The 288,358-nt window shown below is 36.4% G+C and overlaps 2 protein-coding genes across 2 annotated transcripts; one reads left to right on the plus strand and one right to left on the minus strand.

Annotated features, from left to right (window-relative positions):
- Nucleotides 1-41,480: 41,480 nt before the first annotated feature.
- On the minus strand, nucleotides 41,481-233,243 carry SEMA3C (semaphorin 3C). Its single transcript, XM_036761052.1, has 17 exons — nucleotides 233,105-233,243; nucleotides 146,228-146,388; nucleotides 143,694-143,756; nucleotides 130,062-130,181; nucleotides 123,502-123,592; nucleotides 116,690-116,809; nucleotides 111,537-111,679; nucleotides 109,719-109,833; nucleotides 108,112-108,181; nucleotides 104,621-104,765; nucleotides 88,757-88,979; nucleotides 68,565-68,653; nucleotides 65,182-65,223; nucleotides 61,680-61,837; nucleotides 52,637-52,704; nucleotides 51,600-51,730; nucleotides 41,481-44,330 (listed from the first exon to the last, which is right to left on the minus strand). Exons 1-17 carry the CDS (start codon nucleotides 233,205-233,207, stop codon nucleotides 43,911-43,913), a joined length of 2,262 nt encoding a protein of 753 aa, XP_036616947.1. The 5' UTR covers nucleotides 233,208-233,243; the 3' UTR covers nucleotides 41,481-43,910.
- LOC118851562 (ADP-ribosylation factor-like protein 6) lies at nucleotides 184,210-184,779 on the plus strand. Its single transcript, XM_036761051.1, has one exon. It carries the CDS (start codon nucleotides 184,210-184,212, stop codon nucleotides 184,777-184,779), a length of 570 nt encoding a protein of 189 aa, XP_036616946.1.
- Nucleotides 233,244-288,358: the final 55,115 nt, after the last annotated feature.

Consider the following 288,358-nt stretch of genomic DNA (forward strand, 5'->3'; position numbering starts at 1 on the left):
TATGTATAAGTATGTGTATATATATATATGTATATATACATATGTGTGTATATATGTATATATACATATATATGTGTATATATACATATGTGTGTATATATGTATATATACATATATACATATACATATAACTGGTGTTGTGGGAGTAGAGGAAGGAGGACAGAGTCTTAAGAATTACTGTGCCTCTATTTCCCCATCTATAAAGTAGGGCTAATACTACTGTTCACAGTACTGTTTTAGTTTATGAATTACATTCACTGGGAAGAGTATTTGCAAATTAGAGTAAAAGTTAAAGTAAAAGTTAACAATTTTAGGATTCTCTCTGTCTTAGCACATCTGCTAGTCTCAAAATTTCAACTACCTGCCAACAGCCAAAATTAAAGTGAAAATTAGCAAATAAAAGTAAGGTGGGAGGGATCCATCTAAGTTCATCCACAAAGATGTCATATAATTCAATGAATCAATGATGTCTTTTTGACTGTCGGGACTGGTTTTCCGATGGGCAGCTATGTAGGCAGAAGAGTAGATAAAATGCTGGACTTGGAGTCAAGAAAACTAAAATTTAAGTCTTGCCTCAGACATTTGTCTACGTGACCTGGCCAAGTTACTTAACATTGCAGTCTCAGTTTCCTTGTCAGTAAAATAGAAACTAAGTCTAAATTGTTACAAGGATCAGATGAGATAGCCCAGGTAAAGTACTTTACAAGATTTAAATATTATTTCATGGGACATTTGGTTATCACTAAAATGATAACCAAAGTAGTTAGTGTAGGACTAATGATAAATATTTGCAAAAAAAATACCATCCTGAAAATAATTATAGCATTCATTCCAAAATCAGTTACTAAGGACGAAATAGTAGAGAAATTCTCTGAAGAACTTGATAAGAACCTGCACGTAAAATCAACATAGATTCTAATACTTGGTGACTTCAATGAAAAGGTGGGGAAAGAGGAGGATGGAAAGAAATATATGACAAAGTATAGTGAAGGAGAAATCAATGAAAAAGACTTGGAGATTGTACAGAAGAATCACAGTATATCATGAATATTTCCTTCAACAAAAGAAGTGATAGGCACTGTACATGGTGAACAAACAACATCACAAAGAATGAAATTGATAATATTTTAGCATATAAGTCTCCTTGTCTCAAGTCCACCTTCCTGTCAACTGTCAGAGTGATCATGCTAAAACATTGGCCTGACCATGTCACCTCCTTATTCAATAAACTCCAGTGGCTTTTTGTTAACCTCCAGGATCAAATAAAAAATCCCCTGGGTTCTAAAGCCCCTCATAACCTTGCCCCCTACTTTGTCAGCCTTTCTTACTCCCTTCTACATATTCTACAATTGCAGGAAACTAGAATCCTTGCTGTTCCTAGCAGTGAACACAATTTCCCAGCTCCATGTATTTTCACTGGGCTCTCTTCCATACCTGGAGTGCTATTCCTGTTTATCTCCTGGTTTCTTTCAGGCAGCAGCTAAAATTCTACCATCTGCAAAAAGCCTTTTCTGGTCCCCCTTAATTAATTAGTCCCCCTTAATTATTAGTTTTCAATCAATCTTGTATATATAGTTGCTGGCATGTTTTCTTCCCCCATCAGTTGTAAGTTCTTTGAGGGCTGGAACTGTTTTGCCCAAGGCATTCAAATATGAAAATAGAAAGAAGACTATAAAGAAGAGAAAAATGGCAAAAAAAATAGAAAAAGAATTACAACAAAACATTTCCTCTATCAGTGATTTTAGAACCATCATACTTTGACCCCAACTTCACAGTCTCTGAGATTTCTCTGTTTCTCTAAAGAAATAGAAATGGCACCAAATGGAATCATGACAAGAAATGAAGCCAGATTTGACCAAGAATATTTGGAGAAGAGACATAGTGAAGACAATACAATTGTTAGGATATTGAAGGACAGATTTACAAGGTACCTAAAGGAAAGCTAGATAAAAGTTACCAAAGGCATGAAATACATCTCAGATCATATTGATTAATAAAAAAGATGACAGAAAATATACTTATATTTCCATTCTCCCAACTATGCAAAATTTTTATGAAAATCGTCCAAGCATGAATTTAGTTCATCCATGATGAAAATACTGAAAGGGAAAAATCAGGCTTTTATAAATTATATTCAACAACGGAGTGTACCTTTTTCTTTTTAATCCCACAACTGGCTGAAAGATATTGAGAATTTAAGATTATATTGTGCTTATCATTAGTTGATTATGAGAAAGTGTTCCACTCCCTAAAACAGAATGAATGGAACCTTAACATTTACAACAGGTTGTCTCCACCCATTATATCAAGATCATTCAATATTCCTTGGAAGATGTAACAGAAATAACTCTGGTCAATTATCCTCTTGTAATAAGTGAGTTACAAAACAGAAAGATGTATATTCTCCAAAAGAAGTTTTGAATCTGACGGTGATGGTCTACACAGTCTAAGTTGAGGAGGTAATCCCTTTGCATGGTCAGGTCCTATTTGTGGATGACATTCCATTGATTATATTAAGTCCCAAGACTCCTGGAAGATATCTGTAATCACTCAAAGGAGTTTGGCTTGTCAATCCACATAAGAAAATACAAAAGGGATGAAGACTATCTATTGCTTAGATTTCAACATGTATGGGAAAGGACAACAGTTTGTCTGACAGCATGTAAATCTGGGACAAACAATTCAGATAAACAATGGCTTGGGTCAAAGGAGTGGGAGAGTGGAACATAGGGCTTTTGTGACCTCAAGCTTCCCATAACGGCAGTCTCATTTTTTTCAGTACAAGTATTTAACCAATATTTCCGGCTGTAAGACATGGAACACAATGGGTTCCAAAGAACTAAAGATAAGTACCACACAGACCAATGGGATAGCTTATGGTGGCTGTGAGTAGGCTGCAACAGATACCCAATGAAAAATTTCAAAGAATGCAAGTAAAAGATGCCATCAAAGAACTGTATAACAAAAAGAGAAGAAAGGTTGGTCCTGTGGTGGAAGTGAAGGATGCCCTAAGGGTAGTCAGAGTATTTCACTACTATCCTTTCAGAAGAAGGCCAGGGAAACCTCCATTACAGTGGATGATGTCCTCTATTAAACTTTTGGAAGGACAAGATTAAAAGCTGAACAGGATTGGCAGGAATAGATGGATTGCATTCTACATCACTGAAGAGAACTCTCGAATCAATGAGATTACAGATCTGTTTGAGTATTACATATAGCATGCTGTGCTAACCAAAACTTTGTTACCATAACTTGCCTAATTCTCTCCTCTTGGCTTTTCAAGATATACCATCATATTCTCTGAAAGGAAAAAAAATATTTATGCAAAGAAATAGATAAACTACTCTCTTCTCATACACTCTTGGGGGAGGCGGGGCATGGAAGAGGAATTCTAGCAGGGAATCAGATGGGCTAATAGGATGTAGAGTTGAAGAAGGTGTTAGAGGTTACCCAGACAAATCCTTGCTAGAAGGAGGAGGAAGAATTGTCTATAATATTTCCGACAAGTGGCCATTTGACTGTGATTTGAAAATCTCTGGGGAAGAGATATTGTCCATGGGGCATTTCAATCCACTTTTGGAGAGCTCTAGTTGCCAGGAAATTTGTCCACATATTGACTAAAAGCTGCCTTTGCAAATTGAATCCTTTTCTCCCAGTTAAGCACAATCATCCGTCAGTACCTTCACCCTACTCCCCCTGGCCCCAGCTCAAGACAAAGAGAACAAGTACTATCCCTTTTCGTTACAATAACCCATCAAATATCTTTGGATTTATAAATATAAGAGTGTATATAAGTATAAGGGACAAATATTTCCCTCTGTAGAATAAAATGGAATAATGGATCAAGGACCAGTTCTGGACTCGAGAACATTTAGGTTCAAATGCTGTACCTGGCACAGATTATTATGTAACTATGAGCAAGTGTCTTAATTGCCCAATACTCTTAGGCAGCTCTAAAGTTTTAGCCAAATACCCATGCTCTGTGACATACACTCATATCAAATTAGTCACATCTTTTTTTTGGTCTTTTGTCACCTGATCTTCAATATCCTTCTTTGTAATGTCCTAGAATTTTTGCTATACACTTGAACTTTTGCATTCTCTTTCACGATAGTTTTTACTCTCCTTTGCTATTTTGATTTCTTTTTTGGTGACTTCTCATATAGCTAATGATCATGGTTGTAACACATTTTTGTAATTCTAACATAACATTTCCAATACCATAATTTTGTGGACATAATAGAAATTCTGCAAGTTAGAAGACTGTGGAGGATGAGAGAGCACACTTAGGATTGCAGCATGCTTCTTAATTTAGCCTAGCCTTCATACCTTATCCCTATAACTAATGTAAACATTTTGTGATTTTTGTGGTAGGTTGACAGATGTGAGATTGAAACAGTACTTTGATGGGAAATAAAGTATCCCTGACTGTTTTAGGTGTCCGTGACATTACTATAAAGTCAAACTCAAGACAAACACCTTAGTGATTATGTAAAGACGAAGTTTACTTTGCATAATCAAATTCATGTTCTGTCATGTGACATGGGGAAGAGAGAAACCGCAAATTGCTATGTGAGTTATTATTCAAAAAGCTTATGAAAGTCTATTTAGAAAACTTCTGGGAGCCAGGATGGAGGAGTAAGCAGTAAATCACAGTAACTCTCCCATATTCATCTCCAAGCAACCATAAAATAATGCCCCCAAACAAATCCTGAAACAGCTTAAGCAGAAAAAGGAGGGGGTGAAATGATCTTTTAGAGTAAGAAACTTGTAAGATTGTCAAGAAGGTCCATCTCACTCAGGTAAAAGGGGAGCACATTCCAGGACAGGAAGCATCCCAACAATCCAGCAGCAAGTCCCATTTCAGCAAACCAGCAGGAGATCCTGAGCCCCAGGATGGTGGCAACATCAGGACTGCCCACCTGCTTTAGCATAACCAGGGGAACCACCAGCCTCCAGCTCCAAGAACCACCACGTGCTTCAGCATTGCCCCAGGGAAACAGGCAGTCTCCAGTCCACAGACCTCCACTTGCTTCAGTATAGCCCCAGGGAAATGCAGAAATACCTGACTGAACCTCAGCACATGCTAGATACCACCACTAGAACCCCAGCTCAACACCAGATAAGCTGCCAAACGCCTGTGGTTGCAGTGCCAGCTACCCCCCCCCAACCCTTCAGCACAGTACCAGCCACAAGGGTCCCCCTGGGGCTTCAGAGCAAAATTAGCACAGCACCAGGTAAACAGCCAGGGCCTGCAGTCACTGGCACAAGAAGCCTCAGACAGTGCCACTTCCAACCATGGGTGCTAAGTTCAAATTTAAAAGGAAGGAAAAAAGCCCTCCCCCCACCAAAAAAAGAGAAGAAGATAAGCAAAATAATAATAATAATAATAAGCATAATAACTTTCTATGGTCAAATAAATCCAACCAAAAATGAAACAAAAAGGAAACTAAGGAGGTAAATAGAATATTAGAAAAGTTAGATACGACAGACCATTGGCATGATTTAGACATAAAGAGTGACACCATACAGGAATTAGAAGAGCAAAGAATAGTTTACCTGTCATATCTATGGAGACCAAGCAAGAGATAGAGAGCTTTAGAAAATGTAAAATAGATCATTTTTATTATGTTAAATTAAAAGGCTTTTGTACAAACAAAATCAATACCACCAAGATTAGAAAGAAAGCAGAAAGCTGGGAAACAATCTTAGAGCAAGTGTCTCTGATAAAGGCCTCATTTATCAAATATATAGAGAACTGAGTCCAATTTACAGAAATATGAGCCATTCCTCAGTTGATAAATGGGCAAAGGATATGAACAGGCAGTTTTCAGATGAAAAAATCAAAGCTATCTATAGATATGTGAAGAAGTGCTCTAAATCATTTTTGATTAGAGAATTACAAATTAAAACAACTCTCAGGTACCACCTCACACTTATCAGATTGGCTAATGTGATAAAAAAGGAAATGATAAATGTTGGAGAGGATGTGGGAAAATTGGGACACTAATACACTGTTGCTAAAGTTGTGAACTAATCCAACTGTTCTGGAGAGCAATTTGGAATTATGCCCAAAGAGCAACCACACTGTGCATACCCTTTGATCCAGAAATATCACTGCTAGGTTTATATCCCAAAGAGATCATAAAAAAGGGAAAAGGACCTACATGAACAAAAATATTTATAGCAGCCCTATTTGTGGTGGCAAAACATTGGAAACTGAAAGGATGCCCATCAATTGGGGAATGATTGAATGAGCCATAGTATATGAATGGAATGGAATACTATTGTGCAATAAGAAATGATGAACAGGCAGATTTCAAAAAACCTGGAAAGACTTGTACAAACTGATACAAAGTGAAATAAGCAGAACCAGGAAAACATTGTACACAGTAACAGCAACATTGTGTGATGATCAGCTACAAATGATTCAGCTCTTCTCAGTAGCACAACGATCCAAAATGAAGACTCATAAAGGAAAATGCTATCCATACCCAGATAAAGAAGTGACGGACTCTGAATGCCAATTGAAGCATTTTTTTTCACTACTTTATTCTTTCTAATGTGTGGTTTTTTTTGATCTGTTTCTTCTTTCTCAACTGTGATTAATATGGAAATATTTTTACATGACAACACATGTATAAACTATATCAAACTGCCTAACATTTTCAGAAGAGGGGATAGGAGAGAGGGAGGGAGAAAAATTGGAATTCAAAATCTTGAAAAAATGAATGCTAAAAATTTTCTCAACATGTAACTAGGGGAAAAATACAATATTATTTTAAAAGAAGTCTATTGAATTAGATTTGATTGCTATTAACTCTATGAAGTGTAGTTTTGAAGTTTGACCCATACTAGGTCTGTATCCCAAAGAGATAAAATAAAAGGGAAAAGTACCTATTTGCACAAAAATATTTATAGCAGCTCTTTTTGTGGTGGCAAAGAATTGGAAATTGAGGGGATGCCTATCATTTGGGGAATGGCTGAACAAGTTGTGGTATATGATTGTGATGGAACGCTGTTGTGCTACAAGAAATGACAAATGGGATAGTTTCAGAAAAACATGGGAAAACGTACATAAATTGATACAAAGTAAAATGAACAGAACCAGAAAAACGTTGTCCATAATAACAGCAATATTGTAAGGAATGATCAATGTGACTTAGCTACTCTGATGAATACAATGATTCAAGATAATTCCAAAGGACCCGTGATGAAAAATGCTATCCACCTCAGAGAGAATGAATGAAGATTCAAGCATACATTAAAAAATATTTCTTCTTGGTTTTTTATTTGTCTGTGTTCTCTTTTGTAACATGGCTAATGTGGAAATATGTTTCGCATAACTTCAGGTGTATGATCATATCAAATTGCTTGCCTTCTTAAGGACAGATGGGAGAGAGGGGGAGCATTCGGAATTCAAAAATTTTTTAGAAGTTAAATTTTTTTACATGTAATTGGAAAATATTTAATAAAATAAATAAAAATATATTTTAAAAATGTAAATAAGGCCATATAAATCAAAACATCACTAAAAACAGCCCAAATGGAGAAACTTATTCCTGAATCGATCACTTAACATTCACCATATACTAACCATGAGTCTTGCTAACTGCATGGTTGCAAAGGGAGCTCATGACAATACCTTAGGCTGGTTGTAGGAAGTGTCGTTTCTAGAATATTGAGTCAGGGGGAAAGACAGAGACAAGTCCTGGATGTGAAAGATCTTGCAAGTATCACTACCCCTGCACCACCATCTAAGACAAGCAAAGTAGGATTTTTTTTTTTTGCTGTTTTTCTGTTTGTGTTGTTCAGTTTCCCAGCCTCAGTCTCACATTCTTCTGTGCTGAGCCAATCAGACACGCATGTGGGCTCCAGCCAATCAGAGACTTACATGTGGGCTCTAGACAATCAAATACTGACTAGAACTGTACATAGCCCAAAGTGTGAGAAAACAGACATTGAGAGATTCTCCAGTGTTGAGAAGAAGAGAATGAAGAGAAGAGACAAAGAAGGAAAATGAGCTTTCAGCTGGGAGAAGACCTCTAAGAGCTGGAGAGGAGACCTCTGATGGCAGAGACTTGCTGAAGGAGCCTCTGAACTTTGAAGGTGAGTGGAGCTGTAGGGAAGAGACTTTCTCATGGAGAGGAGGCTTAGCTTGAACTCCTTTGGAGAGCTGTTAAAGCGAACTGAACTGTTAACATAAAGAATCTAGACTTTGGAGGTAAATCAAGTTGGTGGTGTTGGTGGTGTGTGTTGCTGCCCCGTTAAGCTTCATTTCCCCAGAAACTGAAGCTGCAGGCAGGAACCCCTGTAGGCTGCCATCAGGCAGGAGCTTGGAGTGGAGCAGTCCCCATGGGCTGAGACCTGGAGGAGGAGCTGAGAGCTGCCTATATGTGAATCCAGGCAAGGGTCAGGAGTGTTCAGCCCATAGAGGAAGAGCCATGGGACTTGGAAGTCAATCTTGAGTCAAGATGAAAGAGGACTTTACTTGGATGCTTGGTAATGATTAAGGAGATTATTCTTACTGTGACTTAGGGATGGGTGGTGTGGTATTTTTCTTCTACCCCTTAAGGATGTGTTGTGCTAGGGAAGACCCTTGCTTGGGACCCCCTGATTTTGGGGATGCAATGATCAATGATATATGCTGTGTAGTGTGGTGTTCTTACTGTGAGCTAGGGGTGGACTGTGTGGTATTTTTCTGCTATCTCTTAAGGATATGTTGTGCTAGAGAAGGCCCTGGCCTGGGACCCCTCACTGTGTATACAAGTATTTTGGGGAATGCTAGTGAATGCAATGATATATGTGTATCAGTAAGGCAAGATTCATGACCTTGAGGATGACCATGAACATGACTGAATGGTTCAGAATCACGAAGTATGAAAAACTCTCTATGTAGAAGGCAGAGGAAGCATAACATTTATTTAGACTCCAAAGGATAAAATCCCAAGACTAATAACTCCAATTCAACGTAGCAGTAACTATATTCCAAAACCAGTAAGCCCACCTCAATGTAGCAACAAGGAAATTATAAAACAGTATTATAGCAAGGAACCAAGTCATCCTGTAACTTTCTCCCCTGCTAGGGCCTTCCTGTAAACAATCACTCATGAATCCTAACTCTCCCCTCAGCACTCTCTTCTGCAGCTCTGTCAACACTGGCTCTCTCAATATCTGCCCTTCAGGACCTTCTTGATGTCTGCTGCCTCGGTGTCTTCTTCTCAGTTCTGCTGCTCTCAGTTCTGTCCCTCTTCAATTCTGGTTCTCTCACACACTGGGCTCTCTTTATATACAGTCCTAGCCAGGGTCTGATTGGCTAGAACTCAGGTCTCTGATTGGCTGAATTCATGATTGACTAGAACTCAATGCACGTACCATCGGCTCTGGTCTTAGCAACTTCCCTTAGGGCCCTGAGGGCTTCATGCCCAAATTGGCTTAGTACCTGGTAAATAGAGGCTTTAGGTCTACTTACAAACAAAGATATAATCAAGCCTCCCCACCTAGCCCCACCTGAGGCCTATTGAATGGGTGGGAAAGATCTTTGATCACATTAATACTGCAATATGCTATGTGTCATATGACATACTAAGTGATATGATATATATATATATGAATATATATATATATGATAATATATTTTGCTTGAGGATGTTACTATGAATGTTATGCTTTGGTTTATTGAACAATGCTTTAGTTTATTGCTAAATAGAGAGTTCTTTATACTTTGCAATTAGACCCTTGAAATTATTCACAGCAGCAGTCCTCAGATGTGCTGCTGTGATTGCCATAACACACCATCCCTTCCAACATGTTATGTGAGAGCCCCAGACATGAGAGACTCACATACCAAGTATTAGGGATTCAAAGGAGGGGGAGATTGCTATGGTTTTGAGAGCTAAACTATGCCTCAGTATAAACTATGATACTATCGAGTTTTATATATAGGCAAGACAGATGGGTTCAGAACATCAATGGAACTGGAGAACAAAAGAGGAAGGAAGTGAGGTTAAAAAAAGTAACAGAAGGAGGAGAAATGTACATGGTAGTTGGGGCTAGGATACCATTAGCATATGATTCAGGAATCATAAGATACTGGGATCAGAAATCTAGAATTAGAAAGTTCATAGGCTGTCTAATCCATCTCCCTGATTTTGCAAGGGGAAACTGATACCCAGATAGGTTAAGTGACTTGCTTATGGTAACACTATTAATAAGTAACAGAGGCAGTATTTAAACCAAGGTCTGCTCATGCTGCAGCTAATACTATTCCCACTATCCTATGTTCATGGCTCTAAGATGATTTGTAGACTGGGAGTCAGGAGATGGACGTTCCACTTGCAAATTCTTCCATTATTATATTGTGTGACCCTGGACAACTACTTAGTCTCTGAATTTTAGGTTCTTCATCTATTAAATGAAGGCTTAGGCTTCATGATTTCAAAGGTCTTTCTAGTTTAGAATTCTATAATTCTGTGAAGTGCTATGCATTAAACCAGGTGGCCAATAGAGCGAGGCATGCTGAGAATTCAAAATAATATTTTTACGTTCTAGACACATACTCAACAGGCCGTTGTGGATTTTGAGGAGGGCCTTGAAATGTACTTATAGAAAATACTAAAAGTGAGCTATGGTTTGGACTTTATTTAAATGTTCTTCCTTTATGGGCTTTTCCCCTCCCTAAAAAGATTAAAACAAAACCATCTGGGAAATGTTCCCTAAAGTGTTCGGGCTGCTCTGTTGGTATGTCTTGGAGAGCTTCCTCACTTTATCAGTTGGTAGCTGTGTGCCCAGAAGAGTAGATCTCCATCTAGCTTTCACTGGCCAACACTAGAGTCTTAAATCATACTTCACCTTGGTGTACTTGTTGGGAGGAATCCCTCTATAATTCCTCTGTGTTAGCTGAAAAGCAGTATGAGTCAATGTTTAGCCAACCGCAAAATACACCAGCTTTTAGCATCTGGAGGGAAGCTAAGCCAAGATAAATTGTAGGCTGCATATATTATTTAGTCCTAATGTGGTCATCTGATTCCTGAGAAATGACCATACTTTGGATATGTAGGACAAACTTTTAACCTCACAAATGACAATTTAGCAAACACCAGCTGCATAGCTCTTTGGCCAAGGGAACTATAATGACTTAAATAAAATAAATTGTGTTTACAGCTGCATTAACACTTTGAAGCACCAATTTTTCTCTATTTGTAAGGGAGGAAAGAAATAAGAAAAAGTTATAGGATTTGGGCCTTCATTGGGAAACTTGGACCATCCCAGTGAAAGATTGTTATAAAAATCAGTTCTTCTCCTTATAATGTTCAACCAGCCCTTAGTATGGAATATCAGCTCTGCCCAGTGACTTTTCCAAGACAAGGAATCTGTGCAGTTGAATTGAAATATAGTGACCCTGGGTACTTTTGCCTACTTATTGATTAAGCCTGCAGATTCAGTTACAGAAAATAACAATTTGTGGTCTTTTCCCTAATTACTTAATGAAGTCCCTGTGGGTCACAGACATTTCCACACTAAAATGGATGGTGTAAAAATGTACATAATGAGCCAGGCAAAGGCAATTTCTATAAAAGGTGCTTTGCCTGAGTGGAAGTTGTTTTTTTATTTAGGTAAGGAGCTAATTTAAATGTGAATGGTGCATTATCTTAAAAGCTATTTTAAGGATGATTTTTAACTGTCATGGATCAAAGGGTAAACTGAACTTCTTAAAGTGATAATTGAACAGAAGGGGATTTACTTGTCCTTAGAGTGATTTCCCTTTTACATTGAGATCAAGAGATAGATGCCTAGAAGATACTTGAACCCAGAGGACAAGTTAATAAGCAGAGAGCCCTGTAAGGTAACAAAGACTTATTATCTTGCTTCACACATCAATGAGAGATATGTCTGTTTCCCTTGGTGTCTAAGAACATGGCTATAAATATTATATTCTGCCAGAAAAGTTCACAGTTATCTGTTTACTACTCCCTTCCTCTCAAGAGAATTCTATTTTTTGTGCAATAAGAAATGACAAGCAGGATGATTTCAAAAAAACCTGGAAAGCCTTACACGAACTGATGCATAGTGAAGTGAACAGAACCAGAAGGACTTTGTACACAGTAACATCAATACTGTTCCATGAAGAACTGTGAATGACTTAATTACTCTCAGCAATACAATGATCCAAGACAATCCCAAAGGACTAATGATGAAGCATACTAGCTGCTTCCAGAGGAAGAACTGATATTGATTGAGTAGAGACTGAAGCATGCTATTCTTCACTTTTTCTTTCATCTTTTATTCGAGTTGTCTTGTACAAAATGACTAACATGAAAATGTTTTACATAATTGCACATGTATAATCTATATCTGATTGCTTACCATCTCAAGGAGGGGAAGCGGAAGAAGAGAGGGAGAGATAGAATTTGGAACTCAAAACTTTAAATAAAAATGTTTAAAAATTGGAAAAAAAGACAATTCTATTTTTAATGATTCCAGAATCACAAGACCAAGAAAACAATGTATATTTACAGAACATGCATTCAGAACTTTATACTTCTAGCACATTTATAATACAACAGCAATGACAAAAACTAAAGTATAACAGAAAGTACGGGAACTTGGCACATTGTCGATTCTCATTCACTGAAGAGAGCCATCAAATGGGTAATACAAAGCAATAATGCTCTGTTGTCTCCAGCACTGTAATCTTAATTACTTGAATAACCTTTGGGCCTTGGTATATGCCCTACCACTAGATCCTTAGGACTTCTGGGCCTTTCTAGTTGCCCTCCTACTGGACTTTCTTTTATGGGTTGCCTCCTCCAAGAGGAGTGTAAAATCCTTGAAAGAAGAGGTCTAACTTTTTTTCTATTTCTACTCCAGGGCTGGGCAGCTAGGTAACACAGTAGGTAGAGTGCTGGTGCTGGAATTAGGAAGATTCATCTTCATGAGTTCAAATCTGACCTCCGACACTTATGAGTTGTGTGACTCAGGGCAAGTTACTGACCCTTGTTTGCCTCAGTTCTTCCTCTATAAAATGAGCTGGAGACGGAAATGGCAAGCCACTCCAGTATCTTTGCCAAGAAAATTCCCAAAATGGGGTCACAAAGAGTTCGACAGGAATGAAATGCTTCAACAATTCTAAGACTTGGTACAGTGTTTTATTCATTTATTCATGCAGTTACATGGGAATGCATTGCCCTAGCCATAAATTTCATTTTCTGTCACTGACCAATTGTGTGATCCAGGGTAACAAATTTCATTTCGCCTAGCCTTAGTTTTCTCATATGTAAAATAAGGATAAGAATAACTATGATGTGCTCCTTCCAGAGTTATTATGGGCATTAAATTAAATAATATACATGAAAATGCTTTGAAACTGAAAGATACTACATAAAAGTAATACAGTAAAACAAAACGTTGGGCTTGGAGTCCAGGTAAGTTGGCTTTAAATCCTACCTGTCACTTAATTATGTGGCTTGGACAAGTCACTTAAGCTCTGAATTTAATTTTCTTCTTCTTTCTAATGGAAATTATAACTATGGTACAATCTACTTTCTTGGGTAGCTATGAGGATTAAAAGACATAATGTATATAAAACATAATATGATATAAATTTTAATTATGAACATTAGCATTTATCTTCATCATGGCCTATGGGAAACATATCTTTCATTTTTTTTCTCTCTGATTCTACTCATCTCTGTTCTCAAAGGCCTCTGAGAAATCTTGTTTCTTTTGAGTTTAAGGAGAAAGCTGTTACATAAAGTTGTTGTTCTTGCTGGTCAGTCATTTCAGTCATTCCTGACCCTTCGTGACCCCATTTTTGTGGGTTTTCTTGGAAAAGATACTAGCGTGGTTTACCATTTCCTTTTCCAGTGAACCTAGTCAATCCATTTTGTCAAGCAATCAGAGGTTAGGTGATTTTCCCAGGGTCACATAGCTAGGAAGTGTTTGTGGATGGATTTGAACTCAGGTCTATCCTAATTCCAGGCCCAGCACTTTATCCACTGAACTACCATTTGCCTTTATTACATAAAGAAAGTAACCTCAAAATCACAGAATTTTAGTTAGGAGGAACCTCAGAAATCACCTAGACCAACCTATTCATTCAGTCTCTTCTTGAAGATCTCTAACAACCAGTGAGCCTCTTCCTCTGGAGGCAGCCCAATCCATTTATGAATATCTCTGATTTTTGAGTTCACCTTTATATCAAGCCCAAATTTTCCTCATTGTGACTTCTACCTTATGTTCCTACTTCTTTCCTGTGAGGCTAAACATAAAGATTTGAATTCCCCTTCCATATGGTAGTTCTTCAGTTACTAGCTAGCATGGTAGTTCTTTGGATCAAGCCTAAATATATCCCTGTACAACTTCTAGCATTGCTTCTGACTCCTCCCCCTGAATGCAAATAGAAAGAGTTAAATGTGTATTCAACATGGTAGACTCAATTGTTAGAACACAGTTGTCTTGGTTTCCTGACTCTTTTTTTTTCTCTAGGTTAAAGATCTTCAGTTTCTTGAACTCATTTTCATCTTTATTTAAAAATATAAAACCCTTCTTAACTCATGGGCCATACAAAAACAGGTGAGGGGATGAATTTAGTGCACAGGCCACAGCCAACTCCTGGGCTGAGCCTAGTAAGATGACATATAGTAGGGATAAAAGTAAAATCTTATACTTGGGTTCAAAATTTTAACTTCATACATAAAAGGTGGGGAGGCATAAATAGAAAGAAGTTTGTCAGAAAATATTTGGGAGTTTTATTGGACTGCAGGTTTAATATGTGTTAGCAGTATGATGTGCTATTCAGAAAACCCAATATGATTCTGGGTTTCATCGATGTGTTGCTTCCAAGAACAAAAAAGTAACAACATTTCTTTACTGTGCTCTTATCAGAAAAAAATCTGCAATAGTGAATTAAGTTCTGACCACTTCATTTTAGGAAGGTCATTAATAGCAGGAGAGCATTGCTATTTATACTGTATATAATTTGCTTCATATTTATTTCTTTACATGTTGTCTCCCCAATTAGATTTTAAGCTCCTTGAGAGCAGGGATTGGCTATTGTTTCTTTTTTTTATTCCCAGCTCCTAGCATGGTGCTTGACACCTAGTTGGTGCTTAATAAATGTTTATTAATTGATTGATTAGTATTCTTTCCATTGTTTAAAATATCACCTTACATTGTGCCACCAGAAAGGTAAAGCATTGTGAATCTCTGTCATAGGAAATAATTAACAGAGGAAAGACTATAATTAAGAGGATTTGGAGAAGGCTTTCAGTTGCTTCAGTCAAACAGACCTGTGAAAGACCTTAGCTTGAAAAGGCCAAGATCTCCTGGTATCTGGGGCTATCTTCAGTCATCTTGATCTTTATCTTGCCACTGGACCCAGATGGCTCTGGAGGAGAGAGTGAGGCTGGTCACTTCGCACAGCCCTCCCTCACTTAAATCCAACTCACTTGCAAGTCATGACTTCACCTTCCTGATGTCATAGTCGTCTTCCAGAAGGAAGGATGAACAAGGAACAAACAGGAAAAGATGAGATTGTTACTTAAAGGAAGGCAGGGAGGTCAGTAGATGGGGAAGAGGAGGGAGAACATTCTAGCATGGGGGATGTCATATAAAATACCCACGGGAAAGAAATGATGTGTCCATATCACATTTGAAATCAGAATACCTGATTTCAAAATTCAAGCGTTGTGTGTGATCTGGGGCAAGTCACTTCACTCCTTAACACCTCAACTTTCAAATCTGTAAAACAGAAGAGAGTTAGACAACGTGGTGGCTAAGGCAACTTTCAATTTTAAATCATGTGATTCTACAAATCCATCCTAACACTTTTTTTTTTTTTAGATTTGCAAGGTGTTCCTGGAAACCCTCTTTTATAACAATGGACAGAGTTGCAGGACAATGGATAGGGAAGAAAAGGAAATTGACTGAATAGATTATTGAAAGTTGTGTTTACATTCTTTTAGGCTCATTACCTGATCCCTATCAGGTGCTCTCCTTTCTGCCTCCTGCCCTTGGACCAGTCCTTCCCTTATTTGATAGATCACAGGGTCATTAGATGAATTAAACTGTAATTAAAATTCCTTCTATGAATATGACTGGATAGTTATCCAAGAGCTCATTTTGATGTAAATACAAAAACAAAATCAGATTATCTTTTTTGCCAGAATATGTTATAGTTGGTTTTGTATCCATATGTATAAGCTGCTTTCGAGTTTTCAATCTTACATAGAAACTAGCTTAGAAAGGAGGACCTCAGGCTGACCAGCACACCTGTTCCCACTCAACTAGGCTGTTTGGTTAATTTTAACAGAGATGTTTCTCTCCTATTTCATCTGTCTCATGAATGTGAGGATCACTGAAAAATAATATTTCTTTGGAATTAAACTTGGACAATTCTCAGTGAGATATAGGCAGACCTTTCCTACTGCAAGCAAAAAAAAATGCTGCTGAAACTTCATCTTCAACAATACTGACAGACAAGTTCCTCATCTTTGACCTCACCACCATCTGTCATCTTGGTTTCCACCTATATGAACTATACTGAATGGGCTTGAAACTGTCCAAGGTCACATGGCAGGCAATCAGTACCGATGGGGGTCATTGTAAAGACCTAAATTGCTTCCCAGTGGTGGTGCTGACAGACACTGTTAATGAGTACTCGCTCTTTCATCAGACTTGATGGTGACCTTTGACAACATTGTTCTTTCAGCCAGCTAAAATATGTCTAGTTTTTCTTCAATGTGGAGTTTAGGGGGCATCTGATACTGAAATGCAGGGTTAGAGGGAATTTGAATACAAAGACTAAAGATGCATTTGCTTAAGAAAAGAGGTGATCAAATGGATACTACCTGTCATTACTTATTCGTTAGTTAAAAAAAAACAAACAAACAAAAAAAAACTTCCAATTGCTTCAAAACCTTACGGACTTTTCTTAAAGAGATTCCAAAACCACTAATATCCCACTCCCTCCTACTCTCCTAACAGCATTATCTCCAGTAATAATTCCCACAGTTATGTTGGTGAAAATGAGATAGTTTGGCAAGGAGTCCAGATGTAAGCAATTATAGTAGAGCTTCCGTTAAACTAGAGATAATTTGATGGCTTTAACCAGAAATTACACTTTTCTTTATCCCCTCTGGGCTTTGGCCATTACGACACTATGCTTATTAATGAGCCTCTTGCATGACCCTGGACTTTGGAGAGTGGAACACGCAAAAGTGGCTTTTCTCACGAAGATGTAAATTTCAACCTGATCACTGCTACTATCCTCCAATTCTGTCACATAAGGTATTAAGGTATTTCCTTTCAATCGAGTCTTCTAAATCGCCACCTGGACATTTCTCTTTTCCTTTACCTGCTCTCTGTGCTTAGTCATCTAAATCATAATATATACCATCCATTATATAGCATAGTACAACATAATAATATGTAGTAAATAATACAAGAAGTCTCCCCAGGTGTTTTGGGGAATCCGCGCTGTAACAGGTGGAAGTACTGAAGAGAAATTGGCATGGACTTTTGCAAGGAAGTTGCTGGCAAGAAGCGAGAGTTAGAAATTGGGGTTGGGGGAGAGAATGTGGATAATTGAACTTATTTTAAGCCAGAGTAAGGGCATAAGGCATTTTTACTTCAGCATTTTCTGACTCAGGATGTGCTTGGATTCATGGAATAAGCAGCATTCATGATCTATTTCCCAAGAGGGGAGAGTCGCAGGAGGCATTGTCTTTCAGCAGCATATCACTTAGGTGGTGCCTGTACTCCAGTACCAAGATTCTTTGCCTTCCAAGGACTGAGATTTCATCATTCTTCTGATGAGCAAGTATGTTACACCCCTTTGCCAATCCCTTAATTAGTTTGCAAGACTAAGAAGCCGGGAGGAGGAACGAAGAAGGGCTTGTGCACCCTTCTTGCTGGCTCCCAAATTACAATGCTTGGTTCATAAGCCAGTATTAATATATAGAAATAGATATATTTGCCAACTTTGATTCCTAGTGGTGATAGGATGGGAAATGGTAAATATTCTCAGCTGATTTAATTAATTTTTAATTATCTAATTCTGTTTCAAGTAAATGTCATATACAATGTTATATGTTGAATTTTGGTCTTGTTGGGGAAAAATCCAGTCGAAATGAGGTTTTGGGAACACGCATAATGCAAACTGTTTGATTTAGGATAGCAATTGATCCCCAATCACACCTCTTGGATTACAAATAAGTCCATGAGCATAAGCTGATTTTATTTTGCTTTTTTAAATCATATTCCTTTTTTTGTCTCTGTTCTCAGTCTACTAATAGTCCTGAGAAATTGTGAGTCACATTGCCTAGTGTGTCATTTGTCTCTTTGTGGCTGCCAGAAATGCTTTCTCTTTGATCCGGAAGCTGAGTTAAACCTTAAGTATATCTTTGCTGGTATTATGTATAGTCTATCAATTTTTACTCTTTTCCTCCAATAATCCCAGTAAGTTTTATTTTATGATTTCCTGAACTATGGCACATAGAGGTTTTGTGTCATTTTTTTTTTCTGAGAAGTCAAAGATTCTTAAATTATCTTTTTGAGTCTTCACTTCGAAATCACTTGGTTGTTTTGTTCTGTTTTATTTTTTATAATGAAGCAATTAGTAGTTTCTAAAATAATGTTGCTATCTTTTAATGTCGTTATAAGTCTTGTTTTATAAAAGTTTTTCAACTTTTAGTTGTTGTAGAATTATTCATTTTTCCTGAGGATTTCTCAACATTATTTTACCCTATAGTATTTTGTTGTTTTAGGAATTTTTTTTTCTTACTCATTTCATCAATCTCTGTTGATTTTCAGTAGAATTTCCTTTTTATGATATCTTTCTTTTCCCAGTTTATTTTCTTCTATTCTTTTCCTTTTATTTCAGATACTTCTAGCTGTTTGAGCTAATAAGGAGGAACCTTAAAAACAAACTCCCACTTCGCTATTTTTTTAAAGTCCTTTAAAAATATATGGCGAACTGGTTCCCCATGGTGAATCTAAGAATGCCCTGTCTGCCTACTATGTTTTTCTTAGGCAGATTTGTACTTCCTTTCTTGGATCACCTTCCCATTTTGCTATTGGTATTCCATTTACATGCACCCATGTCAAGAGTAGTTTGTTACAACTATAAAGCAACTACATTGGTGCCAAGATTACTTTTGTTCCCCTTGGGCATTATTCAGGAAGTTTAAACTTACTATCATCATGCACACTATTTTTCAAGCTCCATCATAGTTTTTTGAATTCATCTTTATTGACTTTTCCTCCTATAAATCTTCTGATTGTACCTCTTTTAAAAGTTGATTTTTATTTATCTTTTCTTAAAAATTTAGATCACTTATATTTTCCCTTCTCCCTTCCCGTCTATTTTTAGAGTCATCTCTTATAACATAGAAGAAAAAAAGTGTCATAAAAAATGAACCCACATATTAAAAAGTATTTTATATCAATTTTCCACATCTGTAGACTTCAGGCTCTATGAAGAAGAATGGAGGAGGTGATTTTTTCCCTTATTTTTTTCTTTGTGGATAGACTAGCTCATTATGATTTCATAACACTCCATTTTAACTCTATTTCTATCATTCTTTCAGTTTACATTGTAGTAGATATTGCGTATATTGTTTTCATTGTTCTGCTTACTTCACATTACAAAAGTTCATATGATTTTCAGTGCTACTTAGTATTCATTATATTAACAATTTTTATGGTGCATTAATATTGTTTTATATTCATGTACCAAACTATGTTTAGTTTGTTTCCTAATTGATGGACATCTGTTTTCTTCCTTGGAGAGGAAGGCAGGAATATAGTCAGTTTAGTTTTGGATATGTTGATACTGAGATATCTCCAGATATCTTATAGAATTTAGATAGATACCTAAAGATACCTAAAGATCTCTAGAATTTAGGAAACAAGATGATATAATGATCAAAAGCCTATAAGTCATAATTGAATCAATAGAAGCTGATGATAATTTAGATGGAGAAAGGAAGAGAACCTAGAACAGAGTCTTGGGGGACACTGTTAGACAGTATTATTTTTTTTTTGCTAAGTTAAATATTTTTTATTTGCATTACACAACAAAAAGAATAAATTAAAATATTGTGAAAATCAACACAATAAATGATGTTGATAATTCTAGATAATATAAAAGTAAGGAAAGCAGATGGTAAAGCTCAGAGATGATTATTGTTCTTCCAGAGTAACAACAAAAAATAATTTGAAAAATATATTGTAGAAAAACATGTAAGAAAAAAATCCAGAAGTACTGAAAACAAGGGAATGAGGAAATCAGGAGAATCAACAGCATGCCAACAGAAATGAAAGTAGAGTTTAGAAGATTCAGACATCCTGTCATCAGACTCCAAAATTTTTCTCATAAATAGGATTGATTATGAAGAGATGCATCACATTACAAAGGACATGAAAATCAATAAATCTTGTAAGATGTCTCAATCAGGACAAGACGTGATGGGAGCTAGAATACATTATGTTAAAAATTAAAGGAAATAGTACTTAATCCCAAAATTATCTGTTTTACAATGTTGAACATAACTTTGAAGGCACAATATGATTTTTTTGGATCTTCAATATGCAAAACAATCTGCAAGTAGAAATTTATTAAAACAAATCAACTTTTGGGTAATAATTGATTATCTGCAATAAGCAACAAAGCTCTTTTTTTCCTAATGTATCATTTTGATAGGGGGACACTAAGGACCTAACAGCTAGAAATTCATTATCAAATTAAACAGTCCCCGGAAAGGAGATAACAGCAAGAATAACAAAAACAACACGCACAAGACCTTGAGGAAAGAGAAATTATATTACTTTAGTTGTGGGAATTTTAGATAAAAAGCCAGCAGTGGATAGATAAGATGGTCAAAAGGAAAGGATGGAACCTGAAATTTCAAAAAGACCCTCTTATCTGGATGTAAGGGACTGGTGTTGAGCATCCTATGTCAATTACAGCAGAACCAGTGGAAATATCCTTAGCATTTGTAGATGTACTTTTGAGTAAAGATGATGATGATAAAAACAAATAATATAAAAAGATATAGTTGAGTGGAAGTCAAAGTTGACAGTTATTACTCTGAATGATAATTTACTAAATCTTCCTATAACAATGAATTGTTCTTAATTACTTCTGATTAAGAACATGCCCTAACAAAACACTAGATACAGGAAGAACACCTAAGATAGAAGGACAAACTGATGTTTAGAATGAGAAGTTGGAATAAAATCTTCTAGAAAAATTAGAGGTTTCAATTGTGGTTTCAGACATATCTGAATTCAAAGTAGAGAGCATTACAATAGATAAGAGGAGAAACTATGTTGTTCTTAAATCCCCCATAATTTCATAGAAAATGAAACAATATCAGTATGCACTGAATAGCATGGAAATCAAAGCCATAAAAAAACTGAGTTGAAATGTAAAGGAAATGTAGACAAAAAGATAATGGTTGCAGGAGACTTTTTAAAAAAAATCTAATAACAGAAGATAAACAAGTCATTTGGAAAGATAAACTAGATAGAACCAAATTCAATAGAACACTGGAAAACTACAATTTACATACAGAAAAATAAATTAAGTTTTAGAAAATCTATTTTTAATGTAGACATAGACGGCATTTTTACATAAATGATTATATTATATGGCATATAGAACTTGTATAAAAATGTAAAAAGAAAGAAGTCAAATATTTTCTTTACAGAACATTATGCATTAATAAAAGTCATCAGAAAGGGAATTGTGAGAAAAACCATGATCTACATGGAGGCTAAGAATAATTTATTAAATAATGCTTAATTCAGATAAACAATAGATACAAGAAAAAAACATCACATTAAAGATAATGACAATAATAACAAAACTTTTCAAAATTTGAGGAATATAGATACTACAAATATAGATAAGGCAAATGTTCATCTCTGAACAGTTATATTACAAATACAAAAAAAATTGACATAGAAAAAGAAAATTAACAAATCCAAAGGAAACTCAAAAGAAAAAAAAAACGATGATGAAGAGGAAAGTAAGCAGAAATGAAAAAAAAATCAAATAATCACTGAAAAGATTTGCTGTAATATCAGTAAAGCTCGTTAATGAATCATTAAGTCATTTAATTTTTGAGGGAATGAAATATGAGAAAGAAATCATAATAGAGAAGAGATAATGAAAGGCATTAAAACCTATTTTACCACACTGATAGGGAATTAAAAAATGAAAACAAATTAAGTGGATGAATGTCTACTAAAATACACTATCTAAATTGAAAAAAAAAACCAGGATACAGAGAACCCAAATAAGCAGTCAGGGATGATTAGTATAAAGAACAGAATGATGAATATCTTCAGATATTTGTAGGATTGTCATGTGGAATATGGGTTAGCAATCTGTGTCTCCAGAGGACAGAACTTGGAACAAGAGTTGGGAAGTTAAACTTGATAAAGTTAGTCTCAATGTTAGGGGAAAACTTCCACTAACTAGAGCTAACCTAATGTAGAAGGGTCTGCTGTGAGAGGTAATATATTTCTCCTTAATGTTCATCTTCAAGAAGAGGCTGGATGTATATATCCTGTATTTTCTAAAGCAGATTCTTTTTCATCTTCAGGATTTGAAGATTCTTTTTAATCTACAAGATCCTGTGGTTCTCTCTCCTGTTTTGACAATCTTTGGAAAATTATGCTGATTCCTGGGGTCTACATTAAAAAAAAAAACCTTTCAGAAGGTCTGGGAAGAAGCCAGTCGTTATGGTAAGTAGATTGAATATTATGTCATCACATCAATGATGGAGCTCAGAATTGATCCATGACTACTCATCCCATATGACTCTTTGCCATGTCAAACCATAAAATTTGCTGCAGGCTTGTTAGAAATCATCCTCACTTTCTCTGCATAGCATGAGGGCAGCAATTGAGAATTTTGTCTGTTCGTCTATCACCCTTTACCCCTTGCAGGAAATTCTCACTGGCCCTGGGATCAAAGATGACCTTTGGGATCAAGTGATGATATCAATGCCTTATTTAATGATTGTATTTCTTATGAGGTGGGCTGTAATGTATGTTGAACTCTTATAGTTCAAAGAGTATCTTGACTTACTATCTGTGTGACCCTGAGAAAGTCACTTAACCTCTTAGCCTTAGTTTTCCTGTCTGTAAATGCAGATAATAATAGCACTAGTCTTAGAGTTGTAAAGATTGAGACAGATACAAAGAGAATTTAAAGAGGACTCAGCTTGCTAGGTGAGCCCCTTGTGGTAAACTTATAGAACATGGAAGAGAATCTATAGGATAAATACTCATGGATAGGTTGTGGTCTGCATTGTGGGAAGTCATACCCAAAATCATTGAGGTCACAGTTCTCTATTAGTAGCAGAAGTATTTCTAAGGACATTGGGCTTGTTTTTTATTTATTTAAACATTTTTTGATACTTTCTTTTTCTTACAACACCATAGTATCCCATGTATCTCTCCCCTACCCTTCCAAAAAAGTCATCACATATGACAAATAGCATTTTTTAAAGAGGAAAGAAAAAAATCACCATTGATCAGCATTTTGAAAAGTCTGAAAACATGTGCAATGTGTAACAACTGTGGATGTCCCACCTCCACAAAGGGGTAGGTTGGGGTGCCTTTTTACATATATTCATTTGAGTTTTGTTTGACCTTTATAATTTTGTTATTTTTTGAATCTTTGGTGTGTCAATATTTCCATTTCAAGTCTTGTAGTTACTGTGTTTATTGTTTTCTGGGTTCTGCTGTTTCATTCTACACCAGCCCATAGAGATCTTTCCATGCTTTTCTGTATTCACCACATTGATTTCTTATAGCACAGTAATATTTGTTTAGTGCACAATTTATTTAGTCATTCTCCAATTGATGGTCATCCACTTTGTATCTAATTCTTAGCCATCACAAAAAATGCTGCTATAAATATTTCAGCGTATACAAGGACTTTCTTTTGATGGTTTCGTTGGGGCATAGGCCCAGTAATGGAGTGTCTGGTTCAAAGAGTATGCAGAGACATTTGAGTCATTATATTAACTTTCCAAAATACACCATTTCACAGTTACAACAACAACATGTTATTGTTTCTTTACTTCCACAACCCATCCAACATTGACTTTTTTATTTTTTGTCATTTTTTCCAGTTTGTAGGGAATGAGATATGAAACCTCAGGGTTTTTGATCTTTCTCTTATTATTTCTAATTTAGAGTATTTTTCATGTGGTTGCAAATAATTTTCAGTTCATTTGAGAATTGTTTCCTCATATCCCTTGACCATTTATTTATTTGTAGAATGGCAGCCATGCCACAAATAGATAAATGATCAAAGAATATGAACAAATAGTTTTAAAATGAACTTCAAATTATTATGTAAAGTGACTTATTTAATTCATTATATTCACATTATTAAATTCAAATTATTAGAAGTAAAATTGTAAAATGAGAAAAAGCTTGTATCAAACTACATGTGTATGGCATTTGTATGTGAACATACATATATGTCACAGGTATACATTTGTGTGTGTTTATATGTATGTGTGCACATTTATAAATCTTGGAAACAAAGCTTTTATGAAATTTGATATAAATATTTTTTCCCATTTGACCATTTACTACTTACTCTAGATCCATTAATTTTTTTCAGTGTAAATGTTTTTTTCAGTTTCATGTAATCAGTTATCTATTTTTATCTTTTGGAATGGCCTCTTATTTTAATAGTTTGATCTGTAATATTAAGGTCATTTACCCTTTTAAAATATATATTGTGGGATTTGGTATAAGATATTAGCCTAATTAGCTCTAAGCCTAATTTCTGCCAGACTGTTACCCGTTTTCCCATCTGTTTTTATCAAATAGGACATTTTTACCGAGAAAATTTGTTTTCCACTTCATTAAATACTGGATTACTGAGTTGTGTTGTTTTGGAATCTCCCATAGCTAGTCTATTCCAATGATCTATCCCTCTATTTTTAAACCAATAGCAGACTGTTTTGAGTACTCCTCCTTTATAATATAGTTTGAGGTCTAAAAGTTTTATTCATCCTTCTTTGTAAATTTTAATTATTTCCCTTGATATTCTAAATCTTTCATTTTTCCAAATGTTTTTAAATTATTTTTACCAAGTTCCATAAAGTATCCTTATTAATTTGTGTAGCATTGGATGTATAAATCCATTTTGGTAGCATTATCATTTTTATTGGCATGGCTTAGTTATGAGAATTAAATATTCCTTCAAACATTTAAGTTGTTCTTTATTTAAAAAGCACTTTGTAATTTAATTCTATACAAGTCTTTCATGTGTTTTGGGAGATATTTTCATGTATTTTGTATTAATTTTTTGTACTTTGTATTTGTATGTATTTTGTCTTTATTTGGATTGAGAATTATATCTCAATTGTTTTTGTGTTTTTATTATTATATAAAATGTTCTTGAGTCTTGAGGATTTACTTTGTAGGATACAAATTTGCTGAAGGTGTTGTCTCAATGTTTTTGCATTTTCCCTGGGATCTTCCAAGTAAACCATCACATCATTCACAAAGATATAGTTTTACCTGTATTGAGCCTCTTATGATTACACTTTCATGTTTTCCTTTTTATACTTCTCTTGACTGTTGTACTTGAGTGTCAAATTTTCTATTAAGCTGTGGTCTTTTTGTCAGGAGTGCTTGGAAGTCTTGAATTTCATTAAAAATGTGTTTTTCCTCTGGGAGGATTATACTCAGTTTTGCTGGGTAAGTTATTCATGGTTGTAATCCTAGCTCCTTTGTTTTCTAAAATGTACTCTAAGGCTTCTGACCCTTTAATGTGGAAGCTGCTAATTTTTTTTGGGATCCTGACTCTGGATCCATGATATTTGAATTTTTTCTTTGTGGCTGCTTGCAATATTTGACCTGGGAGCTCTGGAATTTGTACATAATATTCCTGAGAGTTTTCATTTGGGGATCTCTTTCAGGAAAAGTCAGGTAGATTCTTTCAATTTCTATTTTACCTTTTAGATCTAAGATATTGGGGTAGTTTTCCTTTGTAATTTCTTGAAATATTATGTCTATGCTATTTCTTTGGTCATGGCTTCCAGGTAGTACAATAATTCTTAAATTATCTCACCTTGGTTTATTTTCTAGGTCAATTGTTTTTCTGATGAGATATTTCGTATTTTCTTTGACTTTTTGGTTCTTTTGACTATGTTTTATTGTTTATTGATGCCTCATGGAGTTATTAGCTTCCACTTGCCCAATTCTAATTTAAAAAATAAGTTTTTTGTTATATTTTGAATTTTAAGTTCTCTCTCTCCCCCTCAAAGTTCTGCACTAGAGAATGCCAACATTTAACACAGGGGTGTGTGTGTGTGTGCACGCGCAAGCGTGTATGTGTGCACGTACATATAATATGTGAATCTGAACAATACATACTTTCATATCAATTCTTTCTTTGGAGAAGGAGACAGTCTTTCTTCATAGGTCCTTTGTAGTTGTTTGCATATTCATATTATTCAAAGTTGTTTTAATTTGCATTTCTGGAATCAATAATGGTTTAGAGCGTTTTTTTTTTCATGTGGCTATATGTACCTTTGATTTCTCCTTCTAAAAACTGCCTGTTCATATCCTTTGATCATTTATTAATTGGAAAATGACTCTTATTCTTATAAATTTGACTCAGTTCTATATTTATTTGAGATATGAGACTGTAATGGGAAAAACTGTCTACAAATATTTTCCCCAATTTTCTGCTTTTTTTTCTAATCTTGACTACATTGGTTTTATTATACACAAACTTTAATGTAATCAAAATGATCAGTTTTATATCTCATGATGCTCTATCTCTTGTTTATTTATAATTCTCCTATCCATACATCTGATAGGTAATATGTTCCAAATTCTCCTAATTTACCTCTGATATCTCACATTATGTCCTGGTCCTGTATTCATTTCAACCTCATCTTGGTAAATGGCATAAGATATGGGTAATTTCTGCTAGACTGCTTTTATAATGGTAATCAGGGAAAGACTTTTTTTTTTTATTGCTGTTCTTCTCTTTTGCAATGGTTAGGCTATCAAGTGCCTTTAATGAGTCTCCCCTTTGTTTGAACTGGGCAGGTAAAGTGGACCCTTTTATGTTTTGGAGTGTTTCTCAGCACTAAGGCAATCAGGAGTCATTAATTTGAAACAACGTATAGAATGTGGTACTAGTGGTTGAGGAACTTTTCCACTCTCTGGAAGGTGAGCCCCGAGCCCTCAGGGTCCTGAACAGCATATATGTACTGGAAGATTAGCTTTCGATTTTTGAGGGCAGACTCATTGAAAGAGTGTGGGTGAGGAGACTCTGGGCAAGACATTGAAACCCCCTGGTTTAAAAAACCCAGATGTTGGTGCTTCTCTTTTTGGTAACTATGTATGTGATTTGATCAGACAAGGTCTGTCTGTTGATCTGTTAGTAATTTCTTTTTGTATTTGCCTGAAATTCAGAGGACTGATCTTTCCCCCTGAACTAAGTGAATGGTATATGTATGTTTAATTAAAGTAAGATTGTTAACCCCTTAAACTTGCTTTCCCTGCACTGACAGACCTTCTGTGTGCTCTTCTTGTTCTTACAAAGCCACAGTAGCTGCTAGCAACATTGTTGTTATAGTCTTCCAGTTTTTTTCATAAAACCAACCCCAAGTTTTCTTTATTAATTCAATGGTTTTCTGGCTTTCAATTTTATTAATTTCACCTTTAATTTTCAGGAGTTCTAATTTGCTATTTAGTTGGGGATTATTAATTTGTTCTCTCTCTATTTTTTTCTAATTGAAAAACCAATTCATTGATCTGCTCTTTCACTATTTTATTGCTGCAAGCATTTAGAGAGAAAAGTTTTCCCTGATTACTGCCTTTGCTGCATCCCACAAGTTTTGATATGTTATCTCATTATTAGCATTCTCTTAAATAAAATTATTTATTATTTCTATGATTTGTTTTTTAACCTTTTCATTCTTCAAGATTTGTTTAATCTCCAATTAATTTTTATCTCTATTTCCATGGTCTTTTATGATATGAAATTTTTATTGCATTATGATCTTGAAAGGATGCATTTAATATTTCTGCTTTTCTGCATTTAACTATAAAGTATTATACATAGTCAACTTCTGTAACAATGCCATGTACTGCTGAGGAAAAGGTATATTCCTTTCTATTACCATTCAAATCTTTCCAGATGTCTATCATATCTAGTTCATCTAAGATTCTATTAACATACTTGATTTCTTTATTTTTTTTTGGTAGATTTATCTCATTCTGAGAGGGGAAGGTTGAAATCCCCCACTATTATAATTTTGATATCCATTTCTATAATTCATTTACATTTTCCTTTAAAAATTTGGATGCTATAGCATTTGGTGCATTATGTTTAGTATTGATATTACTTTATTATCTATAGTACCTTTTAATATAATGTAGTTTCCCTGCTTATCTCTTTCAATTAGGAATGTTTTTGTTTTGTCTGAGATCACGATTGCTACTCCGGCTTTTTTTTTTTTTTTTCAGTATCAGCTGAAGCATAAGTTTCACTCCAGCCCTTTATTTTTATTGGGTGTTTCTCTAATTTCTTATGTGTTTCTTGTAAACAACATATTGTTGGGTTCTGGTTTTTTATTCATTCTGCTGTTTCTGTTTTATGGGTAAGTTTATCCCTTTCACATTCAAAGTTTTAACCATTAATCAGTTGTATATTTCCCTCCATCCTATTTTCTTCACTGTTTATTTCTCTTCCCAACCCTCCCCCTTCTCTCTCTCTCTCTCTCTCTCTCTCATTTACTTCTGACCACTGCCTCCCTAATCAGCACACCTATCTAAGAGTCCCTCCCTTATCTTATTCTCTTTCCCTCCTAATTCTCTTTAAGTTAAGATGATTTTTATACTGTACTAGATGCATATGTTATTCCTCTTTAATCCAGTTCCAATGAGAATAAGATTCTCCCTCTACCTGCCTTCTACCCCAACTCCCCTACATTTTAAGAGTTCTTCTATCCATGCCTCTTTTGCATGAAATAATTTTCTCCATTTTACCTCTCCCTACCCAGTTTTATTTTTTTAGGATCATCCTATCATAATCAACTTGGCCTCAAGCCTACTATCTATGATAATACTCTTTCAAACTACTCTAATAATAACAAAATTCTTAAGAGTTACAAATATTATTTTTCCAAATGAGAAGCAAAAAGTTTAACTTAATTAAATCCCTCATAGTCTTTCATATTTACCTTCTTATGTTTCTTCTGATTCTTCTAAGTCAAATTTTTGGTTGAGTTCTGGTCTTTTCCTAAAGAATATCTGAAAGTCCTTTAGTTCATTAAATATCTTTTTTTTTTCCTTTGCAATATTACACCCTGCTTTGCTGGATAGCTTTTTTTTTTTTTTTTTTGGCTTCAGACTCAGTTCATTTGCTCTTTGGAAGATCATATCCCATTCCCTTCAGTCTTTTAATGTAAAAGCTATTAAATCTTGTGTTCTCCTGAATGTAGCTCCACATCATTTCAATTGTTTCTTTCTACTGGCTTGTAATATTTTCTCCTTGATTTGGGAGCTTTGAAATTTAATTATAATGTTCCCGTGAGTTTTTATTTTGGGATCTCTTTCAGGCAATGACCAGTGGATGTTTTAATTTCTATTTTACCTTTTAGTTCTATAAATTCAGGGTATTTTTCTTAATTATTTCTTGAAGTATAATGTCAAGACTGTTTTTTTGTAACTTTCAAATCGTCTAACAATTTTTATATTATCTCTCCTAGATCTTTTTTTCTAGTAAGTTGTTTTTACAATGAGATACTTCATGTTCTCTTCTATTTTTTTCATGCTTTTGATTTTGTTTAATTATTTCTTGATGTCTTATGAAGAGGTTAGCTTCTCTTTGCCCAATTCTAATTTTTAAGGAGTTATTCTCTTCAGTAAGTTCTTGGGTCCCCTTTTCCAATTGGTTGATTTTCTTTTCATAAGTTTCTTGGTTTTCTTGCATTATTCTTTTTTTCTTTTCTCAATTTTCCTCAATCTCTCTTATTTTTTTAAAGTCCTTTTTAAGCTATTCTAAGAATTCTTTTTGTGGTTGAGACCATTTAAAATTTTTCCTTGAAGCTTTATAAGTAGCTGTTTTGACTTCACTGTCTTCTGATTTTGAACTTTGACCTTCTCTGTCACCACAGTAGCTCTCTATGGTTGGATTCTTTCTCTATTGTTTACTCATTTTTTTTTAAACAGCTTATTTCTTGCCTGTCAATCTTATGTCAGGGCTGGGCTCCTAGGATGTGTGGGATAATGTCTCACGCTTCAGTTTTTTTGTGCTGTTGTTTTCTGAGCTCAACATAGGATGTCTTTGATTTTTTGTTTCTTCCAGTGTCCTATGATTCAAGGTCAAGTTTGTTCACTGTTCGTCCAGCTCATGCCTTGGTCTATGAGTGACCTTGAGTACTCCTTTTCACTCCTGACCTCAACCAAGGCTCACAGCACCACTGCCACCACAAATGCTCTTCCTTCCTGTGGTCTCTCAGGTGACTCATGCTTCAGCTCACTCCTCTGCCCTGAAACTGAAACCAAGGACTCTACTCTCCTGCCCCTCCACAACTGCACTCACAGGCATGTACATGTTCCTCCTTGTTGTCAGCCACAGCCTGGGATAATGTCTTGTCAATGCACCTGTGCCTCATATCCAGTGCAAGTGGAGGGCTTGCCCTTGTAGTCTTCCCCTGATCAGCTGTGTGACCCCCACACTGTACCTGGCATGAAAATTCCTAAAGCTGAGGCTGTCTCCAGACACAGCTGTCCCCAGGGAATGCTGTTTGTTGACTCGGAGGTATTTGCTCTCTGCTCATGCCAGACCACCTGCCCTCACATTTTTCTTCACTTCCTCCTAAGTTGTCTTGGGCTAGAAGACTCCTTTACTCTGACTTTTAATTATTTCTGCCACTTTAAAAATGACTTTGAGGCATTATTTTAAGTTATTGAGTGGGAGTAGGGGGGACCTTGGGGTAGCCAGGTAATTTCCTGCTTTATTCCCTCATCTTCCCATAATTCCATCTCCTAATTCTAATTTTTAAGTAATTGTTTTCTTCAGTGAGATTTTTGTACCTCCTTCTCCATTTGTCCACTTCTGCTTTTTAAAGAGTTCTTTTCTTCAGAGAATTTTTTTTGCCTCCTTTACCATTAGACCAATTCTGCATTTTTTTTTAAAGGTATATTTCCTTCAGTATTTTTTGTGCCTCTTTTAGCAAGCTGTTAATTCTCTAGTCATAATTTGATTTCATCACTCATTTATTTGCCCAAAATTTCCTCTACCATTGTTTTCTATTTCTTTGGTAATTCTTGTTGGGCTAGTGTTCATTTTGCCATTTTCTTTGTGACTTTACTTGTAGCTGTTTTCACTTTATTGTCTTATTCAGAATTTGTGTCTTGATCTTCCTTGCCACCATAGTAGCTTCTTATGGTCAAGTTTTTTTGCTTGTTTTGTTTTTTGTTGTTGTTTGATTATTTTTTCAACCTATTTCTTGATTTTGAACTTTTTGTTAAAGTCTAACTCTGATCACCTGGGTCAGGGAGGCACTGTCCCAAACTTGAGGCATTTAAGCGTTGCTATTTTCAAAGCTAGTTCTGAGAGTCTGCAAGTTTTAGGTGCTTCCAAGGTTGTGTGATCCAGGGTGAAGTGTGGTCACTGCTCTCCTGGTCTGTGCTCTAGTCTTTACCGAGAAAAGATCCTTGCTCCCTGATGTCACAAACTGTAGCCCTCCTCTTGTCCAGGGCTTCTGCTTCCTCATGACCAACAACAAGTAATCCCTTCCACCCTAGAACTGTGACCCAGAACTGCATGTGGGCCATAGGTTTGCCAATCAGTGCTATCTGCCTGTGTTGTCGGCAAAGTGTCCCCATTATTTCTTTTTGAGCAGTTGCCTTACGCTCTTAGTATCCCTTGACTGAGAAGTCCCAAAGCTGCTGCTGCAACTTTGTAGCCACCTCCTAGGCCCACTGATTTGGTGCTACCATGTGCACTCTTGGCCAACACCCACTCTGGTGTCACAGATATTTTCTACTGCCCTTTTAAGTTTTCTTAGTCTGCAAAAGATATTTCACCCTGACTTTTGTCATTTCTGTTGCTCCAAAATTTAATTTGAGTCATTATTTTCAAGTTTTTTGGAGGGGAATATTGGGAGAGTTCATTTGGGTTGCTGTCTCTACCATCTTGACTCTGCCTCTCTAGTCCTCTATTTTGTTGCTCACATGACTTTGAAGTCTTCCCTTCTTTTTTTTTCCCCTTGGAATAACCTGTTATATTCACCTAATTGTCAACTTTTCCTGCTAATATAGTTTCCAGGACCAGGATGTAAAAGGGATCATTGCTTAGATAAAATTGTATAGTAAGCGAAGTTTGTTTTCATGGTCTCAGGTCCTCTTCCCAGGGCCTTTTTCCACCCTAGTGGATCTTGACATCTCACTCTCCCCACCACCTTCAGGTTCTCAGTGCTGTTTTTACTTCAACTCTACTTCCTTTAGAAAAAATTGCTTTCTAGGAAAGGTCACTTGTCAGGCATTTATATGTAAATGTGAATTTGATTCCATAACTAGCTTTTCAAAGAGTATTTCCATTTTAAATGTTTGAAATAAAAGGCTTGATTTCCTATTAAGTTAATTCCACCAATGAGAGACTAGGTAAAAAAAAAGTATTTGGAAGACTTTTACTACATATGGACAACTGGCTATTTTACCCACAAGTAAAACAAGTCAACCATCTTATTTTTTTTCCCCACAAATAAGTCCTTTACTCAATCTTGAGTTAAATTTCTCATTTCCCTCTACATACTTCTTTGGGAGAAGGCAGAAATTCAAAAAACAACCTGCCCAGTTTTTTTTTTTTCATTCAAGGTTCATCTTCTCCATGATGTGGCCTTGATTAAAAGGAATCACATTTATCCAAACAAATACATAAGAAGAGAAGCTAACCAATATATACTTTTCCAGAGCAATAGCAGTTACAGCACACCTGGGAAATCTAGAAATTTCAATTATCTCCTTCTAAAGGGATATTTTTGACCTTCCAATGAGTCAAAAATAGAGTCCAGGAAAACTTTGGAATATCTAAAAACAAGAGCATGGAAAAGCTTTTTCACAATTTAGAAGATAATGAAATCAGAGAATTTCAGATTTGGAAGGGATTGCTGGCCATCTAGTCTAACCCGTACCTGAAAAGGAATTCCATTTTCCATATCTCAACAAGTTGTCACCAAGCATTTTCTTGAAGACTTCCAGGCAAAGGGAATGTATAATCTTGCAAGGGAGGCCATTCCATTCCGGGTTAAGACTAGTTATTAGGATTTTTTTTTCCTTTCATCAAGACTAAATTTTCCTCTTTTAAACTTTCATCTATTGCTACTAGCACTGTTCTTTGTGACTGAGTGGAACTCTCATTAAAATGACAGCCTTTGATTTACTTGAAAATAATTGTTATGCCCCTATATTTCTCTATTTTACATCTGGCTTAAACATTCTTAATTCCTTCAATCTATCTTCACATAGCAATCTAAAGATCCATCTCAAACACCTCAGCAAACATTTATTAAAGTCCTGCTCTGTGACAGACACTGTCCTGGGCACCAGAAAGACAAAATATGATATAATCTTTACCCCCTAGAAGTTTTCATTGTATTGGGGAAAAGAACATATATACACCAACCAAACTACCAATAAATGCTAAGTAATTGGGAGGAGGAGAATATGGATACATGGGGTATCAGGAAAGATATGTATGATGGGGCACTTGAGGTAAAACTTAAAATTAGCTAAGGATTTCCAGAGGCTCAAATGAGGAAGGAGGGCATTCAGGCATTCGGAATAACTTATAAAAATGCACAGAGATGGGAAAAGTAATGTCTGCCTAGAGAGCAGCAAATAGGCCAATTTGGCTGAAATGTAGTATATGAGGTGGAGTAATATATAACCACACCAGAAATATAGGCTTTGAAATGCCAAGACAGAATGCCATGATGGTAGGCAAGAATCTTCCATAAGTATAGGTCAGAGGTGATGAGGGTGGCAACCAGGGTAATTGTGGAATGGATAGGAGACATGTTAGAGAGGTAGAATCTTTCTTACTTTTCCTGTCTTCTAATCTTTACCCCTCTCTTGTGGCCTCCTTGTGATTCCTTGCAGGCAATGTTTCTATGGTTTCCTTCTGACTCAACCCAAATCCTACAATCTGAAAAAGGAATTTCCCAGTCCCTTGAGCTGCAAGTGTCTTTCCCTTTCAGACTGCCTTCCATCTACTCTGTATGTCTTATTTGTCCCTAATTATTGACATAATGTTTTCTCTATTAGAATGCATGTTCCTTGAGGGCAGAAACTGAGGTTTTTCCCTTTCTTTGTATTTCCATTGCTCAGTTTGTTGTAAAATGAAATTATTCAACATGGAGATCATGCTAGTTACTATTGCTCAAGTAATCATAGGCTGGCTCTTTTGATAGTTATATTTACACATACATATATCATATATGTAAATAAGAATGTGCAATACATACACATACCCATGTTATCATTGTTCTTCATATATATTATTTTGGATGGCAACTTTGTTATTTTAAATATGCATGGGGATATAGCTATAAATATGCATAGACATACATTTATATATAGGTGTATGTATATATTTATGGACATATCTATATCTAATCTCTGTACAAAGGGCAGCTAGGTGGTGCAGTGGATAGAGTGCTAGACTTGGAGTCAGAAGGACCTGAGTTCAAATTCAGCCTCAGACACTTACTAGCTGTGTGGCCCTGGGCAAGTCATTTAAACTTCTCTCTGAGTTTCCTCAACTATGAAATGGGAATACTGGAGAAGAGAATGGCAAACCACTCTAGTATCTCGTCCAAGAAAACCCCATAAAACTGGGATCCTGGGATCGTGAAGAGCTGGACATGATTAAATGACTTAACGACAATGGCAACGATGTCTGCACATTGTGTGTGTGTGTGTGTGTGTGTGTGTGTGTGTGTGTACACACATACGAAAAATAAAGGAAAACATCTTAAAGAATAAACTTCATCTATTATGCAAAAATTTCCCTAGAAGAAAAAGTACAATATAGGAAAACAATTCAAAAAGTGTAATCCACTCTTTATGTTAAATACCATTCAGCCATGACAACACAATAGGCCTGAGAAAGGTGCTATACAAGCTTTGTGGAAACAACATCCTATGGGGTGAATAGGTAAATATATTGGAGACAGTGGGGAAGAAAGATGACATTTTTTTCATATGGGGACCAAATCTCCTAACTACAATTACCTGTGCATTGCTATCTGAAAACCAAATTTAACATAACTATGAAGCTAAAGAACTTATGAAATACGGCATAGCTAATTTAGAAGACAAAAATAGACTGATTAATTATGTATATACAAGGCAGGTTTATATATGAGTAACACGCATGTACATACATGAATATATATAATGTAAATGTGATGTTGGGCACATTTAATTCATATAAAATATGAATTTTGTCCTCATTTAAAAAAAAAGAATAGGGAAGCTTTTAAAGAAAGAGTTGTAAACAATTTATTTTTTTCTCAAGGCTCTTCCATAACCTGGACCATGACTAGGGATGAGTGCTATAATTTGTTTTCATTATTGAATAACACTTTCAAAAGTCTCCTTGTTCCATAGTGATGTTCTCAACAATGATGATTATGGTTGGATAGAGATGATTTCCTTAAGGATTTTGTACAGATCATGGAGGTTAGTTGTTATTAGTGTAGTTAGTTAGAATATCTAATCAAAATAAGAAACTGTCACAAGGAACTACTACCTCCTCTTCTCCTATTCCTTCAAGCAATAGCTTATAAGGTAAGCTCCTCCCTATGCAAATCAGCCCCGATTCTTTTTTTCCATCCTTAGCCTTGAAAATTCCTGTTGATTATTTCACATTTTTCCTGTATATAGCTTGTTTGTACATAGCTGTGTTTGTGTTGTCACCCCCATTAGACTGCGAACTACTCCAGGTCATGGACTATCTTATCACTTTCTTTGTATCCCCAGAACTTAGCATGGTGGTTGGCACATAGGTGCATTGTTAATGTGTATTTACTGACTGTCTGTGAAAGCTAATAATGTTCTGCCAATACCCCAAGGGCACTACTCTTCTATTGACTGACCTTTTTTTCCTAAGGGGGTCTGAATTTTCTCCGATTCCATTCAAGTGATCAGGTCTTTAATAGTTCATTTGAGGGCAACAGTTTTTTGACATTTATCCTAGCAACCAGAACAGCTACTTATGTTTCTCTTCATATTGTAACAACAATGTTACTAGCAGCCACTGTGGCTGTGTAAGACCAATAACACCAGTACACAGAAGGGCTGCTAACAGGTCCTTTGATCTGCTTTTCTAAGGAAAGCAACTTTAAAGGGTTAACAATCTCACTTTAATTAAACATACATGTAACATTCACTTGGTTCAGGGGGACAAGATCAGCCCCCTGTACTTCAGGGCAAATGGAAACAGAAATTACAAACAGATCAACAGACCTTGTCTAATCAATGTATCACATACATAGTTACCAAAAAGAGAACCACCAACATCTGGGTTTTCAAAGCCGAGGAGGGGGGGAGGTGTGTGTGTGGGGGGGTGCTCTGCTTCAACAGCTTGCCCAGAGTCTCATATCCCACACTCTTTCAATGAGTGTGCCCCTAAAAGTCAAATGCTAACCTACCAGTACATATATGCTGTTCTGGACCTTGAGGACTGGGGCCAACTTAGCATTTAGAGTGTGAGAAAGTTAGTACTTCAATCACTAGCACCGGGGTGTGGAAAAGTTCTTCAATCACTAGTACCACATCATATACATTGTTTCCAATCAATTATTCCAGATTGCCTTAGTGCTGAGAAACACTCCAAAAAAAAAATGTTCCACTTTACCTGTCCCACTCAAACAAAAGCCAGTGCCTTAGTACTCAAAAGGAGAACAGCAAAAAAGTCCTTCTCTGATTACCATTACACACATCAGTATCAGAATGCCTGAAGTTCAGCATAGTTCACATTTTGTGTAGAAACACTTGGAAATTAGTGCTACTATTTATGGAATTTTCTCCTCGCAATTGGCCCATTTACATTCTTTTTTTTTTTAATTTAAAAAATTTTGTTTTATTTTTCAATCAACAAGCATTTATTTTTTCTCCTTCCAACCACCATCGTAAATTTTTAAAAGCCCACACAAAATCCTTGTATCAAATATGTGTGTGTGAGTGTGTGTATAATTAAAACAAATTCCTACATTGTCCAAGTCCAAAAATATATCTCATTCTATTTCTTAAAGCACTTTTCTCTAAGTCAAGAGTTAGAAAAAGCATGGATCCCCATTAGTACTCTTGTGACATTTGAAAAGTTTCAAGAGACATAATTTCTGGGTAATCATTTTATGAATAATACCAGTGTGTTTATTAATAAAAGGATGATCCTTTGGCTGTCTCTCTCTTAGACCAATGATAATCGTGGCTTATATGCTCTTTCAGAAGAGGAGTGTTCCTGAGGATAGCAATCAACTCTGATTGTTTAGCAATTAATGAGATGTAGACTTTACAAAGAGAAGTGAGCCCTCTCCATTAAGAGTGACATCATGCCACTCCTATATCCAGACAACCCCCAGCCTTGGGCAATCTCTAGACAAAGGTATCTATCTCCACCCAAGTTTGGTTGAATGGAATTCACTGCTTAAGTCAGGTAAGGTTGGGTGGAGTCAGAAATCTGAAGATTAGCTCAACCTTCAGAGATTGAGGCCTTGAAATGAGGATAATAGAAAAAGGGGGAAATAGTTGGTTATTAATAATCATTTCTCTCCCTCTGGTCATTAACATCTTAAGACATTTAACATTGTTGATCCTTACAATATTATTTTGTCACATAAATTTTTCCCTTGGCTGTGCAAACCCAATTTTGCATAATCTCATACAGGTCTTCCCAAATTTCACAAACCTCTCCAATTTTTTTTGTTTATTATCAACCATTAATATTCCATTATTAGATTCATACACCATAACTACTTTTAAAGAATTGTTCCAAATTGCTTTCCAGAATGGATGTAATAATTCAGTTTTATCAGCAATGCAATAGTGTACCTCTTTTCCCACAGTACCTCCAACGTTTGTCTTTTTTCTTTTTCGTCATGTTTCCTTGTGGATAGCTGTAAGGTGGAACACCAAAGTTGTCTATTTTGTGTGTATTTAATTGTTGACTTAGAACCCTCTTCTATGTGGCTGTTGATAGTTTAGAGATCTTTCTTTCGGAACTACCTGTTCATATTCTTTGACCATTTATCCATTAGCAATGGGTCTTATTCTTACAAATTTGAATAAATTCCTTATATATCTTTGGAATAATAATTTTTGTCAAAGACATTTACTTCAAAATTGTTTTTGCCAATTAACTGTCTACTTCTAATTTTAGCAGAACTCATTTTGTTTGTAGAAAAAAAAACTTTTCAATTTTGTGTAATTAAAATTTTCCATTTTATCCCTGTGGTCCTCTCTATCATCTTTGAACATGAATTTTTCTCTTATTCTTAGATCTGAAATGAAAATTCTTTCTTGTTCATCTAATATGAGTTTTCAATTGTATAACTAGGTTATGTGTCCATTTTTTAAGTCATCTAGATATAGGGTGTTCTAAACTTAAGCCAGAATGCTTTTCAGGGCTCACTGGTATTTTTGTCTAATACTGAGTCATTACACCAGAAACTGGGTATTTATATCAAGCAACAGACTATTATGTTTATTTGCCTTAGTATATTATGCACCTAATCTCTTCCACTGATTAACCTCTATTTTTCAACCAGTGCCAAATCATTTTTAATGATTACTGCATGGTAATACAACTTGAAGTCTGGTATTAATAGACCTCCTTCCTTGGTTCTTGACTTCTTCTTCCTCCATATGAATTTCATTATTACTTTTTCTAGTCTGTAAAATAATCCTTTGGTAGTTTGAATGATATGGCACTGAAAAAGCATTAATTTAGATGGTAGCATCATTTTTATTATATTGGTTCTACCCCTCCAGGAAAAGTTAAGAGTCCTCAAATTATTTGTCCTCTTTTCTTTCTATAAAGTGTTTTATAATTATATTCATATAATTCCTATGTGTATCTTGATAAAACTCCCAAGTCTTTCAAACATTCTCTAGTTACTTTAAATGGTATTTCTCTATTTCTTCCTGTTGGGTTTTGTTGCTAACGTAGAGAAAGTCTGATGCTTTATGTGGGTTTGTTTTATATCCTGTGACTTTGGTGAAGTTACCAATTGTTTATTTTAGTGTTTTATTTGACCCTCTAGGGGTTCTTTTAATAAACCATCATATTATCTGCCAAAGCAGTGATTTTGCTTATACTTTATGCTTATTCCTTCAATTTCTTTTTCTTATCATTGCTGTAGCTAGCAGTTCTGTAACTACATAGAATAATAATGGTTATAACAGATATCCTTGCTTTACTCCTGATCTTACTGTAAAAGTCTTTAGTTTGTTCCAGTACGTATAATGATGACACTTGGTTTTATTGTTTACTTTACTCAGAAAAGGTCGACTTATTCTTACGTTGTATGGTGATTTAAAAAAAAAAAACTGGATGGTGTATTACATCAAAAACTTTTTCTGCATCTATTCATCTATTTTGTCCAAACTGTGTTGTCCTTTGAATGCTTCACTCATAAATATTTTGGAATCATTTTCTTCTTCTGGGTTTTTCTCCTTATCATTGGAGGGTTTTATTTGTTTTTTTGTGTTTTTATTTGTTTTTAATTCATTATTCCAGTCGAACTCCTGAATTGGGGCCTTGTGTTAGGACCAGTCTTTGCAAACTTTTGAGGGGAATGTTGGGGCCTTTGGGGGTCATGTTTTGTATCATCTGGAGTCCTAACATTAATTTGCCTGAATATTGAGTACTGATATAAGATTTTAGATGCTGGCTTAGTTCAGGGACCTGCAAATTTTCAGGGAAATTTCTTCCTCTCTTTCAAAAACTGTGTTGAAAGCTTCAAAGTAAAAAAGGAAAGTTCTTTGAAATAAGAACTGTAACTTAACCTATACTTTTGCACTCTATTTCCCACCCCCTTATCTCTCCTCCATTAACAAATGTACAAAATCCAATACAGATGGGGTTTCATAGTGTATTTTGGTTCATGAAAGAGGATTCAATAAAATTGGACATGATATTTTTGAAAACATCTAAATATATGAGAAGTATGAAAATAATTCTACTTTAAGCTAGATTTTAGACTTACCACAATCTCTTCAAATATTTATTTTATAAAATCATAGTAAGTTTTTTGTCCCACTCACTAAATTCATACTTGGATACTTCATTATTGTATAGGAGCTTTCATGCTTATGTAGATCCTACCCAGGCAGAAATTCTGTGAGAATAAGGTAAGCAACAAAATCAACATAAATCTTCAGTTGATGATTTTTTTGTTTGTTGGCTTTTGCCACAGTTGCTTATGAAGCCATCTAATAAGGCATAAAAGGAGATGCGATCTGTATGTAAAGACAGCACATGCATGGAATTGTAGGTCTTGAAAGAATTTCTCATTGAGTTTCATGCAACTGTCAATATTAAATATATGAAAAGTAATGAATAAAAGGAAACAGATTTCTGCAGATGTTGAAATATTTGTAGAAAACATTAATAATGGCATAGAACAGTATGTTGGAGTATGGCCTACGTCAAGTACTTTGAAGCAGAAACTTGCACTTATTTACCTTATCACTTTCACTGAATTGCTGGAGAACAGAGGACCAAATATTGAAGTGAGAGTAATCAACTTTTTCATCTGTTTACCATAGTAAATAATAATAATTAATAATAAATATTTATATAGTGGTTATGGTTTGAAAAACATGTAGATTTTCTTATTTCTGCCTCACAATAGCCTTGTGAGGTCGGTGTGTCAATCAGGAACAGTATTTAAGACAGAATTTGAACCTAGATCAACTTGAAATCTAGAAATATATCTACATCACACTGCATCTGGAAAGCCTTTTAAGTGACATGGACCTAGAAATAGTAATCCCATTAGCCAGCTATTTTTGATAGGGATAAGAATGAGGACCTATTATTTCATCAGTATAAGAAACTCTCAGATAAGAAAACTCCTATCAAGGTAGATAAGTACCTTTCCTGGAAATTACAATCTTAGCTGCCTAGAGCACTGAGAAGTTATGTGACTTGCCCAGGGTTACATAGTCAAAAGTAGGTCTCCATTCCATATTTTCTTGCCTTCAAGGTTGGCTTGCTATACACTAGGCCACTGGTACCAGATCTAAGCCCAAAATGTCTCCCCCTTTATCTGAGTTGCCCTGACAGAACTAGCTAAGATGTCAAAATCATTCAACAGAGAATGTTATTTTAAAATCAGTTACTTTCTGCCATATAAATAGAAGATTCACAACATCCTAAAGGGAAAAAGTAAAAGAACGTCTGTGATTTGAACACACTTTATTTAACCAGGCAAATATTTTAGGTATTCATTTAAATATTACTATGCTAGCTACACATAATTGTTTCTTATTGAAGATATAGTCAACATTCACCGTAATAACAGTTTCATCATGCTAAAGACTATACACACACTTGCACTTTGAAGAATGTTTTTCTAGGACACTTTATCTACAGTACCAATGATCGTGAAGGACATATTATTACATCAGCAAACTGTACAAATGACACATAAAAATAAAGGGAGCTACCAACATACAATTTACATTAAAGAGATTCTTTGGGGAAGGGAATACATAATCTTTACATTTGGCAGAGTTAATAAGATTTCCTTAAAAAAGTAATAAAATTATATACATTTTAATAATGTCCCAAAGAGAAGGTATTAAATAGCACAAATAACATTACAAAACTAAACATCCATATTGCCTACCAGGTTATGTCTATGTGATGTGAGTGAAATTGTGTACATTACTCTGAACATTTACCACAAAGCAATTGTATTTTCAATTCTGTACAGAGAGCTTGAACATTGCATGGACATTTTTATTATCTATAGAAACTGATGCACATTTCTCGTACTCCTACAGAGGAGAAAATAATAATTCAACATTTAAATCTTCTTAAACAGTCAAAATATCTATAGTTGAAGCAGCTTTGGAGACCATTTTGGAACAACATGAAATTTGTATTAAGTCTTAAAAAAACAAATTTCATATCCTAATTACTAGTGTTCTATGTTCCATGAGTACCTGCTATTTTCAGGCCCAACTGAGACCACCTTATTAATATATCATAATTTATGACTATTTAAATAATAAAGCATATGCTTGCATCCTGAACAACGATCAGATTCATTTTGGAAATGAATATGATCTTTGAACAGCTGTAACTGGCAGCGCTTAGATTGGGCCATTGGACCTTTCTCTATTGACTGTCACTCTTATTAATAGGTTTAGTGTCCTAGACATTAGATGAGGTCTATGGTGAGGCCATTATTTCCATTTGAAAAAAAAAAAATGGAAGGAAAGAGGGGAAATAAACAGGAAAAACTCAAGAGCTTTCAAAATGTTTATAGAGACAAAATTTTCATTTTAGTCTTTTCTCCCTAATTACTATTCTGAGTGGGACCTTAAACATTAAGCTATTCCAAAAAGTGCTACTAACATAAATCTGGAAGCTTAAGAATTTTTTTTCAACATTATATAGCTACTGGATAGCTATTTCTAAAACCAGTGTATCTAATGTACTAACAGCTCAGACCTTTAGAAATAATTAGATTAAGTATAAATAGTACCATGGATAAAGACTGAACTTTTAAAATGTCTGAAAGTCTTAAAAAGCAGTTCTTATCAAGGATGAAGATGCTTTTATTTATATTTCCACATAATTGTTTGGCAGAAGCATTTCAGTTTTTTTTTCATTTCTCCTCAAAATGCATACTTTGGCACCTTAAAAATGACTTCTGAAATCAACTTTGCCACTTAGAGCAGCATCGGCCAATCACAAAGAATAATATTGAGAGGAGATGTGCAACATTATCCTCTTTGAGGAAAATGTCTATTGTCTGGGACAAACAAAAGAGCAACTCAAAAATCAGTTGGGAAGTTGGAAAATTAGATGGGAAGAAGGATGCCACCTTCACCTCCCCTGTCCCGTTCTACCTCTTTACAATTCCTTTGGACAGCTCCCATCACAGAGCTTTATGATGTTGAAGATGCTTTGAAGGTACTTTGGTGCAAGCATGTATATCATAAGGAATAAATGTTCAAAGATTCATATAAGCAATCTTAACATTCAGTTTTTGGAATCTTTTTAAAAAATAATTAGTGTTTTGCTTTAAGTACATAAATATTTTTCTTTATGTACTCTTCATTTACTTATGCAACTTTCAATGTATCTTTCATCAACTTAAAAAAATCTACTGTACATTTGTCAGTTTCTTTGCTCCATGTACTTAGTGACTTTTCAACATAAGTGAAAGTTGTAAACCTGGTATTTGTTTTCATAATAAAGCCATAAAACAATTAGCAAATTATAATCATACTGCAGGGAAAAAAAGTCAGAACACTGTGTCCCTGATTTGAACTGAACAGTATCCTGGTTATAGTTCTGTAGGTAGCAACATTGGTTTTGGAAGGGAAGGTAAATAAAGATATAAATTAAACTCTGGGTTAAGTTAAAAATTTATATGCACCATGAGGACTGTGACATGCCTAGTGCTAGTCAGAATTTTACAAAGAAAATGCATGCTTAAGTTCATTTACAATGCATTTTTCATTTTGGGGTAAAAGCTTTTCTCGGGTATTCTGACAGATTCTTTGCTCAAAGTATGCTCTGGGAAGACAGAGAAGAACCAACATACTGGGAGCATAAAGAAATAAAAATCAATTGTACCAACAAGGGGGAAAAATTATGATCCAGGTAACTGATTCCTCCTGTTCCTACTTTTGCGGCTATTGATGAGAGCCTTTAATTTGCCATAGTCCCCTCTCATCTTTTGCGATTCATCTACCTGTGGAGAGGCACTCTGCTGTCGGGTGTCTTTGCAATATTGATTAATCATTTGCATTTCTGAGTGGCTGAATGCCCCCACAAAGTCTTTTGGGTGGAACTGCAATGCCCGAACAGAGCTGGCCCAGGTCCAGGGAGACCACTTGTCAGTTACAAAGGCTACCATCTCTGAATCCAAGACCTTAAAGTTTATCTTGGCTATCGTTTGCTTGAAGCTGTTTTCTGTTGCGATGCAGTGGTAGAGTCCTTGGTCAGAATCTTGGACAGCACGAATTAGGAGTCCTTGTTCAGTGGCAATGATTCTTTCGTTAAGTTTGACCTAGAAAGCAACACATTTAAAGAAAGTTCTCAAAGACTGAGATACAAGATACACAGGCAATGGGGTGTAGAAATCTATCTTGCCCCACAAGAAAGGAAGGGAAAGGGGGATGATGGGAGGGGAATGGGGTGACAGAAGCGAGGGCTGACTGGGGAACAGGGCAACTAGAATATATGCCATCTTGGAGTGGGGGGGAGGGTAGAAATGGGGAGAAAATTTGTAATTCAAACTCTTGTGAAAATCAGTGCTGAAAACTAAATATATTAAATTAAATTAAAAATAAATTAAAAAAAGACTGAGATACAGTGCATTCAGCAGACAGGGTTTGTTCTGCTAATTTTTCATTCCTTGGTTGAATAATGCTAATCTAGGGAAATTTCATAGCCAAAGAAGCAAAATCATCATTATCTGTGTTATCTTTTTTCTAGTTCACTAGCCTAATGCACAAGAGTATGAGTCCCGTAAGAGGATAGTTAACATATTATAGGTCAGCTATTTTGAAACTGCTGTTTGTAACATAAGAAGGGCCACTAAATAAAGCGTGGATGAAACAGAACAACTCCAAGACCATTACTGCAGAAATAATTAAAACACTTTTTTTGATAAATCAGTACATTTTTAGGGTAGAAATAATAAACAGCACTGATTTTCTGTGGCACTAGAATCAGATGTATTTTGCCTGAATTCCATTCAGTTCAAGGAGTTCTAACTTCTTCTTTCACCCATTTTTTAAAAAGACAGACTCTTTAATAATGTGACACATTACTAGACTATGTTCTATTTTCAGTTAGTGCAATACAATAGACAAATATTCAAAAGGCTGAGGACAGCAGCAATAATAAATTGTATTTCACTCACAAATATGACAATAATCCAGTGAATGAGAAAGATTTGCCAATGTGGGAGAAATTTTGAAATTTTAATTCTAGTTACACCTAAAAATAAATAGCTAAACATAAATGGAAATTTAATTTTCTGGAAATCATTACATATGTGTGTTGAGGGGGTTACTTCCACTATGAAAGGCAAAATTCTAAACACTTATTAAGTTATCCTGCACTTACCATTTACCTATCATTAACAAATTACATATAATAAGTATTGCCTATTTGTCATCTATCTGTGGATCTATTGATCTATCCATCTATATGTCTAATCCCTTGGAGCGAATGTGGACATATGACCATGCTGCTCTATGCATACCTCGCACCAGACTTGTGATTTCAGTGGTATAAAGCCAAGTCTTCAAATATCTTTGATTGTCCTTACTAAAGAAGTTTAAATATATATCCTCAAAGTGCATGTATTTACAACGGTAACTATGTAGTGGCTGCTGTGGCTATCCAGGTACAGCTTAAGTTATAACTAACCCAAGGCTCTTCACCTGGCTCAGTTGTTGTGTTTGTCCTTCATTTTCGAAGAGGACCATGGCATCAGAGAAATGATGACACGATTTGCAATTGACTTTGATTTGAGTGAGGGAGGGCTGTGCAAGGTCACCAGCCTCACTTTCTCCTCTAGAGCCACCTGGATCCAGTGACCAGATATTCATCAGGATGACTGGAGATGGCCAAGGATGCAATGGGAGACCCTGGCCCTGTTAGGCTAAGGTCTTTTCAGGTACTCCCTTAGACTTAGGCAATGCCCATTCAGTGAACCGGCCTCTTTAAGAAGTGAGGCAAGGGATGCGCCCTTTAATTAGAAAAAGAAAAATAATCGAGCTGAGAGGAGGAGACCCTCAGGGTTGTGGTTCCAATGAGAAACAGTTACCACTGGACATTCATTCCAAGCCAGGAGAGACTAAAATACATTCATTAAGTGCAGCTTGGGCAGGGACCTATTGTTGTCCAATCTGTGAGCTTCAAAATGAAATGGGTTCAAGGTTTTGTGAAAGGGAGATGGGGAGAGAGGGATCTAGCCAGTAAACTCCAATTAAGTGGGCAGCTTCTGGCCATCAAAATTTACCTTCCTTTGGAGAGGAGGAGAGGGGGAGGGAGATGGAGAGGACTCAAATCAAACTCAACTGCAAGTCATGCCATCATTTCTCTGATGCCATGCTCTTCTTCAAAAATGAAGGACAAACACAACCTGTGAGTAGACCAAGTGCCTGAATGGGAACACAGGTAACTCAGCTCTCCCTCTCCCCCTCTTTCTCCTCTACAAAGGGAGGTGGATTTTGTCAGCCAGAAGCAGCCCACTTAACTTGGGGTTTACTGGTTAGATTTCTCTCTCTCTTTCTTCTTTCACAAAACCTTAAACCCAGTTCACTCTGGAGCTTATAGATTAGACCACAACAGGTCCCTGCACAAGCTCCACTTAATGGCTGTATTTTGGGCCCTCCTGACTTAGAGTTGTGTGAGGTAAATAAAATGTGAAGACTTCACAGGGAAGATATGTATAAATGTATATCTATACTAAAAAATATTTAAAAATCAAGAAATAGGGAAATAAGGAAGTGGAAAAATTCTGAGGCATGAGAGTCTGATGGCTCAGCCTCGGGGAAAGTTTACCCTGAAACTTGTTGTTCTTTCTTTTGGTTCTGGTTTAAAGATTTGCTCAGTAAGAATAGGGTCACTGTGGCCTGCTTTCCTTTACTCTAAAAGTACTGTAAAAGAATGGAGAGGGTCTCCCCCTCCCCTTATCCTATTCTCCTGCTTTAGATTTATAGATGTCACCTCAGTTGTAATCATTAACTAAGGGAATGGGAATTGGAGTTTCTGTGCCTCGATTTCCCGGTTCTTTGTCTAGCTTTTGTGCTCAGATTGTAAGCCTGCCTCCCAGCCAATGGTGAGAAGGGTCAGAGGTGGAGGGGAATTCTCTTGTGTTAGGTATAATTATTGGTGCTTTGCCTCTTGTACTTTGCCTCCTTTGCTGGTTATGCTCTGTCCTAGCAGAGGATGCTCTATTCTTGAGAATGGAATAAAATTTATTTCTGTTCCCACCCTGAGATGGCTCCTTATTATAAATTAACTTTTAATTGGTGAGGGTCTTTCATCCCACGTAGAGTGAATGTCTATAGTAACTGTTTCTCTTCAGAACAGCAACTCTGAGGGTCTTCCGCCTCCCAGCTTTATTTTTTTTTTCTAATTAAAGGGGCCATCCCTTGACTCACTTCTTAAAGAGGCCTATTCACTGAATGGACATTGCCTCACTCTAAGTGAGAACCGGAAAATCCCTGAGCCTACAAGGGCTCAGGTCTCCCATTGCATCCTAGGCCATCTCCAGTCATTTTGATGAATATCTGGTCACTGGATCTAGATGGCTCTGGAGGAGAAAGTGAGGCTGGTGACCTTGCACAGCCCTCCCTCACATCAAAGTCAATTGCAAGTCATGTCATCATTTTCCTGACACCATGGTCCTCTTCAAAAATGAAGGAGAAACAACCTGTGAGTAGACCAAGCTGCCTGAATCCAGGCCCAGCTAGTTGTGTAATTCACACTCAGCCTCTCCCCTCTCCTGGCCCAGAAATAGGATAATGGGAGATTTCATAGCACAGGGAGTAGGGGAGAGTATTGAGAGATAAGATTAGGTAGTATTGTGTCAGAGCTAGTCCCACTATTGTCTTTCTGATGAAAGAGTGGGATGTCTTCCATATTCTCATCCTCTGATTTGTTGAAAACGCTTTCTTTGGGGTCAGGCCATTGGGAGTCAAGCCCTAAGGAGGTCCCTTACCTCAGTTTTGAGGATGCTGATATAGGGAACTCCCTGTGAGGAACAGCTGCCAATGCGAATCAGCAATTTATAGACTTAAGAGTTACCTGGGACATGGAGAGGACACTTGGCAAAAAGCCATATGGCCATTACGTGTCAGAGGCAGAGCTTGAAGCTAGATCTCCTTGACTCCTAGGGCTAACTCTCACACTTGAAAATGTAAAGGTGATTTTAGTTTTACTTTGCACAATGATTCTTAATATTCATTTAAGGAAAAAGTGAATGAGTTCTCATGTGGCTGGATTACTCAAGGGCTTCTTCCAAGTTCACACCATGCCCCAGGAAATACATTATTGGGAAAACCTCATTGCCTTGTAAGACATCATAAGCTTGATGTTCTACCTCATCACTACCTGATTAATAGGTGGAGTCATGAACTCCAAAACCTCCATTTGAGGAGGGAATTCACCTCACATGTGTCATTTCTAACCTGGCTACACCACTCTGTGGCTTCTCTACCACATCTTTGCCTCAGGTACTTTACCTCTATCTTCCTTTTACGTATTGTCTTCCTCCATTACACTGTAAGATCAATGAAGGTGGGGACTATCTCTTTTTATTTGTATCTCCACTTACACAGTATCAGGAACATAGTAGGTGTTTTATAAATGTTTATTGACTATTGAATGACAGAATCCAATCAATAAAATGTCATCTCCTTGAGGGCAGAGACCCTTCTTATTGTTTTTATTTTCATTTTTTGGTCTTTATATTCCTAGAGCTCATGCAGTGTGCACATAGCAGGCTAGTAAATGCTTATAAATAAATGCAAATCATCGGTTTCAGATAGTGTACTGATTATAGTCAGTAGTGTCTTAGAATTTCTCTCTGTAGAAGCATCTCCAATGAGGGTAAGAGGATACTTTTCTGAAGAAATGTGCAAAAAGTTAGGCAATAAAAAGGAAAAGGTAAGACTGATAAAAGCAGGGGTTAGAAGTAGATGGAAATAAGAGTGAGATGTTTGGTGAAGGTAAATTTTATTTGAGAAGTCAGTAAGGAGCTACTCCCAATTGAAATGACCTTGTGATAGAATAAGTAAGAGAAAGGAAGTTTGTAGAGTGTGGTCTTGGAATGAACTAAGAGGGAACATTGATTGATAGGATTTGCTCTGAGACAGACATAGTACTCAAAATATTTCAGATAAGGACTTTTTTTGGCTAATGGGTATAGGGAGGGACAGAGAATGAGTAGCCTTCCCTCTACTTAACTCCCCTCTCCACACACACCCCAAAGTGTTTTACAACCTTATGTCTCTGGGGGCTTGCTCTGGGTCATAGTATGGTTAAGGTAAAATACATGGGTAAGGGAAAGATTGTAAAGAATTTGAAGTGGGTGAATGTGAAATTAATGAGAGACTGGAGTCCAAGAAACATTTAAATCCTCTTTTAGTCAGTCTCAAAAGCAATTAGGAAGCACAGTAATAAAAGACTCATTCTTTCAGGTAAAATACAGTTTAACATAGATTCAGAAGTTTATATGTTTAAAACATCACACATTAGAAATTAATTGTTCCTCCAAAGAGGATGTGAGGAACTGATGGGAGTTTCTGAATAAAACTTAGTAGCTCAGGGTGAGGACAGGTGAATGTTTTCAGTCTTACTACATTGTGATGAAATGCAAATAGTATTCTGATCTTCAATGTATAAAGCAAATGATTTTAACTATAATCCTTTAAACTGAATCCCTATAGTCTTACATTAAAGTACTGGGGGCCTCCAGGAGTAGAATACTGCTTACATGATCAGATGATATATGGGTATCTATATGGTCCTTTATGTTTTTTCCTTTGTTGTAACGGATGGCTCTTGGTGGGGATTATTGAGATCTGACTGTGGCATTAAAAGGGGTAGGAAAGACGGCAACAATTAAACTTTTTTTTTTAAATCATCGTGGAGAGGAAAACAATAGAGCCTCACTAAATGAAATAAGCAGAAATATTAAGGCACTACATGCTCCTGTAGTATTTCTAAAGCAGAGAAATCAAGAACATTAGGGCACAGATTAAATTTATGATATACCCTCCTTGGAATTTTAATTCAGTTGTCTGCAGCAAGAAATCAATCCTGAACATTTTAAAAACATTCATCATAAATCATAGAAAATTCTATATTGAGTATCCATTTACTGTTGTATACATAATCTGTTACTAAAGAAGAAAGAATGTATTTATTTTTTTTTACTGAGTGTCTGACTTTGTGTAATCATGTTTATCTGAAGCAACCTTTCTCTCTTACTCAGAAATTCTTCAAATATTATAGCCAGCAAGTTACTGAATTCTCTAAGTTCTACGGAGCAGGGGCACATTAGTGTGCCCAAAGTCTGGGCTCCATGGGCCGCAAATAGTATGGAACTTGGAACCACATGTGAATGCAGGAGTCCCTGGAATCTCCCATACTCTGCCACAATTCCTTAAGGCAAAGAGCAATTCTGTGCAATGAACAAAAACAAATCCATAAAAAATTGGGAACCACTGACTAAGATAGTTTGTGATAGGGGGCGGTAAGGACTGCCTATCATGTTGCAAGCTAAATACAAACTCCAAGAAAATTCACCAAATAGGTAAAACAAAATTGGAGAAGGTGCAGAAAGATTCTTGGACAGCATGGCAAAATGTGGGCTAACATTTCATACTTGCCATGTAGATAATCAAAAGAAAACAGAAAGAACAGCCTTCTCCTCTTACACCACTTAATTGGAGACATTTTTCTCAATTGCAGTGAATCCTAGTTAACTTAAAAGGTGGCAAAAAAAATCCCAAAACCACAATAAATCCAATAGCTAAAATCTTCCCCCCGGATCTGTGAGACTTAGACATTTTTACAAGTAATAAGTATATTTCCAACTACATAAAGGATTAATTATAATTATTTTTTTCATTTTTTCAGGACAATCTGATATCAATATTTTAGAATTCATTATTTACATTATAATGCCCACTGCTTTTTTTTTTTTTAACCATTTTTCTCTTACATCACTGGTTTCTGAAACAGCTCTTTCCGGACTTCAGCTTTTTTCTTTTTTATGGGAGTGAATAAAGGCAATGTTTCCATAAGCCAATCACTCTAACCTCAAGCTGAAACTTGGGAGCTATGGACAGGATAGCAGTGGAGACTGAGGATATGACAGCAATAAAATGTTGTTTTGCCAAAAATGTCATAGCTCACACTAATTTCTTACTGGTAAATTCAAACATTAAAAGTGGTCAAGTCCCCTTTACCTTCCCCACCATATCAGAGTATGAGAATTTAGCCTCTGTACTTGCACATATCCTATTTTTTTTTTCATATACAGCCTCACATCAATGCCACACTCTGATGGCCAAAGCTCTTGTTCCAGTAATGTCATGATGGAGGGGAGCAGTTGGAGAGATTATCTAATTACTCTATCAGCTTTTAGGGCATCTGATTTTAAAGAACTTGGCACCTGTCATGCTGAAGGTATAAAAGGATGTACACACGCTGTACTTAGCTGGTTTGATTTGAAGGCACGCTGACCCACTGGGTGATTTAAGGCTCTTTCACTAGCATTGATTGATTGCTGCTGAACTGCATCACTCACCTCTTTCCTTCTGTCTTTGTCTTTCTGTAACAGCCATTTGATAGATGCCTGTGGAGACTTGGGAGTGCACTCAAGGAAAGTGGTGTTATTTTTTACTCCATACTGAATAATCTCAGCTGCATTTCTATATGCTGTGAAGCAAAAGAATGTAGGTATTTAGAACCTCTTTTTTCCTGTGTCCTACATTTCAAAAAGCAAGTTTATTCTTAAAATTAAGATCCATTACAGAACCCCTTCTTTCATAAAAGTAGCTGACCAAGTAATTTCACACATGCAAGGCCATTAACATTAATATCTTTTTTTTGTCCTTGGTTACAATGGGAAAATTACCCACAGGTCCTGAAAATGTTATTTTGGGGAAGATTCTAACAAGGTACATATTCAGTATTTCATTAATTAACTTCTTTTCTAAGTGTCATATTGGGGGCACTAGTCTTGAGGTGCCATTTATTTTTAAATGGCAATTTTGACGTGTGAACATTCAAATGAATGCTCTGAATTACTATGATTAACAAGACAATTTATTTGGTTTCCATCACGTTAGTGACATGACCAGATCACAAAAGGATTAGATATTTTAAAAAATCAAGATGCCACATTTAAAAAGTTGTTTTAAAATTCCAGTAGAGAAAAAACGGCATTCAAGCTAAAAGAGAAAGAAACTGACTTGATCAGCTATTATGCTAGTCCAGATTTATTCATTAAAAAAGAAGCCAAATTTTAGTCGTAGAAGGGAATACAAAGACAAGCTTTATTGAATAAGGGGTCAAATTCCATGAAGAACAAAGACCATAGGGGGAGAAATAGCCGCAGTGCTGCATTAACATAAATTAATTGAACAATAGTAATGTTATGATAATATTACACACATATATTTTCTAGTAAAGTACTTGAAATGACACTTTAAAAGACTCTTGCTTGAAAATGACTTATTTGCATTTTATGACATGCTATCATAAAACCACATGATAACAGCTGATAGTGAAAGGTAAGTTATCTTCTCTTTACACAAAATGAACGTTTTTCAGTTAACATACCTTTTAGATTGAATCCTCTACACTGAGTCATAGGATTCCCATGTCTCACATCTTGTCTGCGACTCCGCCTGAGGGTTTAGAAATATTTAAAAGAACGATTAATACTAACATTGCCCATAGTTTTCAGTTTTATTTCAAGTGGTACCACTATCATTTGGTTACATAGCACTGTGTAAAGTAAGGGAAAGAATAACGTAGTTAAAGTCAGATTATCTGACAGATTTGGCCACATATCGGCTGTATGAAGGATGAAGATACCTTAAACTTTCTGAACCTCATTTTTCTTATCTGAGAAATGGAGCCAGAGCAGTCAGAAGTGTGGTCATGACAATCATATGATAAATGTGCTTGAGCACTTGGCAAAGCATCGTGTAAATTCTGTTGTAATTATTGTTAACAATTTTAAAAATGGCAGTAACATTCTATGAAGCATGAGCTGAATGGGACCTTAAGAGATTCCATACAAACTGCTTTTTTACTAAAACTATCCCATTAAATTGAAAACGTATCTTACATCCACTATAATAATAATTAAATTAAAGCAACAATAATTTAACAAAAATGAAAATAACTAAAGTTTATAAAGTACTTATTATGTGCCAGGCAGTATAATTCAATTGCACAAACATTTGTTAAGAATGTATTATATGTATGGAATTGTGGTAAGGGGAAGATCTTATACTTAAAAACAGAGATACCTAAACCCTCTATAATTTATTTAATTTTTAAAAATAGTACTCAGTCTTTCTTATGTATTGCCTAAAATGTTGTATTTCAGCTTCAACAAATGCATCTTTATTTTGCTCCTAGACTTAGTGAAAATAACCCATCTTCCTAAGTCCCACCAAGTATAAACTCTATTTATGGGCACTGAACCCAGTAAACTCAATCCCTATCATGCCATAGACATAACAGAGTGGGGCACCTAGGGGAAAATAACCAGTTGTGTCACTGATATATCGTAAGACAGAGTACAGATTCCTTGAGGACAGGGATCATTTTATTTTTGTCTTTGTATCTCTAGGGCCTAATATAGTGCTTGGCACATAGTAGGCTCTTACTAAATGCTTGTTTATTGATAGCTTATTTTATTATCAGTTTCCCAAAATGATTCATCCAAAATTGTCAAGTCCCGTGAATTCAAAATATATATATTTACCTTCCTCCATTCTAAATCTTATCATAAGAAGGCTCATTTAATATAACACTGTCATATAATTTCTAAATTTGGGTTGTAAAGCAATCATCTTTCTGAATAAAATTCTATAAACTAGATATTGAAAACTGCATTTAAATACAAAGATAAATATTAAATAATAGAACAAACTGGGGATTGGCTTATAGCTATTTTCAAACTAATTTAATTTATGTATTACCCACAATATTTTACTATTTGCATGGCAGAGTTTATCTTGCTCTGATTACCAGAATGTTAAGCTCAATAAACATCTCAACTGGATCTGTGATTTCATTGTTTGAGCATTCTCTTCAGTAATGCAAATTACAACCCATTCATGCCTGTCCATCTTACGCTACTTTTGGCCATGTTCTACCATAAAATTACCACAGGGCCTAATAGGCTGGGGATCTTCCTTATATTTCTCTGACATTTCAAATTTTTAGTAGATAAATGGAGCTGTCTGCCTTTTGTCCTTTGTCCTCGCCATGTGGTCTACCCATCATTTTTGTTCGGAAATTTCTCTAATATCTTTAATTCCTGTTCTTTGAATGAATAAACAAATAAATGAAAAGGCATTTGTTCTGTACTTACTATGCACTAGTCACTATGCTAAGAAATTTCTTCGTTACATGATCTAATGCACATCAAACCCACCATATGCCTCTTCATTGTTCTCAGTTTGAAATTCATTTTCAATTCTTCAGAGATTATCATGTTCCTTGTCTCGCAGCCATACAAAACACTGGTAGAATACTGATATTAAAAATATGGACCTTTGTTTCTGGGAGAAGTTTGTGGTCATTAAAAAAGAATCTTTGTAATTTCCTGAAGGCAATCCAGCCTACTCTCCTCTTCCTCTTATTTCTGAGCACTATTCATTGTCCGTTGGCATTAGTTATACATTTTATGCTTTGCCTGATGGTTAAGATCCATGGGTTATTAAACATGGTTATTTCTGTTTTCCATTTTTAAAAAATTCAAATAATTTTGATGTAGAGTTAGGAGGTATATATTAGAGGCCTCAAGGCAGCATTTTACTCTATTGCATAAGCATAGTGGTATAGTATATTCTCTAGATATTTTAGTCAAAGATACTTCTTCTCTCCTACTCACTAATCACTCAGGCAACTTTCTTTACTATCCCTCCTCTTTCACCTCCATCTTTCATGAAGGTAGGACCCTTCTTCTTGTAAAGGGCAACCTTTCTACATGGACCCAACTCCCCTCCCTCCCTGTCTTCTCCAGTAGATTGCCATCTTCTATCAATTGCAACATCTCTCTAAATTTTCCATTCTTACTCTTCTGGTTATTTCTCTGTTACCTACAAGATCCTATGTTGTTCTTAATGTTAAAAAATACTCTCACTTGAGCTTACCTTCCCTCTGAACCTCTCTTCTAATACTAAATACTAAAAGCTCAAGAAAGCTGTTTACATTAGACCAGGGGTGGGGAACCTGGGTTCTCAAGGCCACATGTAGCCCCATAGGTCCTCAAGTACAGCCCTTTGACTGAATCCAAACTTCACAGAACAAATCCAACTAGACGCTCTCCCTCGTCTCCTCTCACTTGCTTCTAAACACTACATTCTGGCTTCCAAATTCACATCTGATGGAAACCGCTCTCATAACAGTTATGTAATATCTATTAATTGTTAAATTTCAGTCCTCATTTTCTTAACTTCTGCAGTTTTTGAAACTGTCGATCAACTTACTTTGAACGCTTTCTTTTCTCTCTCTGACACTGCTCACTCGGTTCTCTCCCGATTTTTTGGACTGCTGCTTCTGTCTCATTTTTTGGATCTTCCTCCTGGTCATACCCTAACCATGAGTGTTCCCCAAAGTGCTGCCCTTTGTGCTCCTCTCTTCTTCCCTGATGTTCTCATCAACTCATGTGCATTTGATTTTAATTTCTATGCTATTTCCACATCTATCTAACTGTAACCTCTCTTTTAAAATCCAGTCCCAACAGCCTTTTGGACCATTTTAAACTCAACATGTTCAGAACATGTTTTCTTTTTCCCCCCAGAGCCTATTAAGGGCTTTCCTATTACAGTTGAGGAAATCACCATTTCCCTGTCACCTAAGCTCACAAAACTTAAATGTAACTCTTTACTTCTCTCTCATACTTGCTATCCATATACATTCTCTTGTGAAAGTTGAAATGACTAATTTGACAGCATCTTGTAAGTCCCCCTCTCTTCACTCACACAGCCAACACCTAGGTATAGGCCCTTACTACCTCATGCTTTTCTCTTGAAATATCTTTCCAATTGGTTTCTCTCTCAAGTTTCACCCTATTCCATCCTTCACTCAGCTGACAAAGTAATTTTCCTGATACTCGGATCTGACCATGTCCCCTAACTATTCAATAAAATCTAGGGCTCCCTATTGGTAATGGGCATTAACATAATTTCTCAAACAATTAGATTAGCCAGAAGCAGTCTGGGTATTGTATATGTACAGACCTTTTCTTAAAGAGGCATTAAAAAAGTAGATTGTCAACTGAATAGACATTAGTAGAAATATAATGCTACATGTAGGATTCTGCATTTCCCCCATAATGACCCTGTGAGGAAGGTAATACAAGTATTACTATTATTATTATTATGATTACTAATTTTACAGATGAAGAAATTAAGGCTCAACTGTAATCATTGTTTAGTTACTTTTCAGTTGTGTCCAACTCTTAATGATCCCATTTGGAGTTTTCTTGGCAAAGATACTAGAGTGGTTTGCCATTTCCTTCTCCAGCTTATTTTACAGATGGGGAAATAGAGGCAAACAGGGTTAAGTGACTTGCCCAGGGTCACACAGCCATCTCTTTTTCCAGCTCATTTTATAGATAGGGAAACTGAGGCAAACAAGGTTAAATGACTTGACTGGGTCACCCAACTAGTGTCTGAGGCCAGATTTGAACTCACAAAAAGCACTCTATCCACTACACCACCAAGCTGCCCCTGGTGCAGTCAGTAGGACTGTGATCACACAGTAAACACCACAGCCTGTATTTAAACCCCAGTCTTCTGAATTCAGGTCTAATCTTTTTTCCTCTCTACAATGTTGCTTTTAATAGAAAAGCAATAGAGCTAGCACTGATAGAAACTCCCTGCGGGCAGGACCTGTTTCGCTTGCATCTCTGCATTACCAGTGCCTAGCACAACGCTAAACTCAGAGTAAGCAATCAATTTACTCACTAGTTAAGTAACTACTTATCAATTGATGGCTGTCCTTGGTATTAATAATAAAAATATTAATGCACTAGATAGGAGAGTTCATAGCTTTATTCACTAGTAGTCCATCCTTTGGACAAAGAAGCTAACAATGAAATTCTATCTGGGAACTTTATTTCAACCCCTTCCCATTTGCCATACTTCTCTATTTGCTTGAGACAGAAAAAAAAATCAAAATAAAAACTCCTTTCTCTTCCACCAGGACTTTGTTCTTGATCTTCTTTTCTAGGTGCAATGGCTAGAGCACTGGCCCTGGACTCAGGAAGACTTGAGTTCAAATCTGACCTCATACATTTACTAGGTATGTGACCCTGGGCAAGTCACTTAACCTCTATTTGCCTCAGTTTCCTCACATGGGAAATTGAGATATCAATGACATCTACCTCTCAGGTTTGTTGTGAGGAACAAATTAGAAAAGATTTGTTAAAGTACTTAGTACAGTGCCTGCACATAGTACAAAATAAATGTTAGCTATCATCATCACCATCATTATTATTATTATAATACTAATGATATTGATATAATTTAATTATGTGTAATCAATTCTCCCTAAGTGAATTATCTATGGGCCTATCCCCATTGAATTAGAGAGAAGTTAACTTACCATATGGGAAATTAAAAATATTGTTAATAGTTCTTCAGATTTTTAACTCTTCAAGTCTATATTTGCTTTATATAAATGTTTAGAGAACACTCAAAGGTGCTAGCAAAGATGGAATCTGTGTGAATTTAATGATCATTTGTTTGCATCAAAGTTTCTGCCAAATGATGTTAAAATGAAAACACTGTTTAACAAACCAATTATGCTTTGTTTCTAACTGAGCATTCATTACCTTTTTTGCTTCATCCTAATTAGGCCAACTTGAATCTAAAAGTGGAGGTCATATCAGGAGAGTGTTGCTCTCTCATCAGAAGAGAACAGGTAATTTAATTGACTTTTTAATATATCGAGATGGATGTGAGTAGGATAAAATTTATGTTAGAGAAAAACATGGAATCCATGGATAAGTCTGTGTTTTAGGAAAGAAAGGTAGAGATAAGAGGCCACCTGGGCAAACAAAAGCAAATTCACATTCCAAGATAAATTTCTAAACCCACAAAAGGAAAAATCTCAAACATGAAAAGACAGTCTGAATGTAACATAAAACTTTACTTCAAAAATAAACTCTGAGTTTGGAAAATAAACCACTTGCTGTTCACAGCAAAAGTCTTAAAACAAGAGAGGATTGGGAGGGAGAGGAAGGAGGGAAGATCATACAAGCACGTATCACTCATCTATAAGACAAGGACAATAATTAAATGTGTAACTGTGAAAAGATTAGCCTTTGGCTCCCACAATGGAGATAATTTCATGCCTAGAAAATATTTTTCTTGTGTCTTAAGCTGCTTCAGTATTGATTCCAGGTAATAGATTAAAGATTTATATTGAACATATTTGAGATTGTTCAGCCTTTCCAGCACAAATATTAGTGCAGTGATAGTTTAAATACTAACATCACCCTATTTATATTTGAAGAAGCAGGTGGTTGGCATTTGACTATTCAGGTTTGGTTGAAAATACTGACAAGTACTCCTGATCATTTGATTTGAGAGTGGATGCACTCTGTTTTCTTTGTTCCCAATACCTCAACTTGGGCCACCAAAGATGAACACTCTCATGATGAAATGGTTGGAGTATCTCCCATCAGATCAGGCAGTCCTAACACAGAATTTACCTCAAATGAACCTATGGGGAAAATAGATCTCCCACTTGGTTACGCAATGCAGAAGATGATAAACCTCTTATATGTAGGAAAATTAGTCTCTCTCTAACAAGAAGACATTTTAAGTCATAGTTCCTTCATGGGCATGAGGTCATCTGGGTAAATCTAAGATGTTCAAGAAAAAAGGTTTCAGTGAGGCAGAAATTCACTGTATATAACTAGTTTGGGATTTTTTTCTGCTTTCACTTGTCCTGTTTGAGTCTTCCCTGTGTTCCACATCAATTCGCTGATCAGAGTTTGTTTGTCTAGTCCTGCTCTGCTCCTATAACATGCATGATTGTTTGTAGTCATAGTGACATCAGTATTTCTGACCCTGGAATCCACCTAGCTCTGTTCCAAGTGGGTGGGAGCCAGACAGCAAAGAGCTAAGGAGGCATTAGAGACCTAGGCAGTATACATGTGGATAAATGCAAGGGAGAATCTGAAAATATATTTGGAAGAAGGAATGATTAATAGGAAAAATTCTTAGGGGTATCAGTAAGAAATGGAGTTGAAGATCCAGGTAGAAGTGTTAACTTTGCTAAGGAATTCTGACCTAGTCTTTTGGGACAGGATGAAGATTTTAAAAAATTTTAAAAAGTGGAAATGCAGTGTTGAGAGAGATCAGACCATGTTGATGTCCATGAAATAGGAGACTAGATGCTGTGCTATGAGTGTGTGGGGGGGGTTAGGGCTGGGGATTGAGGGAAGATTGTTGAAGCAGTAAAAGCTGAGATAAAGATTAAATGTGTTGAACACAGGGGATGTTTTGCAGCAGGGAGGTGGCAGCTAAGGTCATGCTGTACATATTTTGTGTTTTAAATTAGGATTTCATGATATTCTCTCCAAAACTCAGCAGTCTGAGAGAAGCTACCAAATTTCTGCCACAAAAGGATATTGGGCTCTAAGTAATCTGAGGAGAAAAACTACAACCATAACAATACTTTGAGAATGTACTTGTATTTAATTCAATTTAGCAAATATTTATAAAATGTCTCCTTAGGTTGAGAGCACTGTTGGGCACTGAATGAGATGTCAAGCTTTAAACCAAGGCCCTGATGAAATTTGTCATGCAGAGTAGGGTTGGAGAGGGTAGTATTTAAGACACACAAATATATGGTAACCATACAAGGAAAGAAAGAAGAGAGAAAGTTATGTGAGGCCTGAAGGGAAAAGGTCATTATCAATTTGTAACACTACCTAGAGGCTATGGCAAAAGAATGACTAGACATTCAACAGTATCAAAGATTCTTAGAAGCTGAAAGGTTTTTTTTTTCTTGACCAATTCATACAATACCAAAAATTTCTTCCACAATATAGTTGATGAATGATTTTCTATCCTCTGCTTAAAGATGATAACCAAAGTAACTCATATTTTATTTTGAGCTAATTATGTCAATCTTAAATACACTATAATGCGACTTCTCACAAAGTTTCTAGCCCTGCTTTCTGGAGCCAAGCAGAACAGGCATAATTAATCTCTGCTATAATACAGTCCTTGAAATACCAACAGTGGCTGAGCCATAAGATTTGGTAATTTGTTTAGTATTTGAGAACTTAGTTTATCCAGGCTGGGTGAACTGAATTTATCAAGGGCAACTAACTATTTCTCCACTTATCTTTTTTTTTCTCTTCTTCCCAAACCAAAGAGTAAAGACAAGCAGTAGAAAATAGCAGAGTTTAGAGGTTGGGAAGATATTCCAAATGTAGGGCATAACATGAGAAAAGTCTATGAGAATGAGAAATAGGGGAATGCAGAGGAGGAAGAGAGTAGTTCTATTTGTTGGAACATAGAATGCATGGAGAGGAATGTTATCAGAAAACAGAAAAAAAAATAGGATGATGCCTGATTGTATAAGTCCTCAAATGCAGTCTAGAGAGAAATTTGAACTTTACTATTGAGCCCATCTAGCAAAAAAACCCAAAAAAACAAAATAAAAACTCTCTAGACATTGCCACATAGCTATTCACAAATATATACCATTATATTTTTAAAAAGAAAAGAACCTGACCATCCCCCCAAAAAATCCACCCCCAAAATCAAAAATACTTTTGCCTTTATCATCTGTAACAGAATTGCATATATACATGAGATTATTAAGGCTATCAAACTGTGGATGCATGCTTTTACAGATAAGAAAACAGAGATACAACCTTAGACAATCGATTTCCTTGCAACAGGTATTAGCTTTCCCTAAAAAGTAACAAAAATATCTTTGTTCCTTCATTGGCCTCTGTTTCCCTTGATGAAGCTTCGGGGTCACTTAAGGGAATAAAAAAGTCCCACTTATGTGGAGCTGGGGCCCCTCTGATTTGGCGGATTTCTGACGATCACCTGAGCCATCATACTTTATCCTGCTGACCATATGTGTATTTCCATATGGAGACAAGTAGGGTCTGTGTCAAGAGAAGCTCAATGCCCATATCCTTGTTGTATATGTTCCCGGTGTTAGGACAAAGCAAACCTCCTTTCATTAACTCTTCAGTGACTTGCAGGTAAGTGCCTTGTTTTGTCCCCAAAACAGACCTGAACTAACTGGGTGTTGGCATTAGTTGCACTTCTAACACCAAGAGAGCTGAGGTAGTAGGCCCAAGGCCATACAATTATTAAGTAATAGAGGCAAGATCTGAACTCAAGTCTTCTGATTCTAGATCCAATAGACTTTCCATTACACCATGCAAGAAATGGTCTTCCCCCATGTTAGCATATTTTTATAACAAATGTACTTGTTTACTCTATTTGTCTATAGTAATATATTCATATATCATATTTTCCTCATTGATGGTAAGCTCCTCGAGGGCAGAGACTACATCAAAGCTGGACTTTGTATCTCCCTCAATATCTAGAATAAGATGTGTGAACTGTGTTGAGTTGAAACAATAAGAACTCACCTCTTCCCTGTTGGATAGAATCTGGAGCAAGAACTACCATCCCAGGCACAATAAGGATCTCTTGCCAGGCAGCAGTCAGCACAAGCTGTCCCATAGATGTGACAGCGATGTAGAGACACTTGGGAAACCCCTTCGTTGGAGCTTACGTATAGCTGTTGCTATTAAAGGAAAGATGATGATTCATTTTAGGTGGGGAACATAAAGGAAGACTTTGAGCAGGAATATTCTATACTCTATGCTCATTAACCTTTGGATTCATTTTGGAACTAAAACCAGGCATCCTACCAAAGAGTATACAGCCAAAATAAAGAATTTTCCTAGGTTAATATTCCTCTAACATTGCCACTCTCCTATTAAAAATGCTCAAAGTCCCACATAGAACATTTTCTAAGACATTAAATTTTATCATTCTCTGCTTCAGGTTAGAATTAATATATTAAAATGTTTAATATTGAGTAATTTCTTCGAACTCTGTTCTTTACCAAAGCACAAGCTGACTTCCTTCCTCCTGCTTTAAATTTAGCAGTAAGTCACCTGAACCTGAAGAAATGCAGTGGGAGGTAGGATTGGCAATATTTTTTACTATAAAGAAGTATTTAGTATAAGAAGAAAAAGAAATATAGTTATTGTTGCATATTTAATAGGTAAACTGTTTACAGAAAACACTTTAAAATTTTAAAGGTGAACAAAAATTGATTCTAGACATACTACAGATCAACCATTGCTCTCCTCCCTTCCTCCCCACCCCAGACTTGTACATCTACTGAGCCACCCAACTGCCTCCTAGGCAAACAGAGGTTAATTAATTCGCCCAAGATCATAGAGTCTGAGGCTGGATTAATAAAATTACCATACATCAAACATTTTACTGCTCAGAAAACAGCTTGCAGAGAACTCTTCTCAGGGGAACACAGTCTCTGGGACAGCAAGAGTATGTCACAGCTCTTACCTTCCTTATGAAGTGGCAGAATATATTAGCTTGTTAAAATATTTTAATGAAAAGTAAGTGAATTTTGGTTTGCTTCCTATCCTAAGCTGTCATTTTCCCCTTTGTTTGCTATGCATCTAATCTGCCCCTAGATTTGCAGCACAAGGTATCTTGTAGGATTCCTTCAACACTGTGTAAACCCTGTTTAAGATCGTGGGGTGTGTGTTGGAAGGGTGAGAGGGGGGAGGCAAGAAATAACTACCCAAGCAGGTTGGAAAATAAATTACAGCAAATTAGATAATTATCTATCTTGATAGTTTCAATTAAATCAATAGTTTCAATAAAACCTTGATCTTCAATTAAATCTTCAAATTTTAATAGTTTCAATTAAACATTCTGCTTACTTTCCTATCACACCCTTTGATGAAGGTGGACACTAGAAATAGATTGTAATATTTTAGAATACAAAATAACAATTGACCACAATTTTATAGTACCTTGAGGGAGGTGTTTTTAGTATCTCTGTGTTCCCTATAAACGACAGCACTGTTTCCTTGCAAATGTATACAGAACGAATGTGTCCCACAGCCAAATATCAATTTTATATTTTTTCTCCGGACCTTTCTGCTTCTACCAAGCTGAGCTGAACAAGGAGTTTCCCATTGACTTCAAAAGAACAATCTGCCTTTGGATTAGTTCCCCGGGGCACAGAAGATGACTAATGGCTTCTTGTTACTTGGGGAAAATGTTTCTCATGCACCACACAAACATTTTTACAGATGAGACCTTTACTTCTGTATATGCCATTTATTTTTCTTCATAAAAGTTAGTCAAGTGTAAAGAGTACAAGGCACACTGTGGAATTTTTCTTCATCTGTTTGGCCTGAAACCCTTAGAGAGCCCCACTAAAATTATGTAATCACAGTGGTGTTGAACAGATGAAGCCTTAATGCTACATTTCAAGAATTAATACAGCTCATGTAATTGAAGGGAAAAGGAAAAACACAAAACAAGAGTAATGTAAAACATATACAAATGGCCTCTGATAACGCAGCTTCTCTCACTGTTAGTCACTGAGGTTGTTAAGCCTAATAACAGCCCCTCCGCTGCCTCAAACCCAAATTATGCCTTTAAAAATCTAAAGAGAATACACCCTTCAAAGCTCAAAGGTAAGTTAATAATCTGCTGGCTTCTCTTGCTTCTTGGACCAGCCCTTTTAGCTCCTGAGCCTTAGGTTTAAGTAGGAAAGTGGAAGAGGAATCAGTTTTCAAAGTTATAATACAAGATGTTTTGTGACTAGGAACTCTGTCCTTGAGTAGATCCTAGTGTGCCAAGCCAGAAAGAACACTGGACACTCCCCAGTCAGAAGACAGATCTGAGTCGTGGCTGGGGAATTTCCCAGGACTCCAGGCAAATCACCACCCATTTGAGCCTCAGTTTATTTAGGTGTAAAATAGGGTAATGGTTGAACTACCTGTTTCACAGGAAATAACTTGGCCTAGGACTTTGTAACCAAGGAAACAGTAGATTAAAGTAAGCAATTATTAACAAAACTAGTGTAAAATATCAGACGGTGAATGTATCGTGGTGGTGAGGTACACCATTACTTGATAAGGAGGGAGAACTGGTATGTTCTCCAAGTGAATAATAGAATTGTGTTCTTTGTTGCACAAAGTGAATATGCCTATATTTAGAAATTCAAAACTGTAGCTATGCTAATTATGTTGATAATTTGATAAAGCTCTTTAACCAAGAATTACAAAGAAGCTATGCTGTTCTTGTTTAGTTGTTTTTCAGTCATGTCTGATTTTTTGTGACCCCCTCTGGTGTTTTCTTGGCAAAGATACTGAAATCGTTTGCCATTTCCTTCTCTAGCTCATTTTACAGATGAAGAAACTGAGACAAGCAAGGTTGAGTGACTTGACCAGGTTCACACAGTAGCTGAGGCTGGATTTGAACTCAAGAAGATGAGTTCTATCTACTACACCACCTAATTGCCCCAAGAGAAGGTATAGACCTATTGTTAATGGCAATTTTGTACATGGGAGCTCCTTAAGTCAAGTTCCTATGTCAGGGTGGTAAAGATTTTGACCTGAAACATTCATATTCAGTCTAAAATAAGATTTGGTTTGAATCATGAAGATAAATAAGAATTTTTCCTTTTCCAAATGACATGGAACATGGCTGTATTTCTTAACACTGGCATCTGAATTATGTATGTAGCCAACTTCCTAACAATTAGAACTGCCCCAAAGTAAAACCACCTTGGGACACAGCAGATTTACTGTTGCTGTAAATCTTTATACAAAGGCATCATAGCAACTTGTCAGGAATGTCTTCCAGGGAATTACTCTTCAGGTGTGGCTTAGATTAGGTATGTCTAAGAGTCTTTTTGAGATTCTTTGCTTCTGAGAACTGTTAACAGTCTAGTCTAGGATTGCTTTTCTGAGTACTATAGTACTTTAAAAATTGAATTAATAACTAAGTTATTTAAATTAATTTACATTAATTATTTATAATTAATTAATAATTAAAACTTTGTGATATAAAAAATAAATATGGGTTGGTTTTTACCTTTTTGGATGAAATTTTCATTGTTGTAATAGGAGCATTATTCTGAAAGAAAAACAGATAGTTAAATCTAAATTACTAAATTTACTAAAAATTACTAAAGTAATGATCTCATTCCCAATGATAATTTTATGTATAATGTATATATACATATGTATGTATATATGAACATTAAAGAGGCAATTCCTCTGAGAAGGGGGAGAGCAGTAGTAAGAATAATTCCATCAATTCTGCAGTGTGTAAATAAGGAGTAGCATATATCAAATCCTAACCTTTGTGCAAAAAATGGTATGTGAACTAGACAGGAAGATCTAGAAAATGTATGATCAGAAAGGTGGGTGGGCTGCTGATGTTGCAAGAATGAGAGACAGAACCTTGTTCACTATCTACTGCCTGCTATGGCTAAATAACTTTTGATAACTGTCTCGATTTACAAGGATCTCATTTTATTCCAGTCTCAACTACCAGACTAGCCTGAGTATGACCTTCCCCAAATCAAAGAAAGGGAGATGGAAAAAAATGAATAGGATAAGAGTCAAAAACTAATCTTGGGATGGTGGAGCCACTGAAGAAATTGGAGGTTTGACTTAAGCTTTCAAGAATAATTCTTGAATGGCATTCCATGGTATTTTTCCCTAAATCGAGCACTAGACATAAGAAACTATTATTTAGTATATCAAGTTCAGTTTGAAGAACAGGTTGGCCTAAAGCAAACTTCTTAATTCTCTTCTTTTGCTAAGAACAATGAACTACTATACGAAATGACTCACTTTAATGAGGTCAGAACAGGAGTCAAGTGGAAGAAACTGAGTAATGTTCTCAGATTTTAAATCTCTGTGAATGCCAGATTGATAATTGGTGAACTTGGTGAGCATCACTTACAACCCCTGAATCACTCTTGTAACCTGCTGAAGAAAGGCCCAGTAGCTTATGCCCAGCTCCCTGACAGAACAGAGGGGTAATTCTGCTGAGTTATGCTGTGCCTCCAACCCTCTGGGTGCCTGGGTGTTGTATACACCTAAAAGACATTTTTTTTCCAGTGAGATGATGTAATGGTCTGGAAAGGCCACTCCACCACTTTTTCAGCAGCTCTTAGAGATGTGCAGAAAGGTGTTGCTTGAGACAGATGTCTAAGCTGTTGGTGATAGTTCAGTAATTCTCATGTTTGAGCCAACCTTACCTAAGTAAGCCAGGCTCAGTTCCAGCTCACAGACTGGAGAGAGGGATAAAAGAAGGGTTTGTAGTCCTTTGGCCCCATGGAAACAAAGGAGGAAAACTTGACCTTTTTTAAAAAACCTTACATTTATTTTCCAGTAGTACACTAATGTGGCACTCAGCTAAGGAACATGTCAGGTCCTGTTTCCACTTAAATACATTATTTCCCTACAAGCCTGTGACATAATGTCACATACACCCAATTACTTTTACTTCACAGAAAATGCGACACAAACACTGGGCCGAAGATAGTAACTGTATTAGGTAAGTGAGCCTTCCGACTTGGGCATATCAATCAGTGGCACACACAACTGCACATTTATTCATATAACACTGCAGATTTGCTCCTATTCACTGATGTCCCCCCCATGCATTTCTTTATGTCTTTTCTAAGAGAGTTTATTCTTTCATAATGATAACACAGACATAAATCATTTAACAGCTCATAAGTACTTACCACATGATCACAACAAGCACATCTCATATTTCTTTGAAAACTCTCATCTACAATGTATGTGTTTTGGTTTGTGTCAAACCCAGTTAATTAACAATGCTGTCTGATTATCAAAAGGACACTTCAATATGAGAAAAAAAATGAAGTGCTAACATTATAACATAACCTTCTTAGGAAAAGTTCTGGACACAGACTCATATTACTTTCACCAGACAAGTTGTCACTTCAGAGTTGAATGTAAAGTGTCATTATATTTATTTATACTACATCTTGTTAAACTAGTGCAATAATTATGTTGTCTTGCCAAAAAAAGACTGAAGTGGGTAATGGAAATAGAAGTATTTATCAATCACTATTTTGGAGATTGGGCTCTAACTTAATAGATTAATCATAAACATTCCATGATATAGTTGAATCAAAGAGAAATATTAAAAAGAATATTTCCAGGAAATATCTTTTGTAGACAAACATAGGCAGATTTTCCATATTTTTTATATGATTGGATTTTGTCAATTTCTCATTTCCCTCAAAATTTAAGTTCATTGGATGTTCTAAAAATGTTGTCCTTGAGAACTTTTTCCCATCAATTCACTCTTTAGGAAAAGAATATTGACCATAGTGAAGACCACTGGATTTGGTGGCAGAAGGCTGATGGAGGAGTGCCAGCTTCACTACAAATCCCTTAAACTCTCTGATTCCTAATTTCTTAATCTGCATAGTTGAGACAATAATCCTGATCTTCCTCCTCACAGAACTGTCCTGAGTGTGGAATGAAGGAATGTGAATATATTTTGCAAACTGCAATATAAGTAAAGGTTAGACAAAATTAGTAACAATAATTTTAGTTATTCATAATATAGTACTTGAGGCAGTTCTTCAACTGTCTAACTGACAACCACAACTTAATGGTTTAAGCAGGAGATCATTACTTTTCTTCAGTCATCGGTGGGTTCTATGAACCACGGCGTGGCTTTTTATCCTCATTGTGGTATTCCTTCCTTATAGGTAAACCTGAAAGACTAAAACTCCTTCATGGTAGTGGCCACAACTTGATAATCTTTTTATCCATCCCCACACTTAACAACATACTTGTCATAAGTTTTTGAATATAAATGGGTCAATATCCTCTTCCACAGAGAAGTTCTCTGCCAATAACTATCAGTGATGCGGACATCAGTGGCTAGGTTGCAAAGAAATTAAAATCCCTTAAGAAGACACTATGTGCAGTTCTGAGAGTCAACATTTGTCTTCTTTAGCTTCAGTGATACTTGAATTGAGAGCAATAAAACCAAGTGAAAACAAAACTGTTTTTCTTATGTTTTTTGGCTAAAAATCAGAGCAGCTATCTAACAATCAGAGATACTAAAATGTTTGTGTTTCAGTGGGATATGTTGCCAATGATAAAAGTCTTTTGCTGGCAGGGCCTGAAAAATATGACTTTCTTTGATTTAAAAAAAATTGATAAAAATTTCTCAAAGCATTGTGATGGAGAAAGAAAATGTAACTGGAATGTTTAGATAATTTGAAATATGGAGAAGAGGGGAAAAGATTCCACAAGAAATCCCCAATCTATTTTTATTTTATCTAATGTTTTCTCCTTTCAAAATCATGACAACATCCATTTATTTTATCTTTTATCAAATACATTTTATCCTTTCAAAAGACTGTGAGGTTAAAGGATTCAATCCAATATGCTAGGAAAAAAAAAGAGTCAAACCTTAAAGACTTCTAGTTCTTCCAAAATGAGTTCTCCACTAGCTGTGCTGTTAGTAGGCAGAACAACAACTTTCTGTACTGTGCCACGATCTGGAACAGAAATAGAACATATGAAATGTTAGATTATTACTGTGTATTTTCCTCCAGAAAAGAAAAGCATTTGGATAAAGGAAGAGATATAGTTATTGAATTGCTACTTAAGAAAGAGTTTTGCAGGGGCAGAGCCAAGATGGTGGCAGGAAAGCAGGGACTTGCTTAAGCTCCCCTACCAAATCCCTCTAAACATCTGTAAAAAATGGCTCTGGACAAATTCTAGAGCTGTGCAACCCATGAAACAGCAGAGGGAAAGAGGTCTGCAGGAAGGATCTATCGCACAGTGCTGGGAGAGGAGTACAGCCCTGCCTGGGCCGGACAGACCAGACCTGACCTGGAGTCAGCCAGCCAGAACAGGCCTTGGGTCCATGAAACAGTGAGCTGTGGCAGTTACCAGACTTCTCAACAGACAAACGCCAAAGAGCAGGTTAGGGAGAAACTGCGGGATCAAGTTCAGAGTGGTCTGGCTGCCAGCTCTGGGGGTGGAGGAGGTCATGCAGCATGGAGGTAGCAGCAGTGGGAAGCCCCTGAGGCTACCTCTAGAGTGCCAGCATCAGTGGCTTTCCGAGTCCCTGGCTCACGGGGTGGGAGGAATCTAGCAGCAGATCAGAGTGAGAATGCCAGGAGCGCTTTGTGGGCACAAAGGCAGATTCTCTTGCTGTGCCCTGCTTGGATCTGAATTGTGGTCCTGTTTGGTAGTTCTTGGGGGAGGAGGAGCACTGCTGTGACAGAGCCTGGGGTGACAGTGGAGTAGAAGTATCTCTAAAAACAGCAGTGCTTGGACCCTAAAGCTTGGGACAAAGTACTCTCTACAAGCAGTCATACCCTGACATAAAGCTCAGGGGTCACATAGTTGGCTGGGAACATGAACAGGCAATGAAAACAAACTCAGACTCAAACTCAGACTCAGAGTCAAACTAAAACTCTAGATTCCTTTTTTGGTAACAAAGAAGATCAAATCATACAGCCAGAAGAAGTCAACAAAGTCAAAGAGCCTACAAGAGAAGCCTCCAAGAAAAACATGAACTGGTCCCAGGCCATGAAGAGCTCAAAAAGGATTTGGAAAAGCAAGTAAGAGAAGTAGAGGAAAAATTGGAAAGAGAAATGAGAGTGATGCAAGAAAACCATGAAAAACAAGTCAATGACTTACTAAAGGAGACCCAAAAAATAGTGAAGAAAATAACACCTTAAAAAATAGACTAACCCAAGTGTCAAAAGAGCTCCAAAAAGCCAATGAGGAGAAGAATGCCTTGAAAGGCAGAATTAGTCAAATGGAAAAGGAGATCCAAAAGACCACTGAAGAAAATACCACCTTAAAAATTAAATTGGTAACAAGTGGAAGCTAGTGGTTTTATGAGAAACCAAGATATTATAAAACAGAACCAAGGGAATGAAAAAATGGAAGACAATGTGAAATACCTCATTGGAAAAACCACTGACCTGGAAAATAGATCCAGGAGAGATAATTTAAAAATTATTGGACTACCTGAAAGCCATGATCAAAAAAAGTGTCTAGACATCATCTTTCAAGAAATTATCAAGGAGAACTGCCCTGATATTCTAGAACCAGAGGGTAAAATAGAAATTGAAAGAATCTACCCATGACCTCTTGAAAAACATCCCAAAAAGAAAACTCCTAGGAATATTGTCGCCAAATTCCAGAGTTTCCAGGTCAAGGAGAAAATACTGCAAGCAGCCAGAAAGAAACAATTTGAATATTGTGGAAACACAATCAGAATAACACAAGATCTAGCAGCTTCTACATTAAGGGATCAAAGGGCTTAGAATATGATATTCCAGAGGTCAAAGGAGCTAGGAATAAAACCAAGAATCACCTACCCAGAAAAACTGAGTATATATAATGCTGCAAGGCAAAATATAGACTTTCAATAAAATAGAGGACTTTCAACCTTTCTCAATGAAAAGACCAGATCTGAATAGAAAATCTGACTTTCAAATACAAGAATCAAGAGCAGCATGAAAAGGTAAACAAGAAAGAAAAAATTCATATGGGACTTACTAAAGTTGAACTGTTATGTTTACATTCCTACGTGGAAAGATGATGTATGTAATTCATGAGACCTTTCTCAGTATTAGGGGAGTTGAAGGGAATATAGACAGAAGGCATAGGATGAGTTGAATATGAAAGGATGATATCTAAAAAAATGAAATAAATTTAAGGGGTGAGAGAGGAATATATTGAGAGAGGGAGAAAGGGAGACATTGAGATATGGGGTAAATTATGTCACATAAAAGTGGCAAGAAAAAGCAGTTCTGTTGGAAGGGAAGAGGGGACAGGTGAGGGGGAATGAGCAAATCTTACTCTCATTGGATTCAACTTGAGGAGGAAATAACATACACACTCAATTGAGTATCTTACTCCACAGGAAAGTAAGGGGAAGGGAATAAAAAAGGGGGGATGATAGAAGAGAGGGCAGATAGGGGGAGGAGGTAATCAAAAGCAAACACATTTGAAAAGGGACAGGGTCAAGGGAGAAAACTGAATAAAGGGGGGACAGGAAAGGATGGAAGGAAGTATAGTTAGTCTTTCACCACATGAGCATTGTGGAAGTATTTTGCATAATGACACACGTGTGATCTATGTTGAAGTGCTTGCCTTCCTAGGGAGGGTGGGTGGGAAGGGAAGAGGGGAGAGAATTTGGAACTCAAAGTTTTAAAAGCAGATGCTTAAAAATTTTTTTAAAAAAAATTTTTGCATGCAGCTAAGAAATAAGATATATAGGGAATGGGGCATAGAAATCTATCCTGCCCTACAAGAAAATAAGAGGAAAAGGGATGGGGGGTGGGGAATGGGGTGAAAGAGGGGAAGGCTGCCTGCGGAATGAGGCAATTGGAATATATGCCAGCTTGGAATGGGGGGAGGGTAGAAATGGGGAGAAAATTTGTAATTCATAATCTTGTGGAAATCAATATTGAAAACTAAAATATTAAATAAAAATATAAACAAACAAAAAAAAGAGTTTTACACAGCATATACAATAATTTAGGTGTTTTCCTGCTCACATATAAAATCACTTCCATTTGTATTATTTCAAAAAATCCATCTGTTAATGGACAGTTCTTGTCTAGAGGGTTTTTTAAATGACATGAAAACCTTGAAGTTTTGAACAATTTTTAAAGTATGTAAATATTGGGCAGTACATAGTTATGTCTATTTGCCTTTTAAAAGCTAACAGTTTTACACAACAGAACCTAATCCTGACACAGGAAGTAACAGTGCCTGTAAATGTAACAACTTGTAAGAGAAAGAAGAGATAATATATTATCTTTCATCAATGGTATTTGTACTGCTTCTCCTTCCCCCTCAACCACCTGCGTTTTAAAGTCATATCATAGTTGTTTTCATTTTGAACTTTGAGGGTAACTGTTGTGATGACTTCACAGTTATAAAAGGTATATTTTAATGAAAGTTGCATTGTATTAGAAGTTATGAAGTCTAGAAATTGGCTCGAATAACTATATTCATAGTAACAGCATATTTATATGTATGTGACAAGAATAAAGAATAGATGAATTGTAGAAAGTCTATGTGCCCCACTGCTAGTCATTCCACATCAAAAGATCTAGAGCAGGGCTGTCTAACCTTAGGTTTTTCTTGAAACAATAGACAATATATTTTGATTTGCCATTTTAGTGAGAGCTCTGGTGTAGCTCAGCTATGTTTACTCAAGCATTTATGTAAATTTCTATGCTTGTATACAGGCTGCATAAATCGCACTGTGGGCCCCATGCAGCCTGCTGGCCACATTTTGGACAGCCCTGGTCTAGAGAAAGAGGCCCCAGCAGGTGAAAGGATCCTTAGTGAAGGATTTATTAAGGGATAAGAGTCACATAGAAAGAAGAGGATGGATGACTTCCATTGGTGAAAATGCATAGCAGTGAGATTACACATGATTGAAACATCAAAGGATCAAATGACCTATAGGTATTTTGAAATTAGAAGGAGAAAGGGTAAGAAAAGTAGATATTGTCACTACTTATCCCTCTAGGCAACTGGAGATCCCCAAGGGAAAATCACTGAATTGCTCTTTCAGTTTTCTTATCTTTAAAATAAGGAAACTGGAGTTAAGTGATGTTGAAGATTCCATCCATCTAAATTCTATGATTCTAAGTGAAGAGAAAATATATAGGAGAGAAAAGGCTGTACTGGTCTATCTCACATACAGATCTGCCCTCTCCCAACAAATACCCAACATACATACACACAGAGTATAGCAGAAAAAGCTGAGTTGTTCAGCATGTGACACAATAAAAATTGCACTAATTTTCAGATTAATTCAAAAAGTCACATGAGTGATAATGTGAATAGAGAAGAGGAGAATGACTGGATAAAAGTCAAGGCATAGTCCCTCATTTATGATAAGTTTTTATTACAATGATTCATTGGTCATATCATGAACTGAATTTTAATCAGTCAGTTTTGTATGCAATCATGCATTAGATACTTTTACATTTTAAAAATCCCCATTTTATCATAGAGTGCTCGCCCATACCTATCACAGAATATATTGGGGAAAAGTCCACATGATGGAAATACATGGGAGAGCATAACTTGGAACTTAGTGAAATGCCACAAATCTCAAATTAGTTTTTGGCTTACACTTGGATGGGTTATAAAGGCTCTGACATAAAAGATTCTCTTTCATGTTAAGAGTTTCCATCTTACATATTTAATTGACAGGCTTAAAATACTCCTTAACAAGAAAATAAATTTAGATTTTTGGATACCGAAGGCCAACAAACTACTACGTACAATAAAAATATACCTCAAGCTTGTTTACACTAAAAACCATAAGATAGAAAAAAACAAACATGTTGAAACAGGCCCCAACTGTTGAAAAGATTCAAAATGGGAGAAGTCTTTACAAGTTCTAAGCCACATTGTATAGTTTTACATCCATACCTTCAGTCACACTCAAAAGCAAATTAAGAACACAGAGCCTGAAAATTTTGCATATAAACGAGGCTGCTCTGACTCAGTTTTGAACATTCAAAGTACACTGCATCCATCGCTTCATAAAGAAAAAGTCCCCTTAACTGATTTGTCTGTGGTCCCACAGCTAGTCAGTATTCAAACCCAGAACTTGATCTTCTTTTCTTCTGGGGTAATTTGTTTTCTAATGGGGTCGTTGCTGTGGCCAATTTTTAAAGTACAAAGAAAGCCATTTTCATCTTGTAAAAGAGTATGTTCAAAACAAGGAGCTGAGTAATATGATGAATCCTTGCCTGTCCCTTACCCCCATTAATCAATCATCTGCTGAGTTCACATAAGCTTGCTGAGCTGTAGACTTTTTTTTTTTTTTTTTTTTTTTTTTTTTTTTTTTAGGGAAAACAGAGCCCAGTGAAGAAGCCTTAGCTGAAAATCATCAAAGTTTGGAGAGCTGCAGCAAGTGTGTGTGGTGGAAAGGAGTGAGGTGATGAGGTGAGGGTCATGAGTGTTTAGAAAACAGGAAGAGAGAAAGCAAGGCGATAATCCTTATTTTGGTTCATGTCATCACACAAGAATAATGAAGACAGTGCTGGGTTTATGGTTCACTGCTGCAGATTGTAATGACAGACATGGATCATTGAATAATCTATATAGCCTTGGTAATTTCTAGCAATCATGGAGAATATTTGTGACCATGAAATCAAAGCCTTGATTAAAAAAGATGCCCAGAGATGTAACTATGCCCCTGACAAAAGGAAAGCACTCTTAAATGAGGAAGTTGATTGCTTATTATCATATTCTCCAAGTATTGTCCTTTTATGACATCAGGGGACCATGGAAATCAACAGCTTCATTCAGAAGGCCCCAAACATTTGAATTTTATTAATTCCCCTAATATAGTCCTCCACAAAAAAAGAAATTTTGGGATATTTATGTGAATCAACTCTTCTAGACTAATAGAACTTAAAAAAAGGAATTTTTTTGTGAAAGGAACTTCAGAGGTCCTCTTATCAAAACCATTCCAAGAATCCATCAATAAGCATTTAGAAAAGCATTGTGCTAGACACTGGGGACAAAAAGAAAGAGAGAGAAAGAAAGAGAGAAAGAACTACTCAAAAGGAGTTTATATTCTAGAAGAAGCATGAATCCCCTCTATTGCAACCCTAGAAAATGGCCCTTTATATGCTGAATAACTTCAAGGAGATAGAACTTACTTCTTCAAAAAAAATCAATACATTTTATTTTTGGACAATATGAAAGGTTAGAAACAATTTATTTATATTAAATCAAAATCTCAGATCCTCTTGACTCCAGAGCCTATCCTCTATCCACTGCCCCACTTAGTTTTGAATAATGCCACTTTTTAAATACTTAAATAAAATACATCTTTCTTTTAAAAAAAAATTCTCAGGACTCTAAGAAACTTTTTAATATAAATAAGCATGGTGAAGGACTGTAGATTAACATTCTGCTGAAATAAGAGTGCTGCGGATAGAATTCATGACATCGTTGTAATACTGAAAAGGTTATGTAGTTTTACCTCAAGATCTGGTCGTGGCCTGGGTACTAAGGTATAGTCTGAGTTGTCAAAATGGAGACAATCTTAACTTATTAAGTCTACTGCGTTGATTCAGGTAACAAGCTGTTACATCTGCTGAACAAGTGTGGTTTACATTGGATGGAACCAATCAGTACCACTCTCCTATCTGCTGGTTAGACTCTTTAAGTGAGATTGCCTGTTTGGTTTTTTTTTTTTTTTTTGCATTTACCTCCCCAGCAGATTTCTATGAGCTATTGACAGTAGCTGTCTGGAAGATTTTTCCCCTTCCTTCCCAACACACGTTCCTCAGTGTAATCAAATAACACCAATCCCTGATCAAGCCTATGTTTTGGCAGAACCATGAGGATAGGCTACCAAAGAATGGTGTTCTCCATCCCACAAATACAGGCCTTTAAAGGTGAACTGCAGCATTCTCATGACCCCAGTATGACTACTACTAGCTTTTTCTCCATAAGCGGCAACTATAGTGAACTCCCATGGTTTTCTTTCAATTCTGGGTCTTGGGATAGGAGGCATAATCTTACTTACCTCTACCTCAATCTTTAACCCCTATCCTGGGGATGGCTTCACATTTTGGGATAGCTCTAATTCTTGGGAAGTTCTCCCTTATAAAAAACTTAAATTTCCTTTTTTGTAGATTTCGCTCATTGCTCCTAGTTCTATTCTGTACAACCAAAAAGGTCAAGTTTAATTCATTTTCCATATGGCAAACCTTCAGATATTTGACAGCATCTATTAACAATTTCTTTCTGGATTGCCTCTTAATTTCACCAGTCAAATAATCTTTCTTTGGCATGTCAAGGCCCTTCACCACCTGGCTGTTCTTTTCTAGACACTCTTCCCATTATCAATTGTGACTCCATTGTGACTCCTAGGATCATAGATCTAGAGTTCTAAAGGACTTCAGAGATTATCTAGTCCAATAGGCTCTAAACATGAAGAAATTACCTCCCAGGGAGTTTATATTTATAGTACTGGAACCTGAAAATAAAATTCCAGAGGTAAAATGACTAGGTCAGAATACTCAGGAACTATTCATTAGCTCCTTATCTCAGCAAGCACTATCTCTTAAAGCAGCCCAAGGACACATGAGCTTTATTTGGTTGCCATATCTTACTATTAATGCATATTCAGTTGACAGTCCTTTAAAACATCCTAATCTCCCTTTCCACTCACCCAAGGTGGGTTGGGTGGAATTGTAGTCTCCAACCACACCTGCAAGGCTGTACTTGTTAAGTTAATTTTTTGAACCTAAGTTTAAAACTTAAAATGCGTCCCTATTAATTTTATATTATTATATTTGGCCCCATGGTCTTTTTGGGATTCTGACTCAAGGCACCCAGTGTATTTGCTACCCCTCCCAGATTTCTGGGTAAAAGTCATCAGTTCTGACAAATCCTAAAACGTACTCTAGTATTTCTTGGAATAATGATCCAATATGCTCTATTGCTACTAGGTTCACAATTAGTATACCTCTAAGCAGGGAGCCCCAACTCCACCTCTGTTCCTGTCTTCTTCCTCAGATCCTTACTGTATTAACCCTTATGTAACAGCTTCCTTGGGTCCACTTTATCATTCTTTGAAGGACAAATAGCTTCTTTGTCACCTTCTTCCCCTTGCATAAGCCCAAGGAGGGATCTGCTTCCCAGCTTTATGATATTCTAGGCTGTTTGTTGTTGTTTTGTTTTCAATTAAAAATACTAAAGAAAAGGGATTCAACATTTTGCTCATTGTGCAGACAAGCTAGAATTTGATTACAAAGGAAAATTTAATAAGCCTAAGACTCAGCAAATCCAAACACACTGCTATGATACCACAGGCTCACCTCAGCAATTCCAGCTTCAAATCCTTCTCTTCCAGTCTATACTAGTTTACATTCCAATATGATCATTTCTTTCCATTTTCAAGAATTTGAAGTCTTCCAGCTCAATAAAACTAAAGAGCTGACTTTCCACTCACAGAAACCACCACCACAATTCACAGTAATAGACATCCTTACGGGCAGTCATATAAAGTCTAGCTGTGCTAAACAACAGACCTCAGATTCTTATCCCTAGGATATACACCACCAAAGTCAGGATTAGGAAATCTGGCAGGACATCAAGAAACAGGCCATTGTGTGAGTATCTATCCTGAACCCATCCTGTGAATAGACAAAAGCTTCCTATCTTAATACTTTCAAGCTGAAATCTCCTCTAGCTTTCCTTTAAAAGTGAAAGTTAAAATGGGGGAGGGGGAACATACAGGGATATGGAAATACTTGAGAGCATGCATATCACTTAAACCCATTTGTTGTTCAGTTGCAATTTTGTCTGATTCTTCATGACCCCCTTTTGGGGTTTTCTTGGCAAAGAACCTAGAGTGGTTTGCCATTTCCTTCTCCAGCTCATTTTACAGATGAGGAAACGGAGGCAACTAGACTTGCCCAGGGTCACAGTCTGAGAGCCTTTTAATTCAAGTCTTCCTGACCTATCCACCTATTGCCCTTAAGACTTAAGACCATTCAAATCACTAACTCGTGATTCAAACTCAGCTCTCAGGGTAAATCGCTGCCCTTCTTGCCCCTTCAGAAAGGTTCTCTGCATCATGATACCACGTCTCCCCTAATGTTAACCAATTACTGAGTATACAGTATCTACTAAAAAAAAGAAAAGTCCATTTCCAAAGGATAGACGTATATGGAAGGCACGACAATTTCAGACATAGGACATGAATTAGTACATTGGAGAATAAGGCTTAAAGTCAGTAGAGACTGAGTTCAACTCTCCACATAAATATTTACTAGCTCTTTCAAAATAGGAGAGTCATTTTATTTTTGTGATCATCGATTTTATCCTCTGTAAAATGGGCAGCATAATACCTAAGTGGATCGAGTGCCAGGCCTGAAGTGAGGTCTATTCATCTTCCTGAGTTTAAATCCAGCCCCAGACATTTATTTACTAGCTGTGTGACCCTGGACAAGTCACTTAGCCTTGTTTGCCTCAGTTTCTTCATCTGTAAGATTAACTAGAGAAGGAAAATGGCAAACCACTCCAGTATCTCCGCCAAGAAACCCCAAATGGGGTCACAGAGATCTGGAGGCAACTGAAAAATGACCAGACAACAATACTTATGTGAGATACATCTCAAGGCTGCTGTGAAGATCAAATAAAGTGAAATTATGGAGGAGATCAGATTGTCACAGAGCCTTAGAAAAAGCTGCTTTCAGTCTGGAATATCTGCTTCAAATTCTACCCCTGATACATTTTGGGTTTGTGAATTCTGGCAAGTTGCTTGATGACTTGATGCCTAAGGAATCTCTCTAAAATTAAAACCCTAATTCTACCCCATAACCCTGAAGAGCAGGTACCATTCTGCATTGATAGAAGGATTTTTCTTACCATAAGTTTCCTCTATCACAGACATGGATCAGGAACAAAAATATTAAATTCATATGAACTATTATAATAAATTAGAAAATTCTGATGAAAAGATGAAAAACTACTTTCAGAATATAAATAGTTATTGTAATTTTTCAGTGAGACATTTCTGTTTCAAATCATAAAGGTGCTAAATCTGAGTTAAAACTCAGATGGGTTCAGTCCTACATAGGGCAGTTACCTTAATACAGAGAAAACAGAATAGCTCTGTTCCCAGTGGGGAGCTTCCAATGCTACTTTCTACCCTAGCCTGACTTCTTGTGAATGTGTTTCATTGTTCACACAAGGAAATGAGTGAGAAGGTATGGATAGACCTCAGCAAAAATCCGTCACCACTACTGAGGGGAAAAAAAAACAACTCATATTTCATTTCCTACTTATAACTGATCAGTAATGTCATTTGCATATATAGGGGATTGAACTTTTAATAATACAATAGCAAATAATTCCATAGAAATATGAGACAAGTACTTTTATAACATTACAAATACTACACAGATGTGAGGTGGTGATAGTATTTTGCTTAAAATAAAATGGAAGTCTACACATGTAAAGTCATGGGCTGAAGAAATAATCGGGACAATTAAAGCAATAAAAACTGAATCTTTGCATCAATTATCTGGGATTTTTAAACAATGCTGTTTTTACTGTTTTTTTTTAACACAGTAGAATAGAAAAAGAGAATGGTATTTTATGGAGATAATTACCTTCATTTTTAAATGGGTGATTACCTCGAAAGTCTTCAGTTTACTTTGTTTAGATATGGATTCAGTGAAGTTCCAAATGATATTTAACATAAAACAAGAATGTAAATTAAATTAGGAAAATTCTGCCTTTAAAAAATTTGAAATTAAAAAGTATAATAAGAAAAAGGCTCTCTATAGTAACGGGGGCTGCTCAACTTTCTTGGAGGCATTTGTTTTAACTTTAGATTTTACTTCCCCCTTCATTAAAATCTACTGCCAGTACCATCCTTCTGCCAAGCTCTACTGGTGCTTTTTTTGTGCCACTTTTCTTTAAAAAGAAACATTCACAGTTAAAGTCCTCCCCATTCTTATGGGTATAGTAGTGATTCTTGTAATGAAGTTCTCTGTAAAACCCCACGGAAAATCTTAGTCGCCTCTGGATCCTGCTTTTGAAGATGATGAAATTCATATTCAAAAAATATTAAGTGACTACTATACAATAGGCACTGTGGTGGGTACTCAGTAAATAAGCATTTATTAAGTGTCTACTGTGTACCAGGCACCCTACTACATTCTGGGAGACAAAGAGAAAAAATGCTTCTCCTTAAAGAGCTTGTATACTACTACAATATAGGAGATACATTGTGCAAAAAGAAGTAAAAGACAAAATTGAGGAAGAAAACACTAACACCTGGGGAGATCAGGGAGAACTTCCTGGAGGAATTGGCATCTGAGCAGAGCCTTAATGGAAGATAAAGATTCTGAGAGGAGAAGATGGAAAGGGATCTCATTCCAGAAAGCCTTGTGAGAACGGAGGAAAGTGGGCTTATGAGTTTGAGGAACGCCTAGTTCTCAAGGTTGGCTGTAACACAGTGCTTGGGAAGGGAAAGAATACAAAAGGCTGTGATTTACCAAGGGATCATTGATTGGATCCTACAGTAAAAACTGGAAGGGTCTTCAGAGACTATCTAGTCCAGCTCTCTTGTTTTACAGATGATTAAACTGAGGCCCAAAGAGGTAAAGTGACTTTGCTAGGTCAAACAGGTATTACTGTAAACGGCAGAGCTAAGATTTGTACCCAGATGCCGTGACTCTAATCTGGGGGGGAGGGGGTGCTTGGGGAAGGGGTTGGAAGATTAAAAAATATTCTGAATTCAGTGAACACCAAATATAATAGGCATTCCTATAAACACAGTAGAATAGAAAAAGAGAATTGTATACGAAAGTACTGATTTCTGTTATATACAACGTACACCTAGTGATATAGTGGTCTTTTGATGTACCAATAATGAACTAGAATAATGATAGTACGGTAGTAGTAGGTATCATTTACACATGGCTCTAAGATTTATGAAATCCTTTATAGGTCATCTTTTTCGATCCTCACAAGGACCCTGGAGGTGGGCGTTATTATTAGCTCAGTTAGAGATGAAAAAGGCAGATGGGAAGCTAGGTGGCCCAGTGGCTAGAATGCTAAGCCTACAGTCAGTGAGACTCATCTTTCTGAGTTCAAATCCTGTCTCAGAGACTTACTAGCTATGCGACCCTGGGCAAGTCACTTCATCCTGATTGCCTCAGTTTCCTCATCTGTAAAATGAGCTGGAGAAAGAAATGGCAAACTACTTCAGCATCTCTGCCAAGAAAACCCCAGTTGTGGTCATGAAGAATCATCCACAACTGAAAACGACTGAACAACAACAAATCTCGTTTGGGAGTTTCAGTCACTGGCCCAGGGTCACCTAGCTAGTAAATGTCTGAGATAGGATTTGAACTCAGGTCTTCTAGTCCTCAAGAGCAGTACTCTACTGTACTACTTACCTGCCTCAAGGGACTTCAGAGACTCTCTCTCTCCCTCTCTCCCCCTCTCTGTCCCTGTCCCTCTCTCCTTCTCTCCCTCTCTAATAAATGAGGGAACCTAGGCCCAGGGAGGTTACATAATTTGCCAGAGTTCACATAGAACAGGACTGAATAGAGCTGGGTCTTAATACGGGTCAGCTGAATGTAGTCAGTGCTCTTCCTGCTGTACCATCCTGGATTAACAAACAGTAGCCTTTTCTGAGCTGACTTGCATTTGCTTAGGTTATCAAGTTATCTACAGCAGCCTCTTCTCTCTGATGAGAACCCCATGGCTCCACTGTTCATTAAGGTTATGCTATTCCTAGGCCCGCTCCTGCCAGAATGCTTCAGTCTCCTACTCAGGCAGCTATCATGTAACATAAGGACAAAGATTTTAATGCCTTAGTCAGATATGGCATCTACTTTAAAACTTCATGCTTTTCTAGGGCTTAGCAAAGGCTAGGCTTTAACATAGATTCTATACAAGTAAAGCTTGTAAGAAACATTGATCCAACAAATGCTGCCTAAGAAGCCAGGACGGAAACCGCATGAATGCTCCCCACGTTATGAATTAATAATGACACTAAATCATCCTAAATCTCTAACACCCATTCACAGGAGTCATTCAGCTTTTATCAAAAACCACATGTCATCCTGATTGATGAAGAGTGAGAAAAATATAAATATGGCTGAATGTGTCTGAACCTGACCCAGACATTTAAATATTTTTGTAACTGTAACTGCATTAAAGAAAACAGGCACTGTCTCTTGACTATGCAATGCGGTGGACTTAGAACAAATGCTTTGCGTTGCAAGCAGTAGGTGGCAATGTTAAAATAGAAATGTTAATCTCAGGAAAACCCTCGCCTGCTGTTTTATTACCTTCCATAGAGCTTAAAAGGCGCTCTCTCTCACACACACACGTATACACACACAGACACCAACAACTTAAAACACATTGGTTTGTAAAATAAAGTTGGCTCCCTCCCCTGACATACTAAATTGTGATCTACTGGTAGGCTGAAAATAGGAAAAGGGGGAAAAAACCAACAACAATGATGTTATTTCTTCCTCAGAAGAAACTACTGACAAGACACGTACCATAAAGGTGAAGCTTTTCCCAGAGACAAGAGAAATATTAAAATTTTGCGGTGGAAAATGATACTAATATATAAGTGTAAGGTATGTGTATACATGTATATGCACATATGTGTGTATGTCTTGTAATTTTCTAAAATTCTGTTGTAATTCAATTCAACAAACATCTACTAAGTGCCTATTATGGGCAAGGCACAGTACGTCCTATTTAGAATTTAAAGACAAACATTAAATAGTCCTTGCCCTCAGGAAACATGTTCTATTGGAACATTAGTCACTCGAAACAGATTTATTATAGGAACAGTAAGACGTTAATGAGACATGTGGTGTGGTAGGGTCAATAGAGAGTTGGGCTTTCAGTCTCCAAGATCTGAGTCTAAGTCCAGCTTCTGAAATTTCCTAGTCCTGGGTTTCCTAGCAAGTCACTTAACCTTTCTCAGCCTCAGTTTCCTCATTTGCAAAATGAAGATAATAATTGAAGCACTTAACAGGGTTGTTAGGAGAATGAAATGAAATGAAATATGCAAAGTGCTTTGCATACATTAAAGTACAATTTAATTATCGGTCTTTACTAGAAACAGCTATCTATCCTATCTATCTATCTTAGCTGGCTGGCTTTGATTTTGACACCTCACAAGATGGAATGAGTCTGGCCACCGAATGTGACAGGCAAAAGCCAGAGTATCTTATCTTAGATCTGCCACAGTAACTCACTAGGAAGGGCTGATGATAATTGTCACTGCGTCAAGTCTTCACCACCAAAGGATTTAAGACAACAAATCAGCAGTAATTTTCAAATCGAAAACAGTTAATATGGTATTTGCATTCTTCTCAATGGATTGACACAAAGTTCTCTCTTCAGCATCTCTTTTGACAGCTAACATCTTCATTTAATTCCCCAAGACTCGTGAAAAACACAGAGCAAGATAAAGAGAAGTTTTCTCCGTGGTGACAGCAACTTGATCATTATTATTTACGACAGCTGAAAAGCTTTGTGCCTTTGGTAAAGCCATTCATTTTTAGGTAGGCCTGTGAAGCAACTGTGAGGATGGCTGGCACCACCCAAGAAATGTTCAAACCTTTCAAGAAAAAGCACTACACATTAACTTAAAGAATAATGAACATAACAAGCTATATTTGAATTCAGCCTCCCAGTAGTAAATTGCAAAAAAAGGCCTCTTTACCCTCCATTAGGTACAAATAAATAGATCTCAAATCAACCCTCAAGCTTTGCTTGAAAGCCTCGATGTGAGATTCTTAATCTATGGTCTACGGACTCCCAAGGGGGACTGTGTTTAACTTCAGAGTTTCTACAAACTAAAATGATATTTTTTTCCTTTTATTAAACTCAAATTGGAATCCACTATTTCCTTCAATTATGACTACAGGCAACAAATGTTATTCTGAAAAGGGGCACATAGGTTTCAGCAATCTGCCAAGAGGTTCATACTTCCCCCTCCCCACAAAAAGGAGAAAGATTATTAACCCCTGCTCTGCAAAGTAGGAGGGTTTCTTGGAAAGGTTAGATGCTTATCCAGGACAAAGTTTTTGGAAGATTCATAGAATCTCCAAGATGGATGGGTTGACAATGGCAATTTTATCTCTTCCAAAGTATGAATCATCTCTACCACCTCCCTGACTAGTCCAGCTTCTACTGGAATGCCTCTAGTATTAGGCAACTCATCCATCACCGGAAACAAGCACAATTGGTCCAATTTCCTTAATGTGCATTAAGATCAGACATACATCTAAATATATCTTCTACATGAAATTATGGTATGGCCGTATGAGTCAATGTGCATAAGATCACTTGGTCAAAGAAAACCTGCTTTCCTTATTGTCATCTTTCTGAAAAGATGCTAGTTACGTAGGATTTTACACTGATGTGCATATTTTCTATTAGGTTATCACTTTGGTTGTTGTCTTCTGGAGGAATGTGTGGTTTCCTTAAGTATGTTAAGTTCAAATCATATGCTGAAATGCCATTTTTTGAAAATGACACATCTTAAAAAGACACCATCACCCTCATTTTCTTCAAGAAGTCTATGTGCATTTTCCAGCAAACTATGTGGTAAGAAAAAGCAATGAAATGGTGGAAAGCATTCTTGTAGCTGTTGTATCTTTAGTTCAACATTACAATCTGGCTACGCATATTCTCAGAAACTTTAGCCCATTTTTTCCCAGCATTTTTTGTATTATTTCTGTTCCCGAGGGCTTATATGGAAAGGGAGATTAAAACCATAGCATTGTGCAGGATTTCACAAACATACAGAAAGGGAAGGGCAAGACAATTAGCTAAATCACTGAAAAGGACTGAGAAGGCATGGCCCTGAAATGTTTCCTTCCATCTTACAGGAAAACATGATCTTGCAAAAGTGCTGTGTACATTGAAAGTACCTGAGAACACCTACTTTTAGTCAGTGTAGAATACTTATCTTCAGAGAATTTAGTTTTTAGAGAAGTGAAGCCTGGTTTTATGTATTTAATCATTTATCTTAAAAAAAAAAAGGCCTGACAGACTACAAGAAGTTAATAACTTAACAAATTCAGTCACTTAGTTACATAGACATTGATGTAGCTAATGATTTTAAAACTTACATAATGGAAGATGAAGCAAGAATTGTTTAAAAAAAAGATAACATTGAATTTGTATTCCACACCCAAAAAGACCAAAAGAAAACGACCCATATCCTAAATGTATTTGATACTTATATTTCATCACCTGTCAGTCTGCATATTCTATAAAAATAATACTTTATACTGATTCATAAATAGCCTCAGGGTATAAATGCCACTTGAATAGCATAATGAAAATTAAAAATAAAACAGAATATCCTGTGATTAGAATTTACGCATGGAAACAAAAAATGGGCATAATTTTTAATATTTTATTATGCTTAAGAAGTTCCTTCATTTCCCATAGTGACTGTAATACCTCTATGAGAAAAGAGACATGATTTTCTTTTTACACAGTCTTTGTTGAAGCCTTGCTTATTTGAATATTAATAGAATGGAGCTACTTTCAAGTATGGATTTTTTCCATTCTTTGTACTCATATCTTTAGTTCCTATGTGTTCCTACCCCAGTGTCTGGAACATGGTTGGTGCTTAAATAAATGGATTGAATTTTTGCTTCCTTAATCTCAAGCCAGGATGACATCTTCCAAGCACGTCTTTTCATCATTTTCTTATCTAGCTCTCTAGTTAAGATTATATTTATTCAATAACCCACTTAAAATCAATGAATAATGAGGCTCAGAGGGACCACAGAGATGATTCAACCCCAAATTTCATTATTTTACTAGGAAAGAAACTGAGGCCTAAAGATGTTAATTGGCAACGAGGGAGCAGTTAGGTGATACAGTGAATAAAACATCTGGCCTCGAATCAAGAAGACCTAAGTTCAAATCCAGCCTCAGACACTTCCTGGCTGTGTAACCTAGGGAAAGTTGCTTAATTCTGTTGTCTCTGGGAAACGAGCTTGAGAAGGAAATAACAAACCACTCCACTGTCTTTCCTAAGAAAACCCCAAATGGGGTCACAAAGAGTCGGGCACAACTGAAATGACTGAACAACAACAACAAAGGTATACAAACGTAGGTCATAACAGAAAGAGGATGAAAACTCAACCCGCTTCACTACCTCAAGGAAACATCCTGGAGCAAGGATTTATAGCTCATCACTTATTTAAAATAACTATGTAAAGTGTCTAGTTCTATGACTTTGTTGGTGTAGGGAACTCACAATTGAAGATGCCTCTTCTAGGGCACAATTGTTTTTGTAATTCATAATCTTAGATAGTTGCCTAGGACTTGCCACAAGGTCATAGAGCCAGAATGTGTCGGAGATGAACCATGAACCTAGATCTGTCTTTGATGTCATTTCCCTCTCCAGTATGCCACATTGCCTTAGAATCACTAGGTATGAAAATATTCAGCACCGAAATACTTTAAACCTCTCTATACTTTAAGTAGGTTTAATTCACTTTCCAGTGACTTATTTAAAATGCTATGGAATAATACCTGGAGAAGGATCCTAGGGGAATGTGTAGTATAAACTACCATTTTATGGGAAAGAATATTGAGGCTCAGTATTTAAGTCTAGGTTATAATCTATAAAGATTTCTACTGCCTTTCCCCCAATACTGCTTCTGTATTGATGGGTACCTTTGGTTCTTTCTAATTACAAAATATTTGAGTTGGAAAAAGGCTTTTCCAAATACTGCAATTTGAAAATAGGAAAACAGAAGCCCTAAGAGGGTAAGTTCCATTCCTTATGCAGATCCATAAGGTAGATCCAAGACTGGGACACCATTCTCCCAATTTCCATTCCATTCAGTTCTCTGCTGCACCACACCTGTTTCAACAACTCAATTGCTGGTGTCCAAGAATACATTTTAGACATTGTAAAGACAGAAGACTATGTTGAGAGGATGGGAAAAAGAACAAAAGAAGAATAAAAAAGAAAAACAAATAAAACCAAACAAAAAATATGATCAAGTTTTTGGAAGTTTACTGTTTGTAATGTGAATGATGAACATAGTGGAAAGATTTCTCTGGATAAAAGAAGGCTTCAGTGTTTTGGGCAGTTACATGTTTGGCAACTGTATAAACACTGCTTCCTGATCTTCTTTAGCATGCTACTTTTAATTCCTTTTTTAAAGGTAAAATCTATTGTGGAAATATATGTTTTTGCATGTTTCAATGCATCTTTGGCCTTGATGTGGTCCCTCTAATGATTTAGATTGCAGCCCCTCCCCCCCACCTTCTCATTGTATACAACTCTAGTCCATATTTTCCCATGGATAACTTTCTCCACAGAGAGTCTGCCTAACATGCTGGGGACCTTCCTCGATATTTCTTGACATGGTGTGGATACTAGAGAAGCATAAATATGGTCATCAGTTATCCTTAGTGCTATCTACATGACTGGTCTATCTCCCTTTTTTGCTCATACAAAACAAGGGAAGGTAAAATAAACCCAAAGGTGAGATCTAGGGAAAATGTTAAGAAGGAAGGAAACATTCACACTCAACTTTCTTAGACTTTATTTTAACCTCCTCACTTTTTATTAATTTAAACCCAATTAATGCTTGCCTCAGTCCATAATGATCTTTCATTCTTCTGAATTACTTTAGCTCTGTTGTCTATAGCACTCATTTGACGTTTGTTTCACCCTAATATGTTGATTTAACTTTTTTATGTTTTATGTTATCTATATAACTAGATTCCTCCCCTCCAAAAAATCCCTCTACTAAATTTCAGTGTTCCTTTTATGGACCCCACAATCCTTCCACTCACCCAGATTTGCAAGCTTTCTGTCATGCTTGGCTTTTTACTCTCATGTGTACAACCAGCTGTGAAATTGTACTTCATTGTTTCTATCTCCACACCATGTCTTACCACAATCCCTTTCTCTTCCACTTACAGAGTCACCACTCAGGATTAGACACTCATTATCATTTTCCTTGACTTCTGCAACAATCTCTTTATTGATCTTCCTGTCTTTAGTCTCTGTTCTGGATAATCTACCCTCTACAATGCTACTTGAATGATTATCCTAAAGCACAGTCTGTCCATATCACTAACTCATTAAACTCCAATGAATCCCTTATTGCCTTCAGAAACAAATATAAACTCTTCTCTTTGGCTTTTAAAATTTATGTCAACTGCTCCCAATCTGCATTTACAACCTTGTTATGCTCCAAACTCTGAGGTCCAGTATTGTTCTATTTTAGTTATTCAGTATAGCCAGAGTGGCCCCTTGCTGTCCTTCATACGTAAAATTCCATCTTAAGTCTCCATGCCTTTACATTGCCTATTCCAAGGAAGCACTTGTCTACCTTCCTTAAAAGACTCAACTCAAATGCTACCTTCTATATGAAGCCTTTGCTAACCCCTACATCTTCCCCCACCCCTCAACAGCTAAAACTTTTCCCCCCCAAAATCCTTTCTATCTATTCTGTATCAATTTTGCATTTGTAGATGGCTCAATAAATGTTGATCTTAAAAAAACACAAAAGAAACATATATTCACTAAGAATAGATCCTTATTTCAACCATCAGTGTTGATTTCCAGCAGCACTTTGCAATTTTCATAAAGTTTTGTCAAGGAAGAAGAAAAGGAAATGTAAGTTATTTGACCCAATATGACATTTGCCCCAATGTCAGAAATTATGGCTAAAACCAACAACTTATGTTTCTGTCAATAAAAATCTTCACATCTTTTTGTACAACTTTAGATAGGTAGCTTAATTAATGGGTCAGTAAGTGTGTGTGTGTGTGTGTGTGTGTGTGTGTCTGAGAGAGAGAGAGAGTGAGAGAGAGAGAGAGAGAGAGAGAGAGAGAGAGAGATATTACAGATTTTTTACTTAATTTCAGTGTCATAAAATATATCACTTATAAAAATTATGTGGTAACTTTCACAGTATGATAACCAGCATAAACCTCTATATTTCAAATATATGTTCATCTAAGACAGTTTCTTCACACCAAGTAAAAATTACACAAAAGTGACTTGCTATGTCTTTGTCTGAAGACACATGTCTTACCAGTTCCAAGAAACAAGACATGATATCTTCCGTCAGCAGCATTTACTCGATCCACAGCTATCTTCGTGTATTTGTAGTTTGTGCCAATCCTGATGATTAAAGGTCTTTTGTGGATAGGATAGATGGGATTGTACATTAAGGGGTGATTCCGAATAAAGGTTACAACATCATCTGGGAATTCCTTAGTTGTTCTCATGTTAGGGGTAAAGGCTCCTCCTGGACACTGTTAAAAATATTTATAACAGTATAGAGTAAATCTTATTGAATCAAATATCATTATTACTTTTTATTCAGCAATTGTGAAAGCTCTATTTCTTAGAATGACATATTTGTGAGTTTAACTCACTTCAAACCCACCCACTTGGCTAGTGACACTGATCACTGCAGGCCAATAATGAATTTTCATCTAGAAATAATTTACATGCTTTTTCTTGGCTTAGTAGATAACTTCAGGGATTTTCTGAAACTACTGTGGACACCATTTTTTTTTCTTTCATCCTCCTACCTTACTCCTTTTCAACAATTTATTTTTTATTCTTTGGCTTTCTACATGAATTTAAAAGAATAAAATGCGTACAAGAAACAAGCCAAAGTACATATCAAGTGTTAGCCTTAGTGATAAAAATTCACTTGGACTACAACCATAATATTCAATTATTTTGGCTCACCTAAGAAGATTTAACAGCATTTGTGTCTTTAGACCAGTATTTCATGTTCTTGATACAGAATAACCACATAAATAAACTTCAGTAATTTGAACAGACTAGCATAATGTCACTGAATACTGATTAACATAATCAGAAAATCTTATTAGCACTCATTTGGTACATATAAATATTATTCTCATTATACAGACAAGCATGAGATTAAATGATGACTGGATGAAAGATAGGTAGTTAAGCAGTCAATATAATCTAGATCTCTAGTTTGTCAGTTCATCAATTAAATCTTCATCTGGAGCTAACTTTTTAAGGGAAATATGTTATACTTGCATAAATGTGTCTCAGTTAAGACCAAATGAGGACAAAGAATTTGAGAAGAAATAATTTGAGGGTGTTTTAGCTGATGGATGAGTTCCATAGTTTTGGGAAGTATAGAATTATGGGTGTTTTCTGCCCTCATTCCTCACACAAAGTGGAAAGATGGTAACATATGTTTTTTGAATGAAAGCATGGAAAGAACAATGCATGAATGATTTAAATAGATCTGGGGCTATGTAAAAGAACACCAGTTATAGCTTTGCAAGGGTGAAAAACCCACACTTAAATATTTGTGAATGTTCCCTTTTGCAAATTCTGGATAATGCAAAACTTAAAAAATTATAGTATTTACCATGTTACAAATTTTATTCAGTGTTTTATAAGATCACAGATTTAGAGATGAAAGGAACTTTTGAAGTTCATCTAACCCCAAAACCTTCATTTTGCTCATGAGGGTCTAAGGTCCAGAGAAGTCACAAGACTTGCCCAATATAATACAGTTGCCTTGCTCTTTCCACTGTACTACACTGCTTCAGGTTCAAACTAGATTTTTTCAAGCTCTTCCAGAATAAAGACTAGTTGGTATCTTCACTCACTAAATAAAGGAACCATATGTTCTCCCTTACTCTATGTCTTTATGTCACCTACTGTCTCTCCTCTACCTCCCTCCCTCCCTCCCTCCCTCTCTCTCTCTCTCTCTCTCCCTCCCCCTACCTCTATCCCCTCCTTCTCCCTCTCTTTCTCTACCCCATTTAGTAATAAGGATTAATTTGAAAATCTAAAGTAAAGACTATTATCTTTTCAAAATCCTGGATTCCTTCAAATTTCAACTTAAGTCCCATCTACCTTCTATAAGAAACATTCTGCAGTTCTCCTTAAGCTTATGTCTTCCTTCTGAGATTATCTCCAATTATCTTATAAACCGTATGTCTGTTTTTACATAGTTGTTTGCATTTCTCTCCCCTTTTAGACCATGAACTCTGCTTTTTTTTGTATCCCCAGTGCTTAACACTATGCATGTCCTATAGCAGGCTCTTAAACATTGTTCAACTTGACGTGACTTGAAAAATGAAATTAAAAATACAAACAAAAAATGAATATATGGCCAAATACAGTACGAAGATATAAAATGATGTAACCTCAAATGGAAAAACTATATAGCTTTGTAAATTTGCAAAGTACCTACTATGTGATTTGAGTAGGATTTTTTTTTTCAATTAATTTTGCACCACTGGATTCTGACACATTGAGAAACCTGAGTGGTCGCTCTGGGGTCAGCTTCTCACACAGCATTATCTTCAATAAATTTTCTAAATCCATACAATGAAATAATTGCAATCTTTTCATAAATAATAACCATTCACATTTCTTTAACGTCATATCATCATGTGACACGGGTGGGGTATATATTGATAAATCTCCATTTATAGATGAGGAAACAGGTTTAGAAAAGTCCATGGACTTCTTTAGTGCACACCATTAATAAGATACAGAATTTGGATTCAGAGCTAAGACTTATGAGTCAGTGGGGTAATCTTTCTATCACATCATGCTACTTCTTCATTTCTACCCTTTTTTAATCTCCTGCTGGTGTAGCAAGCTCCATTACAGGGAAATTGCATCGACTGATAAAGAAAGGCAACTGCTCTGAAATTGAGAGGCTATGAGCAGAGATGTCAGTCACATATCCTGCAATACTCCTGAGGTTCCCAGAAACCAGATTAAATTATAATTGGGGAATATTTAACAACATAAATAAAATATGACAAAGCAGAGATAATGTTTGCATGTGGTTTTCTAAGTCAATATGCAGCTTGCAGGGATCCTTATGTGTGGTTTAGGGGCCTCTAGCTTCCATTTGAGTTTGCCACTACTGGTTTAAAGGGTTGTGCAGGGCAGAGAATTTCAGTAACTTGCCCAAGGTCTCAAAAGCAGTAGATGTTACATTGGAAACCTGGTTCTCTTAACTTTGATCTGACACATCCTGATGTCCAACCTTCCCTCCATTTTTGTATTATGTCTTAACATGTAAGCTTTTCTTCTTGGAGGAAGAAAACAGAATGAAGGTATATTTTCTGCACTTGAAATAAATGTATCCTTCACTTATCGCCAATAGGCATTAAAACAGTGCGTTGACAAAATACTGTTTATTAAGATAGATTGGGGGGAGTGAGAGAGCTAGGTGGCACAGTGTAGTGTGCTTGCCCTAGAGTCAGGAGGATTTGAGTTCAAATGTGGCCTCTGACACTTCCTAGCTATGTGGTTCTGGGCAAGTCATTTACCTCTGTTTGCTTCAGTTTACTCATCTGTAAAAGGAGCTGGAGAAAGAAAAGGCAAACCACTCTAGGATCTTTGCCAAGAAAATGCTAAATGGAGTCATAGAGCCATGCATGACTGAAACAACACAACAATAACAAGATAGACAGGAACTCCTTTACCTAGACTCAAGGAAGAAAAATAATATATTCTTTTACTTTGTTCCACTTGCTTCAGGCTGACTGACTTTTCTTTTCTCAGTAACAAGAAAGTTAAGGTCTGATTAAAACTTGGCCACCTGTTGCATATTTGCAAAACAGAAAAGCAATAACTTTGGAATGATGTGTGTAATATTGTAACACAATGCAAGCTATGTTATACCTTGGTGAAATGTATATTTTGAAATTATTTTTTAAAATTTAAGTTAGTAGATTAGATTCTTGGACGTTCAGGTTAGTTTCTTTGGATATCACCTACTTCATTTTTCTCATTAGAAATATTTCTAGAGAGCTTCCCCATTCCCCTTGACTGATTTCCCCCACAGAATTTTTGTACATGGGAATATTCATATTTTTTCTGAGACCTTTGAAATCTTATTTCCAAATATCTAGGGTACCTGTCAAATCATCTGGCTTTCCTTTCTTTTTCTGTTACAAATTCTAAAAGAATCACAGCTTTCTCCTATTTTATCATTTTTCCACTCTACGAAGCAATATGTTGGTAAAAATCAAATACAGAATAGGTGTTACTCACATTTTTTTAATTAAAGAGGAATTATCATTTAGGATAGATAAGACTTTATTATCTGCAGAGAAGATGTTATTTTGTAACAATACTACTATATGTCCAGGTTATTAAACTTCCCCATTACTATATTATGTCCTCATTCCTGGTTGGCAGTCTCTTCCTTGAACTCATCATCTCTTTCTTCTTTCTGTCCAAGTGGTCTATAATATGCTCCAATCACAATACTACTTCTATTTCTGACTTCACTAAATATTCTTTAGTATGATTCTACCCTCTAGGTTCTTGATCTCCTTAAGTGAATATATCTTCTTAGTACATAAAGCTACTTCTCTGCTTCCCTTTTTATCTCTTTAATTCATCTTGAAAAAAAAAGTATGCATTGCTACCAACAGTCACAGAAATGGGTCCCATCCTACTATTTCTCAGTAATACCTATGAGGTTATACTTGCTTCCTTATGTTAGCATTTTTAAATCCCCTTATTTATTAACCATACTTCTTGTATTTGTGTATTGATACCAGAGGCCATGGTTTTTAGTGTTGTCTTCTTTCTTAGATTTTGCTTTTTTGTATATATTTCTGGCCAACTCTACAGCTGTTCTTTTTCTTACACTGTACCAATATGGTAAGTGTTAATGACCTTAGTGGATTTGCATAAGCAGTCTTCTCTCTCCTTTCTGTTCAGATCGAAGTTAGTTGAATTACATTCCATGACTCTAGAAAAATATTTTTATCAGTGCTTATTGAGCATATTCTATTCATAGCCTATTCCAATATTTTAAGCCCTATTCCATAAATCCAAATCCTATCCTCAGAACCTTACCCAGTTGTTCAAACCCCAAATTTTCCTCTTTTTTTGTGAAACCCATCCTTGACTTCGATTGGCAGCAGTGATGAAAAAACCACCCATGTCTCTATGGTGTTTACTTTCTTACTCAGCATAGGTTGAATGGAAATATCAAAGAAAACAAAGACAGAGAATAAGTAATAATTTACTGTTTTGATCTTTTAGGGAGCTTTTTCAATAACTGGAGCTGGAATCCATACTGCAAAAGATTGAGAAGTCAGGGAGAGTGAGACAAAAGGTAGAGAGGGTAGTCTACTAATTTTAGAAATTATAGTACCGTGAAGTAAGTTACTTAAGTTGAAGGGAATGTTATACTTTCTGAACAGCACAAACAGGTAAAAGGATTATGTTTGGCAACTGAGAAAATAAATTATTATCTACAACTGAAATAAAGGGAAGAAATGATTAGTGCAAGAACCAGTAGGTGGAGCAGAGTTGTAGAATGAAAAGATTTCACATCAAATAACCTCCTTCTTTTCGGTAATCGGTAATTTTAGAGGTAAGGAAAGAAGTAGTAAACTGAGGGCATCAGTTTTAGAATAGCCGTTGTCTGTAATTTTATACAGTATAAGAAATGGACTTCCTTGCAGTTATGAGGAACCAGTTGAAGTTATGTAGATGTTTCTACATACCCAGTGAGCATTGTATCATTTTTCTTAGTGGCATTCAATAGCTGGGGAGTAGATTAGAGAGAAACATCTTCCAAAAGAGAGGGTAAAAATTATACATGAATTCTAAATTTATGTAATAGTAGATTATTCTATAGAAAAAGACATAATTTCATGCATTCATGTACATATTCATCTATCCAGGCTTATCCAAATGTCTAAATAAAACTACATATTCCTAAATGAGAAGATTTTTTTAAAAAAAATGGGTATATTTGTAACTATGGAGCTATAGATTTCCTTTCCCTTCCTTTCTTCCTTTTTCTTTTCTCCCATGTAAGGGGTTACAAGGAAGAAAAGGGCTTATAATATCCAGCACTATTTCCACACAGTTGGGAATTCCAAACGAACTGTTTTCGTTTTCTTGTGGATGGGGAAAATAGCTCAAGGAAGGCCATAGAAAGATCTGCTTGTTGAAGGCATGACAATGCCATACTAGCTGCCAGAAGAATGTTCTCTAGTAACCATACATTCCAACATTGACAAATGAATCATTTTTCCAAGTAATGATTAACCCACCCATTGACTCACCATATAAACTATGAAGATAAGCTTGGCACAGCATACAACAATTAACAATGGTGATGACAACAAACACAAATTGATTATTCGTCTTTTAGTGGTTGACCCTAACTAAACTTCTGAGCTTACTTGGTACCATACTACCACATTAAGTCTTTTAACTCAACAAAGAATTGCAGGGAAGCATTGAGATTCAAATCCTGTGAATATTGCCACTTCTCTCCTTAGAAGCTCTCAGAAAATAAATGGCCTTTGTTCACTAATTAGAATGAAATTGTTTTATGCATAAAGATAAGAGTTTTGCTACTAAAACACCTAAGGATTTTTGTTAAACCAGACCATTGGATGCTTGTTTTGATGGGTTCTTATCAAGGAGGAATTACCGATTATGGAATGAAAACTTTTTAAGTGAGAGCAAAAAACTGCATACTTGGAGTCAGTGCCTCTGACAAACTTTAATGGCAACCTGATCTCTCTATAGATGAAGTTCAAGTGTTGGGGTGGGGGAAGGACAGAGAAAGAGAAGGAGTGGGGGGTTGGGGAAGAAAGAGAGAGACGGAGACAAGAGACAGAGAGGATATACAGATGTATAATTTGGGATGGAATATTACTGATCCCCAAGCTTGGCACTCCATTTTTCGCCTCAGAATCTTTGCAGTTTGTGTGCTCCATGCCTCAGATATTCTCATTTCCTTCTTAGTTCTTCCTCTTGGAATTGCTAGCTTCTATTGGGGATCAATTCAGCTAAGATATCCGCAGGAGGATGACATAAGACATCAACTAATGATGTTGATGATGATAGTAATAATAATGTTAATGCATTTAAATAGCATATATTTATGTTTCATATATAATAAATAATTTATATATAATATATAATTATATTTATTTGACATATATTCTGAATGGTGTATATTTAAATTTTGCAAAGCACTTTAAATATGCAAACTCATTGGATACTCAAAACTACTTTACAAGAAGGCGCTATTATTATACTCATTTTACAAGTGAGTCAACTGAGGCTGAGAGAGGTTAATGTGACTTGCCCAGGGTCAGAAAGCCAGTAAACATTGGAGGCAGTAGTTGAACTCAGTCTTGTCCTCTGTCTCCAGCACCTTTATTTATATGAAAAGTCAAACAATAAAATATTTTATTAACTGTTCAGGACACCAGTAAAAGAATGCCACAAGGCCATATATAATTGCTAACGGACCTGAGCAAAGTTACCATAGAAGTTGAGAACAGGTAAAGGGCATAATGATTATGGAAACACAGAACTTGAGAGACTGAAAGACCCGCAACGGTTACCTAATCCAATTCCTACATGGTTCACAGAACTAGAGCTATAGCGGACTTCAGAAATCATCTGTTCCAACCCCAACATTTTACAGATGTCTTTAGTTCCAAGTGATCCATCGACATTACTTATTAAGTACCTACTAAGTGCCAGTGTGGCACTGGACCGTGAGTCAAGAGAACCCAGGTTTAAATCCTACCTCAGACATTTCATTGCTGCAGGGCCCTGGGCAAGCTCCATATGCTCTCTGTGCCTCTCAGTTTCCTCATCTGGAAATGAGGGGATTGAACTTGGTGGCCTCCTAAGGTTGCTTCCAGCTCTAAATCTATGAAACTATGGAAAACTTTATGGAAGAGGTGAGATTTGGGCTTAGTGTTCAAGGAGGAGAAGAATTTCAACAGCAAATACACACATCCACACATACATGTGCACTTACATGTGTGTGGGTACACAAAATAAATATAGAGAGATGGAAGGGAGGGAAGACAAGTATATGTGTGCATGTACATAATATGAGTAAAGAACAGTATGTATGAGAGGGAAGACAAATGTGTGTATATATATGTATGTATCTACAGAATAAATACAGAGAGATGGAAAGGAAAGAATACAAGTATGTATGTGTATAAGAGAGGGAAGACAAGTGTGTATATATGTATGTACAGAACAAATACAGAGAGATGGAAAGGAAAGAATACAAGTATATATGTATGTGTATATGTATAAGAGAGGGAAGACAGGTGTGTATATATGTTTGTATGAGAGGGAAAACAAGTATGTATATATGTATATACACAATAAATACAGAGAGAATACAAACTAAGTAGTAAAGACCAGGCAGTTTAGGACAGTGGAAACAAAAGGACACAGAAATGGCTTCTTCATGTGGCAGGATGGGGCACCTAGTGGTGCAGCGGATAGAGCACCAGGCCTGGAATCAGGAAGATCAGAGTTCAAATGTGGCCTCAAACACTTACAAGATGTGTGATCCTGGGCAAGTCACTTAACCCCTATTTGCCTCAGTTTCTCATCCATAAAATGAGGACACAGTGGAGAAGGAAATGGCAAACTATGTCAGTATCACTGAAAAGAAAAGTCCACGGAAAATTCCTATGGGGTCACATACAAGGGGCATAGACACGACTGAACAACAACAACAAGGTAGAGTATGACCTCCATCCTGAAGGGACAGGGAGATTCTATGAGGCAGAGGTGAGGAAAGAGTCCATTCTAGGCCTGCACAAAGGAGATGGACTTTCATGTGTAGGGATAGCAGAAGAAGGCCAGTTTTGATCACAGAGTATGGAAGGGGGAACAATGCACAATGAGGCTAGACAGAACTCTCAGGACCAGGTTGTGAGGTCTTAAACCTCAAGACAGCAGGTTATACTTGTTTGTGAAGGCGATAAGGATTCACAGGAGTTTACTGAGTAGAAGACTGACATAGTTTGATGTGGACTTAAGGAAAATCTCCTTGGCAGCAGCATGTAGGTTGAAATGGAGAGATCTGCAGCAAGAAGGCCAGTTGGAAGGCTGCTGGAATAATCTAGGCAAGCTGTTAGGAAAGCCTACATTAAATGCTACTTGTGAGAGTAGAGGGAAAGGTCAGATGCAAGAGGCGTGGAGAAATGGTAATATCTGGTAATGGATTAGGTATGTGGTAGTTTTAAAGCAAAGAATAGAGAATAACAATGAGGTTACAAATGTGGGAGACTGGGAGAATGGTATTGCCTCCAACAGATAAGTTTGGAAGCGGGGCAAGGTTGGGGGAAAGGAGGAGAAGATGATAAATTATTTTTTGGACATCTTGAGTTTGAGATGTTTCCTGAGCAACCAATTTGAAATGTCCATTAAGAAATCGGTAAAATGGGGTGGAATCTCAGGGGAGATAGTTGAGGTAGATTATATAGATGTGTGAGTCATCACAGAAATAATAATTAAATCCTTGGAAGCTAGTAGCATCACCAGTGAATGACTATAAAGAGGGAAGAAGACCTAGAACAAACTCTTGGGGAATGATCACAGTTGGGGTTCGGGGCAACCAGATAGTATAATGGATAGAAAAGCACTGAATTTAGAGTCAGGAAGACCTGAGGTCATATTCTGTCTGAGGAACAAGTTTTCACTTACTTCTGTCTTGCTTACCCCATCTGTAAAATGGGGATTTAAGAGCACGGAGCTCAGGGCTATTGTAAGTATCAAGTGAGATAACATGTGTAAAGGGATTAAATTGTTATGTAAATTATTATTATTATTATTATTCCTATAGATTTTAAGTTCCCCAACTTAATATTTATCAATATTCAGTAAGATTGAAGATATATCTAACTTTGCAAACTAAGTATGTCTCTTTATTATAAAATAATCAACTGCATTTTGTACAATTAACTGTGTATTTGTAATTTCCTTTATGGAATCAGGTCTTGGACCTGCTAGATGCAGAATGGCCAGAGCAGATGCTCCTGCTCCACATTTATAAATAGCCGTCAAAATGAGACGGTCTTTATTAGGTTGTGGGATAGTTTATACACATGCAGTGGGCACTGCAAGATCTCTAAACAAGCTTAACTGGAATAATGTAATATGTTAGCTTGGCCACAGAGAGAGTCTGCAGTCTTTGGCTGCCCTTTGCAGCATACCGACGGTGTCTTGTTTCTTCCACAAACTTGAATTGCTTATGGAAAAACATCATGACACAATTGGCACACTCCTTCCTACTGAAGTTGGTTGGGCTTGGTGGTTAGGACTATTTGTTAATATGGCCTATCCACCATCAAGTTAACAGACATAGCTTGAATTCAAAGTCACAGCACAGGTATAAAATTTCTGTCTGTGTCTTTTCTCTAAGTATGGAGCTACAGATTTATGGGTTTGCCCTGGCAGCTGGACTACTGTGTGGGGAAACAAAGTTTGACAGTCACACTTGATCCTTCACTAGGAGTACTTCAGAGAGGCAACATTCTTAACCCTTGAGAACAGGGAATACTGCAGGTCACTTGGCTACAGAAGCCCTGGCTGCATTAGCTGAGAGGACGAGCTTTGGAAGAAGTGTATTTCAGCCATTCTTTGCCAAGGCCAGAATACTGACTTCGTGTTGCAAGGGTCTGGGGATGGGGAGAAGGACAAAATATTCAAGCGGTTGTTCTTTTCCAAGAGAAGATCCAGAAGCTCCAGTGTGTGTGTGTGCGTGTGTGTGTGTGTGTGTGTTGTGTCTTTAAGGATCACTATTTGGCAGTTCTTGATTGAAAGGAATCGTTTATGGACCCAGTGCCAAACATAAGAAACCACATTATAAAAATATACTTTGATAGCAGACTGCTGGCTTTTCGCTGCCTGCTCAGAAGTACTTCCCAAAATCTTGGCTCATGATGCCCTGCCTTGGGAGCAGGTTTTAAATCTTCTCAGAAGAATACGAAGATTGTAAAGTATTCTGTGAAAAGTCTAAGGTACGGAATTTTCAAACTAGAAACCTTTCTTTTATTCTTGTTCTACAATCAGAGAACTATTATAATATTTTATAGCATAGTTCTTAACATTAACCTAAATTTATGTAATAATGATGTTTTGTTGAATAAATCAATGAAAGAATACATAATTCCAGCCAAAATTATCTTTGCTAACAAGAAAAGAGTGACAACGATAACTCTAGATAGCAGACCAATGGAAAATTATTTATATTTGTCTTTGGAATAGGCTTTTAAAACTAATATTTGAATTAATGAGTCTCATTTGTAAAATTAATATACAATATTTCGGGTGGAACAATGAAGCCAGACTAAGAACATCATTCCTTTTTAACATACACACAAACACACACGTACACATGCACACACATACACATATTTCCTTCCAACATTATTACTAAGACACAAGAAACCAGTCCTTTCTATGACTGATGTATTTTTCAACACTCTCACGTTATTGAAAGTGGCAATTACTGGGGCAGCTAGGTGGCGCAGTGAGTAGAGCACTGGCCCTGGAGGCAGGAGGACCCGAGTTCAAATCTGCACTCAGACACTTGACACACTTAATAGATGTGTGACCTTGGGCAAGTCACTAAACCCCAATTGCTGTCCTTCCCCTTCCAGAAAATGGCAATTTCCTATTTCAGGTGCCTCTTCTCATCTTAACAGGGAACTTAGGAATTGGAAGGGACCTTGTAAGTCAAATATTCCAATATCTCACCCTGTCTAGGAAATCCTTTCTATAGCATCAGTGGGATAAAACTTTTTCTTGAATGTGTCCAGTGATGAGAATATATGAGCTAATGAGGGAGTTTATTCCATTTATTTGGAGCTCTGACTGTTCCCTTATTCTGATGCTTTGTTACTTCTACCCATTGGTCTTAGTTTTTCTCGCTGGATACACAAATAAGTTGAATCACACAATTTGTCACAATTTGATAACCCCTTTTGCTTTTCCTATAGCAGAGCTTCATGTTAATTAACTAGGATTAATTAGACTTACCTAGTAAGGCATAGCAAGATAGTACCAAAAGAATACTGGTTTAGGAGACAGAAGGCTTGATTTTATCACCCTGGTTATCTAACATATTCCTTTAAAAATATATACCCTTTGGTCCAGGATCATAGGCTCTGGATTTAAACGATCATGTTCAAACTAGGGAGATTCTAAAAACCATATTTAACTCATTTTTCCTAGAGTCAGGGTATCCTTTGGGAACATCACATGATGCATCCCTGTGTGGATGAAAAAGGTCCTCAGCTCCTGTGCAAGCACTCAAGCTTACAGTCTATCTCAAATATATGTCAGCTTTTATTTAGCCTGCATTAAAAAATAAACATGCAAAGGACTTATTGGAGCCCCAAAATCATCATGATAACTATACTTCCCTTTTTAGCAAATTCCCCTGACAACTACCACCCAGTACCTCAGCCCAGGGATCTATATGGTCCTCTAGATTTATAGTATTGTCCCAAACAACATTGGTGCTCCTCTGAAATGGATTTTGGATGTAAACACTGTGAGATATTCAACTCTAGTACTCTTGGGGCACAAATGATTTGCAAAACTCAGAGCAAAGGAAAAGGACAAGCTACAGCTTTATTCTTTCCCCATCATGTTTCACTCCCTTGAAGATCACTACTGCAGCTCTAAGGCTCTTCTCTTCTAGAAGACTAAGTCATGGAATTTTACTTGTTATCACCAGCTATTACCATCTTTCAGGCCAAAAAGCTCTGCTTCTGCCTCTGTGAGGCTGCCATCTTTGGAGTTGAATGATTCGGCCACTCCCATTTCTGGAGCACCAATGTCCTTTGGATCACCGTATAGATGTACGAGCTTCAGTGCTCCAGAGACCTGAGCTATTTTTGTACATGTATGTGCTTAGCTCTTCCCTGATCTGGTTCTATCTGTTCTCTGCAAGATATTTTATGGGCTCCACTCCAAGGGAGCAGAACAGATAAGATCTGTAAAAACTCTGACTTAATCAATCATCCCCACATGCCATGACTCATTCATTCATCTTCAATGAGGTGTCAAAAGTTCAACAAGTTAGCATACTAAGGGTACTTCCTAAACTTCATTGGATATCACCATAAATCATCACAATGTGGTGTTAATGGACACGTTCATACCTTACAAAGGGAGAGGTCTTTAAAGGAGGAAAAAAAGCTTTCTTTCTCTTTCATTTAAGTCCTGACTGGGTCCCTGATGATATATAAAATTATCTATCCTGATTCCATTAATCCTTTCGTCCAGGGGATGGTGACAGATAACAATATAATACTTAATGATAATAATAACAAATGCATTGATAAAGCATTTTAAGGATTGTAAAATGTTTTACATACATTATCTCATTTGATGCTCACTATGCCCCTTGGAGGGAGGTGCTACAGCTATTATAATCTCCATTTTATAGATGCTGAAACTGATCCTGAAAGAGGCTAAATGATTTTTCCCAGTGTCTCAGAACTATTGAGAGGCTGAGGTGGGATATATACCCCAATCAACCAGAATCCAAGTCCAGGGCTTTGAATGGCATACCACTTCACTACTTCTATTGGGTATTCTAAATAATTATGCTCTTTCCTTGAATTTCAATAAATATTCTGATTAAATGACTTACATAGAGCATAGGGCAAGACTCTGTTAAATGTAAGTCAGTGACCATTTAACTTTGACATATAGGTTTTGCTGTTGTTATTCTTAACCAAAAGGACCTTCATTCTTTTCCAATTTTCCCTTTCACCTAGAAGTACAGATAATTCAAATATACCATCTTTCCCACAATCTTAAAACAACAATGAATTTTACTTAGAAAGAGGACAAATGACTAGAAATCAGGTGCTAAGAGTTTTCTGGGGCTAGGAAAATCATCATCTGTTGGGAAATGGCTGATAGGAACCAGTGGGTAGAATCGAAGCGTCATTAAATCTTAGGAAAGAAGCTCAATGTTCATTTGGCTAAACTTCTACCTGTCATTATTATAAATAGAATGTAGTCCCACGGGCTGAGGTAACAAAAGGGGGACAGGTGGTATTCTATATATGTAGGAATGATGTCTCTGTAATCCTGTCTACACAGTTACTTACAGATGGCAAATTACGCTTTCATATGGTGATTATTAGAAATACATGGTAGAGTTAGTGATATAAGCAAGCATACACTAGTTAAAACAGAGATGAGCACTACAGTCATAAGGCCTGTCAATGTTGAAATAGGAACATTTCTGCCCATTGTATTTACTGTGAATGGGCAGTATGACATCTATACGATACCTGGGCCCAGGCTCAAAATTATCCTTCACGGTATGCATGAGAATTCTAACAGTAAAGGTCGGGAAAGCTCTGTTTCAGATCAAGTTCAGAGTAATGCCTCTAGATTCTATCTACAGAACCTACTCATCTCCCCATCAATAAAGATGTGACCAACATCAAGATATAACATTACCCACAGGAGGAATTCTGTCTACTACATTTTCAACAAATAGTCATGTAGCCTCTGCTTAAGAGAGCAGAAAAAGACTCAATTCCCTGCCACCCCCAGAAACCTATTCACCTTTTGGACAACTCTAATTGTTAGAAATAGTTTCTTAAGATTAAACTGAGGTGTTATGTTAACTATGAACTATGTTAAGAACATATACACTTATTCTAAATCCAACATTCTAGGCTGTAAGCTTTAGATTTCTTTACATACAAAGTATTCCAAATCATAAAAAAAAATGAAAGCTATTTGAGGCACTGCATTCCTTTCCAGTATCTTGGAGAGCAATTTAGGTCTACAGTTATTTTCCTTTATTCAGTGCAAAGGACAATGAAATAGAAGTTAGGAGACCTTGATTCCAATCTGTACCCCTAACTAGCTTTGAGCCTTGGAGTCCTGGAACAAATTGGTTAATTTCTCTGCCTTAGTTTTCTAATCAATAAAATGAAGGGGAGAGGGATGGATTAGAAAATCTCTCAGATCTGAGGAAGATCTAAAATATTAATATTCTTTAATTCCTTGAAAAGTAGCAGAAAAATAAATTGAATTATAACTATCTGTCAATACCAGTAAAATAAATTCTAAAGTTTAAATGCAAATGCTTCACTCTGAATCATTTTCATTTTCCAAAAGATCTGTCTTACTTAGGTGTTTTCCATTTCTTTACAATTTCTATTACCCTATTCCATCAAGTGTAATGGGTTAAGGGGAAAAAAAAATAATTCTTTTAGGCAGTCCTATTGTACAGTATTTTCTCTTAATTCAGGACTTTCTATGCCATTTAAGCCAAGATAGGAACATTAATCAGTACTTCTAAGAGTGGCAGACTATTGGCCAAATGACTACCAAATGTAATAAATGTTACCTAAAAATAATAGGAACGTTATCATTGAAGATCTGGAAAAATTCCATTTTTAATCATGCACTTTTGCCTCTGTATCTTCAGCTGGAGAAGTTATGGCTTTTTTTATAATAGTGATATTTGATTATATAAATTGATCTTGTTTCCCAGACCCCCCCCCCAAGTAATTTCATTTAGAAACTGATTTTTCATGCTTATGACTGCTGGAGTTCTACTTGGGAGTATTATTTTAATTATTCTGACTTATATGCACTTCATTCTAGATTATAATTATAGCCAATTCCAATTTTGAATTTTCCTATAAAAAGTTACCACTTTTAAAGACATATGGCATACAATTTTGAAACTATAAGGGCATCTATAAAAGAAGAGAACTTTTTAATTTCTTTAAGTCATCTGTAAATGAGTTATTTCTTCCTTATTCCTGCACTGTTACCCTAGATAAATAAAGGGGAAACAACTGAAGTGCCTGAAACCAGGATTTGCCATGTTCATCTCACAGAGTTGTTAGGAAGATCCATTTAGGTATATGATTTTTAAAAATTTAAGTGCTAGGCAAATAATGATAATAACAAAAAGTTCAAACTTTTAAAAAGCAATTAGGTTTTATGAGCTACAACAAACTTGTGAAAGAACAAATATTTACTCCATTGTATTTAGTTATTAGTCAGGTCAAGGTACTAATTCCTTGACAAATTATGCAAAGACAATAAATATCCAAAGGTAGGTACTTACAGTGCCAGGACGGGGGTAAGGAATTCTCCCCTGGTATGGAATCAGCTGGTGGTTTGGCCCCTCTTTGTGGGCAAATGGTCCATTAAACACAGTCTGAATATCAGATAAGTGATATACACACACTGCTGAACCTTTAAATACTGAGCTGAAGAAAACAAACAAGCAAAAAGTTACCTTATAAATTGAACACATATAGGATACTAACTAATTGATATGAGCGTGGATTTCCTCAGGGAATTGAGAATGAATTCCAAGAGAATGGCCTTGAATTATTTTTTCAAGTATAAACTAGAATGGTGATTGGGTAAATCAGCCAAAACACCCCACCCCACATTATACCTTAACAAAATGAGAAAATGTGTCAAAAACCACCCAAAAGACCTTAGACTAAGTATGAAAAAAATTCCTGAATGAAGTAAAGTGACATTACACAGGCATGTGGGTTTAGATTAGACAAGAACAGTTGGTTATATCCTAGGGGTCATCTATAAAATATCAAACTAATTATGTCTGATCGATTAGAAAGAGTTGGAAAGCATTCTAGCAAAACTTCTGAGGAGAAATGGCTTGGGGTGCAGGAAGGGAGAAGACAGAGACTATCCCTGGCTATCCTTCCCAACAACACTTTGGCCTGAGTAGGTCCTTGTAGGTTTTGAAGAGTACAGAGGATTTTAGAACAGTTGGTGTACAGGGTCTTCCTCGCTGGCAAGGACAGACCGGGCATATATTTAAAACTTTCCAGTAGAAATGTTATTTCATGCCTATGGGTGATATCTTGAAGGTATCATCAAAAGGGACTTTCAGAGCTGTGACATACTTCTCTGTAGTACATGCTCTCTAAACTCGTCTGTTTACCCCAGGCTCTGTATGTATTGGTAAGAGACCATATCTCAGACTTTGGGGGCAATATTGGGACAAATTGTTCTCATTACAGTACCTTGTTAAACATCCATTTCTAAAAGCTAAAAAGAAATAAAGCACTTTTGTAAACCTTAAAGTATTTCCCCCTCCATATATGTAACATATATACGAATCAACAGAAATAGATTTGTTATTTATTTGTTATATCATATGTACATATATTATTTTATATTATATTTATTATTGTTATTATTGCAGCACTGGAAATGAATAAAAGGAAAATGTATGATTTAGATATGATTAATGTGCCTGAATCACACAACACAAAAGGGTATACACTGTGTGATTCAGACCTATATTCTTAATCTGATAGGTAAAAATGAAAGATTTTCATCTGACCTGGATTAATTGATTAATTAATCTGTGATTGTAGTAGGATCAGTAATAGGAAAACACGCTTTTTTAACTGCCTGGGAATAAACCCACTAAAGGGGATTCCCAGACTCTCCTTTTTCTCATGGACAAGTGAAACTGATGTCTGAATTCAAGAAACTCATGTTGAATTCCATGTCAATTTCAATGTAACTTTTACTGAAGCCAAGGAAACCATGGCATCAATAAGTTCAAAGTTTATCTCTGAACATCATGCACTCACGACATAGCCCAGCGGTGTCCCATCTCCAGCTATTCAGCTTCCTTTCATGTACTGTCCTCCTCCATTAGAATGTAAGCACTTGGAGGGTAGGGATTATCTTTTTCTTGTTTGTATACCCAGAACTTAGCAGTGTCAGGAACAGACTAGGAGCTTAATAAATGTTCATCAACTAACGAATATCTCCACTTACAGCCATGCTGTTAGGAGAACATTCTCAGATTTTTCATGTCATGAACATTAGTTATAATTGTATAAAATCATTTTCTTCCTGATTCCTTTATATGGTTTTCCAGTTATAGACAAAAAAGGGACATAATTGAAAAAGGCATATGAAATCAGACAATACACCTTTGTAAGTTTTATTTCAATTCTTGCCAAAAAACCATGCCCTTTAGTCACACACACAGATCAACTAAAACTAACAATTGTTTTTCATCACAAACATTTCTCTCCTGTTACATGCCTAATTTAGGGCTTAGAGGGGTAAAAATAATTGGCTTTGATATTAAAAAATCTATATAAATAGTGGGATCCCTATCTTTAATCATCTCACATATCCATCCTGGATTTTTTTAATAAAAATAAATGCCTTGGCTTTTAGAAAAACAGAAACCTGGACACATAAAATCTTTCCCTTAAATCTAAAACTGCCTTGAGGATTTGGAACTCTTTCTGTTTAGTTTGTCATGTCCTTGAAACAAATCCAGTTTCCATTGTAAGAACAATAGTCTAAAAAAGTTTTTTTTAAAGAATAAACATGTTAAATTCAAAATAAAATTTTAAAACCTTCAATTTCCCATGCTATTTGTTTTTATTATTATTACTATTAATGAGATTCATACATAGATTTGTCTGCCTGCATCTTAGGGACCATTACAGCCACATTTTTTCCACAGCTGCTACTTTAAAAATGACAGTACAATCTTAGGTAGCCTTAATAGATGTACTGGTTCTGAACAAAAGAAATAATACAATGTCCACTTGCTCAGATAATTCTGTTTGCCACATTTTAAGAGGGATATTAAAAAAAAAAACTTGAGTGCATCCAGAGGTGAAAAAAGTGTGAAGCTGAAAACTTATACAAGGAATGGTTGAAGATAATGGATGGGGAACTTGGGAAAGATAAAAGTAAGAAGAAACATTACAACATCTTCAAATACTGAAAGGATTGTCATGTGGGGAAAGGTTTAATGCTGTTTGTAGCTTCAAAGGTCAGGATTAAGACCAATGGATGTTAGAGGAAGTCATATTTTCATGCAAATATAAGGAATAAATTTTCAGTACTTAAAAGTGTATAACAACAAAATGAGCTCCCTCAAGAAGTCATTGGAACTTTTCAAGGAGAGATTGGACACCCACCTGTGAAGGATACTGTAGAAAGCACTCTTCTCTGACTCTAAGTATGTGCTAATGCATCACAAAGGTCAAATCTAAGATTCTAAAGTCCCATACATTTGTGATAATAATAAAAAACCTTTATATATTTTAATATAATCGTAAGGTTCCTAGCATAAAAACCAAGTTAGAAGGACTTGAAAATGTCTCCTGAAGTTCAGCCTAAATTATCTTGTGTATCTATCAGTACTAACAGAAAGTTTAAAGATCCAATTTTGGATCAATTTTTCAAGCAAATTGGTCATCATTTTTCCTTGACAAACTAATCAAGTGATCAATAAGTCTAGATTTTATTTCAATTGGTAGATTTTGTTATTTAATTTTTGCTCAAGCAATCACATTTTTCTTCTTTCTATCAAGACAACATTCTACCAGTATAAGAAAAGATTTTTTTTAAGCTTAGTATAGCTGAAACATATTTGCCAATCAATCTGTTGAAAGTAAATTGATATGAATAGGTATATCCCAACTGTTGAGGAAAATTTAATTACACAAAGAAGAGTCCATTCTATACTATTAACTCTATATAATTTAAGACTACTTAAGAACAGAAATTTTTTTTTAAAAAACAGATCATTACCTTGATGTTGTAAAAATACCATACACAAGTGTTGTCCGAGGATTATCTGTTTCTAGCAGAAACACATCCTCTACAAAAGAAAAAAACACAGTTATTTGAAAACTTCAAATCCAATATTACCACTATACTATAGGTACCTGTAGCATCTATTAAATGTGCAAGTTAAAAGATTCAACAACTGTTTTATAACTTTGAAATTATGCAAAAAAGGATGCAGGAAGCAAATTTTGTTATAAAGAATTATGTGCAGGACAGTGTATATTGAGAAATCCCTAGCAAAAAATTACAGGTTTTGGTGGTCACAAGAATATAACTCCCTATTTCCCAAAGGTTCAATGTATCAACATTTGCCCTTTTGACTTTTGTGACATTTTCTAGGAATGTTACCCCCTCAAAAGTTGAGGAGTGAATGTACTTTCAAAAACAGTGTGCCTAATGTCTGACCCATTTCCAGCACAAAAAGAACTACATGTTTTTGAAGAACTTCTTGTGATATCCTTTGACTAGCTCAAATTTTAGTGTTCATTGGAAACCTCCACTGGCAAGTCAAGCTTTGTTCAGACCAATAATATCACTGTTGTAGGGAACTCCCAGTGAGGAAAATCCCACTAGATGATTCAAGTTTAATGTATCTAAAATGGAATTCATCATTTTTCCACTGAACTTTGTGGAAGGTTCTCCATTGCGCCAATTATTCTCCAAATCACCCAAGCCTTGTAAATCTGAAGTAATCTTTTATTCATCAAAGAGAGCCAATCAATCACTAATTCCTATCAATTCCCTTTTGTAATACCTCTCACTTCCATCCTCTCCCTAATCTTCCCACTGCCACTCCCTTAATTTGGACTCTCATTGTCTGTTGACTCCCAACAATCTCCCCACCATTGTCTTTTCTCTTTCCAGTTCATCCCACAAAGCACAGACTGATTGGTCTTTCTGGGACAAACATAGATCCCATTCAAACTTGGAATCTCAGAATTAAAAGGGACCTCAGAGATCAGCTAGTCCAACAGATATCTGAACAGAGACTGACTGTTTGCAGGTCATCTATCTTCAGGCAGAAATAATTCATGTGTGGAATAAGTATATTTATATGTGTGTAGAAAGGCAGATAAAGACATATCTATGCATATACACAAATGCATAAATGGAGGGGGAGGGAGGGAGAGGGAGGAAAGAACAGAGGAAGGGAGGAAGGGAAGGAAGAAGGGAGAGAGAGGGAGGGTGAGGAGAGAGAAAGGGGGGGGAGAGAAGAGGGGGAGAGAGAAAAAAAGAGAGAAAATGCCATCCCTGTTCATGTTCTGCTTCAATGTACAAGCTTATATATTGCAATAATGAATACATGACTGTATTGAAAAGTACCTCATTTCTCCAAAAAAGAAATTAATTATAATGGACAGTTGACATTTCTTAGCCAGAAGCTAGAGTTTATGAACTTTTAATAAATCACACACATATAAGATGGCATTCTAAATTGGCAAATTAGTGCAATTTACTTATTAATATCAACTTTCATACAGAATAAACAAAAATTCTAATGATTGTTTTAAGTTAGGATTCTTACACACTGTCTCTTAAAACCAAATCTCAGACCCATAGCAACATACCTAGTTCATCAAAATAAGTTTCAGTGCCATCTTCATCCATCACTGAGCATACTAATCTAGCCTTTAAGAAAGTGGTCCACTTGTTAACGAGGCTACGCTGTCCACCAGTGTCATTCTGAAAAGAAGGGCATTGACAAATCAAATTTAAGTGTAACATTAAAGAATAGACACGTCATAACTGGACACCACTAATTGTGAATATCCTGTAATATTATGAGGTAATACTTAATATTTACCTTTTAAAAATTGATCCTTTTCCTGATAGATAAATGAGACAAGATTTTAGGAAGTATCTTTTAAATAAAGCAGTGCCTCATGTACCTGTCATTATTAAGGAATGTCACATTAATATAAATAATTTTCTAGGTAAAGTACATTGCCCAGTTTAATAAAACTAGCTATTTCATTTTTAAAATATTAATGGCTAATACCATTCTAAAAATCAGTTGCATGCTTCCATACAGATTGAATATTATTTAACCTTTCCTTGATGACTTGTGGCATCATTATGAGTATCGATTATTGCAATCATCCAAAATATAATGGTTCCCTTGAGGGCTACTGAACTATTTTGCACTATACATCATGGCTCCAGAGACCTATGCCTGATAGTTCTATCTCCTACTCATCATGCCCTCACTGCTTCTAATCTTTTGCTTTATACTCATGATGATCTGTGTATGGTCCAAAGGACAGTATCATGTATTTCTTCTCATGCAAATTAGAATGGATCTTATAGAATCCCTTCTCTTTACTCAGAAATCTCTTTTATTTCCCTTTGGCTTTGCCCCTTATTTCATATTATTAATTAAATTGGAGCAAAGTTTGATCTGTTAAATAAGTAGGGTATTGGTATGCCTAGGAAAACACATGGTTTTCGGATACAATAAAAAATTTAGAATACCCATTTAAATATTATGTAATGCATCTGAACAAAGCTCAAACTAGAGCAGCATGTTCAGTGGAAAGAGTACCTGAGTTTTAAATCTGATTACCCATCCTTCAAGGCCTCACTGAAACGTAAACTATTCCACAAATACATCCCTGATTTCCCAACAGCAGGTGAAATCTTACTCATATGTGAGTACTTACTTACACGGAAACTTTGTTCCTTTCAATGAACTTTCAAATACTACCTGGTGCTTAAGTTGTTTGTGCATATATCTAATCTCTATCTGGCTGTACATTCCATGGCATCAGGAACCATATTTTATTCTTTGAATTCCTCATAGCTCCTAGTCTTGAACAATGAAATCCTTATCAAATTCTATTTCTATTTGTAAATGTTCAATAAATATGTATTGAATTGAATATTAAATATAATTGTATAAATCTTTAAAAAAATCTCTAGGTCCTCTAATCATCAGTTATGTGGATGCATTTAGTTATCCTATATCAAGTTTTATATTTAAGTACAGAAATTGTTATTTCTGTCCTTTGAAAATACTCTGTGATTTTCACTTATCTAGATGAGTTTTCTTCACCATTAGTATTAACTTCTAAGACTTAACTGTATTTACTGGAATTTTTTTAAAATATACACCCATCCTAGCTACGTGTGTAGACATTTTTATGACATGGAAAAATGAATAACTCATAGAAAAGACTGATTATTTTTGGACAAACACCATTAATATTTACTCTACTTCCCCACTGAATATATACACAAGCTGTGACTAAATAAAACTTACACTTTCATTGTTTTATTTCAAATGTAGCATAATAAGCCGGGACAAGCAAACAAGTTGGAAAAGAAATATGTATTTCTTTTCACTTATCCAATTAAAATAGGTTATTTCTTTCCAAAAGTATACTCACAGGACATATTCTAGCGATCATGGAATGAATCTGCTTGGTAGTACCACTGTTGTCAGTTAGTTTTTCTTTGAAAAAAAAGTATACTTTTGCATCATTGGGATCAGTACCATCTGGGATAACATGTGCATCTACAAACATAGGTTCTAGAAAGAAAACAAATAAAGATGATAATTAAGGATATTTATATAGGTATCACTAATTCACTTGCAAATGTGTGATATATAATTCCATTTGATTAAGCATATATTAGCCTCTACTATCTTCAAGGCACTAAGCTAAATGATAGTGATACAAAGGCCAAAACAAACAGTTGAGGAAAAGGCTAGCCAGCCAATCTGACTAGAATGTAGAATGTGTTGAGGTAGAGGGGAAAAAAGAAATTTACATTACAACTTTATTATGCATATATATATATGTATACATACACATATATGTAAATATATATATACACACATATATGTAAATATATACATGTATACACACACACACACACACACACATATATATATATGTATGTATGTATGTATTTGTTTGTTTGTTTTGGGGTTTTTTTGGAGGGGGGAAGTCAGGGCAATTGGGGTTAAGTGACTTGCCCAAGTTCATATAGCTAGTAAGTATGTCAAGTATCTGAGGCTGGATTTGAACTCAGGTCCTCCTGAGTCCAGGGCCAGTGTTCTATTTGCTGTGCCACCTAGCTGCCCATATTATATATTTTAAAAGAATAATAAGTTGTACATAATAGATTTGTAGTTTCATGCACAATCATCTTTTCTTCTGCTATGTCATGGAAATGCTTTTTTTTGTTCAATAAATTAAAAAGAATTGTTTTTAAAAAGAGAGGATATGCAATGTCTGGAAAACTAATAATAATAAAATAATAAAATTCTACCTGGCATTATAGTTACTTGTACACATGCTTAATCTCTATCAGGCTGTACATTCCATAGTATCAGGGATTATATTTTATTCTTCGGATTCCCCATAGCTCCTAGGCTTGCACAATAAGATGCTTAACAACAATAATAATAGTTTTTATTTCTGCTATTTTAAGACTTTTCAAAGTACTTTACAAATAATATCTCATTTCATCCTTATAATGATTCTGATAAGTAGATGCTATTATTACCCCACTTTAGAGATGAGAAAATTGAGGCAGAGAGAAGTTAAGTGACCGACTAGAGATTGGACCCTGATTGCCCAGGATCTTAAATTCTGCTCTGAGGAGTTGCTGTTTTCTCTTAGAAATAATGAGGACTCAACTGAGGTTTAGACATGATCAGATTACTGTCTCAGATAAAATCATTCTGGCAGCCACATGAAGGATAGATTAATGAGAAAAGAGATTGGGAGACTAAATTCGAATTAGATCGCAGCCAAGTGTGTGGCTAAAAAAGGGAACGAATGTGAGAGATGTTTCGCTGGTAAAATAAATAAAACTTGGTAGATATTTGGATTATATGAGGGAGAGAGAAGAGTTAAGGAGTACTCCAGGGTTATGAAACAGAGATTACTGGGAAGATGGCAGTCCCTCAGCAGAAATAGGGAAGTCAGTCAGCAAAGTGGCAGCGAGCAAGTGCTGGACTTGGTATCAGGAAAACCTGAGTTTGAATCTGTCCTCAGACACTCACTAGCTGTATGACCCAAGTCAAGTCACTTAAGGTCCCCCCCCCCACCTCACCTTCTTCCTCTGTAAAAGAAGGATAATAATAGTACCTGCTTTGCAGGGTTATTGTGAGGAACAAAGGAGATACTATACAGAAAACACTTTGCAAACCTTAAAATGCTGTATAAATACCAGCTATCATTAAGTTTAGAGCACCATTAATCATAAATCCTGGGATAGAGGATTTAGAATTTATCACATATGATAAACATCCCAAAGATTTTTTTTTTTTACAAATGGTTGCCATATCTTCATTGGAAATGGATAATTACCTAAAATATTTAGGAAGGCCTTTATTAGAGTTTTTGTGAAAAAATCACTTAACATACCCTAAAGTTGTATATAAAGGTGAGCCATTATGGAAAAAAAAATTTTTTTTCCCTCCTTAAGAGTGGAGTACCAGAAAGAACACCGAATGCTGAGGTAGAAGGTCAGTACATGTTAATATGTTCCACTAAGGGCTGGCTTGAACAATCACTTGTTATTCAAATGTGTGTAAGTACTTCTCCAAACACCAATTTCCTTATCTATAAAATGGAAAAGACAATACTTTCCCATTTTACCTCACAGGATTTTTGTGAAGGGAGTGCTGTTGAAATTGTAAAATATAAAAATGTGTAATGCTTTAAAGCTTCATTGTCTTCAACTATTACTACTACTATCATCACTATTATTAGCATTAATGAGTTGAGAAGGAGAGAAACAATCTTATTAAAAGGATTGATTTTTGCTAAATGTTTTTCCCTAGTTATTATTTTCCATGGGAAAATAGAAATAAATGGCATTTTTTTCACATTCCACTGTGTCTGATAAAAATAGGCCAACATTTTTTCTTCCCAATAGCTCCATTGTCTGCAACAATTACAAACATGTTGTAAAGGAGAGAAACATGAAAATAATCTTACATAGCTGAGTGGAAGAAAATATTTTACTTTTACAGCAGAGATCTCAGGAACATGGGGCAGATCAAGGTTGGTTAGCAGACCTGGTTCTAGTCCTGGCTTCATCCCTAAGTAGGGACATGACATAGTTTTTGTTATTGTTTGTGTTTTTTTTATTTACAATATGGAGCCTGTGATTGTGGTATTATGGAATCTCTGAAATCTATTCCAGCTCTAAGACTTTATGTTTCCAGTATCTGTATACTTTCCCCTTACTTGGAGTGTGTGTGTATGTATGTTCGAATGTATATGTGTAAATATACACATACATACATGTAATTCTATGTGTTGCTCACTGTGTGTATGCATATACATAATACTTACAAAGTTTTGATGAGAAAAGTATGTACGTATGCTTAAATATTAGAATATAGTTGTCAAACACATAACCCACAGGCCAAATGCAGCCCACAACTCCTGAATGCGGCCTGATCTAAATAAAAATGTAATTCCAATCTGATTTTAATATATAATATTATATTATATATATTATAATGCATGTTTAATATAGAATGCATACATCTATATATGCATTCACATGCTATACATGCACATATGTGTGCATGTACATATAAATACAAAAAAAGCGTGTGGTTTTCTAAGTCAATATGTGTCCCCCTGAGATCTTTATGTATGCTTGTGTTGGTAAGCAAAATGGCCTTTGTTTCCTTTGAGTAATTCAGTGAGCCTTACTAGGTGCTAAGCCCCAGGCCCAAATCCCTAATAGGTGTGACACCTATGTGGGTGTGGATTGGCAACTAAGGTGGGGCCCAAGGTGGGGCTAACTCCAGGGAGGGCCTAGTTTACACGCCTGGGACAGCAGAGGCTTTTAGACCACGTGGGTTTAAGTCCGCCTCTCTGTGATGATTCTAGGTCACCTGGGTGAGTCGCATGTGTGACTCACCCTTGACGCTGAAAAAGATATAAAACCAGGGGTTGGCTGTCTTTTCTTTGGAGCTCTCTTACCCACAGCAGTGGTGGTGGGTGTGACTGGGCCAGCCCTTGTTCTGAGCTCCCGGCTGAACCTAGATGTTGGTAACTATGAATTGTATTGGGTCTGTCTGTTTGTAATTTGTTTAGGGGCTCTCAAGATGGTGCTGATGAGGAGACTCTGGGCAGCTGTACCTAAGGAGCCCTCCAGCTTGTAAACCCTGATGCTGAGACTTTGTTAAACTCTGGTAACTATGCATTGGGATTTGAATCAGACAAGGTCTGTCTGTTGATGTTTGTACTTTGTTTGTATTTTGTTCTGAAGTTCAGGGTGCTGTATTTTTCCTCTGAACTAAGTGAATGATATTTGTATGCTGAATTAAAGTAAGCTTGTCAACCCCTTCACCTTGCTTTCCTTAGTTAAGCATATCAAAAGAGCCTGTGCTGTTGACAGCTTTCTGGGTGCTGGCTGTGGGTGGATCTTATACCCCCACAAAAGCTGCTAGCCAGATTGTTGAAACAATGCTTTAATGGCCCCTATTTCTATTGGTGAGTTTGCCACCACTGCCTTAGCAGACCGCTTTCAGTTTTGTCCACATAGAAAAATTCAATGAAGCAGAATAAGGAGGTGAAAGTTGAAGAACCAAAAAAAAAAAATAGCTACATTAAAATACAGCATACTGAATGAAGGGGAAGAATTTCAAAGAAAAAATTATGATGCCATTTAAAGACATAGAGGGTCTCCTTATTCTCAGACCATAATCAACTTTCAGAAGTCTCAACGTCCAGATGTACTAGAAGAATAATTTCAAAAAAATAAATGCACAATCAGTGCTTTCTTGCACTGGAATATCAGTGCAATTGGACGCTTTTCTAGGGTGATTCATGATCATCTGGGCAGTGTTAAACAGTTTACCACATTGAGCGTCAGCAAGGCATTTCCCCAAGGCATAGTGACAAGGATCTCCCTGAGTTTTTTTTTCCCCTTTCCTCTTAACCAAAAGGCCAGAGAGGCAGAGTAAGATCAGATGAAGAACTCTCGTGATAAACATTTCTCTGAGACCCCAGCAGATGGATTTCTGTGAATGTATTCCTGCTCATCTCTGATAGAAGCTACAGTGAAAAAGGCATAACAACTCAGGCTTATTTTTAAGCCACCAAACCACATATAAACTAAAATGTAATCCAGTGATTCCAAGCCTTATAAGCTTCTTGTACAATTTAACTAAATATAATGAATAACTGCTTTCAAAAGAGGTTCTATTTATTGTTGACTTAGATGCCAATGTGACATAAACTGATGTGTGTATGCGTGTATATTTATAGATATATACATATATGAACATATGTAATATATATATACATGTATTCTGTGACAACTGCTTTATGATGAAGATGGTGAAATGTTACATAAATCTGGGGCTATTTAAATTATGCACTTTAGCCAAATATTTAGAATCAGCTCTGTAAGAGTCTTCATCAATCACACCAGGAGTACGTTATCTGGGACATGTTATTTTCTTGACACTTCCCCTCAGTTTCCTTTCTGAATATTTCAGAAATAACAAAGAAGGCTGGTATGTGAGAATCAAAAGCATCCATTAAAATGACTGTCTTACCACTGAGCCATTTAGAATTGTGTTGATCTGTTCTGACTGCATTCCTTTTGGTCAAACTACGAAAAATAGCAGCATCTGTACCCATGAAATCGATGTACATTCCTGAGAAGAGTTCTTCATCTATAACAGAGGGGGAAAAAGAGAAATTCTGAACACAGTCTTATTTATCTTTCAAAGCTCTGTTTTAGAGGCATAAATGAACTTACTTGTCTATTAGCATAAGGCCATATATGGTGCCTAGCACATGTATATTCTCTTGAGGTCCCATTACTCAAATTAAAAGAAATCCAAGTTAAATAAAAGTCAAGCACTGTGTTCCTGAACAAGTCTACTTCTGCCAAATAGAGACAAACAGGCAGAGGGACACATTTATACACATTTCAATGTACAGTCATGTGAGAAGGCTTCTGCTACAATTTACTACTGCTAAATCCCAAAGCACATGCTATAGATATTTTGGCAAAGGTAAATAATTCCGAATAACTAATATGCTGGATTACTGAACTCCCTCCTCCAAGTAAATTTAAACACACACACACACACACACACACACACACACACACATATTGAATCTGGAGTTCAAAAACTGAGGTTATAGTTCCATTTTGCCCCTAACCAGCAGGAAATTCACTTCTAATCTCAAGTCGAGTCTAACCTCATCTACGTAGCCTTTGACACTGTTGATTGCGCTTTCCTCCATGATATTCTCTTCTCTCTAGCTTTTGAGGATAACCCTCTCCCTTGGTTTTCCTTCTACCTATCTGACCACTCCTTCTCTGTCTCCTTTGTTAGATGCTCCTCAAGATCATGCCCTCTAAACACAGATGTCTCTCAGGATTCTGTCCTGGGTCCTCTTTTCTTCTTTTTCTATACTACTTTACTTGGTGATCCCACTCCCATGGAGTTCAGTGCCTGGTACATAATTAATGCTTGCTGACTCAATGAATGGTCTCTTTAGGCACTGATATTTCATGACTTTTATCTAAACTAAACAGATGTGTGTGTGTGTGTGTGTGTGTGTGTGAGAGAGAGAGAGAGAGAGAGAGAGAGAGAGAGAGAGAGAGAGTGAGAGAGAGAATTAGAACTTTGTAGAAGGTAAGATTTAGAAAGACTAAGTGATATGCCCAAGCTGAAGGAACAGCAAATAGAGGAAGCAGGATCAGGATCTCTGAATGCTTGTCTAGTATCCTTCTAATACCCAAGGAGGCAAACACACCTAGGCTATGACTCCTGTTACTCATCAAACTGGATAAAAATGTAGCTGAGAAATATTTAACAAAATGAATAAAATGCAATAGAATATAGATAATGCTAACATGTGCTATTCTCAGTCAAGTCCTACATGCTTCCTTGTGTATTGTTTAATGTCACCTTTTCTGTTTTGAGTTTGACACTACTGTTTCATACCATAATGTCTCTCACTGGTTCAAAAAAAAAGGAGGAAAAGGGGATTTCTTTATTTAAAATGATAAGCAAGCTTTAAAACTTTTTTATAAAAAGGTGTTACTATTTAAGACTGACAACAATGGCTTTTACAGGGTTTAAACACTTGCACTCTAAAAAGTATTCGATTTTGAATAATGACTAAATTTTCTCTAGCGCATTTAGGTTTACCAGGAACTTTTCTCACAATTCAGACTGATTTTTGAAAAATTAAACATAGAGGGAAAAGTAAAGACAAGAAAAAGAAAAGTATAGAAAGAAGGCCTTTTATCAAGGAGCAGAAGCAAGTACCTACATTTTCTATGTACTTCAACCTAGGAAATAAAGCCCATATGTTAGGAACATACATGAAAGGCACATAAATTCTTCCCTTGAGGAACAAAAAAAATTCCACAGGTTAGCTTCAATGCTACCCCCTGGGTATAAAACAGAAGCTAACAGCAATCTTTAAAAATCAAATTTAGCAAGGTTAGAGTCTGACTGAGCTGCCGCACAGCTGTGTTCTTTGACTGATGTTCCAGAGTAAATCCCCTGGCAGCCCTCAGAATGTGGTCATGTTGGCATGATCCATGTTGTCTGAGGCTCTCTAGGCTTTTCTAGTCAGTAATAAGGAAGAATGCAAGAGAGAATGGGGCTTGTGGAATGTTCCTGTTGTGTTACTTACTAGGTCATGAACTGGACCCCTACCAGTTCCTAAGCAGGTATGTCAGGCATTGTGTTGCCTTGCCTCTCCTCCTAGTAGGGGTCCAAACTATGTGGGAGTCCATTGTAAGGGGATAACCAAAATGAGGAGGAAAAAGTATTTGAACAATGTGGCTTCTTTAAAAAGGCTAGAAAAATATTTGTATAGAAACACACATACATATATGTGTGTGTTTATACGTGGTTGTTAAATTATTATCCGCTTATAATTAATTATTTCACGTTCTTGTGCTTGATTTCCTCCTAGGCATTCATTGCCTAATCCCTGCTGTCTCATACGCTAACTACCATAGCTCTTACAATTCTTATGTTTGCATCAATAAAAAAAAAATCATAAGGGAATGCAATTTTGAATCCAAATGTACACCAGCTTATTAATTAACTAGGCCTTAAACAATCCACAATATTTACTTGTGTAATCAAATATAAAATGTTTCTGTCAGCTTCACTTTCTTCCTTAAATTCACTCTAATTTGTAATAGCAAGGTTGCCAGTCCTATGGTGGCTTCTTTGCTCTAATGAAAAGCTTAACTGATGTATGTCTACCTTGATAAGAAGCATGTTTTGTAGGGGTAAAAACAAAACAAAACAAAATTTTTCTCAGCCTTTTTATGAAACTCTCATTTTTCCAAAGTTAGAAACTTTTGCTTTGAAATGTTGCTCCAAGTGCTGTGTGACTATACATTTGGAGCTTCACGATAATTGATATGTTTTTAAAGTCACTGTATTTGGCAATTTAGTGCTTAAGCAATGATTGAAAATGGCCAGAGCTCAAGGAATTGACACAGTGGAAGGGCAGATTTTGCAGCTATCTTGTGAAGTTGTCAAATATTCCATTTTTTTCTTCATAGAATAACGATGGTCCAAGGTAACGTCGAAGTCTTTCTACCCTTTCAAAGTCATAGGAATTTTCTGAGATTACCAAACTCAGTAGAGTGTGTATGTATATATACATACATATACACACATATATGTACATGTATATATACATAAATATGTATATATACATATGTGTGTGTGTATATATATATATATGTATATAGAGAAATGACAATTATATAGTCTAATTGTCACAACTGAGCATTTAAAGGAATAGTGTCCCCCAAAGAAAAATATTTGTGGATCATCAGAAGGCAAACTTTGGAAACAATGAATACATACTCCAAGTTTCTCAGTTTACTGACTTTTCAAAGAATTTCACCATTGTAACCAACTAAAATCAGCCTTAAGAATTAAGCTGTTATATAAATATAAACATTTCCACTGAAGATTAAATGTCTTTAAAAATGATGTGAAGAGACATTCTAATCAACCTTTTCTTTTCTTCTCAGTAGTGTACATCTTGTCATTTCCCATCCTAACAAATACTTCTATGGCAAGTAATAACACTGACTAAACTAATCCTTAGTGTTCTAACCCTCAAAAAGATTTTATGTACCAGCAACTGCTGCATTTATTACCAATATTTTTCAGTTATTCAGTAAAACAATGTTGTAGTACAAAAAATGTAAGGGACATACAGTATATTAAGAAAAAAAACTACTAGATGCAAGGTCAGGAGATTTGGTTTTAGACTCAGTCCTGCCACCATATAATTGTGTTACCTTGGGCAAATCAGTTAACCTATATAGGCCTTAGTTTCCTCACTTATAAATAAGGATTTGAACCATCTAATCTGTCATCAGACCTGATGAACTCTAAGGTACTATGAAGTGCTGATATTCTGTGTATGCAATGAATACCCCACAACATCAAAGCCTGAAAATCCTAAGTGAGTTATTATGTTACATTTTGGCATGCTAGTAAACTTGTGTCCTGATTTAGCCACTGCGAGCCCTGAATTCCTCTACTTGTAACCTTGATCCTATCTACTCCTGTCTCCTCTGGCAGGTTGCCTCCACAATAATCCCTTCTCTCTCTAATCTTTAATCTCCCTCAGTACATTGGTTCCTTCCATGCTACCCTCAAATATGTGTAGGTCTACCTCGTTCTTAACAAACATTTAGTTGACCCTACCATACCCCATTTGGCCCTTCACAGTCGAAGACTCATTCAACTTTTGTGATGTACTTTCAAACCTCATCATTTGACTGATACTTCTCTATACAAATTCACCAATGATCTCTTCACTGACAAACCCAATGGCCTTTATTACTTCTCTTCCTTCTTGATCTCCCTCCAGGACTTGACACTGTTGACTCCCTTCTCTCCCTGGACATTCTTCCCTCCTTGGATTTTAATGATACTGTCCTTTTCTATCTCTTCCTACCTGTTTGCTCACTCCTTCTCAGAGGATCAAGGGGATCATCACCCATATGCTAAGACCCATAACTGTGGACCTTCACAAAAACTCTCTCCTGGACACTCTTCTCCCTCTGTTCCGATGTCCTTCTTAGGTTCCATGAGTTCAGTAATCATCTCTATGCAATAATACCCACATTTCCAGCCATATTCTCTTTCCTGCTCTTCATTCCCATACCACCAGTTGCCTACTGGACACTATTTGATGTCCCTCAAATTTAACATGTCCAAAAAGTAACAACTCACTGATTTTATCCAAAAAAACCCCAAAACTGAAAACAACCATTTTCTAAATGTCCCTATTTCTATCAAAGGTATTACCATTCTTCCAATCACCCAGTTTACTACCTGAGAGTAATCTTTAACTCTTCCCGAGCTTCATCACCACCCACCTCCAATCAAGTGCCATGTGTTATCAATTCTACCTTCACAACATTTCTTGCATTTACCCCCTTCTATCAACTTAGATTATTCAAGCTCTTTTCTCCCCTCACCTGAACTATTACAATAGCCTCCAAAATGATCTCTTTGCCTCAAATCTTCACACTTTCCAATCTATGCTCCACATAGCTACCAAAGTGATATTCCCAAAACACTGGTTTGACCAGGTAACCTGCCTGCTCAGGAAGTTATAGTGGCTCTCATTTTGCCCCTTCAATGAGGTACAAACTCTTTTTTTTGACATTCAAAGCCCTTCATAATTTGTCTCCAGGCTCATTACGCACTATTGCCCTCCATACAATCTATATTCCAACCACTTGTTATTCCTCATACCCAACATTCTATCTCCCATTCCCATGACTTTGCAAAGGCTCTTACACTATGCCTTTCATATGCCTCCCTTGTCTTATAATCTCTAGGTCTCTTTAGACTCTCCTCAGTTGCCATTTCTCCTTTATATAACTTTGTATTTTTTCTTGTATATTCATATGTTGTTTCCTCCAATAGAACATAAGTTCCTTGAGGGCAGAGCTATTTTTTTTTGCCTTTGTGTCCCCAATACCCAGCATAGGCCTGGCGTATAGCAGCAGCTTCATATATGATGGATTAATTTGGTCACTCACTTTTAATATTCGAGCTTAATAATTCAACAAATATTTCTCAAATGCCTCCTATGCACCAGATATTTTGCTTGAGGCCAGACATACAAAGACAAAAAACCCAAATGGTCCCATTGCTACTTCACTATGTGATTGTCAGAAGTATACTTTGTGCTGAGTGTATCTGGCTTTAAGGAGGGTCTACATATGAGAAGAATAGGTTGTCTATTTAAATGCATTGTCACGGAAGCATCAATTGTTAGATTAGTTATTTCAGGTAGTCTTTTAGGAAAGAGATAAAAATTCTATCATTTATAATATATCAGAAAAGAGCAATGCACAAGCACAGCATACTTAATGGGCTGAAACAAGTTTTAGCCATCTCAATCTACTGCTGATAACTGGCATATTCAAGTCATTTCTGAATGGTCCAATGATATTAATGAGAAACCTTTAGAACTAAAAGGTGCAATGTCTTACTTAGTAGTTAGTGATTTGGTTTTCAGTGACATTTTCACTTGCCTATGAATATGATGTGCTGGGGAACCTAAGACTAGGCACCTGAATATATTGGAAGGGTAGCAGAGTAAGTCTACAGAAGCAGAAGTATTCCAGGCACTTCTCTTAGTTCTTTATACAGCACTTTTCAGACAATACAAAGAGAGAGATACAGCTGTCTGATTCATTTTCCTTCTGTGTCTTTAAAGAAGTACAACATTAAGAGCAACTTTCAAGAAAGTGAAATTTAAATAAAATAACTAAAAGTGAGGGAAATGGTAGACAATAGATAAAAAGCAACAACCATAGAATGCATATGTGCAAAATATTACAAGCTGTAAGAAAGGAAGTGTGATAGAGTAGATCAAATGCCACAATGGAGTCAAGAAGACCCAAATTCAGAACTTGTTTTTTTGCACAACTTTTTGTCACAAGTAAGTAAATTCATTTCTGCAGTGCAGAAAACTCTAAGAATTTTCAAAGTTATAGATGAATTCCAAGTATTCCCAGTAAAGGGAACTCTCTAATATCCTTGGCAGATTACACATTGTAAATGATATTTTGGGATGGTAAGCATTAAGCAAAGCATAGACATAATAAAGTAACAGATTTTAATCATAGGACCTTTTAGGAAAGGGGAAATTAAAATATTTCCCCAACCTCATTTCTTCTTCATTGTCAACTTCTTCCTCACATACATTTATTTTAGATTTCACATGGAGTTCCATAAGGGACTTTTATAAGAAAAGAGGATTTTCGTGTACTACATTTTAAAATTTACATTGCTTAATTCACAAACAATATTTCACATTTTGTTTTGATACTTACTGATCATAACTGACACCGTGTTTACATTGGGGTTGAAAGAACAGCGTCCTTTTCCGGATTCACATTTAGAATCAATCATGAAGACTTGTTCCTTTAATGCAGAATAAAGGCAAGATTAATACAGAGAAGCAACTTTATAAATTTAGGGGAAAGGGGAACTTTCTTTAGTGGAAAACAAGATTGTCAAAAACATTCCTTGAAGAATCTTTCCACTTGGCTACCTACATGTTCCTAGTTAATTTTCCCAACCCATTATCCTAAGAATTATTTGACCTCTAAGAAGTGTTCATCTGTGAAAGTTAAACTAATCTCAGAGGGCTTGCTCCTTATCTTAATGACATCCCACCCCCAAATCTGATGCAGGCACTAAATGATTAGGAAAGAAGAACCAGCAGAAACTATTTGAAACCCAGAGGTCATTATGAACTGCAACCACATATGTAAGGTATGGAGTCAAATTAAGAAAATTGTTTTATACAAACACAAAGTATCTTCTTTGTATTACTACTGTAGAAAACAATGTTTCTGAAAGAGGCTAAAAAAAGGAAGAAGTTTCATTTTTCCACTAAATGTTTGGCCTCAAGACATTAAAGTTCCTTGAGGACAGAAATTGTCTTGTTTTCATAGCTGTACGTTCACTGCTTAGCACACAGTACACATTTAATAAATGTTTGTGGGTTATCTTTTATCTTAATAAAATAATGAACAACAATTGTGGTTAATGTATTTCTGATATTCAAATGCCATATTAACCAAATAAAGAAATATTTCATCTCATCATCATATAGGAACATTATCTGTATAATATAGTTCATGTAACACTGAGGAGGAAATGTCATTAGTGATAAATGACCACTGTTTTGGTTTGGCTTACTTTTATAATTATGATTATCATTTTAAACCAAGCTTAAACTTCCTTGTTCATTCATCCGATGTTTTTGTCAAATTGATCTGAACTGCTGTTATATGCAGACCTGTGTGTTACTTGATGCGGAGGGAAGCAAAAAATGAACTAGACAAGGCTTCTGCTCTCCAGAATTTTAGGATGATAGCTCCAGTACTGGAAGGGACTCTTCAGAGGTTGTGAAGTACAAGCCCTTCTAGGCCTAGAGACCGGCTTAAAGTAACACAATAGATTTCAGAGATGGGATTGGAGCCCAAGTTGTCTGATTCCAAATAGAATGCTTTCCACTATAGCATACTGGAGTATATAACTTAGCTGACAAGATACGTATGTAAATAACCACACTAGAAAGCAGCAAGTGACCACAGCAATACAAAGGAGATGACAGGAAAGCTCAGAGGCCCTCCTCCATACCAACTCCCAAGTTGCTGAGACACTTGCTAGTTCTTCTCTACAGAAGGTCTCCAAGTTTGATGCTTATCTGACTTGGAGCTAATGACTTCCAATTCATTCTTTCCCATCTCAGAAAAAGAGGTCAATCAGTCACTCTATATGAATTAATTAAATGCTGACTACATGCCAAGCACTGTGCTAAATGCTGGGGATATATATATATATATAAGCTTGCTCTTTTCAAGGAACTCCTTATAATACTTCATCCTTGGGCTGAGTTATACTGGGGCTGGGATACATCCCTGTTTGCTGTCCTTTCAACTCCAATGATACCCTGCCACACAATGACCTCGATGTTTTGATAATCCTCATGGAACAACCAAAATCTTGGTCCTAGACTGGGGGTGGGGGGGTTAGGGGTGGAGAGGAGAGAAAGTAGAGTGGAGTCAGAAGCAGTGAATACTTTGCAGACATGGGTCAGAAAGGAAGCTTTAAAAAAGAGTGACTTCTGATGAAACAGAGATGAAGTGACTGGCATCTAGGAGACAGGCTACCTGCATCTGACAGCAGTGGAGGCTGAGGCTCCATAAATTAGAGTAGCTATTGTTCAATCAACAACTCAAATAACCAATCAATAACTCAAATAGCCCCCACCCTGCCACATTGCCTCTTCAAAATGTGAGTCCCTTCCCCACTCCATCCCCCAGATACAGACATGACAAGGTTACTTTTTAGGGTTTTTTAAAGAGCTAAGAAGAATTTTGTCGTATGAGTTATATTCTATTATTATGCTTAATGAAAATCTTGTTATTCAATTTCTGATGATTTTTTCTGGTCTGTGAGTAAATCCTATATACGCTGGGGGCAGGGGGGGCTCTAAGCAAGAATATATTTTCCTTCCTCTATATTGAACCAAACAATAGTAAGAGATCCTTGAGGTGAACTGGTAGACTCACATGACATTTTTGTGGAGATCCATCTAAAATGATGTTTGTTGGGTCAAGCTAAAGCTACTTGCTCTTTATACAATAATTAAGGAAATAGTGGAATAAGTGTATTTATGCTGGGGGTGCTTAGACTAGAGATGAAACTTTGGTCATTAGAGTTGAGGCAACTAAGAAACTGTCCGGCCAGCCAAGGTGTCATATGTACATATGTCACATTTGAATCATGGAATCATAGTGTAGCATGTGTTCTGAACTCACCTCCAGTAGGTGGTCAGGGTTTTCAGGAGGTGGCCACTATGTTTCCTCTGAGCACTAGGGTTAACCCTCAGGGATTGGGGGACTATATTTTTTATTCTATAGCTTAATAAGCCCCACTAGCATCATTACCTCTATGATTATTGTTTTATATTAATTAGTTGGCCAGAAATCAGTATTTACTACTGTCGTAGAGTTGGTACAAAATATCCCTTGCCAAAGTTGGTGACTCTCTATCACAAGTACAGACATAAGCTTAGACATAAGCCTAAGCTTAGAGAGCATGTACGGCAAAGGAGAATTAAATAGATCTTAGAAGACTTTTTGCTGGAGTCCTCAAGTGTTCCCCTTAAGTATAATGCAGCTTTGCTGCTAGACTCCTTGTAGAGGCTTGGATTGGCTTTTCCTCATTGTGCCCAGTCTGCCCTCAGTTCCTGATGCAAGCAATGCTGTCATCTGCTGTTCCAGGAATAACTTCTTCGATGCTGATAAAAACATAAAATTCACATTCTCCAGTCTTCTAAAATTCACAAATACCTCCTCTGGTCAAGGGATGGGAAGGGGGTCTACAGTGAACAAAGGCCATGGTGCTCTCTTAGCCCTGTACCCCTCATTAAGGATTAATTCCCAAAGGATTGGCTTGATGCTTTCAACACAATACTGTCACATCCTCAAATACCCTTGGTTCTAATACATGGTTTACTATTTCATTGATGATCCACAAGTTTCTTCAATCAATTTCAACACACCTCCCAAGCATCATGACCATGATTTATCCAGTGGCTTTCAGTACAGACTTCTGTGTGCACTGTCACATCTAGTAGCTCTTCCCAATTTCATCTTCCCAAGCGTTACTTTCATTTTTAACATGGCACAAGTAGTACTGGTTTTAATATTCCAAATGTAATCCACATTGTCACTGCTGATGAAACTAGAGCACTGTATAACATTCTTGAATCTGTTACATTTTGTATCCGCTTTGTCATCCTTCTCATTCAATCTACAAATGCTTTTGGGAAGAGGTGAGAGTTGGACTATGAATCCAGGACACAGACACTCTAGTCTTGTGTTCTCCTCAACAGCTTGTCATTTGTTTCATGCAATAATGTCATACACAAAGGAGCGTGGAAGACCATCTTCCTACTTCATGTTGTTTTACAAATGAATTTTTACTTACACTAGTGTTGTGCTTGGGTCCCATGCATTGACACTTGTTTTCTATCAATTACATTTCTATAGGAAATGGTGATGAAGTCATTGCTTTTAACCATTTCAATTTTTAATACTTGAATACTTGTTCAAACAGGCCGAGCTGGAGATATTATGATAGCACCTAATTCTCACATCTTTTATTTCTATTTTTCTCTAACTTGGCAGTCGTTTTTTTCTAAAATCCACCATTGCTCTAAGCACTCTATGACTGAGAATAGTTAATTCTATAATGCCTTCCTTTCTGTTAAAATATAGCCAACTTCTCTATTATTATAATTATCTTGTTCTCATGTTTTTCAATGTTCTTATAGAAATTATGCTCAGAGAAATCACTATCCTGCTATCATTCTTCTAAATATCTTGTTCTATGGGTTATTTCATAAGCATTTTTTGTAGTTGAATAAATTATGGATATGAACTTTTCTGTAGGATCACCAAAAGCATTTTTGATAAAATTCCAGTAGCAGACAACAGGAATCATACAGAATTCATACTGATCCCACATAACCTTGATCCCCTCTGCAAAGTCCGTAAGTTTTGAAAGCCTTTTGTTCCAAGCAGTTTAGAGTGTATTAGGATTTGTCAGGGCAACCCCTACTTAAAGTGTTATTCTTAAGTTTGGATGGCTTAATGTTATATCTCGGTGATTGTAGTCAATAGTTTGGTCTGTGATAACGGATGGACTCCAGTATAGTTTATTAAGTTCTCAGGGTTATTTTTAGGTTTGTATTTGTAGAATGAGGGTTTGTATTATATTTATGATCCAATATAGTAAAGATTCTATATCTTAATAGTTTTATTACATATTACCAGCAAACCTTACACCTGCATACTAAAAAATATCCAAACCAGTGTTTGAAATCATAAAAATAATTTAAATATACATAACTCTACATTTTTAATTTGTGAGTTCATAAAAGCTTTTTAATTGTGACTTCATCATTGTGACCCACTGAAAAAGAAGAATGCTATAACCTTGTATGCTAAGTATAAAAATACTTCATAAGAACCAATTTTTTAAAAGTTACTCGAAGCATTTTTTAGTATTTTCTTAAATTTAGAACTGAAGAGATAGAGGGCTATTGTGGCAATGGGAAAGAAAAGATTTGACTATAGTATTTAGTAAAAAAAATTCACAAATAAAAAAGCATACAATTTGGCCATATACAAATTTCATAAAAGTGGAGATTGTCACAAATTTACCTGATACACAATTATGTTACTTAAAGAAAATGATCTTATAATAATGAATGGTTGGTCCATGAACCTGACAATTCCACCGTCTTAAAAAGAAACCCTTATCTTTTGAGGAGAAAGTAAAGTATCTGATACTTAACAAATTAATTAAATTCATACTATATTTACAGTGGAGAATTTTGTGGGAATTTTTTGGATAGTACCCCAAATTTAATATTACGATATGGAATAAGAAATTTGTAAGTGGAATAACATTTTTAATTGAGATCTCTAGTTGGAGAAGGCATGATTGTCAGGGACAATCTGACTGTCATCTGACAGTTTCATACATCTGAGATCATAACTGATTTAATCAGCTGATCATTCACAAGTGCTTGTCTATATGAACAAGTTCAATTCAGGCAATCATATTCTTGCCATACATATATCTAGATTTTTATTTTAAGACTATGAGCACTTCACAAGATTTTAAGACTTTAGGCCTTAAACCAAAGTCACATATGGAAAAAGAATCATTTTTGGACAGGGAGATAGGGTTAAATATTATTACTCCAATTTTCAAATAATCTTCTTGTTATAATTATTAATGGGTATATTTTCATGTTAAAAAGAAAGTATTTGAATTCCTAAAAAATATAGAAGGAATCTAAATAAGATCTTGGTGGAAAAAGGGAGAATTTTGTTCATTATAAAACAGAATAGTTAAATGAAAATGGAAAATATTAAGAAAATCAGTGGAATTTTTTTAATCTTTTACAACCTTGCCAATGATTATATATAATCATTCAAATGATAATAGAAACTAACATCATTATATGAGAAAAAAAATCTTTAGAACAATTCTGCAAGTAATTCCTAACAGTTTGGCTGTATGACCCATATGGCCATACAATGAGTTTAGGCTTTATAACAAAAGTAAATATAGATGTTAACCAATTGGACTTAACTTATAGTATTCACAGCAATAACACACTAAATAAATTGTTTTATTAAAATTTTCACTTTTCTAATTAAGTTTTTTTATTGCATAGCCATATTCTGGATTATCATCAATAGCTTACATGAGCAAGGTTAAGTCGTTGATACATACAAAGTATATTTTGTTTAAGCATTTTAAGTATTTCAGTTCAAAAGAAACTTATTCATAATGATATACCATGTTTCATTCATTGCTATAACAAGTGATTCAAAAATGAATGAGTGGGGAAATCCATCTGAAATGAAGTCCATTTCTTGGTTAGTTATGTAACTGGTTTTTTTTTTAAAAACTGAACCTTTTTAGCATTCTTTAGGCACTTCCTAAAAATGTGAGTTAATTTTTTTACCAAATTCGGCAAAGAAATGATAACTGCTTTTAGAATATTGAGAATTTAAAGTCACCACAAAACATCTATAAACTTTGAAATGTATAAGAAAAATATATTTTCCTATTCCAAAGCAAATATGAAGTTAATAAACTATTTTATGTTTTTTATTCTTTCCTGTTCAAAAAGAACATGCATAAGATAAACACCTTTTCTTCTAGAATACAGGCAGATATGAAAGAAGAAGTACCATTCATTGAGTCAAATAAAAGAATATTTTAAATATTTGGGACTCACCTGATATAAATCATTGTAAGAAGTGAAGATCATCAAACATTATGTACTTACCTCAGATCTGCGTCCTCTGTTCAAATATGTGCATACTGGGCTAAAGGCACCGCTCCCACAGACATACAAATGAGTTCGGTTGAAAGCCTGTATCACCCGCACAAAGTTTCCACAGCCATGCTACAAGGATAAATACAGTGGTAAATATGGTTTTTTCTCTCTCTCTCTTCCCCTCTCACTCTCCCTCCCATCCTCCTTCCCCCTTCTCCCTCCTCCTCCCTCTGACTTTCTCTGAATTATGTATTATAACATCAAGATATAAACTCAAAATTTTCAAATTGCATTTAACAATGAGAAGACATCATAATCTTGTAGTAGCCCTCCCCTCCCCCAACCTATCAAAAACATAAAGCTCTATATGCTTCCTGTATTGGACTATTAAAAGTTTAGGAGTCATCATTTAGGATGGACTATTAAGAGTTCTTCTACATACAAACACCAAAGAATGGATAAAAAAACTACCCCTCAGATAAAGTATGGTATAAAGGAAAGAATACTGACTCAACTTCAAGTTATAAGACCAGTATTTCAAGTCCCACTTCTGCCACTTAGTGCCTTTGTACACTTGGATAAATCAATTTACTTCTTTGAAACTTCCTTCCTGCAGGGACAGGAAGGCCATCCAAAATACTGTCCAGAGATCCAAAGACTAGAACACCCAGCACCACTGGAGGTCCCCTTTGTTCCTTACCTTCCCCCCGACCCTGCCCCCCAATGCACTCTCCTGCAACTCAAAGTCCTTCCAGACTGCTAGACTGCTTACATTGCTTGGGTAAGATGGGATTCATAAACTGCATTCTTTCTTCTGAGATGAAGAACCACCAGGCTTAACCATCAGTCTTACTACTGCCTCCTAAGGTCTTCCTGGGCATACCATATGCCTTGCCTCTGAGCCCTAAAGATCCCTGGCACTATCATCTGACCTAATGACATAATCTAAGAAACCCAGAGCCTTATCTTCTCTGTTACCATTGATCCTTTGGAATCCCAGGGCCTTCTATTCATCCTGCAGCTGAATTTTCTTTTATGTATGAGTTCTGCGAAAGCAGGGGAAATTTCCCTTTTTCTCTTTCTATCCATAGCATTTGGCACATGTTGGCACTTAATAAATGCCATTTTTAAAGCTTAGATGAATCTTTGAGGTCACTGATGTGCATCCTGACTTCATCAGTTCAGATCATACCCTATGCATACCTCCTCACTACGTGTTATAGATATTTGTCTATATTTTTCTAAAAATACTTCCTACTTTAATAAGTGTCTGTTAAATAAATTACACAGAGGCAACATCAGGAAAAATACTCTAATAGGTTACTCTTCCATCCCATTATCCCTTCTCCACAGCTCACTCAAAGCAACCCTCTACCCCCTGCCAAATATCTACAGTATCTTCCCAAACAGACCTGCTCTGAATCTAGTACCTGTAGATACCTGCCAACTTCCCTAAGCAAACCAATTAACATAATAACAATGTTGAGATGATCGATATCTAGCAGTGGCGTGAAGTTACATATGAGATATAAATGTCTCAATCTTTTGAGCTGAGAGTCCCAAATTTTATATCTCGGATCATGAGTAGCATGATCTTCATAGCTATATTAATTTCATGATGGTCTGTGCTGATTAGTGTTTAACCATGTTTCAGCCATTTTTTGGCCATGAAAAGCCAAATTTAAGACAAAACTTAAGTTTGTTCCTGCCTTAAAACTGTCTTTTTAGAATATATTAGTAATTAAAAGTAAACTTTTAAAAAGTTTTTTCCCCATCTATCATTTCTTCTTGTTTATTCAATGATTCATTCTTGACAGTAATTAGTGATTTTTCTTTCGGCAGAGTGATCTTGTACAGATGTTTCTTTTCTAGATTTTTATTATAGAGTGATCAATCACAAACTTTGTAACCAAAGAATTAAAGCTAGTTCAACAGACAGATTGTTTTATTTATATTTTGAGACATTTACATTTATGTTCAATATTTCAAGGCACTTTATTCTGACACCTGTTTATAAAGATACCTAAAATGTGATTATATAACTGTACATAGTATTTTGTTTCTCAGGAGGAAGTATATATCCAAGCCTGGTGTGTATATAATATGTATATATTAGGAATAATTGTGAGCAGTAAGACCCAAATGTTTATTTTTTTCACCTTCGAGGTCAGTCAGTCTAGGATTCTGTATGTAATATTTTCCCATAAACCAGGAAATCAACCTACTCCTATTATGCAAGTTATATCTATTTTGCCTTAAGTCCTGTAGACAAATTAACCTTGAAAAAGGAATCACTAGTTAACCGTTCTACACCATTGGTGGTAAAAAGAAATAAATCAAAAGAATTACTTGTAATAGAAAACATGAAGGGAGGTAACTCAGGTCTCATGCCCCAGAACTACTACTCTCATATGAAAAAACTGAGAGCAAGGCTTTTTGAATAAGTGTAGAATTATGTCATGTATTTTACTAGTTTCTGACAATACTGGTATCTGATATTTGTCTACTAAATTTTTGTAAATAACTTTTCTTGCAAATATCTTATGTCAACTTGAATTTTATGAACCTCTATTATTTTCTAACACTATGTCCAGTATGCATCATATAATTTTTTTAAAAGTGTTTACATTTTAAAGCTATCATATGTGCTCCTGGACCCTTATCATTGTTTATGTTCTTCAGTGTTGTCTCAGTAATTCATTTAATTATTATTTGTTACAGAAAAAAGACTTCTTATCTACTGGGGGGCCTAGAGGAGGAAGGAAAAGCAGATAGTCTGTCAGAGAATAGTCCTCTATGCCTCTGTGTCTCTTAGGGGTGGGGAACCTGCAGCCTCAAGGCCACATGTAGCCCTCTAGGTCTCAAGTGTGGCCCTTTGACTGAGTCCAAGTTTTATAGAACAAATCCTTTTATTAAGGGGTTTTGTCTTGTGAAGTTTGGATTCGGTCAAAGGGCCACACTTGAGGACATAGAGGGCCACATGTAGCCTTGAAGCTGCAGGTTCCCCATCCCTGCAGCTTGGATACTGTCATAATACTAGAATATTTAGACAGCTCCTATAAGTCTGAATTAAAATTACCACCTTGTTTGCATTAAAAAAAAAAAAAAACTCCACACAGCAGTGGTAATAGCCTACACTGTTATTAAAAGTTCTCATATCACAAGCTGATGAAGTTTCTGAAAGTTTAGCTTTCAATCTATTTGTGGCTTCAATTATCTCCTTTATACAGATTGCTCAAGAATCCTCTCTTCCAAAAATTCCATTCTATTATTTCTGTTTTCTAGAAATCACTACACCTTGATATGATCCCAACACCAACTTCTCCGTTCTATTTACGGCACCCCTGTCCTCCCAATCACTTATGTTCAAAAAATATACTTTTGACTCTTCTGTCATTCACTATGCATTCAGTCTATGGCCATATCTTTTGGATTCTACCTCTGCAAAATCTCTCATTCTATCTCATTCAATATTGAAATCACTCATGAATTATTTTGTCTCTTTGCACTTAGATTACCAGCAAGACCTTCTCAAGGTCTGCTGTCTCCAGTCTATTCTTTCTCAAATCCATTTTTTTTTTTGCATTACTACCAATGTAACATGCTTCTAAAATGCATATGCTTTGATCATGTCAATCCTCAGTAACTGTCAATGGCTCTCTAGTACCTAATCAATAAAATGGAAACATTTAATTTTTTTGTTCAAGGCCGCCTTCAAACAGTAGAAATGCAACATGCTTTTCAAACATATTTCACACCCCTTCCCTTAGAAGGCTCTGTGTTTCAGACAAAATGGAATACCCTCCATATGTCTGTTCTTATATCCTCACACATATTGTCTTCAGGTCTTTGTTCAACCCATCCATCATGCTTCAAAATGATTCTCTCATATTTTTAAGTCTTTTCCTTCCTCCAAGGACTGAATCAGGTGCTATAATCTTCATGAAACTTTTCCTTCCCCAGGTAAAAGTGTTCTTTCCCTTCTCAAATTTATCACAATACTTTATTTAATCTTTCATAATTACAAAATCTTATAGATGCATGAGACCTTGGATATCGTTTCATCTGATCATTGGTAAACTAAGAATCCCCTTTATACCTCTGGCAATTAAGGATCATCTAGCTTTCCTTTGAAGAACTCTTTAATGAGGGCAATCCTTCCGATCTGAGGGAGTCTATTTCACTTTAACATGTTTTAACAGCTAGGAAGTTTTTCCTTGTCAAAATCCATTATTTTTTACACAATTTCTGCACACTGTTGGAAATTTAGCTCTTTTGTATTTATCTCACTTGCCTGCAATTTTCTGTAAATTGTAAACTTCTTAATAGATGAATTTGAGCCACATCTATCTTTAATTCCTCCAATACATATCTTAGTATGCACGGTAGACACCTAAAGGGTTTTTAAATTTTTATTTGAGGGCCTACTACATGCAGCTAGATGGCAGAGTGAATTGAGTACCAGGCCTGGAATCAGGAAGATTCCTCTTCCTAAGTTCAAATCTAGCCTCAGACACTTGGCTATATAACCTTGGACGAGTCACTTAACCCTGTTTGTCTCAGTTTCCTCATCTGTAAAACGAGCTGGAGAAGGAAACAGCAAACCACTCCAGTGTGGTTGCCAAGAAAACCCCAAATGGGGTCACGAAGAGTCAGACAAGACCAAAAAACAACTGAACAGCAGCTACATGCTCAGCGCTGGGTTTACCTTCCCTAAGCTATAGTAGATCAGGATGATTATCATGGGTCCCAGATTTAAAACATTGAAGCAAAGAAAATAAATCTAATCCAAATTAGAATATGAGTGAAAAAGTGACTAAGTGCTATAGACTGCACAAATTGGGTAGGTCAGAGCAAATGGCAGAGTGCTGGTGGTATCTAATTTGCCGACTATAAAGGATAAATATTATTTCAATAGGTATAAGCAGAGACTCTTGCATTCCAGACACATAAAATACTATCGAAAATCAGAGAATTGGCAAATTTTAATTAAGATCCTGCTCTATACTTTTCATGAACCATGCTAAGCATACAGGACACAAAAAAATCAAATGGTCCTTGCCCTTTCATAACTTATATTAGGATCAGAAAATGAAACATGTACACATATAAGTACATGTTGTTTAGCCATTCAGTCATGTCCTACTCTTCATGACCCCATGGACCCTACTACTGTGTTTTCTTGACAAAGATACTAACTGGGGGGGCTTGCCATTTCTACCTCTGGTAGATTAGGGCAAACAGAGGTTAAGTGACTTGCCCAGGGTCATGCAGCTAGTGAATGTCTGAGGCTGAATCTGAATCCATGTCTTCTCAAATCTAGGCCCAGCACTCTATTCACTGAGCTACCTGGCTGACGCCTAGCCACCCATCCATCTCCTACTTCTATAAGCAGATACAAATGTATAATTACAAATGTAATATGATTAATAAATAAAAAGTAGAGGAGGACAGGAGAGTAATTAGGAGCAGTGGACATAGCAGGAAATGCCTTGTGTAAAAGTTGATGTTTAAGCAGAAAAAATAAAATGCTCTATAAAGTTTAAAGGAAGAGAATGGGAACTGGACTTGCAGTTTTGTAAACAAAGGGAATTCTAATATGAGGTATACCCATCTACCAATGTAGGTCAAGACTTTCTCTTTCATTTATAGTCTCAAAGAGTTGCCTAGGACACTGAGATGATAAACAACCAGTCTAAGCTCATACTCCCTTCTCCCTGTGTGTGTCAGAGGAAGGATTAGAACCCTGGGTTTCCTGATTCTGATGTCAGACTTGTCTGCACCAACCACCCCCCGCCCCCCATCTCTCAAAAATTAAAACACTATATATTTCAGAATTTATTGCTATTATTATTATTATTAATTAGGAGCAGTACATAAGATAAAAGGATTTTGAGCTGGAAGATAACCTTAGAAATATTTTCTTTTCCAATCACTTCATTTTATAGCAGAGGAAACTGAAGATCAGAGATGACATGACCCCCCACAAACTCAGAGTCAAATGGGAGCAGAGCCAGACCTTCAGATGCCAAACTCTCTATATTACATTATGCTGTTGTATAAGATGTGTATGTGAAATAGGGAGTGCTGTTGAGAGCTTGGTTATGGCATATAATATGTGAAAGGGAATGAGGGAAGACAAGTTACTTCTTACAGCAAGCAGCAATTGGTCTCCTTATAGGTTCCAGTCATTGGAACCGAAGGAACTTACAGTACAGTGTGGTTGATAAAACATGAAAGAGTAATGAAGTACAAAATAAAGTACATAATTAAGTGCGAAGCTGTGTAGAACAGACTTTCTGTCTGGCTAAAGTATAACTTAAAGTGGTGCTTATCATAAAGGCTGACCAAAAATGTTAACATCTATTTGATCATCCCAACAGTGGGCAACAAATTGAGTTCTTTCTTCTGCTTAGAGCCAGCATATGTGCTTGCTTTATATACTGATGAATATTTCAATAAAACCTTTTACTTGAACTCCTGTGTAGCATGCTTTGTTCTTTTATTTACACTGGGCAAACATCACCTGACTAAATTTAGTGCCAACTGTCCTGATTTAATCAAATTTAACATTCTTATCAAATACACTGTATTTTCATTTTCAGTCTGTATGTGGTCCCTCAAAATTATTTTTGTGGATAAACTGTTGAAATACACTTAATTTATCAAAAATGAAAGTTTCAGTGAATGTTTCCAATAGCACTTTTTAGTTGGACTAGCACCTTGCTTATATTCAAACTGGTGCTACTGCCACAAATGATAACAAATTATAGATAAACAGTTCATCTAATTTGTCTCAAATTTAGCGCTTATACTCCCTTACTATAATTATCCTTCCCCAGTGTGCTAGTCCAAATGATTTTTCTTTTTGGAGAGGTAGGGGAGGGGTTGTTGCCTACACTTTCTTGCAATTGGTTATCTCTGCTCTAGACGTATTCTTTTCACCTGCCTATAACCATCCCATTTATGGAATCCTCCATGTTATAATATTCTATGACCCATGAACTCTGGGGCAAACTCCCGGTTGTGACATCACTAATAAAGTCAATCTTATTTGACTAGGCAAGACCCTACATTTCCTACAAAAGCCCAAACCCAGTTATGTATTCTTGAGCAGCCTCAATGAATTGGACAACTACAGAATCACGATTCCTATTTATCAGAACAAGGAAAAACATTAGTATGGCAACATCACAAATCCTAAAATCAGCCAGTGGTAGGTCTTAGCCCCTACCATAACTTGAGGGACAAGGGTTGCCCTTTTGTTGTTGGTTAGTTGTTTTCAGTTGCATTCAACTCTTTGTGTTTTCTTGGCAAAGATACTAAAGTGGTTTGCCATTTCCTTCTCCAGTTCATTTTACAGATGAGGAAACTAAGACAAACAGAATTTAGTCACTTGCCCAAGGTCACACAGGTAGCAAATGTCTGAGGCCAGATCTGAACTCGGAATGAGTTTTTCTGACTCCAGGCCTGGCACTCTATCCACTGCATCACCTATCTGCCCCTAAGCGTTACCCCTTTTACTGTTACCCATGCCTCCCACTCCATGCTTCCACGTCTCTAGTTAAACAACTTAGCCTTCTTTTTAACATGCCAAACAAAGACCTATTGCTTTTCCCTGAATAGCTAGTCTAGTCCTTTGGTGAAGCCTCCTTCAAGTCTCTGGAGAGTAGTCACTGCACTGGATTGGAATGCCAAGGTACTATTACAGAACTTTAATTTGAAAATAAGTATGTACTTAAGAAGTGTTAATTCTCTCTGAACTCTGAGCAACTAAAATTGCTCTCTGTCATTTTTATCTTAAGATTTGGAAGATTCAATTAGATTAGGCTTTTAAAGGTGACAGTATTTTGCACTGAAATGACATTTTTCATCCCATGATGTCTAAGTAGCATCCATACAATTGGAAAAGATGGGGGAGCTCACCTAGTCCAATCCATACCTGAATAGAAGTCCTGAATATCATGCTCAACAAGTGGCTGTCCTTCTTCTATAGAAAGAGTATGTTGGTAAGCAAAATGGGCTCCTCAGCACTTAGTTCAACCAAGTGCCCTTGAATAGTTTGGCTTTTGTTCCCTTTGAGTAGTTCAGTGTATTTCATTGAGCCTTAGTAGGTGCTAAGCCCCAGGCCCAAACCCCTACTAGGTGTAAAACCTTAGTGGGTGTGGATTGGCAACTAAGGTGGGGCCCAAGGTGGGGCTAACTCCAGGGAGGGCCTAGTTTACATGTCTGGGACAGCAGAGGCTTTTAGACCACGTGGGTTTAAGTCCGCCTCTCTGTGATGATTCTAGGTCACCTGGGTGAGTTGCATGTGTGACTCACCCCTGGCCCTGAAAAAGATATAAAACCAGGGGTTGGCTTTCTCTTCTTTGGAGCTCTTACCCACAGCCGTGGTGGTGTGCATGACTCTGGGCCAGCCCTTGTTCTGAGCTCCGGGCCGAACCTAGATGTTGGTAACTATGAATCTGTATTCTGTCTGTCTGTTGATGTTTGTAATTTGTTTGCAATTTGCTTTGAAGTTCAGTGTGCTGGTCTCTTCCCCTGAACTAAGTGAATGATATTTGTATGCTGAATTAAAGTAAGCTTGTCAACCCCTTCACCTTGCTTTCCTTAGTTAAGCAGATCAAAAGAACCTGTGCTGTTGGCAGCTTTCTGGGTGCTGGCTGTGGGTGAATCTTACACCCCCACAGAAGCTGCTAGCCGGATTGTTGAAACAAAGACCTTCAGAGACGGGGAGCTCACTCTTTCCAACAATAACACATTTCCCTTTGTAATAATCCTAATTTTTAAGACTATTTTCCTCATGTTGAGACAAAATCTGGATCTCCTTAACTTTCAGGCATTCTTTTTCTACTATATACCCAGATATATCTACCCTCCTCCTGGTAACAAAGAGATGAAGAGACTCTATAAGAAAAATAAAAGACAGCAAAGTTGCCAAATTTGTATTTATAACTGTCTTTAATAAACAGTTCAACTGCAAGGTATACTGACTGTCCAGATACCAGTCTTTAAGATAGTAACAAAACAATTTTACTACAAAATGTTTATTTTGGTTGCAACAATTATACAGACAGGGTATGAATCTAAAGAATGCCCACTCAGCATTTGGGCAAAGAACAAAGCACTATGGTTTTGAATAGCATTCTCCAAAGGCTCTAAATGGCAGCTAGATGGTACAGTGGATAGAGTGCTGGGCTTAGAGTCAGGAAGACTCATCTTCCTGAATTCAAATCTGCCCTCACACACTAGCTGTGTGACCCTGGGCAAGTCATTTAACCCTGTTTACCTCAGTTTTTTCATTTGTAAAATGAGTCGGAGAAAGTAATGGCAAACTACTCCAGTATCTTTGACAAGAAACCCCAACGGAGTCACAATGAGTCAGATGCAACCAAACAACAAAAAACAAGGGACTAAATGTGTTGATGTCACAAGATCATAGTGATTATAGCTTTTAGAGACCATCTTTCCCAAGGCCTTCATTTTACACATGAAGAACCTGTGACCCAGGGAGATTACATGATTTGCCCGACATCATACAAGTAGTAACAGAGGAAGGACCTGATGAAATGATTGCCTGGTTCCAGAGCCAGCACGTCTCAAAAAAAATTGCCCCAGATGAGTTATTTTGAAATTTTCAACTTTTTAGACACAGGCCTGGTTGGTGAGTCAGATTTCCACCTTACCGTAGGTTTAGCAGCTACTCCACACCATAAGGAAAAAAAAAAAAAACAATACAAAGTGAAAAATGAAGCCTGATGTGGTAGAAAGGCCATTTGATCTGATGTAAGAGAATCTGTGTTTGAAACCTAACTTGGCTACTGCAACCTCAGAAAAAGTCACTTAATCTCTCTGGGCATTATATTTTCTCATCTGTAAAATAAAGGTCTGGGTGAAATAATCTCAAAGGCATTTTTCATCTCTGAATCCTACAATCATATGACTAAATATTTAACAATGCTTATCTACTGAAACCTGGGAGGATTCAACAAAAATAAGTGACCCGAAAGTTATTTCCTTTGTTTGTAATTCTTCTTTAATCACTACGCAGCTTAGAGAGCTAGCAAATAAAACTTTTAAGTTACTATTTGTTCACTGATAGGCCTAGACTCTTACCAATTGATATTCCTTGTTCCATTTCCGTCATTTTGGAAATGAAGAAATGAAGCCCTTTTAATAACGTTATTATTAAAGAAAACGTCCTTACCAGTAACATAGCGCATCATGGGCACAGAAAACCATACAATTAATAAATTCAGTAAAGGTTGATATTGTATCTGTGTCATGTTTATACATATGTATAGGTATAGATTATGCATATGTGTGAGAGATCGTAGCTATTTTATTTAAAACTATTCAACATTGGTTATTTAGTAGATTCATTAAACCCTATTTCCGTGGGTGTGCCTCGGCTTTCAGCTCAAAATATTTTTCTACATCAATAAAATATAAAATTATATGGAGAACTACATGGAGCATGGGGGCATAAATACCAAGGGGTTGGAAGGAGAAAGGGTAATGGTATAATTATGTCAGAAAAGGCTGTTAGAAATGGAGAAAGAAAATAAATATCTACCATCACAACTCAATTTCCCATATGACTGCTTATCTGTGAGAGTATAACGATGCCTTATTTGCTGTGATTTAATTTTTAAAGTGTACTCTATTATGGTCTAATAAATGTGACATTTCATCAATAATTTTAAAGTTTGTATCTAACGGATTTAGAAAAACCTATTTTTTATCATTGAGTCTGTCTTCTCAATGCATTAAAGTCCCTGTCACCCTTCTGCTTTGTATAAAATATAATAAAACATGAGAGTCAGATCTATTGTATGCAACGAAGAAAAAAGATAAAAATAGGACGTGCAGAAGATTCAACTTTAGGTGTTTACAAGAGAGTGTATTAATACCTCCAAAAAGTTACTTTTAGTTGAAAAGTTTTTGTATCTAAAAGCTGCTAATTTACTTTGGAATTATTAACTAGTTGTTTTTTTTTTAACTATGGAATAAGAAGGAATAGTGGATAGAAAGTCAACCTCAAAATCAGGTATATCTGGGTTGAAGACCCATCTCTGACATACACTGACTGTGTAACCCTGGGCAAGTCATGATGTTGCCTCTTCAGGACTGTAGGCAATTCTGTAAGGCTCTAAGATTTCAGAGCAGGTGACAACATACATTGGCTTACTAAAGGAGCTTCCTCATTGGGAGTACTATCTACAGATCTGAGTATAAAACAAAATAATTTCTTTTTTGAAAAAGCCTTTGGATTGAATAGTATAAACTACCTCTTAGCAGATCACTCTATGTTAAATAATTTAGTTTCTTTTCTAAAGATATACTGTGAATATGCCCTTCCACAGGCAACAAGCACCATCCTCAACACCCTGAAAACAACGAAAAACATCATCTCTACACTCAAGAAACATATAAGAAGAGTAATGAAAAATGTTCACTCAGAAATGTGATAGAAGATAATGGGTGACAAGGGCAAAGGCCTAAATGAAAAGTTCCGAGAGATTGATAGGAGAATTCTTTTTACCTAGGCTAGTTAAGTAACAAGGGTAAGAGGCCAGAGAGAGGAGAAAGAGCCTTGGAGACAGAAATCAAACTCTGCTACTAACTACTCATGTGCCTTCAGGCAAGGACAGGAAATTGGTCTCTTGGACCCCAATTTCTTCATCCGTAAAGGGTAAGTTATAGACTTGATGACTCTGAAGATCTCTTCTAGCTCAATTCCATGATCCCATGACCCTGAATCACTTTTTCAGGAGAATGTGGAAAATCAGTGGGAATTTCTGGGACTAGAATCCACAAGGAGATCTAGGTCATCAGTGAATTCTCTGATTTATCTTCTGTTACCATATTAACTAAAGCTTTTTGAACAAAGGATAATCAATTACTAGGATTTGTAGCCACAGGACATTACTGAACTACAAAGTATTTTTGAGGCAAATGGTTCAGTAAAAGTCAAATATACTGTGAAAAGCATTCATTGGAATATATATGCAAGCTAATATACACCACATTAATTATTAGGTTGTAATTTTATTTGTGCATGGCAAATCAATTATACAGACTCATTTTTTTCACATTTTTTACCCCTGAATGTCTGTTTTATTTTCCTTTTGTTATACTCTCAATGCACTCTTCTGGGGAAGAAGAAACAAACTACTTCTAAAACCTTTCTCATTTTCCCTTTTAGCTTGTGTTCCCCCTCTTCACAGGGCCACTTCCATGAGAAGGACCCATTTAATCAGATTATACTCTGTTTCTGCCATCATAAGTAGAATAATTTAGCTACATGGTGTGACCCACAAAATGATGCAACTGGATCCTCACTAGCTGCAGCCCACTTTAGCTCCTCTCTGTGCTCAGAGCCAAGTCTTCTTCTTCTATGACTGTGGCTATTCATAGTCTATGGACAAAATTCAAATTGTTTAAAAAAATCTCTTAAACTCATGGACAGAAAAAAACTTGTTCTTTTGAGTTTCCTTTGTGATTCACAGTATCTGCTGCCTTTCTTCAAAAGAGAGTGGTAATCCATCTCTGTGAAGCAGTGATACTTTTTCAATGTAAAGCCCTAAGTAACTCCTTAAATCATTAGATTATTTTTCTTAACTATACAAAATGCTCCTCAGTATAATACCAACTATAATGCCAAAACTTGACAAACTGAGATTCAGCTCTTTTTAGTTGCTGTTTCTATCTTTGGAACATTATTTTCACGCTTTTTACATCTAAATCCTGGTCCCTAAGATGCATCCACTTGTCAGCGTATTAGGCATCGCTAGGTCCCACTCTATGTTGAGTACATTTATATTACAGCTCATCACTTGGATGAAACAAACAAAATTGCATATATTCTGTGGTTCATAAATTCCTTAGAGGCTCATTTCTATAATGAAATAATATTCCCTCAATTTTAATATCATAAACCACCCAAATTTCTATGTGAGCTTCCACAACTCATTTGACCTCTTATGTTGGCAATGGCAAAATACAATAATATTATATTTGTAATTGTAATATTGTAACCTCATGATTGAAAATTTTAAGATGAAGTGCTCTTGGCTACAGTTTGACATGAACCTGTAATATTTTTTCAAGTATTATACATTGACCATCTATAGGTAGGATGCATGCAAGTTCATTTAAATGACATGCCCTTAAATTAAAAACCAAACAAAACACTAACAAAGGGCCTTAATTTCCTGAAGCTGTATGCCTCTGGAATGTACAGGCTAACCACTGCCTTTATGCTAAAATGGTTTTTCTTAGAAAAGTCCATATAGCACCTGGAAGCTGCTCCAGGCACTTTCATTGTCATTACTTGAGCAGCCTGCCAAGTATCCTCTTAGATATATTAGGAGCAAAAATAATTGCTCAAATCTATCACTAAAAACATCTAAGCACAATCACAAAAGTAAAAAGAGGTACAATTTTCACCCAGATGGAAGATCTGAAAATGCAGAAAACATACAAATTCCAAGTTCATTGAATTTCTATGTCATAATTTCAAATAAGTATTTAAAACATTAACATCCTTTGTCTCACTTCTAGTTGCACTCAAGGTACTCTGACACAAAAGCCAAATGTTTAACAATAACACTATCAAAAAAACAAAAACACACTCACCGTGGGGTCTTTGCCGGCCATTTTGCACTCTTCAACTTTGTTTGCAGATGCTGGCCAGAAAATCTGTTTGGAAAGAGAAAGGTCAGATAAGTTTTTGTTGTTGTTGTTCAGTTGGTTTCTGGTTGTGTTCAACTCTTCGTGACCCCATGTGGGGTTTTATTGGCAAAAATACTGGAGTGGTTTGCCATTTTCTTCTCCAGCTCATTTTACAGATGAGAAAACTGAGGCAAATAGGGTTAAGAGATTTGCCCAGGGTCACACAGCTACCAAGTGTCTAAGGCCACGTTTGAACTTAGGTCTTCCTGATCCAGGCCCATCGGGCCACCTAGTGACCCCATAATACAAGTAGCATACATGAATATTATTGATGAGGGCACAGTCTCTGGGAACCTCCTTGAATCTGGAATATAGTCTCTGGGAGCCCCCTTGAATCTTCCAACTAGATCTGGCCTTTCCCTAAGGCCATAAGCTTCACATTATCATTAGGCCCAAATAGATATGCATGCCTTCAGTTACTTCCCAACCTTGATACTATTGATATTCCTTCAGGAACTTCCTGACCTTAGTTCCATTCTCTAGGTTCCTGGACTCTGACCTCACCTGGTCCTCCTTAGACTCCTCCTCAAGACCCTCCCTAAACCCCTCCTCTAGTCACCCCAGACCACCCCTCAATCCCTCCTACAGTCTTTGTGTATATAATCTCCATCTTGCCTCCATGAAGGGGCTCAGATTCAATCTAATTCAGTAGGTTGGATCTGGCCCGCTTGTGGAAACAGGCATCACAAAGTGGGGGATTTCTTAAGACAGCCCATTATGGTGAATCCCTAATAAACTTTCTCTTTTCCTTTGGCTGAGAAGGCTTGAGTCAAATTCTTTCGGCAGGACCCGGCATGTAGGTATTTTGGGGCCGTGGCGGTCACCCCTGGAAACCTATAGTTCCCTACAATCATCATTTTTACAATAACCTCTTCATTATCTTCATTTAATTGTTCCTAATATGGTCCTTTCAAAACACATCTAAGATCACTCTTCTGTTCATTTATACTTTCCCATTATAAGAGTGGCTTTTCCCAAAGGATTTTGTTACCATAAGCTCATTCTAATAAAATAAAATAGGGAATTGAGTGGCCATTTTTTTTCTTTCTGTTTGATTCTTAAGTTCTCCTGACAGTATCACTTAATGATAGGTAAACAGTATCAAATGGATAGTATCAAAAATATACATATCATCTATGAATTGCCTAATGTTGATACCCAAATATATCGATATGATTTTTCATACTGTGATTATGCAGTAGATGCAGAATAGTCTATACCCAAAAAGAATATCCCACTGTAACATAAAATTACAATGTTTATATCAATTATGACTTTTTGAGGTCCAAAAATCTGCTAAGTGTCTGAGTCAAGATGTGATTCAAACTCAGGTCTTCCTGACTCTAATTCCAGTGCTCTACTGCCTGCACCACTTAGCTGCTCTATTTAAAATGTCAAAATATACATTTAGAGAACTTTCTGTTAGCATTTCCATTAGAATTATTCTCCTTTTCTCAAAGAGTTCAAGGCTTAGTTCATGATCTCTCTATTTCCAACTCCAACCTAATACTCTAGGATACACACACACACACACACACACACACACACACATATACATATGCGTGTGTGTCTATATATGTGGGGGGGTATATATATGTATATATGTATGTATATGTGTGTGTGTGTGTGTGTATGTATATACTGATATTCCCTCAAACATCCGTAGCTCCAAATTCTTCAGTCTACTCCCCCTCTCCATGGTCTGCTCCTTTATAGGGAGTAGGAACATAATAGGGACAGTCACACACTTGACCACGATGCCATTACTCATAATCATCCAATTCCCACGATCAAGAACTCTGAAATTCCTTTATGTAATTATAACATCACACACATATATCTACATATATCTATGGATATAGATATATAGTTCCTTCTCTCTCCACTCCAACCCATCCTTCTTATATAAACAAAAGTGATTTTTTTTTTCTGAAACATAGATCTGACCTTGACCCAACTCTAAACTCGATAAACTTGGTTAACTCTAGGATAAATTCTTCTAATATTTAAAGTCCTTACAGCCTGTTTGTGCTATGCTAAATAGCGCAAAAAAAAAAATGGCAAACTAACTGAAAAATACAAAGTGATCTGTAACTTTCCTTCCAAGTGTCAAGTCTCTTCAAATTTATGTGTGTGAAAAAGTCCTTTTTTCTCTTTTATCCTACTTCATATGTCCATCCATTTCCTCAATTCCCTTTTTCCATATTTTAGAGCACAAAGTATCGCTACCTGTAACTAGATGAGAGAAACTGGAATAACTATTATTTAACTTATGCTCCCTAAGTAATAAACCCATATTTTTCACTGAGCTACAGGCCTGGAATCTTGCCTTCTGGTCTAATGAAATACACATTTCTTTCTCTTTTTCAGTCTGTACACAACAACAGAAAAACACATTATGAGGCAATTTTGAGTTCTGAAAACATTTTTGAACTTACACTCAGAGGGTCCTGGCTTATGTTATTGATATTCAAAGACAGAATGTGATCTTTGCTGCCCACATATATCCGGTCCTGATCTTCATCCATTAATAATATCCTGTAGTCTAATGGATTGTGGGAAAGACTGTAATATTCAGAGGTCTTGGTTTCCCGTAGCTCTGAAACAGTGAATAGCAGAAATTAGTTTAAAAAGTTTCTTGGTTTTGTGATTTCATTATTCTCAACAATCTAAAAAGAATGCCTGTATTTTCTGCCCATTAATGACACAGCAGTTTGGTACCTTAAGTAATTCTTCTTTCATTTTCATTTATGTTGTTTTTTAAAGGTTGTCTTTCATAAAGCAAAAAGATTTCTATACCTGCTCAACTAGCAAATGTCTTATTATTTTCATTGTCATAATTTATTGCTTTGCTGTGTAAGACCGAGCAAGATTAAACAAGGGCAATCTATTATTGTTTACGAAATGATGAGGTACTTGAAAAGAATTCTTAGGGAAGCTGGTACAAAGCAGGCAGGAAGCAGGGCACACACTTTTGGGTGATAATAATGGATAGAGTAGTTAAAGGATGGGGAATCAGGAGATCATGGACATTAAGTTACTATGCGATCTTGGACAAATGATTTTTCTTTTTGGGGCCTGTTTCTTCATCTGTCAAGTAAGGGGAGTAGACAGGATAGTCTCCAGTTCCCCATCCTCCACTAGAATTCTATGATTTATTTTTAACAGAATCATTTGAGCCACACAGGCATGTGAAATTCTTCATCCCATTATTATTTTGGGAACCAACAGTTAAGAATCAATTCCAGTGAAAAAGCCTGATGCTTACAAATGGATAGGTTGAGCAAAGGCAAGAGAGTGTAAATTATTTCTGATCACCCTTACTATGCCTCATTCTTGACCTTAACTGACCTTATCTATTCTCAAGAGGATCATTCATTCTCACTTCAATATTCATCTGATCTTTAATCTCCACTATGGTGGTCACTATAGAGAACTCTTAACTAAGCTGATGCATTATTCAATGGTTTTAACCGGGGTGGTAGGGGTAGTGGTAGAGAGGAACCAGACATTTAATCATTAAACATTATTCTAAAATAAGTCAATCCACATCTTTAAAATAATCCATTGTATCTAAAAGAAAAAAAGGCACATGAACAAAGATCCATAGTTATAAATAAACCAACAAGTGAACTGCTAAACCTCATCTCATATGCAGAGCCTCATGCTCATTTAGCAACTTTCACAATGAATAAATGCCTTTGTAATTGACCTTTGAAGACAATGAATATACTGTGACAATAAAAAGGTCAATATTCATTACAGCTGATATGATTTTCTCTCTCCAGTCAAAATGCTTCTTGATCACATTTAAGCCTCTTGTCAAAAGAATTCAATAGCTCTTTTGTTTTCTTATTATTTTCTTACCTGAGATTCACAAATCCTAGGAAGATGTCTGTTGTTCTGGGATTAAAGTTTCAAAGGAATACTCTTTTCAAAGTTCTGTTAATTGAATTACAAATATTTCTCTTGAATTTTTCTCCTCTTTGGGATTTGAGCTAAGCCAAAGTTGACAATTATGGGGTTACCTATAACGTGCTACAAACTCTGATACCTGAATCTTAAAAATAAAGCAACTGATTCCCATTTCATAAGTTTAATAGGTGCCAGGCCCTGTTCTAAGCACAGGGATAAAAAGAACCAGTAAAATCAGTCCCCGCCTTCAAGGAGTTTACATCCTAATGGGTGATACGACATATACATAAATGCATATATATGACACACACGGTTAATTCCAGGAATTTAAGAAGGGAAAGTACTACCATCTGGGAGGCAAAGAAGGGTCTCTTTTAGGAGGTGACATTTGAGTTTAGTCTTCAAGAAGGCAGCTATTTTTAGAGGTAGAAATGAAGCTATAGAACAGCCAGTTATAGGCACAGAAAGGGGGGATGGAGCACTGTGTGTGAGGAGCGGGAAGACTCTCAGAATAAATGGACCATAGATTGTGTGGAGTACAATAATGTATAAGAAACCTGGAAAAATCAGAAGGCAGTGACTGTAAGGAATTTTAAATGCCAAATAGAAATTTATACTAGAGACTGGATTTACCACTGGACTTTATTGAGTGAAACATGGTCAAACCTATGCTTTTGGAAAAATCTCTTTGGAAGCTAGGCAGAATACGGACTGAAGAGATTTGAGACAAGGAGACCAAGTAGGAGGTATATTGCAGTAGTCTAGGTGAGAGGTCATGAGGGACTGCACTAATGTGGCAGCTATACAGAGAAGTTTTCTATATGTGCGTGTCTGTGTGTGTATACATATATGCATACATATACATACATGTATGTGTATACATATATCTATATACACAAGCATACACATCTACATATGTGTAGATGAGTATATGTGTGTGTATATATTCACATACACACATATAGATCGATAAGTATATTGTGTATGTGTATGCACACAACCATACCCACACCCACATACACATATATCCATTGTATATGTGTATATGTACGTGTATATCCAAGAAGGCTAGGCAGTTCAATGGTAAGAGTGCCACACCTGGAGTCAGGAAGACTAATCTTCCTGAGTTCAAATCCAGCCTCAGACACTTTACTAGCTAGGTGACCCCGGGACAAGTCACTTGACCCTGTTTCCCTCAGTTTCCTCATCTGTAAAATGAAGTGGAGAAGGAAATGGCAAACCACTCCATTATCTTTCCCAAGAAATCTCCAAATGGGGTCATGAAGAGTCAGACACAACTGAACAACAATAAAGTGTGTACATACATATACATACACACATACATCTTCCGACCACACAAAGTGTTAGATTCTTTAACAGAAGATATCTTAGTCATTTAAAAAAAAGAATCACAAAATGACCTGAAAAAACATGCTAAGCTTCATTTCACATTATAAATGATGCCTACAATAAATCTAAGCCTACACAAGAATAAATCTATGCATACTACATTATCTGGTACTTTTTGTTATTGCTACTCTGGGTTTTCTAACTCTGATGCCTTTTTCTATGTATTTATGAAACTATCACTCAAAAATATTTCCCTTCACTCCCCAGTACTGTTTGTCTCAATTACAATTAATTTTGGAACCAAGATTCCTAACCTTTTTAAGTGAGTCCTTTTGGGAGTTGAATAAAACCTGTTTACCTCTTCTCAGAGTAATGTTTTAAAATGGATAGAATAAACTACATTTGATTACAAAGGAAATCAATTTTACTAAATACACTTATAATTTTTATAAGAGCTCACATTTCTCAGATTAAGAAACCCTGGACTAGCCAAATTATTTTTAAGATAATAGGACCTTTAAAAGTTCCTTCCAGCTCTAACCCCTATTATCCTAATAAACATTTTTTGACGTTTCACTAATAAGGAAGTAGGAAAGGCAAAAATAATAAAACTGATTTGGGTATTAAAATATTCCAACCAATATTCAGTGGTATATTCTCTGTCAAAATATTTGTCTATTATCTTGTAGATTCACTTGTTTGTTCACTTAAGGAAACAGAAGAGCATAGCAGTATATCAACTTAACTTACTGTCCAAGTCCTGACTTGCTATTCAACCCAACAACCCAATTACTGTTCACACTTCAACAGCCATGGAAGTTTCATCTTTGGTTCTCTCTAGGAAAGGGCTTTGGACCACTCTTGTAGGTTTAAGAAAGCAAGCACTTTGAAGCTAGGGCCTGTTCTATTTTTGTCTTTGTGTAACTGACACCTGTTACAATGGCTGATGGTAGGCACTTAATCAATTATTACTGACAAAGTAGGAAGATGAAGAGATGCCCAAGTCTACAGCTTTACTGAGAGCTAAGCCTAAGAGGTAATGTCTACATTACATATGATAAAGAGGCCCACACAAAGCTAGAATTAAATGAGATGGTGAAAGGACCAGCTTTGGTTAACACACTCCTACTTAAATTCTCTTAAGCCACTATGTAGCCTAAAGTTGTCATAATTGAAGTTACTCAAGGATGAATGATTTGACTGCAAAGAAAACGAGTGGACAACAGAAAATGCTATCAGTATGGCTATAAGTAGTTCGTTACGCATTTTGTTGAATCTCAACTGAGGCATGCCTTGCTGAATTTCATCAAACTTTGACATCTTGCTTAGATTGTAGGAGTAGGTAGCAAATACTGGTTTTGGGGAGAAAAATCTTTAATTCTGTCCTAGTTATGGCTTCAGCTAAGATGATATAGTACTAGAAAGGTGAAAGGTCACACAAGGACTCTGGGAACTTGGAAAAATTTCCTGGTAAATTAAATTATTCTAAAAAGCAAAAGCTTAGTGCGTGCTTCTGCCCAGAAATCCAAATTACTGTAGTGTCTCCATCATGGAAAATTACAGCAATACACCCCATGCCAAATTTCCCTAAGGGAAATCCTCAATTGAACAAGTGTCTCACCTGAAGTTCGCAGTCACATTTACAAGTCTTTTTACTTTTCTTCATAATGAAAAAGATTGTACCCTTTAAGCTTGCTAGAGTTACAGGTTTGCCCCAAAGCGTGACATACCCCAACAAGTGAAGTTCTTAGCACTCAGACTATTTAATATTGTACAGCAATCCAAACAAAGCTTTTAATATATTCCATCTGTAAATCTCTCTATAACCATAACCACTGAAGAATAACTTTAGTTCTCTGTATTCAATCTGTCAGTGGGCTCTGTCTCAGATTTTCAGAGGTGACTAAGTCAATACCAATCTGATTCATGCACTCAAAAATTTGATCTTTGGACAATGATGATAAAGTTTTTTATTACCTATATAAAATATCTGTAATACCAAACTTTAGGGACACATTCTCTGCTTCAGAACCACTAGACCTTTCAAAAACTCTTAAGATTTGGCAAGAAGGAATAATGGGCATTACATTTTATTTATCTATCCAGTTAAAAGTCAATTCCAAGAAAGTTTTCCCATTAGAAGCACATGCATGAACAGAAATAGGAGGAAATTTGTAAAGTCTGATTAAGTATATTTTTTTAAGGCTTATAAAGCTTACTGCTTATTCATTCAACCAACATTTATTGAGCCTTTACTGTGTGCAAAGCACTATAATAAACACTTTATAAGATACAAAGCTAAATATGGAACAGTTCTTGAACATATATATGCATATCTATATATATATATATATATATATCTTCCATTCTATTATGAAATGGAAGAAAAAATCATTAGACTACTTTCTAAAACATCCAATTTGAATTTCCTACTGGCAAAACTACAGGTTTTAAATCAGATTCCTCATGAGACAAAGATCAAGGTCACACAGCCTATAGATTCAATAATAATGCTTCTGGCAACATCGTTTTCTTTGCTGCATTATATATCTTCTGAAGAAGTAGGCACTATCCTCTCTCTTAGAAGTGTTCCTCCTCCACTCTTTTTCCTCTTTTTCTTTCCTTTCCTCTTTCTTTTTTTTTTCTTCTCCTCTTCCTTCTTGTGATTTATCGTCATCATCCACAGTCTTTTTTTTTTTCCTCTCAGAGGCACTCAAGATATTAAGACTACCAAGTAAGGAATGAAGGCTGGCTTGTTCCTTTAGGAAAAGGAGGCTGATCAGGACAAGGGCTAACAAGCTGCAGCAGACTGACTGGCAGCCAGTATCACCTACCTATTTCCTAACACAAACAAGGAAAGAAATATGGGAAGACATAGAATGCAGCACAGTGCCAAACCCCACACTCGGAAAATCAAAATCAATCAGTCTTAAAAGAAGGGGTAGCGGACTCCAGGAACAGCAATAGTAATGACCAAGAATCCCTCCTCTAGGCACTCTGCCAGGGAGAACAGTAGCCTATGGACAAGGAGTCACCAGTAACTTTACACAACACCTAGTGCCTGTGATTCCTCAAGGTACAGGAAACCTGAGATTTCCTTTCGTTTTCAATGAGAGTTGAGGGTGGGGGTGGGGAAGCGAATTGAGTGTGTTGAAGTAGAAAGGACACCGAAGTGAACACCAGAACTTGGCACCCAAACAGATGTAATAATAGTTTCCATTTAGATAGTGCTTTGTGGCTTATAGAGAAAACACTTTCTTTCTAACAACCCTGTGGGATATTGTGGTGACAGCATTTTTGTTCTCATTTTATACACTGAGGCTTAGAGAAATTAAATAACTTGTTTTGTGTTAAAAAAAAAAAAGAAAGGAGAAAAGGAGGTAAAGGGTAAAAGGAATCCAGCATTGGGATTTGTCAAGTCATGATCAATGAGAAAACAAAAGGGAAAGGGATTTGAGAGTAGAGAATGACTGCAAATTGAAGAGATTCAGAGCTATTAGGTTTCAGAGGCCAGGAAGTCCAAGCTGTATGACTAAGTGAAAGTCATTTTACTTTCAAGGCTGTTTTGTAGTGGCACAAGCAAGAATTAATGTGATCTGCTTGAGTCTTTAGTCCTGAGTCCCTTAAGTCAAAAGAATGGTTTCATTACCTTTTAAGGAAAAGTTATTCTAACTTGCATGGGGGCAAGGGGTTAGGGCATTGCTCTCCCTACCATAATGCTTAAACTATTTTTTTAAAATTTTAATAAAAAGGAATATTCTTTATGAACCATAAAGAATCATTTAAATTGAATTATCATCATTACAGGACTTTGAGTGTCACCAAATATATATGACAAAAATTGAAGGAAATAAAGTTATATATATCCTGAGTCACAATTTTAATGACAGATACAAATCTAGACATCAGAGGAGAAAGGGATTTCAAATTCTATTTTTTTTCTATAACATATCTTTCTACCTAAAGAAAAATAACATTTGCAGTTACAAAATCTTGCAGCTTATAAACCACAAATAACTATACAATCATTGGCAATCAAAACCAGCATCAGGATTCAAAGCTAAACTCATTAACAAGTATTCTGAGAAAAAATTGGTGGTCCTTAGAATATGGAGAAAAGAGATAACATTTACCCCTCCCCCACCCCTACTGCCAAATAGTCAACAAGTGTTGGTACTTCAATATAATTTTGAATAAAAAGGAAATATATTAGGTATCAGTGGTTTATGATTTCACTAGTTCATCTGATATTGTCCTCTTATAATCAACAATATCTAAATTGTTAGAATTCTCATCTTTCTTGGCCTCTCTGCAGAATTGCACACTGTGCTTCATCCTTATCCCAAATCCCCAGCTGTTATTTTCTACTCTCAAATCTCTTGCCTTCCTTTGTCTAATAGTTGATCATGCCTTAATAAACCATCATCCTTGATGACTCCTACGTTATGCTTTTCTCCACTTTCCATATGCCACTGGATGGAGCTAAGAGAAAAATCATGTACTTATAATAATTAGGACCACTATTTTTTTTTCTATTCTCAACTGGACCCACATTGAAGGAAGGTTTTCAATCCTACTCCTCCATGCTCCACTCTCTGTTTACAACTTGGCAACTTGGCTATTCTTCAAGCTTTTTTCCACATTACTGCCATCCTTGTACTCAGAACTCCCTCTCAAACTAGTTTACCTTCAGTTGCACTAAAAACTCCATCCCCCTCCTCATTAGATGTAAGAGCTATCCTTCATACCTAGAGTGTTCTCTCTCATCATCTTCAATTCTTAGCTCCCCTGGTTTCCTTCAAGTCTTATCTCTTTTTTCTAGATGAGGTTTTCCCTATTCCTCTTAGCTTCTGGCACCTTCCCTTTCAAGATTACTTTTGGTATGCTTTAAATTAGGGCAGCTAGGTGGCAAAGTGGATAGAGTGCTGGATCTGAAGTCAGGAATACTTCCCAAGTTCAAATCCAGACTCATATACTGTCTAGCTATGTGACTCTTGGGAAGTCACTTAATCTTGCTTGCCTCCATTTCCTCATCTGTAAAATGAGCTAGAGAAGGAGAGGGCAAACCACTCCAGTATCTCTGCCAAGAAAATCCTAAATGGGGTCATGAAAATTAGGCCATGACTGAACAATAAAAATGCTTTAAATTTTGTACTGTATATACATATATTTATATACATATATGTATATGCATAATATACATTTATTATATATACATACACACACATATACACTGTATGCTTCAGTAAGGCAAATACTGTGTAACTTTTATCTTTAGACTCCCAGCACCTACCTAGCACGGTGCCTGGCACATATTAAGTGTTTAACAAATGCCTGATTAATTAACTAGTTCAAGGTTAAACGAAACTGTATTATCAAAGTCCCAAGGTCTGTAGTAAAAATAGTAATGTCTGCAGCTAAGATGTCCAAATTCTAGTGTAGAGATGATGCCTGGCCAATGGAAACACAGCCAGCTTTTGTGATATCCACAGGCTTGTGAATTTGAAAGTGACACCTACTGACTCCTTGCTTTTTTTTTTTCTTTCTGGACAGTAACTTTTATTTTTAATGTTGCTACTGGAAAATTCAGCATAGCCAGCAGAAATGGGAATTCGGGGTGACTTTACTTTCTAAATTACAAGGAAGAATAAACCCCATTTTTTTTGCTGGTTCTGGAAAGCTACTCAGAGAGGGGCATCTCTAGAGGAGATGATGTGCCTTTTGTATTAAAAACATACAAAAGAAAAAGACCTAAAGCAACCTTCTCTCTCACACATTATACCTCAGACTACTTATTACTCTTTTGGGAATTATTCTCTCATGCAAGGCTTCCCTTAGGGTTCTGGAACAATCAAGCTATATTTTAGCCAGCACAGTGAGTTAAAATCACTGTATGTGATCTTAGAGATCTTCCATTCTAACCCACTTACCTTACCAAAAACTGACGCCCAAAAATATCACAAGGAAGAAATTCTGAACATTTGATAAATATTTATTAAGCAGTTAAAATGTGCAAGGAAGCATAGATCCGTGGAAAGTAACTAAAGGATCTGGGTTTGAATTTTGTCCCTTTACCTCTCCTGGGATCTCAAGAAAGTGACTTAACTTCTCCATCTCAGTTTTTTTCCTCAACTGTAAAATAAATATCACCCCAAAGATCTTCTGCTCTTTAAATCTATGTTCCTATGAAGAAAATGGAATCTTTTTAACCAAAAATATAATACATTTTTGAACAAAGCATTTTTCTACTCTGTCACTGAAAATGTGCTTTGACATTCTACTAAACGGAATTTCCTTATGGTCTGTTATAATCTTGAGTTTGATAAATTCAACCTTCTATTAAGTTAAGTGGTTTTTAATTGCTCCCTAGTAACATACAAAAGGGTCGCTATAAAGATTCTCAGTCAAATGCTTTATTTACAAGTACATATTCATTGAGAAATAATGTCTTAGTGTGCTTAGTGAACTGCCGAATTTCACTGAAGTAGATAGAAATGGCCAATTACCACTAATCTGGGAAGCAAAGGTATTCCAATGTCTTGCCAAAAAAATTCCGTCTAAATTTTTCCCTGAAGAATTACATAAGACCACCCACAACTTTCAGCCAGACAATCTGGAATTTAGCAAACCCTAGCCCAAATAATTGAACCTTCTCTTTCAACTTATACATTCTTTAAGCCATTTTTACTTGGGCACAAGAATAAACATAGTAGACTGTATATTCTAATACCTCAAAACTATTTCAAAAATCAAAATTATACAGTGACTAAATAAATATATGGATCATTTTTGGAAGCTGCACTTCATTTATCTAATCATTATTTGGGCCGGTTTGACTTGTTTTAGGCATCCTACTATCCTTGGCTCTAAATAAAGAAACAGTTCTGAAAAACTGTAAAATGATGGTTGATGCATGTCATTAAATAATGAAATACATCTTTCCTTTTTCTCTTCTTTCTATCCTCCTATCTCTCATTGTCCAGCACTGGCTCTCTACTGCTTAGGAGGCTACACAGCAGATTTAAATCAAGCAGGCTAGAGTATATACTCCTATTACTCTTTTCGGAAGAGATAAAAGGATGTGGGTATGTTTTTCTGCGTTGTGAGAAACCAAAGAAGCTTTATGCATGCTAAAACTTTTCAATGTAAATTTAGAGCATTTCTTCTTCAAATATATAATATTTATATTTCTGAGAGAAAGCAAAAGGACACTAAAGAAGTTGTTCAATATGACATTTTCCTTCCTTAAATTACAAATAAGAAATGTGTGTATATATTAAGTAAATGTACAGATATAACTATGACATTAATATCGTGTTCTTTTTGCTTAAGTGGGTTTTAATTGTTCCTAGTAGCACAGGAAAGGGTCAGTGTAAAAAGGCCTAGTTAAATGCATCATTTGCATGTACTTTCTTCATTTAGAGTAATATCGTAGGCACAACCCTTTGGGAAATACTGCCTTCACTTAAAATAGAGGTGGACAATTATCACTAACTGGGAGGACAGGCTATTTCAAATTCTTTCCATAATACCTCCCCCTCCCCCAAATCATCCTTTCATATTTACACACAAACCTGCACACACATGCATGAACACACATAGTGTTGGATAAAAAGCAGTAGAGTATGTCTTCCACGGAGTATATCAAGCCAACATGAAGGTAAAGGATTGCTTTGGTTTTTTCTAGAGAAAATATAAAAATCTCTGGAGGGTACTAATAGGCAGTTAAGAGTGGTATCTAAATCAAACTTTGCTCTATAGATAGATGCCTATATCTTCTTCAAAGTAGAGGGAGGGGAAATTTGCATTCAAGATAGATAGATAGATAGATAGACAGACAGACAGACAGATAGATAGACAACCAGCCAGATGGATGGATCAAGATAAAGTTTCAAAAAGAGAAGCAGATTTTTACCAAAGTAAAACCATAGGCCCAGCATATTTAGGAAGATACTGATTCAGGCTATTAACAAAAATTTAATCTAAATTATTTAGTTGAATTAAGTAGAATATGCATCATTGCATCAGTCTGTTATTTCAGGCATGGACAACAGCCAGTACAATGGTAAAGAGATGGGAGATGGAGTGTTACATATGAGGAACAGCATTAAGACCAAGCTGACTAAACAATAGAATAAGTGAAGGGAAAAAAAGGTTGAAAAAGCATATTTAAGTCAGCTAGTAAAGGGCTTTAACCACCAAAATTAAGAGTTTTTATTTGATATGAGCGGTAAGTGGAGCCACAAGGCATTTACTGCAGCTCAAAATGTCTACTAGACATTGTGGGACTAGAGTTCATGAGAGGAGCTAGAGATGGATACTCACACACACACACACACACACACACACACACACACACACATCTGGGAGTCATGATCATAGATGATAATTAAACCTATAGGGTAGACAAGGTCACCTAGACAGAGAGCACAGGACATAGCTTTGGAATATGTCCATAGTTAGGAGGCAAGATATAAAAGATAATCTACTAAAAGAAATTAAGAAGAAGTGGTCAGCCAGCTAAGAAGAAAACTAGCCGTATCACAAAAAAGCACCTTGTTTCTTCCTCATTTCCTTTGATTTACTCTCACTGCCACAACCTATAGATCTGCCCATTTTCATCGTCACTGGAAATAATATCAAGGATTGCTGTCACATTCTATCACCTGAAACTGAACACACTTGCATAATACAACTGGAGGTGGTTAGGGGGCACAGTGGATAGAATGCCTGGCCTGGAGTCAGGAAGACTCTTCATTCTGAGTTCAAATCAAGCCTCAGATACATAATGGCTGTGGGACCCTGGACAAGTCACTTAACCTTGTTTGTCTCAGTCTCCTCAACTGTTAAATGAGTTGGAAAAAGAAATTGCAAACCACCCCAGTATCTTTGCCACAAAACCTCAAATGGGGTCACGAAGAGTTGGACATGACTGAAAAACACCAAAAATTGTATTTATTATTCCCATGGTTAAAATTCTATATAAAAGTAAACAGTAGTAACAGATGGAATAGTCTTCTTATGACATTTTTCATTCAGATCAGTAGCAACTATAGCAGATTATTCAATTGTCCACTCACGGTGGGAGAAACCAGAAGTACTTAATACCCATTTCAGAAGTTTACCTGTCAAATGATGTTCCCTAATATAAGCAGCAATATAATGAGATCTAGGTCTGTAAGATAAATACACGACTATAATGTAATAAATCTGAGTACAATGGGTACAGAGCACTTACCTGAGAAAACTGTCTCCATCAGTGTGGGATGACATCTACCTTGCAACTATTCTTAGACAGCTACCTAGAACACTGAAAGGTTAAATGAGTTGCCCAGGATCACACTGCTAGTATACGTACAAGGCAAGATTTGAACACAAATCTTCTTGGCTTTTAGGCCATCTCTCTCTCCTCTAAGGCAGGACCAGCAAGTAGTACTTGATTAAAATCTAACTGGGAAATGTTTAACCAAATTAATAAAAATACAACATAAATAATGTTAATTCGTGGTTTTCTAAGTCAATATACAACTCCTAGGGATCTGTTTCTATTTGACACCACTATACTAAGACATATTGTTCTCTATAAAAGCTTGATTTGGAATTAAAAGACTGAGGTCAAGTCCTGTCTCTATGACTTGCTAGTTATAAAATCCTAAGAACGAGGATTTGGTTGACCCTTGAAAGATGAATAGGATTTACATTGGCGGTTAGCATTGGAGAAGCCAACCAAGTAAGAGAAATAGCACCAGAAATGTGTCAGAGGACAAAGAAAGCATGTTTGTGTTATACAAGTAGGCCAATCGGGTTGGACTGAAATTTCATTTAGGAGAGTAGAAACAATTTAGCCAAGGTCCTAAGTAGATTAGATCTCCATACAGTCCAATAGCTTAATAAAAAAGAAAACTATGGCCACAGACCATAAATATGGCCAGTTCTCTCAAAAATGTATGTTCCTAGCTCAAAGGGTACCAAATGAGAAAGTATAATTAGTTCAGGACAATCCATCATCATTAATAGCAAAATTACTCAAAGTATATTTACTACTGACATAGGTTCCCTTTCACGTAAAAGGAAAGCACAACCACACACACACACACACACATATGCATACATGCATGCACGTGCGCCTGTGCTTATTAGCAGGACAATATAAAAACCTTAAAAATTGCTATGTAATTAATAAAAACAGTGACCTGAGAAGAAAAGTGTTCAGGTGATTTTGGTTCCTCCCAGAAATTCTCCCACCTTCATTTCTTTTTATCCTTTCTGAAGGTAAGTGTGCACACCTTTATTCAGAGTTACTGCTGGTGTTAATGAAGGCACAAATATATTTTATCACAACCGCAGTTATAAAATATGATTTTGTGTAAGAGGCAGAAGGACTCCTTCATTATGTCTACCCCTTTGTTCTATGAGAGCAATCCCTGTGGAGACTCCAGGCAATCTTTTTATGTATGTACTATTGATACCACTTTTTTTTTGGTACCAGCTTAATCCTTAACTTTATTGATGTTACTGATTTAAACTGCATTTTCTTCTCTTGGTACAGTAGCTCTTGTCACTCATTTCTTACAATTTTTTTAAGACAAGGGAATTCCTTTATTAAATCCTTTCAGAGAAAATATAATTAATTCTTTCCTTCTAAAATCCTAATGCTGAAAATCAAATTCACTATATAATCAAAGACTTCACTTTAGCTTGTAACAATTCTAATAATAATCAATCACACACATTTTAAATAATTGTGACAATACAAGTTGCTTCTATAAGAATCATTAGTGAAATTTTTTGAATAATTAAAAAAATCTCTCAAAGAGAAGGACGTAGAGTTCATCCAGTCTTTCCACTAATTTTTCATCAATCTCTCCGTTTACCCTTTATTTATTGCTGGACTGATTAACCAACTGTGGAGCATCTAATATAGGTGAGGTATTCTGCTAGTTTCTAGGGATACAAAGGTAAGAAAAAACCATCCCTTTCCTCAAGAAGTTTACATTTTATTGGTAGAAGCAACAACAACCTAATGATAATAGCTAACATTTATATAGCACTTACTCTATGCCAGGACTGGTGTCAGAAAGGCTCAACTTCAAATCTGGCCTCAGACATTTACTACCTGGAGAACCTTGGGCAAGTCAAATAACTCCTGTTAGACCCATTCTCATCATCTGTGAAGTAGGGATGACAATTCCTGTCTTCCAAGGTTGTAGCGAGGATCAAGTGGAACATGGACTCATAAAGGTAAATACAAAGTTTGTAAAAAGTAAATGACGGGTAATTTGGGGAAGGAGTACTAGCAGATGCGGGACAGACAATCAAGAAACACCTCCTGCAGCAGGCAGGTGGAGCTGAGGTTTGAAGGGAGGTAGGAATTCCAAAAGGGAGAGGTGAGGAAGCAATGCATTTGGGGACTGGAGAACAGAATGTACAGTCACAGAAATGGAAGATATAATTGGACCACACATACTCAAATAAGGCAGCAGGGAAAGTGGGGAGAAATACCTATCCCATGATTGAAGCCCACTCCAATATAAAAGACTTACTACTCCCATCATTACTAGATTGATAGAACTATAAGACAATGAGATCAGATCAACAGGTATATAATATCCCATCTAGCTTTAAGAGATAATGAATCTATGACCTTTAGTGTTCCTGGATATTTCCACAGGAACATATAGAATCACCTCCCTGAATTCTCTGTAGATTTCTTGAAATTCTTAATGATGCACATAATACCCTCAAATATGGAAACCTGCTTTATTTGTGAACATATTATAAATTTTATTGTATATTTCTTTGGAAATGTTTCTAATGTATAAGGGTATTTTCTGTTTATAATATTTGTTTCCAAAGGCATTCTTTCCTGTGGTTTGAGTCTTTGGAATGTTGGTACACTACCCTGTCAATACCATTTATTTAGTTAGAGATCATGACATAATCTTTAAATATCATTTAATTTTAGCCTTTCATTTTACAGATAAACAAAGGTCCAGGGGAATTATTAAACCTTCTCAAGATCAGAAAGAGACACAAGCTCTGCTGGGCCCTACATGAAAATGGAAAGGTTTTGTGTATAGCTTGGATAACTAACTATATCTGTGTCACCTGAGGACCACCCTAAATTCAGAGAAGCTCATCCCCTAAAGGTTAAACACTAGGTAATGAATTTTTGCCCAAGGATACTCATGAAACATGGAGGGGTCAAGATTCCACAGTAGAAAATATCCATACTGATAAAATCTTGATCTTTCATAATGTGAAAAATGTTACCTAACATCATCACCAACATCCTTTTAAAAAAAACAAAGTCTTGGCAATACTACTGCTAAAAACACATATGATAATTCTAGTCTCAGCATTTCTAAATATTACCATATATAGATGCTTGGAAAAAGTCTCATTATTTTGAAAGCTCATTCTTTAACCAGAACACTAAAGAATAACTGCAAAAGTTACACACCAATTCAAAGCAGTGTAATAGCCTAACATTTCAGAATGAGACAACTGGAGGAAGAGAAAACTGATTTATAAGCCCCAGAATGCTATGGAAATGGGAACTGTCATTGGAATTAGTTACAGCCATCTGGACTGTGTTTGAAACAAAACCCAACACAGTCATCTCCCCCAACTGCTCTCCTCCCTAACCTTTCTCATTACCTGTTATTTCACTCAAATCCACACAAGCCACTGGATAATAGGATTGGGAAGGAAAATGATTGAGGATAACACATCATAAATGCTAATGGCATTTCGAAAGTCCCCACCAATCGATGTTGGGTACAAATAATTTTATTACATGTGTTGGATGAATAGGTTAGTAATATTTGAAATTAAATTGTTCTTTAGTTTTTCTTTGAAATATAACACATAGTGTTTAAAATATAGAGACTCTTGCCTTTAAACATAACTACCAAAATAAAAATTTGCTTTTTGTTTTCACACATGATCTATGAATTTATTGGTATAGGGTTAGGTCCTTGGGTACAGCCTTTTGACTGAGTCCAAGTTTTTTTTAACATTTAGATTTTTTTTATTTTTAGTTTACAACACTTAGTTAGTTTTACATGTTCCTGAGTTTCAAATTTTCTTCCCTTCCCTCCCCTCCCTTCTACCCCCCAGGATGGCATGCAGTCCGATATAGATTCTACATAGACCTTCGCATTAAACTTATTTACACAATAATCAAGTTGCAAAGAAGAATTATGACCAATGGAATGAATCATGGGAGAGAAGAAACAAAACCAAAAAAAAAAAGAGAGAGAGAGCAAATAGTTTGCCTCAATCTGCATTCACACTTCCACAGTTCTTTCTCTGGGTGTAGCTTGCTTTTTCCATCACGAGTCCTTTGGAGCTGTCTTTGAGCCTTGTATTGCTGAGGACAGCCAAGTCTATCAAAGTTAGTCATCACAGCATCAATGGTCATGGTTGTGGACTGAGTCCAAGTTTTACAGAACAAATGTTTTATTAAGTGGATTTGTTCTGTGAAGTTTGGATTGAAAGGGCCGGACTTGAGGACTTAGAGGGCCACAGGTTCCCCACCTCTGGAGGTTAATTCCTGGGGTAGAAAACCTCCCAATGATAACAGGTAGCATTTCTGTGGAACTTGGAAGGTTTTCAAAGCACATTACACATCGTCTCACTTGAGGCTCACAACCCGCCTAGAGGGAGATGCTATTATTATCTCTATCTTACAGACCCCCCCCCCAACAAATTGGACCCAAATTGGTTTCATAACTCTCTTAACGTCACACAAATAGTAAAGGATCAAAACGGGATTAGAATTCAGGTCCTCTGACCCCAAAGCCAGTGCTCTCTCTACCAAACCACACTGCTTCTAAAACAAGTCCATTATGATTCTGTATCTCAGAGTGTTCAAAAGCAGGAAGCACAAAGAGTTGAACTGACCTGCTCATGGACTCAAGCCAATTTGTGTCATATTCGGGATTTGAACTCAATCTTTCCTAACTCGAGCCTCTTAAACATATAACAACTACTTCACATAATGAAAGCTAGAGTGTCAGTGAAACAGAATCTTTTCTGAAAGTTTTCAAGTTGGGAATTTTAATTCATAATAATTGCCATAAATTATAACCATGAAACTTAAATATCTTTATTTTATGAATAGAATTTTTTTCAAAACTCCTTTTTCTCACTACATAAAGGATGCAGAGTACCTGGCACATGGCTGGTACTAAATAAATATTGTTGATTGATTAATCTGATTAACTCATTTTTTTATATCCATTAAAACAATGCCATAAATTTCGTGGGAATAAAAAAAAACCCGCACATATATTTTGATTCCTGGTTGAATAAAACAAGACAAATTAGAAAACCTTTTTTTCATCAGAGAAAAACATAAGGTAAAGTTGAAGTCATCTGAATGCCATTGTTTACCAGGACTAAAAAGCAAAATAGATTGCAAAGGTCTGTTCCTATTGCTAAGAGATATTTTTTTCCTAGACTCCTATTGTTTTAGTATATCCTTCTTAAGATGCCCCAGACATCTTCTACAATAAGTTGGATTTTATCTAACAGCAAAGTTCTTTCTTTTCTTTAATGCCCCGGAGACATCCCTTTGAAAACCATGTGAGAGGTTTGTTTGGATCAGGTTCACTAGAACTCAGAGCCAAGTCTTTTTTTTTTTTTTAAATGCCTTTCCAAAGCAGAAATTCCTCACTCACTGGCCAGTTTAGTAAATAGGGCTTGTGGGACCTACTATGGTCAATTACTTGATACATTTTCTTTATAAAAATTTATATTGCTATATTTTGCTTTTAAATTGCCTACGTTTCCCAAAGCATCCCTCCTCTTTCTGACTCCCAGAGAGACATGCCTTATTACAAAGATAAAAAGGAATAAAAAAAACCAGTAAAATTAACCAGAAGAAAGAAATGATCCATACCCACGGTCCCCTATATTGGCAAAGAGGAAGGGAGAAAAGTGCTTTCTCAAATCTCTTCTTTGGGGCCAAGTTTGGTACCTGATACATTTTCTAAGCTATTTTTACTTAGCGTGCGCTACAGGCCAGGTCTGATTCAGACCAGTTTGGTGCCTCAGGGTCTGGGTTAGAATAAAGTAATATAACAACACAGAACAGCCAACAACAAAAGGAAGTCTACTTGGTTATAGTATAGAAAGGATACTCAAAAACTACACAACACACACTCCCCTTCCTCTGCTTTACCTCAGTTCTGTATACAGCAACATGTTGGGTCAGCAGAACATCATAGGACATCTGTTAAATCTAAAGACCCCAAATCTGGTCTTGTTCCATGCCTTTAGGTGACCAAGAAACCCTTAGCGAAGCCAATCTAAAGTTTTGTTCAACATGGTCTTGAGACAAACTATGTAGATTTACCATTAATCACCTTTATACTATTTTTTTCTTTGTTGTCTAGGATAAACAAGTCTTCTTACTTGTTGCTTTAGTTCATAGCTTAATAGAATTTTGGAATTCACAGTTGACCAAAAGATAATGAAGAACCTGGGACTCAGGGAAGCTGTTATTGCTCTTGTCTATACTATAACAGTCTCTCATTTCAATGTTGTTTTTTTTTTTTTTTTTTACATAGAGAGTGAGAATCAAACAATCTTGAAGATGGAAGCCACATCCACGAAAAACAGGTTGTGGTTAAAGAAAAAGTCAATCTAAAACAAGCCCAAGCATTATTTGAAGAGACAGAGAGGCCTCATTACCTACAGAGGTGGACCATTCCCCTTTTGCATCTCTCTAATTACTGATATGTTCGTGTCATTAAGATAAAATCTGCCTCTCTACAATTTTTTCCTGTTACTCCTAACTTTGGCCCCTAAGAATAAACAGAATTAATCTAATTCCCCTCTCCCGTCCCAAACCTCCAAACACTTGCAAACAATCACCATTTATACCCTTCTTCCAAAGTCTTCTCTTCTGCATGCTAAACTGCCCAGTTCATTTGACGCATGTTTCATTATCTCAGGGCCTTTTGCTGGCCTAGTAGCCCACTTCTGGATATTTTATTCCAACTTATTAATGCCCTTCCTTAAATGTAGCACCAAGAACTGAACATAGTACTCCAGATTCAGTCTAACCAGGGCAGACTATCGTGGGACGGTCACCTCCATAGTCCTGCTTAATGAAGGCCAGGACTATATTACCTTTTAGGATACAATTTCACACTGATGATTCTCAGTTCTTGCGGGTCTTTCTGTCATTATAGTCACTGACACTGTTGGCTAGGCCACCCTTCTTGTGGACTCAGAAATTTCATGACTGCCTAACAGGTCTGTTCTTCAAGATGGGGGCAGTTCCAAGGCCAGAGAGCCATAGTTATACAGCTGTATGCCCTGATGGGCATTGTTTTGACTCAAAACAAAAAGAAGCTTCAGATGTCAAAATAAGTAGTTTGTTTTTCTTTTTCTTTTCTTCCTTTTTTTCCTTTCTTTCCTTTTTCTTTTAATAAATAATAGTCATGTCAATATTATTTTTTGAAATTGAAAAAGAAGACAACCACCAAGGGTTTCCCTTATTTCTGATTACAAGACATTAATTGAAAATATAGTTGTTAAAAAATTATCACTATTCTACGAAGTCTCATTTATTCAAATATATTATTAAAGGAGACACTAGTTAACTGTAGAAATTTCATACAATGAATATCAGACAAAATACACAAGGATATTTATGTAATATTAATTATTCTAATTCAATTTCATTATTAATTGCCTTTAATTTGGAGTGTACAATATAAAGCATTTGATGTATTTGTTCTTCAGGAAAAATATATGATCATAAGTCAGCACAACATAGTGGATAGAGTGCTGGCCTCCAGTCAGAAACATCTGGGTTCAAATTTCATCTCTGAAATATGTTGACTTTGAGTCTTTAAAAGTCACTTAAGTGAGAGCTTAAGCTCTCAAACCACCCAGAAAACTCCTCTGAGTATCAGTTGCAAAGTAGTTGTAGATCAGCATTGGTTGTATAAGTTATTCACGGGGAGTTCTCTACATTAATAAAATCACAGATCCGCCCTCATCACTCCTCTCTCTGATAACATGTTTTATAGGAGTAATAATTAACAATTGCTTGGCTGACTTTGAACAAAAGCAATTCTGTCGACATTATGGGGAATAAAGGTTTGGAATACATATTTAATTTTTTTAAAGATCAGCTATCAGTAGAAGATTTAAACTTTATTTGCTGGCATATGTGTAATACTTTTAAACACTACTATCACTTTCCTAGAACCTATCAACCATGTCCACTGTATCTGGAATAAACTAGAACACCATTATAGCTTTACTATGGGTTTGCATATAGCATGGGTCTCCTTGTGGTCACTGAACTGTTCACAATAAAAAGCTTGATATGTTGTGGCTACGTATAATAAAGGTTGCTAGGTTTGCCCCCTCAAAACCAATGTAATAAAGGGGTCATGCTATTTATTTGATTATACCAGACTTTATTTGAAAGATAATTCTCGATTTAAGAGGTGGGATCTTAAGATGGTCGTGTGAGGTCTAAGGGTTATATTGAGGTCGAGACCTTACAGCTCATTACTCTTATGGGCGTAGCAGTTGTAAGGCTGGCATGCATGTTTTAGCAAACTGCTTGAACACTAAAGACAAAGCCATCATTGTTTGCTTCTTCAACAAATACCATGATGACAGGTGGTCTGGAGCATTAAAAAAATTGTTTCAGCTTTAAGGACTGGTCAGTATTTTCATTGTTTTGGTACTATGTTAGCTTACTTTGGGCATTTAAAAAATTTGTTTAGAACCAAGAATGCAAATATACCCTTATTTTTTTACTTTAAATCAAAGGTATTGGTGCTAAAATCATATGATAACATTAAATGATAGCATCACAATATGATATTTTTGCTCATGTAATAAATTATATAGTTGAATGAATACAAAATTCATACTGGTTGGAGGAAAAAGTCCTTTTTCCTACCCAACAAAGTAAAACAGATTGGACCTGCCTTAAATATTCAACTATTTTGCCCTAACATTATATGAAGTAGAAAAGAGAATGCAGGACTTAAAAGAAACTGCATAAATCATCTTGTCTGCTACTTAACAGAAAGAGAAAACTCCATCTACAAAAACTTTCCTTGGGCAGTGGTAGCTTACCCTATGCTTGAGTCACTGAAGACAGAATCCCTTAGAAGTCAGTGTACTACATTTTCAGATAGCTCCAATTATAAAAAAGGACATCTGCATATGGAGATGAAATCTGTCAGCATGTAACTTTCATTGATTGGTCCTAATTCTGTACCCTAGAATCTCATAATATATCCAATCCCTTTTCAAATCACAGACTTTCAAAGTATTTGAAGACAATTATGTAGTACTTTTGAAAGAAAAACATATCCTGAATCTGTAAGGGAATCACAAATTTTAAAATCCAAACACACATTGATTTGATCCTATCTCTTCTCCATACAATATGTCTGATCTAGGGAAATCACATAACCACTCAAAACCTTGGTTTCTTCATTAAAAATGTAAAGAATTTTAGTTAAAGCTATATACTCCATAGGGTTGTTGTGACGATCAAATGAGATAAAATATATGTCTTTTATAAAGTGATAAATGAATAGTGACACTTATAGAACATTATATCATTCAAAGTGTATCATTTGTTACACCTCATTTGAACCTCTCAACAACCTTATAAAGTAGTTTCTAGAAGTTATTATACCCATTTCACAGGTGAGGAGAGGAAACTGAGGCTTGGAATGGTTAAGTGACTTGCCAAGGACAGAATCTGAACATCTATTCTCCTGACTCTAAATCCAGGACTCTCTCACTATGCCACACTACTTCTAAAACAAATATTACTGGCTTATTTCTGATTTCACTGATTTCACAATTAGATCATTTCTCCTCCATTCATCATGTCATCTAATTTCCTACTTTCTTAATTCTTTATTGGCAATGGTTGCCAATATTTCTACCCAGCCTTTTTCCATCTGAATGTATTATCAGAACTTTAGAAGTTATACCATATTATTCCTCTCTGTCTAGAATTTTAGAGTATTTGTGGCATCATATCAATGCCCTGTAATACAAAAAAAAAAATACAGCTCTACAAAAAGACACCAAAAAAGAGAGGAAAAAAATCTAACTGCACAATACCCACCAAAACAGCTTTAAAGTTAGTCAACAGCCATAATGAGATGGCCTATAGACTAATGAATATGCAATTTCCACTGAAACATCAAGGACTAACTGGTAACTAGTAATTACTTAGTAGTGGCTAGTAGGAACATAAGTAGTAATGCTTCAGTAGTTTCTGAATGTTAGATTAGCAGACGTGGATGGGTATCATTCTGCTAGAGGATAAAGCCTCATAAAAACTATTTTGAGAGAAATTTAAACTATTTTATAGATTTAAACCGAGCATTGACACACCACAGAAAGGGTGAGAGAAATAAATGACTCCCAAATCTGCACATCTAGGCCCAATCTTTCTTCTCAGCTCTCTATATCTCAGGTATCTATATATCCTGCCTTCACCTCAAGTGCAACATATTCCACAATGAATTGATATTGTCCCCCCCCCCAAAACTAGCTCTATCCTCGATGAGCACTCCCATCCTCCACACTACTTCAGATTCGAAATGTCAGTCATTAAACCAATTCATTGCAACTTAACGAATACATATTAAGCACCTACTATGTGAAAGGCCCTGTTTCAGGCACTAAGAGTTCAAGAAAAACAAACGAAAGCAATAAAACATTCTGTTCTTATCAATCCTACATTCTACTTGTCAGTTACCAGATCTTTTTTGACTCTACTTCCACAATATCTTTCATATCCATTCTCTTCATCTCCATTTATGTTCAAAATGCTTCAAACCTTCATTATCTCCCAACTGAGCTATTACAACATTCTCATATTCACAATCTTTCCCTTCTCCAACCAATAACTGGCACAGGTATGTGAGTTTAGTCAGTTCAGACAAGCCAGACACAAACACATGGAACATCTAGACCAGGGAATTCTTAACTCTGTGTGTGTGTGTGTGTGTGTGTGTGTGTGTGTGTGTGTGAGAGAGAGAGAGAGAGAGAGAGAGAGAGAGAGAGAGGGGAGAGAGAGGGAGAGAGAGAGAAGAGAGGGAGAGGGGGGGAGGAAGAGGGGGGGAGATAGAGAAGAGAGAAGAAAGGGAGAGAGAGATGGATCCCAATGGCAATTTGGTGAAGCTTATGGACCACTTCGCAGAATAATTTTTTGCTGCCTACATTCATAATTGAAAGAAATGCTAAGCTTCAGTTAGTGAAAATAAAAGTGGCTTTTTTTCTTCTCTCATCCAACCTATCCATGGAACCCTTGAGGGTTGGACTCCAGGTTAAGAACCTCTGATTTAGATAAAGAGAAGGGAAATTCACTTCTTTTGTTTGAATTTCACAGATGTTTTTCCTCAATATTTCATTGCTAGAAAGAATTTCATATACCAGGTATTCATTTTATAAATATTTTTAGCTCTGTTCTGTTAAATGTGGGGACTGAATTCGAGGAATTCCAAAGGTCTTCCAGCTTTAAAAATTCTGTTGTTGTTGTTGTTCCTCAGTCATTTTACTTATGTCCAACTCTTTGTGACCGCATTTGTGGTTTTCTTGGCAAAGATATTGGAGTGGTTTGTCATTTCCTTCTCCAAAAATTCTATAGTCCATAAAAATTTATTTATTACATATTAAACCAAAACACATCAAAGATATACGTGTACATTCAATAAGAGGCTGTGCAACACCTAATAAGCAGTTCTTAGTTCAATTAACGGAATAATAACTAGATGGCTATCATGATATATTATAACTGAATTAAATAATGTGCCACTATTAAAACATAAGCCACTAATGAAGATCCTTAGGGAAATTCTCCAAAAGTACTGTTTTTATAGAAAATGTTGGCTTTACAAGCCAGTATAGGGGTTTTTTTGTATCATTTTGAATGAACAAAGTGGAATGACTTGGCAGCTATTTTCACTGAAATTTGGCAACATTTAAAGCAATCACATGAAAGATTAGTGTTCATAATTAAATGTAATTAGCCAGCATAATCAAATGAAAATATGCATGTTAGTATCTAGGAAAAGGAATAGCTGATTATAAGACAGGCTGTACTTGTTCTCCATGTCTTATTTGTCTGTAGACCAGTTCTGAAATATAGAACATATTCCTTTATATGATTTCTTCTCAACTCCTAGTGTTTAACCAAAGTTCAACTCTAAGTAAAAACAGAAAATAGGCAAATTGTCTTCAGTGACGCTCCTCAGTCCCTTCTCCTAATTCTCTATACCTTTTCTGTCTCCCTGGAAACAAGTACCCCCAATAGACTGGACAAGTCATGAACACATTAGGGAGAATTAGTTAAGTGCAGAGGATGGCAAGCTAAGAATGGTTTTCTCTTACAATGCCATACAAAAACAGGTGATAGGCTGTATTTGGCTCATGTGCCATAAACTACCAACTTCCGATAATGTATGCCCCTCAAAAATAATTAAGGTAATAGAATTTTAGGTCTAGTTAGTACATTAGAAATCAAACAGACCAGTGCTGTGTCCGCAGAGGCGGAGACTGATTCACATATCAAGCAAGTTCTAGAAATGGAAACAGAGTTCATGTTGCCTGCTCTCTCATTCAATACTCTGAAAAAGAAAAGCTATAACTGTTAAGAGGGACAAATTGGTTTTATAAGAAACTCACCACCTTACTTAGGTTTGTTTTTTTTTAAAGTCGTGGATGAAATAAGTTCCATCAAAGATGGAATCATAGACAAGTAAATGAGGTTGAATATGAAACAAAGCCTTTCAAATGTCAAAGATGATAAAGCCCAGAAAAAAGCGGGGGATTTCAACAAGTTCTGGAGAAAAAAAGGGGAGGGCAGTGGCTTTTTAAAAAAAGCTATAAGCAAAGTAATTTGCAAGCTTGAAACAATGAAATATGAACATAAGTAGAAAGAATTAAGAAAATTTAACCTAGAGATGAAAAAACTTGACTTGGCAAGTAGTGTGTGGGAGGTGTGAGGTGAAGGGGAGAGGGAGTGATAGAACATACTACATTCCTCATCCTTGCAGTTTTTCAAGTAAAGACTAGATGAACAAGTGTTGGAAATGTAGCAGATGACATACCCAACTTCATTCCTAGTTGACCTAAAATGATAGCTATATACCCTTCTGCCTCTAAGCTTCTGTTTCTTAAACAATTTCAAACTTTTCTTTCAGTGAAAATGATCTTCAAATTGGGAAAAATAGAATACCATGCTTATGGGAGAGCCTAGATAGGTAAACCTGCTTCACCCTGTATTCAATTTAGCAAATATTTTAAAAAATCATCTTTATATGTCTCCTACCCTCTCCAGTTTTGTCCTTGAAAATCATCAGCCATTGATCAGTGTTGGTGCTAATGGCCTTGTCAGTCACATTTACTTTCTAAGCCATGGCTTAGGGAACATGGAACAAAAGGGCTAGACCAGGCCCTTATCCTTGCCCCAATCCTCCCCCATTTCTCCTAAAAACCAGGATTGTGACTAAGTTCTTGACCTGAGCTACGCTATGCGCTCTTCAGACTCTTCTCTCTTGCTACAAAAACAGCACACAAGGGAGATTGCTAGTCCCTCCCCCCAACCCCACCCCAAACCCTGGAATCCTGAACTTCGCTCAAAGTACATTAAGACAGATGAGAACACCAACAACTGAGAGGAAGAGGGGGTCAGGAAAGAAGGTGCCACCTGAGATGTTTTTGAAAGGACTGTATAGACAGAGGCAAAGACAGCCTGTGCCAAAATTCAAAGATAGGAGAAAAATGTCATCTACAGGTAAGAACTACCTACTAAGTCAGTTTGTCTGAAATAGAGAGGGTATAAAGAGAAATAACAAGACTAGAAAAGTAGATGGGGGTCAGATTATGGAGGCCTTTACATTCCCAGGAGAAAAAGAATTAAGAAGCCACAGGAGGACTAGTTATCCAGGATGTTGAAGAAGGGTTACTGTTAGGGGCTAGTTGAACTACATGATGTCTATGTTCTTATTCCAAATCAGAAATTCTGTGGTTTGTTCCATTATGTCATGAGTATCTGTACTTTGGAAATGTACACACCAGCAGGTGAAGCCAAAGGAATGAAATACTGATGATGAAATTTCAGGCACAGTTGTACATTGATGAGGAAACTTTTTTTTTTTTTGGAAAGAAAGAACCTTTCTAGGAGTGGCTCAAATAACACTACATAGGTGATCACCTACATAGTGTGTACCTAAGGCCTGGCTTGAAGTCATATGGGTATTATTTTTGGCTGAATGACCTCTTTCATACATACTTCACTGGACCTCTAAATGTAATCTGGCCACACTTTAATTTATGTTCACACACGAACGTGGGCATGGGTTTCTGACTGTAATTTGATATTTGTTTCTAATGAACTAGCCTGTGTTTTCTGTTTCTCTTCCTTCTAAGTTGATATTACATCATTCATTAGTTCATATAGACAGTATTAATAGCAATAGAAAGCAAAAAAAAAAAATCTGGAAACTCCTATCAAAAAAGACTAGTCACAAGGACCAATGTGTGTAGGAAGAAGGTGAAAGGAATAAAGAAAGAATTTTGGTTCACTGCAGTAGTGACTTCATTAAAAAATTAAGCTGTTACTCTGCGCAGGAATCTTCAGTGACTACCCACTGTCTTTATAAGGGTCCAAATTTACTAGTCTGGCACTCAAGACCCTTCACAATTTGATCCACATTTATCTGGTCTGCTTTCTGCTTTATCTCCAATTGCTCTATAACATAACTGATTGGCTCACTCTCTTTCTCTCTCTCTCTCATCTTTCTATTCTGTATGTATGCTTTTGTTAACTTCCTAACCTGATGTGCCTTCTCCAAACTCTCTACCTTTCTGATCCTCTGATTCTATTTATGCTTCAGCACCCAACTTGGCTTGCACCTCATGGGAGAAAACTATAAGCTCTTGGAAGGCAAAGTAAAAATATTACATTTCTTTGCCACCCCTAAATAAATAAATAAATACCTTATTTAATTAGTACATAATCAATCAACATGTGGTTGACTAGGTAATCTGTACTTTTATAAAATTCATAAAGTTTTATTCTTTATTTTCATGATAAAATTTGATACCAGTTATTTGACTTCAATTTGGATACTGAGTAGCCTAGTTTCATTATAAGAGAAAATTTAAAGAGAAAAAAAAGATTATGAAGAATAAGACATAGGAGGGACTTATAATGGTTCAGTAAGTTCTCTTTGGAAGATGAAAAACAAAAAAAGTATAAGTGTATCTCATTTTGTGAAAAGTAGTGGGGATGTTGATGTTTTTTTATAATCAAAATAGTATTTTGAAAGGACTTACATCACACACACACACACACACACACACACACACACACTCACACACATACCCCAGTGAATCATTTTGTAACTTTTTATCATAAGGTTATCTCTATCATCACCATTTATTTATCAAAGTTTAGATTTTCAAATTGTGAATTTTCTTAAGTCAGTAAATACCTACACAGAACTTCAAATTGAGTTGGTTTTGAGTACAGTTGGAAATAAAATTTTAGCTAAGATATTAAATTAAGATAAAACATAATCATAGATGAAACCAAGAGTCTGATGCAACAAAGGAATTACTAATCATGTCACAAATTTTATATTCTACAAATACAAGTCAGAATATTTGTATCCAGATATCAAGTAATCTACAAGGTTGAACATAAGGCTATATAGAAAAAAACAATAGGTCTTGGAATTTACTATCAATGCCATTACCAATATGGTCAAAAATATTATCTATATTTATTCATTTAACATCCATAACAAAAGATGTCAGTATTTTCGCTGTGTTAAGATTCAAGAAAAATTAAAATCCATTTTAAAGCTTAGTATTGTGGATTTGTAATAATTTGCAATATCAGCATGTAAAACAATAAAATTGTTAAAATTACCTAGCATAATGAAAAATCTATTAAAATACCCTTGACCCACTAAAATATATTCTATTTCCCTTTACATTTTAGATTTCTATCCTGGGTTAAAGCACACAATATAGCAACAATTTATAATCACTAACTAACCTAGTTTTACAAGTCTTAAACATGTCTTAAAAAAAAATCACACCTTGATCTGGCCAAGGCTAAACATTTATTCTTACACAGTGTGAATACAGTTGTCAATAACCACAGAAGTATTCGGTGAAGAGACATATGCTTCAGATCTCAAAAATCTCCCCTTTCTCCACCCTTTCCTGAATTACATGTCCTAGTAGTCTGATAGGAATTGCCTTTAGGGTCCCACCAGACTGGACTCAAGAGAATGTGCTAATTACATCACAATGGTGTTGACATTCAGCCATGTACCAACAGCTGCTAAAGAAATGACAGGATGCCATCTGTCACCTTTAATGTCCAGCTGCTATCAGTCATTGGGATTACTTTACTGACATGCTACAGTTTGCATCAGTGCCAACACAGTAAAACTTGAAGTGCTTTAGAAAAACGATCATGCCAGAATTCTTGGTGTATGATTATGATTAATACCGATCATATCCAAAGCATACCATGAGAAACACAGAACATACATAACGAAATCATCACCACTAAACTTTCTTTATTTAAGTAGTACTAAAATAGATATTCAGCTTTCTCACTTACGCCTATAGGAGAGATCAGATTTGCTAAGTCATCCTTTCTGGGATTCTGTCTCATGCTTTGGTCTCCTACAACTATTGAGTTGGAGAATTGAAGTCTTCTTAGGATTATGATTTCTATTTCATGTGCCAAAAATAGTATTTTTTTTTCTAACCCAGAGATAAGGAAATGAAAACCATTTTCAATCTACTCAACATCCAAATCAGGCTGAATTTTTTTCTTCTAATTTTAAAAATGTTTCATATATTCCCTCTACCAGTCTCACCTCTATTTTACATCTCATACCACAATCATGACCCCAATGCAGCCTCTCATGTTTGAAACAGCATTGATAAGAAAACTGAATCTAACAGAGGAGGTGTTTTGCATATTAAATGTTTCCAAAATTAACTCTTTCACAACTTTTAAAATATAACAGCAGATAATTTATTAGGTGTGAGACAAGAGGTATTATAGTTGGACATTATGTCAGAGAGAGGATAAAAATATCTCTTGATAGTGATGCATTGAATATGAATTAACTTGAATATGGACTCAAGTTAAAGGTTAAATTGTTTGCTTCAATTAGAAATTCAACATTGTTAAAGTGTTTTTAATGTAACTGAGCTATACATTATTCATCCAAACTAAATTATCATTTACGTTTAGTGTCCTGTTGCTGTAATGCCTATTGTATTTTTCATCAAGATGTTTACTGTATTTGTGTCAAGTCTTGGCACAAATGAATTTAACATAACACATTATAATGGGGAAGCTGAGCTAATTTAGAAGATTTTATACTACAATAATTTTAACATTTTAAAGTTCCTAACAACCTTATATGGGAAAAAAATTCCAATAGGCTTTTCCCCAGTATTGCGTGTACCTGCTACATTAAATTAAGTATTGTTGATTTACATTTTTAAACCAATTATACATGGATAAAATCACCAAAAGTCCACACAAATCATATAGGCAGAAATTAAAAATAGACACCAAAATAAAAAGTCATTCATTTAACAACCAGGATAATAAGATCATAGGATCTTAGATTTAGAGTTCTAAGGGACCTTAGAAATCATTCAGACTACCTAAGCACAGAGTTCATGAAGTGGAATAGTATGAAAAAAGCCTGGAAAGGTGTTGGGATATGCTTGTGGTAGGTTTTAAATGCCAGGATAACAGAACTTTTTATTTAAAAAAAAAAAATTCTTTAGGTAATGAGTAATCATTGAGGGAGGAAGTGAAGTACAACGGAATGTGTTGCACTTGGAATTGCGAGATATGAATTCAAATCCTGCTCTAGTTTGTACCTTGTACAAGGCACTCAATTCCTCTAGGCATGTTTTGTCAAGTGAAGGTGAAAGACTAAATGAGTTTTATGATTCGTTAAAGTTCTAGATCTACAAGACTATAATATTTCTCAGTAGAGAAATACATAAAGAGACCTGGGCCTCAGGGATGCTTTTTTGGTTGTTGTGTCAAGGATCAATTAGAAAGGATGAATGGAAGGAGGAAGACCAAGAAGGCTGGCCTAGTAGTCCAGGAAAAGAGGGGATGAAGGTCAGAATTAGATAAAAGACATAAAAGTAGTAAGATTTGGCAACCATTTAGAAATGCAATTTGAAGGAAAGGGAAAAAAGAAGCAAGATTCCAAATCTGGGTGACTAGAGAACCCTGAACAGAAACTGGAAAGTTTAAAGGTTTAGGTGGAAGATGATTAGTTTGAGGTACTTAAGAGATTTATATGAATTGCGCAAATGAAGATGTAATTTTATGGAAAAAAAAAGATATTTTGTAATTATAAAGCCTGGTTCTTTTGCCAGAAATACATAAGTATAGAATCTTAAATGATACCTAAATGATTAATTTATACATTGACCTTTTGCTGAATGTAGGTAGTAATACTAGGGCAAATATAATAAACCCTCCTTTTATGAGCTCTTCTGCTGTTATGGTAATTAGGGTGGGACCTTTTCTGTTTTCTCTTTTAGAATGCTAAGGTAGTCAAGTACCTTTGATGAGTCTTGCCTTTCAAATGTAATGGAAACCAAAGTGGACTTTTTGTTGTCTTTTGTTTCTTTGATTGAATCGAGTCTTTGACCTGCTTAAGAAACAAGAAAGCCTGGTTCACATAGGTTTGAGTCCCATGGTTGTGACACCCTCTGACCCTGAGAAGGGTATATAAGATCTGAGGTTGGCATTTTGTTTTGGGGCATTCACTGGAAGGCTGTCATGTGATTTGACCAGAGGAGACTCTGGGTAGCCATTGTTAAGAGCCCCCTGGCTTTAAAAACCCAGATGTTGGTGCTTCTCTTTTTGGTAACTATGTATGTGATGTCTTGATTAGACAAAGCCTGTCTGTTGATCTGTGTTATTTGCTTTGTTTATATTTTCTCTGTTTGTAATTTCTGTTTGTATTTGCTCTGAAGTTCAGGGTGCTGGCTTTTCCCCCTGAACTACATGAATGATATATGTATGTTTAATTAAAGTAAGATCGTTAGCCCCTTAAAGTTGCTTTCCTTAGAAAAGCACATCAAAGGACCCATGCTAGCAGCCCTCCTGTGTGCTCTTGTTGTTGGTCTTGTTGGTCTTTCACCTCCATAGCAGCTTCTAGCAACATTGTTGCTACATCTGCAAGGAAAGGCTGTACACCAACAAGTGTGGAACATCAATAAAAAAAAAAAAACAGAGCAAACACACTGCTAGTCTCCCAACAGCTCTGGCCTTCAAGATGAGTGTGGACTTGTGGTCAAAAGTTATGAGTATCCATGGACGCCTCATGATATTCTTTGAAAAATGTCACGAATTTTCAATCCAACAGTTTCCTCTGCCTGGTAGGAACTTAATTAGTAACTCATAGATATGGTTATATTTGCTTACAGAGGCTTTTTCAGAACCTTAAATCATTTTTGAGTCTGGTGACGGGTGTGGATGAAGTTATTTGCAAGGGTCAAAGTTCACTTGTTTTTAATCAATATCTGAGAAAATAAATGAGGTAAAACATCCTGAGCCAGATTTTGAAATTTAAAGCCTTAGAGAAATTGCATTGCTCAAGTTCTGTTTCTCTAAATTGTAAAACACCACATAGACAGGCTTAGTCAGAGCATTCCTCTAAGGAAAGTTAGTTATTTTTCCTGTGGGATAATAAGTCAGCTGTAAACAAATAAATTAAAATAACCAATTTAAGTTCTAGGACCCAAAGTTAGGTTTTGTTTGTTTTGGCTTTTTGCTTTCTTGAAAAAGCTCCTCAAAATCAATTCTTTGCCTAGGTGTTCTCTGTTTGCTGTAGAAACTTTATTCAAAAGTAACATAGAAAAAAGAAAACCACTGTGAAGTTTCTAGTTAGCTGGCAGCCTCATACGTTCCTCCAAAGGAACCTCAAATACTGAAATACCTGCAGTTTTTTTTTTTTAGCCAATCTTACTCTATGGCATTGTTTCCAAAGAATGAGAGAGAACATTTGGAGATTCCCTTCGTAATATAAATAATTTGTGTCTACACAGGTAGCTTTAGAGTCTGTGAGAGCAAATCTGATATTTCCTTTGTTCGCACTTCCTCCAAATTCATATGTTGCATAGAAGAAATAAGCTTTGATGAAATTTTTGGCAACACAGGGGGAGATATGCACATGCAATTGATTAAGAAATTTAATGTCATGATTGCTACACACAATCAGGGTTTTTGTCTAGCAGTTAAGGCAAATCAAACATCAGCTCCATGTGGCTTTAATCTTGGTAATCATGGGGAATAATTGTCTACATTCACAGTTTCACAGCAGAAGCAGCAACTGGATTGAAATAAAACTGAAGGATTAGACTCATACTATTCATTGTCGAAATAACAGATTAGTAGGACTAAAAGGCAGTAATCAGCAGGTGAATTTAAATGGAGAAAGTGAAAGGAGAAAAAAATCCCACCAAACCACATGAAATTAATAGTGGTAGTGGCAGCTTGCTGAGTTTGACTAAAGACTGAAGCCTTTCTATCCCAGGGAGGATAAGAAAGCATTTAATCAAAACTTCATGAAATAAAGTACTTATACAATTTGGTGGCTATTCAATTTGATAATTGATATCTTGAGAAATTTCATTTACATTTTAGAGAGGTATGTGTGCCACAATGAAGAGAACAAGTTATGGCATACAGCAATGGTCTAGCCAAAGAGTGACTGTCTTAAAAATTATATATAAAATTCAATATTTCCTGTGCTCATTTGTAAATAACCACCAAAAAAAAAACACTTGACCACAACAGGGTTAATTTTATTTGCTGTTTTAGTAATCAGTAACGATACAGTAAAAATAGGGATAAAGTAGAGATCATGTCACAGGTCCTACACTAAGGAATGTGTGTCACTTGCACGCTCTGCCTTAGTACTGCCACCTGTAAAATAAAGGGGTTGGACCAGGCAAACATAAAGGTGCCCTCCAGGCTTAAAATCCTAATATTCTATTTTAAAATATATTTAATCCAGTAAATTGTATGGCATGAGGTTACAAATAAATGCAACTAATAAATCATGACATAGATGATTTCATAAGCCATATCTACACAAATTATTTTGTACATAGAAATCAACTTAGACCACTTCTCTCTAATAGAGGGATTTGGGAATATTTATATAAATGTTATTTTTCCCCCAACTCAAATGATATCATCAGTTCTTAATTATCTCTGTTAGTGCAAAAGAACAAATCTATGGGCAGCATCAAAGAGTGAATGATGGATCTTTTTTTCCTAGCTATTGTGTCCTTCTAATTAACTTTCATTTAGTCTAAATTATTTTTATTTCTGGAGCACATGACACATAATTACCAAGAACATCACTTAATTTCCTCATTGGTAAAATTTTCATAATGGTACAGTAGTATATATTTCAATACGGTTGTTTGAGGACCGAATCAAAAGAGAGTAACTTACATACGACAAACATCAGTTGTCAAGTAAAGATGAACATATTTGTATAGTGAGGTTGTCTAGTGGACTAACATCTTTTTTTTTCCTCTCTGGCAATACCAATGACTTTAGCCCTCAAACTGAGGGATAAGAAGTATGTTTTTAGAGTCATGGAATTACTCTCATGAGGTGTGAATTGCCCCCAGTGTTTTACAAAAGGTTATCATATGCTCTCAGGACCAAAGCATGTTTTCAACCCTTTCTCCTATTTCCCCTGCCAAAATAAAAAGGTCAAACTCAGGCTGGTGAGGATGTGTGTATAACTGATCCATTTGTGGGCCTAGCCTGCTTGCCCTGGAATTTATATTTATATACAACCCCAAGAAAGCCTAATTCTAAAACAGGAGGCCTTTATGTTATAACTCCCCTCAAAAGCAAAACAACTTGAACACATGCTAGATTGGAAATATGCCCTGCTTCCTGCTCTGGTGTGGTTTGACTTTTAAGTAGAAAAGCTCTATGGTGAAGGCAGCTATAAATTTTCCTTCCAAGTCTAGATAGCACCTCCTTTACTTATCAAGGCCTTGCTTTGCTTCTCAGAAGTAGTTGCTCGTCCTTCCATTGCCACTTTGGAGTAGACAATATGGGAGTTATGGAGAGAATAAGTTAGCTTCCAAAACAATCGAGTAGCTGAGTAACTGTAAGCAAAGATTAGTGATTGATGAATTTATGTCAACTGGAGAGTGGTAGCTAGAAAAGAGGCTCTTGATAGCTATCCTTGGCACAGGTACTTTAAAATTTTTATTGACCATGTAGATGAAGAAATAGAAAGCCAACTTGTCTTATTTGTATTTTTATTTACCATGGGATCAGGGGTTAAAATGTATGATGAAAGACTTAGGACCCAAAAAGATATCAAAGCCTGAAATGACAGACTATTTGGCATACCATGAAATTGAATGTGGAAAAGTGCAATTCTACACTTGGGTTAAAAAAAAGTAAACCTACAAGTAAAGGATGGGATAAACCTGGCTAGATAATATATAACATGAAAAAAGACATGCAATTTTTAAGGGAGAGGGAACTCAAATATGCATAAGGCACAGAGCTAACATACCAGATGACAGAGTCAGGATCTAAGGCAGGTTCCCCACCCCTGATCTAAGAGAAACTTGATAGGCTGCATCATTGAGCTTCATTAATGAAGATGAAATTCAGTTAAGAATGAAACAGACTTGGGTACAAAAAAAAATCAACTATTAGGCGGAATGACTTCCCTCATCCAAATTTATCTGGAGTACTATATTGAGTTATGGGTGTCAAGAATCAAGACAGGCATTATTAAGCTAAAGAATGTCCAGAAGAAATCAACCATGATCATGAAAGTCCTTGAGTCCAAGTCATATGAGAATCATTTGAAGAAACTGGGCATTTTCACCCTTTGTAATAAAATAACTGGTGGAGAAGGGACCCATGAAAGCTGAGTTCAAGAATTTGAAGGTCTGGCATAGGAAGTAGGCTTGTTTGATTTGGCTTCTGAGGGCAAAACAAGATAATCCCTGAAAGCCATAAAAAGGCTTATTCAAGTTTGATGTCAGGAAAATTTGCACAACAGAGCTGCCCCAAAGTGTAATGATCTCCTCAGGAGACAGGGGATTCCCCCTCCTCAGAAGACTTCAAGCAGAGGAAAGATAATCAGTTGTCAATTATATTGTAGTGAGCATTCTATTGGTGTATGAATTGCACCAGAAGGTCACCGAGGTACCTTACAACTCTTGTGATTCAAGATAAGTCAGTGTTATGTCACATATATACACAAAATTAATTTATTGTAGATTTTATTGGTAAAACTATAATGTCCAGAACAAGGAGATTTAGAGTCCTAGAGTACTTTGCTCTGGTTTCTTAGGGAAAGCACTTATTTCTGGGTAGTATATTTTAGGAAGGATATTGACAACCTGGGAGGCAGTATGGTAAAATAGAAAAAGTCTTAGCTTTGGAGTCAAAGGATCTTAATTTAAAATTCATCCATACTATTTACTATCTATATGGGCAAAGTGTTTAACTTCTCTGCCTCATGGGTAAAAATGAGGGGGGTGAACTCTAGGTCTATGATTTTTTGAAAAGGCACATCTAGAGAATGTTAATATGCTGATGAAGACCCTGGAAAGTATGCCAAAGGAAGATAGTTTTTTTGTTTGTTTTGTTTTTTGGAGGGCAACTGGGTTAAGTGACTTGCCCAAGGTCACACAACTAGCCTGAGGTCACATTTGAACTCAAGTCCTCCTGGCTCCAGGGCCAATGCTCCATCTAGCTGCCCCAGGACGACAGTTTCAAGATAATGAAGCTGTCCAATTTGAAGTAGAGTTAATGGGGATACAATAAATGTCTTGAAGTTTCTGAAAGGTACCCATAGAGTATGGAGAATGGCTTGGTTCCAGGATGACAAAAAAAGGAGCAGTGGGTAGGAATAATAGACATTTCATCTATAGACATTTCAGCCCAATAAACAACAGTAGCCAAAGTAGAATTTCTGCTTTTTAAGTAGTGAGTTCCTTAGTCCTAGTGTTGGATCATTATGTCATCTGTAACCTCCAAACACCCTGCAAAGTAGGACAAGGTAAGTTAAGAAGATTATAGAGTGAGACCTTGATAGGCTTTATGAGGCCATCTAGTCCAACCTCTTCATTTTAGATCCAGGGAAGTTAAGTGAATTGCCCAGTCATGAAGACTGGAAGAACCAGAAGCAGGATGTGAACCTAAAGTTTTGGAAGTCAGAGCCAGGGTTCCTTCCAATGTACCTAAATAAAAGTAGGCTTTGATCTGTGAAGACTACTCTATCCTGTGCCCATCATAACTGTCTGAGGAGAACAACAACGGTTCAGTTCAAGTTACTGAATATGCAGGCGTCATGTAGGCAACACCAATCCCTATACTTATCCCTCTTATTCCATTCCCTTCTTTCTCTTACACAAGTTTGCCTCTTCAGTCATTCTTTTCTCTCTCCTTCAGTCTCTTTACCTACTAGCTCCTTCCCTGATGCCCCTGAACTTGTCCAAGTATCCTCTGTTTGAAAACCGACAAAAACGAAAACCAGCCATCTCTTAACCTTGCTATTCCTTCACATGATCTCCATGTATCTCCTCCCATTTTCACAACTAGACTCCTAGAAACATTTGTCAGTATTTAGAAACCTCCGGCCTAATCATTCAGGTAAAACTACAAAGTTATGAGTGGTCCCTAAATCAAGGAGATTTTCTTAGGACTCATCAGAGGACACACTGAAGCTTGTGTCATTATTAAATATTCCCCTTTCCTGACACAAAGCTCCTGAGCCAAAATGACAGTTAAGACAAGCCAAGACACACACTGCAATTCAAGCACGTTTTGTTCCTGTTGCTGTTTGTTTTTGTTCCATATCTGTTGCTAGTTCTCTTGCCCTTTAGAATGTCCTCCTGGCTTCCCTACAGCTGCCTAGATCATATCCCAATTTATCTTGTATGACAGCGTTCTCTCCTGGTTCTATCCAACCCATTCCCCCTTCTCCTTTGCTGGATCAGGATTCAATATGTACAATAAAATAGAATTGTAGTCATAAAGTCAGTCCCAAGTTCAAATTCCGCCTTAAATGCGTATTAGCTCTGTGACCCTGGGTAAGTCACTTATCCTCTCTTGGCATTGGCTCCCCCTTTAAAAAGTAATAATCACAGCACCTACTTCATCAGAATCTTAAGATGATCAAATGAACCACATATTAAAGTGGTTGGCATATTTTAAAGGGATATAGGTTGTTATTCAGTTGTTTTCAGTCATGTCTGACTTTTCAGGAGGCCATTTTGGTTCTTCCTGGCAGAGATGCTGGAGTGATTTGCCACTTGCTTCTCTAGTTCATTTTACAGATGAGGAAATGAGGCAGAGTTAAGTGACTTGCCCAAGGTCACACAGCTGATGTCTGAGGTCATATTTGGACCTGGGTGCTCTTGATTCCAGGCCCAGTGCTCTACCCACTGCACCACCTAGCTGCACATAAAGGGATATATCTAGCAATTATTATTATGATTAGGTATCCCCCCCCTCAAGGTTATGTTCTCGATCCATTTCTACACTCTCTATACTTTCTATGAATGAAATGTCAGCTCCTATGGGTTAAATACTTTCCTCTATGGAACTTGTTCCCAGATACATATATGAAATCCAATCTTTCCACTGTCCAACCCACCAATCAAGCCCCTGGGTGGGGGTGGGGGGGCACCTTCTCCATCAAACCTTGGCAGGGCAGAGGGGATAGAGCTAATCCCTTAAGAGGAAGCACAAATGAAGAGCCTGGGGAGGGTGGGGCCCCAGCCCCTGGGGTGGGGCCACGGTTGCCTAGGTTACACCTACTGTGATGCCAGCTCCTCGGCTAGCTCCCTAGAGACTCTGGGACCTTTGGTTTTTCGAACCCTCTTGACTCGGGTGGATGAACCCCTCAGGCCGCCAGGCAAGTCCTCTTAGATGCCGTTGGACAGCACCTGAGAGCTGAGGAGGGGGGTCCCCCTTCCCCTGATCGGAGAGGCGCAACGTTCCCGCCCCGCTCCCCTAGTGGTAAATCCCGGATGGTTGGTGAAAATTCGAATCATCATTATGGGATTGTTGGACAAGCTGTCAGGCTTGCTCGGCCTGAAGAAGAAGGAAGTCCATATCCTGTGCCTTGGGCTGGATAACAGCGGCAAAACAACCATCGTTAACAAACTCAAACCTCCCAATGCTCAAACTCAAGACATAGTTCCAACAATAGGATTCAGTGTACAGAAATTCAAGATAGCCACTTTGTCTTTTACAGTGTTTGACATGTCAGGTCAAGAGAGATATAGAAACCTTTGGGAACATTATTACAAAGACGCCCAGGCCATTATTTTTGTCATTGATAGCAGTGACAAATTAAGAATGGTTGTAGCCAAAGAAGAACTTGATATTCTCTTGAATCATCCAGATATTAAGCACCGCCGAATACCCATTTTATTCTTTGCTAACAAAATGGATCTTAGGGATGCGCTAACATGTGTAAAAGTGTCCCAGTTGCTGTCTTTAGAAAACATCAAAGATAAACCATGGCATATTTGTGCTAGTGATGCTTTTAAGGGAGAAGGGTTACAAGAAGGTATAGACTGGCTAAAAGATCAGATCCAAGCAGGTGAAGATGTGAAAAGATAATGATTATAAGACATGACAATGTTCATAAACTTCAACAGTTGTTTCATTTCAAGGCATGATTTCTTAAAGCACACTATTTTATTTTATTTTTTTATTTTAGGCTTTGCCTGTATGTGGGTTGAAGAATATCATATATTATTCTGTTTGCCTTCATGGACTCAAGAAGAATGAGTTTTTGATTTTTTAGCTATATACCTTCTCAGGTATTTTGAGGCCATGAGTTATATTCCGACCAAATCTTCCCTTAACAGGGACAACTGGAATAATCAGTACATTAACTTTTTGGCATTTTAGTATACTTAAAAATAAAATATATACTATATGTCCTGGCTCAATCTTTTTTAAAAATATCACTTATTTTAAAGGATGTCTCATTTTTTTATAATTTAGTGCATGATGAAACTTTACGAATTCAGTTTTTCAAAAGGACTACAGATGCTCATAAGGAACTTTGGTTATTAGTATGTACTGAATTTGTTACTATGTCTAACATGTTATCATTAATAAAATATCAAGTGAATATATTAACTACTGTGTGTTTGTTTAGGCTGAAAAGAATAATGTTCTTTTTAAGATGGCACCAAATGACACTTTGTATATTTTATTGTCATTTGAAACTGAACTAATATTTAAAGGAAAATGTGATTTCTTTTAGCATAGTATGGGATTTAATTTCTTTGGCTAAGTAGACAATTTAATTTCTGTTCTAGACTGAAAAATTTGATTGCAAGTTATTTCATTCCTTGTATGGCTTTTATGGTTCACTCTGTGCTTTAGACTTCAGTTCTTGCCACTAAGCTACCACATTGCCTCCTCTTTTGTCACAGAGCTCTGCCATAATAGACAATTATGAATCACAAAACTGTATTGCCTAGTTAAGGAAAATACAGCATATATATATGTATATATATATACACACATATACATATATATGTATGTATATGTACATATACATATATACACACATATATGTGTATGTATATATTGCAAAATCATTATACATTAGATTTGAAGATAAATGCAAAACATATAAATCAAATACACAAATTCTGTTATTTTGTCACTGATTTCTCTTCAGTAAACACATTGACTAAAGCCACCAAAACCAGATAGCTTTCACCTAGGAAATTATATAGCAAACTGTTCACTGAGAAAATATATTTTTAAAGGGAAAGCTAAGTTTTATAGCCATTTATAAAGGAATTATATATAACTGTGTTTAATCTTATTAAGTGCCCTAAGTTGAGGAAATGGAAAAACCAAGAAAGAAAAAAAAATATGCAATAAAGATATCTTACAATGCACTGGAATAATGAAATCGCTTTCCTTGTCCACAGAGACTTTACATAAACAACAATTTCAAAACTAAAAAAAAATCTAATATCTCATGAATGCCAGTCCAGCATCTTCCACAATCTACTGGACAAATACCCCCACATGGATATTCTCTCAGCATCCCAAATTCAGCCTGTCCAAAATGTAACTGTCTTCTCACTAATCCTTCCTTTACAAATTTCCCTAACTCAATTATATTTCCAATCATCCCATTTGAGAACATCTGAAACATTTTTGACTCTTTCCTGTTTGCCCCACTTCATACCTAAGCAGTTTCTAATTTCATATTAATTAACATTTTAGGTTTTAGCAAACAGATCCACTAACCTCCCAGAACCTGACATTCCACATCTGTTCTTATTCCTTTGCAAAGATTGTTATTCATGGCTGGAATGCATTATCTCCTCCTCATAGTCTCTTAGAATCCTTAATTTCCATTAAGGCTCAATTCAAGTGCCACAGTCTATGCAAAGTTTTTGCCTCATATTACCCTCCAGTTGTTAGTGTATTTACATAGATCTAGGTATATGTTGCATCCTTCAACCAGTGTATCCTTTAAGAGCAGAGATACTTGGAGCATAGTATTAGTTACTAAGAAAGGTTTAATACTGAGTGACTAAATGAATAATAGCTGTAGATTCAAATTCTTATTAAAAAAAAAAACTATTTGGACAACATGATGCACAAAGTTCCTTTCAACCCTGAGAGTCGATAATATATGGGTACATAACATCCATGAATAATTTTATTCAATAAAAATACCAAAACACCTTCGGACAAATACATTTTAAAGAAAATTAAAGGGTTTTTTTGTTATTCCTTGATGAAAAATCTTTCAAATATTTACTAAAAATTAAACCGTGAATAAAATTTCTAGCCCAATACTTTGAACACAATAGGTACCCAATACATATTTGTTCACTGATTAAAAGCAAACACTCAAATGAAATGTTTAGCTCAATAGAGACAAATCAAAGAACTAAAAAATATTGGTCTCGTCATCTAGAATTAAGTTACCTCATGTCTCACTTGAAACAATTTATTTTTCTTGTAGGCATAGCTGGGTTCAATAGTTTCTTTGTTTAATTTGGATATGTTCTTCCCTTAGCTTCTCTGCCTTTTAAAAATTAAATCCTATTAAAACCCAGGACAACCTAAGAGATGACTCTGAAAGCTATTTAGGGATTTTTCATACGGGACTATTTTTAGGGGAAAGGGAGGGACTTAATAGCATAAACATGAACATACATTTTTGAGGACTCAGTAAAAATTGTCAGATATAGGAGGTGGAAATCTATAAAAGTTTTTCAACTAAATAATATATATACAATCTCTGAATGATATCAATTCCAGAATTCCAGATCATTACAAACTAGAAAGTCAAACGTACCTCGAGGAAAAGAATAAAGATGGCAGAACATAAATGAGTCTCATAGGAATCTTAAATATATTATGCAGTTGAAAGAGTATTTCATCTGTTTCTTCAAAGATATGCCTCAAACAAGATTCCATATAATTCATTATTTAAAACTAAAAATGAATAAGAAGAACAGATGTTTTTAGCAAAGCAGAATACTGCTAATTTTATAAAATTGGCCCCTGAAGTTGAAATGAAAGAAAATTCATTAAACAAATTCATCCTGATTTATCTCTTCACACTAGGAGGCTGACCCCTTGTAGTATTAATGGGACGAGAGATCTTCCCCACCCACTCAATAGGCCTCAGGTGGGGCTAGGTGGGAAAGCTTGATTATATCTTTGTTTGTAAGTAGGCCTAAAGCCTCTACTTACCAGGTACTAAGCCAACTTGGGCATGAAGCCCTCAGGGCCCTAAGGAGAGTTGCTAAAACTAGAAACAATGGTATGTGCACTAAGTTCTAGTCAATCATGAATTCAACCAGAGACCTAAGTTCTAGCCAGAAGCTGGCTAGAACTATATATAAGGAGAACCTAGAGTGTGAGAAGCCCAGAAGTGAAGAGGGACAGAACTAAGAGCAGCAGAACTGAGAAGAAGACATTGAGGCAGCACACATCAAGAGGGCCCTGAACAGCAGACTTTGAGAGAGTCAGTGTAGACAGGGCTGCAGAAGAGAGTGCTGAGTGAAGAGTTAGGATTCGTGAATGATTATTTAAAGGAAGGCCCTAGTAGGGTTCCTTGCCATGATACTGTGTTATAATTTCCTTGTTGCTACATTGAGGTGCGCTTACTGGTTTTAGAATATAATTTCTACTATATAGAATTGGGGGTATTGGTTCTCAGATTTGATCCTCTGGAGTATAGATAAATGTTATACTTCCTCTGCCTTCTACACAGAGAGTTTTTCATACTTTGTGATTCTGAACCATTCAGTCATATTCATGGTCATCCTCCAGGTCATGAATCTTGCCTTACTGATACAACCCAGATGAGAAAATTCAGAGCATTAAGTGGAAGTTTTCAGGGAGGCAGATTTGTGTTTGATACAAGGAAAAACTTCCTAATATTCCTCCTTATCCTAAAGTGGAACACCTGGTGTAATCTGTATACAATCACCTATAAAGAAAAGCATCTATACTACACCACAGTCTATAAGATAGGCCCCTCCTATTTAAATTGGGCAAAAAATATCCCCGGTGATAGCAAGAAATACCTTTGGTGAGCAGTTTTTCTTTTGTTTTCTAAAAAGGTTTATTATACGAGAAAAAAAAGTTGAAGCAAGAGGTTATGGACAGTTTTGGGGAGGTTGCGTTTTTTTGGTTTGTTTTTTTGTGGGAGGATGCGTGGTGGGGGGATAGTTAGAGAAGTTGGAGGAAGCCTTCCCTATAATTCAGTGTCTCCCAATAAGGCCTGAAGACTTAACTCTATCCACTGCCTTAAAATGAGAGCCTGTAAAATATCCCCATCCCATGGCAGAGATGGGGGCTTGAAATTGGAGGAGAATAGTATGGGGAAAGCTTTGGGGCTGTAGCTTGAAGATATGTTGTTTGTGTGTGTGTGTGTGTGTGTGTGTGTGTGTGTGTGTGTTTGTATATGTCTGTCTGTCTGAATTTTATGAAGGCAGAATATCCATGAAGATGTTTGTCTACAATTGGCGGTGGTTCCAAGTCCCTTAGTTTGAGGTAGATGTGCTATCTCACCTTGATTATTGATAATAAAATCGGTGGACACAGTTTTCACTCCGTTTGCATGATCTTAACATATGCTTTAGAGTCACTTGTTTGAAAAAGAGCCTTTAACCCTCTAGTTTATCAGGTCAAAAGATTTTATATATAATCAAGCAATGTATTATCACTATGGATTCACATGTTGTCTATACTAGGTGTGGGGAACCTGCGGCCTCAAGGCCACATGTGGCCCTCTAGGCCCTCCAGTGAGGCCCTTTCACTGAATCCAAACTTCACAGGTGGCCTCTAGGCCCAAGGTTCCCCACCCCTGGTCTCTGCTATGAAGATGTAATTACCTTGAGAATAACCATATATATATATATATATATACACACACATACACACACACACAGAACATTCTCATAAACATTTTCTGGAGATAAAGTGGGGATATGGAACAGTAGTTATGGTTGTCTTCTTTTAGTAATAATATCCATGGTTTGTAAAGGTTAATTTAATACTTTCCCTTCTTTTGAGCTTCTTAAAAAATTTGAGTTCCTTAATTCTTCAGGGAAAAAAAAGGCTTAAAATTCTTCTGTGTATATAAATAAGTAGTTCTTGTCTATATTAAATTCACCTATTGAACACATGCCCCTTGTATTCCCACTTCAATATCTGCAGTCTCTTAGAACATAAAGTCTCTATTCCCATTATTACTTCAGTACTACGGCTCATCTGAGGTATCGTATAGTTCAACACAAATACGCATGCACGCACTCACACACACATACTTCACCCTTATATCACCCTGTCTTCCAATTTCAGAGACTTTAATGTGATGTTAAGCCTGTTAGTGGAACAGTTAGATGGTACATCAGATATAGTGCTGGGCCTGGAGTAAGGAAGACTCAGCTTCCTGATTTCAAACCTGGCCTCTGACACTCACTGGCTGTGTGATCCTGGGCAACTCACTTGACCCTGTTTGCCTCAGTTTTCTCATCTGTAAAATCAGAAGGAATGTCAGATCATTCTGGTATCTTTGCCAAGAAAACCCCAAATGGGGACACAGAGAGTCGGACCCAACTTAAAATGAGTAAACAACAACAAACAAGCAAAATCCTGTAGCAAGATCTCCCTTTCTTCTCTAGCCTTGTGTTTGTTTAAAGTTTCCAAGTTCTTTTCAAATATGACAGGAAATATATTATCAATGAACATGCTAAATTGCCTTATGGTATACTTCATGTGCCTTTCAGACTTAAAAATGGGGTGCTTACTTCTAAAACTGACATGTAATAGCTCCACCTAGAGAAAGGAGAAATCTGCCATGCCATAAATCTTTGTGAATCAGCTTTCCACTTATCCCCACCATCTACATGCGGTTCCCATGACTCTCTTGTACACGTGCTTGAGCACTTCCAAAGAGACTATACTTTTTCTATATGCTTAATGTGATTTAAATTCATCAACTAAAAGGTATTTTTTAAAAAAGAAAATAATAGGTTAAAAAAGACCCCCCTCACTGCTTCAGGGTTGGCCCTAGAACAGGTGTCACAGTAGAGCACTGAGATTGGAACCAGGAAGACTCATCTCCCTGAGTTCAAATCTAGCTTCAGACACTTAGTTGCTATTAACCCTGAGCAAGTCGCTTATCTCTGTTTGCCTCATCTGTAGGATGAGCTGTAGAAGGAAATGGCAAACCACTCCAGTATCTTTGCCAAGAAAATCCCAAACAGAATCACAAAGAGTCAGAAATGACTGAACAGAAACAACAAAGCACCCTGGGGAAGAAACAGTCAGCTTTCCCCTTGGAATTCAACCTAGCAGTGGGAAAACTGGTTTGGGATAGAGGTGAAAGTACCTTTGTGTGGGGGTATAAGGTGGGAAGAAAGAGAGGGAGATCAGAGACAAAGAGAGGCAGAGAAAGAGAGACAAAGAAACAGAGAGAAAGAGAAAGTGACAGTGAAAGACACAAAGAGATAAAGACAGAGAGGAAGAGAGGCACCATGACATAAAAGATCCCCTAGCTACCAGGAATATATACTGATCAAATATTGGATAGCTGAAATAAAGGACCATGTTGATCACCTAATCAGACTTCGTACTTACTATTAAAAGTAAGGAAGCTGAAAGCCATTAGTTAAGTGACTTTTGAGGTCACATCACTAGTCAATGATAGGAATTAGGGCTGGAAGTCATTTTCTCAAGTCCAATTCCAGTATTCTTTGTTATACTACACTGTTTTTGCCTACTTTCTAGCAAAATTAGAGGCCAATGTTAACTCATCAGTAAACTCCACTTTAAAAAAAAATTGCACTATTGATAAAGCAATCATTATCATAATCAGTGACTCTAAAACACTCTAGAGGTAAACCGGATTTGTTTAAGCTCCTCATAGGTTTCAATGGAGGGTTCTGTGATGGGGATGCGAGCAGTGTGAATCTAACCCTACTCACAAAACTGAAGCTCACGCATGGGCGAGATCCATCACAATCTCCTTCGTGTGCAAGTCTCACGTGCAGATGTGAGGTTCCCTCTTATGCAAACAGTGGCACAGTTTTTCATCAGCACTGAGCTATGGTAATCTGAGTCTTCGAATATAAACCATAACCACATGTTCAACTGAAACAACAAAGTGGCTGTGACTCTTACTTGAAGAAATTCGCTCTGTTTATAACACACTTTGATGTACGTTATAAATTTCTCTCCGAAAGGTCACAAGACCATGATGAAACTTCAAAACCAGAGTGATAACAATACCTTGACCATACAGATAAACTGTTTATGGAAACGTGGAATAATAAACACTATGCCTGGCTTATGAATCCTCCAAACACAGTTTAGGTTGTCTTGAAAAAAATTTGCTAAGGGAATCTTCAGTTTTTTAAACATACAAAAGATTGTTTGGTAAGGCCAAATTGAAAAAAAAATGATTAAAATGACAAGTTTAACTGAAGGCTTTCACATCTAAAAGCTTTGAAACCTAAGAGTTTAACTTTCTGACCTCTATAGAGGTATTTCATATGTACAAAAGGAATTAACGCACTCTGTATTGTAATTGTATTTTCTTCACAGACATTTTGAGGTATTCAGTATACTATTACAATTTTTATTTATTTCCCTTCTTTCTTCTCTTTTTAAAAAAATTAATATATGTTACTTATATTTTCCAGTTAATTGATGCTTCTGTGTTTTTAATAAATACTTCTTTGCCTTTAAAATGACATTGGACATTTTATTTAACGTATGATTGACTCATATAAAAATGCACACTCAAAAAAGAATGGTTCACATACACAAAGTTTGATTTGTTATTAAAACAGATTTCTAAATACTGTACCACAGCATAGACGACTATGAATACTATGTGCCTAAATGAAAAAAAATGGCCCCTTTGATTAGTTTTTATCTTTACCCAAAGCTAGACCAGACATGTGATTCTAGATGTGCATCTCTTTCATCTAAGTGATTTGCCATCATAGGATATTCCTTTAGTTTACATAAACCTGCTGCTGTAAGCATCCATTATTGCAAATCTGCTGGTGACATATTGACTTTGGATATTCAGTCGTCTCTCTTGAGACTTCACAGCAGATGGCTATCTGTTTTATCTGCTAGATAAAGCATGTTTACAGTCAAAATAATTCTTGTAGGTGTGGTTGGAGTTAATATTTTTAACAAAAAAAAAATCCTATTTAAGGTCTTATAATTGAGAAAGAAAAATACTAATGTCTGATGTTGAGAACTCATCATTAGGCATTAGTATAATCACCATGTAGTTGTGTTTGTATACACATTTAAAGAGTGTTATAAGGGTCTGCACCACAGGTGTAACTGATATAATGAGATCCTTCCAGGATAACTAATAACAAGCTCACCTGCCTCCTTCGTACACATTGATGCCCCCATGGAGTCTAAAGCATATTGACCTTATTATATATTCCAGTTTTATCAAGTGGCTTTATATTAAGATTCCAGTTAGTATGTGTCCAGACATAAGAACAAGACTGACAACGAAGAATAGTTAAGAAATTTGTCACTTATGGTTCTGCATCTGTGGTTAATTTGAACTTGCTTGAATTAAAAAGTCTTCCATCTTCATTTTCTTTGCTAGCATTTTCTCTGATGGATAAGTGCTTGAATTTCTATAAATATAAATGAATATAAAAATGTCTTGCTAACTTAATATGCTGTCATACTAATAATGAAGGAACTGGGTCTTAGTTAACAATGGGCTATCCTTTACAATAAAGTTTAATTCATATATAGTTATATCCTGCTTATAACATTAACTCCATTGGTGTGTATTTATAACATCACTGGGTACTTAGACATCAAAATATAATATATCTTACTGAAGAGAATTAGATTTCAATTTTTTCTTGTATATTTTTAAATTATTCTATGAAAAGATTGCTAACAATATCTTTATACAGTATAATTCCAACACCACCTTATATTAATTTAAATTTTATCATTTAAAATGTTTCATTTCACGTTCATCCATATTACTCTATTGGCAAATTATGCAAGATGGAATATCAGATTTTAAATGGAAAAATCCATTAAAAAGGGTAAATCTAATGGCCTTACCAGTCCCCAAGGAATATCCCAAACAACCACTTCCTGCTTTGACAGGATAGAAGCAGACAATTCTTTCATGTAACATGTGCATGTATGTGTGTGGAAGGAATAAAAGATGACATATAGAAGTAGAAATGTGAACATCCATGTTTAAAGCATAAAGTAAATTTATTCTCCTAATTTGTGGTCTCTCTAATTTGAAATTAGAATATATAAATTGCCCTCCCCTGCTGAGCAAGTGTGCTGCAATTGCAATAAGAAGATTAATATAATAAATATAACAAAAAGTCACTGATAAACCAAATCCTCAAATCAAAAAAAAAGAGCATCTTGTAAAAAAAAATTACAGTACTTAAACAATACAGCAGCCTAAAGGCAAAGGTTAAAGGCTTCTTTATTCAATCTGTCAAACCAGTTATTGTGACTCTGGTTACAAGTTTCACCCTTTCCAGTTAATTACAGCCCTGAGATATTATATCAATAGGAAATGCTTCTGACTCTGCACTTGAAGCCTAATTGTGAAGGTTAGCACATCCTAATGCTTAAATCTCTCTAATACTATGTACTAAAAGAATGAATTCCAATTAAGCTGAAATTGCTATTTCATGTAGGATCCTAATAGTTAATAAAATTTAATTATCTTAAACATGCAAAGTAATGAGAGCTGGGATTGTCCGTATATCATTAGTTAATATTGTAGAAAAAGTATAGATAAAAATGGCAAAAGAAGACAGATTGGTTTGAATTTTCTCAATAACCATCCCACATAAGTACTTGAGGAAGGAATAAATTAGTCCTAAGTGACCAAAGACATTTTTGCAAGATAAGCCACTGGCAGAAAGAGCTGTAGAAAATGACCATAGCTGACATTTAAATAGTGATTTAAAGTTTACAAAGTACTTATATGCTATTTTGTTTGATCCTCACAACAACTCTTACAGATAAATATTTCAGAAATTACATCACTATTTTTGAACGATGAGGAAATAGGCGTAAGGCTGGTAACACAATTGCCCATAGCCATGCAGGAATAACTGTCAGAGGCAGATTTTGAGCCCAAATCTGCTTGAATCCAAGTCCAGTGCTTTTCCTACAGTTCAAAGAAACAATTGGCTTAGTTTACATAAATGTTTAGATTATGTTTATCATCATAAACCCCACTTAAGAAGCAATGCCAAGCAAACATAAAGGAAGATAATAATCCTTTTCCTCTGGAGATCCATTTATTCATCTTAGAGGCACACTTGTTAAACTTATGTCATGCCATACCATCCTATTAATGTCCTAGTCCCATAAGATTCACTATAGCAATGCAGATTGGTACCTGTTTTGTGAGTTATAGCCTTAGAAAGCTGTCTGAAATGCTGAAAGGTTAAGTCTTGTCCAGAGTCTCAAAGGTAATATTTAGTGGATGCAAAACCACTCCTCCCAGCACTTCCTGGAACCATGCAGACTTCTCCAAAGGGCCGGATTTAAAACTCTGGTCTTCCCAAGTCTGACACAAATTCTCTACCAGTTATTCTATGCTGGCTCTTTGAAAACTTAGAAGTACTACACAAATGAGATAGTTTGTTCCCATATATTGAAATTCCCATATGTTGAAGAAATTTTCACCAAATATAGGTCTTTCTTTGGCAAGGGAGCACCATTTCAGCCTGATGCACCCCCATCAGAAAATACAATTCTTTACCATTCCTTTCCTGTTGCTTTCTGATAAAAGTCTATAGTGGATCAAAAAGGAGGTTCTGGGAAATAAGATGACTTTGCAAGTCTCTTTTTTAGGGCAAGCTGAGTGTCTTTCAGACCTCCTAAGGGATCCTAAATTTTACCTCACTTATGCTTCAGCATCTTGATCAACTCAGGTAATAAAGATGGATGAAGAGATGAAAACTATGTAGAGAAAATGAAAGTGTAAAAAAAACAACCTTAGGTTCTTGGCCAAAGAAACTTTGAGAACCACATGTGAAAAAAATCCAAAAGCTAAAAAATGAGACAAGTTCAATTTCAGCCAAAGCTTGGCTAAATTTTCCCCTCCATACACTGTTGATCTGAAGCCATAAACGCAGATCATGAATGGTGACAACATCCCCCAACTAGCTTGCTGAACTTCAAAGTTTATCTCCTTCCAAAATATGAGATGAAAATGAAGAGTTGAGTGCCAGAGAGATGACTCTACAATAAAGGCTTTGGGTCAGGCAGATCTTTTTAAAAGTGTCCTGGGTCAAGTGATCTAATTAACATTTGATTACTCCATGCAAGAGAAATTAAATGTCAAAGGTTTCAAATGGAGTCTCCATCTGTATAGGCTAGCTATCTCTGTGTGTCTTTTCTTGAAACATTGATTTTTAAAACATTACTTTGGAAGGTGCTGAGATTGCATATATGTAATATATGATTCTCAAGTGATTGGAGAAGGGAGAGGGAGGGAATAAAGGCTCTTTTCATGTTTTGATCCAAAGGATGTTATCACAAAATTTAAGTAAACAGGGAAAGCATAAAATAAATGGAGAAAAATTTGGTTATCTTACAAAGACAATGGTAAACTGTGAAAAAAATGATTTTATTTTTCTCTAATTCTTCCATGAAATATCTACCAAATTTTAAGTATACTAATGATTGGAAAGCTCCTGAGATACTTTTTAAAAAGTTATTTTTAAATTTTCCTTCTATTTCTCTAGCTTGCTTTTTCATAAATCTTCACATATCTTTCTGACACTTAATTCATTGCATAATGAAAGAACACCATGACCTCATCCAGGCTTTTTGGCTTCTCCAAGGATTCTTAAAGAGGTCTATAAAATATTACTTTGTCAAATGCTTAGTGAGATTTTCATAGGATCATAGATCTAGAGGTCTATAAAATATTGCTTTGTCAAATGCTTAGTGAGATTTTCATAGGATCATAGATCTAGACCTGGAGGGAACCTCAGAGATCAGTGATTCTAATCTCACCATTGCATAGATAAGGAATCTGAGGCTCACTTGTTTCAGGACAGATATGTAGGGTCAAAAGTAGGATTTGCACCCAGGTACTCTGACTCTAAAGCTGGTGTTTGCTCCACCATACCATGGCAATGACATCTTCTACTTCCTTGAGTCCTTTTTTGGGGGGGAGGCAGTCTTCCAAAGAAAAAATTAAATGTTGAGGTTTTATGTATTTTTTAAATAGGCAAATGAGAAAGAGGGATGCCCTGGGAGAAGGGGAAAGAGAGAGGAAGATTGAGGAAAAGTATCTCACGAGAAAAGAGGTGCAACAGAGAGCTTTTTACAGTGGAGCGGAAAATAGAGGCAATGCTTATACCTCACTCACATCTAAATTGGTTCAAAGAGGCAAAATATGTGTTTACACACAGACATAGACACACACACACACACACACACACACACTCAATTGGTAACAGAAATCTATCTTACCCAAGAAGGAAAGAGGAGTGAAAAGAGATAAGGGAAAGGAAGGGGTAATGAAAGGATGGCAGATAAAGGAAATAAAAACCAAAAGAAAGAAGAAAAAGAGAGATAAAAGAAGCAAAATAGACTTTAGAGAAAGGACAGGATAAAAAAGAAAGAACAAGCAGAAGAACATAGGATAGAGGGAAATACAGTTAATAGTCATAATCGTGAATGTGAATGAGATGAACTCACCCACAAAACTGGAGCAGAAAGGATTATAAAGCAGAATCAAACATGTTGTTTATAAGAAACACACTTGAAACAAAGAAACAGAGGCACACACAGAGGTAAAATAAGGGGTTGGAGCAGAATCTATTACGCAGCAGGTGAAATAAAAAAAGGCAAGCTGAGCCGTCTTGATCTCAGATAAGACAAAAGCAAAAAAAAAAACAAAATTAATTATAGGGCACATACAGCTAAATTACATCTTGCTAAAAGACACTTCGGTGCTGTGAATATGGTAGAAGATGAAGTAATATCAATACTGAACATATATATACCAAATGGCATAACATCTACATTCTTAAAGGAAATGTTAAATAACTACAGGAGGATACTAGTGAGGAACCTCAACTTTCCCCTCTCAGAGCTGGATAAATCTAACCATTCTATAAGTACAAAAGAAGCCAATGAGATGAACAGACTCTTAGAAAAGCTAGATATGTTAAGTCTCTGGAGCTATGAAAGTCAAGATGCTATGCTGTACCCCTGTGGCCACAAAGCTCCTGAGCCAAAATGACGTTCAAGGCAAGTTTTAAGACCTAAGACACATGTTCCACAATTTACTTTTTGCTTCATACCTGATGCAATATTTCCCTCTCCTGGAATGTCTTCCTTACTATCCTACAGCTATCTAGTTCATGTCTTAACTGTGTCAAAAAACTGTGATGCATTACTCCAGCCAGAAAAAAATCTCTTCTGAACACTCACAACATTTATTGTGCCATTTATAAGGCACTTAGCAACACTGCCTTATAATGCAATTTTTGGTGTATATGAAGGTAGACATGGAGTATATGTACATTGGCATATATGGTCTATAGCTCCACCTGCATTATAAACTACTAGCAGGAAGGAACCAGGACTTCTACCTCACACAACAGTGTTCACATAGCAGATATTCTAGCTATTTGTTGAATAAATAAAAGACTGAATTGTTGTTGCTGTTCATCCTTCATTCTCAAAGAGGACTGAATAAAAGGAAAGTCTACATAAAGTGCAGTGTGGTTGAAAATATTTGATTAGATGTCTAGTGGAACTTCTAGGTTCAAGAAAAGTTGGCTGTAAAGTTATTTTAGCAAATTCCTTTTTCTTTGGAGATTACAGATTAATCAAAAGAACACTATACATTATATATAGGGCCACCTTGGTCATGTACCTATTTTGTGATCTTGACTAATTCACAACTTCTCTTAGTCTCAATATTCCCATCCACAAATGGGAGATAGGCATGGTATGCATTATTATCTCACAGGCATTGAAATTATATTGATATCTAAGAATAGTATTCATATTTAGTGTGTGATCATTATTTATGATATAAAGTACATGCTTAAACTCATGTAGTGAAATAATTTATGCATATCCATTTGTTCAAAGTGAATCTGTACTATTAATGAAAGTTGAAATCATAGCATAGCTTTAAAAATTGACTTGTCATGCAAAACAACTATAAAATATGTCTAATAACTACACAATCTATATTTAAAAAGGTGTGAGAATTTTTTAAAAGATGGAATATCCACAATAAAGTGAAGATGGTATCCTTCTTTAGTATAGATTGCATCTGTATTCCCTCTTGTATCATCATAGCCACTTTCCCTCACTCATGGGTGCTAAACAATTGTCCCTGTCTTGCCAAGATAAGGACCTGATTTTTTTCTATTGCTGTGGAATATACATATATAAAAGGGACATCCGGTTCTAGCCTAAGAATGAGACATTTCTCCCCTGAGTAGGCAATACAAAGTGGAGTCTATTCAGTTAATTATCTGCATTGCAATTTTTGTAATAAAAGGCTCACTTGTTATACCACCAACATAAATACTGGCCATTTTCTGATATTTAGACCTGGGGATCTAGGTCAGCAAAAGAATATTCCAAATAAGGTACTAAAGTACAATGTGTCAGACTTCAAATGAGCAAGGCAAAGGGACATTTGGCCACACTAATATTACAAGCACAAGTGACAAGAGATTTGCGGTTCTTGAACCTATTCGCCACAACAGAATAATAGATGGCATTTAACTTTATGATATCTAGCCCTTCAGATTTTCTCCACACTAATAAATGGATGTTTTATAGGAATGCAGGAGGAATTAAAGGATCATATTTTTAGTGAACTGTTCCTCATACTTCTTTAAGCAGTTGCTTCCAGGGTAGGAGAATATAGATTCTCAGACACTGGATAATTAACACCTGCTGGATGGCTAAAGCCCAAAATCCGAAAGCATTTTTTTTCTTTTCAGCTTATTAGAAAATACTTTCTACTGATCATCACTCCTCTACCTGCCTCTACCCATCCACATGCCACTATACCCAAAAAGTGCTCTTGCTTAATTGCTCTTAGAACATTCTGGATCTCATGCAAAATTAGATGGCTGAAAGGGCAGCTTCCCAAAAAGTTATACACACAGAGATACATATACGCACACACATACATATATACACACACACACACGGTCTTGGGATATATAGCTCCCACAAAGAACCTCTCTTGTATTTTCTTCTATGGACCAGAGGGCCTGGCTCATCCGCTTTTTTTGTCATCACCTTCCTTACCTACCTTGCCTATGACCTTGCTTATCTATCTCAAAACAGGATCATAGACCTACTATTGGGAGGGACCTCCGAGGAGGTAAAGTCAAATCCCCCTCATCTTCTATAATAAAATCCAAAATGCTATTGAGAGTCAATCACCTCCTGTATAGCTTCAATTACGACCCCTGTGAAGACTCAAACCAAAATGCTCCTCCCTGGCCACCACTTTGCTTTAGCTGTTGCCTGACCCTATTAGAACAGAAGCAACTTGATGAATTGTCCTTTTATATTTGTATGCCCGGAGTTTAGCACAGCGATTGGTACATAGTCAGCACTTAATAAATCCTTTTTTAATTCATTTTCTTTGGGTTGTATAAACTTAAGTGAAAGTCATTTACCTTCAAGAGGAAGTTCCAGCTTGTTTGTCATTCATCTTACATACAAAATAACAGTAACTTTCTCTCTAATAGATACGCCTTTCATATCATGGCCTTGTACTTTAATGCTGAAATTTACTGAGTTTCTACTGGTCTTCCAGACCTAATTTCTCCTACTCTCCCTCAACACACACACACACACACATATGCATGAACTCACATACATGTACACACACTCCACCATTCAGTGCATTATACTTCTCTGGGAATAAGGCAGGAAGTCACGGTGGTGGAATGATAAACAGTATTTGATCCAAGTTGTGCAGTGGACAGTAAATAGTACATGTGGGTCTAAGACTTGGGTATCCTTCCTGACTGCTAGTCTACTGTTCTTTTTCCTTTACTCTCCTCATTCCCTCTGAGCTTATTTCTTCATCTCTAAAATGGTCCTAATACCAATTCTACTTATGTCACAAGATTATTGTATGAAAATAAAAAGAAATACTGTATCTGAAAGTGTATTTAAACTGTAAAGTGGAATTCAAATGAAAAATACTATTATTAAAAGCAGTGGGGTACAGAGGAAAGGAGCCTTAGGCAGGGAGACAGAAAATCTAGGTTTCTATGCCAGCTCTACTGATTCGCCTTGTGACTTTGGGTAAGTTACTGAAGCATTTTTGGCCTCATTCATTTGGTCAACAAATCTGTCTCCTCTGAGTTGGAATAGCATGAATCAGTTTCCCAGAGTGCTTGATCGTCTCTGAACTGGCAAAATCTTGTTACTGAAACTAGAAAACTGAGAATAAGATTCAGAGCATGACAAAGTTTAGTCACTCTGAAATCCAGTTTTAATAGCCAGACAGAGAGTCTGTTATTGCATCAGGTTCTAATTGTGGCTCTGTTACTAACTAGTTGCATGACCTTGGGCACATTCTTAAACCTCTCTAGTCTTCAGCAGCCTCATCAGTAAGATGAGATGGTTGAACTGGATAATCTCAGATCCTGACTAGTCCTAAAATTCCATGCTTCTATCTTCAGACCGCTAGGATAACACTAAATGAATTAATTAATTTAATTCTTAATGGCAGCATGAACTGTGGTGAGCTGATTTTTGTTTCAGTGCTTTACCTATATAGAAAATTAACCACACTAAGTCTATATTCTTTATTAAGGGTACCAATTGCTTTAGTTCAAACTTTTCCTAAGTTTCTCTATACTAATGATGCTTATTCTCCATGTGGCTGAAAGTAACCAAGAGGGTCTCTGTGTGGGGAGCATGTGGTCATAAGCAAGGGGAAAACAAAATTTAAGAGACAGAAAGCAATGGAAAATGGAAGCCAGCCGACTACCTCTGTTTTTCCAGCTGTCTGACTGGTAAAATTTTCTAATAAAACAGATAGTATTTCTTTACAACCTCATTAGTTTTCCCCTATGTAAACTGACAATACAAGGCAGTGTTCCTTGCACCCAATATCTATAATATGCCTTTTTTATTAATTGCTTGCCAATAGTAACAAAAAGAAGTGTGTAACCTTTCAGCTAGCACAAAAAACGGTGCTGATTAAAGTCCCTAAGGCGTTTGTCAAGTTATAAATTCAGTAAGGATGTTTGGCAAATTGCAATATGGCAATGCTTGCTGCATTAAATAAAAAAAGCAGTAAATGTTGACTCATCCATGTACTACAAAGTCAGAATTGAGTTAAAATAATAAAATTATAAAATGCATGTGCAATTGCTATATTCAGTAATGATGTCCATAATCTAGAGAAAATAAAATAAAGACTGCTCCAATGGCACACTAGAACCCCTTCTTAAATCTTAATCATTCTCAATTCTTGCCCCTCTTAGCTTCCACATTCCTCTAAGCACTTTCTTATCTATCAGAAAGAGATTCAATTAGAATAGATTGGGACCTATATTGCCCTTATGATAGTAAAGGCCAAGGTGGTTTTTTTTAATTTTATTTTAAAATCTGAGGTCTCTAAGCACACTTTTCCCAAGGAACTCTTTACAACACATTTAGCAGAAGGGCTTGCCCATAGTAGGTGATCGATAAATGTTTTAAATAAATGAATCTGGTGTCAATTGAAAAATCAGTAGAATTGTAATGGGTAGAGGCTCTCTTTTTTTAGGAATAGGAGTAGGAAATTGTAAGGTTGCAGCTTTCTCCAACATGATGTAGGGGCTATCAAGGTAGTATTTATGCCCCACAATCACAGGCTCCTCTTTCTACTCAGAATGTTCATATCCTTTCTCAGTGGTTAAGCCATGGCTGGCTTTGTCTCAAGAACATAAATGGAAGAAATTGAACAAGTGTGTGTGTGAAGAAAGAGGCATGAAAATAAGAAAGCATACACATGTGTGTATACATATATACACACATAAATGTGTAGATATATCCTATACATTGTGTGTATATGTGTGTTGAGGCTCTTCAATATAGGACAAGAATGATAAAAAAGAATCAGTGGTAATGGATACATAAAGCAGATAAGAGGAAATATCACAACCAAACATGATTTAAAAAAAAAGGTTTGACTGGTCAAAAAAAAGACAAGGTATTGGCAGTAAAAAAGGTGATAGATTTAATTTAAGTAAAATGTGTTATTACTTGTAATGTCAGAATGCTTTTAACTCAATAAAGACTTTTTTTTAAACTTACCCTATTGTGTTAAGGCAGTATGCCCCAAATTTTTCCAATATTCTTCTAAGCTATAGAAGCTTAAGGAGCTAGTTTAAAAATTCAAATAAAATACGATAAAATAAAATAAATATATTAGCATGATTACAGAATAAGACTATTTTTCAAAACTTTCATTAAACCTGAAAATTATACTTTTCCCTTTTTGGTCACTACAGAGGACCATGCCCTTCTAAAATTTCTGCCAGCTGTCATGAAAAATAATGCCAAAGAACTTTTGTACAGTTTGAATATCACATGCATGTGCATGGCTTGTTGGATGAATGAAAATTTTAAAATCCACAGCCCAATTTCACATACCAAATGCTTCTTTGACTAAAGATGACAGAAGTGGTTAAGTCATAGGCTGTGATTTCTGCTCCCTCAACAGCCCCACCCCCCACCCCCCCACACACCCCCCGAAACAATCAGCTAAGTAAAGCATTCAAACAGTATAGATCATCCGGCTTCTATAGTAACATTGCACTGATTATCAAGGGTAGCTCTCTACCTCAAATGCATTTAACTAATAAAGGAAGCAAGGCACTCTGCTGCCTATTTGTGGAACATCATAAGCAAAGACTGTGTGTAGGATTAGATGCAGAAAATTTGAAACTACAACTGTAGCAGCTCTAACTTATTTTGATCAACCACAATCCAGATGAGAGTTTGAGGGGAGTAGTGGCAATTTCTGATTTTTTTAGCACCTTCCTAAGACTGTTTGCCCTCAGTTTCTAGAAAAGGATCCTGAACACCAGAGAAGTAAAATGATTTGCCAAGGTCACGCACCTTATTCTTGGCAGGTATGGTAGTACAATCTGCTTCTTCTGCTTTCTGGTCCAATAATTTTCATTTTTAGCATACTGCTTTCCTTTACCCAATATTCTCTCTCCCTCTCTCTGTCTCTCCTTCTCCCCCCACCTCTGTGTGTGTCTGTGTATATCACGTGTGTGTGTGTGTGTGAGATAGAAGTCAGGCCTACCTGCCTTCTCAGTTAAGTAGCTATAGCCCAATAACACTTCTGTCCTAGAACACATTTTTTAAAGAGAGGATGTTTTCCATCTTTTCTATACCTCTAAAGCCTAATTTAAACATACAACTTACAAACACACTACTCCCCCTTTTTAGGGGGAGAGAAGAAGGAGAGGGGTCTAAGCCTATGATCTCCCTCTGTGTGGAAAAATTCCCAGTATGGAAACTTTCTCCATTTCCACAGATCAGCAACTTTATCTAACTTGTGGTCACAGTGAATCTCCTGAGGGCACTCAGAAGTCAAGTGGGTCATCTAGGCTCACCTAGCCAATGTGTGTCAGAGATAGGACTCGAACCCAGGTCTTCCTGATTCTAAGGATAGATCTCTATTTACTATGCCATGTATGCATATATGTATTATGTGTGAATACACAGAGAGGTACTCATTGTGGTGCAGTGGATAGAAAACTGGCTGTAGAGTCACGAAGACCTGCCGAAGAAATCTACCTTTGACACCTACCTGTGGGATCCTAGGTAAATCACTTGATTCTCAATGCTCCAGGCAACTGGGACTAGCAATTGCAGAGGCAGTGTCACAGTGAGCATTTGAAAAGGAAGTTATTTTAGCATGAGTTCTCTATACCAATGAAAATATAGTTCCAGTTCAAAAACAGATGTAGATAGATGTGTGCATACATATACACACAACAGATAGACACACACATATGATATATAACATCTAAAGATGCATTTAAGTATGTGAACACATACATAACACACATACATGTTCCAGAAGGGGCTGTGGGTTTTATCAAAGTATCCTAGATTTGGAAAAGTCCTTAGAGATCAGTTCTAATTTAACTTCTTGTCCAATGCATAAAGTTAATCTACAACCAACATCCCTAAAGATTGGTCATCCCATTTTAATCCATATTTCTTCACTTCATAAAAGGTAAATTCATTTTTGTTTTGCAAATTGTTTAGGTCATGCAAGTTTTAAGTTGTTTGTAAGCCAAGCAAAAATAAATGTGTTACCTACTTTAAGCTGTGTATATTTGGCATGAATCTCTCTCTCTCTCTCCCTCTCTCTCTCTCTCTCTCTCTCTCTAACACACACACACACACACACACACACACACATTTTGTCTTGTTTTGTTTTACATCAATGAAGCGTATCACTTAGATTTCTGACATAAGCTTTCTTTCTTCTGGGCTTTGATTTCACTGAATGATATTTTCCCATTTTCTGCATTTGACTATAAAAGATGTTGCCATTTCAATTGTATTTTTAAGAATGATGGTAACTGGAGGAGTTACCATACAAGAATCACTACCATAAGTGAATAAATTCCAGTCAATAAGTAATTAAAAATGTAGTCACAGTAGTGACAAGTTTAGACATGGTACTAGAGAAACAATGAAACATTCTTACCTTTGGACTGTTATCATAGCAGAAAAACAACATTGAATTGTCTAAGATATATAACATGTTTTAATGAATATTCCTTAAAATGAAAGGTGTCGGGCACTTTACTTGATTAGAGAATTTTGACTAATAAATAAAAAGATAGAGTGGGAAACACAGCATTGAAATGCAATGAATGGTTTTGGCATAACTGAATGGATGAAATGAGTCATAGGCCTACCCACTAAAGAGGTACAGTACAAGCTTTCTAAGGACAGGAGCTAACTAGTGAATGGTGGATCCACTCCAGAAATGAACTAAGACTGAGGATTATATTAGAATCAAGCAATCCAGACTTTGTCTCAAGAGTAATTGTCTTTTGTATGAAAAGATGACTTTGGCTTTGCCTCCATAGCACCAAAACAAATGGTTCGACAGTGGTAAAACATTCACTCAACAAGTTATGTAACCTCTCTAATATTACCAGTTTCTAATTTATTCCATGTTCTCTTAGGTCTACCCAGATACAATGCAAGCTTAAAGTCCTCCTGTCTGCTTGAGAACAGTTTCTGCATCTGTTATATTCACATCCTGATACTATGAAACAATTAGATTCTTAAGTCTACTCATTTAGAGTAAAGGGTTTAACTTTTTTGCAATAATTAAGCATTCTTTACCCATAATTCCTTATCTGATTCACTTTGCTTGGTGACTTTGCAAGCCTTAGCACCAAAAAAGCTTTTATACCACTAACCTTTACCTTGAAATGCAAACGCTTATTTTTCTTCCATTAAAGATCACTCAAGAGGAGAGGCAGCTGGGAAAACAGGGGGAGTGGAAGCATAGATTGAATTTGATTTGAAACTTAAAAACATACAACGTTCTGAAACTCCATATGCAGATATACATCAGAAGAAAGTTGTTTATCCCTTTCCATATCACACTCTATAAATCAATTCTATCCACTAAAGAGGGATAATGTGTAACTTCTCCGGAAAAATGCATTATCATGTCTATTATGAATGTAATAACTTCATAAATTCCTCAATAAAAACAAGGGTCTTGGTTTCCCTTTATTTATTTTTGGTTTCTATTTGTATTGCTATTACATTAACACCTGCTAAGCAATATTTTATCCTATACTTTATGGAGAAAACTCTTTCTATCCATGCTAATGGCTTATAGTGTCTTTGGCATTAAAATCTATAGCCTTAAGACTAAGAAAGATATATTTTAAATGACTAGAAACCAACAAAAGCCTATTCAGGGGAATAGACTGCAACTCAGTATTGCTCTTTAATATTGACTTGCCTGCAGTTTCAAACAATTAATAGTTACTTCATTAAGTCCATAAGAAATGGTCTGTTTTGTTTTGCAGCTGTGAATAAATAACAATATTATAATAACAACAAAGTGTTATTATTAAAATATGTATATAGTTTACTGTTTCAATCAAATAAAATTTGCAACAGAATTATTCTGATAACAAAATGTTATGAGGAGTGTGAGATTTTGTTTCTCTTCTTTAAAATCCAGGACCTGACTATCTCATAATTATAAAAGCTAACACACACAAAGGACCTGCTACTTCATCATGGAGCATCAGGTGGTCTATGATTTCATAGATTAGCAGATTTTCTGACACAGAAATGAAATGACTGTACGATAGAATGTCAGCTCCTTAAAGGCAGGGGCTTACTACCTTTTGTCTTTGTATCGCCCTCCCTAGCATTTAGCAGATGTTTAATAAATGCTTGTTGAACTGAATTTCATTTCCCAGTGTCACAATGCTAGGAGGTGTCACAAGCAGAACCCTTGAATCCAAGGCTTTCAAGATCACAAGTCCAGCATTCTAGTCACTGAACAGATTACCACTGATCATTATTGTACTGTATCATAATTAGGCATTGATGACAATAAGAAATTCATATAAATAACTTCAACTGGAGTTACTCTTACACAGCCAAACTATCTCTCTACTTTTTTGGCCTCCTCGTTTTGTTAATTCTCCAGTGTTTGTAATGAATGTTATTTGAGACAGATTTTTTCCCCCTAGAATTATACATTAGTTTAAACATATGTGTTTAATCCTCACACATACATGCAAACAAAAAGACATATGTACACAGATTTTTTGATAGTTCACTCCTCAACAGCTAGGATTCCTTTATGCCTGCCAAAGAGAAGAGGGTTTCTATGCTACTCCTATACATGACTATCCTGGGTTCTTGAACAACTCTTTCTTGTTCTGCTACAATGATACTTGAAGCAACAGAAAGGGTGTCATGCGGCCAGCATCAAGAGGAACAGGGTGACCACTTGCAGTACTGAGGAGCAGGGTAAGCCAGGGTATGGCTGGGGGCAGAAAGGAAGGAAAGGGGCCTGGTGAGAATGGGCCCTGGAGTCCTGAGACAGAACAAAGAGAAGGGATCCAATGTAGGTCAAACAGCTCATTGTGTCTTCTGAGGCAGAATAATAAACTGGAAAATGTACTGGACACAAAATCAGGCTGACATTTGGGTCCTGCCACCGCCATTTGCAACCTGTTTATATATTAGTGCTTGGCACCATGCCTGGAGCAGAGTGGTAGCTTAATAAATGTTAAATGACACATGGACTGGGTGACCTAAAGTTAGCCATTCAACGACCCTGAGCTTTAGTTTCTTAACCTATAAAATGGAGATTATTCATACGCCACCTGTCTATAGTAGAAAGGACATTGGATTTTAGTGTGATGTTGTAGAAAGAAGGCAAGAGGCCCTGTATTACACTACCTGCTCTGCTGGCTTCTATCAGTATGACCTTCAAGCATACACTTACCCTCTCTGGGCCTCAGTTTCCTAGTCTGGGTCCAATTAAATAATCTTAAGTCCCTCATGGCTTAATATCCTATGATTCTATACATCCCAGTGTACAACTGTGCTGCCGTAAGAAGGAAATGAGATATGAAATGCAAGGTCTCTCCCTCAATGACGTGCTAGAGAGGAAAACAACGTTATTACGATACATAGCCACCTTGCCAGCAGGCAACCAAAATCCACACCGATTTAGCATCAAGCTTAGGCTCCGTGTGGTTTCGGAGACAAAAAGAAGTTTCTAGTGATCCCAAAACATTTCACGCTATTGCTTAAAAGTATATTATTCTGTAGTTAAATGCTCTAGTTTATGGGTTAGGAGACTGGATAGTAGGAGAGGCTGCCACTAACCGCATTTTTAATTCCTGGCAAGTCACTTTTTCTCTTTGGGCTTCAGATTTCTGATCTATAAAATGGACACAGAGCCAGTAAACCTGGATTTGACTCCTGACTTTCTCACTTATCAACTATGTTCACAAACACACATACACACACACACACACACACATATTCAGAAAGAGAAGGGAGGAAGGGAGTAGGGAGAGGGAGGAGGAGAGAGGGAGAAGGAAGGGAGAGAGAAAGGGAGAGGGAGAGGGAGGGGAGAGGGAGGGGAGAGAGAGAGGGACAGGGAGGGGGAGAGGGAGAGAGAGAGAGAGAGAGAGAGAGGGAGAGAGGAAGGGAGAGGGGGAGGTAGAGATCTCCACCGATACTTTCTCAAGGACAGGGACTGTTTTACATCCCAAGAACCTAGCAAGCTGCCTGACACATAGTAGGCATTTAATAAATCCTTGTTGATTGACTGAATGGGCAAATCACTTGACTCTTTAGAACCCTAGTATCTTCATCTGTAAAAATGAAAAAAAAAGGCAGAAAAGAAAAGGAAAGAAAAGATTTCATACTTGAACTATTTACCTTATAGGGTGTTGAGAGAAAAGTACTTTGTAAAATATAAAAGGCTATATAAATGTGAGCTATTAATAAAATGAGTGGTTGGAAGAGATGACCCCTCAGGTCCCTTCCAGCCCTGAAATTCCAGTCTACAAAAAGCCTTTTGATCAACAGAAAATGGGAGGAGGTGAGGGGTGACAATAAAGCCTTGCAGTTGGGGAAGGGATGAAGGGAGAAAAGCAAGTCATCGGAAGCCTGTGATCATGCTTCCTTCTTCTTGGCTTTTTCTACCTTGGCGGCATCATCAACAGGCCCAAAGAAAGAAGGCATGCCAACATACTCAAGCTTCTTAAGTACTGTGGCATCCAGCCAAAACTTCCTCTTCTCCCCCACACCCTCTACACTTGAATGCTTTTGCTTTGCCACGCCGGGTAGCGTCCATCCACAACTCTCTTTCACAAACAATCATTAACAAATATCTGTGGTTCCCAGGAAAAAAATACTCAGTGCCTACAGCTCCAGGATTGAACACAGGTGTCTAGATTCATTGCAACCAATACTGTCTGAATCAATAGCCTGTCAGTCTGCAATCTGTCTCGTGTTTACCAATCTGTAACCTGGCTGAATAAATAAGCCCTGATTTCAGAGGACTTAGGGTACCCACTGAGTATACTTTGCTTTCCAAACTAAACGGACAAGATTGCCCATTCTAAGGCACCTTTTTGTTGTTTTTGCCCCCATAGAGCTGCTGCTTCCTTGTTTTCAAGTGAAAGACTCAATACTCTAGGCTATAACACAAAGATCTTAAACTGCCATGTTCCATGAGGAAGTCCAGGGAGAAGGAGTAGGCAGAGGCACTCTGGTCCAGGTAAAATCTATCACAAGGGTACTTAGAGCAGCTTATTTTCCATAGAATCCACTTCTGTGGAAAAGCCAATGATCTCCCCAACCCTGGGGAGTAGACCAAGGGTGGGAAAAATGGCAGGAGATAGGCAGAGGGAACCAGGAGAGTTAGACCTGGGAGAGGGGCACACCACTGCAAATGAACTCTGGGAGTGACAGCCTGGGTTTAAGGGTCAGTAGCCCACTGTACAGCATAGGTGCTTTGAGGAAACAGGATGCCTTCCTCAGATGCCAGCACCCAGTGGCCAATTGGCCAATACCCAAGTTGCCTCACCAAAGTTTCAGCTAGGCAGGAGAAAGAATATAGCTGACTTCTTATTCGGCTTATTCTCCTTAAGATTGCCAGGAAGACTGAGATTCCCCACTCAGTTCTTTCTTACCTAGTCTGTCTGGCATGATAAATTCACTCAGGGCCAATAAACAAAGTAAAATATGACAAAGATGTTAGCTATTAAGTAAGAAAAGCACACTGTATAAGATAGATGAACTTAGGAGTTTTTTTTACATATTGATCCATATTCCCAACAATTGATTTTGAATTAATTTACCAGTTAGAAGTCACTACCTAAATGCACTTCTTACCCTTGAAACTTAAAGCAGCTGCTACTTATATTCCTAAGGGAGGGGAGGGGTATGCCTATTGTACTATCAGTCTTCTGCCAGTGGTATTTTTGTTTGCTTATTTTAAAGATAGTTTTATATTAATGTAAAAGTGTCTGAGGTTGGTTTTCAATAGATAAATAAACAATACAATTTAAGGGCAAGTCACATTTAACTCCATTCCTGATATATATATATATATATGCATATATATGTGTATGCATATATATATATATACACACCTACACACGTATGTGTGTACGTGTGTATGTGTATGTATTTTCCATCAACACCTGGGCCCTAATGCATTCAATCATGTCCTTAAAAAAAGAAAAGTCTGTATAGGTTTGCTAATCTCTTGTTTCAATAAAAGAACCTAAGAGGTGTTTGGGGTATGACGAAAGCAGTAAGAAAAAAAAACTAGTAGGTGAATGGTTTCTAATGTCATATATAAAAATACCAACAATTAAATGTTTGAAAATCTTCTAAAAGCTCAAAGAAATGTATAGAAAAGGACATAAGACACAACAAAAGCAGGAAAGGCAGATTTAACAGAGATGCTTGAAAAAGAGAATAACCCATAGATGTTGAAGAGTAGCTGACAAAACTTCCAACTGAAGGCTGAAGCACCTTAAATTTAATTAGGAAATATTTAACAAAATAAAGAAAAATATGACACAATAGATAATGTTATTTTGCCGTTTTTCTAAGTCAACATGCTGCCTGCATGGATCTGATTCTATCTGAATTAGAGACTGCTGAACTAGCATGATAGAAAATATCCTGAGTCTGTCTTAAAGCTACTACTTCACAAAAAATATGTTAGGCAGAAGATACGTATGCAATTAATTAATTTCTCTCTCATTGGAGTAAGAATACTGTATCAGAGAATGGTAGAGAAAGCATTCATGATTTTTCCTCAAACATTTCTACAAAACACTGTCTTTGTAGAATAGGAAATGATTAAAGTAGAAATCTAAAGCTGGAAAGGACCTCAGAGGCTATCTCATCCAACTGCCTTATTTACAGATGAGGAAACTGAGGCCCAGGGAGGTTAAATGACTTGCCCATGGTCACCCAGGTAACAAGCATCAGAGGCAAGACTTAAACACAAGTCCTCTTTCTACTCTCTTCCTTCATTGTACCACTCTACTGTGGTCAATACAGTAAAGCCAATACATCACTAAATGGATTTATTACTCACAAATAGAATTCCTGGAATTAGCATCATACTCAACATCAGATTTCATTGTCTGAAATTACATGACATTTCAAAGAATAACTAAATTTTCAGTAGCTTTCCTTAAAGTTCCACATTTCTTTAATGTGCCCATTTAAACTCTCCTATCCCAGCAGCAGGCTTCATGTATTAATGCAAAGATGCAATTGATGCAATCACCCTGAATGGTGGCAGGAAGCATGGCTTTTAACAGAATCAGCTTTAAAAAACAAACAAAACAACTGCATTCACATTTAAAACTGTCAAATATCTAAGCTAAAGATCTGCTCTCCATGCCAACTCACTCCCACGCCTGGCCCCTAAGAGTAACATTTTGAAACCCTGCCAAGCCCTTTTCTTGAAAATAACATCTTAATTGGTTTCTACTAATAAAATTTAAAATGTCTTTCTGGTGTATTCCTTGTTTTATTCCAGTTTAATGGTCTAGTCTCTAGGAATGCTCTAAATAATGTTTGGGGGGTGTGGTGGCAACTCAGGAGCCTGAAGTAAGAGAGAGAATCAGCATGAGAGCTTGGTTGGAGCAACAACAAAGAAAGGGATGGAAGGCCTCACTGTAAAGAATATATTTTTTTCAAGTTTCTGATATAATTGCAATGAGACTGGTTACTTCATATTGTTTTATGACTATTACATAATAGATGAAAGGTCTGTGTAAGCCCAAAGGGATCATGTTTAGAGAATGTTAGAGTGTGAGAGTGTGTGTGAGTGTGTGAGTGTGTGTGTGGCCAAGTTTCAATTACCCAGTAATTCAGGTCAAATCAGGGCATCTGATAGGGATAATCCAAGCTGTAACATTCCATTTTTGTTTCAATCATGACAAGTGGCTACCTAGATGGAATCGGATTAACCACTTGGCTTTGACTATGGACATCTAAACCTAGACCAATGATTTCTGTAAGGGGTTGCCAAAAGCTAGCCTCAAGTAGATGGAGAAAAGAATACTGAATTGGAGATGAGAAGGCCTGGTTTCTAAGCCAAGCTCTGCAATTAACTAGCTGTGTGGCCTAGGCAAATCCCATCGTCTTTCTACTTTGGTTTCTTCATCTTGAAGACAAAAGGGTTGGGCCAGGTGATTACTAAGGTCCTGGCTAGGTCTAACCTATAATTTTATAAAATTTCATGAAATGTAATGCTTATTTGGAATCACCTAGAAAGAGGAATGGAGGCAGGGGAAACAAAATCTGCCAAATTGTTCTTCAAATATGGACAGAGAGACCTGGGAAAGCTGTAAGTCAAATCTGTGCTCCTCACACAACTGATTTTTTTGTTTGGATGTTTACTTAAATCTTTTTTAAAGTAAACTTTGACAGAATCTCACACTCAAGAGGATCATTTAAACAGAGTGCCAACTCTTTTTTTTTTTACAAAACCTTTAAAAATTAGAACTCGGTGAATTTTTAAACTTGGTGCATAATGCTTATTAGATGATAGCACCCACTGATGTAATCTTTTACTAGAGGTTGTTTTTATTTTGTTCTGTGACCTAATTTTCCTCTACTGTAAAATGACAAGACAGTCTCATGCACATTTGAGCCATAAGATTTTATGACTGAATATTGCCAATACATAGATGAAAGAAGGCAGTATCAACTATGGGAGTCAAAATTCAGTCAGGGGATCCCCAGGAATATGAAGAATTCCTGTAGCCCTAGGTAGGCTTGAGGGTAAGAATATAGGAGAGAGACTCTGGCATTGGAAAGGTTGAGGAGGGCAAAAATATTCCCTTCAACATCCAGCATGTCCCAAGAATGTCCCTTTTCTTTTATCTTTTTTTTTTGGCGATAATGTTTTATATTAGTCTCCTGAGTAATTTGTTCCATTGCATTTTCTCTCTGATTTTATTATAGTTTTTTTTTCATATTCCTGCTACACTTAACTATTTACAAAGCACTTTTAGTGCAACAGTCCTTTGATGGCAACTGGACAAATATCATCACTATTTTACAGAAGTAAGTCTTACTTAGCCAATACCTTTAGAAAGAGATTCAGTGGGTAATGAAACCGTGCCTTCTTGACTCCAAGTGTCATGCTATTTCTACTACACTAAGGTTCTGCATAAAATAACATTACTTTTTACCAAAAAAATTTACTTTATATATAGCCAATATTTTTGGAACACTTCAATGCCATAGTACAGGGGTCTTCTGTATTTTATTAGATAATACTATGCTTCTTGAGAACTATGGCTTTAACAGCAGCTTTTCTGGCCTCTAAGATCACTCACTTATACTATCTATACATTTGCATATACAAAAAGGCTTTGAAAGATTAGAATAGCTAATGTTCTCCACCCCTTACACTCTGCTTTCTGAATGTATCTAACCAATTCTACAAGATGATTATGGTCATTTTAAAAGCCATCACAGTGGGTACTAGCTAGACTTCAGTAGTAAATTGATGCTATCATTTGCTCCCCATCTGCCTATTTAGAGGAAAGAAGGTATCTACGCTGTGTAAAGTCTGTACACTGTGGAATCAAAGAAGAAAGCTCAAATTCCACATGAATTCCCTTTTAAATATTATAAAAAAATGAGTTATAATTAAGAGAGTGGGGTCAGAGAAGTTGTTATTTACCTAACAGGGTCCTCAACTAGTACAAGAGTTAGAACTTGAACCCGGGTCTTTTGACTCCAAGTACCTTCTTTTTCCCACTATTTCCTAAAGTATCAGGAATATAACTGGATGTGTATTCAAATGACATGTTTAAATTCTGGTTCTGCCATACAGTGACTATGTGGCTACCAGACAGTGACTCTTTCACACACAGCAAGAAAGGAGGAACACAACATTTTAGAGCTGGAAAATGTCTTTGAGATCACTGACTCCAATGTCATTCTACAGAAAAGGGAACTGACGTCCAAAGAGATTAAGTAATTCACCCAATGTCTCACTGCTTGTAGATGTCTGAAGAAAGATTTATACCCACATCTTTCTGACTCTGAGTGTACTGCTCTATCCACTAGACCAAGTTCCCTCTAAGTGAGGAAAGATGTTGACAGTCTAATAAAAGATGAAATAAAAAAGGTTGACAGTCTAGAGTCAAATTAGATAAAAATTAGTGGGGACGAATTAGAACTTTTACACTTGCTTTCAAAAAATTTATCTGACATGTACAAAAGTGAATAGTCATGTACAAGTGACAGCAATCTGAAAAAGACATTGAGTTCTTAGTAAACTGCAAAGTTGATATGATAGAATGATGGGATTTAACAGCCAAACAACTAATGCTTATCTTTTACTGCACTTAGTCAGACAATAGCTTCTGGGAATGAGTATGTGAAAATCCCACTATGTTCTACCTTAGTCAGAACATATATGCGATATGGTATTCTGAAACAGACATTAGCTTTTGGCAATGTCACTGATAACTTGGAGAAGGCCTAGAAAAAGAAAATAAGAAAGATGATGAGCCTTTAGCATGTGCCACATTACTGATTACTGGTTGAAGGAACTAGAGATTTTTAATCTGAAAAAGACTCAAGAAAGTGGAGAAGACTGGTGATAGCTTTCTCTAAGAACTTGAAAGGCTGTATTTGTCCCAAAAGAGCATAACTAGGAGCAATGGTTAAAAGTTGCACAAAGGTCATTTGGGCTCAATGTCAAAAAAATACTTCTTGACAATTAGAGCTATCCGAGATTTGAATGAGCTGACTTGGAGACAATACTGCTATTACTAGGTGGCACAGTGGATAGGGTGCCTGGACTGAAGTCAGTAAGAATCATCTTCCTGAATTCAAACTTGGCCTCAGACACTTTACCTGTTTGACCCTGAGAAGTTACTCAATCCTGTTTGCCTCAGTTTACTTATCTATAAAATGAGTTAGAGAAGGAAATGGCGAACCATGACAGTATCTTTTCCAGGAAAACCCCAACTGGAGCCACAAAGGGTTGGACACAGCTGAAACAAGGGAACAACTGAACAACTGAACAAAAATCTTTCCATATCTTATGTGATCCTCACAACTACATGCAGTAGATGCCATTAGCAGCAGCTAGGTGGTATCGTGGGTAGAACCCTGGGCCTGCAATCAGGAAGACCAGAATTCAAATGGATATAAACACAATCTCTGTTTGCCTCAGTTTCCTCAATTGTTAAGTAGGGATAATAATATCACCTACCTTGCAGGGTTGTTGTAAGAATCAAACAAGATAGCATTTGTAAAGCACTTATTGCAGTGCCCAGCACACATTAGGCACTATATAAATACTATTATTTTCATTATCATAATTCCCCCTTTACTGAAGGGGAATTGGGACTTGCCCAACCAGTGACTGTCTGAGATATGTATCAAACTTGGGTCTTCCTGACTCTGGCTCTTCTTCAGTGGAAGTCTTCACACAGGCTACATGACCACTTGTTAGGTATGGTATAGAAGATAGTACTTTGGGAATTTGTAAATTGAAGAAACCCTAGCATTCCTATCTCAATCTGATCTCTGTGATTCTGGGCCCATTTTCTCATTCGGAAAGTAAAAGAAGTGGACTATGTAACCCCCATCATCCCTTTCTGCTCTTAAACAGTGGGAACCTATGGAGCTATGAGAATCATAATACCTATCTACCTAACAGGGCTGCTGTGAAAATAAAATTTCTTTAAAGCACTTTAAGTCTGAGCTACTGTTATTATGCCACATAATAATCTCTGCACTTCCTGGAAATCTCCACAAAATGTATCCAATGGGATGATCATATCCATTCTTAATCCACCAAAAAATTGAGATTCTTCTCTGGGATCTGCTCTGGAGTTTTACAGGACAGCTTTGGGATTATTTGGTTTGGTTCTAGGCCCTAACAGCTTTTGGGTGTAACAAAGTTCTCCTCCCCCACTTGCCAGCTACTATTTATGTCTCATCTTCCCCTATTAGAACGTATGATTCCTGAGAGCAGATATCATCTTCTTTGCTTTTATTTGTATCCATAGCACTCTTTGTATATATTAACCATTTTTTAAAAAAATACTGCTTTATCTACCTATCATTGGCAAATGCTAAATGTATGTAGTAAATATAATGTGTTTGGTAGAATTCAACAATTGACCTTAACAGATGCATGGAACATTGTAGACAAATTTGCTTTCTTGGTCTTATCACTGCCTACCTTGACTGCGTCTTCACATACCCTTTTCCCTTTAAGGTCCTCTGACATCTAAAAATTGGCATTCCTCTTTGGTATTCTGGTATCTAAAGAGTAAAATAACTCTTCTCTCCATTTCTGACCATAGGTGATAAAAGCAAAATAAGATTCAAGTATCTGCCTTACAGAATATAGCAAAGTCTCCATATCAGTGCATCAGTTCATTTAAACTCAGCTACGTGGAGTATGATTTACACAAACTTTCAAAATAGTAAAACTATTGCCAACCCAAAACAAGTGTACACATATACATTTATGTTTATGCATTCAACAATCACTGCCACAGAACACATTTATAAATTAAAAAGTTATACAACTATCACAAAGACCTGGGGAACTTAGTAATTGAATACTTTTTTCATGTTTTTTAAAAAAAAACTGGACTTAGTGAAGATTATTCAGATTCACAGGGCAGCTAAGTGGTACAGTGGATAGAGCACTGGGCTTGGAACCCAGAAGACTCATTTTCATGAGTTCAAATCCAGCCTCAGAAATTTACTAGCTGTGTGACTCTGGACAAGTCAACTTAACTCCATTGGACTCAGTTTCTGAACTGTAAAATGAGATGGAGAAGGAAATGGCAAACCATTGCAGTATCTTTGCAGAGAAAACCCTAAATGGGGTCATGAATAGTCAAACACAACTGAAATGACTCAACAACACAATTCAGATTAACACGGGAAGAGTAAAACATATCCTAAGAATGATTTTTTAAGAAAAAAAATGAGTTTTACTCAGTCTAAAACATCTTATTGCTCCATATTTTCATTTCTAGAACTAATAACCTCAGGGAAAGTAAGAGTTTCTGCTTCCTCTGGGTTTTTAATTTTATGCTGAGTTAGAGGTTTGACATTAACAATATCAGCGATCTTACACTCAGTGATATCTAGCCATTCCTCTTCAAGAAGTTCGTTTTATTAAAGTAATAACAAGATAATTAGCTAGATAGGACATTTCAAAAGTTTAATGTAAGGAGTCTCACTAAATCCCAGTCAGCTGATCCTGTTTAGCCCTTTTCATGGTAACGTCTCAAATCAGAAACTAAAAATCATTTAAAACTGTTTCTCACTTGGACATAAATGATTGGGTTAAAGTACTCCATAAAGCGCTTAAGCCGGCTTATAAACCGAATGCTGTATGTAAGGGATTTTAATTAGGAAATTATTTTTCAAAAATGGTTATAGAATGCAGACAAACTCTATACTCAGAGCCATTTCTTGCTTAAAAGGGGGAAAATTATGTCATATGGATTGAAGATAAGAAAATAAAACACATATTCCAACAGCGAAGTGAAAATATATCTGGTGTGCAATAGTACACTTATCTTTGTGGATCTTCAGTGATCAATTATCATGAGTAATTATTATGGTCATTGTGTACTACATGTTACTAATTTAGAATGGGGCATAAGAGAAGATATGAGCAGCTAGGTGACACAGTGGACAGGACACTAAGCCTGAGTCTCTGAGTATCTTCCTGAGTTCAAATCTGGTCTCAGACACTTAGTAGCTGTGCGACCCCAGCAAATTACTTAACTTGGTTTGCCTCAGTTTCCTCATCACTAAAATGAGCTCGAGAAGGAAATGGCAAGCCACTCCAGCATCTCTGCCAAGAAAACCCCAGATAGAGTCATGAAAAGTCAGACATGACTGAAAAGCAACATAAGGGAAAATGAGCTCATCACCAGTCATTTAAATGTTCTGATTTTTCTTACAAAAAGATGGGTTTTCTTCGGAGTTACTGACTGAGTGGCAACTGTGTTCACTGTGCATAGTGTTGACCAGATGCTATGGAATTATTCTCACTCTATCCTCACCCCCATTCCCCAGGCTTGAGTTGGCCATCAAGTTGCTATGTGTCCCCACTATCATTCAGATTAACATGGGAAGAGTAAAATACATCATATGTCATTTTAGGGGATATGTGGCTGAGCGAGTGGACTCATATGTCACATGGAATTAATACCAATAATAACAGTCATAATATCCATGGACATTTTGTGAGGACCATACATGATAACAAATGTGATTGTTTCCTTAAGATGTGTTTGGGGGAGACTGGATCTTTGATTTAATTGGCATAGGTCAGAGTGAGGAAACTCCATCCATCAATGCAGAGATGCACTTGCTCTGCAACTTAGGTAGGGCCTTTGAAATTTGGTGCAAGTTTAAGTGACTTCCCCTGAGTCACAGAGATAACACATGTCTGAGGCAGGCACTGAATCCAGGCCTTCTTGGATCCACACAGCTCTCTGTCCACAGGCTGCCCTTTTGTATGTATTTAAGAGGCATCGAACACCGTAAAATTATTATTATTCATTGCATAAAAGCAGGTCATACCCCATGGCAACAGAGGAGAACTGGGGTTAAGGTTTCTGAAACATTGCCTACCCTTAGAAAAGAACAATTTGACAGTGAGTAAGAAGCCTAGAATGACAAGGCATTCAACTGGGAGCCTGGCCACTACTTACCACCCATTGAATCTGAAGGTCAGTTTTAGTTTACTCATCTATACCTGGTTGGGGAACAGCAGTCTGATTATTCCATCAGAACCCTCCTACACTAATATACTGTGATTCTAGAGTAATTCAGTTTTGCCACAGAGTTCGCACTTTCACAGGCAGCTGCCCTCCAGATAGCCAGCCCACTGCCTAACACTTAGCTTGTATTTTCCTTTTAGTCACCACTTACAGCCAACCATTACTATGCTCTAGAAAAATGTCTTTTTTCTTTTTGTTCTTTGTTCTAAAAGTCTTTGTATTAACAACAGGGAACAAAAAAAGGAGACACAAAACCAAAGGCAGAAAGCAAAGGGGGGCTGGAACGAATGCCCGTTAACCGCAGCACTCTATAATTGTAACTTGTTAGTGTAATGGAACTGAAACCAAAATGATACCTCTTTATACCTTGTTATGAAAAAGATGTTCAGGAAATGGAAAAATTGGGAGTGTGGCTCAGTGCTATATTTAGTTAGCACTGTAATGGTATCCACAAAAAAGAATAGTCAAGCCAATTCCTGCTCTTGCAAAGGGAATGAGCAGGCTATATTAAATCTTGAAGACACACCCTTCCCAGAGTTGGCATGGTGCAGAGAAGAGGGACAAAGGATGTCACTATGCAGTAACACTATACCTGTGCACACACTCAGCCACGTAGCCCCTTAAAGAAGTCATGGCCAATGATGTATCCAGGGCAGCGATAAGAATATCCTGGGACACAAAAGTGTAAAAGAATTTTGCCAGAAACAACAGAGGGCACAAGTTCCAAAGACGCAATTCTTCCCTAAGGAACAATAATTCTCAAGGTGAGGCAGGAAAGGATTTCCTCTAGTTTTATTTTTAAAAAGGCTTGATTACCCTAAGGGGACACTAACTCAGTGGCCTTTTTAATGTATGTGTGTGCGTGTGTATGTGACACATTGATTTCTTTCTATGTATATTCTAAGTCAATAACTGACAAAATTTCTTACAACATAGCCATACGTTTAAGGAAAATATATCACAATTTGTGAACAAATTTGTATAAGGTCTTTAGTACCATCTGACCTAATCTATTTCCACTAGTTGTGACATTCATTCTTTAATCTAAAAATGAATTATTTGTGTAACAGAATTTCTTTGGTACAAATATGGATGTAATCATGAAGAAAGATAAGATTACTGCTAAAGAAAAATCTGAGTGCATATTTCAGTAATAATTTCACACCACAGCATCATTTGATATGGTAAACTGCATTCATTAGCCACTAAGGAAGATGCCCTAAGTCACCTATAACTTTGATTTGACACCCTCAATATATAATTATTTTTATTTTTCTGAAAGTCTTTAGTGAAAAAAAATCCAGAGCCACCCCTCGTTTCTATAGTTAATAATTATTTCAGCAAGATACCTCTTTCTAATAACTGACAAAAAATTGATCTACTAAGATCACAGCTTTCACTTAATGTACTATAGAAGACATACCAATAAATAGAAAGTTCTTTATTTCTTGGAAATTTTCTCATCAAATGAGATCAATATGTCTGAAGCACTTTGCCAGTCTTAAAGCACTATACAAATGTGAGCTATCATTTTTTATTCCAACTTCATTTCATAATATCATGTAGTATTTAATTAATACATATGTCATTAGTTTAATACTACTAATCTTTAGTCTCCACTCTGAAGATTCCCAACCCATACTTGCCATCATTACAAATCCCTATTTCACACTTCAATTAAAAAAGGTGTAGGGAGCATTTCCAGAAGGATTGCCCTGACCACCTTTACAGAGATTGATGGCTTTACACAAGGCAACCTTACAAGTACATTTGCTCTATCCATTAGGAGCCATCAAAAGGAGCACAAAAAGACACTGGATCAAAACAAGTTTGACTGAGGGCAAAATGTTTCAGTGGACTCAATGCAACCACAGTGGGTATTCTTGAAGATAAATGAAGAAATCAAGAACAATTGCCTTTTATCTCTTGTATGATGACAAGACAAACTGTATTCACCAAGCATGCCTTGTAATGTTAATGTGATCAAAGTTAATAAAAAGGTAATTTATTATTTTTAGTTTATTGTTCCAGTGACAATTCATCAGTTTGTGGTTTTTTTGGTGGGGGGAGGGGATTGTGCTCACTAGGCAACTACAGTCTTTTGTTGTGTAATTCAAGCAAGGAAAACTTCTTGCCTAATGAAGCAAATAGCGAAAGACAGTTTTCTAAAATTCTATTCATGTTTTAATTGATATGGCACCTATGACCTCTGAGATGGTAGTCAGCTTATTTACTTATGAAAGAATGACAGGTGGTAAATAAAGAAGGCAGAATTGGAAAAAAAAATTTTAAAGATGAAAGAAGAAATTAAGTGCTATAGAAATATATTGTGGAGCCATCTTCCCTAGTTTCTCCAGTGTCCTAACTTCAAAATCTACTATAATTTATTCTTGCCTTCAGAATAGAGCTATGAACACAGAATCATAAAATTCAACATGGGATGATTTTCCAAACACAGTGTTCTCTAAGAAAAAAAGCTCTCCAATGCTTTAGAATTCTTTATGTATCTTTTCCATGAATACTTTCCTGTGTTTTCAGCAACCCACTCATCACTTAAGGTTTTCTTTTTCAGTTCTGCTTAGGAGAAAGGTTGCCAAAGTACCCATTAGTATTCCAGTGAACATCAGGCAACACCTATACATGAACAACCCACACACAGAGAGGTGGAACCAATAATTTAAGAACATTTGAAATGCCAAGAAACTTTGTTGAATACAATTCTTAAAGAAAAACAAGAACACACAGTTGGACCTTATTAAGTCATAAGATAAGCATTTTTAGATCCCTCTATAAGACACATGGAAATTTCAAAGGGGTTTATGACCAACAAAAATTTGAAATAAAGCCATGGGTGGCAACCAGCCAATGATAGCAATGATTAAAATGAAGATATGTTTAAAAACAGTTACCACCAAAATAAGTGCTCATTATTTAAAATTTCATTTGGGTTATAATGGCATTGCTAAATAAATTCATTTTGGTATTTTTGTGAGGTTTATGGCCAGAATATGATTTTTGTCAAAGTAGAAGTTATCCAAATAGCATAGGAAGTGACAAAGGATTTTTGATATTTTGAGGTCAACTGGGTTAAATTGCTTGGTTTCTAGTTCTAGTTCTGCTATTTACTATATACTATTTTATCTACACAATGTCAAAATGTACAAACAAAAAGGGAAGATTATTAATCTTCACAGTATCTGGTCATCTTACTTTCCAATATTCCATTGTTCAGCATTGTATAGAGAAATCAACCAAATGACTGATTGAATTATTCCCTTCATTGTTGTTATTATTGTGCTTTAGAGTAATGCAGACAGAAATATGGTGGACAAATGACTGGTTTAGTTTATCCACAAGTGTGAAAATGACCTTTATGTCTCAAAGATTTTGTCATTCAGTCATGTTTTCTGCTTTGTTTTTTTTTTTTAGTCATATCTAGATCTTCGTGACCCCATTTGGGGTTTTCTTGGCAAAGATACTAGAGTGGTTTGCCATTTCCTTCTCCAGCTCATTTTACAAATGAGGACACTGAGGCAAACAGGATTAAGCAACTAGCCCAGGGATGAAAAGCTAGTAAATGTCTGAGGCCAGATTTGAACTCAGAATGTGAGCTTCCTGACTTAGGCCCTATGCTCTATCCACCTAGCTGCCCCCATCGCTCAAAGAGAAGGCCCTTTAAAGCATAAGATAGTATAATTACAGTGGCTATATAAATCTTATCATTTCAGTCGCAGAGGAATGACCTTTATTACAGCGGAAATAGAGGTAATTTTAAAGGACTGGCAAGCCTTACTAGATTTCTTAAAGATGTGTGTATGTATATATGTACATGTGTATACACATGCTTATATGTATGTATATATATATATATATATATATATATATATGACTAGAAATGTGGTTGAAAATGATTTATATAAACATATTTAAAACACAGGGACATAGAATAATACTAAATGTATAACAAGTGTATCTTTCCACTAATTGATAGCATATAAATGTCATGTGAATAATTGATATTACTAGTTCTTGAAATACATTCATTTTTAGCTTCTTCAAGAATTTATTAATTTTTAGTTTCTTCAATAAATTATTTTAAGTTACCTGGCCAGTGTAATTCACTTATAACTGTTGGGGTAAACAGAGTACAAAGTAGTTACAAGGTATAGAGAACATTAGAAGGAGTCTTAGGATGAAAATTAATATACTGTATTATATCCCTGACTTTGTGAGTAACCACTGTAGATACATCACCTTGGGCAAGTCAGGTATCCTCTTTGTTTCTTCATATGTAAAATGAGTGCTCTGGCACAGAAGAATTCTAAGATCTCTTCCACCTCTAAAATCCTATGATTCTTATTATCCTATCCAACAGCAGTCAGGAATAAACTCAAGACTTCTTGGAATCCACACTATTATTTGAGCAAAGATTTGATTTTTTTATATGTTCATTTCAGTTGTTGAAAGACACTATGTAATTTCTAATATCTAAGCTTGTTCAAGGCAGAAACTATGTCAAGTTTCACCTTTTCCTAATGCCAAACAGTGCTAAACAGTACTTTCCATATATAGCAGGTAGTTAATAGATACACATTTGTTGTTGTTCAATGCTACTTAAGAGTTAGCATTTTGCTAACCTCCCAAATAAAAGAGATGAATAAAAATTTAAGTCAGGCAGGCAACATTTATTGAGTGACTATGATATGCCAGGCACTGTGCCAAACACTGAGGACACAAATACAAACAAAAACAAAGATAATGCCTGACCTCAAAGAATCTACAGTCTGATAAGGATTACAATCCAATTACAATTGGATTACAATTACAGTCTCTAAAGCTCTCTTCCACTCTAAATCTGAGACCACAACATGAGTCTCTACAACAAAACTGAATGACAAACTATAAAATACGGTCAGCTAGGGGCTCTCCAGCTCTATTTATTGCCCCAAGAGGAGAAAAACATGAATCCAGTTCTATAACTTATAATTGTGCCAGAGGATTAGGGGAAATAAAACAACTGGACTCCAAGTTATGTTCTAATGAGAGACATTAAAAAGAGCAAGCCTAATCTTTAGAAAATGCTCTTTCATGAATAGTTTACATGTTTAATTAAAATGTGCATTTCTTTGTTAATTTGGAACCCCAACTTGTTTTCAGATGTGAATTTCTGCTTAATTTTAAAATAAAATTATTTAAATTATAAGTGAAAAGGGGCTTCAAATGTCATGCGAGTATCTTATTTTACAAAGTTGGATTCTGATGCCCAGAACAGAGAGGTGATCCTTTGTTCTCAAAGACTATTCCAGAAAAGCACAACGTCTTGAAGTTTCTATTCAAACGGAAACAGTTTTGAGTAAGGGTACAGAGGAGGATGGTATGTCTGAAGAGGAACCCAAGTTCAAAGATGACCATCACTGGTTTGGGCACATGGTGATGACTCTTTCGGTCATAGCAATTACGTCCTAAGTCCTCTCCTGTCTCTATATTCCCTATGTATTAGTGATCTCATCAGCTCACATGGGCTTAACTATTATCTCTATGCAGTTGATTCCAAAATCTACATATCCAGTCCTCTACCTAGATATCCAACAGGCTTATCAAGTTCTCTCAAAGACTAAAAACAATCTCAAAATCATTTGAAACAGTACTCATTATCTTTCCCTTCGCACCCACCCCTTCTCCTAACTCCCTTATTTTTCGTGAGGGCACCACTATTCTTTCAATCCCCCAGGGCAGCAAACTTGGAGTCTTCCTTGACTCTTCTTTTTCAGTCACTCTTCATATGCAATGAATTGTTGCTATGACATCCACAACATCTCATGTTTGTCCATTTTTGTCAATATACAAAGCACATTTCCTCTAATTCTGACCTTCATTTCTCACCTGGACTACTGAAATAGACTGTTTCTCCCTGCACCCTTCTTCTGATTCCAATCTTCACAGTTGCCAAATTGATATTCCTAACGTATAAGTCTGACCACGTCAATCCCTTGCTCAAGAAACTACTGTCTATTGCCTTTAATAAGAGTACTGCTCTGTTAAGCTTTTAAAACCCTTCACAATGTGGTTCCAATCTATCTATCCAAGATCATTAATTGTACAGTAATTCCTTTAATTACTGTATACTGCCACCAAACTAGCCTGTTTGGTGTGGTCCTGCCTTAATGCCTTTAGGCTGTGTCCCCTATTATCTACACACTCGTTTCTACCTCTTGGAAGCCTCAGTTCCTTCAAAGTTCAGGTCAGGTGCCTCCTCCAAGACACTGCTTCTAATTTTCCCAATCATCAGAGCAATGCCCTTCTGCCTCCCACCACAATCATATTTCCTTCGTATATAGTTGAATTTGCTTTTCTGTGTACATGTTTCTTTCTTCTATAAAAAAGTTTTCATTTTTGTCTATATATTTTCAGCATCTAGCACAGGGTTTGCTATGTAGTACACAATTAATAAGCGTTTATTTAAATTGAAAACCATCTACTAAATAATAAACCAGAGGAAATCTGGATCTTTGGAGAAGGCATTCAGATCAAGAAAATTAAGAATCCTGAAGTATTTTACAAAATGAAGAGAGCGAGACCTACAGGGACAGAAGTGCCCAAAAAATCACAATGCTAGTTATAAATGAGTAATTTTCTATACCCATGGCAAAGCTTACACAGAAGCATGGATCTATCTACCTATTCGGTCTCTCTCCAGAGCAGATGAACTTTCTGTTTGCTACTTGTAAGTTATCCCACCTAGAATAAGACTTAACCCAAAGAATGGCTTAGGGTCCCAAAGCTCAGCTTTAAAATTTCAGTTGTGCATTTTTTTTCCTGTGATATGGTCCATGGTCTTCCTCCCCAAAGAATAGTGATTAGCATGCTGGAAATGCCTCCCCTGATCAAAAGATACAAATACATTTTTATGAGCTATAACTTCATTCTGTAACTATATAACAGCAGAAGTAGAAAATCTAAAGAGGCTGTCTGTGTGTGTGTGTTTTTTACTGATTTGAGAGATGAAAAACGAAATTTTCGATAGTAAATTAGAAATTATCACCATTGCAAAAAAAAAAATAGCAATAGAGGATTTACAATATCTTTCTACTGGTGGACACACCCAGAGGGCTCAGGGAGTTAAAGTCTTAAAGGTTCTGTAGCAAAAAAAGACAATTCCTGTTAGAACTAGTTGTCTTTCTGGTAATGTAGGCAGTGACCCCACTTTACCCCCTTCCCCTCATAAAACAAATGAGACAGACCTGCAACAGCTTGAAGGAAACTCATGGTTCCAGGTAGATTCCCAAACACCATAAGGAAGTCATGGGTATGGGCCGACAATTTCATTGAAAGACAAAAATGAAGCACACAAATGGACAAGAGGGGTATAAAAAGAGGAAGAACTTCGGATTGAAGTTTGTCCCTGGCAGGAAACACACTCATACCTGCACCAAACTCAAACACTTCCACACCTGTAACCACCTTTGCTATGTAAACAAGAAGCCGACTCTCTTTGCAGTTTTCTTTTTCTATTGATAAGGGAATTATGATTTCTTTTAGACTATGTTACTCTAGCCCCTTAAGGTAAGTATCCATTCAAAGGAAATCAAAACAAATTTCTCTTAAAAAAACTCCAATAACTTCATACACAAAATTTAAAGGAAATCTCAAGATGCATGATAAAGTGTTTCAATTAAATTATGATTTAGTTCACCGAGAATTGTTCAGAACAAGATTAAAGGAACTGCCTTTGAATTTCAATATCAATTTTTCATGAATGATAGGCATAACCTTTTTACTAGATTATTGATCTCATGATGTTGGAGACATGTAGACAATGGATACTCTATACACCTCTTTAATAAAAAATATATTGTGAACACAATTGTATTTTTAATGAAATTAAAAGTGACTAAAGAAGTTATTCAAGCAGAGAAGCCGGAACATAGTAATACAAATCTCTCAGCTTTTAAACAAAAAAATAGAATGAATTGATAGTATCTATTTTTCTCTGGTTTCAGGTGATCAAGGGATAAATACAATCAATTTATTGTATAGGGAAAGATCAATTTCCAACTTTTTATTACTCTGGGATGTATTCATGTTCTAAAGTTTATTCATTTACATTCCTCTTGCCTTCTTTCATAGTTGAATTTTAATCTAGTATGAGTTTAATACTGAACAGATTCAACATAAAACTAAGTAGAGTATGTCTGTAATTTCTATGCGAAATAAGCGGTAGTACAGAGTGAACATATAAAAAGAAAAACACAATCTTATGCCAACTATTTTTTTAGGATCCATCCAAGAATATTTCAACAAAAGTGCTTAACTCTTTTTTCCAGAAATTTAGAAAGATTTTCTTTGAGTCAAGTTTGAACTGTAAAAGGAGCAATTACTAGCAGCAAAATACAAAGTAATCCAGATATTCTCTCTAGTCATAAATGCTATTCAAGATAGAAAAATAAGTTGGAATATTTTTTATTTCCAAAAAGAATTAACATTTTAGAACAGAAATATGATCTAAATACTGTAATTCAAAAACAACACAGAGAAGAATAGATAATTCTAGTGAACTTGAGACAAATAGAAAAATTTCTCAAAATACTTGGCCTTATTTGTAAGAAAACATTTTCAAGCTGAACTGAAAGACTACTGGCTCTGGAATCTAAGAATTTAGATTCAAATACCATCTCTGATACTTGCTCTCTGGGTGACCTAGGGCAAGTTACTTAATGCTTCTGGATCTGTTTCCTCATCTGTAAAATTAAACAGTTGAATTAAATGGCCTATGAAATCCCTTTCTCTTCTGATGCATGATCCTATGATCCTGATGTTTCAAGGGAAATCCTCCTAGATGTTCTGCCAATACCTTAAACTCAACTTATCTAAAAGCAAAATCATCATTCACCAAAACCAAAACAAAACAAAATAAAAAACAAACAAAAAAGACCTCACTTCCTCCTTACTTACACATTTCCTAGAAACAGAGGTTGAAAGTGGGAACAAACTATACTAGGAACTGATATCCCAGGGAAATTCCCTACTTTGGGAGAAAAACCTCACTATGCAAGCAAGAGAGCATCCCAGGTAACATTCAATTAGAGGGCTCTTTCAAAAGGTCTGGAAGTTGGAAGAGTAAGAGAAAAGTGGTAACAACAAAGGCTAAGCCTACTAGGACAAAGTAACCTGGGAAACAAGAAACAAGTTATATACATAGTCACAGAGCAACAGAGTTGAATGGTCATCTAGGAAGCAATCATATGCTACCTACCCATCTCACAGGATTGTTGTAAAGAAAGGGTTCTATAAGCCTTTAAATGTTATATGAATGTAAGTTGTGGTCAGAGGCATATTCTGAAAGGTTAACTTCACTCCATAACTTTAACTTTCTGCCTAGGTTCTAACAGTGATCCAGCCAAACATTTCTTAGCTTCTACCTCTTCTTTTCACATACCACTTGATCGAGTCAAACCCAACACATCTTGAGTTTTTCTAGCTTTGACCCCTTGTTGCTGCCATTTTTGAAGTCTGGAATGACTAGCCCCCACTCATCTCCCTTATAAAATGTATACCTACCTATCACTCACAAGGCCTAGTTTAAATACTCTATAGAAATTCCTAGACCTCTATCAAACCCTGTCTCTCACCAGTGAGGCTTCCCTCCTGTAAACTGCCTTAACACTTTGGTTGGTACCTTTCTTATTCATGTGATTATAAGACAAAATAGATGATTTATAGACACATTATTTGTGTATGTGAGTACTGGAGTGTTAGCACTTTAAGGACACTTACATACCTTTGTTTTTCAGCACATAAGTAAAAAATAATGTTAAGTACACGGTGAGTGCTTAATTGATATTTGTTTAATATCATACTTAGCCAGAATCAGAGAGAATTGCAGGTCTCTCACCTGTATAGAATCAAATCTGTGGAAGCTGTGCCTGCTAGAGGATATTTATTCTCCTTTTTCAGGGCTTCTGGGAAAACAGGCAATGTCCTGTTTTTCCTGTCTTTTGGTATGGTGTGACAAAGACTGTAAATGAAAAACGTGGAATGCAGCCAAAGGTGCCTATCCTCCCTGCCCTTCTCCACATTCAAATGCCAGATAACTAATCTGATTGATCCCATCTCCCCACCTAAAACTAATCAAATAAATTGTTAATTCCATTTAGACACAATCATAAAATTTATACAGAAAGTACAGTATTTGGAAATCAGAGGAATGAGAGTCAAAATCCTGGCTTTTTTGCTTACTGTGTGACATTAAGCAGACAATTATTTCATTTCTCTGTTCCACATTTTCCCCATTTGCAAAATAAGTGAGTTAGACCAGGTGATCATCAAGATTCACTTCAGGTTCTTAGAAGATCATTAACTTGATACTAAGTTTGTACTGATTAGATATCTCTTAACAGAGATAATTTAGTTGGTACAAGTATAAACCACCTAGGGCAGGAGATCTTAACCTCAGATTCACAGACAAATACATGGATTGACTTCAGAGAAATCCATGAACTTGGATGGGAAAAGAGATTATAACTTAATTGCCCCAAGCTAAATGAAATTCAACATTTCCTTCAATTATGAATTTTTAAAAAATCATTCTGAGAAGGGTCCTTTGGCTTTACCAGACTGCCAAAAAGGTCCATGACTCATATACAGATGAAAAGATTGAGAACTCTTGACCTCCCAAAAAGTAATCTCCATTGTGGATTCTCCCATAATAAAGTTTAACCATCAGAAGCTTTGGCTAGTACCACAAATAGAAATGCCCATAAGAGGCCAAAAAAGAAAATGTTTGGCTCTAAGTAAAACATTATTTGTGTCAACTTATTTTTAATCAATCATCCATCCCCCTAACCCTGCCCCCCAAACAGATCTGCAATTCTGTGCAATAGCAACATGTCTTGTTTGTTTAATTCATTACAGAAATGATAAAGGTTTCATTCTGGTCTATGGTTTATCTAGTGTTGAGCTGTAGCACAGGAAAGATAGGGAAGAGTGTTACAAGGTGCCAACATATAGAGATAGCCAAGAGACAAGGTGATAAAAAGGAAGCTAAGAACAGAACAGAGAGGAAACAAAGAAATCATGGGGTGGAGATAAATGGGGAGAGGGAGGATAGAAGTGATGAGTCCATTCTTCTCAACTTGATTCTTTCATTACCCTTCTCTCCCTCAAGACTTATCCAGCTATCAAACTGCAGTGAGGTAAGGCAAAAATTGTTAAGAGTCAGAAAACTTGGGTTCAAATCTCAACTGAAAGATGGACAGGATGCATGACCTAGGTCAAGAGTTTCCATTTCCTCAACTGTAAACTGGGAATAATAATATTTGCACTGCCTACTTCACATTGACATTGTCATCATATTAATTTGGAAATGTCAAAGTAGTTTAGTGATGTGTGTGTATTATCATGTTAAATCATAAATATGCAATACACATATATATCCATATGTGTACAAACATATAAATATGGATATGGATATCTCCACTTGATGTCTTGAATTCCAAAAGGTCAGGGGAATTTATATATTTATGCAACACATACAGTAAACAGTAAAAGCAAATTTGAAACAAGACATTGATGTACAAATTAATATTTTAGAACATCGCCTATTTGACTACCTAGTATGGAATTTTGAGATTATCTGCAAGGATGACAATTAACTCATGTAAGGTAAAACAGAATTTGTTTTTGATGGGGAAAAATGATAAATTTACAGAAGAAAACTGTAACATAAAGTTATTTTAGATAGTACCATTGGAGTAGAGGGAGAAATGTGCCACTTGGCGTACCCTCTTTTTTTTGTACCTTTGCCAAATGTTGAATTCACTTTAGTAGCTACTTTTTTTTTTAGTGTGGATGCAGTTGTACCTTTATTAGATGAGTTTTTCTCCACTGAAGAATTCCTCTGAAATATTTTTTTTTGGATTGACAGTCTCTTTCAACAAAACTTTCAGGAAAGCACAGTCCTAGCAGCTTGTTGGTCTTTGAAATCAATACTTTATGCTATTATTCCTTTATTCTGAGACCATGTATTTCAATCCACATATTCTTTAGTAGAAGAAATCTATTATCAACATGAGAGCTTTTGAAAATAGTTTTAGAAATATGGCATTTTAAAAACGTCAATATCGCTAAGCTCTTTTTGTTAACATTCTTCATATCACCTAAAATGCGAATCGGCTCCAAAGAATTCTACCACTTACCTTGCCCAATGGCCAAAGTGCAGTGTATTCATAAATAGATATTACTGATTCAATTGCTCCTAATACTCAGATCATAAGTTTTCTCTAAGATAAATTAGAACACACTTGCTCAAGGTCAAATAGCCAGTATCTATCAGAGAAGAACTTGAATCCTGGTATTCCTAACTCCAGTGACAGCTCCCTATGCTTTAGTCCACTTACTTCTCAATCTTCTAACCTTGAAGAACAAAAAGTCATGAGTTTTAAGAAGGCCTGGATAAGGTTAGAAATGCAGTAGAAGCATTAATGTTTAAATAGGCTTTTTACAATGCCCTAATATGACCTTAGGTAAATCACTTGGCAACTACAAATATTGATGGAAAAAAATAAATAACAGGAATTCAAATGAAGTATACATTAAATGCCAGTCAATCTGCTGTTTGAAATTCAGGCTAACTAACCATGCCAGAAGATACATGTATACCACAGGGAGGAAGGAGAGTACATTCTCAGTCAAAAGATAATATAAATGGGGTGAGGAGGGAGTAAATTGATCCAGACAACATTTGGGTTTAAGCAACAATGAAATGGAGTTGAGAGAAGTAATAAAAATACAAATGAAACTGACTGGCTGAATGGTCTCTCTCATCCATCTCTTATTGTATCCATTTATTTTCGGTTAGATGACTCACCAAAATCACCCTTTGCAAATGGTTTGAGTTGTACACAATAAGAGTTCATGCATACATTTGGCAAGCCACTTGTTCCAAGGGTATTATTCCCTTTAACTTTGTGAACACAAATTTCTCCCAAGCTTCTGAAAAATACATTCTCAGACAATACCAGTGAAAATCATGGTTCCAACTACAGTCTCAGGTCCTTTTTAAATCAATGAAGGGCTTTAAAATTACCTCAGAACAGTTAGGGGAATAAGAGCCAAAACTGATTGAGGCCATTTTCAGCAATTAAGTAGTATACTTTTATCTCTACTAGTTATAGAGGCTTAAAAGTGTCAAGAAGCATTTCTGAATAAAACTACATGAATGTTAAGACCAAATATTTTATAGACCTGGACATTTGTTTTCCATAGATTATAAACTTCAAATATAAATTGCATGCATTGATCCTCTAAAGCATTTATATGGACAACTTGCTCAAATATAACCTTGCTAGAATACACTATAATTAAAATAAGTTTTACACAAAACGTTCCCCTGTAAGAGAAATTTGAACAAAACAATATCTAATAATGGTTTTCCTCCTTATTAATTTCTTAATCATTGACACTGTATAAGAAGGAACAAAGTCTTAAAATAACATTTGCTCAGGAATGTTTATCTTCTTTCTTACCATTGAATGTTAAATAAACTCTTGCCTGGGGCTGTGAAGATCCTTTTACACAGCCAGAATAAACAAATGCCCCAATCAACACTTGGATTGCCAGAAATGTCATCTCTTCAAATCTGCAATTTAATATCCAAGGGGGAAAAAAAAACTCCTAAGAGAGAAAAAGAACAAATTCATTACATTTTATCACCTGTCTCAGGTAAACAGAAATATCACAGCGGAAAGAGCTTTGCCCTTTATCACCACCACCAATATACTTGAACTCTAAGTAATTAAACAGTAGGAGGTGCTGTTTTTTGATTTCCCAATTCCAATCATAGATTTATCTCTGAAAAGTACCTTGGAGATTGTCTTATCCAACCCTTTCATTTCACACATTAGAAAACACTCAGAGAAATTTTTTTTTTAAAAAAAATCATATACCTAAAGTTATAAAGAGCCTCCAAGACCATCCAGTTCAATCCCATCATTTTACAGGATCAGGAAACTAAGGCCAAGGAGGTTAAATGATTTGCTTCAGATCACACAGGTGGTATGCATAAAAAGTGAACTTTGAACTGATCTCTTCTAACTCCAGCGTCAGTGATCTTTTCACTGTGACTTGCAGTCTCTCAATGAAAATTTTGATTTGGCTAGACTAGGTCTAGAACTTAGTCAATTACAATTTCAAGACCACCAAAGGAACTACTTTCATACAGAAAGGCTTTATTTGAGTCAAGTCACCTACTGGAAAAATGATCAAGCTATTGTTAAAGCAAAGCAGAAAGGGCACAAGTAAATGAAAAACCCATTTACTGGGCCAAAAATAATCTAATCCTTCCATTATTCACACACCTACAAATAGACGTGTGTGTGTGTGTGTGTACATGGCTACTTGAAAAATATTTGAGAATGGTGCCAGCAGGGGAGAATTAATAACCAAAACCTTGTTTTCCCTGAAAAAACATAACAGTTCAGAATAACATATGCACCTCTGGAGTTTTCACCCAGTATAGCAGCTGTAGTTCAAAAGCACCCATCTAGTATATACCACTTATACTACTTACATGTTACTACATTTGAATTACTGTCTCCAGAAAGGGGATTCCACTGTATGTGCAATACTTGGGTTTAGGTTTACACTAATCAGTTAACAACCAGCTCCCAATCATGACTACACCAGCTATTGCAAAATGTTGATACAGCCAGTTTTGGTCCAGATTCAAAAGGATGACTTAGAAGTGAGCAAGCCAATGAACCATAAAACATAGACCACACAGTTATGATAAATCACACATAAAGTGGATTGCTCAAATTCTCAAGAAACAAAAAGAAAAGAAAACCAACTAAATTTGGTAGTTACTCCTTCTTTGAGGTTCAAGGCAGAGACATAAACTTTTTTTTGAGTTCTGGGGAACAAATGAAGATCAGGTAACCAACAGGGCTATTACCAAAAATGACTAGAACACCTGTGGCTACAATTTACCAAATAAAACCTAGACAGCCAAAAGAAGCCTCACCATTTTGGAATACCCCGCAGCATGATTTTAGAGTTTGCTCAGTAATACAATTAGACAACGCAGCTTGGCTGGAGATTATTTTTAAACAGGTCACCGCAATTCTGATACTTAACACCATGCTGCTGCTTTAAAATCCACCACTAAGCTTTCAACATAATCCTCTTCAAAGTAAGAACTGTTATTAAAGTCTGATAAGATCGCTCTGTCAAGCCAAAACAAAATGGGCAATCATATTTAACATGTGATTTTTAACAGATGCCATAGAGCAGGTCTTTTGCAGAAGTCCTAGTACAAGCAGTAAGAAGAATGTGGGGTGCCTTCGTTTTCTTACCCATAGGCTAAGGCAAACTTCTGTTGTTGAATCTAATTGAGAAGAAATCTCAAAAGAGCACACTGTTTCCCCCACCCACCCCGTTTCTCCAGCCTCCTCACCTCTTAATCCTAAATTAATTCCCAGTGAAGAAAATTGATTTTCTGGGTGAAGTTCCTTTGGCAATTGGTTCTCCGGTTTGGCAGTTTTCACAGTTAAAGCCAACGTAACAGGAAAGGAGAGCACAACTCAATAAGTTGCCTGGCTTCTGTCCTGTTCAACACTAATAATAAATATGCATGCTGTCTTAAGTCACTGACATGATCACTAACCTCTCTCATGTGTGTCCCAGAGGAGGGAAACCGGCCACAAAATAGAGAGAGTCCTATCTCGGGTCAATGTGTCACATTAAAAGGAATGCGAGCGCGTGAAAGCAGGATACAGATGAGAACCCCAAACTCTATTTCTCCCCTAGACAGTGATGAGAAACAAGAGGCTGAAATCTAAGTGACTTGTACTCGATTTCCGCTAGCAACCGATATCTTACAAGTATTCCACTCCAATGGTAATAACTCATCCCAGGGGTTATATTTGCTGCCTGTTAAGGTTTTTCACTCATCCCAATCTAATAACACAGTGGAAGGGGCAAATGAATCGAGGAGAAAGGGTCATTAAGTATCCTCCCTCAGTCTTTATTTTTTTTAAATCACTTAACTTTAAACTGCCCCAGCAGGCAGGTGTCATATCCCAAAGAAGCAGTCCCTGCCAGACTGAGGCTAAATCCTTCCTGGCCAAACCTCAGGGGTTCTTAACTTAATGAAGCACGAGGACATGGCCTTGTGGAAAAGCAAACAAAACAGAATATTAAGTAAAAAGTTACACTTTCCTAAATTCGCAATACTCCAGAGGACAGGAGCCAACTTACCCAGCCCGAAGGAAATCAGCCAGCCAAAGTCATCAGTGTCCCTCCTCTGGCTTCCAGCAGCCGGTGGCTTTATTTCTTTTTCTTTCCTTCTTAAAATTTTTGTTTATTATTTTTAACCAGAAAGCCTTAATTTCCCAAGTGTGTCAGTCGCGAGATTCTTCCCTCCGGGTAGTCCGAGTTTCTTTGTAAAGCAATCCTCAGGGCTCTCTCCACTGCGGTGGCACCCCGGAGTCCTCTCTATTCCTCAATTAAGCACCTAAGACTGAATGGAAAGTAGCTGAGCTATGACGGTGAAAGCCCTGGTTTCCAATTACATTTACCCCTGGAGCTGGTCCTACTTGCCTCCAGTACCACGCCGCTGCTGAGCCCTGCATACATCATTAGCTGAGCAAATAGGGGCTGCATCTCATAACTAATGTATAAGCCACACCCAGCGCTCGGGAGAGGAAGAAAGACCGTGACTGAGGGAGGCAGCCAGAGGGGGCGGGGGAAGGGGTGGGAAGCAGCATGCCCAGAGAATGGGCTTCCGTCAAAATCCAGGAATGTGCTACACAGAATAAAGAGACCTGCTGAAAACCTCCGTTTGTTTAGCAGTCTGCAATGGAAAGGAAAAAAAAAAAAACTTGCCGGGTGGGCTCAAGGGATTTTGTAGCATCCAGGCAGAGCTTGGAAAGCTTGCAGACTTTGCTTTTGCCTGAACTGTATTAAAGTGCAGAGCAGTTTTGCCGGGGAATGATCTCATCCTTTTAAGGCAAAGACATGTGTGTTTCAGAAGCATAGGCACCACCACCCTCCCTTTACTTTTTTCCCCAAGCAAAACCTTCTGGACCCAGCCAGGAAACATCCACACTCGTGCTCCAGAAATCTATTCCAGTTTTTAATGGTTATTGTTTCCTATAGCTGTTTGCCTCGCATCCTGAGAGGGCTTTCACTTGACCCCTTCAGTTTGACTCATCCCTTTACACTCTTTGCTCTTGGATACTCCCAGACCATAAGAATGAGAAGAAACTTATTTCGCAATTCTACAGAAGAAGGCTGTTTTGAAGTCCGCAAATCGAAATTGGCTTAGTAAGTTACAGTACTTAAGACATTAGGGACATGAGCTGGTACTACTGTGCAGGTAAAGTCACTCAACCTTAGAACGGGCTTTGATGTTTAAATCAAAAGTGCTTCGCTCTGTGGCGAAGGCAGAACCAGATGTTAGAACACCACCGAGCTGGTTTCAGCGCCCATAAAGCAAGCAGGCACTTGCGGCTGAAAAAAATATCAAATCAAAATGTGCTGCAGCCCGGTAGATGTCACTGTACAGAGGTGAAGAAAGGAAATTCAATGTCAGGTTATTTCCAACTGCGATTTTAAAATAAAACGCTTAGATTTCATTGAATTTAAAGGGGTTTGCTTTAGCCATTCCTTGACAATTTCCATTTCGGAGCTGAAGACGATTAAAAATTGTGGCTTGACTAGGGCTTGATTTAATTGGATTTCAGACTCAGAAAAAGTGAGCAAAAGGCACCTCATGTTTCTCTAATAACCCGATACGATTATTGATTTAGAACTGAAAACGACTTTTAAAAGTCATCTAGTCTAGTGCTCTGCTTTTACAGATGAAGAAAAGAGGCCCAAGAGGTGAAGTGATTTATTTAAAGTAACACAGGTAGGAAGGATTTGAACGGAGGTGCTCTGACTTCATCACTTTCCCCACTGCTACAGAATAAAATCCAGAATGAGAAATATTAAAGATAAAGAACTGAGTAACAGATGCTTCTTAAAATGCCATCAGAAGCCCAATATCTTTATTAAATAAGTGGCATCTGGGTGGATGGAGTGTAGTCAGGAACACCCAGGTTCAAAGCCAGCCCCAGACACTTACTAGCTGCGCACCCACGGCTAGCCACTTGACCTGTTTGCTGCAGCTTCCTCAACTGTAAAATGAAGAGGATTAAGAACACCTACTCTACCTGAACGATTGTAGTGGGGATCAAATAAGATATCTGAAAAAATACCTGGTATGTAGTAGGCACTTAATTAAAGCTTATTTAAAAAAGGTGATGGCAATCCATTCCAAGCAGTGTTAGGTTTTCTCCCTCCATTCGATCATATTTGATATAACACAAGAATTTTAACAATCTCTTGACCCATGCAGCAACATTTTGATTTGTAAGTGCTCTGCCAATATTCAGAACCCAAAATTATGGGAACAAATATCATGTGAATTTCCTACAAATTCTTCTTATGCAAATTGCTATGGTGCGTGGAGTCTTACCATTACCATTTCATGTTTTCTCATTCAAATCATATTTATAAAATGGGAGACAGGGAGGGAGGTAGTTAAAAATATGAAAAAGAAGCAAGTACCAATGTCAACAGATAGATCAATAAATCTTTGTTGTATGTAATGCCTTCCCTTACAGGAATTTGGATATTTTAAAAAAAAGATTCCAATAATTTACACAAATATATTATGAGTCAAACAGGAGATTATTAAACAATATATCTTTAATAATCTATGAAAAAATCCAAGGAAACAGAATGAAAAGATAGGAGGTAAAATGCCTGTCTAATAGCATATGTGGATTTGCTCAGCCAGGATTTTATATCCTACTTCAATACACAATTCACAAATTCCCATAGATGTGGCTTTATTCTTATAGGGAGAAAACAGACTTAGAGGCTGACTTTGACAAATAATCTGAACTAGATTTAATCACAGGCCTATGGACCTTGTATACAGATTTCTTGCTATCCAGCATGAATGAATCACTTTAGAATATACTTTTGGGATTTTCTCAGAACTGAAAAATCTACCATTGGCTATGACTCAAGAAGAATCATAAAAGCTAATCTAGGCACCAAATTTGCCAGATCAGAGAACAGGAGCAAGATCAGTAGGGGCAGTAAGATTAAATTGCATAGTATAAACTGAGTAGTATCAATGCTTTTCCACAAACTTGTTTAGTTATTTAAAATTCCGAGCAACTCCTTCAGGGTTAACTTATTTCAACTCAATTTATCGAAGGAATAGGACAAAGGATAAGTAGTTCTGGTAAAGAGGCAGGTGGGGGGAAAAAGAGGGCATACCATATGGAGTTTGGATTGCTCTCCTCCAATGCCCATTCCCACCCTGGGCCCCAATTTTGAGGTCTGGGGAGCCAGGAAGCAACATTAGATCATTTCTCATTGAAATGGGACAGGTGTCTGAGGGAAGTCCTCTAAATGAGTTTAAGGAGAGCAATGACAAGAGAAAGAAAAGGAATACCATGGAACGATTTCCCTTCACAATTTTGCCTAGGGCAAGAAGCCAGAGTTCAAAATTTCATTGCAACAATTCACAAAAAGCATTTAGCTATCGGTCATTGAGTATAAATTGTAAAAGACTCTCGCTCATATTTTTCAATGTTTATACTCAATGAAAAAATATACTCTTGGATGGTTAGCTAAGAATTCATCTATTTCTTGAATTTATCAAACTGAAATAAGTCATAAATTTTAGTGAGAGAGCTTTTCTATTATATGAATGCTATTCTTCCAAATGAACTTTTTCTCAAGTGTAGGCCCACAGGTCTCCTCGTTTATCCCTTGAGAAGTAACATTTTTCTTATGAACCCTACAAAATTATATATTCTGGCATAGGAGAAGTTAGAACATAATTAGTATTTGGACTCTATATTATAGACAAGGGTCCCTCAGGATAGCTCTGCCTTCCTATTATTTATGGACCCAAATAATGTAATAAAATCTACTTGATAATAAGCATATCTTTTAAAAATTATCTATTACAAGTTGAAAATAAACTATACATAAGCATTCAGATAAATCATATCATAAAATGCTCACCACTAAAATGACAAAAAGTCATTGGTTTGAAACAAAGTAAGAAATAAAATTTTTCCTTCTCTATGTGTCTGTACATGCTTCAGTAGCTTGAAAAACTAGTTATATCATCTTTCCTACCTTCCCTTCCATCCCCCTTTCTAATTACCCAGAGGAGCCACTTGATCTATTATTTTTACAATGGATACTCCTTGACTGGACTGGACCTTATTCAAATCCATTCTTATATTACTAGAAGGTGGAAAACATAAAACCTACCAGAGAGCTTTAGTCTCAAAGTCAATAAACTCAGAGAATACCAAGTTGAATAGTACTTCAGGGATACTGTAATTCATGTCATTTTTCTATCCATAAACTCCTTATCCCCACCATATAATATTCCCAACAAAGGATATTTCAGCCATTGCCTAAATACACTTAATTATAGGGAATCCATCATCTAATGAGATGGATGATTTATTGGTGAATAAATCTAATTCATTCAGAAGTTCTTTATAGTTAGTCCATTTAAGTGACATTATAATTTCTACTCATTGGTCAAAATTCTGCCCTCTGGAGCCAAGCAGATAGAATCTAACCCTGAATTCTATGTGATCATCCTTTAAATATTTGAAGATAACTTTGATATTTCCCATAAGTCTACTCTTCTGAAATGTAGACACCCCAGTTTCTTCAATTGTTTAATAGGAAATTTTCAAGTTATATGATCAAGTAATATGGATACATTGCTGTTTGTTAATGCCCCTTATAAATGGGGGCACCTGGAGATGAACTTAGTTTATCAGGCATGGAGGTAACCAGTACTGAACATAGAACTTCATAAGTATAAAGTATACCTCTCTTGATGGATTTATCCTATGATTTGCATTATACAAGATATATGTACTGATTGACTACCTCAAGAGATGGGATATGCGCATGTGCACATACACACACACAAACACACACACACACAAATACACATTTAGCAATACCAATTCACAAAATTGCAGAGTTAGAAGGGAAGAGGCCATCCCTCCAACATGTCCCTCTTTCTGTCCTTGACCTTATAACTATACCTGTACAGGAATTTCCCCTTCAACATCTCACAAAATTTTGTCATTTAAATTATTTTTAAGACTTCTAGTTAGAGGAACCTGCTACTCCATCAAACTTTTCAATCCCCCTTTTTTTCTAGCTTTAAATGTTAAATTTTCCCTTATATCAATCCTAAATCTGATTCCCTGCATTGCTTCTAGACCTATGAGGACAAAAAGAATGAATGTGCATGTATCCTTGTGACAGTGATGAAGAGTTTGAGGATCATGCATTTTCATTTTATGTATAACTTGATACTGACAATCACAGAATCATTGATCAACATTATCCTTATGATGATATCTATCAAGAAGTCTTGCATGATTTTAAAGTATTCATGGGAACTACATTTTTGAAGGAGAATCTTTAAGGCCTTATTTTATCCTACTTAGTTAATTCTTTTAATCAATAAAAATTAACTTTAATAGGATTTTATATTCTTTAGACCACTTAGTCAAATATGTGACTCTGCCTCTTTGGTCTCATGCAAAATCATCTATGTAAGCAGGCAAACAATGAGCCAGGCACAGAAATGGACAGTAGGAGAACAGAATGGTTTAGATCTGGAAAACAGAAAAATTCTTCCAGTGATACTAGATTGCTCTCTGATGCAAAAATTCATCTTTTAGATACCTGTTTACTCCTGATAATTTGAGACAGAGAATACCATCACCTCAGAAGAATCAAAATTGCCGGTGATCTAAAAGACAATGGAAAGATATATGGTGTGTGTAATTAGGAACCAGAATATTACCAAAAATAACTTGCACTGAAGCATCTCTATGAAACACATCATCAAAATCATAAAAAGCCAGAACAGGGAGAAGAGAAGGAATACACATTACTATAGTGCCTACTATGTGCCAGGGTTACAGCAAGTGTCTGAGGCTGGATTTGAACTCAGGTCTTTCTGACACCAGGCCCAGCACTCTATCCACTGAGTCACCAAGCTGCCTCTGGAGGTGGGCTGTCATGAAACAAGAATGAGGGATAATCGATGAATTGACTAAGAATTGAACTGGAATCTACAAAATGTTAACATAAAGCCTAGAGTCATGAAGACTTCAGTTCAGATCCAGCCTTAGAGACTCGTTAGTGTCTGCTTATTGACAGTAGCCAGTGTGGCTATGTGACCTTGGATCAGTCACTCAGCCTCTGTCTACCTCATTCCTCATCTATAAAATGAGGGTAATTATAGCATTTACCTCCCAGGATTGTTGTGAGGATCAAACCAGATAATACTCATAAAGTGCTTAGCACAGTGCCTGATGCATAGTAAGCACAATATAAATGTTAGCCATTATGATTATTGTTCTTATTATTTACATGAAGGAAGGTCTCTGTTACCATATATATCATCTATACAATTTTCTGGAAGGATATGAAGAAAAAAAGTTGCGTAAAGAGAAGGCATAGATAGGTTGCAACATGCACCAATAGAGGAAATGCTCACATCACTGAAATCATGAATCTACTGAAATATGGACCAAAGATGACAGCAGCTCTTTTGACAACCATATCACGCGGTTGACTCACATTGAGCTCACAGTTAACTAAAATCACCCAAATCTTTTTTCTCAGCAACTGCTAAGTTTTCCCTTTCCTGTGTTATGCTATTGGTCTTTTGAACTCAAAAAAAGAGATTTTGTATTCATTTCTATTGCATTTCATTTTTTTAAATTTGGCCCATCAATAAACCAATTAAAACATTTTTCGATTCTGATCATGTCACATGATACATTAACTATCTCTTCTAAGGAAGAATCATCTGAAATTTGATCATTCAAGTAATTGATTAAAATGTTGACAAGAGTAAGACCAAGGAACAAGCCCTAGGGCTTCCTACTAAAAACTTCGTCTAGCCTGACATGTCCATTAGTCACCATTCTTTCACTACAGTCACTCAACCAGTTATAAATTCATCTAAATATATTGTCACCTAGTCCGCGTTTCTCCATTTTTCCACAAGGATATAATGAGATTTGTTGCCAAGTGCCTTGCTGAAGATGAGATGAAATAATACTGTAGAATTCTCAAAATATAAAATATCTGTTAGCTTTGTCCAAAAAAGAAAAATGAAGTGAGCTCAGTCTGGCATGATCCAGTCTTCAATTCAGTTTAAAAATCATGAACTTCTACTTCTGCTGTATATACTGCACTGTGCTAGATGCTAGGGATAAAAAAGAAAGAAAAAGACAATGGAACATAGTTCCTAAGAGCTAATATAGTAGTAGTAGGCTGAGGAGACATGGAGAGAACTAAAATCCAACTTAGAATCTGATAAGCATATGGAGAGGTTAAACAAAGAAGGATGAAATATTGGGAATTCTAGTGATCATGTCTACCTAGGAAGATCAAGGAAGGCTTTAAGGAGATATCATATGAGCTGGATCTTGAAGGATGAGGATTCCAACTCGCTAAGGTTTCATAAAATGAGTCATATCCAGGCAGGAGGTAGAGGCTACAAAAACACAAGGAATAAGGAGAGAAATTAGGGAATTATTAGTAGTCCAGTTAGCTCAAAACCCGAGCGTACAAAGGATAGTTGTATTAAATATAACTGGAAAGATAGATTGGATCCAAATTGTGGATGCTAAAAACAAAGTTAGGGAGTCTGCATTTTTTTCTTCTATCAAAGGGACCAAAGAAGATTAAAAAAAACAGAAGAATGACTTGATCAGATTTTTGCATTAGGAAGGTTATGAGAATGATGAAGAAGATGGATTGGAAGGGTGGAAGAATGGAATCTGGGAGACCAGTTTATTATAGTAATCCTAGAGATAAATAATAAAACCCTGAACAAGGGTGATAGCAGTAGATATAGAAAAGGATTGGGTGGAGATCTGAGAGAAACTCTGTAGGTAGAAAAATGCACAGGACTGGTTAGCTTATTGAATAAAGAAAGTAAGAGAGAGAAAAGAACCACAGAACCCTTCCTAGTTCAATTCATAAATTAAAATCACTAACAAATAGCTGGGCGGCTAGGTGGCAAAGTAGATAGAGTGCCAGGCCTGGAGTCAGGAAGATCGGAGTTGAAATCTAGCCTTGGACACATACTAGCTGTATGACCCAGGGCATATCACTTAAACCTCTTCGCCTCAGTTTCCTCATCTGTAAAATGAGCTGGAGCAGAAAATGGCAAACCACTTCTGTATCTTTGCCAAGAAAATCCCAAATGGGGTCATGAAGAGTCAGACACAACTGAACAACAAATAGCCATCCCATTCCATTTGAAAGGCAGTGAAAGGCAATCTACTTACCTCCTGAGGCCACTTTAGCTAATAAGAGAAAAAAATTTGAAGCTAGAAGGAACTTTAAAGATCATCCAGTCCAACATTCTCATTTGTAGATGAGAAATCTGAAACTCAAATAGATTTGAGTGAGTTACCCAAGGTTATACTATGATAAGGACCAAAGCCTGGATTTGACTCTTCATTCTTTGTTTCTAAATTCCCTTTGCTTTCAATCACACTCCTACTAAGTTTTGAGACTCCATGACTGTGAAGAGTAGTAAAAATCATTAACTGAGATAGGAATTGATTGGCTCAGGGGGGGAGGTGTTGAGATCATTTTGGAGCTTGTTAAGTTGTGAGGCTTTGGGAAGACATCCAAATGGAGACGTGCAGAAGAAAGTTGAACATTCAGTATTCTCACAGGGGTCAGAAGTGGAAATGAGGATATGAAAGTCATTTGCAAGAAAGTGGTAAATTGAAGCTGATGAGAATAAGATCTACAAGTGATGGAGGAGTACAGATAAAAGACAGAAGAAGACAGAGGATAGAGGTTTGGAGAAGGCTTACATCTGAGGGTGAGATGTAGAAAAGGAATCAATGCAGAAGACTTTAAGGGAGCAGTCAGAGATATAAGAATGGAGCCTGAAGAAAACAGTTATTTGGAATTTGATATGAGAGAGTATGAAGAAGTTGGGGTTGGTCAATAGTATCAAATGCCATAACATATTCAGGAAGGATGATGGAACATGGAATAGGGATGGGGGAGGCTAATATCTTTATTCAATAACTGGTTTATTCCCATGCCCACCTCTGGACCTTATATAGTACTTTTATTTTTTGAAACTCTCCACAGAACTGACACTTGAGCATTGCTATTCTATCCTTTCCAATGTATATGAAGATCATTTTCCCTTACAGAGAAGACAGAGACAAAAATGAATTGGGGTAGTTATAATCTCTTTCTGTCCTCTTTCAGCACAACACCATCTACCCCAATGAATGTTCTTACCTAATTATTCTTCTTCCTCTAAGTATACCTACATTTTTTGCAAGCCTCAATTTATTTTAGATAATAGCCTGGATAAAACTATTCTTACAGATATGTACCTGCCTTGTTATGTTCCTAGTTATATAACTCTTCTATTTTGTAAATGTTCTTTGCTTACTTCATCAGTTATTTATATCAATTGAGGCCTCCACTGATCAACTCAGCTACAGGTAATCCTTTCCTCTTTTCATTTTCCATAAGCAGTTATGTTCTAACTCATATTGAAGCTATGTTTGCAATGCCTAAATACTAAATCATAAGCTTCTTAAGGGTGGTATTGAATCATTTTCCAACTTAGAATCCCAGCACCTAGAACTGTGCATCTCTAGCACCTGTTCCTGTCCAGAGTACAAACTCAGCGTACAAGCAGACAACAAGTTTATTAGATGTTTGTCAAATCGAATTCCCTTTTCTACCACTTAATAGCCTTCTGAGAATCAGCATTACTCTTAATTTTTTGGAACATCAGCATTTTCATCTACAAAACTGGGATAATTTTGCATCAACATTCTTTATTTTGTATTATTACTTCGATATGTATCATTCCAACCTACTAGACCATATATGTTTGAAGTTAGGAACTTTAACAACAATGCTACTTGCTGCTATTGTGGCCATGTAAAACCAAGAACACCAGCACACAGGAGGGCTGCTAGCACAAGTTCTTTGATCTGCTTTTCTAAGGAAAGCAACTTTAAGGGGCTTATAAATCTCACTTTAATTAAACATACATATATCATTCACTTAGTTCAGGGGAAAATGTCAGCACCCTGAACTTCAGAGAAAACACAAACAGAAATTACAAGCAGAAATTTTATAAACAGAGCAAATAAACACAAATCAACAGATGAGGCTTCTAGCTGTCTGACCAAGACATTACATACATAATTACCAGAGAGAAAAGCACCAACAGCTGGGTTTTTCAAAGCTGGGGAGCTCCTTAACAGCTACCCAGAGTCTCCATACCAACCCTCTTCCAATGAGTGAGCCCCAAACAAAATGCTAACCTCAGAGTATATATACACTTCTTCAGGGTCAAAGCGCTTCACACCTTTTGAGGGTTTCACACCTCTCATGACCAAACTAGCAAAAGAGTGCAGCCTTCCTACAAACAAAGGCAAGACTCAATCAAAGGCACTTGATTGCCTTAGCACTCCAAAACAAAAGACAACAAAAAGTCCCACTTTGCTTGCCATTTCAGGAACCATGTCATATTTATTTTCGTATCTTCCTGGTGCCCATGCATGAAAGACAGCAAGGCAGAGTCGGTAAAACAGTTTGACTTGAAGGTGGAAAAACCTAGATTCAAATTTTGTTTCATACTTTTGTGTGGCCCTGGCAAATTAGTTAACTTTTCTGGGCTCCTTTCTCACCTATAAAATGAGCATAATGACATTTGTAATACCTATTCTACAGGGTTATTATGAGGTTTACCTAAATGGATATATGTAATGTGCCTTGCAAAACTGAAAGTATTATATGGAAGGGAAATATCATTGTTTTTGAGCACTTACTTAACGTTTACTGAATTTGACTGATTTGAATGGCCATTCTTGCATTGTTTCTGTTGTTTGTACTTCACTATTCATCAGCATTTGGCACAGAATAGCATTTATCCATTTCCTTTACCTTGTGCGAGGTGAAACAGTGATGAAGGCAAGTATTTATCAGATGTTCTGCTTTCAACGGAAGCAGACTTAAAGTAGATTTCTGGGTAGTTGAATTTCCTGATTATTATGATACACTATGACATCTTCTCTCTGAGACGGTTGAGTTATTTGTTTCAGAAGTTCATTATTCATTTCCTTCCTAATTTTGTATGGTCACTACAGCAGTTTACTCCCACAAAATCATTTCTGTTTTTAAAGAAGCATTTTCCCTCTCCTTTTGCTCTAACTTAAATGCTGTTCATTGTACTTTCATTCACATTTATGGATTTATATACAGGTAGTAATCTTGATATGGAGTGCCTCTCTGCCACCTCTTCTATCTATTTCTTTATATTGAATCATACCCTCTTATTGTTCTTTCATTGGCTTGCCTCCCTCCATTAGAATTTTAAATTCACTTTATTTGTTACTCATATTCTACCCATCAAAATGTAGATACCTGAAATCCTGAAGAATGTTTCCCTTTACTCTTATGAGTGATATTATCCTATGAAGTACTGAGCATCTTCTACATGCTGGTCTCTTTTCCTTGTCATACCAGGTGTCCTTCATTGTTTCTGGATTTATGGTCTGAAAATCTGGTTATGGCATTCCTATCCACAGATGTGCTAGGGTTTAAGGCCCCCCACCCTCAATTGCATCCATTTCTGGGTTCCCAACAGTAAGTCTGCATCCCTGCTTTTCATTCCTTACACATTCTTAACATATGTTGCCCATACTTGATCCTTCTCTCTGTTATTTATAACTAGACCCTATCCCATTCAAATCCCAAGATCCTCAATGAATTCTGTGTGTTTGTATTTATTTAGTTATTAAAACATAAGAAGTTTTCCTCATAAATATTTGTGAGCACCTCTAATAGAGCAATTAGCCCCGTGCCCCAGTCAAACTAAAATGATGAGTTATGTTGGTGTTAAAATAAACAGGCCATTTAGCCCCCAAAAGAATAAAGAAAAAGGAAAAGGACCTATATGTACAAAAATATTTATAGTAGCTTTTTCATAGTAACCTTAAACTGGAAAATGAGGAAGGGAATACCCACCTATTGGGGCACAGATAAACAAATTTTAGAATTTAAATGTAATGGAAGATTTTCATGCCACAAGAAATAATGAAATGGACAGTTTCAGAGGAAACCAGAAAGACTTCTATGAACTGATACAGAGTGAAGTGAGCAGAATTAGGAGAACAGAGACATAAAGAAAAATACCTTTTAAAGACTTTACACTTCTTATTAATGCAATGACAATTAATAATGTAATAATAATTAATGTAATAAAGCAAAAGTCTAGAGGATTGAAGATGAATCACACGATTTCTTATCAACAAGTTGAGGAGATAAGAATTCAAAATGACGCATGAAACGTGTTTTTGGACATGGTCAATATAATAACTTGCTTTGCTAGACTATTGTTCTGTTTGTTGTCAGAAGGTTTGTGCTTTTTTAAAAAAAAATTTCAATAGTGGGTAGAAAGGGAAAGAAAGACATAACAATGAAATGAATAGACTCACTTTGTGACATGTTAAACACAAATGTAAGTCTCTGAGTAAGTCTCTGAGTTTTCATTGGGAAAATATTGAATCTCCTATATTGATAAATAAATTGATAATCTGATAGTAATATCATGTATGTGTGTGGCAAAAATTTTACAATTATTTGTGTTTGTTCTCAATATCCTCACATTAGTAAAATAGGAACTTTGTCTTTATTGCTTTTGAATTTTATTATGCTATCCCTTGGAGGCCAAATCTTGTCATGTTTGTATGTGTGTGTGTGTGTGTGTGTGTGTGTGTGTATTTCCTAAGTCATAAATATCAACATATTTATTGTCATAGCAGAGCAATTTGAGAACTAGGAAAAATGTTTCATATTTATAAGTAGACATATGGATTGCTGAAATAATTGTAATTGAAGAATCATAAAATATTAAATAGCTTAACCAATGCCCAATTATTAATCATATTAATTATGGAATAGTAACTAAAGGAATTACTTGATTACGTACTGACTTCCACCCATGTATACACTATAGAAAAGCTAAGTGACACAGTAAGTAAGGGTGTTGGACCAGGAGTCAGGAAAACCTGAGTTCAAATCCAACCTCAGACAGTTACTAGCTGTGTGACTCTGGACTGGTCACTTAATCTCTTTGTGGTTCAGTTGCCTCATCTGTCTCATGGATTGGCCAACAGTAGGGCCCTACCCAAAGCACTACTTAATGGTTATTATTTGGGCCCTTATGGCTCAGAATGAAAGTAAATAGTAATTGTTTCTCTTTTGGCCAGAAACCCTGATTGTCTTCCCCTCCAAGACTGAATTTTTGTAATTATTAAAGGGGCTATCCCTTGGCTCACTTCTTAAACAGCTCTAACCACTGAATGGGCATTGCCTCAGTCAAAGTGAGAACTTGGAAAGACCTTAGCCTAAAAATGCCAAGATCTCCCACTGCATCAGGGGCCATCTCCAGTCATCCTGACCTATGTCTAACCACTGGACCCAGATGGCTCTGGAGAAGAAAGTGAGGCTAGTAACACTGCACAGCCCTTCTTCAGTTAAATCCAATCATTTGCAAGTCATGGTATCATCTTCCTGATGTCAAGGACAAACTACAAAATGGAGATAATTATAGTGCTTACCTCAATCAAATAAGATAATATAACTATGATGCTTTACAAACTTTAAAGTACTATGTAAATGCTATTACCCTTTAGTCAAAAGACCATTAATTCCACCTTGGCTCTTGAATTCTGCCTCCAACTTCTATGGCTCCTTCAAAGTTTGGACAGTAGAAGAATTTCAAAGAAGGGGAAAAACATTCATTTCAAGGGGGAAAATATTTGTGAAATTGAATTGAACCTCTTCTCCATCCTGGAGCGAAACAGACTTATAGGGTAAAATTGGAGCCTAGCTGACTATACAGGATGGAACTCCTTCCATCTCTATGTTCAGAGACAACATTGTTTAATTGTCGTTCCACAGGATACAATAGTATTGTGTTATTTTTATTTTATTCTGAATTTAAGAAATAAAACAAGCGTTTCCATAACATAGAATAGAGAAAAAGATGATTGTACATGAAAATGCAAATCTATTATGTGCAACTTGCTATTCCTTTTAAATATACAATAAAGTTATCATGTAAGTTCCTTTTTCCCCTTCTTTACTCTCCCCCTCTGCCCTAGAGATGGCTACCATAAGACACAAATATCTACCTATCAATCACTCTACCACCCTATCTATCTATTAAAACCAATCTATACATTCATCTGTTAATTAATTCTTTCTCTGGATGCAGGTAGGATCTTCCTTCCTAGGTTCTTTGTAGTCAATTTGGGTATTTATAATAGTCAAAATGACTTAGAATTGTTTTTAAAAAATATTTTTGTTACGTTATACAACATTATCTTATTTCTGATCACTTCACTCTTCATTATTCTATCCATGTTTTACTTTTAACACCTTAGAACTGATCTCCCAAGCCCAGCTGTATACCAGAGGCTCTAGTGAATGTGTTACGCAGAACAGAGAGTGAGGAGTTACTCCTCTCAGAGAGTGACGATTTAGATTGAAATGTAGTTTCCTGAGGCTTGAAAAGATTTCCTGAGAGTATTGCCTTTAACAAGAGAAACCTCTAATGAATTCAGCAGCATTACTATTTTGCTAAAAAAGAAAACGAAGCACTTGGAGAGGCAGATTAGTACAGTAGAAACAGCAAAAGCCCTCAAGGCAGAGGATAATATGGGGAGCTATCCAGCCTTTGATTCTGACTACCATGGGTAAACCATTTAGCTTCTCTGGGCCTCAGTCTACCCATCTGTAAAATTAGTGGTTATTCTGGATATGTTCTCAGGAACACTTTTATCTCTCCATCAATGATCCTGTGAGATGAAAAAATAAAATTCACATTTCACATTAATGGTCACAAAGTACAGCTGGATGTGTGAATATTAGACCAATTCCTATCTTATGTACAGCCATTTGAAGGGAGAAACATCAACCATCTGTTTAAAACCCATTATGATAAAGACAAGAGAAGAGGAATGGAAAGCTGTGAGAACTTTCAGTTCAGGGTCAGGGTCCAGAGGTGACAATTCTAATTAATGCGGCTGGGATGGGGGCTGGTAAGAAGGTTGAACTACAAAACATAAATTCAAGTCAGAATGCTATGGCTTCTTGGTTAGAATATATAACATAGTCTGATGAATGCTTTTATCTGTACAAATAATAAATACTCATTTTGAATAAAAAGCTCCCACTATTGATTTTTAAGTCACCCAAGGGGACCACAGTTAACCACAACGATGTTTTGTCAATGCAAATCTCATTTAAAATTTGACACTTTTTGTATCTCTACCACTGATCATCGGTAAAATATCTATGTAGGGTAGCTAGGTGGCTGGATAGAGCACTGGGCTTGGAATCAGGAAGACTCATCTTCCGGAGTTCAAATCTGGCCTCAGACACTTCTTAGCTGTGTGGCCCTGGGCAAGTCATTTAACCCTGTTTGTCTCAGTTCTTCACCTGTAAAATGAGCTGAAGAAGGAAATGGCAAACCACTCCAGTATCTTTGCCAAGAAAATCTCAGATGGGATCATAAAGAGTAGGACACAACAGAAATGACTGAACAACAAAAATGACAATGCAGCATTTTTTTTTTGGTTTGGTTTTATTTTGGGGGAAACAGGTAACATTGCTGTTAAGGAAATATGGTTGCATTTTTCCTAGAATTAGAGAACTGAATTCTCTGAAAAATTAATTGTAGTTCAAAAATAAATAAATGGGCTTTACTTGATTAATATGAAAAGTGTAGCATTTTTTGGAATAGAAAAAAAAAAGGGGAGTAAAAGCCTTTCCAGAACATTCATATAACTTGCTTCTTCTAATGTTTCCAACTTTGTTTCCCTTACCCTTTGTGATAATATGAACAAATTTTGATAAGAAAGGCAAAATGTACTGACCTACATATTTTAATCTATCAAAGTTACCTTCATCTCTATCCATTTCCTTTCCTCTTTTAAAACAGGCATATGAAAGTTTAAGGAAACCTCAAATATAAAAAGCCAAACAAACACTAAAGTAGTTTCCTTTACACAGTCATTTATTCATTAAAAAATTTACTGTGTGCTTTTACTATATGCAAAATTTTCTGTTGGCGGATAGATTAAAAAATAAATAAGAAATTGCAGTTGCCTCAATGGTTTTGCTTTTTAGGAGAAACAGTTGAGATACAAAACAAATGGCATTGAATTGGGAGCAAGAGTTATAGGTCAGGAGACTCAATCATTTCATCTGGATTCAGCAATCATTTATCAAGCTCCCCCTGAGCTAGATGCTGGGGATACAAAGACAAAAATAAAACCTTACCAGCCCACAAGGATCCTCACAATTTTCTGTGGGGAAACATACATAATTAATCAACTAACTTTTTTAAAATAAGATTTTATTTTTTTGCAAGTACATGTAAAAATAATTTTTAGCATTCATTTTTAAAAATTAAACTTTAAAAATTAACTTTTCTTCAAAAAAGAGCCTACCCTGTGGGTCAGACACTGAGTATAGTCAAGGAAATAACATATATATACATATATATATATACACATACACATATATACATGTATGTGTATATATACATACATATGTGTATGTATATGTGTGTGTATATATACATACATATGTATATATACATATATATGTGTGTGTGTGTATATATATATATTTACAAATTAAAAAAACAAATGCAAGGTAACTTTTCTTTTTCCCTTAGAGAACTCACAACTGGTGATATCAGGAATGACCGTGTGTAGTAGCTGGTACTTCAGCCAATCTTAAAAGGAGGCCAGTGATTCTGCAGGGGAAAGTTATAAGACAGAATATTTTAGGCTTGGAGAACAGCATATTCAAAGTCATAGAGGTATAAATATCAAGTACAAGTAAATCAGTTTTATAAATGTGGACAACATAAGAGGGAGTAGAGTAAGATCTATAGGAAAAGATAATTTGAAGCCAGATTGCAAAAGGCCTATACTTGTTTTCCGTGTTAGGTGTTTTTATACTAAAATAACTGACTACACAAAAATTTGTAATTCATGACCATGAGTTGGATTGAATGACCTCCACAATGCAGGCCTGAAAAATTCAATTTCGGGCAAGTAGGCTGTGTCCCAGTGGGCATTAGGTTACTCTAGGAAAAATGCTAAAATTACATTTTTTCCCCCAAATAGACTCTTCTTGGCCAAATGCCCAGTACCTCTACTGTATTATACCTTTACCACAGATTAGTTTATCGCTTCTTGTGACTAATTTAGAAGATAAAATTTGGAGAACTCTCTTACTATACATCTCACAAGTCTCAAAACAAATGTATCATTGAGGAAAACATTAGTTATTATTGACTATATCAGGGGTGGGGAACCTGCAGCCTTGAGGCCATACGTGGCCTTCTAGGTCCTCAAGTGTGGTCCTTTGTCTAAATCCAGATGTCACAAAATAAGTTTGTTACCTTGCATTTACTTTATAATTTGCAAAGATATTATATATATATTTTATTTGCTTGACTGTACTCAGTGTCTGACCCATATGGTGGGCTCTTTTAAAAAAATAATTTTTAAAGTTTAATTTTTAAAAATCAATGTTAAAAATTGTTTTTACATGTAATTAGAGAAAAAAATAAAATCTTATTTAAAAAAAGTTAGTTGATTAATTATGTATGTTTCCCCACAGCAAATTGTGAGGATCCTTGAGGGCTAGCAATATTTTATTTTTGTCTTTGTATCCCCAGCATCTAGCTGTTCTGTGAAGTCTGGACTCAGTCAAGGGCTGCACTTGAGGACCTAGGGGGCCACATGTGGCCTAGAGGCCGCAGGTTTCCCACCCGTGCATATTACAGGAAACAAATTCACACTATCTACTTTTAAAAAGTGACTCCACTTTAATTTGCTTATGATTCTCATAAGCTGTTGCTATATGGTCATTTAGCTTACTAAAAATAATTGGCTAAATATTTTTGTCACTAGAGTTTCATATGAAGAAATAAACCCTTTAGAGATTAGAAACTAGAAATAAAATTTTCTTTATGAAATATATGCATATTTATATATAGTTGTGTTTATATATACATTCTTATATATGTTCAGGTATGTACATGTCCATGTATACGTATGTGCATATATGCACAACTACATATATTTACCATAGAGACATGTTTGTTTCTATGTATTATACATATATGTGTGTGTGTATAACATGCTAACGCAATGTGGTATATGTATAGAAAGGTGGACTTGAAGACAGAAAAACCTGGTGAAATCACACATCCAATTTGTCCATGTATTACACATATGCATTCTCATCATATGTGTTTATATCCCTGTGTTACATAAACACATGTACATGCATATGCATATGTATATCTATGCAGTTGTGTGTTTATTCTCTCTCACTGAAGGTATACATATGGCCTTTGATATTCCTTAGTGTTTTCTTGTCAGTTCCAGAATTATATTATGTAACTGTTAGAAAGTTTACCACCCCCTATGTAAAAACTTGTTTTAAAGTGCTAACAGGACTTGATATTGGGAATTTTCTCTTGATATTCAACCTCATTTTAATTTCATACTAGTTCACTGATCTAAACATTTGGGCCATTTTTTTCATTGATGTTTATGCCCTTCACATATTTTAGCCTAGTTATTATATTATCTCTTTCAGTATAGTTGTTAAGGTAATTAGGATGGGACTTTATTGTTTTCTCTTTTAGAATGCTAAGGTAATCAAATATCTTTGATAAGCCTTGCCTTTCAAATGTAATGGCAAGCAAAGTAGACTTTTTGTTGTCTTTCATTTCTTTGATTCAATCAAGAGTCTTTGACCTGCTTAAGAAACAAGAAAGTCTAGTTCACATAGGTTTGAGTCACATGGTTGTGACACCCTCTGACCCTGAGAAGGGTATATAAGATCTAAGGTTGGCATTTTGTATTGGAGCTCTCACTCACAGGAAGAGTGTTGTGTGATTTGACCAGACGAGACTCTGGGTAGACGTTGTTAAGAGCCTCCCAGCTTTGAAAACCTAGATGTTGCTGCTTCTCTCTCTGGGAACTGTTTATGTACTGCTTGGACAGACAGATAGAAGCTTATCTGCTAATTTGTGCTATTTTGCTGTTTATATAATTTCCGTTTATAATTTCTCTTTGTGTTTTCTCTGAAGTTCAGGGTGCTGGCTTTTCTCCCTGAACTAAGAGAATGGTATATGTATGTTTAATTAAAATAAGATTGTAAACCTCTTTAAGTTGCTTTCCTTAGAAAAGCAGATCAAAGGACCTGTGCTAGCAGCCCTTCTGTGTGCTGGTGCTATTGGCCTTACACAGCCACAGTAGCAGCAAGTAACATTGTTGCTATAATAGTTCGACCCAACTACATATTTACACACGAAATGCACGTTTAGTTTTTTTTTAATTTTCACTGTTAGATTTTCTAGCCCCATAATCATCTCTGTTCTTTTTGCTCTTTTTTTCCCCCTCTGCATTACCTACTTTAGTCAGTCTGTTCATTTTGAGGTAAGCTGTTGAGTGAAGCTGGAATACTCATTGCAAAACTAAAATTTAAAATTATGACTAAGAACAATGAATTGAGGGAAAATAGGTATTGGTAAAATTTTAGAAATACTTAGAGACATGAGGTAACACTGCCAGTGAGATTTAAATGTTTCCTTTTTAATAGATTATTGATAATGGAATGCTTTGTTTTTTCTTATCTTTCAACCCTTCTAATTTTAATAAATGTTTTATACATGGAGCTATTTGGGAATGCAATCATCTTTATCTTTTCCTTAAAAATGAAAAAAAACATTTTCTCTAATGATTTAAATTCTCATCAATTGGGAAATTTAATTAAGTTAAATGCCTGCATAGGAATGATATCACCAGACCTCTGGTTTTGTCTGTAAAGTATCATGAATTACGACCTTGTTCTACTGAATACAATTAACAAATTCCTCCCAAAACTGAGAACTTCTTTGTTTTGGCCAAGATATGGTCCATTACTATATTTTCTCTATGTCATTCTCTACCTTCAATCTTTTTTTAATTATGTTAATAATCTCTTGAATTTTTCTTGTTTTTCAACACATTTTTGTTTATTAAAAACAAAAATAGCAAGTACTGACCCCTTTTGTACCCATTTCCACCCTTTTCTCACATTTGTTTCAAATTTGATCTATTGGAAAGCAATTTTGTGCAACTTAAGTGAAAGTGGTGTGACATATTTGAAAAATAAATCATTTTGTATTTAGTTTCAGTACCTATTGTGAGAGAAAAGAAATAGCCAAAATGGAAATTTCTCTCAAAGTTAGCAATATCCCCATAGAATGAATGTGTCTATAGTCATAAATCATGTCACAACACATTCTATGCTTATACTATCTTTATTAACTTTCCCATTAAACTACCTCCAATTCTGAACAAGGTCAAAGAATGAACTACTACCATATAGTAAACAAGGAAAACTTTCTTTCCAACATGACACTAATTTGAGATGAGTATCTAGGCCCTGATGATATAATCGTTCTCTTCATTAGAACAAGCCAAGTCAAGTCAAGTCAACAAGCGTTTGTCAAGTACCTCTTAGAAGACACAAATTGTTCAAAGTAGTGGAGATACAAAAAAAAAAAGCAAAAAAAAATATTACCTGCTCTCAAAGAATTGAGAATCTAATGAAGGAGATCAAATAAAGATTATTGCGTAGATACATATACAGCATAAATTGGACATAATCTTTGGTGAATATACTAATGTTAAGTTAATAAAAGGCGAAAGGCCAAATATGCTGTTATCTTGTGGCTGTGATTCAGCCCCCAAAACATTTTATTTGGGGATTAGACTTCTGTAGTAGGTAAACTGATAGAGAGAGAGATAAATAGATAGCTAAATAAAGGAATAATAAATAGATAAGTGAAATATATCTAAAGAATGAAGATAAACCATTTAAACAAATGCTGTCTTTTACTTGTTATCAACAAGTTGGGAGGTATTTTTCTCCCTATTAGAGACATTGACTATACTGACAGCTACAACTGAAACTCAGGAAGAGTAGCTTGGACTTTGCCACAGGGTACCAGAATATAGAGTGTTGATAACATCTGTACTCTTTAAACAGCTAGAAACAACTGTGTATAGCACCTAGTTAGCAAGAATGGGTCATAAATTAGCAATCCATCAAATGACATGCTTCATCAACACTGCAGCTCTACTCCAAAATGAGCTCTGCACACAAGCAACATGTGTGTCTCAAATGTTAAGTGAATGAAATGGGGTAGCAGTGAACAAAAGTAAACACAATTCTACTATTCTACCTTTTTTGGGGGGGGGGAGGAGGATAAGAAGATTCAAAGACTTTTCGGAATGTTCTCGAGGAAAACGAATGACCTCAGACCAAGGAGTTTGAAGGATTTGAATTTGTGAAAAATTTTGATTTTACATAAGTGGACCATTGTATCTGTATTTCGAAAAGATTGTTCACCTTACTCTTTTCACATCCATTTATAAGAATGGAAATTTGAAATGATAATAGATCTATATATGTCATTGAACCATGTTTCCATGTAGCACCATGGAAAATGATAAGGAATATCATGAAAAATAATTAAACTCCTCCAGCGACAGTATCAGAAATCCCTTTTGTAAAAACCTAAGCCAAACCTTATATGGTAGATGAGAAGAACTAGTTATTTTATTTCTAAGTTAGATCTAAAGTTAGAAATTTTAAACATTTCAGTGTTAACCCAGAGGACTAACACAGTTTGATCTTTTAACATAGTATTAACTATCAAACTATTTCTCATTAGAAAGCTAATTAAAGTGCCATCTCACCTGTGTATGTAATTAAAATTGATATTTTGTAAGGAAGAAGTAATGTTTATTCTATAAAAGTTCATCATATTTTTCCAAGTCTTTATTTATGTATTTTAATTATGCATATTGACTAAGCATAGGCCTGGCCATCATAACCTCTCACCTGAAGAATTTTAATATCCTCCAAACTACCTCTAGTCTCTTCAGTAGCCACCCTATCCTTTGTATAGCTACCAAAACAATTTGTCTAATGCACTGGTTCCATTTTTTTCTGCTCAAAAGTCTTCAGTAGTTCCCTATTTCCTGCAAAATAAATTACGAAGGTGAAGGCCTGGCATTTAAGGACCTTTACAAGAGATATATATGTGTATGTGTGTGTGTGTGTGTATGTGTGTGTGTACATATATATATATATATATGTAAGTATATATAGAAATCATTTCATTCTGTTCTTCTTCTTAGTGTCATCTTGCCCTGTCCTGACTCCATATATCTGTCTTTTTTTTCAAGGTCTATCTTAAGTACTTATCTTACATGTGAATCTCTTCCAGGTGAATGTGAGCTGTACTTGGTCAAAATTTCTTTCTGGATTCCTTCTTTGCATCCAACACACCTGTATCTCACTTATGTTGTACATACGTATCAACTACATTCAACTGTGAGCTTTTCAAAGTGGGACTCTGTTGTTTGTTATCTTGGTATGAGCAATGACTTGCTACCCAATAAGTGATTATTAAATTGAATTACTGATAACACCAACTTCCATTTGTATCCTCATTCAGATAAATGTGGTTAAACCTTTTAAGGTACAAATTTTCACGTAATATTCTTATTGCTTATAGGTGCTACATTATGAGTGGAATAGTCCCAAGAATGGGGGACAGCCAGTAAAAATGCTAAAAATAGATATAATTAACATAAAACTATAGTAATAGGTTAATAAAGGAACAGGATTTTTTCTAGGTCCTTAAAGGACCTAGGAAATGTAATATGCCAATCATTCTAAAATCTTTTTAAATAATGCTAAACAATAAGCTTATCTTAATCAAACAAATGGGTACCTCAAGTGGTTTATTAAATGGATGTTACTAAAATATTAACACTTTCCTCATTGTCTTAAAGTATAATTTTAGAGATTTATTCCATGATCTTGGGAGAACAATAATAAGTCATTTGTATTATACTTTACAGTTTGCAAAATGATTTCCTTACAACAACCCCATGAGGTTGGTACAATAAGTATTATTCTTTGTACCTTTTATAGATAGGGAAAATGAGGATCTGAGACACTAAAGGACTTGAACATTATCACAAAATTGATAAGTAGGATTTGAATCCAAGTTTGCTATGTTCTAGATACTGTACCACAGCTGAGTCTAAGAGGAAGGAACCAAACCCACGAATATATATTTTCTAATGTTAAAAATAATTATGCCGAGTAAATGAAAACACTCATTACCAAATTAAAATGGAGAAAACACTTTCTATAAATAAAAAGATAATGCTTAGAATATTTGGATGCCCTGCCTCCAACCTAGATACTATCCCTTGGAAAGTGAAATGCTGAAATGCTTTTAGAGATGAGCAATTAGAATACTAAAGGCAAAACTATGTCTTAGGAGGAACAGATTAAAAAACCTAAAGATGTTTTACGTAAAGAAGAAAAAAAAACTTAATGGGGAAAAGATATCTGTTTGAAATGCTTGAAGTAGAAGATAAATTAGACGTTTAAATTTTCTCAGAGCACTGAACTGGGACTAGTAGGTAGAAAATATAGGACAGCAGAATATATCTTTAAATAAAATATTTCCTAACAGTTTATTCAAACAAATCTACTCAAGCATTGAAACATAGACCAGATTTCCTCATTATGCATTGAGTTTCCTTCACTAAAGAAATTCAAGCAAAACTGGGATGCCTACTGTTCAGAATATCTTAGAGGAAATTCATCTATCAGTTCAGAGTGGACCAGATGAACTTGTAAGGTCTATCCTAATAGTTTATATGTAAAAGTGACTTGGATGTCAAAGGAACTCATTGATTGTAGGGGGAACTTGACCCTAGCTCTTTCACTGATGATTTAGATATGAACTTGTGTACATTTTTGAGCCCTACTCCCTTTCTCTTTTCATTTGTGAAATAACTTTAAAATCTACAAAGCTCTTTATACATATACATACACACACACACACACACACACACATATATGTGTTCTTTTATTTGACCCTCCTAACAACCCTATGAAATAAGTGCTATTATGACCACCATTTTACATATAAGAATACTGAGGCCTAGAGGTTACATAGGATTATAAAGCAAGTGAGAGTCTGATACTAGATTTGAACTCAGGTCTTTTGGGCTACAGGTCTAATACTCTACTATGCCATATAACTGCCTTTTGTGAAGCAGAGAAAATGATGAAGAAATGAGCTATTTTATGATTCTTTTGTAGAGATTATACAATATTTGCAAGTCACTTTTATAGCTTTCTTCTAAAATAGCTATTAAAATATGATAGCCACTTTTAAAGAGGTAAAGTATACTGGTCTGGCACCAAATCTCCAGCAATGTATTTTTAACCAAACACTGCATAGTATTCTCTTTCTAATATCAGGAGTCAACTGTCCACCTGATATATAATGGTTTCAGTGTAGTCTAGACTACCTTGTTTCTCCTTCCTGGTGGTATTTGTGGAATTTCCTTGCATAGCTATATAAGTCTGCTTGAGATATTAATTGGATATCTTAGTCATTTTAGTTCCATTTTTTAAATGAAAAATTAACTCAAATCTCAATGAGATAAGCAGAGGTTTATAAACATGAAATTATGGTTCCAATAGCACGTAATAGATAGCAATTTAGGTAATGTGTGTTCTATATAGTATGCTATTTGTAATGTAAGCAGCCAAGTCTTAATCTCCTCTAGAGAAATGGTATATGAGAGAATGTTTGGTTAAAATACACTGGTTGAGATTTGGCATTTGACTGGTCATGTTTGTTACATATGAACACATACACACAAAAAAGAGACAGAGAAACAAGGGAGTGAGAGATAGAGAAAGGAGAGAGAGAAAGGAGAGACAGAGAGATGGAGAAAGACAGAGACAGAGACAGACAGACAGAGACAGAGGCAGAGAGCTTGGCTTAGGGAACAGGCCTTGAAACCAGAAAGACCTGAGCCTAATTCTTACCTCTGACCCATAGTGGCTGTGGACCTCAGGCAATGAACCTGATTTTTCAGTGGTCCAGGTTAGTCTCTAAGATGATAAGTTGCAGATCAGTGGTGGATTTGAATTGGTATGGGGGAGAGACTTTCTTTACCTTGAGTTCTATACAAGGGTAAAATTACTGATCCAGACCAAATCCACATTAACATGCATTTGCAGACATAAAATCTTGGTGTAGAAATTGCTTCTGTGAAAGCAGATCCTCAGCTCATTTGTAAAATTGAATTAGAGGACTGTTTTGGGGCACAGAGAAGTTAAGTGACTTGAGCAAGGTCACATAACATTTTATATATCGGAGGCAGGATTTGAACTCAGGTCTTCCTAACTTTAGGATTCTACCCAATATATATGTATATATACATATATATATATGTATGCATATGCATATGTGTGTGTATACACACACATACACACACATATATAATATTACCTTAACTAATCCTCCTTTTTTAGACTGATTTCTCTATAGCATTTAACCTACCTGAACTCCATAGGATCAAAATGAAAATAAAAATTATCTTTATAGCCAATTCTTTTTTCTGGTTTTCATTAGTAATTTCAATAATAACAGTTGTAATGGGAAGGAAGGTGGTGGCCAATAAGGACCCAGTCACTGCTATATATACTCAGATATTCCTTTTCTGGTATCAATTTAAGAGACTTAGTGTTAAATTGGAGAATCTGGGTTTCAGCCATTATGACTCAAAATACTATATGATGATGAAAAACTTTTTTTAAAAGCTTTGTAGCTAGGCAGACTGCTGGGTTAGAAGAGACTGAGCTGAAAAGGAGCATGTACACAAAAGTTTTAAACATCAAGTCATTATTCTTTTGGTAGTAGAAGGACTATTCTGAGCTGCTGGACAAGGAATAGGAGGATCTTGACTGCTCTACCTTCCCTCCCTCTGATCTACACAGTCATCATGTGTCTTGATCACATGGTACCTCTATTTCTTCTTTTCCCATTTTAGATGAATAAGAATTTTTGTGGGGAGGAAGTATACTAAGTAACTAGATGATCCATAAAAGACATTAGAGTCCTCACCAGCAATGAGTCCTCCAAAATAGTTGGGTCCAGTTCCAAAGCAAGTACTTCCAGACACTCTTGGAAAGACAGTCCACCAAAGAGGATGTTAGCTTCAGGCTTGTGACCCCTTATGATGAAGAGAAATGGTGTCTATGGACTTGAGAATGAATGGCACTACTCCACCAAGCTTAGTAGAGAGCTATATCTAAAGGAAACTTCATGAGGGCTTCCTGAAGATAGAAAAGTCCTTCGAAGGCAAGCTACCATTTGGCCTCATGAATTCTCGACGTGTCTCTCTCTCGTATTTAAGTTTGAATTCACTTTCCACAGGAACTTTTTATGTGCAAGAAAAAGGTGTGCCTCATCATTTGGGGGTGGGGGTGAGGGTGGGAGATTTTTTGTAACTCTTGCTCTTGGAATAACTTCTTAGTAAATGCTGATTTTTAAAAGTTAATAAAGTATTATCAGTTGATTGATAACAGGAAGCTCCCTGGATAGTGACCAAGCTAGAAATCCTTCAGGGTAACCTTTAGAAGCCTGAGGGGAGCAGTCATCCTTACCTTCTGAGCGCTCAACATGCTAGTGTGAATTCTAAAGGCAATTAGGGGAAAGGACTGGGGGAATGTGTTATATAGTTTAAACAACTCCCTGGAAAAAGTGAGAGATGATGAAATTATCCTGGGTCCATTAGTATCATCACAGTCTTAAATAGCAATCCAAAATACAAGTTAGTAAACCACAGAAGCTCCAGGAAAGGGAAAAAATATTTTTTCTCTTTAAAACTCTATTACATTGACCATATTTGGCAGTAACTTGAAAGCGACGAATAATTTCTTCTCTCTCTTCAGACAAAAAAAAACCCCACAAAGCAACACACTAATCAATTTGGAATATTTAAAAATCCCTTTTAAAAAAACTGAAATTCAAGGTTTTGAATCAATTTACTTCATCTTCTTTGTCCTGCTTCAGGAGGTCCCCAGACACAATAAGCCTATTGGCCTCATTCCCCCAGGTGCCTCAGAAAGCATGCAGACTCCTTATTACAGCAGCTGTCTGGGCTGAGTCATGTCTCAAGGACCAACTTAGCTTTGTAGTCTGTGCAGCCGAGGACGGGAGACTTGCCTAGGGGGGTGGTTTCTGTTCTCTTATTCTTCACTCAAAGTGCCCCTGGTCATGTCCACTTCAGAGGAGTTTCCCCTGCAGTGCCAGGCTGAGTGGGGCAAAGGGGAAGTTTGCAGAATTGTTAAATGTTACTCAATATATCAGTGACAGACAAGGAAGGGAATGGAATGCAGAATTCTTGGCTCCCAGCCCTTACCATGGCCACTTCCTTTTGGAAAGCAAATATTGAAAAGGGCTTTTGGTAGCCAACTTCACAGCACAATGAATTTCTCTAGGTAATTCACAGTACTGTGTACATAGTCCATACTCAATAAATATTTGTTGAATGGACAAATGAAGGAAATCACTCCTATTTTATACACGCAACCTAAAACATACAAATATCATGCTAGATCTTGCCCACCCACATTATGTGGATAATGTGTCCAAAGATAGCTTCTGAAGAATCCCAGAAGCAGAGCGCCCTGTGGCTGTTCTAGGAAATCAGGTAGCAATTTTTGTATAGGGAAGTGGAGGAGGGGAGAAATCATTTAGAGGGTAAGTTGTATTGAGTACATAGAGGCAGGGAATCTTAGACACACAGGTCCTTAGAATGCTGACAACTGAAAATCAATAAATGTTAAAAGCAGTGTTTGTGTATTCCTAGGGGTACCAGAAAAACAAGCCTAGAATACTGAACGTGAATATAGTTCAGGCCTAGCATTCCTCCAGCCTTACCCTTGCACCATCACTAAAAGACTTTCCCTTTTTTAGGACCATGTGTTACAGGCAATTCCCAGGCCTATAAGTAGGTGAAAAGAGAAATTCTCACCAATTGTCTGTTAAAGACAGCTGTATGGATTGGAATTTTTAAGGAAAATAATAATTCAGAAACCCAGATAAAATGAAGTTACTCTGGTTACTTTCTCAAATATTACTCAACATGCCAACTTTAAAATCTTTCTATTATTTCATTTTTTATCCATTTTATTTTCTTATATTTATCATTTTATTATCTCTTTCATGTATTATCTCTTTATTATTTACTATATCTTTTTATTATATGTTTAACACTTTAGAGATAGTGGAAATGTTTAGAGATAATGGAAATGTTGATGTTTGAGAAGTTTTGGGTTTTTTATATTTGAAAAGTTTCTTTTATTGTTAGGTGACTGTATTACACAACTCCACATGGCCTTTTCTGACTCTGTTTATGTAGCTGACTATAATTACATAAGTTTATGTAACTTTTTTGATAGGTCCAATTAAGTATATTCATCAACAGCTGATAGAGAGAGAGAATGGAAGCCACTGACTCTAGCACTTTCCTTTTCCAGAGGAAGATACTGACAGAAGTTTAAGTGTATTTCCCAAAGTCACAAGGGTCATAAGAGTCCGAGGTAAGAATCAAAATCGTGCATTCCTGATATCAAGTCTAGGGGCCTATCCACTACACCATAGTGATTGATAGAATAGTATCTGAAAAAAGTATCTGCACATTTTCAACATCAGGTAAGAACCCCTGGGTTCTAGGCTTAGTTTTGCTGCCACCTCATAGTATAATCTTAGGCAAGTCATTTAAATGCCTAAGTTTCATGATCTGTAAAGCGGTAGCATTGAACTAAATGATTTTTGTAGACATCTTAAATTTATAACAATAGTAATAGTAATAACCAAGATTTCTATAGCACTTTAAAGATTTAAAAGTGCCTTACATGTATTATTTCACTATATCCTGGCAACAAGCCTGGGAGGTAGGTGCTATTATCCCTGTTTTGCAAATGGGAAAACTTTGGCAAATACTGCTTCAGTGATTTTGTCCAGGTTCATAGAACTGGTATGCTTTTGTGGTAATTTTGTCACATGTATTTGTGACTCCAGTTCTAGCATTTTACCATTTACACTACCAAGCCAATGAGTCCATGATTCTGACTAGCTATATAACCTTGGGCAAGTCCCATTACTGCCTCAGGCTTCAGTTTACTCCTTTCAACAGAGGCAAATACGTAGAAGGTCCTTTTTCTTGCCTAATTCTTTATTCTGGAAAGAAAATAGAGGAGACGATTATGAACGGAAAAAAAAAAAAAGATTTGTACAGCAAGAGGAACACCTGAGAGGAAAAATCAAACTGTGAGAGTTGTGAGAATGGCAAACCACTCCAGTATCTTTGCCAAGAAAATATCAAACGGGGGCACAACTGAAATGACTGAACAAGTTAGATTTGAATGTCTCTGTCCATGCTGTTGGGAAACAGGATACAGGCCTTTTGCATTGGAGCTGAATAGGGCTGGTTGACAGTGAGGAGTAAAGAGAAGGCACCTGGTGTGCTGGACATAGTTTTCAGGGTTAGTCATAGGAATAGCCCACAGGTCTGTCATTCATAGGTAAAATTCCAACTCTTCTTAGTGTCCAATGGCTTCAGATAGAAATGATCCTGAAACAAGCAATTATCCTTAGTAGTGTTCCCTTAGGTTTAATGTTTGGTAGGCTGTAGCTGAATGACAGCTTTTTGCAATTGAATTAAAAGTGTTGTGATGGGCAGCTAGATGGTGCAGTAGATAGGGTGTCATGCTCAACTTCCTGAATTAAAATCTGGCCTCAGACACTTACTAGATGTGTGACTCTAAGCCAGTCACTGAACCCTGTTTGCCTCAGCTTCCTCATCTGTTACATGATCTGGAGAAGGAAATAGCAAACCAGTCCAGTATCTTTCCCAAGAAAAACCCAAATGGGGTCACAAAGACTTGGACATGACTAAAAAATGACCAAACAACAATAAAGAGTTGTGACATCAGTTTTTTTTTTTTCTGAAAGCATCCTCTGGAGGGGGTGGGAGTGCTCAGAGAAGGTATGTTCTTTCTTTTCCCATATAGTCTCATTTTGTCCTTTAGGCTTCTATATTTTGAGAGGTGTTTAATTCACCTAGTAAGGAAATTATGAGAATTAAAAGTGTTGACAACCATTTAAATCCTTACTCTTAAATTTTTTGTGAATTAATATGATGTCAGAGCAATTGTGAGAGACAGTTGTGTCTGTGATAATACTCCTCTTCCAGAAGAATTTGTTGAATTCTCAAAGATATTTAGGGATTTGTTTTTGAAGTACAGGAATCTGTCCTCCTCATTTATAAAGATTAGCAAACTTCTTGTGTATAATTCTTGCATGTAATTGTCTTTCTGGGTATTCAGTAGGTGCTAAAATTTTCACAAACTTCAGTGATATGTTGCATTGCTTTTAAAATTTCCTTGAGAAACCTGCCCTGTTCAATAACTTATGTCTCTGTAGAGATGAGCTCTCTGTATTTTCTGGTAGCAATAACCTGATTTTATCATGAATCCGTCATTTTTGCAAACAGATCCACTTTACTCAGCCATTTGTTTCTTTGTTCACATATTGTTCTTTGGAGTCATGTGAAGGTCCCCTGTGGAGTGTTTCTTGATTCTGCTCTTGTATCTTAGCTATTTCCTACCCTGGGGGTCAATCAGTGTCATTTACTTATGATAAATCTAGCAATGTATGTCTGTTATAAGCTTTTATTATTGCTCTGTGAGGTGGAATTTTTGTAATGTTTTAACCTGTTTTGCCATGAGCTCTGAAAAATATTCTATCCATCTTTTTCTGTCTTTTTGACTAGAGAGTGTAAATTTTTCTATAGCTTCATAAGGGTGATGAATTTTGTTTTTTAATATACAAATGATTGCTTAGATACCTTCTTAAGGCCAATTTTAAGATAGGCATTATGACCTTCCCATCAAGGTCAGATAGTCGTTATACTCTACTCACTAAAGATCAGAAGAAAAAGGAAGTAGGAAGTTATTAAGGATTTAATGTTATAAAAATGCACACCAGTCCAAATATGTAAATATGTAAATGTATATGAACTATATTTAAATTCTTATCATAATAGAATCAAAATTACTTCCCAAGTGAATTACATGTATGAATTTAAAAATAGTTATAAGAAATCAAGTGCAAGCATGAGATACTGGAAGTATTGAAAGGTCAAAGAGGTCATCAGGAAGCACTTAATAAGAAAACAAAGCGCTTTTCTCTTTGCTTCAGAAAACCTCTTAGCCTCACACTTCATTGTTATTTATTGTTCACTGCCTGAAGGCAATCTCAACTGCACATATTGAACATTTTTAAACAACATCTTCATAAATCACCTAATTGACTTAAAAATCAGAGCAAATTTTGTCATTCTTCTCATCCAAATGAGATGGCTCATTCTTTTGATCAAATAGGTTAGTTGTGGAACATCAAGAAATACTTCTGCTTGCATATTTATTGGGGGATTTCAGTTAGAAATTTCATTTTGTAAGAAAATAACATATGCTACAGCATATGCCAGGATATCCTTTTTCAAACTACTGGAATCTGATTATCACTGTTAGAAAGTGATTTTTTAAAGGTGGTATATGTAACAATATTTTTCATGCAATAAATTTAGGTCTCATAAAACATTCTTGGCTTCAGATATAAAATTTGCAAAAAAACCAGATAAAGGTAAAAAAAAGTCTGGAAGGGGACACAAAAAATGAAGTTTTGTTATAACCTTGTTAAATGTAACAAATGTGTATATGTATACACACACAAATACTTCTTCAAATAAACTATGTGTAAAACATGTTTGTGGACAGCTAGGTGTACAGTGGATAGAACACTGAGCTTAGAGTCAGGAAGACCTGAATTAAAATCTGGCCTTAGACACTTGCTACCTATATGACAATGGACATATCACTTAACCTCTTTGCCTCAGTTTCCTCATTTGTAAAAGGAAATGGCAAACCACTCCAGTATTCTTTGCCAAAATCCCAAATGGGGCCACAAAGAGTCAATCACAACTGAAATGACTAAACAATAACAATAAAAACATGATTATAGTTTCTCATAAAAAGCTCTTTTGTGTTCTTCACATATTGAAATATTTGTGTTTGCTGATGGATATTTGCTGCACAATGAAAATGACATTTAAATTAAAGGCAAATTCTTAGATTAGACATGGAACTGGCAGCATCATCGTCTTGTTGCAGCACAAAAGACATGGGTTATAATGTAAACTTTTCATATGTTACTCTTAACTGAATGCATTGGATGGCTGCAATGATTACTAAAGGAGGAAAAATTGTTAAGGTGAGGGAAGTTTGAGGAAAAATGAATTTCTAAAGCAATGTCCTTGTGATAGAATTGTACATGATTCCCTCTCAGAAGTCTGTCCATATTCTTGTTAAATCATAGAATTGAGAATGGGATTGATTCTTTATTCTTAGTCCCCAGTCTGCCCCTTTCTCTCTATGCACATGAACAACTTCCTAGTTCCAACTCTCATTACCTTGGCTATTATAATAGCCTCCTAATTGATATGTTTACCTCTAGTGTCTCCTATTCAATCCAGTCTCCGTACAGTTGCCAAAATGACTGTCCTAAAGCATGATGCCTCCTCAATAAACTTCAGCGGCTCCTGTTACTTCTGGGGTCAAATACAAATTCTCCTGTTTGACATAGAAAGACCTTTTCAACCCAGCTCCATCTACCTTTCCAGTCTTACTGTATATTACTTCTTTTCAAACACTATATGATCCAGCCACTGACTTTTCCTCATACATGACTCTTAATCCTTTTATTTCTGTGTTTCTCCACAAGCTATCTTCTTTACCTCTAATACATTCCCTCTTCATATCTTAGAAGCCCTGTTGTTGTCCTTGTTCAGTCATCTTTCAGTTGTGTCTGATGCTTCGTGAACCTATTTGGGATTTTCTTGGCAGAGATACTAGAGTAGTTTGCCATTTCCTCCTCCATTTCATTTTACAGATGGGAAAACTGAGGCAAACAGGGTCACAAAGATGGTAAGTGTCTGAGGCCAGATTTGAACTCAAGAAATTGAGTCTTCCTGACTCCAGACTTGCTGCTCTAACCACTGTGCAACATAGCAGTCCTCTGAGAAGCCCTAATTTCCTTCAAAACTCACCTGATAACAAGTTAACAAGTATTTATCAAACACTTACTATGTGCCAAGCAATACGCTAAGTTTAGGAGATACAAAGAAAGGTCAAAACAACCCCTGTACTCAAGGAATATTTTAACGGAGGAGACTGCATGCAAACAAATATGTGCATACTAGGTATAGACAGGGTAAACAGATATAGGCAGCAGAGTATGTGGCACGTAGTAGGTTAATAAATCTTTGTTGATTAATGGTCCAATCCCTTGATTTTCCAGATGAATAAACTAACACTCAGAGAGACGAATAGATTTGCCCAAGCTCATATATATAGTAAACAGCAAACCAGAATGTAACCCTAGAACCTTGGAGTACAAATTCATAGCCCTTCTGACTACATCTTATTTTATAGTATTAAGTGATTTGCATATTGAAGGAACCAGATGGTCTAAAAATCTATTTTATATGCTTCTTTCTTCCTTCTTGTTTCCTTTCCACTTTTCACAAAATGAAACTTTAATAATATTCTTTGCTATGTCAAAGATGACATTAACTCATCTTAACAAATGTGAAAGGATAAAAGCAATATATTTTGTATAATTTACTATATATAAGATAATATATGCCATATTGCGACTTGACTTGTTCTTCCATCAGATAATTCAAGGGAATATTTTCTTCGTGTTACATTATATAACATTTGGTAATATCTTGGATAATATATAACCTCTAATACCAAGATCATCATCTGTACTTCCAAAGACATTGATTTGTTCGAGATATGTAAATGCTTTAAAACGTAAAAAAGATTTATGTTTTCCTAATCAGTGACATTTTGCTTTTTATTAATTCTCAAAATATCATTTTAAGTTAAGTCACTTTATCCATTTTAAAACTCCTCTGTTCTACGTATTTAATATAGGTCCTCAATCTTGTAATTTATTTCTTCTTCTATAGAGATTTTTTTAAACCATTTGATCTTATGCAATTATTTAAAGGGAATATGGTTGCATCTGATCCCTTGAATCCTTTTCTCCACTGCTATGGTATGACCAGCAACGTTCTGGACCTCAGCATCACATGGCACTACTCCACCTTTGAGATCTTAGGAGAGGTGTTTTTTTCTCTGCCCACAACCACCTTACCTTCCACCTCTCTCCATGTAATCAATGACTAGGATCTTTGCCTTCACCAAAGTGCCCAGTTACTCAGGCCTTCCCAATTCATGTTCATTGGCCCCTTTCTGAACACTTGATTCCTTGCACTCGCTGAATTCCATGGTTAGTTGCTTTAGGACACAAGCCTCAAGAATAGATTTAATTCTCTTTCCACACTAACCATTCCCTAATAGTATACTATCCCTACTAAATCTTCTTTAACTCTGGATCTTCCCAAATGCTTGTTTTATTACTCCTAGGTTACAGAGCATCTTTGGATAACTCACTAGTGGACTGACCTGTTGTAAATAGGTGCTATCTAATTTCAAATGGATTCTCATTGATATTTACCATCTTCTTCCCTTCATCTCCTCAGACTTCTAACTTCCTTATTTTATTAATAGCCCAGCTATCTTGCTAGTCATCCAAGGTTAAAACCTCTGAGTCATTTGAAAGTATCAGATGAGGCAGAAGGAAAAGGAGTAATAATTATCAAATCCTAGTAATTCCACTTTTGCCTCATCCTTCAAATCTTTACTTTCATCTCCACTCACATTGCAATCATTCAAATTTAGGATCTTGTAACAACCTCTTAGATGTCTTCCCTGTTTCCACTTTCCTCTTTGGTCCATCCTTCACACATTTGACAAAACAATATTCCTAATACACGGGTCTAACAATTGAACTCCTTTGCTCAAAAAAACCTTCAGGGATTCTCCATTCTTCTACAAAACAACACAAACTTCCTAATTTTGTATTTAAGGCTCTCCATGATCTTTCCCCAAGCTCCCATTTCACATCTATGCCTTCCTTCACTTGTACCCTCAGTCTTATATATTCACGGAGACTATTCCCCATGTCTGGGAAGTTAATTTGTTCTATCTATCTATCTATCTATCTATCTATCTATCTATCTATCTATCTATCTCCTTCTCTGGGTAGGTTATTTTTGGTTGTAATTCTAGCTCCTTTGCCTTCTAGAATGTTACATTCCAAGCCTTTTTGTCCTTTAAGATGGAAGCTTTTAAATCTTGTGTGATTCTGACTGTGGCTCCATGGTATTTGAATGGTTTCTAACTGACTACTTCTAATGCTTTCTCTTTGATCTGGAAGTTTTAGAATTTGGCTATCATACTCTTGATAGTTTTCCTTTTGAGATTTCTTGCAGGAAGTAATTGATGGATTCTTTCAATTTTTATTTCATTCTCTGGATCAAAGATGTCAGGGAGGTGGGCAGAACCAAGATGGTGGCTGGAAAGCAGGGACTTGCCTAAAGCTCTCCCCCAGGTCCCTCCAAACACCTATAAAAAATGGCTCTGAACAAATTCTAGAACTGCAGAACCCACAAAATAGCAGAGGTAAGCAGGGCTCCAGCCCAGGACAGCCTGGATGGTCACTGGGTAAGGTCTATTGCACAGAGCTGGGGGCAGAGCAGAGCCCAGTGTGGACTGTGCCAGGACCAGCCGGACTGGGAGCTGGGCGGAACAGGCCCTAGCGCCCTGAATCAGTGAGCTGTGGCAGTTACCCAACTTCTAACCCACAAACGCCAAAGACAACAGAGCAGGTTAGTGGGAAAAAGCTGCTGGGACAGAGTGAAAGGAGTATGCCATTCCGCCACTGCCCCAGGGGAGGCAGAGGTGGTGCAGCTCTGAGGCTGCTTACAGAGCTACAGCTGCAGTTGCTACCAGCCCTAGGCCCACCTGGTGGGAGGAATTAAGTGGCTGATCAGAGCAGGAGTGCAGAGCCTGCTTAGATCTGAGTCGTGGTCCAGGTTGGCAGTCCTTGGAGGAGGAGGAGTGCTGGTGTGCCAGAACTTGCTGTGTAGAAATAGCTCTGAAAACAGCAGTGCAGCCCCTCAAGCTTGGGACAAAGTACTCTCTGCTCTACGAGCAGTCATACCCCAACAAAAACCTCAAGGGTCAAGTAGTTGGCTGGGAACATGAACAGGCAGTGAAAATGGACTCAGATTCAGACTCAGACTTTGGAATCTTTTTTTTTTGGTGACAAAGAAGCCCAAACCATACAGCCAGAAGAAGTAAATAAAGTCAAAGAGCCTACATCAAAAGCCTCCAAGAAAAACACAAATTGGTCTCAGGCCATGGAAGAGCTCAAAAAGGATTTGGAAAAGCAAGTTAGAGAAGTAGAGGAAAAATTGGGAAGAGAAATGAGAGTGATGGGAGAAAACCATGAAAAACAAGTCAATGACTTGCTAAAGGAGACCCAAAAAATACTGAAGAAAATAACACCTTAAAAAATAGACTAATTCAAATGGCAAAAGAGCTCCAAAAAGCCAATGAGGAGAAGAATGCCTTGAAAGCAGAATTACCCAAATGGAAAAGGAGGTCCAAAAGACCACTGAAGAAAATATTACCTTAAAAATTAGATTGGAGCCAGTGGAAGCTACTGACTTTATGAGAAATCAAGATATTATAAAACAGAACCAAAGGAATGAAAAAGTGGAAGACAATGTGAAATATCTCATTGGAAAAACCACTGACCTGGAAAATAGATCCAGGAGAGACAATTTAAAAATTATTGGACTACCTGAAAGCCATGATAAAAAAAGAGCCTAGATATCATCTTTTAAGAAATTATCAAGGAAAACTACGCTCATATTCTAGAGCCAGAGGGTAAAATAGAAATTGAAAGAATCCACCGATCGCCTCCTGAAAAAAGATCCCAAAAAGAAAACTCCTAGGAATATTGTCGTCAAATTCCAGAGCACCCAGATAAAGGAGAAAATACTGCAAGCAGCCAGAAAGGAACAATTTGAGTACTGTGGAAACACAATCAGAATAATACAAGATCTAGCAGCTTCTACATTAAGGGATGATATTCCAGAGGTCAAAGGAGCTAGGATTAAAACCAAGAATCACCTACCCAGTGAAACTGAGTATAATGCTCCAAGGCAAAATATGGATTTTCAATAAAATAGAGAACTTTCAAGCTTTCCCAGTGAAAAGACCAGAGCTGAATAGAAAATCTGACTTTCAAACACAAGAATCAAGAGAAGCATGAAAAGGTAAAGAAGAAAGAGAAATCACAAGAGACGACTTAAAGTTGAACTGTTTTGTTTACATTCCTACATGGAAAGATAATGTGTATAATTCATGAGACCTCAGTATTAGGGTAGCTGAAGGGAATACACACATGTACACGTACACACACACACACACCCACACACATATACATTTATATAGAGAGAGGGCACATGGTGAGATGAATATGAAGGGATGATATCTAAAAATATCAAATTAAGGGATAAAAGAGGAATATATGAAGAGAGGGAGAAAGGGAGAGATAGAATGGGGTAAATTATCTCCCATGAAAGTGGCAAGAAAAAGCAGTTCATTGGAAGGAAAGAGGGGGCAGGTGAGGGGGAATGAGTGAATCTTGCTGTCATCGGATTTGACTTGAGGAGGGAATAACATACACACTCAATTGGGTATCTTACCCCACAGGAAAAAAGGAAGAAGGAGATAAAAAAGAGGTATGATAGAAGGGAGGGCAGATAGGGGGAGGAGTCAATCAAAAGCCAACACTTTTGAAAAGGGACAGGGTCAAGGGAGAAAACTGAATAAAGGGGGACAGAATAGGAGGGAGCAAAATATAGTTAGTCTTTCACAACATGAGTATTGTGGAAGGGTTTTGTATAATGATACACATGTGGCCTATGTTGAATTGCTTGCCTTCTTGGGGAGGGTGGGTGTGGAGGGAAGAGGGGAGAGAATTTGGAATTCAAAGTTTTAAAAGCAGATGTTCAAAAAAAAGTTGTTTTTGCATGCAACTGGGAAATAAGATATACAGGCAATGGGGCATAGAAATCTATCTTGCCCTACAAGAAAGTAAGGGGACAGGGTATGGGGGGAGTGGGGTGACAGAAGGGAGGGCTGACTGGGGAATGGGGCAATCAGAGTATGTGCCATCTTGGATTGGGGGGGAGGGTAGAAATGGGGAGAAAATTTGTAATTCAAAATCTTGTGGGAATCAATGCTGAAAACTAAAAATATTAAATAAAAAAAGTAAAAAAAATGTGAGGATAGTTTTTCTTGATAATTTCTTGATATATTTTGTCTAGGCTCTTTTTTGATAATGACCTTCAAGAAGTCTAATAATTCTTAAATTATCTCTGCTTGATCTTTTTTCCAGGTCAGTTTTTTCAATGAAATATTTCACATTTTCTTCTATTTTTCATTCTTTTGATTTTGTTTTATTGTTTTGTAGAGGTATTAGTTTCCACTTGCCTAGTTCTTAAGGAATTATTTGCTTCAATGAACTTTTGTAACTATCTTTCCATTTGTCTAATTCTGTTCTTTAAACTATTCTTTTCTTCAGTATTTTTGCCTCTTTTTTACTAAGCTTTTAATCTTCTTTTTCATAATTTTCCCCCATCATTCTCATTACTTTTCATACTTTTTCTTCTGCTACTCTTATCTCTTTCTTTACCTCTTCCAGGAATTCTTCTTGGGCTTCTGTCCATTTAGCAATTGTCTTTGAGGCTTTAGTTGTAGCTATTTTCACATTGCTTCAGAGTTTGTCTTGGTCTTCCCTGCCACCATGGTGGCATTTTATGGTCAAGTTCTTTTTTGTTTGTTTTTTTTTTTGCTCATTCTTCCAGACTATTGATTGACTTCGAACTTTATGTTAAAGTTGGGCTCTGTTCATGTAAGGGTAGGGTGGCACTGTGCCAAGCTTCAGGCATTTTTCCTGTTGCTGTTTTCAGAGCTAGTTCTGGAGGTCTGCAAATTTTTGGTGATTCCAAAGTGATGTGATTTGAGGAGAGGTTTGGTCACTCCTCTCCTGTTCTGCAGTCTGGTCTTTACCTTGGAAGGCACCTTGTTACTCTGTAGCTACAACCCTAGTGCTCCTCTCTGCTTCAGAACTGTGACCAGGGCCCCTGCTCCCTTGTGACCGATCATAAGTATTCCTCTCTACCCTGTAACCTGGAATTGCATATGGGCAATAGAGTTGCCATTCAGTGCCACTATACCAAGTGCCAATAAAAGGTCCCCTATAAAAAGTTTCTGACCAGTTTTCTGATCCCTTTACCATCTCTGAAATGACAGCTCCCAAAGCTGCTGCTGTTGCATCATTTGCCTCCAAGGCCCACCTCTGTTGCTGGTACTGCTGCTATGTACCCTCAGGGACAACCCCAAGCCAAGTGTCACAGACCTCTTTTGCAACCTCCTAAGTTGCCCTGACCTGGAAAATGTTTCACTCTGACTTTTTGTTGGCTCTGTTGCTCCAAAATTCAATTGAGGCACTATTTAAAGTTGTTTGGAGGGGAATGTTGGGAAGTTTAACTGGGTTCTGCCAAAAATTGGCCATCTTGGCTCTCTTTCTTTGTATGCTCAGGATAGCATTGTAACCATAATTAGTAAAGAGGGAAATGAATGTTTATTAAGCACTTGTATATGCCAAGCACTGCTCTAAATGCTTTACAAATATATCATTTGACTCTCACAACAGCCCTGGGAGGTAGGTGCTATTATTATTCTCCTTTTACAATTGGAGAAACTGAGTCAGATACAGGTTAAGAGTCTTGTTCAAGACATATAACTATTTAGTGTCTGAAGCTCAATTTGAATTCAAGTCTTCTTGATTCTAGGAACTAATAAACATCTAATGGATTTTGGTTGATTAATTGACAATGTGTTGCTAGTGCTAGGAACTATGAATTATTCCTGCCCTCCCCCCACCCCTACCCTATGGTTTGCTCTCAGGTACAGGAATTTTTCAAGGTCTTCCATTATCCAGCATTATCACTTTGTTTTATTTAAAAATTCAATATTGACGAAGAATAGGGGAAAGCACTTCAATAAACAGAACAATTGGCTGAATTTGTCAATAAATTCAAGTAACTAGGTGGCACAATAGAAAGAATGCTGAGCCTAGAGTCAGGAAGATCTAAGTTCAAATCTGGCCTCAAACACTTACTAGCTGTGTGACTCTGAGTAAGTCACTTAACTTCTGTTTACTTGAGTTTCCTCACCTCTCAAATACACATAATAGTAGCAGCCACCTTTAGTGTTCCTGTGACTATCAAATGAGATTTGCAAGATTTCATCTTGCAAAGTGACAAGTTTCTGGAGATGATGAAGTCCAGGAAAGTAGGTAAATGTGAAACATATCCATCTTTTGGCTAAAAAATATGTTGAAAAAGAAAAATGAAAAGTTACATGTACTGTCTTTTGCAATCATTACAACAGATGTTTCTTCTTAACTTTTTTTTTTAACTTGGAAGGTACTATGGGGGCATTATTTATTGTGAAATGAATGATAAGTCAAAACAAATGAAATCAATAAAAATTGAAAATAAATAATTAAATCAGAGTTTTTAAAAGGAAAGATTGGGAGGGATGAGCTATTAAATTTGGGTAAGTGGAATTAGTTAACTGAAGAAGCATGGGGTGTAACTAAGAAGGACCAGCCCTAATGGGCACCACAGTCATGAGTCAGACTAGCCAAGAAACAGAAAGATAGGGAATGAATCCTAGGGCACAATGCCAAAAGAAAGAAGAAAGTCTCCAAAGACAAACTTTGTCTACTTTACCATTTTGCCTGTGGCCGTCTCTGATTCTAGCCTCATTCCTTTCTGTTCTGTCAGCCGAGATTACTTTGACACAAAGAAATAAGACATAGCTTCATAGTCAGTCATCGTATAACCAAGCCTACACTAAGCCCAAATGTTTGCCCAGGGCACTGAAAAAACGGGCTTCTTACCACGTAAGAAGAGCTGACAGAAAGCAGCTTCCCAGATTTCAATCTTTATCATCCTGTCCAATCATTCTAGGCCGTGTCTGGATGTTCCTCAGTCATATCTATTTTGTGACAGCGGGAGTGAATGAGCTGATATATTGATGTAAAGTGTAACTAAAAAGTCATAATACATGTCCTTGTACGTGTGTAGAAATAGATATCAATAGAGACAGATATATTTTGTTATCGTTAGGTCTTTTCTTTCATGTCCCACTAGACAGGGATTTGTTTAGCTATTAAAACCTATTATTTCACAAACCACACCAGTTCAGTAAAGTTGCTTCCTGTAAGCTCTTTTGCCATTTCACAAACATGACTCCTGGTTCAGTAAGACTATGAGGGCTTTATTGATTATCACTCTGGGGTGTCATTTGTTTTTTTAGTGGTTCAACCCCACAACTTTAGTCCGTATTTCTATTAAAAGAATTTCCTAGAATGTGACCAACCCATTTTCAACATTGCTCCTAGTAGTTTTCTATCTTTTTTTAAGAGAGAAAATAAAAGGTGATCTGCTACATTTCAATGTAGCAAAGACCAGACACAAAGGTAAGTAATTAAATTACAGTCACTGAGGTGATTTCTTAGGGGGTGTTCTAACTTTAAGGATTAGCTAATTATCACATCAAAATTCTGAAAACTTAAACTCAGTCTATTTGTAAGTCTTCAGGTGGCTCTAGATAACTAATCTTATTTCTTTTTGATTGATTTTCCTTCTGTAATTATGGGAAGGATAAAATTGATGCCTATAGGTTTAAGGAGAGTCTCAATTTGCTTTGAAATTCAGGGTAATATAGTGCATCAAACTGAGCCTCATACAATCTGTGTGACCTTGGGTAAATCACTTAAACTTTATTTGTCTCAGTTGCTTCATCCAGGATATTAGAATAGCACCTACCCCCCAGGGTGTTGTGAGCACCAAATGAGATAATATTTGTAAAACATTTAGGGTAGTGCCTGGCATATAGTAGGCACTATATAAATGGTAGCTTTTTCCACTACTGCTACCACCACCACAAGGATAAAAGCCTATTTAATTGTAAACTTTTCTTAGAGGGCCTTTTTAAAAGGGCTGGATTGGAAGTCTTGCTCCCTAATATCAACAGAGAGTCAGTCTAAGAAGAAAGAGGGACCATACCATCAGAATACTGGTTAGCTTTCCATAGCAATACATACATAGATACCAGAGAGAGAAGCATCAACATCTGGGTTTTCAAACCCGGGGGGCTCCTTAACGGTTACCCAGAGTCTCGTCTGGCGAAATCACAGAAACACTCTTCTAACTTATGAGGTTCAGACTGTGGGAGCCCCCTTGAACTCCCCTTGAATCTTCCTACTAGGTGAGGCTTTGCCTGAGGCCATAAGCCTTTCATTATTGCTAGGCCCAAATCTTTAACCTAGCCCCCCATTGTCTGGCTAGTTTCCATCCTCGATCCTATCAAAGTGTCTATGCCTAAATCTGCTACCCTTAAACTAGTCTAGTCCATTGTCTGTTATCTCCAGGTAGCCTTCAGCTACTTCCCATTCTTAATCCCATTTTCTTGGTTCCTGGAGCCTGACCTCCACCATTCCCATCAAGTTCCTCCTTAGACTCCTCCTCAAGACCCTCCCTAAACCCCTCCTACCATCACCCTAGGACCATGCTAGATCCCTCCCACTAGCTTTGTGCATATAAGTTTCATCTTGCCTCCATGAAGGTGCCCAGATTCCATCTACTTCAGATGGAATCTGGCCTGCTTGTGAAAATGAGCATCATTTCTTAAGACAACCTATTACAGCAAATCTGTAATAAACTTTGTCTTTCTTTGGCTGTGAGAAGGCTTGAGTTGAATTCATTCTAGCAGGACCTAGCATGTTGGTATTTTGGGGTCTCAAGCAACCCTAAAAATATGGTTCTTTAACCTCAACATAAATAGAAGGAGTGTTGAGACTCTGGGCAAACCATAACTACCCCCTGGCTTTGTAACCCAGGTAGATGTTGGTGATTCTCTGGTAACTATGAATTGTGATTTGAATCAGACAAGGTCTGTCTGTTGATGTTTGTATTTTGTTTGCATTTGCTCTGAAGTTCAGGGTGCTGGTTTTTTCCCCTGAACTAATGAATGGTATTTGTATGCTTGATTAAAGTGAGATTGTTAACCCCTTAAAGTTACTTTCCTTAGTAAAGCAGATCAAAGAACCTGGGCTGGCAGCTCTTGTTGCTGGTCTTGTTGGGTCTTACACCTCAATAGCTGCTAGTAGCTGAACTGTTGCTACAAAATTGCATAGTTGTGCAAGATCTGCAGATTAAAAAAAAATATGGCGTTTTGGGGTACTGAGATAGTGGTTGGATGTGTCCCAGTTATTGGATAGCTCTTTGTACTTGTGGTAGGTATGGCTCTGTGCAGCCCCAGGAACAATGGAGGCCTGAAGGAGAACAGGCAAGTAACAGTGATGGGAGTGGTTTCCCAGGAGCCCCGAGCAGTGGCCCTGGGAGTAACCTCTCCTTCCCTCTCCCTACCCCACTAATACTCCTGAGGAGACAGGCCAAAGTAGAGGCTGTGGGAGGAGAACAAGCTGAGGCTTTGGGGAGGGTTCGATGGCCAGATCTAGGGCTTGAGTGGATTATTGGCCCAGCTCTGGACTGTGCTGAAAGGGTGAATGTCTTGAGATTATATCGTTTATGGAGTTTTGAAACAGGAGTGGAAAATGGCCTTGGAGTGGAGAATGGCTTTCGTGCAGATTTGGTGGGAGTGGCTGTTGAGGAGAGAGAAAAAGTGGACAGTGACTGCTGACAAATTAACCCAGATGGAGTGAAAGACTGCTTGCATGAGAACTTTGGAAAGGTGAGAGCTGCGAGCTGCCTTCCAGTGGACAGACATTGATGAGGTCAGACTCCAGGAACCAAGAGAATGGGATTAAGGGTGGGAAGTAGCTAAAGGCTACCTGGAGATAACAAACAATGTAGGGCTAGGCTAGTTTAAGGGCAACAGATTTGGGCATAGACGCTTTGATAGGATTAAGGGTAGAAACTAGCCAGACAATGGGAGGCTAGGCTAGGTTGAGAGTAACCTAGCCTAGAGATTTGGGCCTAGCAATAATGAAAGGCTTATGGCCTCAGGCAAAAGGCTCATCTAGTGGGAAGATTCAAGGGGAGTTCAAGGAGGCTCCCACTGTCTAAACCTCATCACAATGAATGAGCCCCCAAAGCAAAATGCTAACTTCAGAGTCTATAACATTTCTTCAGAGTCAGAGGGTGTCACAACCATGTGACTCAAACTCATGTGACTTAGGCTTTCTTGTGACTTAAGCAGGTCATCAAAGACTCTTGATTCAATCAAAGGCAAGGCTCAATAAAAGACACTTGGTTACCTTAGTGCTGAGAAGCACTCCAAAAGAAAAAAACAGCCAAAAGTCCCACTTTGCTTGCCATTGCATACACATATTTGTTTATAATGGTAGCCATCTCTAAGGTGAGGGAGAGAAAAAAAAGGAAAAAGAAAAGTGACATAATAACTTTATTATGTATTTAAAAGGAACAGCAAGTTGTACATAATAGATTTGTAGTTTTATGCATAATCATATTTTTCTGTTCTATTTTGTTATAGAAATGCTTGATTTATTTCTTAAGTTCAGAATAAAATAAATAAAATTAACAAAAAATAAACACCCTTTTGATTTCCTCTAGTTATGCCACTAACGGGCACCAGGTAGCTGTAATGGCAAGCAAAATGGGACTTTTCACTGTTCTTTTTTTGAATGGGGCAGGTATTGTGAGACATTTTGCCTTGGAGTGTTTCTCAGCATTAAGACAATTGAGAGTGGCTGGAGCTTTCCAAAACCAATTTCTCACACTCTAAATGGTAAGCCTCAAGTGTCCCAGGGTCCTGAGACAGATATATAAGATCTGAGGTTGGCATTTGACTTTTGGAGGTACACTCACTGAAATAATATAGGCGATGTGACTCTGGGCAAGGCTGCTGAACCTGCCCCCTGGGCTTTGTAACCCAGACAGATAGATATTGGTGCTTCTCTGGTAACTATGAATTATAATTTGAATCAGACAAGGTCTGTCTGTTGATATTTATAATTTCTGTTTGTATTTGCCTTGAAGTTCAGGGGGCTGATCTTTTCCTCCAGAACTAAGTGAATTATATATGTGTGTTTGATCAAACTGAGATTGTTAACCCCTTAAAGTTGCTTTCCTTAGAAAAACAGATCAAAGAACCTGTGTTGGCAGCCATGTGTGTGCTGGTTCTTGTTGGTATTACACAGCCACAGTAGGTGCTAGCAAGATTGTTGCTACAGTAGCAGAGTACATAGAGTGCCAGACCTGGAGTCAGGAAGACTCATCTTTCTGAGTTCAAATCTGACCTCAGACACTTATTTGACATGTGACCCTGGGCAAGTCACTTAACCTTGTTTGCTTTAGTTTTTTCATCTGTAAAATGAGCTGGAGCAGGAAATGACAAACCACTCTAGTATCTTTGCCAAGAAAACCCTAAATGGGCTCACAAATTAAAAATGACTAAAATGCCTCTAATAGACTCCTAGACAGCATTTGCACCATTATACTGTGCACCATTATACATTGTACTGTGTGATGATCAGCTTAAGTTATGTGGCAGAAATGAGGATAAGTGAAGAGGAAGCTTTATTCTGACATTTTTTTTTGTTTGGAAGTTTCTTTTTAAAAACCAAACAAAACAAGAAATAGTTCTCCCATGTAGCACTGATCTTGAAATTATCTCTGTCAGGGTGAGTTCAGAAAATCATGATATATGACATAACTGGAGTTGACAAAGCCAAGAGAGAGCCCAGGCAAGACTGGAAATTGGCAGTTTGTTTGTCTTTGTTAACTTGTACCTCTCCAGGAAGCTTATTTTATCCCTCCCATATTTTCCCACTGGAGTTCCCTTTACAATATCCCTTCCATATTTTGTGTCATTCTTGCTCTTAGCTATTACCCAGTCTCTGCTACTACTCTAGTACTAAAAGTATTAATAATAATAGCATTTTATAGCACTTTAAAATTTGCAAAGCACTTAGCATGTTTTCTTATTTGACCCTCACACAACCCTGTGAAGTAGGTGCTATCGTCACCCCGGTTTTTTTTAAATGAGGAAACTGAGTCAGAATTGATTAAGTGACTTGCCCAGGGTTACACAGCTAGTCAGTGGTTGAGGCAGGATTTGGACTCTGAACTTCCTGAGTATACAATGTGATATTTATCTATTTATCTATCTATCTATCTATCTATCTATCTATCTATCTATCTATCTATCCATCTATCTATCTAACATCTATCTATCATCTATCTGTCTTTCTATTGAAAGATTATATAGCTACAGATATAGATATAGATACAGATATAGATATAGACATAGATACAGATATAGATAGCATTACCCAGCTGCCTCTAGCAAACTTGAGGTACAAATTTCTAGGAGTAATTCTATTATTAGATGGTTGCCATTTCTGGTTCACTGACAGCCTGGATTACAATGCAAATTCCTTTGGAGCAGGGAATATTTTTGCTTTTTAAAAAAAATTAGATACCTTTCAGCACAGTGCCTGGTACATAATAGGCGCTAAATAAATGCTTATTTATAACAATCTGCCTTCATTCAGTGAACCTTCCCTAATGGTCTACAGGATGTCCCTAACAAGGATTACTTTGGAACCTCTCTGTGGGTGTTTCAAATCAGACTACAGCTCAGGACCTCCGCTGAGCCAATAACATCTCAGCCTATGGGAAGCTCACCCCTTCTTTCTGTGAATGAGAGTCTCACTGATGTTAAAGGTATGGATTAATAAATACTTAGCACATTTCCTCTGAGAGGTTGCCAGACCTTACACTAGCCTATTCTAATTCACAATACTTAATAATAAAAATGGTTCTATTTTAGAAAAAAATAAGCAATTGAATAAGGTAACCCATATTTATGGTCGTAGAAATGAAACAGCAGTAACCAATAATGTTCTGTAGTCCAGGGAAATAAACATAAAGACATTAATATTTGAAAACATTATATCATGATTTATGAATACTGTATTTGATAATTCTATACATATTTAAGTGCATGCTGATAAATCTAGCAACATGATAGAGGGAAAGTCATATTACAGATGAAAGTGAACATCATGTCGGGTCAGTACACATTCTGAGGATTTATTCACATAGATATGAGATTCATTCCATTCCTGGAATCCCATTCTAGACTCTATAATAGCTACAGAGAGGTATCAAATGCATTTACTTTAATCACACCAAACAGCATTGCTGCATTTTTTATAGTTACTGTTATTAACTTTCACCAGTGTTCTGTCTTGCCTTTAGAGACTACAGCTATTATATTTAGGTCAGACAAGCGTGTTGTATCCATAGTGCTCTGAAAGCAAATACAGAAGGTTGATGGTAATAACATAATGTTAAAAGAACACCTTTCCCAGACCACACATTTTCTGTTATCTACAAGATAAAACACACATCTAAGCCTAAGAGTCTGTATTTGGGACCCTATATTCTCATTTTCTCTCTAGTCAATGTACCTGAAACAACATTCATTTATGCATGTGTTATCCATGTAGTAACAATAATAACAGAAATTTATACAGTACTTGAAAGTTTGCATAGAAATTTATAAATTATCTTATTTGAGCCTCACAACAGACCTATGAGGGAGATAGTAAGGCCGTTATTACCCCCTTTTTACAGAAGAGAAAAGCCAGGCTAAGAAACCCAATGACATGCCAATGTTCACACAGCTAACAAACATGTGTCAGAACCAACACTAAGAATACCTACTATGTGCAAGGTACTTTTAGAGTTACCAAGTTGCAACAGATTCAATACTTGCCTGAAGCTTTAAGGAGCAAACAATCTAGTAGGAGAAATAATACCTATAGCTACAATATAAAATAGTTGTGGTAGTAGTAGTAGTAGGAGTAATAGTAGTAGTGGTGGTGGTAGTAGGAGGAGGAGAAGGAGGAGGAGGAGGAGCATAGAGGCCCAGTGTCATGGGTCAGCTAATAGCTTAGAACTGATGCCCTTGGATGGTTTTAATAGCTTTCCCTGGCCCGTTATTTTTACTTTGTGCTTATACAACTAAGTGAGATTTTCTTTCACTATATTTCCATTGGCAGTGATGTGACATTTTAATTCATGGAGGAGCCCAGTTCCTTGCACGTAGTAGGTGCTCAATTTATGGTTGCTAAATAGAAATGGATCTGTACATTCATAGGGTTTTTTTTTACTATATTTTAAACATTAGATCAGTGATTTCTTTAGCGAAGGGAACTCCTAGTAAGAAAGCTTCCTCCACTGAAGCTGCTCAGTACCTTTCTCTGAAACTTAGAGTGAGAGAAATTTGCCTTGTTCAACTGTCTAAGGTTAAGAGACTTGTCCAAAGTCACTCAGCAAGCGTATAGCCCATGTACTATCTGATTCACTCATTCATTCTATAAGCATTTAGTAAGCTTCTATGTGCCAGGCAATTAGAGATAAAGATTTTTTTTAAAAGTCCTTGCCTACCCACAGAAAATTAAAAGGAACCATACAAAAGCCAGAAAGTAATTTCTGGCTACAGAGTACTGTCATGTAGGGCAATCAAAGAAGACTTCCTGTAGCAGGTACCATCTGAGTTGTTTTGAAGGAAGCCAGGTATTCCATGAGACAGAGGCGAGGAAGTAGAGTATAGGCATTGGGGATGTCCTATGCAAAGGTATCAAGATCAAAGAAAGATCATATAAGGCAAAACCAAGTACAACAATTTGGCTAAGATATAGAATGCCTGAAGGAGAGTGATGTACAATAATTCTGAAAAAATGAACTGGAGACAGATACATTTAAACATTTCTAATCTCGCCCAAGCTTTCTATAAAATAATACAGGAAAAAATGAGTGGATGATGAGAGGTCAGGTTACCTTCAGGCTCTTTCCTCCCAAAAGTTCACTAGGTGCTCAACAAAGCCACATCTACCACAGACCGAGGAAGTACCTCCTAAATGTCTGTCTGAATATAGCCTATCTAACGACCCTAGTCAAAATTGTCTTTAAGTGAGAAATAAAGCCAACCACAAGGATGACTGGATTCCGGGCTAAAATCTGGTCTCATGTTGTCATGGTGGAGACTTACAAAATCTGATACGTCTCCCAGCCCGCTTGTATTGTACTGTGCAGAGAGGTAAAGTTAGGTCCATAGAGTGAGCAGTTAGGGAAGTATCATCAACGTAAATGGGAAGGGGACAAGTTGTACAAGCATATCCAGGCTTGCCAACTCTGTAGATGATTGATAGCTCGGGCTGCTTTGCTCCCCAGTGCCACCTGCTGCTTGCAAAAGCAATTCCCTGGCAACTGGTACCCTTGACCTAAGTATTTTCCCAGGCTTATTCATCCTGCACACAGCTGCAAATGTAACTTTTCTTAGGTGTGTCACTGCAGTATTTTCTTCAGGTCTTTCAGATTTCTCTATTTACACAGTTTCTCTCCATGCCACTCTGTCTCCTTTTAGGAACAAGGCCAAGGTCCCAGGTGACCTGTGGCACTGTGGAAAGAGTTCCAGATCTGGACATGAGATGTGACTTTGAATTCCAATCCTGCCTTCCCTTCCTTCTGGTGTGGTGTTAGGCAAGTCAACTTATTCTCTCTAGGACTGCATTCCTCATTCAAAAATGAGAGAAATCAGCTAGCTGATATCTCAGGTATCTTCTAGCTTTAAATCTCTGACACTCTGGTCATGTATCAGCACCAGAAGACTTTATCATTTAGTCAACGAGAACTGATATTGAGAAGGAGTCATGCCTTGCCTGGGGAATTTACAACTTATCTGGGCAACACAGGGATGGGTAGGAGTGCCTAAATCCAGGCATTTAGATAATATTTTAATAATGCTACTCCCCCGATCAATCATGCTGTTAGGTACATACATGTTCAAGGAATTTCATCAGCTGCCAACATTTTATGTATCTAGCTTTTTTTCTCTCCCCAACTATCACCTGTATGTTAATGAGTCTCCTTACCATACCAATTCATATCTCATCCATTTCTAATTCTGCACCTTTCATTATGATCCTTTCCCCTAGACAATCCTTTCACTTATTTTCTGATATGATAAATGGACACTGCCTTCAAAGTCAATTCAAGAATATTTTCTAGTAAAAATTTTTTACATCATCCAAGTTCAAGTTGAAAAGACCAAAGATTTCTTCCTTTCTTTGAGCTTTATCATCACTGTGTACACCTAATCTCATTTTTTAGGTGACTAATCTTCAAAGTAGGGAGCAGATACATGTTTGTGTATGTATATGGGGGGGCAGGGAAGAGGAATATAGTGACACTTGATAGGTCAAGGTATGACCCTATGGTGTTGTGATAAACCAATCAATGAGAGGAAAGACAGTTCACATTCTACCATCACTATGATAGCCAGTTCTGGGGCTTGTCTATCATACCTTGTCTACCATATTTTAAGCACAGTTTTATAGAAAGTGCTTTGAGAGAAATAAAAGAAGCAAAATAAATCATTATCTCTCAACACTCCTATACCCTGCTCATTCTCTCTGCTGTGCAAGATCCCAAACTTTTCCCTTCTGTTCCGGTTATCAGATCTTTGGGGCAGTAATAACCTATGATACTTGCTGTGCACAGTAGAGATTCAGATGCCGCTGGGGAAATTTGACCCATTTCCTGCCTTCGAGGTCACCTTGTGGATATGGAAGGTACACCTCCTTGGTCAGACTCCACACCTGACTAGCACTACATCCTCCTTTTTCATTTTCAGAGGGACAGGTTGAATTATATATAATTAGCAGACACATATGAGTTATGCAGCACAGGAACTGTTCTATTATCTTTCTCCCAAATCGTCTCTCTACCATTTTCCAAATTCCCCAATTATTGTTGAGGGCAATTTTACCCTTTTAGTCACTAAGATTATCTTGTGTGGCATCCCTTTCCCTCATACCATGTCCATATATCCAGTGAGTTGGTATATCTTTTCAGTTCAGTCACCGCCTTTTCCACATTTGTCCTCTCTATTCACATAGATACCACATAGCTCAGTCCCTCACCTCTAGCCAGCTCTATGTCAATAGCATTCCAATAAGCCTCCTTGCCCTTGTTCCAGTCCAAAGGATACTCTATAATCCTGGCAAAGTGATTTTCCTAAAGTACGGGTCTGAAGACATTACTTCCCTTCTCAGTACAATCTAATGGCTTTCTGTTGCATACGTTGTTTCCCTATTGAATGTGCTTTAATCTTTATCTCATCATTTTAAAATTTCAACTTTTGTGTAAGTTTTAAAGCATACATAAATATTATGTTCCACTAGTAGCCCCTCTCTAGATATCAGTTGGTCTGTCTTACTCACTGTTTGTATGTCTCTCTCTGCCTCTCCCTCTTTAATTTATTTATTTTAGATTTGCCCAGTGAAATTAGAATCTCCTTGGGGGGGGGAGGGTTTATTTTGCTTCTTTTATATGTCTCAAAGCAGCTTACATAAAACTGTGCTTAAATAAATGTTTGATAAGTATTCGTTGAATGATTATCAAAATAAATAGTTTTTATCCCTATATTCTTTATCAATATTCCCTATACTTAGATAATTAATTTATAGATTTTTTTACATGTGGACATTTCCAATTGATAACTATAAATGTGTAATGGAAATTCATTTACTATATATGAGTTTGAAATTTTAGAGTGTTTTAAATGAAAGGTATATTGTTATAACAAGCTAATAGACTAATGTTTAATGTAAATGATGTTTTGGAAATTCATTTAGCTGCAAAATTTGTGACTAGAAGAACTTTTGTTCATATAGCATATACAGACCTCTAATATAGCCTTACTAATGAACATTACATTTTGGGTAAACGGTGGCAGTTGGAACGACAAAGTTAATACTACAGAGACCTATGCAAAGTCTGCCTTTGCTTAAACAATTCTAAAATGACTTGGAGAAAGACTTGGTAGGTATTTGATTTGAATAAAAATTCTAATGCGAAAGAAGACAATAACAAAGAAATACAAATAAAATACTCACAAAGCTGCAGAATGGTAGCATGGAAAGGACCTGAGAGACCATCTAGTCTAAACCTTTCCTCTTAAAAATGAGAAAAATGGGGCCTAGAGTGGGGGAAACAACATACTCAAGGCCAAACAGTGAGGTAGAGGGAGGAAGGAAAGAGAGAAAAGAGGAGAAAAAGAAGGAAGGGAGGGAGGAAAGAAGGAAAGAAAGAAGAAAGGATAAAGGAAGGAAGGGAGAGAGGGAGGAAGGAAGGGAGGAAGGAAGGGAAGGAGGAAGGGAGGAAGGAAGGGAGGAAGGGAGGGAGGAAGGGAGGAAGGAAGGGAGGAAGGAAGGGAGGAAGGAAGGAAGGGAGGGAGGAAGGAAGGGAGGGAGGAAGGAAGGAAGGGAGGGAGGAAGGAAGGGAGGGAGGGAGAAGGAAGGGAAGGAAGGGAGGGAGGGAAGAGGGAAGAAGAAAGGAAAGGAGGAAGGGAAGAAAGAAGGAAGGAAGAAAGGAAAGAAGGAAGGAAAGATTCATTAAGAAAAATGCACTATACTTAAGTGCTTTACAAATATCTCATTTTGTCCTCTCGATAACCCCAGGAGACAACTGCTATTATTATAC

This window comes from Trichosurus vulpecula, chromosome 5, assembly GCF_011100635.1.
Source record: "Trichosurus vulpecula isolate mTriVul1 chromosome 5, mTriVul1.pri, whole genome shotgun sequence".
NCBI lineage: Eukaryota > Metazoa > Chordata > Mammalia > Diprotodontia > Phalangeridae > Trichosurus > Trichosurus vulpecula.

Coding starts and splice junctions, on each gene's coding strand:
- LOC118851562 (XM_036761051.1), top strand. CDS start 184,210: ATGGGATTGTTGGACAAGCTGTCAGGCTTGCTCGGCCTGAAGAAGAAG.
- SEMA3C (XM_036761052.1), bottom strand. CDS start 233,207: ATGACATTTCTGGCAATCCAAGTGTTGATTGGGGCATTTGTTTATTCT. Junction 146,389..233,104: donor AGTTTATTTAACATTCAATG/GTAAGAAAGAAG, acceptor TCACTGTTTCAG/AGCTACGGGAAACCAAGACC. Junction 108,182..109,718: donor AACTTATTTTGATGAACTAG/GTATGTTGCTAT, acceptor TTTCTTTTGTAG/AGGATGTGTTTCTGCTAGAA.